This window comes from Peromyscus californicus, unplaced genomic scaffold (assembly GCF_007827085.1).
Source record: "Peromyscus californicus insignis strain IS unplaced genomic scaffold, ASM782708v3 Scaffold_5__1_contigs__length_169319896, whole genome shotgun sequence".
NCBI lineage: Eukaryota > Metazoa > Chordata > Mammalia > Rodentia > Cricetidae > Peromyscus > Peromyscus californicus.
Genome location: NW_026294573.1, coordinates 57,674,328 through 57,962,685, shown reverse-complemented (window position 1 = coordinate 57,962,685; position 288,358 = coordinate 57,674,328). Strand labels below are relative to the sequence as shown.

The following is a 288,358-nucleotide window of genomic DNA, read 5'->3' as shown; positions in this document are numbered from 1 at the left end:
AAAGTAGACAAAGATAAAAATGTCAACATATATAGTAAATGTCAGTTATAGGACTAAAATTCAGCTGAGGCAGATTTTAGTAATTAATAAAAGTGACATTTAATTCTTGTATTTCTTTTTTTCCTTTCATTACTTTCTTTCTTACTTGCTCCTACCTTAACCATATTACAGAACTATGTATCAATTAGGTTTCACTTTTTAACTTATACAACCACTCATCTGAAAAATATTGAGTATATTAAAAAAAGACTATTCAAGGCTCTGGGGATAAATTTGTGAACATAACCAGATGTGGTGTACGTTTGAATGGAGCATTTGACTTACTTATATAGACAGACATTAATTAAACAATCACCCTTTCACATATACTTATATGTTTTAGGAAAGTACATAATAAATGAACCAGTCTTGAAGTAGGAAAGGTCAATTTTCACTTCCTTGAAGAGGTGACTCACATTGAAACCTGAAGGACACATTTAGTTAAGGTAGATTTAACCCGTAATATAGACACATTTTTGCTTATCAAAAATGAGCTGGTATTTCAAGCATAGTTCCATATAATCTAGTTATTAGATATTTAAATATTTTAGACTAGATGAAGGCAGGGAGAAGATCCTTTTGACAGTGAAGAACCCTATATAAAATAACAGAAAAGAAATTGTACAGTAAGAGACTGAGAGAATGTCAAGACTGGAAAGATGCACTAAGGAAACCATTTGGCATCTTACATATCAGGTTAAGGAATTTCATTTAAAGACTTCCAAGTGTCTGGAGGATAGGAAACATTCCCTCAAGAGATTATTTTTAGCATGTGTGTATTTTTATAGCATGCTTTGTGTACTCTATGCAGATATTGGAGGTGAGAATGTAGGGATTCAGTTAGATGACTGCAGCAGTTATTATGATAGATGATATAAAGTTGTAAGACATGGCAGTAATGGTAGTGACAGAAAATCTCCTGGACTTGAACATAATCATTAGCCTACGATAACAAGATAATCTGTGTTTTAAGTTGGAACACTATGGATAAGAAAGGAGTAACAATTAATGAAATAGTTTTGGAGTGAAGACAATTAGATCAATTTCGGACATGTAGCATTTGAGTTTTCTTTGAAGTTTCTAAATGAAGTTATTAAGCATACATTTAAGTAATCATGTTTAAAAACTTTATAGTTAATGTCTGAGTTGAAGACATGAGTTCTTCTGAGGGAAGTCAAGATGGACATAGCAAAGTATATAATCTATGATATCAATATTATGGATGAGATTGCCTACGTAGCAATTAAAAGCAAGAACTGCACTTAAAGGAATTTAGCATATACAAAGTAGAAGAGTTGATGTCTTAGAACCCTGTAAAAGAGGATTTCAAAAGACAGGGGCAGTCATATTCATTTAACTTGAGATGAAGTCAGATAAGACTCTTGTGTTTGGGGTCTCAATGGATACTCGCTGGCCAGATTCTTCAAGGCTGCTTCTCTGCTTCAGTTTGGGCCAAAAATTAATAACAACCTAATTTCATGCTTAAGTAGTTTATTTTGACAGTGTCTTTTCAAGGCTGATGACAGGAGTGGGTGGGTAGTCTGTGCCAGGCAGTCAGAAAACCAACTGACTGAAGTCTCTGACTATCAGAGTTGGGATACTCGTTCCCTTTTCTTCTACAGAATTCAGTCCAGGTCATTTACCAGCTGCTCCTTTCAGAAGAGAATATTAAGTAAGTCTTACAAGGATAGGCACTGTTTAAATTTCATGGTAGCAGCATCTACGTTGAAAGGACCTTCTCTAAGCCAGGGTTGGAAATAACTGTGCTTAGTTGTACCATACAGTTAAGTGAGATGTAGTGTCTAAACTGAGAGACAGTTAAGTGGGCCTTATGGGTGTAATTAATCCTAGTCACAATATGTTTCTTATAGTACACTGCAACTATAAAATATTTATTGACTGTGGGTAATTTCAGCCATATGTCTGGTAGGGAGAATGTATTTCCTTTAGTCAATTTGGTAGATTGGGTTATAGAAGAAATAAGCTATTGGAAATTATATAGTTCAATCATAAATAATTTACTGAGGGATTTCCCTGGGAAACAGTGAAAAAAAAGGCAAGACAGGAATTAAAGAGATGTGTTGAGAGGGACAAGATGTTTTTTGGTAGACATAATAAACCTCATTAAAGGAGATGATAAGTGACTGACGCATACATACAAATGTACATAGATTATAAATGCAGAAGTTTAGTTAATAAACTAGTTTAATAGGAAACAGGAAAGGAGTTAGATGGTAACATGAGATATAGGAGAATTCAAGAGAATATTTTTCTCAATTCATTCACTGGGAAGGGCAAGCATATGAAACTCATGAAAATACTTACATAATAATGTAAAAATAGTAAGGTATATAGTAATAACACATTGACAATGACATTTATGCTGGGATTATCATAGAGACTGCCATGTTCCAGCATTCCTGGTGGTGTGGACCACCATGTCCCAGTGTTACTAGTGGTGTAGACTGCCATGTTCCAGAATTCCTGGTGGTGTGGACCACCATGTCCCAGTGTTACTGGTGGTGTGGACTGCCATGTCCCAGTCTTACTGGTTGAGGGGACTGCCATGTTCCAGTGTTACTGGTTGGGAGTACTACCATATCTCAGTGTTACTGGTGGTGAGAACTGCCATGTCCAAGTGTTACTGGTGAGGGGGGACTGCCATGTCCCAGTGTTACTGGTGGTGAGGGCTGCCATGTCCAAGTGTTACTGGTGAGGGGGGACTGCCATGCCCCACTGTTACTGGTGAGGGGGACTGCCATGCCCCACTGGTACTGGTGAGGGGGACTGCCCCAGTGTTACTGGTGGTGAGGACTGCCATGTTCCAGTGTTACTGGCTGGTGTGCCATCATTGTTCCAATCACTTCATAGATCTAGTGAGTTGTAGGTTTAGTGGCAAAATCTCAAATAATTTCTTTTTAATGATCTAATTATTTGATATACAGCAAGAAGTAAGATCACATACTAATTGTGATGGGAACAGTGGTCTTGATAGCATTAGACTGCCAGAGATCTAAGGAGTATGGGAAAATTTTACATATTGATTAGGAAAGTGAGGGAATAAGATGAAAAGAGAAATATAGCAGAATTGTCAGACAATGGTTTGTACCTCCTTTATGCTGATGATCATGAATTTATAGTGATGTCAGTCTGCTTTGTGGTGTCACTTTCTCCAATATTATTCAGTTGCTGAGATTTAATTAACTGTCAGTCAGTCAACATTCATGGACACCTTTAGCACAATAGGGTCATTTTAGATGCTATGGAGAAAATAGGCCCATATTTTGCCTTTCACATAGTAAGATCAGCAAACTCTGTGTCTTGGAATTCTGGTTCTAAATTCACTGTAGATAATTTGGGGCTAATTTTCTAAAATATAGCAATGATAAACTTGAAAAAAAATATTAAAAACATAAGCAAATCTTTAAAGGCCCCAAAAAGCAAAGGAAAGGAGGGATGTAGTGTAGGTAATTAATCTTCTAAGCAGTAAATTGCACAGAGAGCTATGATAATTTGGCTTTTTTACTGAAAGCATTCAATAAACCACAAAAGAAGGAATCCTTGAACTCAAACACAAAACTACAGCAATACTGAAGAGGGGCTAAATTATTGAACTAGAAATTGAGGTAATTAAATACTAGAAAAAAATTTAGGTGGGTGTAAAAATCTAACTCTAAGCATAAATGCTCTCAAACATTTGAGAAAAAAGAAAAAGAAATTTTACATGTAAGGCAATCCAAGGACTCAGGCAAAATCCGTAAACAGCAATTGCTGTCCTTCACAAAGGACATTGGCTGGAATTTAAATATCACCCAGTTGGAATGTCATAGCAGATGCCCTAAATTTTCCATTGATGAGGGGGAAAAATAGTGTCGTATTCTATTAACGACTAGAGGAAGGTCATAGTAAACTATTTGTTTACTACAACAAAAATCAACACTTTTGGAGGGAAATAAACCTCTCTACAATGTATCAATCAAGTCTGGCCATTAATAAAAAAATTAGGAAAAAAAGAAAAAGAAACTGAAACGCATAAGCCACAGCTAAAGAAAAGTCAGTCATCACCAAAAAGTTCCAAAATAATTTATATTTTGAAACTAGCAGACATGAAGTTTAATTGTTTAGTCATAAAAAGTGTTTACAAGATGGATTTCAACAGGATACCTAAAATTTTCTACACTGTACCCAATAATTCATTCTAATTCATTTCATTATATTTATTATAGAAATGCATTTGGAATAAATATCTAAAAGAAGAAGTGGAAATAAGGAAACAAAGGACCTGAAAACACTTAATGTTGTGTTTGTTGAAGATAATAGCAGGACCAGAACACTGAACGAAGACGAGTTTTATTTTTCCCTGCCTTAACTACTGGTCCCAATTAAGACATTCCAGATTCTACCACAGGAGCAAAGAGCAACATTAATTCTTTTAATCTGTTAAGTGTTATAACCTAATAAATTAAGATCAAAATCATCAGATGGGAAATGATTCATTACTATATTAGGGCAAAGATATCTATTAAAATGCAGAAAGTAGCATACATTATAGTCTAAATATCATATGATAAAAAAATCCAAGAAATGCCTCTCATCATTAGCAGATATTGTATGAAGGTAACTGTTATGCTCCAGTACTCAACCTTCTCATAACTTCTCATCACCAAGATACCATCACAGTAGTGCTTTCAAACATTTCCTTATCTCTAAAATCTCTACTACTTTGAGCCCTTTCTCCTAAGGCCTAATCACACCTGCTTTAAGTCCTGATGCATTTCTAGGAGCTATTGGGGAGATCACTGCTACTTTCAGTTACTGTAGTGGGGATTCAGTGCGAATCAAATAATGGTTTTCTATTGTTGCATGAGTTGCTACAATGATTAAGAGATAATCTTCTCCAATTCTTTTTAAAATATATTGCGAGATGTTTTTGTTTCAGAATATTTGAGATCTGAATGCATCATGTTTGAATAGCTTTCATAATTACATTGTTATTATATATTTTGCATTAAGGCAATATATCTCCATTGGTAGCACAGTAAAAAATAATTCATATTTATCCTGTTGTTAGGATGAGAAATATGATTAATCGCCTGAGGGACATGTGGATGTTTCTGTTATAATTAATTATCAATATTTCCATGTGTCCCCTAAAGTATTTTGACCTAACATGATTATCATCCTTATTTGGAGCTTTATTACCCAGGAATACTTTTTTTAAATTCTACAATAACCTAATAATGATCATAAATTTATTGGACACCAATAATTAGTGACTGCTACAAGTATATTAACATTAATTAGCCCTGAAACCCAAAAGCTATTCTAAATGTTAAATTTAGCATTAATATTGATCACCATGCTAATTAGTACTAGTAGTAAAAGGAGACAATTGATGAACAGCTATTAGTTTTGGCTTTTCACCTACTGCAATCATCCAGACTCATTTCAGTTTAGTGCTAAAATCAATGTGTTGCCTATGATTTAGATTATCATTTATTTCTTTCATTGCCCCAATGGATCCAGGACTATGCATGCATAATAGTTCAAGGGCTACTGGTTAAACATTTTATAATAATCTACTGTTGGTTTAGGAATTGTGCACTATGCAGGAGAAGTCTCATAATAATGGTACAAAAGTTATTGGAAAGCTTTAGTTCCCATGTATGCACCTCTTCAACTAATCACAGTCATCATAATGCACAACCATCACAAACATGAAATGGAATGGAATTCTAACATTATATTATATATACAATATCCAAATAGTCTGAGGTAGTTTACTAGCTTAAACTTTTCAAGTGTTTTGTAGACATTGGCACAAACTTACATATATTTCTCACGATATTGTTGTGTCACACTAAAAATTTGACACCAGAATCTCTCATGGATAATAAGCATCATATGGAACTATGTCAGTGGAAGAAAGCATTGGATAGCTTTCACCTGCTTGGATGCTGTGATTTCCTCCTTCTGGAGTCTCTTCCCATTATTTCAGCCTGGACAATGTTTACTTATCTCTCATGGATCAGATCACTATATATATTTCCTGGTCAGAATATCTAAGTAACAGCACAAGGCCAAACCATATTCTGGGTGTCACCAAGCATATAAAAGTTAGTAAAACACTATTCTCCTCTCAAGATTCTATCCAATTACCTGAATTTGAGTGTGACCTTAAGCAAGTTACTAATATGAATTATCCCCAGTTTCCTCAATTTAAGAAGAAAAAATAGTAACAATTTCAGAATATTGTTATGGAATTACATAAAAATAAATATAAAAATCACTTAAAATATACCATTAACCAAATGCTAACTAAATATTACATTTAACATAGGCATAGACTTAATTTATATAAATATATCAGGGAAAATAACAAATGTCCAAAAATGAAAGCACAAAAGATTTGAAATTAAGATTTAAATAAAACAAATGACTATGGTAATCAGCAATCAGCAATTACAGGTTCTTTCTTCATATATAGTAATCTGAGCTGAATATAATTAGTATTAGTTAATATTTTAAAACTAAATTGCCCTTGGATAAATTTCAGGCATATTCTTCAGGCCCTTTATGAGCCATTCTGTGGAGAGTCTGCTTAGTGACTGATGAGCAGCATTCCTTACATTCTTTCCCTAGCACATAAAGAACACGCCTACCTGGGTCACAACTGACAAGGAATGATGTCAATATGAGTACTATTCCCATCTCACATGACAAACAGGTAACACGAAGTCCTCTTTGGTAATACATGTCACATCTGCATTAACAAATAATTTGTCAGAGCATCATGCAATATGTGTAGATAAAACCAAAGACATTTTCTTTGAAATGTTTCATGAGCTTAAAGTTTACACCTGTGGGTAAAAACAACAACAAACAAACAAAAAGCCTTTCAATATTTTGCAAACAAATTCTAAAATTCATTTACCTTTGGACAAACAATTTGTTATTTTCTCATTTGGATATTCATTACAATTTGGATAACATTTGGAGAGGGAAACAACAATATAATCATAAAGTCAACATTTACATCCAAACCCATAATCTGATGTGATCTAGCTTAATACAATGCATATGCCCATCATCTTCTCTGAAGCAGATTGGTGCTGCCAGGAGCAGACATGTCTCATAGTCATAAAAGAAGAAAAAAAAAATCTATGTTATTAAAACATCTTAAATGCCATATTCTATAGATTTCTGAAGTGTTTGAAGATGACCTATCTAAAATATATTACTGTTTAACCTTGAAAATATACCTAATATGACTACAAGTTTGATTTTAATAATTATTAACTTGCATTTCTTATATCCTAATTAGTTGGTAATAATAACTTTCAAGGACTAACGATTTGATTTGCATTACATTGTTTTTTTTTTTTTTGGGGTTTTCGAGACAGGGTTTCTCTGTGTAGCTTTGCGCCTTTCCTGGAACTCACTTGGTAGTCCAGGCTGGCCTCGAACTCACAGAGATCCGCCTGGCTCTGCCTCCCGAGTGCTGGGATTAAAGGCGTGCGCCACCACCGCCCGGCGCATTACATTGTTAAATGAACTATATAGGTACAATATCTTGAACAAGATTAGAAATATATGTACAGTATTTTCTAACAAAATAAATCTCAAATTTATATCAATATACATAATTTGTATACAGTATACAAAAAAACAATCCAATATGAAATATTTAAAATTGTTAGTTGCTTTTTAAAAGTAGATTCAACAATCTACCTTTTCATCTTATATCTATATCCTCCCTTTTTCTTTTCAGAGTAAATTCAATAATCTACACTTTTATCCTGTTATTTCTATATCTCTCTTTTCAAGAGTAGATTCAATAATCTATCGCTTATCTATACCCTCTTTTTTTTTCTTTTTGTTTCAAACAAAACCCTGAATCTAATCTCCTTGTTTACCTTTTTTTCTGACCATTATCTGCTGTGGGATGTCATTCTGTATGCTGTGTTGTTCTAATTGGTTGATCAATAAAATGCTGATTAGCCAGTAGCCAGGCAGAAAGTATAGGCAGGGTAAACAGATCAGAAGAATTCTAGGAAGAGGAAGAGCTGAGTCAGGAGTCACCAGCCAGACACAGAGGAAGATGACAAGACAGAACTGAGAAAAGGTACCAAGTCAGATGGCTAAACATTGATAAGAATTATGGGTTAGTTTAAATGTAAGGGCTAGCCAGTAATAAGCCTGAGCTAATGGCCAATCAGTTATAATTACTATAAGTTTCTGAGTGATTATTCTATAAGCAGGCCACAGGACTACAGGGGCTTGGCGGGACTCAAGAACATTCCAGCTAGAATTATCAATTAACAACTTGTAACTAACCATTCTAAACAATGACAATTATCCATAACCCACTGAATGACCAAACACCACCCACCTCACCTTTTGGGAAAGTGGGCATCATGTTTTTAAAATTATTTCCTGCTGTCTGGGGGCAATAGCATCTTTAGGGGAACTTGAAAAGAAAAATTTGGGGTTAATTATCAAGTCCTGGGAGAGGTAGATATAACATTTGTTGTCCAGTCTCTGCATAATGGGAAAATGCAGGGATTGTCTCAAGTCCTTGCTCGAGTAGTCTCTGAGGCTGAATCATCTCAGCTAGCCACCTTAAAACTATCCTGAGCAGTTTGTAATCCAAAGTCAATCTTTGGGTGGTGTTTGTCATCTTAGTGGTATTGTCATTCTCCTGATGGAATCATCATCGTAGGATCACACCACTTTTTGGAGACTTCAAAGTTGCTGTTAGGCATGGTCATGATTCACCACAGAAAATCTTTTTCATGGGACATTTTTTCCTGGATGATTTGTCCTTTTTCTTCATGTCTCTCATTTGCCCATGGTTCTTCAGATTCCTTAATCTTCATTCTCCTGAAAGACAAAAACAAAATCCTTCCCCAACCCTAACTTTGGGGAGGTTCCAAACCGAACCTTTATCAATTTTGATTTATAATTTCTACTTAAATTTTTGTTTTACTTTTTAAAGGTGTTCTATCATCCAGAGCAGTATGGTTTCTCACAAAAGGCATTGGGTTCTTTAATTGCTCTGGGGGGAGTTTCTTCCATGGTGACAGGAAAAGACTGAACCAAATTTGTCATGGGGGCCTGCAAGAGGCCCCTCAAGGAGTTTCCCTATGGTAAAGGATTACCTTGTCTGTCCCTTATTAGGACATCATTAGTTCAATGTTTGCCTTTGCCATACCTTCTGCATAACCCAGAAGGGAGGAGTTTTCTGTTGGGATTATTTCTTGAGAAAACATTGTTTCTAGAAATGCCCTATTTACAGTCCCTTTTTAGGTGACCTTGTTTACCACATTTGACATCACTATTTTTCTTCAAACCTTTGGAAATCACCTCTTCTATCCAAGTACCATCATGGTCATGAGATTCAGTATTCATTGTTTCAGATCCATTCCTCCAAGGGTGCTGACCTTGCCTTAAATGGCCTAATTACCTTTTTTCATTGAGCATTAGCATTTTCAAGAGCCAGAGATTCAATTATTATCTGTCTAGCTTCTGAATCTGGTATCATTCTATTTACTGCTGAAGACAGCCTTTGTTAGAAATCCATGAAAGTTTCTTTTTGGCCCTCTATAACTTTTGTAAATGACTCAGTTTTCTTTCCTACTTCTTCAATTCTGTCCCAAGCATTCAAGCATTTGGCAAAAAGCTAGGGTATGGTCACAAAATAAAGATTGTCTTTGTATATCAGCATAATCACCTTCTCCAAGAAGTTGATCTTGGAAATTTTCTATACCTCTAGCTCTACTTCATTGTTCAATGGTCTTATCCTCATTTTTCCACCAGGTCTTCCATTGTAATTGGGGACCAGTCTCCAAAACCACTGTAACCAAATCTCTCCAGTCTTGAGGGACTGGACTATTACAAGTTGACGATGAGTTTAACAAATCCTTCAGAAACTGGGATTATATACCATATGAGAGTATAGCTTCTTTGAATCTCCTTAAATCTAACATTTGCATAGGAATCCAGTCAGCTCTTACATAGCCTTGAGCATTTGGCAGTTCCTGTAAGGCTACTGGATAGATTAAGGTTGACTGCTTGAAAGTCTTAGGTTGTTTCTCTGTAACCGTATAATACAATGCTGAGATTGGTTCATCTTTAAATTCTTCTGTCTGGGTCTGAATTTCTCTATGACCTGTTTTAACAAGTTTGTCTAAAATTTTATCTTGGCATTCACATTAACCAAGTTTTTTTTAATGATAAAACAGAAATGATCAAACAAATAATATTTATAATTGACATTACATAAATCCCATCTACATTAATTATCCTCTCATTTAGTTGTTCCATTTTTAGACCATCAATTGTATTATCAAACAGAGACCAAACACTCTTCATTATAGAAATGTTTCCCATTTTTTAATGTGGAGAAAAAAACTTTCTTTTAACTAGTTTCTCCCTTTAATAAATCTTAATTGAGTCACCAAATTTGCTGATAATGATGATTCAGATGACAATGGCAACAACCTGAGGAGGGGACCCAAGGAAAGCCAGAACTCACCAGGAGAGGGAAAAAGCCAAAAAGCCAGCTTGTTGCACTGGGGAATGTGCAAAAGCAGCTAATTCTGGGGTATTTGGACCTTGAGCCTGGGGAGTTAGCTGCAGAGATGCTGCAACATAAACTTAGCCAATGGGTTAGGGGCTCCATCCCATGTAAGTTGGAGACTCCAGCCCTGTGAAGCTCAAGCTTGAGCCAGGGCCTTCAAGGCCACAGGTAAGCAGCATTTTTGTGAATTCATGCCCCACAAGTTGGATGCCAGATGTTGTTAGAATCTTAGATGGTCTTATTAATAAAAAACCCAGAGTCAGCTATTGGGGTAAAAGCTGAAAGATCAGAGAAGCAGAACAGCCAGCCACTAGCTTACCTCTATAAAATCCTCAGCCTCAAGAGAGTGAGTTCCTGTTTCCTCACACCTTATATACATTTCTGTGTCCTGCCACATTACTTCCTGGGATAAAAGCCGTGTGTTACCACTGCCTTTTTCTGTTTCTCTCATGTAGCCCAGTGTGGTCTTGAACTCACAGAGATCCAGATGGATCTCTGCCTCCCAAGTGATAGTATTAAAGGTATGTGCCACTACTGCCTGACCTCTATGTCTAGTGGATGACTCTGTCCTCTGATCACCAGATAAGCTTTATTGGGTTATACAATATATCACCACAGTAAAGGGTTGGGAAAAGAATTTCCCATCTAATGGGCCTAAGAAAAACGCTGGTGTAGCTATCCTAATATCTAACAAAAAAGACTTCAAACTAAAATTAATCAAAAGAGATGGAGGAGAATATTTCATATTCATCACAGGAAAAAACTCCATCAAGATGAAGTCTCAATTCTGAATATCTATGCCCCAAATATAAGAGCATCCACATTTGTAAAAGAAACATTACTGAAGCTTAAATTACACATCAAACCCCACACACAAATAGTAGGAGACTTCAACACCCCACTTTCACCAATGGACAGATCTGCCAGACAGATACTTAACAGAAATAAGGAAACTAACAGTTGTTATTACTCAAATGGATTTTTGTTTGTTTGTTTGTTTTTGTTTTTGTTTTTTTGAGACAGGGTTTCTCTGTGTAGTTTTGGTGCCTGTCCTGAATCTCACTCTGTAGACCAGGCTGGCCTTGAACTCACAGAGATCCACCTGGCTCTGCCTCCCTGAGTGCTGGGATTAAAGCCATGTGCCACCACCACCCAGCTCAAATGGATTTAATAGACATCTATAGTACATTTCACCCAAACACAAAAGACTATATACCTTCTTCTCAGCACTTCATAGAACATTCTCTAAAATTGACCTCATAATCAGTCACAAAGCAAATCTTACCAGATTTGAAAAAAAAAAAAAAAAAAGGAATAACTCCTTGGAACCTTACAGATCACCATGACTTGAAGTTAGAACTCAACAACAAAACAAATTACAGAAAGTATATAAACACATGGAAACTGAAAAATGCTCAACTGAATCACCACTGTATCAAGGAAGAAATGAAGAAAGGAATTAAAGACTTCCTAGAATTCAATGAAAATAAATGCACAACATACCCAAACTTATGGGACACTATAAAAGCACTACTAAGAGGAAAGTTCATAGTACTAAGCGCCCACATAAAGAATTTGGAGAAATCACATACTACCAACTTAAGAGCACACCTGAAAGATGTAGAACAAAAAGAAGCAAACTCACCCAGGAGGAGTAAATGACAGAAAGAAATCAAATTGAGGGCTGAAATCAATAAAATAGAAATGATAGACAAACCATTATTCAAACTAACCAACAGGCAGAGAAAATATACAAATTGACAAAATCAGAAATGAAAAGGGGAACATAACAGACACTGAAGAAATCCAGAGAATCATTAAGTAATACTTTGAAAACTTGTACTTCACAAAATTGGAAAATGTAAAAGAAATGGACAATTTTCTGGATAGTTACCACATACCAAAATAAAATAAAGACCAGATAAACAATTTAAATAGACTTATAACCCCTAAGGAAATAAAAACAGTCATTAAAAGTCCCACAACCAAAAAAAAAAAAAAAAATCCCAAGGCCAGATGGTTTTAGCACAGAATTCCACCAGAATTTCAAAGAAGAGCTAATTTTAATACTCCTCAAATTGTTCCACACAATAGAAACAGAAGGAACACTGCCAAAATCTTTTTATGAGGCTATATTTATCCTGATACCCACACCACACAAAGACACAACAAAGAAAGAGAATTACAGATCAATCTCCCTCATGAACATTGATGCAAAAATACTCAATAAAATACTGAAAAACTGAATTCAAGAAATACATAAAAAAAAATCATCAACTATGAAGAAGTAGGCTTTATCTCAGAGTTGCAGGTTTGGTTCAACATATGAAAATCTGTCAATGTAATTCACCATATAAATGAACTGAAAGAAAAAAAAACACATGATCATCTCATTAGATGCTGAAAAGCCTTTGACAAAATCCAACACCCCTTCATGATGAAGGTTTTGGAGAGATCAGAGATACAAGGAACATACCTAAACATAATAAAGGCAAATATATAGCAAGTTGACAGCCAACATTAAATTAAATGAAGAGAAACTCAAAGCAATTCTACTAAAATCAGGAACAAGACAAGACTGTCCAGTCTCCCCATATCTATTCAATATAGTACTTGAAGTTCTAGCTAGATAAGACAACAAAAGATCAACTAGATACAAATTGGAAAGGAAGAATTCAAACTTTCACTTATTTGCAGATGATAAGATAGCATACATAAGTGACCTCACTACCAGGGAATTCCTACAGCTGATAAACATCCTCAGTAATGTGGCAGGATAAAAGATTAACTCAAAAAAATCCGTGGATCTCCTATACACAAATGACATACAGGCTGAGAAAGAAATCAGAGAAACATCACCCTTTACAATAGCCACAAATAATATAAAATATCTTGGGATAACTCTAACCAAACAAGTTAAAGACCTGTATGACAAGAAATTTAAGTCTTTGAAGAAAGCAGTTGAAGAAGATATCAGAAAATAGAAATATCTCCCATGCTCATGGAAAGGTAGGATAAACATAATAAAAATGGCAATCTTACCAAAAGCAATCTACAGATTCAATGCAATCCTCATCAAAATCTCAACACAATTCTTCACAGATGTCAAAAGAACAATACTGGACTTCATATGGAAAAACAAAAAACCTAGGTTAGTCAAAACAACTCTATACAATAAAGGAACTTCCAGAGGCATCACCATTCCTGACTTCAAGCTCTAATATAGAGCGATAGTAATAAAAACAGCTTGGTATTGACATAGAAACAGATACATGGATCAGTGGAATTGAATTAAAGACCTGACATTAATCCACATATCTATAAACACCTGATTTTTGAAAAAGAAGAAAAAAGTTGTTCAATGGAAAAAAGAAAGCATCTTCAACAAATGATTCTGGCATAACTGGATGTGGACATGTAGAAGAATGTAAATAGATCCATAATCTATCACCATGCACAAAACTCAAGTCCAAATCAATCAAAGACTTTGACATAAATCCAGTTACACTGAACCTGATAGAAGAGAAAGTGGGAAGTAGCCTTGAACACATTGACACAGGAGACTGCTTCCTATATACAACACCAGTAGCACAGACACTGAGAGCAATAATTAACAAAAGAAATTGAGAAGCTGCTGTAAGGCAAAGGACATCATCAATAAGACAAAAGGCAGCCTACAGAATGGAAAAAGATCTTTACCAACCCCACATCTGACAGAGGGCTGATCTCCAAAATATATAAAGAACTCAAGAAATTAGACATCAAATTACCAAGTAATCCAACTGAAAAATGGGGTATAGAGAGACTTCTCAACAGAGAATCTCAAATGGCTGAAAGAAATTTAAGGAATTGTTCAACATCCTTAGCCATCACGGAAATGCAAATCAAAATGACTGAAATACCATCTTACACCTGTCAAAATGGCTAAGATCAAAAACACTGAAGACAGCTTATGTTGGAGAGGATATGTAGTAAGCAGAACACTTCTCCACTGTTGGTGGGAGTGCAAACTTGTACAGCAACTTTGGAAATCAGTATGGCAGTTTTTCAGAAAATTGGGAAGCAATATACATCAAGACCCAGTGATACCACTCTTGGGCATATACTCAAAGAATGTTCAATCATACCACAAGGACATTTGCTCAGCTATGTTCATAACAACATTATTCTTAATAGCAAAAACATGGAAACAACCTAGATGCCCCTCAACCAAAGAATGTATAAAGAAAATGTGGTACGTTTACACAATGGAGTATTACTCAGGGGTGAAAAAACAGTGACATCATGAAATTTGCAGGCATATGGATGGAACTAAAAAAAAATCATCCTGAGTGAAGTAACCCAGACCCAGAAAGACAAACATGGTATATACTCATAAGTGGATATTAGATGCAACCAAAGGATAACCAGGCTTCAATCCATAACCCAAGAGAAACTAGGTAACCAGGAGAACCCTAAGAGGAACAAGCATGAATCAACCTGGGAGGGTGAAATAGATAAGATATCCTGGGTAAACTGGGAGAGGGGATTGGGAAGGGGTTAGAGGATGAGAACATGAGGGAAGCAATGGTTGAGTAGGGGGAGGGACCAAGAGGGAGAGCAATGAAAGAGATATCTTGATAGAGGGAGCCATTATGGGGTTAGGAAGAAACCTGGTGCTAGGGAAACTTCCAGGAATCCACAAGGATGAACCTAGCTAAGGCTCATAGCAATAGTGGAAAGGGTACTTGAAGTGGCTTTCCCCTGTAATCAGATTGGTGATCACCCTAATTACCATAGAAACTTCATCCAGTGACTGGTGGAAGCATATGCAGAGATCCACAGCTGGGCACTGAGCCAAGCTCAGGAAGTCTAGTGGAAGAGACAGGGGATGGATTATATGAGCAGGGGGGTCAAGAGCATGATGGGGAAACCCACAGAGACAGCTGACCTGAGCTAGTGGGAGCTCAACGTCTCTGAACTGACAGCTGGGGAGCCTGCATGGGATTGAACTAGGCTCTCTGAATGTGGGTGACAGTTGTGCGGCTTGGTCTGTTTGTGGGGTCCCTGGCAGTGGGACCAGGATTTATCCTTGGTGCATGAACTAGCTTCTTGGAGCCTATTTCTTATAGTGGGAAACCTTGCTCAGCCTTGATGCAAGGGTAGGAACTTGGTCCTGCTTCAACTTGAGATGCTAGACTTTGTTGACTCCCCATGGGAGGCCTTACCCTCTCTGAGGAGTGGATGGGGGGTGGTCGGGGGGAGGTGGTGGGGAATGGGAGGAGAAGAGGGAAGGGGAACTATGGTTGGTATGTAAAATGAAAAAAAAAACTAAGAAAAAAGAATTTGTTTATTCATTCCTAAGAATAATTATTATTAAAATAGGTATTTCAGTCCTAGTGACATAGATTACTGAGCACTGAAACAAAACAAGGAAAAACTAATTAGAAAGAACAATAGTTTATCTATTTTTTTTAATTAAAGGAAGATTTTCACCATCAACATTCTAAGATTGCTGACTAATATTTCTACTTGTCCCAAAGCAAAACAAGAAAGCAATGATTTAAGAACTTTATCCATGCTGTAATGATTTCTGTAGATTATGACCCTTCGACTTGAAAAATTCAGTAACCAATTTATATCTATTACTTCAAATATCCAATAAGAATTCAATTGTGACTGACTAAGACTTTGTTAATTTCTCCATAATTTGTATGCCCATAATACTTTGTGTGTACATCTATAGTACTATAGTAAACATGACTTCATTAAATTTTTGTCTTTTCTACTTGATACTCATTTCTTTGCTAAGAAAATAGTGCCATATTTATCTTTATCCCAGTATATGTTTGTTAAGTAAATAAAAACAACTAAATTACATGAATCATTTTATTTTGTGGACACATTTATAAAGCATATATAATTATTTAGTCGATGTCAATTTGGAGAACCTGAGGCCCCAAAAGGTTAAAATTTTGCTTCCATAATATAGTTGATATACAGTTACACAATCATAATAATTATTTTAAAAGTTAAAAATAATGTTAAACAAAATTAATAAAATTTTGTTATTTTATTTGTATGTGTGTGTATGTGTGTGTGTGTGTGTGTGTGTGTGTGTGTGTGTGTGCGTGCATGCACATATGTATGCCAGTACCTATGCAAACAGAAGACAATGTCTAATTCCTTGGAACTGTGGTTTCAAACACTTAAGAGTTGCACGATATGGGTACTGGGAGCTGGAAACCAGCCCTCTTCAACATCAGCAAGCACTTTTTACTGCTGAGCCATCTCTCCACTAAAAACATCATTTTAAAGCAAATGAAAACTAAATGCTATGAAAGTGGACATGCTGAAGAAGAGCAAGTATCATATTCTATTAATCAAGTTCCATTCAGGACAACTGAATTTTACCAATTATTTCAACAGAAAGCTTTTTTTTTTTTTCGGGGAATTGGTTATACAGGTGTCAAAAAACCCAAAAGCCTAATACAAAATGTACAAATCCAGATACAATAATTGCAGAAGGTGGGTGTTATCTACCTGAAAAATAGATAGGAAGCAAGGAGGTTGACAAAATTCAAAGATATTAAAAGGAAGCCTGCTCCTATCTCAGGGCAGAGATGATCCCTGCCTATTCCCTGCTTCTTCTGAAGCAGCATCTCAGAGTAGCACTTGTCCCTAAAGAGCCTGAAGCTGTCTTTAGCCACCGAAGCATTGCTCTTGAGTGTATAAAAGGAGGAGAAAGTGGTGGAGGATGATCTTCCTGCCCTCCTTGTATCTTTCTGTTTCCCTCTAATTTGTTTTATTGACCATGTGAATAGAGGCCATTTGTCAAGGAAGGCTGAGAAATGTGGAGAGCAGAACTCTGGCCTCACAAAGAAGAGTTCAGAAGTACAAGTTTGAATTTAAGACACTGAGAAAAATAATGCACCCAATTTGGAGAGAATATAAAATTTTTAACAGAATTTAAGTTAAAAAAAAAAAACCTATAAAATGGCAAAAACGGTTTTTTCCCAAATACCTGCTAAGCACAAAATAACACACTAATTCCTTTAAAATATTATTTATTCAACAATTACTTGCTAAATGAATCTAAAATTATTTTTAAAATGATCACTACTATTAATATTGTTGTTGTTATTGTTGTACACATGTGCATACATGCCATAGTGTGCACGTGGAGCTCTGAGGACAGTTTTCTGGAATGTTTCCTTCCTCCACTGTGCACTCTGTGGATTGAACCCAGTTTTTCAGGTTTGGTTGAAAGTGCCTTTATCTGCTGAGCCACCTTGCTGTAGCAAGACAGAAAAATTTTAAGATGAATTCTATTAAAGAGTGAACTGGAGAGAGAGAAAATACGTTGCTGAGAGAAAAATTAAAATCCCTTTTAATTGTTCAGTAAGTAAGTATGATAATCTACATAAGTGATGATAATGAAAATAGAAAGAAAATACCTAGATTCTAGAGGCAGGAGGTGGGTTTACTTGCTTCTGTTTGTCAGTGGAGCAGTAGATTTGGAATTGCAGGAGTAGGTGGAATGATTACTAAGGCCTACATTGGGTTTGGACAAAGAGAGCCAGGAAAGGCAACAGTAAGTGTGAAAGCAGCACCGCAGGTGGCCACTGGACTCTGACTTCCAAGTGTCCTAACCATTCAACAGTACTTAACAGGATAGAACATCAGGACCCAAGTTCAACATTCTTCTATGTTCTGCCTGGTGCAGACAGTGTGATAGTAATCCTTTGAGGATACTGATGCAGCTTTTGAGTGCCAGCTTGCACAATGTCCTCATGTGTCCTCACCACCTCTCTCCTTTCTACATATATTATTCTATAAACCCTCCCATGCTGAATGTGTGATAGCACCCACAGGATTAATAGAATGAAGTGGTGTTATAAGGATACTCAGCAAATTAATAAATGTCTAATATGTTCTTGATATTCCCCCAAGCAAATGAAAATGTAAAACTGAAATACAATGTGTCAGTAAGCATAGAATAAAGGATATATTTTATGTTTATTATGTGACAATGTCAATGAGATCATGTACTGATAAGCCAATATAGGATGCAATTTATTTATAGATAATGTACATGGTTGTTACCTGCATGTATGTATGTGCACAATGTATTTCCAGTGGAGGATGAAAGACTTCATAGAACTGGAGTTACAGATGGTTGTGAGTTGCCGTGTAATGGCAACTGAACCTGGGTCTTTTGCAAGAGGAGCAAGTTCTCAATTTGCTACTATTGAATCTAGACATAGTGTTTCTTATTAGAATTGTATACTGAGTATTAATCCTTCATATAGGCTGATGTTACCTATACCCAAATAATTTCTGGTGCTTGTGAAGATATAAAATTCTAGATAATAAACATTTTTACATGAACAATTACAACAGAAAATGCAGTGTAAATTTTGGTGGCAATCATGTGAGACTGCTTGCATTGGACCTCAAGGTCCTTAACACACAATAAATTATAACTTGTTTCACAGAATAAGAATTACGAATACTGAACATAGGCCATAAGTATGATATCAAGTCACATACTATGATTTGTAACCTAGAATCAATTATTATTTCACATGCATGTCAATGATACACTTCCAGCTTGTTAATGCCATTATATTGTCCTCATTCAGTTTACCATCTATTTTGAGGACATATCTCTCTTGTATTTCTTGCAACTTCCTAATTACTTCTATCTAAGTGGAAACATACTCTAACGTCATTATATCTTTTTATAAATTACTGTACATTATTCAGGTTCATGTCATCTTGCGCTTTTCTTGTTCCCTTTTATATAGTTGTTCTTTTTTGGCTCTGGAGCTTCTAATTTAGTGTGTCATGAACATAAATATTTTCTCTACCTCTTCATGATGATCATTACTAACTACTTAAAAAACATGAGATTACATTTCACTTCCATTACTTTCCTCGTATCTTAGAATTTGACAAGTACTTGATACATCAGATTTTGATTTCTACTATATCTTCATATGGTACATACTTTTATATTAACAAAGTACAAGATGTACTAATTCTTAGAGATATAACAAACAAGTTAAGTAGTGTATCATATTTGTAATAGCAGTTAATTTTAATATACATGCAAGGAAATGGATTTAACTTGGTCAAATTTACCTTGGGAAGAAAATTGATGACTCATTTTTAATGCAGATCTTCTATTAGTCTTTTGAACCCAGTGCTGCAATGATTCCTAATACTAATCATCATTACCATTCTTCTAATTTTTGGAAACAGCCAGGTTAACAAATAAAAGTCCACTATATATTCCCAAATGAGGAAAAGTACTTGACTAGATCCAAAATTAATGGTATTCTCAGAGGAGCTGTCATGAACTTGACCTTAGAGGAGGATGCCTGTTTTCCTGTCCTCTCTGTAGATGTGAAAGCACAAAATGAGGTCTAAAAAGGCTAAGTCCTTGTGGCTACTGTCTTGATTAATCCTCATAAAACCTTGATGGGACTTGAGAATCATCATGGAAACAAATCTCTGGCTATGTTTGTGGGGTTATGTAGAGTAGGTTAGTGGATGTGGGAAGACCTATGCTAAATGTGGCTGGTACTAGTCCATGGGCTGGGATCCTAGGCTAGATGAAAAGGAGAAAGTAAGATGAGCATTAGGTGTTCATCTCTTTCAATTTCCTAACTGTAGATGCAATGAGACCAGCTGCCGAAAGCTACTACCACTGTGACTTGTCCATTGTGATACCAGAACCATGTGTCAAAATAAGCCATTCTTTCCTTAAGTTGCTTTGGTTGAGTGTTTTGTCGAAACAATGAGATACATGACTATAATACAGCTCATTGGCAATAAATAAATTAAATGCATCACATAATCCCTATGCTCCATAAGGAACAGAATTATTTTCTTTCATTTATCTCACAGCTCACAACCATTTGTAACTCCAGTTCCAGGGGACCCATACATTCTTTTGGCCTCCAAAAGTACAAGGCATGTATGTGGTGCACATCTATACTTGCAGGCAAAACATTTATTCACATAAATAAATGAATAAATTAAATAATTGATTTTTAAAATAAAATAATAAAATTGATAATATCATTAAATCATATGATTATTATTTTCAGTAATGATAAAATTTATTAGTTTCATTAATGATAAAATTTAATATTTTCATTAAATTAGATCAGATGCTCTGCCAAAGTTTGGGTTTGGATAGTCAGCATTGCCTATAAGAGTTATTTTAGCATAACATTCTGAAGCAGAATGACATTTTCTATATGTTTTTAGAAGGCTATGAAGTATCTTACAAAAAAAGTAGAATTTTTTTTCCATAATTCTGTACTGATTTTCCACTATTTGAATTTAAATAAATTCCTCTGAGTTTCAATTTTCTTTCAGCTAAAAAATAGAAATTATGAGAACCACCTACATCCTTTTGGAAAAATGTTGTGAAAGTCTAACAGAAAGATGAAGTGCTGCATAGAAAGTGTTATAAACCTGAGATGTGCTGCACAAATGAGACTTGTAACTTCCACCTCAGGCGACAACTGTTTCTGTGTCGGGCAGGGCTAGGGCTGCAGAATCCCAAAGTAACGTGGAACAACTTGGCTCTTACAATGTCAAGATTCTAGGCTATGCTCCCTTCTGCGGGTATTCCATCTTCAGCCAGTTCACACAAGAAATGTACTCGTTCACTTCACTGAGGATCTCTCCCAAAGCTATAAGCCTTAGAAGGCAAAAATATGCTATGCTGTGTTTACGTTTCTCTTGTGATTTTTGTTTCCAGCAGCTTCTGAGGTACTATGAATGAATATCTTTTGGTGGCTGGATTCCATGGTATCCTGGAGACTTAAAGGTGACATTTGATCTCACCCCAGTACCCTGTGACCTTTCACTAATTAATATGGCTAACTTCCATAGTCACAGACTTCTCTTTTGAAGCTAGCCAACTATCTCAAAATGATTGCCCAGCATTCCAGAAGATAGATGCTAGAAAAATCCAGTTTCTGTCAGGAAAAGTGCAACAGTCGAGGATCAGTGTTAAATGTCAGCAGTCACTCAGATTTCTGGAGCAGCTGCTGTGAACAGGCATTGTGACAGAGCTTTAAGTCACCACAATGAAGATAGTGATTTAAAGTCTTAATTGACGTGCCTCATTCCCCAGATTTTCTCCTTTTTAAATCCCACTCATCCCAGCCTTCAAATAAAATGGTGAAAACTCAGTTTCTGTTTGTGTTCCTCTAAGGAGTTTGGGGACAGTGACCTTTTGTTTTTTGTTTGTTTGTTTGTTTGGTCAGAATTTCACAACATTAAGGATAATATCTAATAATGAAAGAAAAAAACATGGAGGAAAGGACATTTGTGCAAATAGAGTAAATATCTAGTATCTCATTGTATTTTTTAAAGATTTATTTTTTATTTCTATTTGTGTATATGTATGTATGTTTTTGTGTGTTTGTACCCAATGTGTACAGGTGCCTACTAAGGCTAAAAAAAAATGGTGTTGGATCCCTGAACCTGGAGTTGTGAGTGGTTATGAACCTCTTGATGTGGGTGCTGGCAACTCAGATTCTCTGTATGAGTAGGGAGCACTTTTAACTGCTGGTCCATCTCTCTAGCCCCATATAGTAGGTATTTTAAAAAGTTTTCTTTGTAGAAAAAAAAAAAACAGAAAAAAATGTAAATATCTAGAAAACAGAGAAAGTCAGTGTCCTCATTGTACTGATAAAGACTAGAGAAAAAGATGCATAGGAAACAGGATATCCATGATTGGTCTTGTCTAGGAAGAATAAACCAGAGAGTTTGGGACCTAATGGGCAATGTGCATTGCAGGGGGTTCCAATGCCTTCAGAATGAACTTCAGACCTCAGAACAGATTTCTTCCTCACCAAGACCTAGCAGGCAATTTTTTTTTAATTAAGAAATTTTTTATTCATTTTACATACCAATCGCAGATCCCCCTCTTCCCTCCTCCCGCCCCTTCAGCCTCCTCCCTGCAACCCACTCCTCATTCCCTCCTCTGAAAAGGTAAGGCCTCCCATGGGGAGTCAGCAGAGCCCAGTACATTCAGTAGAGGAAGGTCCACGCCCCTGCCCTTGCCTCAAGGCTGTGTGAGGTATCCCACCATAGGTTGTGGGCTCCAAAAGCCAGCTCGCCCACCAGGGATGGATTCTGATCCTACTGCCAGGGGACCCATTAAGCAGATAAAGCTACACAACTGTCTTGCTTATGCAGAGGGCCTAGTCTAGTCCCATAGATGCTCCACAGCTGTTGGTCTAAATTTTATGAGTTCCCACTAATTTGGTTTGACTGTCTCTGTAGGTTTCCCCATCATAATCTTGATGCCCCTTGCTCCTAGAATCTCTCTTTTCGCTCTTTGACTGGACTCCTGGAGCTCGGCCTGGTGTTTGACTGTGGATCTCTGGATCTGCTTTCATCAGTTACTGGAGAAAAGCTTTATGATGGCAGTTATGGTATTCAGTGATCTGCTTACTGGGGTAAGCCAGTTCAGGCACCCTCTCCACTATTGCAGGCAAACTCTTAACACTGTGTGATGTCCTCAAATAGTGGATATTGTTCCTCAAAAAAAGTGGTGAAAAATTCAAGTCCAAATTAAATTAAGTTTGGGTATTTGTATCCCCAGCAGCACAACAGAGTTCAGATTCAAAGATTACTATGAGACTTTCTTTTCTTTTGGTGAAGAAAACCTGTATTCTTTATTTGGTCTACAGGTCTAGATTCATACCCAGGGCATATTTAGCACTTCTATTAACTGTTAAGAAGATGTGGCAGATTAGGAAAACACTCCCCTCCATTTACAGATTGGAAAACATGGATTGAGAAATGTAAGTACTTTCTCTATGTAGAATAGTTTATTTGAAATGTTGATAAGATTCAGCTTTAAGTCTTCAAGGATTTTAAAAGTTTGTTTTATTTTTCATTATGTGTAGGAGAACAGGGTATGAGTATATGAGTGCAGGAGTCCATAGAGGCCAGAAGAAGGCATCAGGTCCTTTGGAGCTAAGCTTGAGTTACAAGCCTTTATAACCTTTCTAACCTGCGTGCTGGGATCCAAACTAGGGTCCTCGCGATAGACAAGTGCTCTTAACCACTGAGCCATCTATTCAGCACTGAGCCCTAGGTTTTCTGATAGTAAATCTATTTTATTGGTATCTTATATCACTCATAGCAGAAGGCATAGTCGAGTGGGGGGACAAATAAAATACTGTCCAATAACGCTACCGATTCTTTTCGAATTAACATGAAATGGGATGCTTCCTTGTGTCTCATATTCACACAGAAATAAAGAAGAGAAGAGAATCATACTAAACACTGAAATTCATTGGTATTTAGACCCATACTTATAGCTGCAATTACAATGTTGAAACATGAATTAGAATCCTCATAAGAATTTTTCAGCTTCATGTTTTCACATGGTTCTGCATCATAGCAATACAAGAAGACAAAGACCATAAGGGATAAAGATCCATCTAGAGTTGTTGAGGGATTTGGGGGAGTATTTCTATTTTTTATGTTATTTTCTTATTATAGAGACTATGCTCCTAAAAAATAAAACTTTGACAACCCTCAGGAGTAGAGGAAGCAGCTGGGAAGAGTTCAAGGATGAGGTTGAGGTCAGAATTTGTCAGAAGAGAAACTGGCACCAAATGGTCAGCCAAAGAGCTGCCACCAGCCATTGGCCTTGTCCACTGAGACTAAGAGGGAAACAAGATGCAGTGCAGTTGTGCCAACTGGGAAGACAAAATTGCCTATGAAAGGAAAGTGATGAGTGGCTATGAGTGGTGCTGGAAAAATGGCTGAAATGCATTGAAAGCGGAAGGATGCCCAGAGGGTGTGGAGTGGAAAGAGATGTAAGATGACCTACGACAAGCAAAAGGGAAGACAAGAATGGGTGAAAAAAAAAAGAAAAGAAATGAAAGAAAAACGTCACCTTGAATGACTTATCAAAGGCAGGTAGACAGAAAGTCTCTGAGCAAAGGATTTTGGATTAGTTCATATTGTATTGATTTTATTAAACCATCAGATAAAGGACAGCAGAATAAATAAAAACTGTTATAAGAAGAAATAATGGAACACATACTGAATTTTGACCAACATTATGACCATTCTAATCCCAGATCTGATGACACAAAACATATGGGCTCATCTGTAATCATTCTTGAATGTCAATTTATAATTTGAGAAAAGATAGTGAATAAAATTATTTAAAATGTGTTCTATATGTGGCATGCTGTATAAATTCACAAAATTATTTGAATAGATGAATAAGATGATATATTTATAGAGTAATAGACTCATTAGGTGTTCAATAAATGGAAGCTACACTTAATAATGCCATAGAGATTGGCTCTTTTTAGTTAGATATCTCTGAATCTCAAAAAATTTTTAAAAATTATTTCTTTTGTTTATTGAGATTATAATTACATCATTTCCCCTCCCCTTTCCTCCCTCCAAACCTCCTATATATTCCCCTGTGGTTGATATATTGTGCAATTGTGCACCCCAATAAACTTATCTGGGGGTCAGAGAACAGAACAGCCACACGCCTTTAATCCTAGTATTCCGAAGGCAGAGATCCATTTGGATTTCTCTGAGTTCAAGGCCACACTGGAAACAGCCTGGCATGGTGACATACACCTTTAATCCCAGGAAGTGATGGAAGGAAGCAGAAAGAAATATAAGGCATGAGGACCAAGAACTAGAGGCTTTTAAACTTTTAGGCTTTTTGGCAGCAGTTCAGCTGATATCCATTCAGATAAGGACTCAGAGGCTTCCAGTTTGAGGAAACAAGATCAACTGAGAAGTTGGCAAGGTGAGGTTGGATGTGGCTTGTTCTATTTCTTTGATCTTTCATCATTCACCCCAATATCTGGCTCTGGGTTTGTTTTTATTAGTAAGGTGTAGCAGGAGAGCTTCTCTCCAGGTCCCACCAAGCCCCACAGTCCCACAACCCATGTATAAAATAATCATTCAGACACTTATATTACTTATAAACTGTATGGCCGTGGCAGGCTTCTTGTTATCTACTTCTTCTATCTTAAATTAACCCATTTCTATTAATCTATAAGTTGCCACGTGGCTCGTGGCTTACCACTACCTTACATCTTGCTTGTCATGGCGGCGGCTGGCAGGTCTCTCCCTCTGCCTTCCTGTTTCCTCAATTCTCCTCTCTGTTAGTCCCGCCTATACTTCCTGCCTGGCTACTGGCCAAACAGTGTTTTATTTATTAACCAATCAGAGCAACACATTTGCCATACAGAACATCCCACAGCAACAAAGCCTTTTAAGACTCGTGTTACATCCTCTTTGCTTTTTTTCAAATTTACAGCTTCATTTTTAATTAATTGTTTTATATATAATGTATATGTGTATATGATGTATGAGTATATGTATATGCATTCCTAACACATTTTATACATATGTATGTACACTACTAAGTACATGAGTACAACCTGGTCAATCTATATAATGGTACTTATATGTAAGTTTTCAGGACTAATCATTGGATTGGATAATCAATTCTACAACCAATAAAAATGCAGATTTAAGAGCCCCATCCCAAAAGAAACATCTGCAGTACAACTCCAGCACCTAAGGCTCAGGGATCATTGTGGTAGAGTGGTAAGAGCCAGAGGAACACAGTTTGCTGTGATGTTGCTGTCTCCTAGGAATGTCAGATGCTACACCCATAAATCTTACCAACGTGATTCCCTAAACATGAGCTGAATAAGCACAACAACAAAAGACATACTAACAAGGACGAGAGAAAAGCCCAACAAAGGCAGGCAAATATCTGTGAGTTTGAGGCCAGCCTGGTCCACACAGTAAATTCCAAGTCAGCCAAGGCTACAGAGTGAAACTCTTGTCTCAAGTGATGATAGCATATAATAATAGCAGTAATAATAATATTTATTATAAGTAATAATGTCTTTCAACATGATTATCATTAATTCCTTTTAATATCTTATGCAACATGAGGATGGGAAATATGAAGTAGAAATTTCGTATAAAATTTCCTTCTGAAATAGATGCAAAATACTTACTTAAATTGGAAAGAAATATTTGATTTCAGACAGGATTCATAACAGGATATTCCTTGTATCAAGATGGAGTGGACTCTTCATATGTGCAGTCCACTCTGCCAACATCTGTCCTCATAGAAACACATTCTTAGTCTTTCTAGACACATTTTATGAAAGGTCTGTGCACATGTTCTGTGAATTGTTGTTAACTAAATATCTGTTATTACTGCCCATGCCTGCAGGAAACAAGAGTTCTGCATCTTTAACAAAGGAGGAGATAAATCCTCTTCATGAAATGGCAGATTCTCATAAAGATCTCACAATCAGCCATTCAAAACTCCTTCCCTATTAATTTCTATCTTATATCCTTGGGTTAAACTTTAAGAGAACTTATCAAAAATCACATTTCAAAACTTTATTTATCTATTCAATGGACATGTAAGTGATGAATATCTGAATATCTGTGTGATAGGTTTAAAAGAGGAAAGATTTACTTTGGCTCATGTTTTCAGAGGTTTCAGTTGATGGTTGCTTGGTCTATTGTCGTGGGCCTGAGGTAAGTTAGAATATCATGTTGGAGAAGGTTCAGTGGAACAGAGATGCTCACTTCATAGTGGCTAGAGAGCAGAAAGAGAGAAAGACAGCAAAGGGTTAGGGACAAGGTATATTTTCCTAAGGCATGTCTGAGCAATTTATTACCTCTATCTAGTCCCCACATTCCTACAGTGCCATAAATTATGAATTCATAAAGGTGTCTATCAACCTACAGAACACTTTATTAAATCAGAGAGTTCAGGAACCAGTTACATCCCAAAAGCCCATCAACCAGCATTCAAGCTTGTGATATATGAGCCTTTGGAGGAACACTATATTCAAACAATAACACTTCTATTTGTGGATATTTGTCACTACAAAACATTCCCCAAGAGGGAAATAAGCCACATCTGCATTCTTCAGCATTCAGAAACATTTACTAAACATTGACAAGGTACTAGGTGGGCATTTTCCTAGGTAGTAGGCCAGAGCAGTGAGCTGGCATTTCATCAGTCAGAAACCAACAAAAACAAATGACACAAATGACAGATGGTGATATCATGAAGCATACATGGCAGGATGAAGGCATAAAGAGCACACCAGTGTCTTTATTTATTTGACCCATGATAATTACTAAGAACAGAAAACTCCTAGGAGAGGAAATAGAAAGTATAAAGACCACTAAAGAACACCTCATATCAGCTTGATGTATTTATGAAAACATAACCAATCAGTGTAGTTTGAGTGGAGTGATGGAGGATGAGATGAGGCAAAGGGAAATTAGAAGAATTACAGAGGACCATGAAGGCTACAATAACCTCTTAACTTTATCTTGAGTGAGGTAGGCACAACGTTCTAAAGAGACATTAGTCTGACAGGTTTTTAAAGACTGAATTTCCCTATTCCATGGAGAACAGACTGGAACAGGTGGCTGGAAGGGGTACAGCAGATGGCTCTTAGCGGTAATGAACAGGAAGATCTTGATGGCGTAGATCAATTGCTGTAAGGTGAGGAACAAACCAGATTCTATTTCTTCAAAGTAGAGGAGACTGAGCTTGCTGGGAGGTTGTATAGGAATATGACAGAATAAAGGGCATCAAGAATGACTCCAAACTGGGGACACTGAAAGTTTGAAGATTAGAGCTGTACTGATCAAGTGTCACAGGCAGAAATTAGAGGTTAAGTTTGAGATCGCTGAAGTAGAAATGCCATGAAATAATCTCTTCCTCACAGAAATTCAAGAAGTGTTAAGACTGGAATGACTCAATTACAAGGTATAAAAAACAAAGAAAGGACTCAGGACTGGCTTCCAAGGAATTCTAGCATTTAGCATCTGAGACAAGAAAGAGGAAAGATCACTGGGGCCTGTCAACAAATCTCTGAGGCAGGAGGCTGTGTCAGGGAACAGAGGGCCTGCAGCCAGTGATCACTTAGGCAATACAAGAACTGGGAATGCAGTGAAGATTTGGCTACATGGCAGTTACTGATGACCCAGGATTCCACTTTCTTTTCTGAACTGTAACAAAAATACCCTGCTTAAGGCATCTTAGAGGAGAAAGGGTTTCTTTTAGCTTATACTTCCAGGTTACAATCCATTATGGCAGGGAATCAAGGCAGCCAGAACTTAAAAGAGCCAGTGGCATCACAACCTCAGACAAGATCAGAGACAGGGGAACACATGCATGCCCACTGCTCAACTCCCATGTTTCACTCTTATGCCATTCAGGGAGCAGCCCATGGTGGTGGTGATACCAACATCAGGTTTGTTCTTCCCACTTCAATTAATCAATTAAGAAAAATCCCTCACAGACTTGCCACCAGGGCTAACCTGATCCCATTAAGAGTTTTCTCTGGTGAATCTAGGATGTGTAAATTTGGCAATTAAAACTACCTTGTCTTGACATGAAATGTTTTATGGGATACTGAAGATAAATGATTAAATGGAGCAGTTTCAGGAAAAAAAAATTGGAAAGGAAAGGAGAGTACAAACATTTCAAGTGTTTTCCTGTAAAATGGCTTTGAGAAATTGGGTTGTGGTAAAGAGAAGTAAGGGCTCAGGGGCAAGCATAGTGTAAATGGGATACCACTGTTGTCAAAAAATAGGCATTGTTGACAGGAAAGGAAGATAACTAATGAGTAGAATGGAGGAGACAATGACAGAAATGTCTTTGAACAGCAATTGGTGGGATACCCTATCCAAGAGCAGCTGGTGATGGGTAGGAAATGGAAGTTATTTCACTATGGTAAGAACAAGGAAGAGGTCTTGGGTATCCAGCATGCGAGCTTGTAGACAGTGCCCTGTGATTCCTTGAGTGCATCTCCAACATCTATTACACTGCTGGACTTAGTAGGCACTCCAAGCATGTGTTGGAAATGTGCTGTCCTTTACTAACTCTGCTCCTAGAAAACTTCTAAGAAGAATTCCTGTGTTAGGACTCTGCATTTTTGCTTGAATCTGACTATAAACTGGCAGACAGTGAGAGAGAAGGTGTAGCTTTTCAAATAAGCTCTACAGATTCACCTCATAACCTCAAACACTCACCTCCCTTTCTAAAACTGAGATATGGATAGAAAGGCATGGGGTGTGGTCCTTTTATTATAGAGGTAATTGGATATCTGCAGCTGCTCTTACCCTCATAATATCTGTTAGATATAACCCTTGGCCTTGTCATTTTGGCTATATTCCCAGAACTGTATGTAAGTGTTATCTTGAAATATTGAAAATGAACTTACATTTTAAATTCATAATCGTCTTGCCTGAAAGTGGCTTATTCTTTTCCTGCAGAGATCTCATTTTGTGTGGGCCTTCCTCCTCTTTATGTGTTATATTTAAAGCATGAAAACTGTAGGCTGCATGAAATCCAGGGATATTGTGGTAGACATAACCACAAAAAAGTAAAAATAAATAAATAAATATAGATGGCTAAAATAAGATGTGAATTTAAATTAATGAGAAGAGAGGGGTCTGTGTTCACTAAGATTCTGCCAGGGACTAAACTCTCAATAAATACTGTTTTGCACACATTATAAAAATAAAAACACAACCTTGAGGTTTAAAAAGACAATATTTTGAACTTGCAGGTGCATTGTTTTGAAACAGTAATGCTGACACGTACTTGATCTGCATCACCAGCTTTAACCTCAGAACAACCATACACCATAGATATTTTGTCTTATCACAGAAGATAAGAAAACTGGAACAAAAAGATGTAATAATTTGTTTGAATGACCTCAATTACCAGGATTCCAAGCCAGAAGTATCTGTTGCTGGAGAAATGCCCTTCCTGTCACACAAAACAGCCAATGAACATCCCAATGCAGGAGGATAAGGTAAAATATCATTACTAAATGAAATTCACTAGATGATATCAATGATCGAACAGTTAGTTAGTCACACTTGTTAGCTAAGGCATGATTAGTTACATGTAGTTTTATCTCTATAAAAATTCAAAAGGTATTTTTTTCATTTATTTTCAAATCTCTCAAATTATTCTGAATTGAACATTAGTTAAACTATATCAGCATAGATTTGATGCTTAGCGGAATGCCAGGGTAAGAAAAACTTTCTTAACCATCAACCTGGTAGATTAAAGTGAAGAAAAAATAAGTCAAATTTAGCCTACCCTCTACAAATGGATGCATGTAACCCACACACATTGCTACCAGGCAATTTGGAGAGCATGAAGTTAGATTCAGGATGAGACTTGTATAGGGTAAGTCTCTGTTCTCCCAGCAATGAGGAAGACTTGGACACTAGTACTACCCACTACAGCCTTATTGGGAGGAGTATTAAAATAATTCATTTATCACAAAAAGCCAACATATAAAATATGTTCAATAATCTGTGTTATAATACCATTATGAAATATAGAGTGAGGCACCAATATTCATCATCTAACCTTTGATAAGCATAGAAATCTGACCCAATGTAGAGAACTGATTTCTAGAAAGTTCAGATGATTATGCCTCATTTAGGTAAACTAAAGCACATTTCTTATTTAATTGCTTCTTGGTACCAGCTACTCTTGCAATTCCTGTCTCTATCTCTAGAACAGTGTTATTCAATGACTCCAATGAAACAGAAGAAGATAAAGTTTAAATCTGGGCTAAGAATTTAATAATATGTATAGGATCAGTATAGTACCCCAAGATATATTCCAAGTCAATAATTTTCAAAGATTTGTTAACAATATAGAAAGATTGAAATAACTTTTTTAATCTTTATTTTTGTTTTCCTAGATCTAGAATAGACCTGGCCAACCCTTAAGTACCTACACAGTTACCACACCTACACATTAGGTAAGGAATTCATGTCCATTCTTAGAGAGAAATGGTATTTTCCCTTTCCAAATGTTATAACTATACATCACGTTTGCAAGGTCAGAACCCTAGGGAAATGTTTTTATTCTCAACATCTTTAACCCCACAAATATAAATACCATTTTTCATGATTCCATAAAAGTTGCTTTTTTCATTAAGTTTTTCCTCTGCTTTACTATCTGTCTCTGTCACTCCCACTGCACAAGTTTCTGAAGGCAGGGGCTACTGTCAGATGAATCTTATTTCTACACAGATCCTGAAACCGGCTCCTAACATGCATCACTTTTTTTTCACATTCATTTTAAGAATTCATTGTGTTCTAGACATTAAAATAATAACTAAACATGTTATTGATTTTGTTTCTGCCAAAAGTCTCTACTAAGGGCTTTGGTATATTAGTCTATTTTGTGTTCAAAACAATCTTAAACAGGTCCCAATATTGTACCTGTTTTGTCAATTATGAAGCTGAAAGTTTGAACACATGAGCCATGGACCTAATATCCCATCACTGGGGTGCATTACCTGGTCTGTGTTACTCCAGAGCCCATGGACTAACAGCATCATGGGAAACCACTCAATTCTAAAAGCAAACAGCTAAAGTCAGGGAGTATTTTGTTGTTGTTTTGTTTTGTTTTTGCTATTCTGCAACCCTCAGACTTAATGTAGACAAATGATGACATTATTTTCAAAGACATAAGAATTTCTTCATATGAAAAGAATAGACCAAGACAAAGAGTTAAGTATTTATTTGCCTTTTGAAAAACAGTGATGCATATTATATCTAAACACTCAAGTTTATTCTCAGTGACTTGTAAACTACCAGTTACTTAGACTTAATGAGTTAGCAAGACTTCGGCCTTGCATTTAAAGTTGCAAAGTAGTGGATGAATTGTTCAGTACTTACTTAGACAGTTAAAACTACTTACTCAAACCATTAACTTTCATTTTCTGTTCCACTCCAAGAGAGGTGAAAGCAATGGCTTTAAACATTTCCTAATTATTGCCAGTCCTCATAGCTGATGCACATTAATCACAAATGCTGTTGATTATCAGTGGTACATCAAGGCTGGGGAGGAAAAAATATCCTAGAATAGATGTAAGCCTGACATGAGTGAGCTACAAAGGAGGGTAGTGTGGTCACCCACGTTGCTGTCTAGGTCTAGTGTTCTTTGAGACTTTTTGTCCTCTTGTGCTCTGAGTTGGAAATTTAAGGAGGCAACAGAGTAGTCACTTCAAAGATTAAATACAGAAACAGACAAATGTGATTAATAACACTGAGCTGAGATTTTAGTTCATATATATATATATATATATATATATATATATATATATATATATTCCTTGAAATTTTCATACATCTGTCACACATTCTGATCTTATGCACATTACCTTTCATTATCTCCTCCTTTCCCGGCCAATGGGCCTTCTTCCCAAACAGTCTTACTCCTACTTTCACATCTTATTTTGTTGTGTTTTATCCTTTGTGACTCACAAATTTTTTTTTTTTGTTTTTGTTTTTGTTTTTTTTTTTGTTTTTTTTTTAATTTATTTTGCAATACAATTCAGTTCTACATATCGGTCACGGATTCCCTTGTTCTCCCCCCCTCCCGTCCCCCTCACCTTCCCCCCAACGCCCCCCCCCCCCATTCCCATCTCCTCCAGGGCAAAGCCTTCCCCACAGACTGAGGTCAACCTGGTAGACTCAGTCCAGGTAGGTCTAGTCCCCTCCTCCCAGGCCAAGCCAAACAATCCTGCATAGGCCCCAGGTTTCAAACAGCCAACTCATGCAATGAGCACAAGATCTGGTCCCACTGCCTGGATGCCTCCCAAACAGATCAAGCCAATCAACTGTCTCACCCATTCGGAGGGCCTGATCCAGTGGGGACCCCTCAGGCATTGGTTCATAGTTCATGTGTTTCCATTCCTTTGGCTATTTGTCCCTGTGCTTTATCCAACCTTGGTCTCAACAATTCTCGCTCATATAAACCCTCCTCATTCTCGTTAATTGGACTCCCAGAGATCCACCCAGGGCCTAGTCATGGATCTCTGCATCCAGATCCCTCAGTAGTTGGATGAGGTTTCTAGCACAACAATTAGGGTGTTTGGCCATCCCATCACCAGAGTAGGTCAGTTCGGGCTGTCTCTCGACCATTGCCGGCAGTCTGTTGTGTGGGTATCTTTGTGGATTTCTGTGGGCCTCTCTAGCACTTTGCTTCTTCCTGTTCTCATGTGGTCTTCATTTACCATGGTCTCCTATTCCTTGTTCTCCCTCTCTGTTGTTGATCCAGCTGGGATCTCCCGCTCCCCCAAGCTCTCTTTCCCTCGACCCTCGCCTTTCATTACCCCCACTCATGTCCAGGCTGTTCATGTAGATCTCATTCCATTTCTCTGTCATTGGGCGATCCCTGTGTCTTTCTTGGGGTCCTGTTTTCCGGGTAGCCTCCCTGGTGATGTGAGTAGCAGACAAGTCATCCTTGTTTCATGTCTAGTATCCTGCTATGAGTGAGTACATACCATGTTTGTCTTTCTGAGTCTGGGTTACCTCACTCAGGATGATTTTTTCTAGATCCATCCATTTGTCTGCAAACCTCATGATGCCATTGTTTTTTTCTGCTGAGTAGTATTCCATTGTGTATATGTACCACATTTTGTTTATCCATTCTTCAGTTGAAGGGCATCTGGGTTGTTTCCATGTTCTGGCTATTACAAACAATGCTGATATGAACATAGCTGAACAAGTGCTCTTATGGTGTGGTTGAGCATTTCTTGGGTATATGCCCAAGAGTGGTATAGCTGGATCTTGGGGGAGATTGATTCCCAATTTTCTAAGAAAGCGCCATATTGATTTCCAAAGTGGTTGTACAAGCTTGCATTCCCACCAGCAGTGGAGGAGAGTTCCCCTAGCTCCACATCCTCTCCAGCATAAGGTGTCTTCAGTGTTTTTGATCTTAGCCATTCTGACAGGCGTAAGGTGGTATCTCAGAGTTGTTTTGATTTGCATTTCCCTGATGATTAGGGATGATGAGCAATTCCTTAAATGTCTTTCGGCCATTTGAGTTTCCTCTGTTGAGAATTCTCCCATCCACATAGGCATGTGTGTGGTGCTCTCCTCTGTTAATCAGCCAACTCACTAGTGATTATACAACTAAAGACAGTATCTGCCCCTCCCCTAATAGCCATCCATTGCCAAATGCTATTCTCCCGTGGAGAAGGGACATAAACCCCTCTCAGACTTGAGACCTAATATCCTGCAAAGACCCTTGAAACTGGACATGGCCCGATGTCCTAGAAGCCGTCAGTGCTCAGAAAACTCTAGAAGCAACTGTCCAGCTTCAGATGCAAGCTCGGTCTTTCTTAATTTCACACCTTTATTTTTTTATTAAGAATTTTTTTAATTCATTTTACATACCAATCACAGATCCCTCTCTCCTCCCTCCTCCTACCTCCCCTTCCAACCTATGCCCAATTCCCTCCTCCAACAAGGCAAGGTCTCCCATGGGAAATCTGCAGAGTCTAGTACATACAGTAGAGGTAGGTTCAAGCCCTAACCCCCCTACCCCTGCATCAAGGCTGTGTGAGGTGTCCCACCATAGGTTGTGGGCTCCAAAAAGCCAACTCACCCACTAGGGATGGATCCTGATCCTCCTGCCAGGGGACCCATTAAGCAGATCAAGCTACACAACTGTCTTGCTTATGCAGAGGGCCTAGTCTAGTCCCATGGAGATTTTACAGCTACAGCTATTGGTCTAAAGTACATGAGTTCCCACTGGTTTGGTTTGGTTGTCTCTGTAGGTTTCCCCATCATAATCTTGATGCCCTTTGCTCCTAAAATTCCTCTTCTCTCTCTTCAACTGGACTCCTGGAGCTCAGCCTGCTGCTTGGCTGTGGATCTCTGCATCTGCTTCCATCAGTTACTGGATGAAGGCTCTATGATCAGAGTTAAGTTACTCATTGATCTGATTACTGGGGTAAGCCAGTTCAGATACCCTCTCCACTATTGCTAATAGTCTAAGCTGGGGTCATTCTTGTGTATTCCTGGGAACCTCCTCAATACCTGGCCTCTCCCCATCCCCATGATGTCTCCCTCCATCATGGTATCTCCTTCACTGCTCCCCCACTGTCACTGCTCCAGCTCGACCATCCCATCCCCTCGTGTTCTCATCCCACATCCCACACCCCCTATCCTCCATGTACCATTGCCCCCCTCACCCCCAGTTTACTCATGGAGATCTCCTCTATTTCCCTTTCCCAGGGCAATCTATGTATTCCTCTTAGAGTCCTCCTTGTTACCTAGCTTCTCTAGAGTTGTGGGTTGTAGTCTAGTTATCTTTTGCTTTACATCTAGTATCCACTTATGAGTGAGTACATACCATATTTGTCCTTCTGAGTCTGGGTTAGCTCACTCAGGATGATATTTCCTAGTTCCATCCATTTGCCTGCAAATTTCATGATGTCACTGTTTTTAACCAATGAGTAGTACTCCATTGTGTAAATTACCACATTTTCTTTATCCATTCTTCAGTTGACGGGGATCTAGGTTGTTCCTAGGTTCTGCCTATTAAGAATAATGCTGATATGAACATAGTTGAGTATGTGTCCTTGTGTTATGATTGAGCATTCCTTGTGTATATGCCCAAAAGTGGTATAGCTGGGTCTTGAGGTATATTGATTCCCAATTTTCTGAGAAACCTCCATACTGATTTCCAAAGTGGCTGTACAAGTTTGCACTCCCACAAACAGTGGAGGAGTGTTCCCCTTGCTCCCCATCCTCTCCAACATAAGCTGTTATCAGTGTTTTTGATCTTAGCCATTTTGACAGGTATAAGATGGTATATCAGAGTTATTTTGATTTACATTTCCCTGATGACTAAGGATGTTGAGCAATTCCTTAAATGTCTTTTGGCCATTTGAGATTCTTCTGTTGAGAATTCTCTGTTTAGCTCTGTAGCCAATTTTTTAAATTGGGTTGTTCGGTATTTTGATGTCTTTCTTGAATTCTTTATATATTTTGGAGATCAGTCCTCTCCGATGTGGAGTTGATGAAGATCTTTTCCCATTCTGTAGGCTGTTGTTTTGTCTTATTTACCATATCCTTTGCCTTACAGAAGCTTCTCAGTTTCAGGAGGTCCCATTTATTAATTGTTGTTCTCAGTGTCTGTGCTACTGGTGTTATAATTAGGAAGTGATCTCCTGTGCCAATGGATTCAAGACTACTTCCTACTTTCTCTTCTATCAGGTTCAGTGTAACTGGATTTATGTTGAGGTCTTTGGTCCACTTCATGCCTTTATTATGACTTCATTTAAGATGCCCAAATGAGAGTCCTGGCAGCACACTGTCTGGCACATAATAAATATTGGTAATACTAGTTGTGTTAGTGTTGGTGTAATTTTCATCCAAGAAATATTTCTCAAATTTTGTTGCATAAGGAATATGAAGGCCCACAGCTACTTCCTTTTAGCTATACAAAGCTGTATTTCTTTTAAGCCACCCAGCAACAGTAGACAGTTGTTCATGGAGAATAGGGGGTGATGTTAATGCTTTCTACTTTTGTATTTTCATTTTCCCTTTCTTTTTAAAGGCATGAGAAAGATCATATGGAACAAATCTCAGTGTTTCATGAGTGATGAGATTTGAACCACAAATTCATGCCAGAAGATGAGAAGAAAATTCAATCCAGAAAAAATAATCTGGAGCAGCAGTTCTCAACCTTCTTAATGCTGCAACCCTTTAACGTAGTTCCTCATATTGTGGTGACTCCCACCCTTAACATTTTTTTCATTGCTACTTCCTAACTTGATGAAATTTTGCTAATCTTTTGAATCATAATGTAAATACCTATGTTTTCTGATGGTCTTAGGTGACCCCTGTGAATCAATCACAATTCTAAAAGCATTTGTTTTCTTAATTATATAAAATCCATTTGAATAAATTTAATTATTTTAAAAAACAACAATAAAATTCACAGCTGCTTATCATTCTTCCACTCAAGTAACTAAATTTATAAAGTCTAACTTAAAGCATAACAACTTGACTTTTATACCTTTATATTCAAATGTTTACCTTTAAACTCTGTTATACAACTGTGTCCATTTAAAAAATTTAAAACATTGAAGATGTTCCAGAAATAAAACCTTCCCTTACTACTGCCTTTAATGATTGACATTGGAACAATCATCAACTAATCCCAAAATTCAAACAAGTAATGGATTCTCCTGCAGGACAAGACTGAGTTCCTGAATAGTTTTCTGGTGAGGAAGTGTTGATATGGTCTGTAAGGATTTGTGTTTTGTCTCAGGAGGAAGGGATGAAGGTAATCACACTTGAGAAGCTATGAAGATTTTTCTGAGGTAGAATGTTGTTACAGCACTCAGTAATTGGTGAAGATGTTTCTTGGATGAGTCTCTTTATCTGTGATTGGTGTACCATGATAAGACAAGCAAGAAAACTATGCTCACATTTTATGAAAGATGAGTGTAGATTTTCCAATCATTTCCTGAAGATAAACTTGGGCTATGTATAGTACAGTATAAGAATTCTTAGTTGATATCTTTTGCTGAGACATCTCTTGTGGTGATCTCTGGGAACCTACCTGAAGTTTCTTGTTTTGTTTTGTTTCTCTGTCTTGAGATTTTAAGTCAAAACTAGAGGATTTTTCAAATTGTCCAGCTGACCCTAGATTCAGGCATTCTCCATGTGAATTTGCCAATATATCAGATAATTCCATGCATGCAACAAGTAGAGAATGTGCCTGGAATTGCATTGTATATACAGTAAAGAAATGTCTATGAAATTTCTATGAAACACAAACAAAACAAAGCAACTGTTTTAAAGGAGGGTAAGTCCTGTAGCAGAGAATGTACAGAGTATCAAGGTGACCAGAATTGTGAAAAACCCATCTCTCTTCCCAAATGCATGGTAGATTGTGTATGCTTTTCTATTCAGGTTTGTAGCTACAAGGCTTATTCTGAACAATAATATAGAATTGGGAGTATTGGATTACACTTCATGATAAACTTGATGGGGGACATCAAGACACGTTCATTTTAGTCAATGTAGTCCAAGCCAGCTTTGAACTCACTATATAGACAACGCTGGCCTCAAACTCAGAATTTGCCTGCTCCTGCCTTGGGAAAGCTAGAACTATAGGAATGTGTGTACCACACCTGGTTCTATGTAACTTTTAAAAGCCAGGATACAATTTATCGTATTTTTTCCCTTTGATGTCCAAGAGCTACTGATCTGGAGATCTCAGTCACAACATAAGTCAGTGAATAGGGTTATTGTCAGCTGAGTCATGAAACAAGAAGTAGAAGTATACTTCTAATGTGGTGGAGGTCTGGGAATCAGGATTTGCTTGTTACTGCAGCAGACACTAATCTACTTTGACTTGTCTAGATGCTGGATGAGAATCCTAGAAAGCACACCTAACCCAAAGTCAGGAGAGTTTAAGTACTCTTGTGTGTTATACAAATATACACAAGTCATTTCCACAATTACGTTATCACATTCTTAATTCCGAACTATTAGGGAATAGAACTTTGTGCAAAGTATTTCCTCCATAAGTGCTGGCTAATGTTGCATGACTCAAAAATAATTTAAACTTCAGTCAGCATTCTTCTACAGTACCTATTACATAGAATGGTGATTCTAGACAAAACTTGATGCTGTTACATTATAATATTGAGATGTTTTACATGTGTTTCTTATTTGGGGTTATTGTATTTTTCATCAGCTAAATCAAATGAAAATATTTATTACAATTTGAATTCAAAAATGATTAACAAAATGCTATTCTTCTGTCAGAATCACTATTCTCTCCACTTTCATATTCTAATCATACACTCTTTATTTGTGGAAACCAAGGTGTTGATTTGATTTCACAACACTGAAGGAGGGCTGCTTGAATACTTGGATCCTTTTCACTAAAACTCACACACACACACACACACACACACACACACACACACACACACACACACATTATCTATCCTTTAAAATGAATTACAATGGATATAGTGTTAGTAAAATGAAACATTTGACTCAAATTGATCTTCAAAGACACTTGTATATTTTTCATTATGAGACTGTATGTCGTTCTAGAAATTTCTAAATTTGTTTTACGTTTGATCAGTATTGTCAAATTCTGAGTGGTCAAAATTGTGGCTTTAGTTATAGGTCAGTTTAATTCCCTGCACTATATCAGGCAGCTTGTGATCAACAGGAATTTTGCATGAGTTGTTTATCCAAGATTGGATACTGAATGATTCAATGATACATATTTATACTGTTTGCATGAAAGACAGACATTCTTGGTGAGTTCTTCAACATTCTTATTGAGTTGTGTTTCAGTTTCATTTATTATTACTAAATATAAATATTAACTCTACCTGCTTGTCTCCCAGGAAATGATCTATAAGGAAATCTTCCACTTTCTTCTAGTACATGTGCATCCCATTACACTATTGCATTGTCAAACAGATTTTCATCTTAACCAGGATAAACTAAAAGTCTTTTCAATGTTTATCAGTGGCATAAGTCATGATTGTCAGTGGGAACATTAATCCAAAGAGACTTGATGAAGTCTATGCTAAAAACACAGGTGTCAAGTGCTCAGCCCACTGTGGAGTTAATTTTATCCTTGTTAGACTCTGACATAGCCTACAGATTTGTAAAACTGGAGAAACAAACAAAATACTTGTAAACTTATTATGTCAGTTTTCACACTGAGTCATCAAAGCAAAGCTGAACAACAAAAATATCAAAACCCGACAAATGACTGAATGTGATGATGTAAGCCAGTGATGTCAGCAGTTATGGGCAGAGGCAAGAAGAGCAGATGCTTGGGCCAGCCTGGGCTGTATACTGAGACCCTGTCTCCAAAGTAAATAAAGAAAAAGAAGTCTTGAGAAAAAATGGGGTCAGGATGCTCTCAGTAAACTAAAGTCCATTTTGCATGTAATGATCAACTTGTGTGTTAAACATCTAGGAGAAACTACATTTAGATTTCTTTCAACCAAAATCTGCAGAGTTGGGTTATTTACATACAATTGGAATGAGCACAAAGTTAGCAACCATACTGCTCTGATTCTCCTGATTTTACTGGACCTCTTGGGAACTGGGTCAATGTAGCTGACTGGTTTTCTAGCTCTATCAAACTGTTCAGCTGTGATTGGCCATATCTTGATATAAAAGACTATGGGATATTTATAACATGTTTCAGTTTTTGACTCTCTGATAATATAGACAAGTTATCTATTTTTTAAAGCTTTGGTTTTTCATTTCACACATTAAGGATTTGACCACTACAAGCAAAACTAATCAGATTTTAAAAGCAGAAACAGGGGCTGTAACACTTCTTCATCATTACACAATGATCACAGTTTGAAGTTTTCAAATTGAAAAGTCCTCTTTTAAGCGTTTTCTAATGTGTATGTATGGAGGTATATATGCATGCATCTGGGTGCTTGTGTACACAGGTTTCAACCTGGCTTACATTTTAGCACAATAGCTTCATTTACAGGAGATGGCACATGGGTAGTGGTGTTTTATCTCATGGTTCACAATGTGTTCCCATAATAAAGATACAGATTAAAGTGAGAGAAGTGCTGTAATTACAGCCTTCCATATCCTAGCCTTCCAAAGTGCCTCATTTCAGAGGGTACCATCAGTTTACTTTCTCAAAACTGATTTCAGCATTATGGTCATTGTTTTATGAATGCTGTAAATGGGTACAAATTGGAGAATATCTTGATATTGAGAGTAATAAATATTGTTGTCAGGAGCCTAAGGCTTTACTATACACATTAGAGGAAAATACTCTCCAAAGAGAATGGTTAGGAGTTACAAGGGAATAAATCACTATTGTAATAATCATAAAAAGGCAATTGCATGCTGGACTGGATATTCTTTGGGTAGTCAGGTGCTAATAATTTTACTGTATTAATGAAGACTTAAATTCATATTGGTCTCCTCATTTGGATAGTGTTTGCTTCAGAATTAGGAAGGCTTGATGCCATTCTTTTTAAATGAAAGTTATTATCTTGACCCTATTATTCAGAGATTGAAATTCTTAATTTAAGGATACTTTATAATGATGACTATAATATTTATTAAATACAAATAAGATATTAGCTAAGGACTAAATGGAAGGCATTCATGCATTTTTATGTTCTATTATAGCTGATAAAAGATCCAGTTTTGGCATATATGATGCATGTATGTACACGTGTGCACATGTACACATACACACACACACACACACACACACACACACACACACACACACACACAATTATTTCTACAGTCCTCCACTGTCAATCTCCAAACCATACAGACCATGTTAAAAAGTTCAGTGAGCACAGAATCAAGGAAGCATGGCTCATAGGGGCTCACAGAACCTGAAGCAGCAATCATGGAGCCTGCATGGATCTGCACTAGGTCCTCTGTGTGCAGTACCATTGCTTGCTTGGTGCTGTTGTTGGTGTTTGAGTCAAGGTCTCTCTGTGTCACCATGGCCATCTTGGAACTTGCTCTGTAGACCACACTGGCCTTCAACTCAGAGATTCATCTGCATCTGCCTCCAAAGCGCTGGGATTAAAAGCATGTGCCACTACCGCCCAACTTAGCTTGGTGTTCTTGTGGCACTCCAAACAGTGGAAGTGGGGGTTTCTCTGACTCTTTCACCTGCTCTTAGGACCGTTTTGCTCCTACTGGGTTGCCTTGTCCAGACCTGATCTAATGGTTTGGGTCTACTCTCATTGTATCATGTTATGCCTTGATCAGCTGATATCCCTTGGAGGCCTGCTCTTTTCTGAAGGGAAAGAGAGAAGGGATAGATCTGGGGAAGTGGGAGGCCTGGAAAGAATGGAAGCAAGGGAGATTTTGATTGTGATGTATTATATGAGAGAAGAATACAAAATATTTAAATAAACATAAAGAAGAAAAATAAACAGTGAGGTCTGAATTTATTTATTTATTTATTTATTTATTTATTTATTTATTTATCTTCCCGACTGAGGACCAAACCCAGGGCCTTGCGCTTGCTAGGCAAGCGCTCTACCACTGAGCTAAATCCCCAACTGAGGTCTGAATTTATTTCACATAAAGTATGAGTCTAAACTTTAGATCCTAAAGCATTTTCTTTTTTTCCACAATGTTAATAATTTGCTATATAAATTTGTGTAGTTTTAAACTTGGAGGTTTCAAATCATATAACTAAGCCTTTTAGTTCAATTATCATTTTGGTAAAACTCCCCTGACTAAGAGTATTCCTTAGACTAATTTACTGCTGGGCCTAACAGTTCACTATGAAAACAACTCAATGTAGATCTCACCAAGGCTGCCACTGCCCAATAATTTCAGCAGATACTAAAGTGACTGCTCCAGGATGAGGCCTGCTGTAATGTGTGCACTGAATTTCCGAGAATTAGTTTTAAAAAGTTAGAGCGAATGGCACACTCTGTGCTTTAGTTCTTCAACGGCACACCCGTTTCTTGTGATAGGCCATTATGAACTTCCTGAGGTTAGAGCCTTGCTAATTCTTTTTTGCAACCTCAGTAACAAGCACAAATCTGATACAGCAAATACTTAAGAGTTTCAGGATGAATGGGAAGGTCCAATCTCAGTACCTAGCACAAATATGATACAGAAAATACTTAAGTTTCAGGATGAATGGGAGGTAGGAGCATGGCTGGGTGTTAATAGTTCAGTCCTTGAAATTTTTAGGTCAGTGTATAATAGAAAGTTCCAGTGAGTCCATAGATAGAATATCAGTAAGATTTACAAAAGCAGGGTACAATGTTGGTATTTGCCCAGCTCTGCTCAGCCACCTTGCAAACAGTCCATAAAGGGCTTCACTCTCCATGCTAGAGGAAAATAGAGAAACAAAGACTCATACAAGATGTCACGTCATAGGCTTGCATGAAAATGCAGTCTAAGATGCCTCCAGTATCCACTGTCTCTAAGCTTTGCCTCTTTCTACTGAGACCTGGCCCCACTCTCAGCCACACTTATTAGAACCAGTCTTCCAGTGGACTCCTATGATGCCCTTGCTCACACAGATACTTCCCTCTCACTTCTCTGTGTCTCTACTTGAGCCTCAAGAAACTGTCATCTTCAGGCTGTAGTGAAAAGGCTTTTCTACTGTCCTATCAGAGCAGTGGAAATGATCTAAGTTCTATTCCTATGCAATCTTCCATCTGCTGTTCCAGCTGGAATTCAAGTGCTCATTTTTAAAATTTAATTAAATATACTTATTTCTCTCCTCTGTCTTCTCCCTCCTACCTACCCCTCCCATCTCCATGCCCACCTCTACCTCCCCAAATTTACAGCTTCCTCTTTTTCAATCATTTTATTACATATACATATAAACCAATAGACATAAAAATATAACCTGCTAAGTCTATTCAGTGTTGCCAACATATATGTCTTTCTAGGACAGACCACTTCACATTGTATAACCAATATGGGAGCTAATCCTGGGAAAGATTTGTTCCCCCTCTCTTTATAGTTGTTAATTACTTGTACCTCTTTATCTAGAGTGGGTCCAGGTGATATTTTCATCTACTTTGGAATGGCAACTGTTGCTGTAACTGCTCCTTTTGATCTACTAGTTGTTTGTTCCTTCCAAGTGTTTTAGAATATACGGTTCTGGAAGGAAGGACTATGCCCTACTAGCTTTCCCATAGTGTTCCCTGGCTCAGGAGCCTGCATTTTACAGCCATTAAAAACATTATAGTTAGCCTATGGTGTATCCCAGAGTAAAATAGTTAAGCCAGTGGAACATGGCTTGGTAAAAAGCTGTTTACCATTTTTGTATTTACAGAGATCAACTTAGATCCTGTTTATATATCATGAGTCTGATATATCATCCTTCTGATGTTTTCCAAACACGGAAGAAATTTAAATTCCCTTTAAACATAAAGGATGCTACTCAGGCTCCACATATGTTGCAGGTAGTGTTCATCAACAAGCCATGTAAAGAAGGGAAAAATGAGACAACTGTACTGTTCCCAAAAAAAGAGGCTGGTGAAGATGTCAACATACTGAACACCATAAATTGTATGACCTACAAAATCATGGTAAAAAGTATTTGTTACAAATTTTCCATTTGGGGTATGGAGTGATTAACTGTTTCAACAAGAGGTTGAATCTCTTCATATTTTAAATATAGGGATATGTTAAAGACACTCAACAGTTTTTCAATACTTGGAGCATTCTTGTATCTAAGTATTTATTATATACTAGTTAGATATTACTGATTAACTCTCAGTACAGATGGCATTGTAGGAATTAAATTCAAAAATCTCATTGTAGATGAGTTTCAGTATTATTCAGCTTCAAAGCGTTTTCTCACATAAGGGCAGGTGCTTTTCATGGGTCTCCTGTAAATTCAGTGACGAAGCAGTCAAATGTGAAAGTCTTGAATTGATTGGCAACTACTATTTTCTGGTGTATGCCAGCAATGGGTTGGTTTGTTTGTTTTTAAAATCACAGTGTGTGTATTGAATCCCAGACTGCCCCTGCCAGGCCAGCCAGATTCTCAGACAGCCCTAGTCATAAGCCAATTAGGCATGTGCACGTTTAAAATCCCAAGTCTACTGATCCAAGTTAAGTCAATTGCTTGACTTGTAACTGTGAGCTTGATGCCTTCTGAAACTGTTGCTTTCTTCCTGCCATTTCCAATTCTTCTTCCAATGCTGAGAGATCTTACCATGATACTCTGATTCTCCAAAATTCCAAATAATATTTATTTCTTAGGATTGCTGTACAAATTGAATGAGATAATTGTTTAGGCCACAGAATACTACCAACGTTCAATAAATGTTAGATACTGCTTGCTTCTCCAAATAGAGGGAGATATAAATGTAAACTGAAAGGAAAAAATAAGAGGCCAATTTACAGATATACACATGCCTAGTAAAGTATCACCTAAAGTGTTCAAAGTGGAAACAGTGGCACATAAGTAAAATGATGCCTTTCACAGTCATCCTTCTTGGGGACTGAATGGCAGATTCACAATTTACCATCTGTATGGCATAAAATAGATCTTCTATGTTATCAGATCCTCCAATCCCTTCTACGTAAAGGAGTTAATAGTGATTGTCCATAGCTTGTGAGTATTAAGGATGGTAGTGTATGTACCACTCTAAAATTTATAAATATTAGTGGAAAGGTGTCCAAAGGTTAAGTTGGTGCAACAATTGTGAGAAGGCTGCCCTGCCATGGCCTGGATATGAAAGTTGCTTTGTTTATTTATAATTCTCCCTTGACTATAGATGGAAATGTCCACCTTAGCACCATCAGATTACTTTAAAATAATCTCCTGACTAAGCTGCAGCTGTGGCTCCTTGTTATCACTGCTTGGACCAGGAATGAATTTACCTGTTGTATTTGTAGACAGGACATCAATAAATAGGCAAAGCCCATTGAAAAACTGATTGCAGGGTGAGTGGTCCTCAGGGAGTGGTGGAGTGGGCAGAAAAGTTGCTGAGATGCTATACAGGGATCAGTGTTGTCAGGAACCAGACTAAACAGATCATGTCTCAATGCTTCAGTGAGATAGCACTTATGAAACGTCTGTTCTAAACTCAAATTCTTCTCCTTGAATCTACTGGAATTCTTTGTTCATCTTGTTGCTTCAGATCAATTCAGAGAAATAATTAGCATTAAATATAACTAATTTGTTCAGCTCCAAACTTTGCATACTCTAAGTATCTGCTAAATGCTTATTTAATAAAAGATATAACTTACTCAAACCAAATCTATGGTCATGTTGCAATAGGGAACTGGCCCAGATTCTTTAGAAATCGGGGAAGAACTCATAATAAAGATATTAAAGTGTCAGTGGCCTATGACCTTGTAATTTTACTCCTGTGAAATAATTCAATAGAAAAATAAAGTAGTATCCATGATGATATTCTGTGATGGGCAATATTTGAAAAAATATAAATATTTAATAAAACAGAATTGCTCAAGCAAATTTTGCAATCTGTGTGATATTACTTTCACTTTAAAAGAAACAATTATAAAGACATTATTGCAATATTTTAAAAAGCAACATTTGTTAGCAGCAGGAGCATATAAAAATCCCAATTATGCTATATTAATAACTATATAAAATAGATATAACCATATATAGCTGCTATAAAAGAATGCAAAAATATGAAAAGTTGTTAACTCATGATGGTCAAATTACTGGTGTTTCCTTAGTGGAAAACTTTACATTTTTTTTAACAATTCAAGAGAAGTAGAAAAGAAGCCTTATGTTTTCTCTTGTCATGCAGTACTAGGAACAGAAGCAGGAATGATAAAAAGCACTGTATATGTCTTTGTCAGATTTCACAGAAGTCACATACCTACCTCCATTCACCATGAAACATGATGATGGTTTAGTGTTCTGTCTTTCTTCCTCATTGGATATGAGTTTGCTAAGACCCATTAGAGCAGAGACTGTGTATTCTTTATTCCAGTCTTCATCTCCTGCAGTTTTATACTCATAGTAATTTGCAATCTATTTAATCATAATTTTTTGAAAATAATATATAGGTATAATTTACAGACTAAAGACATAGCTAATCCATTTCATAAAACAACTTTGAAGATGTTTTCTTACAATCATTTCTGATGTTCAAAGAAATAATATCCATATGGCATATGGTGCATAAAACATACCATTCTCATACATTGGCTATTATCGGGAAATCCTTTGCAAATACATTGTTTTAATTTCAACAGATAAAATGGTTTAAACTATTATCAGTTACCTACAGCTGGTGCTTTGCTGAGTGATTACTGTGACAAAGGGAACCAGACTTCTTAAGTGGACTACGAAGTGTCTGGAAGGTCAGAAGAAGTAATTCTAAAGATAGGATTTTATTTTGTACATATAAGTAGGTGGTATTTTTTGATGTGAACGTGTGTGGTGGTATTTTACTTGTACTGAAATGTGATTTTAATTGTATGTTAATAAATAAAGTTGCCTGGGGGTCAGAGCTATTAGAACCATAGCAAGAGTGTGGCAGTGGTGGCGCACACCTTTGATCCCAGCCCTTGGTAGACAGAGCTAGGTAGATCTCTGTGTGTTCAAGGATACATCCAACATTGGAGACACACGCCTTTAATCTCAATACCATAGAGGACCTGGAGGGCTGTACATGCAGGCAGTGACGAAGCAGTCATGTGTTTGGGTTTACAACCAATAAGAAGGCAGAACAGACAGTCTATATAAAGATGAACAGACAGGAAGTAGGCCCCCTTTTTCGGAGAGCTCTCTTGGCTGAAGCAGGAAGGGTAAGGCTCTTAGTTCTGACCTCTTGGTTTTCTTCTCTGAATCGGCTCTGTGTTTCTTATTTAATAAAACGGTTGGTTACATCTACATTTGGTGCCCAACATGGGGTGCCAGATATTGGTGAAATTATTAAGGCCACTCCACGTAGTTAAAAGGAGATTTATTTAATGGCGTAACTTACAAATTAAGGGATAGGTAGGTTGCAGGGTCTGGGGAAGGTGTATCACAGTCCAGTGGTGTTCTCTGGAGCTCTGCTTGGTCCACCTCCACTATCCAGGGTCCCGGACTGGAGAGCGTGCCCGATCTCGAATCCCCAGGGGCCTCCCTTGGCCCCGCCTTGAGGCGTGACAGTTGCCGAAGTCTCCATGGGGGTTGGAACTTCCAGATCAAAGCTGGAATGCCTACCCACTACAAACTTGTACTGTTACTAACTCAATTCTAGTATAACATTTACTAAAGCTACAACAAGACCATTATGAAAATTAACAAACATGGAATCCTAATTCTCAAATATGTATGACATATTTGTTAGTGATATTTTGCTTACATATAAAATGCAAATCATAAGGAAATCATTTACCCTGGAGTGTTTATCAAGAAAAGGTTACTTAAATGCACTGTGCAGTAAAATTATTTCAGTTTTTCCTGATTCACAATCTAGAAGTTCATTATTTCAATCTAGAGAAATTCAGAAAAATCTGCAAAAATAAATAACCTAGTTTTACAAATGAAAAACCATAGAGTCAAAGAAGTGACACGATCAACAGTTGTTAAACCAAAACTCAAGGCCAATCACAAGATAATTGCTGACTCAAATATTAGACATGTCTTCAATCAAGGACAGTTTCTCATACACAATCAATGAATTCATTAGCAATATCTCTAATGTTATATAATGTAAACTGTCATATGCATAGAACTATTATAGAAATTATATTTAAGGATTTCTATTTCTGTTCAAAGGGAAAAGAAATTTCTTTAAGCAAAGAGACCACACTGACACCATACATTAGTCATGCCAATGAATGTCTAGGGGACAGGGCTGATAACAAAAATAGTTTTTAAAAATCTGTACATTGAAACTTGTAGAACACTGGGCCTTTAAACATTCCATCACAGGTAGAGGAGGGGCTCACGAGGCTCCCTTCCTCCATGAGTATCCCTGTAGGCAAAACTAAATAAATTCAGTGAGTTATAACACACACACACACACACACACACACACACACACACACACACACACACACCAGAGTAGAGGTTTGGTGGTAGAATAAAACGGACAAGAAGGGATAATATGGAAAAATATAATCAAAGTACATTATATGTGAATGCATGTATGCATGAAATTTGAAAAAAAAATAAAACAATTTTAAAAATCTGTGTGTAGCACAAATTGTGACATCCCCTCAGAATTTTAACTGCTGATTTATTCATCTGAAATTTGATTTGGAAGTTGCCAGTTTTTCATCTTATCTGTTCTCAATACCCAATCTACCACAAAGAGTTAAAGAAAATGAAAAGGTGATTTTTAAAATTGAAATATAATTTCAATCACATCTTTAAAAGCTCTGCGTCTGGGAAGATAAAATAAAACAATTTCTAGGTGATTTTCAAGCAGTGAGCTTTGAAAATCGTCCTCCTAATATACAGATTCTTTGATTTCTAGTTGCTACTATTTGATTGAAAATAGTATTTATCATGTAATTTAAAAACCAAAGACAGAGCTAACTCATTCCTAAAACATGCTTTGAAGATGTTTACTTATTATCATTCTGATGTTCAAAGAAATAATATCCACATGGGAGTCGGGTACATATTTCTCTATCAGTAGGGTAATTTGCCACAATCAATTACAGAATATATATTTAGTATAATACTGTCTTCAGAATCTCCAGTCTACTAAGCCAGTTTCTCTTCAGCTGCAAAAGTGTGGGACACAAGTCATTCAGATCTATTAAGCTTAATGACTCCTTACATCTTTTTAAAGAAAATTAAACGACAATTCTTCAATGAGACTTTTACATTTAAAGTGATGGAAGTGTAAGAAAGACAAATGATTGGCAGAAAAGATGATACATGGAAGTCAAAATTTTGAATTCTTAGGTCTGTTTCATAAACTTCTAGTTATTATTATTTTTTAGGTAATTTGATTAGGTCACACCAAACTGTGTCTAAACATTTCAACTGGATTTAAATAAAAGTATGGATAGATCCTATATATAAAGGCTTGATAGTTGAATTATTTAAAAAACCAAATAAATTATTCTTAATAGTGAATATATAAATTATTTTCGAAACAAATTTAGAATTTCATGTGAAACAAAGTTACTACAGTTTGGATATGATTTCAGTGGGTCCGTCTATGGTTCATAGGTTTGGAAGCTTGGTCTCAAGGTAACAATATTGGGATGTGGCATAGAGGCTTTAAGAATGAGGCCTAATGAGATGTGCTCGGGATGTTAAGGGTGAAGCCTTTGAAAGAGTTTGATGTGTATCTATAGGGCTCTGTTTATTTTGTGCAGGAAAGTTATTATAAAGGAAGATACTCAGACTGCTCCCTCCCCTCTTTCTCTTCCTAACTTACTATGTGATATCTCTCTCGCTTTAGCACATGATCCAGTCATGAGAACAAAGACCATGTGTCACAGACAAGCGGTCTTTCACCAGAGCTAAAACAAAGCTTGTCGTGCTCTGTAACCTCTAGAATTGTAAACAAAATGAAACCATTTTTTTTCATAAGTTTCTTAGCTTCAGGCTCCAGTTGTGAAGCCACTTCCATTGTTTGGTTAAAATGATGTGCTGTGCCTGTGAAATGTCCTTCTACGTATTTGTGTCTTTACTTGTAATTTACTGCCGCTGTTAGCCTCAGCTGTGAAGGAAAACTTCCTTTTTTATTTTTTTTTTTTATTTTTTTTATTTATTTTTTTTTTTTTTTGGTTTTTCGAGACAGGGTTTCTCTGTGTAGCTTTGCGCCTTTCCTGGAACTCGCTTTGGAGACCAGGCTGGCCTCGAACTCACAGAGATCCGCCTGGCTCTAACTTCCTTTTTTAAATTGTTGATTACTGTAGAGACTCATTCAAACTGCTGAGAATAAGTGAATGTTACTGTAGTGGAGTCACCCAATGCTCAGCTATAAATGAAAGAAAATAATAAAGCATCTGTATGAATTGCCACCATCCCCCAAACTCAAGGAGATGTTGTAGAAAAGAGGCAAATGGATTGGTGGAACTCAAGGAAGTAATAGAAGTTCTGGAGCTATATTCTCCAGTTGAAACTTTCCTTCCTGAAGAAGGTAGAGAAGTTCATAACTTAAGATATTAAACAAACTTACAAGGCTTGGATAACTCAGAAAGTCACCAGACCCAAGGCTTTTCCCCAGGGCTCTTCCTCAAGGCTGCATAAAGATTAAAGACTTGCTGGGGAACAGCAAACTCTGGTGGAATTAACTGTGAGTTGGGCAGGGAGCACCAGGGATGTAGCATCTGTCCATGAGCTATCATCCATGCTGTGCTGATGTTTCTGTGAGAAGTTTCATTTAGCTTCTCCACACTCAACCTTTCACCCACACTCCTGTAAGTAACCCAAATAAACACTTTGGTCAACAAGGCTAGATTTGGATGGACTTAATCTTTGATCTGTCTATGGTGCCCTCTCTAGAGAGAATGGACATGTCTTTCCAGAAAAAGTCACACAACAATATTTAGGAAATCACATCAGAAATCATGAACTTGGGCGGTATTTGCACAAATACAGCACTTTCAAGACCTTCTCATTTCTTTCCACAGTGTTTCTAATGATTCTGATACCTACAAATAAACGGCTTCACTAATTCCAGTGAAAACTACCAGGTTTTCTGGCTTCCATTATATCTGTCTTCAGAAATAACCACCGTGTTCACTTCCACAAATTTGTATTCATTTCAGGCTGCAAACATCAATGTCTTCTGTTGCCTGTCAATCATTAAACTCAACTCCCTGCTTTTTCAGTTTTTCTGTCACCTTTTCTTCTCTTAACTGTCTGGTGAAAGAGATCAAGAATTCAATTCCTCTTGATGGGTCTGGAGGCCCTTAATTATCTCAACATATCTGATGTTTTTTTTCTTTGTTTTATCACTTATTTGGGAAAGAAGAGACGGAATTAGTTTATGACAACTCATATAAGAATCTGCTTATGTTTTTGTTTAAAAGATACATTTCACATGTGTATGACAAATATAGTATGTAATACTAGTAAAATGTTCATGAGAAGATTGAAAAATGAGATACCATTGTTAAAATTTCACACTAGCTTGTAGCTAAGGCAATTACTGCAAGGAGACAGGAGCCTGCTCACTGAAGTTTTCTTGTAGTAGATAATGACCTGTGTTTGGATGTCATCACTGTCAATCATTCTCATCAAAGAAAGGATTATAGGAGGGGCCTATAGCACTTCTAAAGATGAAATTCTTTATATCTAGTCTCCCTCATAATGTGATAGCACCAATTCTCTAATTTAAAAGCTCACCTTAGAACTGAGACTAGCTCAGAAAATATTGTCTCACTAAACACAAAAGTACAAAGACATTTGACTAGTCTAAAGGAGTTATTTTAAAATTTTGGCTTGTTGGTTTTATGTCAAAAACAGAAATTAGCTGTGATCTTTTAAGAGTCATTTTGCTTTTAACCAGTACACAATTCTATTTTGAAGGGATTAGCAATTATACAGATTCCTTAGTAGACAGGCAGATAGGTAGAGGACCCCTGACTAAGTAATAAAGATGGTGAATGACCAAGATGGCTGGCTTTTTCCTCCCCTCCTGACCTGAGACAAAACTCTGGCAGCTTAAAACAAAGACTTTGTGGGAAGGTTTCTCTTGCCTATAGACCCTGTGGTGATAGACTGGCTTAACAAATTCAAGGATAGATCAGGATATTTTACACACCATTTGTGGACCAATCAGCTATCCTGTCTTTCTTCAAACTGATCAACTATAAATTAGGGAAGGAACATTGCTGGGGTATGTCGTTCTGTATGCTCTGAACATATGTTGTTCTCACTGGTTAATAAATAAGGCCTATAGCAAGGCAGCTTAGAGGCAGGCAGGAAATATAAGGAGAGAGACAGGAAAAAGAAAGGTGGACTCTGAGGAGACACCAACCTGCTGCCCAAGGACCAACATGCCAGCAGACAGTTAATGCCACGGAACACATGGCAAAACATAGATTAACAGAAATGGGTTAATTTAAAACATAAGAGCTAGCTAGCAAGAGGCCTGTCATAGATCAGAGATCTATTACTAAGTAAGTATATGGAAGCAGAAATTTGTATTGTTACAGATTTCCACTTTTAAATCATTAAATTTTCTCTTAGTTTAATCTCAAATCAACTTTCTTTCCACTATAAAAGTGAGATTTGGCTTTGTTACTTACTGGGTAATTTTATATCTGGTCTGCTACTATATGGTGACTTTATAGATACTACTACATTTATTCTCTCATCTTCTCTGAAAGCTACATTTACCCAGAACACTTCGTTTAGCAATTAGCTGCCCTGTTAGAGTGTCTGCTGTAATTAATCGGTTATTTAAATGTAAAAATCTTGCTTTACTAAAATTTTATTTTCACATACCTGACAAAGTCAGGGAGAGCTGAATAAATTAGGATAAAAGAAGTGAAAGTAGAAAAGTAATAAGGCCAACAATAGATTGGGTAGGCGTTAGTATCATAGACTTATATCATTATTACAGGTGGGCAGACAATCTGGCTTTAATGTTCTAGCAGCCAAAGAAATGGAGACAAACAACACAATAACTTCAGAGGTTTATTTAATAAAAAAAGTATGACTTGTCCTGAAAGGAAAACTTTTTTTTTTCATAGGAAATGATGTTCAATGTACTAGATAAGATCTTTAATATCTCAGAATTTTATATAGCAGAGTCTTATGATGTTTTCAATAGCTTGGGAGTGAACATCAAAACACATATTCAGTGTGACTTCATGCCGTTGAGCTAGGCAGGCTCTCTAAACATTGACTGTTATGACATTTTGGGCAGGATTATTTTTTGCTGATTTTTGCAGTGTGTTTGGTAGCATTGCTAGACTCTCTTTGCTGGATCCCAGAAACAACTTTCTCAGGGCCCTTGTTGTGACACCCAACATGTCTCCAGACATCCCCAAGTGTCCTGCAGGGGCAAAAACATCCATAGTTGAGCACTGCCACCCATCCCAGATTAACTAGCAGCAGATTATTCAATATGATTAGGAGAAATACTGTAGTAAAGACAAAGCAATTGTTCTTGGGCTACCTTAGAAGTCCATTTCTCAGGAAGTAAGACCTACCTGGAAACATGAAGAACAAGGAATGTTCAGTTGTACATAACAGAGAATAAGGAGCATGTGGTGGTATTTTACTTGTACTGAAATGTGATTTTAATTGTATGTTAATAAATAAAGTTGCCTGGGGTTCAGACCTATTAGAGTCATAGCAAGTGCGTGTCGGCGGTGGTGCATGCCTTTAAGGACCTGGAGGGTGGTACATACAGGCAGTGATGAGGCAGTCACGTGTTTGGGTTTACAACCAATGAGAAGGCAGAACAGCTAGACTATATAAAGACATATACACAGGAAGTAGGTCCCTTTCGGAGAGCTCTCTTGGCTGAAGAGGATCGCTGAATCAGGAAGGGTGAGGCTCTTAGCTCTGACCTCTTGGCTTTCTTCTCTGAATCGGCTCTGTGTCATTTAATATGATGGTTGGGTACATCTACAGGAGCATTCAGTGTGGGGGTAGAGTGTGCAGTATGTGTGGAAGGCAGGTATGACATTTACACACATACATTACTATTAGTAAATTAAAAAACTGTTTCCCATTGAGCAGTTGGCCATCACAGTTTAGTGCCTCTAGGCTTTAGGCACAAAAATATCAGAAACACTTAAGAAGATTAATATATTAAGTATTCCTGGTCCACATAGACTTTCATAGTTGAGGACTGTGTTAAGTGTGCTATGGGAGGAGCAAGGGAAATGGATTTTGTATTCCTTGTACTCCAGATTCATGCAAAGACCTGATACTTGATATAAAACATAAAAATTAGGAATTATCACATTTTTAAGGCCAACACTACTCAGAATATATTGCCACTTAAAACATCATTAATATCAAGTAATATCAGTGATTCAGGTAAATTGAAAACTCTGTAAGGCATAGCTTGAAGGTCAGTATATTTAAAAACTATTCCATTTAAGATTTAAAAGGTAAACTGGATTTTTTAAAATGAAAACAATTAGTACTGCATATAGGCATAAGCAATTTTTATTAAAGTAGTCTTGTTTTGGGCACTTAATTTATGGGAAATTTTGACTCAGAGCATGGATAAATGCAGTTTTGTGACTTGGAAATTGCAAATATCTATTCATCTCTGTTAGAGCAACAACAGTGACCAAAGAAAGAATCCTTTTCAAAGTCTAGGTTGGTAAAATAATGACATTTCAGTGAAGCAGTATCAATGACTAAGATGACAGGAACAATTTCCTTTATTTTTCGATCAAGACATGCTCAAGATCAGATTCAGTAGTCTCCTGCTAGAGCTCTGGGGTTGGGGAAGGGGGTGGGGTCTGAATTCTTCTGCGGATTTACCATGTGATAAAGGGAGGAAAAATGAGGAAATGAAGGCAGACATAGTTTGTGGTGCTTCTTCACAGAAAGAAGCCCATGGGCTAGAGAGATTAGGTAGGTTTATGATGGAAAGTGCTGCTTGAAAGGTTTGATTGTTGGTAGTGGACTAAGAGCCGTTAAGAGGAAGGAAACAACATAAAGTGTGGCCAAACATGGATGGACCTGTAAATTGATCAAGGTACTAATTCTGTTAGCCAGTTAGATATTAGGGAGCTTGAAAAACACTGAGGGCGAACCCCCAAACTATAGGAATCTAATTACTGGTCAGGAGCATGGGAGCTGTGTCATATCTCTGGCCTTGGGTAGAAAAGTAACCTTCTGAATTGCCCTGAAGGTCAATAGTAAATAAAATACCCAAATCTGGCTCCAAGAGCCTGAGACCTTATTAGATTATGATCTAGCCAGAGGCTTTCTGATAAAAAAAAAAAAAAAGAAAAGAAAAGGAAAAGAAACCCAAACACATACATTGACCCTCCTATAAGAATAAATCCAAAATAAAACCAATCACTTAGCTTGGGTAGGAAAAACTCCCCTTAGAAAAGTTACTTGTTCTAGGGACATTTGGAATAATATAAAATTAGATTGTTGCAAGAGTCCTTTTGACCATGTCCACTCTCATCCTTTGAGCATGTGCCTTCTTCTCCTCTGCAGTCTACTTGCCTATTTTCATCAGTGTTCTCTGTGTCTCATCTGCGTACTCTGCTCGGAGATCACAAAGATAAAGAAGCCCACACACTGTCAGATTGAAATACCCTGATGATTCCAAGGTCTTTTGATAGCAGTTCTGGAATGTTTGACTTCTCAAAGCCAGTCTAACTGTTATGGCCAGGAAAATATGACCTTGTTGACTTCCTCATAGAAGATTAAAATTGCAGGAAGATGAGCTGTGAATGAGAATAAAGAACCTTAAAACAACAGCCCATGGCAGAGGGCTGTGCAAGCTAGTGTAGGGAGTTAAATGAACCTGCAAATGGTGCCCTTTCTCTTGTCTCTGTCCCTCTCTCTCCTTAAAGTCCTGAAATATTGCCAAAAGTTTAGGGTTCAGAGCACTTGTTCAGTTACTTTTTTCACAAAACTGACCCAGAGTGAAGGTCTTACTGTCTAGTGATCTTGGGGGAATGTTTCTTTGCCAATTAAAGTCTTCAAAGTCAGGAAAAATACCCATTGTAACAAGTAGCAGCAGAGATATCTCAAATACAGCAAGCAGGAGCAAACAGAATCAACACGTGAAGAAAGGTTGTTTTTGGTTGGTTTTATTGAAAATAAATTTTTTTCCTATATTTTGATCATGGTCCCTCCCACCCACAACTTTTCCAGGTGGGAGTGAGAAAAACAGGTATATGCAGCAGACACACAGAGAAAAAGACCCTCCTCAAAGTGGGAGTGTGGCTGTGTGTGTGTGTGTGTGTGTGTGTGTGTGTGTGTGTGTGTGTGTGTGTGTGTGTGTGTGTGTGTGTAAATCCTAGCCTGCTCCTACCCAATCTAAGGTACTTAAACAGAAGTGAGACTAGACTAGAAAGTGGAGCTCTGGCTTGAGAGTTCTGTGTCCTTTTCCCCAAAGATGTCCAGAGCTGCTTGATTAACCTAAAATGTCAGAAAAAAAAAGAATATTCATTCATGAATCTCAACTTGTGCCTGCTGTTTAAGGAGACAGCAACTCCATGCTCTAGTAACCCCATCCCACTGTGAGTAGTCAGATGGGCTAGTCCTGTGCTAGAGCAGATGTGGGGCTAGGGGAGTAGCCAGAAAGTAAGCTGAGGACAGAAGATGGGGCAAGTCTACACATTTTCAGAGAAGAAGTCAAACTATCCTCATTTTGAAAGAGGGAGAGAAAAATATACAGGTTAGGAAGAATAGGGCAATCTCATAACTCATTTAAGATGGTAAGTGTCCTGAATGTAATAGGCAACTTCAAACCATTTTGTTTCATTTCAAATGATGTAGTCTGTAATACCCATATAAACAGATTCTAAATTTTAAAACAAGTGAGAGAATTTGTTTCTACATAGATGTTAACCCTCTCAGTACATTATTGGCAAGGATTCTTTTTGAAGGCGTTATCATTAAACATGTATTAAAAATGGAATCATTTTTACACTGAATAAAATTAAATATTTGTCAACTTTCACATTTCTTATTGATTTGGTTTATAAAAGTAGCCTTCTACTTAACAAAATAATGTGCTGTGTTTTGCATTTATAAACTTACATTAACTATGATGGTTAATATCGATTACAAATGCGGTAGAGTTTAGAATTGCTACACAAACAAACTTCTATGTGTGTCTGGGAAGGTATTGCCAGGAAGTGTAACTCAGCAGGAAAGAGTAACTCTGGATGTGTTTAGCATCATCCCATCGTTTGTGACCATACACTGCATAAAAAGGAGAAAACAAGGTAGGTACTAACATTCACCTCTGCTTCCTCAGAGTGGACATATGGCCAAGCCTCTCAACAAAATGTATGGTGCCCCTCCAACTGCGAAACAAAACAAACTTTCCCTCCATTGTTTTGCTTCTTGTTAGGTATTCAATCACAACAGAGAGAAAAGTACCAAGTGAACCATATAAAAATACTTCCAAATTCATGTTAATAATATAGAAAAGTTTAAAGGAAATTAAATACTAAGGTTAACTTAAAATGAAATCAGTTCAAACAATTTCTGCGCATGTACAGGAGAAAGATTTGAATTGAACTAATTTTTCTACTAAAATCAAACCATTTATTGCAAATGACTATTTCCAGAAATCCAAAGACTGATTACAAAACCCAAACATGACTTTAAATATTTTACATCTGACCACCTTGTACAGGAGAAAGATTTGAATTGAACTAATTTTTCTACTAAAATCAAACCATTTTTTGCAAATGGCTATTTCCAGAAATCCAAAGACTGATTACAAAACCCAAACATGACTTTAAATATTTTACATCTGACCACCTTCCTCTTTTAAGCATTTTCCTTCCCAGAGGAGGATAAATGCACATTGAATATATTTTTTTCTCTCTAACAAAACTTTTATGTTACATTGTCACTAATGAAAAATAACTTCAAACATAATTCCACATCTATAACATAAAGACTTGTTATATCCATTTCTTTAGTTTTAATTGTTACAAAGGGAGCCTCTTAGAGTGTCTCCAAATCAAACAAAACATGGAAATCTTGGGCCTAAAGCAAAGCTACAAAGCTAATACTAACAGCTAAATGAAGGAGTTGTGTAAAACTGCCACATTACAAATATACTTGGCATTATGAAATAGCTAACAAAATTTTTCCTATCTAATTCTACCTCAGCCATAATTTCCTATAAGTTTTTATTGCTTAGTTTAAGTGGAGGTTAGGATTTTTCTTATTAAGCACATTTTTCAAGCGTTTATAATAACGTTGAAATTTCTTTTCTATCTTTCTTATTTGATATTGCCAGAAAACTCAATTATATGTTTGAAAACTCAAGAAGGCTCATTTTAAGTGTTTTTTATATTTATCTTTTACTACTTCCTATTACCACCCAAACAAACTTCTTTCAACCACACAGGACCAGAATTCTAAGAGTCAACAAGAATTATTAGATTTATCTTATTCTCAATATATGGCTTAAACTCTTTCCATTTCAAAAAGAATTTAAGCAAACAGGAAAAGGACTAAATAGTTGAGCCCCAAAATTGTATTTAAAATATTTCTTAAATAAAATTTCCTTATCACTGTCTCCTTTTTCTGTTGTGGCAAGAAGATTGAACCAAATGTTCTGGTACTGAAAAAAAAAAAAAAAGACTCCGTAACAGAAGCAAAAATGATAAAATTTATGAAAGACCCTGAAGGGTGTACTAATAATATTTTTGACATTGAGGGATATTAAAATATAATTTACCTAGATATACATTGCTGTATATTGTATATATCTACCGGAAATTTTGCCTCCAAATGTGTAAACATCTCAAAACATATTAGTATTTCCTTGATGACAAGTATACCTGTTTACTTTATCTAAGGAACTCTTTAACAGGTTAATATTAATACAATTGGATGTTGCCAATATAGAAAAAAGAACATCTTAGTTTGCCCTTACTACTGTAAAAAAAAAAATAAGTTAAGACAGAAATGTATCCTTTTTCACCTGTTATGTGACATGAAGTTACCGTAGGCAATATCAAACATTAGATAGTGTGGAATGTGAAATGAAGGTGAAAGTTGTGATTCCAGAAGATATTTGGCTCCTGGCTATTCTGTATCATGCATAATTCCTGAGTGAGAAGTATGATGAACAATAAGAACTTCATTAATTATGCTAAATTTGGTCTTTCATTAACAAGAAGTCTCCATATTTAGATGCTTTGAAAACACATACTGGGATGCTAACTTCAAAAAATGTATTGTTGTAATCAGTTTAGTTAAGATCATTGATTTTGTTGTTTGAAATAGAACTTATTAAGACAATAAATGTTTCGCTTTAGGTTTTAATGATTTTGACATCAAGACCACAGTTGAAGTAGATTTCTAATAATTATCTCAAATCAACAAATTCACATTATTTTTATTCATAATTAACAATTAATATCTAAATAAAAGTTCAAATCTAATCTAGGAAATGACTCTATTAGCAAGTGTGGTGTAATTTACTCTTTTATAGAAGGAGAAATATTTATGTGAGTTTTGAATTTTATCCATTAAACTACTCATTTCTTTATACTAGTTTCAGAGTTAAAAATAGAAGACAGATGACACTTTTATTTCCTTTGTATGATACAGAAATTCCTGGCTGATCTGAGCATGCCAGAGAGAAATTAAAAATAAACTTTTGTCTAAAATACTAGCATCACAGAGCAAAAGAATTTGTTTTTAATAGTCAGCTACAGATCTCCTGTGCACACAGCCACAAAAGCTAAAGGAATCAAACCCACTATGAAATTCAAGGACCGATTTAAATCATGTTATGAAAGTCTCTTTGTGACTGTCATTTAAAACTTAGAAGTGCTAACACATTTTGTTTCAATTAGATGTCTAACTAGAGTTTTTGCAGCATAAACACACAGGAAGCGATCTCTCCTGCTTGCTCAATGAAAATCTATAAAGAATTATTTCTGGGGTGAAATAAAGCTTTTTTTCATGGCATGCCTCTCTTAGTAAGTTATACATGCTTGAAAAGCTGTTCATGGTTTTTAAAACCCAGTAACAAATTGGGAAAGTGTAAAAGGTAGGCTCAGAGCCAACTAAGAATTTGTCATAAGTATTGATTACAATGAAATTTTATTGAACTACATACAAGGGTGAGTTTTGAGGGAAAATCACCAGTTTAATCTTCATTCAATAACTGGAAAAAATAATGTCATATCAAGTAAAGAAAAAACTAGATATGGTTAGTTATTTCTCATGTGGATTTTGACATGTATTTGTTTAGTACATTGAGCTGTAAGTTTTTTCATATTTACTATAGTATTTAGTAATAAAATGGTATGGAGTAAATGCTGCTAATAAGACTTCAATTACACTGGTACAATACTTTCAATACTCATAGCGCAATAGGCACAACTTCTGTTTCAAAATTAGTACAAAATTATAAAAATCCCATAATTCTATAATTGTAAAATCCATCTTACAACTTTTAGCGAGTTTCATTTATAAGTTTGTTGGAAGACCACTGCACCACCAACATATATAATTATGGTGTCAAATTTAAATTTTAAAGTCTTAGTTATATTAAACCTAGGTAAATTCACTGAATTAACTTAGGATAGCTGCCTATGCAGGGGTGGAGTCCAAAATAGATCAGTGTCAAAAGATCACCTCATCTATAAATCATCTTTCTGTTTATTTCCTAAAATGAGACTGTAGAGATTAACCGTGGAGCAATTTATAAGTAAAACATGTAAAAGATGCCTTTGGGCCTGTTCTTTATTAATGCCAGGAATATAAAACCTGTTCCATAATTGAATTAAACATTTGCCAAAATGTTTTTAATGACTTGGTTTGCCTCTTCCCTTTCACTTTGCCTGTTCCTGATGTGGCTGCTTTTCTAACTAAAGTAGTACATGCTTGTGTAAACTTCCAAGTAATTCAAAGATAGATCAAGGTAGAAACCTTACACATTTCTCTCAGTTATTTACATTTCTTATTACATTCCAGAGCATCTTTTAAAATTCTATCAAATTTAAAAATTGTTTTAAATCGGACAATATAGACATGTAACTGAACCCACAGTGCCATCTCAGCCAAAGGGCAATGGTGCATTAGGGTAAAGCCCAGGCATAGTGTCAAAGCACTGTGTCTTAGCAACCTATTGGAGGTAAGCAAGAATTATCAAACCAAGAGAGAGAGAGAGAGAGCTTTAGAAAGGAAGACATGAGAGCTAGGTAAAATGTTTTATAAAAGGACTCAAAAACCAGTAGGGGGTGAAAAGAATTCCTGGGATCAGAAAACCTGTGTTCCCATCAAACAGTCCTGTGAAAATCCCAGAGCCCATCAGCATGGGAAGAAAGTGTAAAAAGCTCCATAAGGTACTGTAGCAAGGGGAAGAAGGAAGGAGAAAAGAAAGGAGAGAAGCAAGGAAAGAGAAAGAGAGGAGGAAGGAGGTAGATAGAGAGAAAAGAAGGAGAAATGGAGGATGGAAAGAGGAGCAGGAGGAGTAAGGGAAAGGAAGGAGAGAAGAAAGGTGGTTATGCTTGAGTTGACCAAAATTCAGCAGGTTCTCATTATTAGGCTTTGACTCCAATCTGGACCCCTACCACAAGGATCATTTGAAGTAACTGAATAGAGTTTGGAGTTCATTAAACCCTTTTTCTCAAAAGACGATTATTCTTTCATTAAAACACTTTAATTGGTATATACCTGTGGTGGCATTATGTTCCCCAAAATATTGTACACCCTAATAAACTTATCTGGGGTCAGAGACAGAACAGCCACTAGATACAAAGGCTAGAAAATGGTGGCACTCACACCTTTAATCCTAGCACTCCAAAGGTAGAAATCCCTCTGGATCTCTGTGAGTTCAAAGCCACATTGGAAACGGCCAGGCATGGTGACACACGCCTTTAATCCCAGGGAGTGGTAGTAGAAAGCAGAAAGGTATATAAGGCGTGAGAACCAGAAACTAGAAGTATTTGCCCTGGTTAAGCATTTGGCTGGTTAAGGTTTCAGGCTTCTAGCAGCAGTTCAGCTGAGATTCACTCTGGATGAGGCCTCAGAGGCTTCCAGTCTGAGGAAACAGGATCAGCTGAGGAACTGGCAAGGTGAGGTAGCTGTGGCTTGTTCTGGTTCTCTGATCTTCCAGTTCACCCCAATACCTGGCTCAGGTTTGATTTTATTAATAAGACTCGTTAAGATTCATGCTACATATACCTGTCTTAGAGATTCTATTGCTGTGAAGAGACACCATGGCCACATTAACTCTTATAAAGGAAAATATTTAATTGGGGCTGGTTTACAGGTTCAAACATTTAGTCCATTATCATCATGGGGGAAGCGTGATATTGCACAGGCAGACATGGTGCTGGAGAAGGAACAGAGAGTGCTACATCAAGATTCTCAGGCAGCAGGAAGAGAGAGTGACACTGGGCCTTGCTTGAGCAAAGGAGAGTGTAAAACCCACCCACACAGTGACACAGTTCCTCCAACAAGGCCACAATTCCTAAAAGTGCCACTCCCTAGGGCTTATGGAGGTCATTTTCATGCAAACCACCACAATACCAAATAATAAATTCTCATAAACTCATTCCTAATTTTTTTCCTTAAATTTGCCAATTTATTAATGTTTTCATTAGCATAATTGCATTTATAATATTTTACAATTATTCAAGGTATATGGTTTTTTTTAATTAAAATTTTTCATTTATTTTACATCCCAACTGCAGTTTCCCCTCCCTCCTCTCCTCCCATTCCCTCTCCTTACTTCTCCTCTGCCCCCCACCCCACTTACTCCTCTTCTGTTTCTGTTCAGGAAGGGGCAGGCCTCCCTTGGGTGTGAACAAAGCATATCAAGTTGGGGTAGGAATAAGATCTTCCTTTTCTTTTAAGGCTGGGTGAGGCAACCCAGTATGAGGAATAGGTTCCCAAAGGCCAGCTCAAGTGCCAATGACAGGCCCTGATCCCAGTGCTAGGAGTCCCACAAATAAACTAAGCTACACAACTGTCACAAAAATGTAGAGGGCCTAGGTTGGTCCCATGCAGGATCCCTAGTTGTCCTTCCAGAGTCCATGAGCTCCTATAGGCCCAGGTTAGTTGTTTCTGTGGATTGCCTTGTTATGACCTTGATTCCCCTGGCTCTTCCAATCCTTTCTCCCTCTCTTCAACAGGATTCCCAGAGCTCTGCCCAGTGCTTGGCTGTGGGTCTCTGCATTTGTTTCCTGCAGTTACTGGATGAAAGCTCTATGATGACAATTAAGGTAGTCACCAATGTGATTACAGAAAGCCAGTTCAGGCACCCTCTCCACTATTGCTAGGAGTCTTAGCTGGAGTCATCCTTGTGGGTTCCTGAGAGTTTCCCTGGCACCAGGTTTCTCCCTGACCCTGAAATGCCCCCCCCATTAAGACATCTCTTTCATTACTCTCCTCCATTGTCCCACCCCAAACGTACCCAACCTGATCCCTTATCCCCTTCCTGTCCCCTACTGCCCCCACTTAAACAGATCTCTATTTCCCCTTCCCAAGGAAATCCATGTGTCCCTCTTTGGGCCCTCCTTGTTACCTAGCCTCTCTGGGGCTGTAGTCATTCCTCATTTTTACAGAAATATTCTTTAGCAAGAATAGCTTTACTTTCTATATTTAATAGTTCCTAACTTTCCTACAATTACCATATTAAAGCACTAATTTAATAAAAATAAATAAAATAACTGGTTTAGTATTTATCCTAAAGTGAAATGGAATTATAAATACATAAGAAATTGAATAAAAATCATCCAATGAAATGTTTTCTACTGTGATGTCATTTCTTGCTTAGGAAATGTTATTTCATTTGCACTAATAAATTCAATACCCAAATCTGGCACCAAAATAATTACTAACTAACAGCTTATATTTCTACCCATTACATTGATTGAAAAGAGTGCAACATTTGATCTCCATAAATTTTCTCTTCTCAAAGTCTCTGGTGATAGGAGCCAATATCATGTCAAATTTTTTGGTATGACTCTTGCTCCAAAACTATGTTCCTCTCTTGGCTTCAGATTTAACATAACCATCACATCGTTATTTCATATATTTATTTGCCTGTGTGTATATGAACATGAGTTTGCGTGACACTACATATGTGTGGAGGTCAGAGGGCTACATTGAAGAGTCAGTTTTCTCTTTCTAGCATGGGAGTCTTGGGGACCAAATTGAAGTCATCAGATTTGGTGGCAGTGGTCGTCACCCACTGAGTCCTCTTGTGAATCCATTAACAATCACATTTTGCCAGGGGAATGGTCTCAAGTTATGTTGTAAATGAACAGAACACATTAAATATGAAAATGTAACTTAGAAAGGGCTACAATGACTCAACACTATTATTCTTTTTCTACATGCAATAGTAGAAAATTGAATTAAGTCATCTCTAAATTACTTTTATGGCACGTCTGTAATGAGTTATATTATATGAACTATTTTAATTCCCGTTAGATGGTAGTCTAAGCTCTGATTCTGACCTCTGGTCAGGTGAACAATCATTTTTGATATAAACATATATTTGGTTGTTTCATTTGAGTAAGGAAATTAGAATTGGATAAGATATTGAAGCCTTAATTATTTCATTTCATACATGAAAAGTTAAAGTCTACAGTAAAATGAGCATCAGTGATGCACTTCTCAGCAGGTGCTACTGTGTTCTTTTTAATAAGCACAATTGTTTTCTTCTAAATGTTAATTAATAATAGTTCTAATTATCAGTATGCACATAATGTGAGAATAAATGCCTTATGTGCAGTGGTAATAATCATCATAATAATATAGTTGTCATGGGGATAAAGCAAACTCCCAAATGCCACAAAGCCAGTAAATAGCAAGACAGGGCTTTCAAAGCTTGTCCTATTTTGCTGTGTGATTCTGGGACCCAGTTAGATGGCCATGTCAGCTCAGGAGAGATACTGTTAGGACAAGGACAGTTCACCTGGCACATTTCTCATAACACAGGCACAGTTATAGTCACAAAGCAGAATAAGTTATTCTTCATTTCAATGTACTGTGGATTGTTTCTATAACTTAGTTAACATTACTGGAATTTAAAAGAAATGAATCAGATTAATAGGGAATAATTAAAGCCTGGATTTGGTGTTGCTTTTAAAATATCCAGGTGGGCTACAGTTTCATCATCTTTCTTAATAAATTATCAACTTTTTCCTGTAGTTGCTTAGTGTTCTAATTTTAATTAAATTGAATTGTAAGGATGTAACTTAACAAATGATAAAATTTTGATACTAAACTTTAGAAAAAGGTTTAGTTAAAACAGAAGAATTTAAAATATACCACTATGGTAGAAAATAATAAATGTACACAATCCAGTAACAAGTTAATGTGACATTGATACAATGAGGTGAGAAGTGTGGAAATTATTTTATTCAAAGTGTTGAGACATCAGAGGAAGGAGAAATAATGCTAGTCCCAACCTATGGGATAGGAAATAAAACCATATACATTTATGTCATATTATATTAGGCCGAAGGTGTAAACATGAAAAGCTTAAAATTAAGGTTGACCTAATTCTGCTTTCTTAAAAGATTTAGAGAAAACAACTCAATATTTTCAGAAGTTGGACCATTAGAAGATTTATCACTACAGCTCCATGTACTGCACATTCCAGAACATTAGTCCTTAAATTTTAAGGATTAATTATTCATATTAGTACTCGGAATTAAAGAACTTGAGGGTAACCAACTTTTATGTATCAAAAATCCCTAATGTATTTAAATCACAAGCTCTTTTAGGATTATAATTTAAAGTCTAGACCCTTTGAAATATCTCAAGAAATATGGTTTCTTTGCCTATAGTCTTGAGTTTTCACAGTACTTAATAGCTGGCAATAGTAGCCAGAATTATTTTTCAATGAAAGCATGGGATTTAGTATAAGAGTCAGATAAAGTCTACCATCTACCTTTTACCTTGTACCATCTTTGTTTTGTTTTTCTTTTTCTACTTTTATCTTAGTTAGCATCTGCTAACTATAATTTCATCTGCATCTTTTTATTTTTAAAATATTTTATTTATTATTAAATAAATAATACTTATTCTTCAAAAAATTTCACAAGTATGTACAATGTGCCTTTATCATATTCAAACCCACTCACTTCTCAACTCCCTTAATGTATCTCCCTCCTAAGTTCATGTTCTTTCATATTTATAATATATATTAGTTTTTAAACATTTTAGTTAAAATATAATTAAATCACTTTCTTCCACCCCCTCTTCCCTCAAGCCCCTCCCATAGTCCTAATTTCAATTTCATAGCTACTTTTTCTAATTATTATTAAATACACACATAAATACATATATAATATATGCATTTATATATACACAAATATTATATATACACAAATATATGCATATAATCCAGTGAGTTCATTTTTGTTGTTTATGTGAATACAGTTTCAGGGATGACACTTTGTATCAGACAATCATTAAGGGGCTTATTCCTGGGAGAGGCTAATTCTCTGTCTCCTACTAGTCAGTAGTTTTCTAGAGTTAAGGGGTACGACCCAGTGAAAATCTCCCCTTTCCATGTCGGTATGTCTTGTACTACTGCCATTGCTTTATGTTGTTTATACAGCCATTTCTTTTTCGTTTTGCTGTTTTTCATTTTATTTAATTTCTTTTCATCTTACATACCAACGACAGTTCCCTCTCCCTCCCCTCTTTCTGCTCCCCACCACCACCTCCCTCCACCCCACCCCCCATCCACTCCTCAGAGAGGGTAAAGCCTCCCATGGGGAGTCAACAAAGCCTGGCATATCAAGTTGAGGCAGGACCAAGCCTCTCCAGCTGCATTAAGGCTGAGCAAGGCATCCCACCATAGAGAATGGTCTCCCAAAAGTCAGTTCATCTGTCAGAGATAAATTCTGGTCCCATTGCCACAGGCCTCACAAACAGACCAAGCCATGCAATTGTCACCAACATTCAAAGGGCCTAGTTCAGTCCCATGCAGGTTCCCCAGCTGTCAGTCCAGAGTCCTTGAGCTCCCATTAGCTTGGGTCAGCTGTCTCTGTGGGTTTCCCCATCATGATCTTGATCCCCACCCCACCCTGCTCACACAATGCCTCCTCCCTCTCTTAAACTGGGATTGAGGTGCTCCGCCCAATGTCTAGCTGTGATCTCAGCATCTGCTCATCCATCAGTCACTGGATGAGGGCTCTATGATGACAATGAGGGTATTAATCAACCTGATTACTGGGAAATATAAGCCAGTTCAGGCACCCTCTCCACTATTGCTAGGAGTCTTAGCTGGGGTCATCCTTGTGGAATCCTGGAAGTTTCCCTGGTACCGGGTTTCTTCCTAACTCCATAATGGCTTCCTCTATCAAGATATCTCTTGCATTGATCTCCCTCTATGTCCCTCCTCCTACTCCACTGACTGTCCTGTTCCCTCATATTCTCATCTCCTCTGCCCTCCCCTCTTCTCCCACTCCCGAGACTCTTTCACAGTTTATAATCCTTATGCCCCTTTGTCCACAATGTTCCCTGAACCAAAGATGCTGAACTTGTGAGATAGACGCATCCATTGGGGCTGGGCTCCCCAAGACTTGTTTATCTTTGTATTGTGTCTAATTGTGTTTTTCTATAATGGTCTTCATTTACTGTCAAGAGAAGTTTCTTTGATAAGGGGTGGTAGCTACACTTATTATCTGCAGGTAAAAGGGTACATTAAGAATGTACTGGATATTATGCTGGTCTAGCAAAGTGGTGGGAGTAGATTCTTTTCTGAGGTCCATGACCACACTAGTCTCAGAAAGCTGGCTAGATGTCCAGTACCAGGCATGACTTGCCTCCTACTGAGTGGGTCTTAAGTCCATTAAGATAGCTTGTTGATCACCACCGACATAGGAGTGTCATTTATTGCACCTTCATGGATATAAGGTCATGCTGGTCATTGTTTTACTATTCATCTGGGTAAAACTATTGCTTCCCTCCCTCAGCAACTTGTATAATATGAAAATTAGATCACAGGAAGTAGGCCTTTAGGTTAGATCCAGCTTGAATAATCCAAGTGCTACGTGTTCAGTGTGCAGTGTCTTCTGCAATCAATCTCTGACAGACAACCTTGATGTTATTTATTCCTCATCCCTCCTTTCACGTTTGTATTGACTACCTGTATCCTGCTATCCCCCTCGGCTCCTTTGCACACACACACACCTCTGATCTGTCTATACTTTGCTGTTTTCTACGGTTACTCCATAGTGTATACTCATATCTGCAGTTTGGAACTAGGAACCACAGATGAGAGAGAACACGAGGCATTTGTCTTTCTGGGTTACTTCATTCAATATAATATTCTTCTAGGTAGAAAACAGCAAAGTATAGAAGGATCAGAGATGTGTGTGTGAAGGAGCTGAAGGGGATAGCAGGATACAGGTGATACAAATGTTACATATACACAGGAGAATATTATTCAGCTGTAAAGAATGATAGAAGCATAAAATTTGCAGGTAGTAATATGCTGAGTTAAATGGAAAGATCTTAATAAATAATGTCATGTGCTAAGGAAAAGAGGGTGTGAGGGAAGGAATAAAGGAAATCAACATCCATTAAGAATATACACTATCTTAAATTGTTTATAAACATTCTCAGTAAATGCTCACAGTGGACTATAAAGACAAATATAAATGTATCTGTAACCTTACTGAGAAAAATGGGCTTCATGTAAGTAAGTACATTCTCCCAAGGCCCCCATAATATGTCAGAACCATGACAGAATGCCAGTCAAGATTTGTCTGAAAAGCCGGGCGGTGGTGGCGCACGCCTTTAATCCCAGCACTCGGGAGGCAGAGGCAGGTGGATCTCTGTGAGTTCGAGGCCAGCCTGGGCTACCAAATGAGTTCCAGGAAAGGCGCAAAGCTACACAGAGAAACCCTGTCTCGAAAAACCAAAAAAAAAAAAAAAAAAAAAAAAGATTTGTCTGAATACGCTAACAGTCTGGTAATACTTACCAGAGGAAAGAACTGAAGAAATATAGTAAAATTGGCAATTCATTTGTAAGAAATATGTTGGTTAAGGTTGATACTGATGGAGGCAAAGTTCAGGGAATAAGATTTTAAAAAAATGCTATATTTGCTTCAGATTTTACTATGGTTATTCAACTTAAATTTCACAGTGGAAATGTCATGACTATGATAAGAAAACAAGTGATTCCATATTAATTGGTCAAGGCAATTTCAACATGAACATAAAATGATGTGTTTGAAGCTGAATGAGAAGCCTAAAATATTCAGAGATCAGAATGACAAGTAAAAGCTAGATATTATAGTTAAAATTTGTGAGTATGGACAATAAGGAAGCCATTAATTCTTTGAAGACTTGACTACGAACGTCTGATTCTACATACTTAAATAAATTGCATTATAATTTCAGTAGCTAAGAATGACCTTAGTGTCATATAAGTAAGTTTCTGCTTTTCTAGAATAGAAAGAAAGTTCTCATCTGAAGGCCACCCTTCTTGGCCTCTGTGTTCTCTTTCATCATTTCCTTAATAATTCCTCTTTGCCTCCCTTGTCAAACACAGTTGAAGATAGTAAACATTAAGGAAGTTGTAGTTTCCTTTCTATCTCATTGCTAAAATATCCTGACTAAAAGCAGAGGAAATGGTATATTTTGACAGACAACTCTATGTAACAATCATTATTTGTGGTAAAGTCGAGGCAAGAACTTAAGCAACCAATCATATCACATTCACTATCAAGAACAGAGAGAAAAGGATATACCAGTGTTTCTCAACCTGTGGGTCACGACCCCTTTGACAGCCCTCTATCTCCAAAAATATTTACATTACAATACATAACACTAGCAAAATCACAGTTATGAAGTAGCAATAAAAATAATTTTATGGTTGGAGAGTCACCACAACACGAGGAACTGTATTAAAGGCTCTCAGCATTAGAAAGGTTGAGAACAACTGGAATATTCCCATACTGTCTGCTTGCTCTCTTAGCACTGAATGAGTTTTCTCTATTGTTACACAGTTCAGGGTCCAGCTCATAAAATGGTAATGCCACACTTAGGGTGGATCTTAGTACCTCAGTTAGCAATCAAGACAATCCCCAACAGGTATGGCCATAAATCGCCTAGTCTAGATGATTCCCCATCAAGACTCTCTTCCCAGGTGATTCTCGATTATGTCATGTTGATGATTAAAACTAAGCAGCACGAGCATCTTAGAAGCCATTTGCAACGAGAGGCTCCCCATACCATTAGTCCCTATATAGTGCCATTTCCTCAGTGAATTCCTTATGTAACATAATTCCAGTGACCACTTCTATCCTTACCAAGAATGAGCAGGAACCTAATAAAAACTTACAGGGTTATGTCAGAGATATTTACCAAGAAATAAGGCTATTTGGATAAAATGTCAAGACAAGCAGGATCTCAGAGTGACAAATCTGGAAACACGAAACTGAGAACATAAAACTGGAGGGGAAAGTGAGAAACCAGACCTACCAAGAGAAAACATGGCATGATTTGATGCCTCATGACCTATAAACTGTAAGCACTCTGTAATGCCCTGAGATACACTTCTAAAGTATAATTAGATACATTGGAATCAATGAACATGTCTTTAAATTCCTCATCTTTGTTGAAAAATTACCCACCAGGATCAAATTTCAATAAATAATGAGAATGATCACCCTGGAAAAGGTTAGGCTCAGGATCTTACAGATGATGAAGGTAAAGTTGATAATTTGTGTAAATGTGAGCAGCAAAGACAGAAGTTCCAGAACAACAACAACAACAAAAATGGACAGAAACCACTATGCGGCAAAAAAAAAAAGTAAGGTGCTGCAATATATGCAGGCATAAAGTCACAGAGAAGTTGGGTGGCTAGTTAAAATACCCAGGACTCGTTTCCACAGATGAGGTAATCACTGCCTCTTGAATGTACATAACCCTTGCTGTCTTGGATAAGAGCAGCTGTGATAACCTGCATAAGACCTGTAAAAGATCATGGGATTGAGTCTCTGAACATTCCATCATTGAGACACAAAGGGATCAGGAAATGATGCTTAGGGGCCTTTGAGAGATTCTCACTGAGGCTTCTCTCCCCCCGGCTACATGAAGAGTAAAAAGACGACAACGATGGGACTCTTCCATAGCACCTGCCTATAAGTAACGCGAGAACATAGGGATGCTTTTCAGGAGTTTTCTATGCTGCAGGTCAGTCCAGGGGTTCACCATGGATTCACCCATGCTCCTGTAGTTAGCCTCAGTTTGGCTCACCCAGCCATATTTGGACATGATCTCTTCTATGGACTGCTGATGCTATTACTACCTGGGGTTGAAAGAAATTTCTTCATATCTTCCCAGGAGAACTGACACAATGGTGAGTTCATAATAAATGTGCAAAATAAACATGTCTGATCAATAACTATACAGTTTACATTTATTCTTTATTAAGAGAAAAACTGAATCCCATTACATGCGGCATGGTAGTAAAGTCCAAGGAGATCTAGGACAATTTGGCTCTGTGTGGCTGACATCTATGTTCTGGATCAAAGGATGAAGATACTTCTACCTGGGGAAGTAGATTAGACACAGTAAGAATTCCATTCAATTGGACTCCCAGAGCTCCACCTGGGGCCTAGCCATGGATCTCTGCATCCAGATCTCTCAGTAGTTGGATGGGATTTCTAGCACGACAATTGGAGTGTTTGGCCATCCCATCACCAGAGTAGGTCAGTTCGGGCTGTCTCTCGACCATTGCCAGCAGTCTGTTGTGAGGGTATCTGTGGATTTCTGTGGGCCTTTCTAGCACTTTGCTTCTTCCTATTCTCGTGTGGTCTTCATTTACCATGGTCTCCTATTCCTTGTTCTCCCTCTCTGTTGTTGATCCAGCTGGGATCTCCTGCTCCCCCAAGCTCTCTTTCCCTCAATCCTTGCCCTTCATTGCCCCCACTCATGTCTAGGCTGTTCATGCAGATCTCTTCCATTTCTCCATCATTGGGCGATCCCCATGTCTTTCTTGGGGTCCTGTTTTCCAGGTAGCCTCCCTGGTGATGTGAGTAGCAGTCCAGTCATCCTTGTTCCACATCTAGTATCCTCCTATGAGTGAATACATACCATGTTTGTCTTTCTGAGTCTGGGTTACCTCACTCAGGATGATTTTTTCTAGATCCATCCATTTGCCTGCAAACCAATTAGCGAGAAAGAGGAGGATTTATATGAGCGAGAATTGTTGAGACCAAGGTTGGATAAAGCACAGGGACAAATAGCCGAATGAATGGAAACACATGAACTATGAACTAATGGCTGAGGGGTCCCCAACTGGATCAGGCCCTCTGAATGGGTGAGACAGTTGATTGGCTTGATCTGTTTGGGAGGCATCCAGGCAGTGGGACCAGGTCCTGTGCTCATTGCATGAGTTGGCTGTTAGAAACCTGGGGCCTATGCAGGGTCACTTGGCTTGGCCTAGGAGGAGGGGACTGGACCTACCTGGACTGAGTCTACCAGGTTGATCTCAGTCCGTGGGGGAGGCTTTGCCCTGGAGGAGGTGGGAATGGGGGGTGAGCTGGGGGGAAGGTGAGGGGGGCGGGAGGGGGGAGACCAAGGGAATCTGTGGCTGATATGTAGAACTGAATTGTATTGCAAAATAAAAAAAATAAAAAAAAAATTCCATTCAACCTTATCTGGTTAGTTTGGACTCCTCATGACACCAAAGCAGGCAACACACACACACACACACACACACACACACACACACACACACACACAATGGCTACAATGTGGGACAAAAGAAAAGACTCAGCAATTAAAAGCACTTGCTGCACTTGCAGAAGTCCTCAGTTCTGTTCACAGCACCCACATGGTGGGTCATAACTGTCTGTTACTCTAGTTGCAGGGAATCCAAAGCCCTCTCCCAGCCTCTGCAGTCATCAGGCATGTAGGAGGCACACATGCATACAGGCAAAGCATACACATAGAATAACTTTTTAAAGTTACAATTCTGCAGGGTTGATTACTTTGAGTCATCAAGAGGAAATAGACATGGCTGCACCACAAGTGCATGGAGGTGTGTGTCTAAAGTTCATGGATTCATCAGTCGTGGTTCCCTTTGGGCTAATTTTATCTCTGAATGGGGAAACAGGGGAGTTTGAAGAAAACCCCCAAGTGTCACAGACTTCTCTCAACATGTTCTTTTTTATTTAATTTATTTCTCATAGTATATCTCTAGCCTACCTACTCAAAGGCAGGAAGAAAAGCTCAAAGGCAGTGTAGAAAGAAAAGCTGAAGTGGTTGCAGGATTTCAATAGACTGTTTGATGACCATGTATATGTGAAAAAAAAAGACAACTGTAGAAGATGAATGATCCCTTTAAGGGAAGAACATTCTAGACACAGAAGCAGCAGTAGAAGAAGCAAGTTTGGCATGGTTAAGACAACTGGAGTATAGAAGAGCAAAGTGAGCAAGGAAAAGAACTTTATGAGATGGAAGCAGAGATATCCTAGGGATCAGATCCTATAGGGTCCCATAAGAGTCTAAAAAAGCTCTATCTAAAACTGCACTAATGGTAATCATATGCAGAATGTGAAAGTTATTATCTGTTGGGGAGTTGGGCTATGGAGTCACATACCACAACTTAGATTTCAGAAAAATTACTCTGGTTGTCAGGTTGAAGATAAGTTTAAGAGAGGGAGCCAAGATGGGAAGCAAGGATGACAACTGGTTAATGAGACTCCTATAATCAATCATCTAGACAGATGACAAGAGTGACTGGGACACATGTTTAGGATTCTGAAAGGAAAGCACTTGTGAGCAGAGAATGCATTGAGCATATACTCCGAAATTCTCAGGTCCATGGGAAATTACGCAAGACTCTGATTCTTCTTCTAAGCCTTGCAGCTCCAGGTATTGTGAAACAAAACAAATAGTTGGCAAGACCCTTCCTCCTGGTACTGGCTGGAGTCTATATAACATTGTCCATTGAGTGCACAGTAATCTTTCAGCTGAAACAGTTCATATCTTCTCTCCTTAAAAGCCAGTGTCTCTTCCACATCCTCCAATTTGAGTTCTTAATGATCCTTCTTGAAAACAACAGCTAGGTTTTCTCTCTTAGCCCATGATCCACAGTCTCTTTTGATATCCATGCCAACTTCCTTACGATGTTACTCATCAAACTTGAATTGAACACATATTCTGTACCAGGCTCTACATTATATGGTAAATTTTTGTGACAGACATATAGATGCCTTGAACACAGTAAGTCCTTGATTACAAAAGTAGTTTGGAGATGGGAGAGAGAGCACAGCAGTTAAGAACATGTTTTGCCCTTGCAGACGACTCAGGATCAGTTCCTATCATCAACATGGCAGCTCACAACCTTCCATAACTCCATTTCCATGGGACCTGTTTGTAGTGGGTAGCTGTTTCAGCTTTGACCTGGAAGTACTACCCCCATTGAGGCCTCGGTAACTGTCACGCTACAAGGTGGGCTGAGACAGGAGCCCTTAAGACCCGAGATCTGGATGTGCCAGCTCTCTTGGTTCCTGTATCCTGGACAATGGAAGTAGATTGAGTAGAGTTTTCCAGAGAACACCGCTGGACTGCGCTACACCTTTTCCGGACCCTGTAACCTATCCCTTTACTTGTAAGTTACCCCACAAAATAAACCTCCCTTTTAACTGGGTGGAGTTGCCTTAATACTACAACCAATACGTGGTGACCTCTTCTGGCCTCTGTGGGCACCAGACATGTATGTGGCACATAAACACACATGCAGGGAAATACCCATGATGATACAATAATACTCATGTACATACAATAAATGAATTTGAAAAAAGTAGGCTAAAGATGGGAGCAGAGCTGAAGTTTGATGATTTCTAAGTAAATATTCCCTCTAGTACTCAAAATTTCTGTAAATTCGAATGTCTTATTCTCTACACAAGTGGCAATTAGCTTTTTAAAATATGCCATAAAATAATGAATGTACATCAGCTTGGATAATTGGATGACTTCATGCATCAATTTTTTAAAGTAAGGCAATTCATACCAACTGAACACCTTTCAAACTGCTTAGTTTATAGAAGGATAAATTATGCCTACATTAATTCAAATGTCTTTATCTGTATTTTCGGGGAAAAAAGAAACCAAGTATAATTAAAATACTGAGGGTATAATAGTAATGATTCCCACATCAATTTACTTTGACTCTATTCTCAATTTCTGAAAATCTTTTCACCTTAATTTTCTTAACAAGTCATGGGAAAAATTCCTCTAAAGGAATAATATTGTTGTTACATATGTCCTAGTTTCCAGGCATTCTGTGTGTATAGTCCACATAGATAACAGTGCCTTCCACATTAAGGAATTGGCCTAGATATTTAACAATATCAGATATTTTCCTAAACTCAAATATGTAATACATGACAAAAATCACGAAGCAACCAAATACTCTTTTATAAACACAAAATTTCAAATAATCTTTTATCTAAATCTTAGAAAATAAAAAAATAGTACATTATAATTAACAGCAAATTGTCATTCAAAAATGACCTAGTTTCTGCCCTGATTGGTTTCTTTTTCTTATTCTAATAACTAAAATGATCTGTCACAAGTTACCTTTCTACTAGTATTATAGAGTTTATCAGAACATAATAAATAAAATATGTTTGAACTACATCAAATCAATAAAATTACATGTGAAAAACTATAATGACTATATCAAAAATGCATTACAAATAAAAGGAGTATCTACAATATCTATGAGAAAATGGGCTCTTTCCTTGCCATTTATGAAATGAAATGTGTGCATAATTTATTTTCATTATGTTATAGTACCTTAGTGAAATTCATAATTTTGATGATTACATGAAATGATTTTATTATATTTATTCATGAATTCATACCACAGTATGCGCGAGGAGGTCAGAGGACAGTCAGAGGAGTCACTTCTCTCTTCCTACCGTATGGGTCCCAGTGACCACACTTAGGTCATTATTCTTGGCAGCACACTGAGCCATCTTACTGGCCCCTAACAGGAATGTTAAACTCATTTTACAGTGAAAGTTTGAGTTCGTCTCAATAAAATATGGTGTCAGTTATATAGCAGAAGGTGGCAAAGGAGATGAGAAACTCAGATATACTGTTGTATAAAGTGGGCGCATTTAATTTATTTCACCCCATTTTTTATAAGATTTTGGATCTAGGAAGAAAATCTGAAAGAAACTCAAGCCAATTTCTCACATTTTACTTATGATAAAAATGAGGACAAGAGAGTTTAAGACCATGCTTAGATCAAAGGTTTGCCTACTAGTTTAGAAAGAATTAGGTTGCAACCATCCAATGAGATCTGGTGCCCTCTTCTAGAGTGCAGGCATACATTCATACACAGTAAATAAACCTTAAAAAACAAACAAACAAAAAAACCACCAAACAACAACAATAACAAAAAAAACTCCATGGTTTTAATGTTTTGGTGCTAGAGATGGAACCCAGGGCTTTACCCATCCTGATTTATGGTCCTTTTATACAAGGTAGTGTAGCCATAACCATATTGTCAATATGTATATATATGACTTTGTTTTGGGTTTCTTTCATTTAACATATTTTCAGGGTTCATCCATGTTCTAGCCTGTATTATCATTTCACTTCTTTATTACCGAGTAACAGTCCATTATATTGATTGAATTTTATTTATCCATTCAACCATTATTGGTCATGTGAGTAATTTCTGATTAGGAGTTATAAATGTACTTTTAAACTTTAAAAATCTTCAGAATAGTTCAATTTGAAATAATTTGACTCATAAACTGTTTTTAAATACTGGAATTGCCTGTGTACTTTCATTTGGCCCTGTTCCACAAAAACTATAGAATAGTGCCAAAGAAGGAAGTTGACATTGACAACACATACATACATACACACACACCCTTGATGTGCACCACTGTGTTTGGCATTTACTTGAGTTCTAGGAATTCAAACTCAAGTCTTTACCCCCTGAGCCATCTTCCCAGCCTGTATAAAATACTCTAAGTAAAATCTACTTGGGAGCTGGGCTAGCTTTTCAGAGGCTGAGGAAGATGTGTTTCAGGCCAACTGGGGCTTGTTAATGATATATTGTCTTAAAACAAGCAAACAAACAAATGGCAATTAAAAAGTATTTGACTTTCAAAAACAAAAGAAAGAAAGAATTAGGCTAAATCATTTTTAATATGCATTCACCCACTAACAATCTGCATATATTTTTGTGGTCTCAAACCTGAACCAAATATTCGTGTGGTCACTTTTCAATCTTCTAATTTTAAGTATCTGCATAACTTCCCATTCTCTGTACATATGCTCAGTTTCAAATTCATATACCTTCTAGTCGTTTCCTGGTTTCCATTTAATTATTTATAAAATAGAAATTAAAAATATTTTTTGCGAAATTTATATATGCATGCAAAGAAATATGAGTAGATCTAAGTCCCATTTTGCACCTACTACACATTTTCCATATTTCCCAACTGTGCCAACCCCCTCCCAATTTCATGTTATCTAACCTCACTAAGTCCATTTAATTCTGTCCATGTGTGTATGGGTCTGGGACCACCCACTCTAGCAGGAAAACCTATCTACGGTCATATCTTAAACAAAGACTGATTCTCTCTCCCTAAGAAGCTATTTACTGCCAATATTTCCTCAGTGTGGTATGGAGCCTGGAGAGCTACTGGAGGTCTACTCACCTATGTCAAGATTTTTGTCTGGCTTCATCTCGTGTAGGTCTTATGCAGGTAACCACTGCTGCCATAAGCTTATGATTGTGCCAGCCATGTCACATCAAGAAGACAGCATTTCGTACCACTACTCCCTGTTCTCCAGCTCTTACAGTCTTCCTACCTCCTCTTCCACAGTGTTCTCTGGGTCTGGTGGTCAGGGGTTTAACATAGATATCTTGTTTAGAGCGGAACACTGAACCTCTAATTGTCAGCACTTTGATTCATTGAGAATCTCCCCACTGATGTCTATCCACTTTAAAGAGAAGCTTGCCCGACTCAAGTTAAAGTCAGTGCATGTCTACATATAAACAAATATTTTGAAGAGGATTGACAGCATGGCCATTTAGCAAAGTAACAACAGCAGATGCTACCCTAGGGCCTTTGATCTACTCAGCCATGGGCTTAATGACCAGGCTAACAGTACCAGATATAAAATCTTTTCTTATGGAGCAGGCCTTAAATCTTATCAGTTACTTACTCCCTAACAGTCATACCACAGTTGTACCAGTAGGCATCTCTCTGTTGCATACTCGATTCCTTGGGGACACAGAAATCCAGCATTGGTTCTGAATTGAGGAGAAAAAGATCTCAGGCCATGACATTATCATCTGCCTGAACACCACTGTGTTCAACAACACAGGCTTCTTTGTGATCATATACTCAATGAAGCACCTGTGAATAAGCTTTGTTCTTAGGCTCCTAGGTTATGGTTCAGGGTATTGGCCTGAGTGCTGTGGGATGTTCTGTATGGCACATGTGTTGCTCTGATTGGTCAATAAATAAAACACTGATTGGCCATTGGCTAGGCAGGAAGTATAGGTGGGACAAGAAGGAGAATAAAGCTGGGAAGTGGAATGCTGAGAGAGAGAGAGAGAGAGAGAGAGAGAGAGAGAGAGAGAGAGAGAGAGAGAGAGAGAGAGAGAGAGAGAGAGAGAGAGAGAGAGAGAGAGAGAGAGAGAGAGAGAGACACTGCCAGCCGCCACGATGAGAAACAGCATGTGAAGATGCCAGTAAGCCACGAGGCAAGGTATAGATTTGTGGAAATGGATTAATTTAAGCTGTAAGAACAGTTAGCAAGAAGCCTGCCACGGCCATACAGTTTGTAAACAATACAAGTCTCTGTGTTTACTTGTTCGGGTCTGATCGGCTGTGGGACTGGCGGGTGATAGAGATTTATCCTGACTGTGGGCCAGGCAGGAAAACTCTAGCTACACCTGAGCTCACCCAATTTTGTAATTTTGTCCTGTTTAGCAATATTTCTGAATCTTATTTCTAAATTCTAACTGTCTTGGTCAGTGTCCTATTGCTGTGAAGAGACACCAAGACCACAGCACCTTACATAAAAGAAAGCATTTAATGGGAGCTTGTTTAACAGTTTCAGAGGTTTAATCCATTATCATCATGTCAAGAAGCACGGCAGCGTGCAGGCAGACATGATGCTGGAGAAGTCGCAGAGAGTTCTACATGTGGATAAACAGGTAGCAGAAAGAAAAAAATACTCTCAGCTTGGAATGGGCCTTTTGAAACCATAAAGCCCACCCCCACCACCCCATGACACACTTCCTCTAACAATGCCACACCTCCAAATCCTTTCAAATAGTACCTCTCTCTGGTGACCAAGTCAAATCTATGAGCCTATGGGGGTCATTCTCACTCAAACCACCACACAAACCTAACCTCTAACACACCCTTAATTCTTCTAGAATCTGAAATTGAGCTACTTCACCCCGGGGTCTCAGTTTTAGGTAATACTTTCAGATCTCTACAATCAGTGATCTAAAAGAAAATATCTACATCTCTGATCTCACAAAACCTATTACTTTTCTAAATGCACTAAGTTTTCTCAAAATTTGGATCCCTACTGAAGACAAATCTATTTTACTATCACAGCCCAAATTTCATCCTCTATAGCATAGCTATATACTCACAGCTATAACATGAGCCAAACAGCCTTCCAGATGTTCAAGGACTCCAGCGGTGCAGCTTCTGTACATTGTTGCCCACACTGGGGTGGGCTTTTCAGTGATGGCAGCTGTCTTTGAGTCACTCATGCTCCTGTATGTAACCCTTTACTCATGTACCTGTAAGTAACCACAATAAACTCATTGGTTCACCAGGTTAGACTTGGGTGTAATTGTTTCTTTGGTGTGTTCTCAGTGTCCTATCTGGAGTGAAGATACGTTGGTTCAAAACTTCCCAGAAAAAAAAAAATCTCATGCCATTTTTCTTTGCTGATTGAGAAAAAATTATAATAGAAACAGAGAAATGTCTGAACTACAATGAATTAGCATAAGATTTTTGAATTTCTTTGAGCAATGTGAAAAAAAATTATTGTTTCAGTATTGTAAATTTTTACATTTTGACAACTGAATTAGAAATACCTGAGCTCTAATGGGGGGAAGTCTCATTAAGATTTGTATGTTCGGTGGGCAGGGGCGGTGCACACCTTTAATCCCAGGACTCGGGAGGTAGAGCCAGGCAGATTTTTGTGAGTTCAAGGCCAGCCTGGTCTATAGAACAGGATCAGGACAGGCACCAAAACTACACAGAGAAACCCTGTCTCAAAAAACAAAAAACAAAAAAAAAATTATATGTTCACAATAATATAAATGGTTTGAAAAATAATGACTTTGCTAATTTCTGCATGAATATCAGGTACTATCCACTTTCTTAGTTATAAAGTTTTATCAAGCACCAAGGATGATTTTGATCCTTGCAATTAGTTTATTTAAAGGTGTGGCAGGGTCTTGTGCTATTGTTCCCTTTCGGGGAGGGGGGCAAGTAGGCACAGAGTCAAACCACACAAACTCTGGGGGAATGTCAAAACAACAAGCTCAGTTTATTCAGGAAGAGGCAAGCCTCCTATACCCTCCACCCTACCCTGGGGGGAGGTCTGATGAATATGCATCTGCTGGTGTGACAGGGCTGCCTCTCATTGGTCCAGGTCAGTTCTAGATCATGTTTCAGCTGCTGTTGCCAAGACCTTTTGGCAGACCCAGGTTGGCTCTCAGAAAGTAACTTTTTTACTTGTTTGGGCCTCCTCAAGCCTGTTAGGGATGAGTCATCCCACAGTGAGGAATATTAGAAACCATGAAAATCACACTTTCCATATCTTACAGATCTCAAGAGGTGACACACTCTTTCCCTGTTGTGTTCAGGATAAGAAAAGGGTGTAAATAATAAGCCTTTGTTGATGGAGACTAAAAAGAAAAAAAAAAAAACTAAAAAATCTCTCAATAAGCTAACAAATAATGACTTAGTCGATTGTCCTTTTTTCCCCTCAGAGCCTCTATGAAGGACTTGAAGAACTGGCTGTAAATCTGATTAGCTTCACAAACTATCTGCCCAGCCCTGAGGGGAAAGCTAAAGGTCATAAAGGTCAAAATGAGACTCTGGCTCAAAATCACATTTCAGGCCCTAAATATTAAAAAAAAAAAAAAAATGAGGTAATAAGCAATTGAGGGGAAGACGTAGTCTAGGGTTTTCAGAGTACTCATCAGAAAATGTTAAAAGAATTTTAATTCTGTATTTGTAATCATCTCCTTCCAGTCTTACCAAGATGATTGGCTCTTTCTACTGTGTGAACACATTCACAAGTGCAAACTGGTAATTATTATAATTCCTGTTTTATAGATGAACAGAGGAACTCCTAGGAGGCCTTAGGACTGAATAAAGTGCTCCATTACCGAACAGAAGACCTCTGGAAAGCATCTGGCTCTTTGGGTTAGTTGTAAAGATAGTATTAATTGAAGATATCTCTGACACTGAGAAAATCCCCCCTTCCCTCAGATTTTGCTAGCTTTTACTATAATTGACTACTAAATTTTGTCTAGTTTTTTTTTTTTCCCTGCACTGAGATAGTCACAGGGAATTTTTCTCCCATAACATGTTTGTAGGACTTATTAGTTTAATTGTGTTTAAAATGTTTTAACAGCCTTGACTTCTCAGTAAGGTCATCATTTGGAATGGTATATTTCACTTTTATCTATTGGTGTAATCAGTTCATTTATATTTTGTTGATACTGGACCTATTTCCATAAAAAATATTAGTCTATGCTTTTCTTGCTGTGAAACTATGGAACTAGGTGGAATTCATAAGACGTCAGGAAATGTTTTAAATGTCTATTTTTCTCTCCGTGAGAAAGCCTTTTGCAAGATCAATAATTTTTCTTCACTGATTTTGCTATGAAATTCATCGGTAAAGCCATGTGGCCCTAGATGTTGTACTTACTACTTCAACCTCTTTAGGAGATGTAAAGGTTGCTCAGACTTGTTATTGCTCTATGCAGGGAAGTTGCAGAGTATAAAGTCACCTGTCTAACCAGAGCTAGACCTTCAGAGTCATCCTTTGAACAGCACATTCTTGATCAACTAATTTAACTCATACAGTACTTTCAACTGTTTATAGGCTAAAGTTCTAAAGAAACCACAAGATCCTCTATGGCTCTCCCTTCTTCACCCTTGACCAATAACCCCTTCCCAACAAATTCTGTTCATCTGATTTCTACAGTCCATGTCCACTACTTTTCTTTCAGTTAGTAACTCAGTATATACTCAAAGGCCCTTCCCACTTCCATGAGTGCACAGACTTCTCCTAACTCCCTCAGCTTGAGAACTTCAGTTCATGCTTCACACATCAAATGCTTTCTTTCCTCAGAGAACTCTGAGAAGCAACATGCAGAATCCCAACTAAGTCTGAGGCTTCTAGCCTCTACCTTCATAGCTCCCCAGTGATTTTTTTTTCTGTCTCCTAGGGTACAACTGCATACTCACATGGGGTAATGTCTACTTCCCCATCAGTATCTCAGTGAAGGTTTGACTCACCTTAGGATGTCTATGACGATAATTTGAGAGCTAGCATACTAATTGCCATATTGAGCTGAATTATTTATTGAGAAGTGAATAATTGAGTAAATGAGTGCAATGTGGATTTTGGATAGTCTTTTTTATTTTTATTTCTCTAGCATCATGTCCTCCTAGATATACAATGAGCTAATTCATTTGAGCATTTCAGCGAAGTATAATGACTCCATCATTTTATCACGCTACATATATATATGTATATATAGTGTTCTAAAATTAATACAATGTAGTTCATTATTATGAGGCTATTAAAATGTGAATGTGAGGATTTTTTGACCTGTATCCTCTTCCTTTCTATGTAACCAAAGACCTGTAGACCTGTATTCACAAATGGTATAATTTTGGTCTTAGCCACTAGCACTTCATTAGTTTTACTTTTTTATCTAAACCTGAAATAAATCATGTTACCTTTTTCTCATGGTAATGTGTGAAAATGTTTGATAAATCATAAAATGTTGCAAAAAGTTAGGGAGTTGTAAGTGGTAGCAAACTTTATCATTATAAATTATGAATATTTGCCTTGGAAATATGCTTTGTTCTATATGAGTACACACATCCCTTAAGTACCAAATCAAAGTCTGTGCACATATACTATAGGATATTTTTAATCTCTCTCTCTCTCTCTCTCTCTCTCTCTCTCTCTCTCTCTGTGTGTGTGTGTGTGTGTGTGTGTGTGTATGTGTGGTATATGCACATTAATGTGGATGTCCATGCTTGCGCATGCACATATAGAAACAGAGAACATCAGATATTTTCTGTCACCTCCATCTTATCACCTAAAGTCAGGGTCCCTTCCTAAGTGCACACCTGCTCCTTCACCTAGGCTGACTGGCCTGTGTACTCTCTAAATTTACCTGTCTCCAGTTTTTAATGTCAGGGTTGCAGGCACATGCAGTCATGTTGTTTTGTCATGTGGGTGCTGGGGATCTGAACACATGTCTTACACTTGCAGAGAAAGTGCACTGAGCCATCTCTCCAGCCCAAGAAAAGTATTTCAGTGTCTAGAAAAGGTACTAGATGAAAACATTTCTAATTTTTTTCTCTAGGGTAAAAAATGGGTGGTGCTGGTACATACCTTTAACTCCAGCACATGAGAGGCAGAGGCAGGTGGATTTCTGTGAGTTCAAAGCCAACCTAGTCTTTGAGTTTCAGGACAGTCAGGGCTGTTACACAGAGAAACCCTGTCTCAGAAAAAGAAAAACAAAATGGATTTGCATCTATAGCATAGGAAATCAATAACTTGAAAAAGAAAGGGGAAAAAAAGAGCAGGTGTGCTATTTCTATTATTACTACACCTGTTCCATTAGTTTCTAGTACTTCTCTGTTTTCTCTATGTGCTACCCACCTTCCTTACTGGTTTGCTTGTTTGTTTGTTTTGTTATAAAATCCTGATCAGTGTCCTAAGGAATCTTCCCAGTATAGAACAATCTATAAATCTATCCACCACAAGTTGAATGAGCTGTGGCAGAAGTCCCTGTCCTGAGACACAATAACAAGATAGCTTGGTCCCTAGGGTCATTCTTTCTAGATGCCAAGAAATCCAGTAAACTGAGGGACAGAATCAAGAATGTAATTCAGAAACCACATGACCTCTCTGGTATAATTTAAACAGGATCAAAGAAATTTCCAACAATTTCACTGGCAAACAGGCAGTTTTGACCTTGTAGAAGACTTAATGATGACCAGAATTCATTTCAGCTGCCATCAGCAATATTATATATTCATGAGGTTATGTTTATTTGTTCTTTGTAGCAAACATACTTACAAATTAACAATATGCTTAAGTTTTGTTTGCTCTCCCTTGGCATCAACATAAACAGCATCACATGTGTTTAACTAAGAAGGAAAAAAAGCCAGTTTGTAAAATATAAATGTGATGATGAACTTGTCTTTCTCCTCTTACTCTTGCCAATGTCAACTGAACCCTGCTGATTCCTTTCCCAGTTTCCAACAGATTTGGTATAAATATTTTTAACCTCAGCTAAATCTACAGGCAGGGCTCATTAAAACTTAGAAGAAAAATATGAGGAAAAAAAGTAAAGAATGGGTAGAAAAAAATCTTTGCACATTGATCTGGAAGAAGACAAAAACTCTGCAACAAAACACATTTTTATGTCATGATTCTCTCTTCTAATTACAACTGTGGAATTTGGAAATAGCACAGAGATGTGACACTGTCCCTAGAGGAGAAGGCAGGCAGGCTTCCAAGAGACTGTGAAAGGACATTTCCTTTGTTGAATTCATCCCAATTCAAGGTCTGCCCTTCAGTTATATAGACTCAGAAAGCTAATATATCAGGTCTGAAGATAAGTGGGTAGTCTGTATCAATCAGGCTTCTAGAGGATGATATGCAAAGTTATCAATTAATTAATCAGCATTGGAAACTGTAGTGACTAGGGATCATATGAAGAGAATATTCTGAATCTTAGGAACACACTTACATTGGAAGATAAAGCATAATTTTAGAAATGCTAGGTGAATAGAGAATCAAGAAAGAAATTTGTCTGAGTGATTTGCATAATCAATGCCTTTAGGCAAGATAACTCACCTTATATGCCTACATTTCCTGCAAGAATCTGTTTGTGGACTTGATCAATCCACTATTTGACCAGCTCTTTCCTTTTATTTCTTTCTAAAGCTGGATAACAACTGGGACTTATACCATAAAACTGAAAAAAGGGTTCTGTTTACTGCAGTTAGCCACAGAAGACTTTTGTAAAACTGTCAGGGATTGACCAAATTGTTAAAAGCTAACTTTAAAAAATGTACCTTGAGTGTATACACACACGCACACACACACACACACACACACACACACACACACACAGACACGCACACATACCACTTACAATAAGTATATGGCAGAATGACTTTGCACAATTAAAGCAATCCATTGGTCTCCTTCTGCCGTCAGCCAACCCAGTCTGTTCTGAAATTCAGATCCAAATAGTTGCATCCAGAATCTGTTTATCCACTCGTTATTTAAAATGTACATGGAAAAACATAGTTTTCTAGAAATGAGTGTCCTATGAAGGGAAAAGGAGACTTTGGGTGGACCATAAGAACCAGTCAGCAGATGTGAGACGATGAGTGACAGAAGAAATGACATAGATGTAAACACTGATGTAAGAGGCTGGAATCTCAAAGGTTTCACTGCTTAAATGTTTTGCTCTAACTTGGTTTTAGATCACATACAGACTTTGCAAACAGGATATTCTTGATAGTTTACTGTTCCACCTTGCTGTGAAAATTTTAGGGGGGAAATCCTGGAAAGTAACATTTCCACAAGTGTTTTCTTTTCTCTGCTTTCACTTCTATGTACACCCCAGGAACATTCTGATTTCTGGGGTAACTAGAGAGAAACGAAATAGCAGAAATGAGGAAAAGGTTAGGAAGAAAGGAACAAGACAAAAAGAAGTATTCTTCAAGTGTAAGTGCTATTTGCTATTGGGTGAAGTCTCCTTTCACAGAAGAATGGAAAACAATCAAAATAACCAAAGACTCAACAGAAATGGCCCCACCTTTGAAAGGTAAAAAAAAAATGGCAAATTTATAGACTTTAACTCAAAAGATTCTGTTAAATTAAATAACAGAAGCCCAAAGAGAAGACTTTGTACTAATTATACAACAAAATCTGTGCAGATGTCTTAAGACAAAAGGAGAGATAAGAACTTGGCTCTAAATTCAGTAACAGAGAGTGATACAAATTTCAAAATTGAAGCTGCCAAATTACTGCAGACTAAACAGATTCTATTTTGCCTTGTGAGGTTTAAGGACAGAAATTGTGGGGTTTTATCTTCTTTACTTTTATTATTTTTAAGAAATATTGTAACTGATCTTTTCTTAAGCAATTTAAGAAACTAGGTAATAGCAATATATACACAACTAGGAAGTCTGGTGCTGCATAAGTTGAGCTCCAGATCAGCCTATGAAAAATGGATTCATCTTTTATCAGTCCAGCTGGGACCAGAACTGCTATAATTCATAGTAATGGGAAGCAGGCCAGAACCTGACTTTCAGATCCACAGCGAGGCTAATATCAGTGCAGATAAGAGGAATGTATTAGTTACTTTTCTGTTGCTGTGATAAAACACCATGGCCAAAGACAACTTAAAGAAGGAGAGTTGATTTTGGTTCGAGAGAGAAAATCCATCATGCCAGTGACACACGGTAGCCAACTACTGGCATAGTAGGAAGAGCAAGAAGCTGAGAGACTGTGTGTCAACCACAATCATGAAGCACATACAGGAAACTGGAAATAGGGTAAGGAAATATAAGCCCATAGCCCATCCATAGTGACGTACTTCCTCCAGCCAAGCCTAACCTTCAAAACATCAACAAGCAACACCACTAAATGGGGATCAAGTATTTGCTGAATATTGAGCCTACGGAGAAGTTTCTCATTAAAACCACCACAGGTAGCTAGCTTATTTAACATAAGGCACATGGGATTTAATGGCAATCACAGAGATCCCTACATGATGCAGTAGCAACCACTTTCACAAACCCAGCCTCTCTAAGCAGATACATATGTACAGCTGCCTATTTATTCAAGTTGTGTGTGTGTGTTCCACAGACGCAAATTCTAAAAATGTTACACTAAAGTCCAAGTAACAAATTTCTCATTAACGAGAGTTCTAAACATTTTGAGATATGAGAACATGAGTGGTAGTGGAATCTAAATTCTCTTATTCTCAGCACATTGATACATAATTGTTAGGAGCAGGAACACTATAGTCCTACTACCTGGTTTTGAATCCTGGACTGTCCAGTGTTTAGCTGTGGAATAGGGAGAGTTAATAAATGCTCCAAACAGCTTTCTCATCTGTAAGACAGTGATAATACTAGTACTTAAGTCTGAGGGTGGTTATATGGGTCAGCAATGTAATTCATGTAAAAATGGCACAAACAGGCGCTCCAGGAATCCAATCGATGAGAGAGAGGAGGGATTCTATGAGCAAGAGATATCAAGACCACGATTAGAAAAAGTACAGAGACAACTTGCCAAACTAGTGGAGACACATGAACTGTGGACCAATAGCTGAGGAGCCCCCATGGTACTGGACCAGGCCCTCTGGATAAGTGAGAGAGTTGTTTAGCTTGAACTGTTTGGGGGCCCCCAGGCAGTGGGACCAGGACCTGTCCCTAGTGCATGAGCTGACTTTTTGGAGCCTAGTGCCTATGGTGAGACACTTTGCTTGGCCTTGGTGCAAGGAGGAGGGCTTGGACCTGCCTCAACTGAATGTACCAGGCTCTGCTGACTCCCCATGGGAGACCTTGCCTTGGAGGAGATGGGAATGGGAGGTGGGTTGTGGGGGAGGGCTGGGGGTGGGAGGAGAAAAGACAGGGGAATCTGTGGTTGACAAGTAGAATGAATAGAAAAATCTCTTAATAAATAAATAAAAGAAAAAAAAAGTGGCACTAATAAAGTGTGTATAAAGGATAAGTTGAAGTACTGTAGGATATAATTTAGGGACCATACAGGACTTTCTTTAGAGATTTTTAATATTATTCATTATTTAACAAAGAAAAATGTTAATTTTGTCCAAGAAAGCCAAGGTGTTATGGGACTAGGTAATGCATGGGTCAATAAAGAATAAATATAAATTTTTGCACTTCAGACATTCTTCTTGGGTGGGACTAAAAGTGACAGCGCTTGTAAGCCACATTTACTTCTGGAGATGGTAGTATCTCCTCAAAAAGTATCAGGCACTAAGTGAGCTCCATCTTCCATCTAGATTCAACGTGGTAATTTCCAAAGACATGAGAGAATGATTGGTGAACATAAACTTGCTAATTCCACCTGAATTAATAAAACTAGAGTGGAACTCATGTATTAGATTGGAGAGATAAAGAAAGGAACCACCAATCATTCCATCTATCAGTAAGTTCTTTCCTAATTTATATCCTGACATAATACTTTCTCCTTGACTGCAACACAGTTACCCTTAAGAAACAGAGGTAAAGACCACCCTTAGATAATGAGACCAGGAAACATCCCCATAGCTTAGCAAATGTATACCTGGCATCCAGAAAAGACAAATACCCATTCGTTTTCTGAAGAAGGCCATATTGTTACCAATTCAATGAGAGGTGTCAGTTTTTGTAAGGTTTAGCTAGCCATAAGGCATGGAGGATGTGAGTATGTTTTGGCTAACAGCTTTTATGAGAGTAAAAGACTCTGTGGCCTTTAATATTTACTAAGTCTCAGTTTGTTCACACCTAAAATGGGTAATAATGTCTCCAACACAGGGTGACTGCCATGATAAACTGAAACAAAGACACAAAATATAGGGCTGTCCATGTTTCCAGAATGCATAACTGTAATTATTTGCTGTTTAAAATCTCCAGGATTGGTTAATTATGTTTTTATGATTATTATTTGGTGTTAGATTAGAAACTAAAACTGAAAGCAAAGCCATATGCACCTAGATGCAATCAATGAATCAGAATATTAACACATTTATGCCTGTTTAGATGTCATTCAAAACATGGATGGTGCTTCCATGGAATGTAAATGTTCTATACGAAGTCACAGAGATATTAATTCATATGGTTGTAAGCGGGTGAGACAGAGATTTAACTCTACATGCATCCTTGAATGAGTGTATTCCTCCCTAGAAAAAGCATGTGATGATTATCCATCCACATCCAAAGTCAAGAATCTGCCAGTGTTCCCATCAAGATGAAAAATTTCCCATACAAGCACATTTATAGCCTTCATGTTCCACTGCACAGTCTCTTTTCAGGAAGATCCCTGAAGAGATTCCAGAGTGCCCTTGAACTCTGACAAAACAATATATTAAGACAATAGCACTTCTACAGAAGATCTGGGCATGTCTTAGGTGATGTCATTTCGCACCTTCATCATAAGATAATACTTCTAGTTTTGTTTTCATAGCACAAAACAACCAAAGAAAGGCAGATCCCGACACTAGTGTTTACCTGGATAATTGGAATGGATCCTTAGAAGCTGCTTTACTTATACTTTGGGTAAATACATTTATTATTCAAGAAGATTATTTTATGCATTACATATTTATATAACATTTTAAATGCATATGATTTTATAAACCCTGTCTAAAGTACATTGTACGGTATCAATAATTACCATAACCTGAAGCATGTCACAAAAATTCTTATGAAACTTCACCACGTTACAAGCCTCTTTTGTTTTGTTATTGAGATAACCACAAAGGGAGTGAGGATTATAGACTGCTATTGTGAAATAATCCCAAAGAACAATGATATTTTAGTTATATATTTACTTTCAAACACAGATTTTTATAATAAACTTATAAAACTGAGTTTGATTTATATGCTAATTGTAAAAATACTTTCAGACTGTAATCGAATCCTACTATTATTATATGTGGCAAACATTTTCTTTACTTTTACTATTTGACAAGAAGTCTGTTGGGTGTGTTGTGTTATATTGGAGGTTTTCTGTTGCTACGGGGGCTTTTCTGTAGAGTGTGACAAGTTTTAGAATATTACAACTTCTACCTTCCAAACATTGCTCCTTGTCATGGATCAGGAATGTTGCCTGACATTGTCACATATACCCTAGTGGCAAAATTGTTCCCATTAATAACTACTGTTTTGCTCACTGAATTATCTCAATAATCACATGAAGCTATGTATTACTGTCTCTGTTTTCTAGATGAGATGGCACAACCTTGAAGAGGTTGGACATTTGCCTGATGTAATACAGAGAGCAATGGAAATCAAATCAGCTACAGACCCAATAATTTAATCATTGAATTGAGCGACACCTAGCTCAAAGGCTTGGCTGAATATTATATTATGTTCTACGTACCCATGGAAATTTCCCAGGGCCCCACTAGACTGAAGACTTTGTTCCTTTGAAAAAGCACAGACATAATTTCCCTGAAGTCTTTTGAGTAATTCTAAAGGTTCAAAGGCTATGAAATTTTCAGTGGCTTAAAACACTGGCTTCTGTTACATTGTCATTGTTAAGTGGCATGGACTCTGCTCCATTACTCCAGTATGTGGGCTGAAGCGGAGGAGGACCTGCTGGGGACAAGTCTCATCCCTGGAAGAGTGATAATAGAACGCTTCTTGAATACATTTTGCCCAGAAAAGACACAGGTCTTTTCATTTAATTTACATCATCAAAAATGTCAAAGTGAGAAGTCAGTGGACAAGGAAGAGCATCCCTCCCTTGACAGAGGAGTCCTGTAGATAGGGTCAAGACGGGCATCCTACAAGGAAAGAAAAGGGAAAATCATACGGGATTCATACAGTTAAACTGAAGAGAGAAAGCAGGAAATATCTTACAAAAAGACATTTTATTCAAAATGCTCATGTCTGCATGGTTTAGAGGCTTCTATTTGAAAATACCATCCTAATGAGGCAGTCAAGTGTAAGAGCTAAACCTTAGATAACAGAGCCCTGGAGGCATCACAAGACAATGGATGCAGTATCCGGTTCCTCCCCCACAACCTTTCTATGTAAGCAGACTAAGTTCTCCTTCTTTGTAAATCTGTTCCATAATCTTGTTACTGGTAGGTCTCAAAAACTATTTAATTTCTGTTTGATTCGAACACCATCCTGAGAAGCAGCAGATAAATGTCTATTCCATGAGAAGGCATTTTATCCATCCTAGGGTTCAATGGGAGCAGCAATTTCAACTGCAGTCTATTCACCGTAACACCTTCACCCCTGGAGACTTCAGTCCAGTCCCCCATCCTCTTTTCCTTTCTCCTTTCTTCTCTCTGGACCATCACATACATAGAAACAAACCCCACAAACTGTCAGGAAAAATAAAAAAAATTATAAAACTGTATAAAACTTATTAAAAATATTTTTAAACATTAAAAATAATAAGAGTCACTTAAAAACAAGAAGTTACCCTTCAAATATTCCTATATATCAGTCATGCAGTGGAGTTGCATAATAAATACACTTATTGTGGAGAATTACATTATAGTTCAGAAAAGAAGGGGGGCAATAAAAGGAAAGGAAGGAGAATGGAAAAGGAAAGAGAGTTTGACAGGTTAAAGACAGCAACAAATCCTGTCTTTAAAGCTTCACATAATCAGCCTCGGTCTTTGCAGTGCTTTATCGCTACCTGGGGGACCAGCCTCTAGCAGCTCAGGGCTCAAAGGTGGATCCAGAGTCCTAGGCACTGTGACTATTTTATCTGAAGTGGTTAGGGAAAAGACATTCACACCCTCTCTTGATGGTTTCCTTCAGACCTTTTCTTTATTCTTCTTTTGCACTCTCTATTCTTTATTTTCCTGGTGATTTCCTTCTCTCATCTTCATGTTTTCCTTCTAACTCTGTCTTTATTCTTCATGTTTTCCTTCTAACTCATTTTAACTCTATCTTTCTTCTTTCCCTTACAGATTATATACCCCAGAAAAATCTCTCAAACAATATAGAAATTACAATGTGATTATATTCTGTTTTTCAAGTGAATTATTACAAGTAATACAAGTAAAAAACAGCATGTTTTCCATATCCCTTACATGTTAAACAGTTTACGTAATTACAGGTGAAAAACAAATTATCCCAAGAATCCACATACATTCATACCCAAGCAACTTGTTATAAACAGTGTGTAAGCAAACAAGATAATCTTTTACTGGCAGGCTGCATTTTATAGTTATAAAGAAAGGACCAATCACTTTATTACTTATCTTAAAAGGTACTTTATAAGGAATCTTCAAAGAATCACAAACCTAAATTTTTATATCTGGAAAAGAATCAGTCAGCTCTACTTTAAATCTTCAGGGGGGATACCTACTCAGCAATAGTTTTTTATATCAGGACATCGAGGGCAGAGATGGGTATAAAGAATTAATCATCAACTTTGAGCATCAACCAATCCTAGCAAGAAAGCTAATGATAATTGGGCCGCTTTGTTCTTGTTCCCTGACCTTGAAGAGTTCCACATTCAACTCTGCGCCTTTCTAAAACTTTAGATTGTCCTCTTGGGTTTTTCACCTCAAAGCTATTTGAAAAAATATCTAGTATAACTTTAAGTTATTTTCAAAGCATTGTTTCAGCTATGATGCACTCCAAAACCTATGAACATATCTCCCAACTAATGTTAGTAGATTAGAAGAATTTAAACTAGCTGGACTACTAAAACTCAATTGTTTTTCTTAATCATTAATCTAAGCTAAAATCTATATGGCTCCTCAAAAGAAACTCAAGTGTTCTAGCTGTGTGACACTTCCTTGTTTTATTTTTTGTCATCAAAACTCTATTTAAACAAACATTACTATTAATTGGACAGTACAACTTAGGAAGAAATCATCTTCATAATAATCCACAGGTAAAAATGCCTAGTAGGTCATGGTGTTTCCATGAGATAAACACATTATATTACAGGCAGTGGGGATCTCCCCACACCCATTCACACCATGCCATATAATAGAGAAAGATGTCAGCAGTAAATATGTAAAGGCACAGCAGAGGCAAAAGACATTCTGGAGTCTGTGGTCTTGGTGCCTTACCTATCCGAGATTCATCCTTCAGGGATTTGCCTTCTGATGGGCTGACACCCTGAAGTCAACTGCCATTTACTGCTCCTCTGACATGACCACTGGCAGTGTTTGGTGTTATGGATGGAATTGCATTCCTCCAAAATTATATTGAAGTTCTCACCCCTAATACATGTGAATGTGATACTCAGAAGAAATAAAGACTTTCAAATCATCAAATGAGGATGAAGTTTTTTTCTAGAATTAGAAAGTGTGTGCCTGATTTTTCCTGGGGAGACAAGGTACATGTGTCTATTCTTCGTAGAAAGACAACACACAACAGACCAAAGTTATAATTCTTGTGCCCTGGGCACGAGACCCACCCCCCCTCCAAGAGACCACCAGGGACACGAACTCACCAAAATGCAAAAGCAAGGTTTATTGAAGCAGTTCAAGCCACGGGCAGGGTCCTCGTCAAGCCATCCAACACAGTAGAGGCTGGAGCAGATGCCCGCCCCTCTGCAAGGTCAGTTTTTAAAGGCAAAAACCACAAGGTTACATCATTTAGGGGTGCTAGCACAGGTACAATTCTGATTGGCTGAAGTTTTAGGGGCTTTTCAGAATTTCCATGTTATCTTACTTCGTAGTTTTAACTGGTTGTTTGTCAAACTTTATAGATTACCTCCAGAATTGGGGCATTCTGTAGTTAATCAATTGTTACCAGATAGGCCTTCAAACATCCTGACTTTGTACTTTGACCATCTCCGGCATTGGGGCATTCTATGGTCAATCAATTGCTACCAGATGGCTCTTCAAACATCCTGACTTTGTCCTGGGACCTATATCAACAGCTCTGAGAATTTTGAAACTCAGGCCTGTTTCAAGCTGGGGTGAGGGGCTTGCTTGAAGTGGTGGTGTTTTGGCTCTTCAATAACAACTGTACCCAAATTCAGTTTGGTGAGCCAGTGAGTTCACACTGAACTTACCAAAAGGATTATGGGGATGGGTAGCTAACAGGACCTGGAATGAATCCAAGAAGCATCTGATAACAGAAAAGCCCACTCCAGCCCAGGGAACAGTTCACAAAAGATGCAGCCCAGAGCTCTCTGCATAGCTGGTAGACACTTCAACAGTGGGAGACTCTCTTCTCTGCTGTTTTGTTTGTCAAAGCCTCCTCTGTCAGTTGTTTATTTCTTCTACAAAGCTAGGAGGGACCTTCCAGAATCTTCGAGTTTCCATTTGCCCACACATAACCTTTTTTTTTTTTCACTTCCTGAGTCTCAGGTGCCTTATCTTCCTTCCTGGAGAGAATGTTGCAATTGGGAGGAAATTGCTATGCAACAGAAAAGACCTTTAATTCAATGGCTGATACCTTTCCATGGAGAGAGATTCGGAGACACAAAAATCACAGAGGGAAGACAGGACCACCATGAAGATTAGGGTGAAAAAGGAAGAGAGATTCAGTATCAAGCCAAAAAATGACAAAGTTTGTCAGCAGCCACCCCTGTTGGGAGAAAACAAAGACAGATTCTGCCCTAAGGTCCTCAGCATAACTCTTCAGACATCAGAACTTCAAATTTCCAGCCTTCCAACCAGTGGGGAAAATAAAATTAAATACAAATGTTCTGTGATTTGAGCAACTCAGGTTTAAGAAATTTGTTTTAGTATTTTTGATATTTAATCTTGATTGCCAATTTTATTAGAATAAAAAAAAACCACCTGAACAGTTCTGAAAGCTGCTGGGAAAGGGAGAGACAATTTTTTCAGGCATATGGACTCACACAGGTTGCCCACACTCCCAAAAATGGCCACACATTTGTGTACATATGGACAGTGCTAACTGGCACAGTGTGTTATTTAAGAGAGAGAGAGAGAGAGAGAGAGAGAGAGAGAGAGAGAATAGGAAATTTAGAGGGGATATATAGTAGGAGTTGGGAGAAGCTGAATAGGGACAGAGGGAAAGGTTAAAGTATAATTTCCTTACCCATGTAACCTGACCAGGTTACCAAACAGATTATTACAAAGTAATAAATAACTGGAAAAGACAATAAAATAAGAATGGAAGTTTAGTTTTAATAGTGAAGCATGAAAATAAAATAGAGCTCTAACTCTTCCTCTTAATGCCTATAGAATATTATCCAAATATTTAAAGACTATATATCCAATCGTCAAATGTTCTTCAACACAAATCAACTTCTCAACATTATTAATAGGTTTTTGCCCCCCAGATAGTGAATTTCTCCACCAATGCAGTAAGCCAAATCAAGCCAAATTAAAATATAACAGCAGGTTTATTGAAAGCAACTTCTGGGCAGGTCCTCTAGTAGCTGAGATTGGGGCAAGGGGCCTGTAAATGGAAGCAGGAAGATTTTGGGGTTTGTAGGTGAGAAGTGATAATGTTCACACCACAAGCTGGGTTTGTGCCCAGGTATGATCAAAAACTTGATGTTTAGGCAGGGACTTGGGCAGTTGACAATTTTTAGATGAGGAAGTAACAGTAGAGCCAAGAATGTGGAACTGGGAGGCTCTCTGAGCAATCAGGTTTTACAGGGGTGGGGGCTATCTGGACCATGAAGGGGCAAGCCAGAGGCTCAAACTGAACAATTATATTTAGACAAAGGAATAGGTATTTGTATAATTCTGGATGAAAATTTAACTGTGCTACATTTATCGACATCTGTTATTATTTATTTCTAGCAAACTATCTTTCTGGGGAAATTTTCAGGGGTGACCTTGCGTTAGGCACTGATTTCCTAGTTTCAACTTCACCTCACAAAGCAGATAATAAAATTTTCTTCTAATAGAAATGATTCACTCAAAATAGAACACTCATGACTAAAGTGTTTGGCTACTAAATGATGATGATACAATTGCATACATGTAAATTCCTGCACAGTTAAATCTCTACTTCCAACACGTATTCCAAGTAGCTCACAGGTTGTATAGTTGACAATCTATGAAAATACATAAAACTTTAGAATCAGAGGGAAAAAACAAAGTAGACTAAACTATAGTTTAGTTTATAGTTTAATTGATGCTACACAGTTATTAGGTTGAGTCTTATTCTGAGTTTTCATCAGGTCAAAGAATGAACTATACTGTGGGAGAAACCTTCTGTATGCTGTGAAAGTATGTTGCTCTCATTGGTTGATAATAAAAGTTGATTTGGCCTATAGCCAGATAGAATAAGGTTGGGCAGGAAAGCTAAGCAGAGATACAGGGAGAAGAAAGGCTGAGTCAGCAGGAATGCAAGCCAGAAGCAACCCAAATGCCCAAGGAGCAAGATGCCAAAGGACTGGTAAGCCACAGACCATATGATGATGCATAGATTAATAGAAATGGGTTAATTTAAATGTAAGAGCTAGGTAGTAATAAGCCTGAGCCATTGGCCATGCATTTATAATTATATAATCCTCTGTGTGATAATTTGGGAAACAAGTGCAGGATGGGGCCAGACAGAGAAAAGCTTTGGATAATATATGGTACTCAGACATGATGCACATACATCCACATAAAGCCTGAAAAAGCTTTAAAGGAAGGGTTCTAGATACACAAAAATGGAGCCAAGACAGGGTAGGACAGTCCTTCAAATTTTCCTACTTCTGAAAAATGTCTGTCAGATATTCTAGGCCTATAAGCCAAAGCTGGATGCTACAACATTACAGAGAATCCTTGGGTGACTGTCTAGGCAACCAGCTGTTTCTGTCATTTCTTACATTTTTTGGAAGTTGCTTGCTTGCACTTCCTGCTTACTTGGGTAATATTATTTTCCTTCTCAGGTCTTTGATGGAGTTAAAAACTAGATAATTATAGCTATAGTTTCATTAATTATAATAAAAGATAAATTAAATAATAAACTTTAGACTCACCAAGATAGGACAAACAATTGAATGTTTTCTCTGATTTTGTCAAATGCAAACAGACTAGATACTATAACTACAATTCTTGCTTGCTAACTATTTTGTTATTTGTAATTTTATTATGTTAAGGTTAAGCCTTCCTTTTTGACTAGACAGAAAGGGGGGAATGCTGTGGGAGGACCTTTTGTATGCTGCCAATGTATGTTGCTCTCATTGGTTAATAATAAAAGCTGCTTTGGCCTATAGACAGGTAGAATAGGGCTGGGCAGGAAAGCCAAAGGGAGATACAGGGAGAAATGCAGAGTCAGTGGGAATGTAAGTCAGTGGCCAAGGAGCAAGATGCCAAAGGACCGGTAATCCACGGGCCATGTGGCTATGCATAGATTAATAGAAATGAGTTAGTTTAATGCAACAGCTAGTTAATAATAAGCCTGAGCCATTGGCCAAGCATTTATAATTAATATAAGCTTCCATGTGATAATTTGGGCAGTGACTGTGGGATGAGGCAGGACAGAGAGAAGCCTCCAATTAAACTATATATAGAATAACTCTCTATGACAGTGAGAAGAGACTGTATTAAGTGCAAAAAGGAAACAATATTATTCATGTGATTCAATTCTAGAATAACATTTCTTGATAGGAAAGATGGCTGCACACTAGAGGTGCTTGCTACTAAGCACCTTTGTTTTTGAATCTCTAACTTGTTCATTTCATATAAAATTTTCAGTTCCATCAATTTTCCAGCATTATGAATGGACAAAATGCCACTGTCTACACATGCCATGCTTTCTGCATCTGTTCATCTCTGACTGGTACCTAGACTGATCCCAGAAGTTGGCTATTGTGAATGAGGTGCTGATAAACACTGGTTCTTTTCAGTATAATCTAGACGTGGTATGGCTTGATCATACAAAAGTTTTATGTCAAGCTTCCTGAGAACTCCCACTCTGATTTCCACAGGGCAAGAACTCATTTCTATTGTGAAAACCTACCAGTAGTATATAGAGTTTCATTCTCCCTTGTATATCAAGATTTGCTGTATGTGTTTTTTTCTTTTAATGGTAGCCATTCTGACTAGGATGGAACCTCAAAGTAGTTCTAACAGGTATTTCTTTCTTTGATTGATAAAGATGTTGAGCATTTCTTCAGGTATTTCCTGGCCATTTGTACCTTGGCTGATTGTTGCCTGTTATGTTCATTTGCCTATTTATTAATGGCATCATCGGCTCTTTTGGAGTTTAATATTTTAGTTCTTTATATATTCTGGCTACAGGGGAAACCCACACAGAGAAGGCCTCTCTCCCAGGCCCTGGATTATGCATAAGCCACACCCAAACACCTGGTTTCACAGAGATATACTTCATTAAGTTAAAATGACTGCACTCTAATTCAGTTAAAGACAGCAGCAAATGACCCTGTAGGTGTAATTTTTAGTAGGAAGAAGGGAAGGTCTGTCTTAGAATGGGCTAGGATGCAATGGGATGCTTTCATTGGGTATGTTAATTGGGTGAACCAAAGGGAGCATTTGATTGCTGGTCTTTGGTAGTCAGTTTCAGGAATGAGTCTGGCATAGGAAGGTGTCCAAATAAGGGAATAGACTTTGATAGCTAGCTTTAGAGATGTAATCTATGGTTTACAAGGGAGAGGTGAGGGGTAAGGGTGAGGTCTGCTAGAACCATGTTTGCCAAAGTCGGGCCTGCTAGAGTCCTTCACTGGTTATTGATTCTATATTGGATGAATATCAGTAAAGATTCATTCTATTCAGCAAGGTTACTTTTTACTATGTTGATCATTTCTTTTGCTGTGCAGAAGCTTTTTAATTTCATGCAATGATGTTTTCTAAATGGCGAAGAGTCCTATTCATAAAACCATTGGCTATGCTTAGACCTTGACGTGTTTTCCCTCTGTTGTCCTCTCGTAGCTTGAAACATACAGGTGTTGCAGTTAAATCTTTGGCCCATTTGAGTTTTTTAGACAGAGTAAGAGATGGGTGTCTTGGTTTAGTTCTCTATATATTTTATGCAATTTTCTCAGAACATTTCGTTAAAGAGCATATGGTTTTTCCAAATATGATTTTTGGTTGTTTGTTTTTACAGTTTTGTTCCTAATCAGAGGAGTATAGCTCTTTACTTTATCTCTGAATCTTCTATTTGACTCTATTGGTCTGTTACCAGGTTTTATGACAGTACATTCCTATATCTGTTACTAGTACTCAGCACTATAGTTTGATATTGGAAGTATCACAATATAGTATATATGTCAAATGGAAGATCTATGACACATGACATAGCAAGTTGACAACAGCACTTCTTAGCTATTCGTTGGTGCTATGACAGGGGATCAGATTAACCAAGGTCTTAGAATCAAACATTTTGACCAAAAGAGAAGGGACACCCATCCAGTTTTTATATTGGCAAGCCTCAAAGGCTTGTTTTCTTTAAGGTTGTTTTCAACCTGTTGGCTGCTTCTCATGCTACCCACCTTCCCCTACAGCCATAAATCTAATGGCATAATTCAGCTGCAAGAAGATGCAAGGAAGCACTGGATGCCTCTAGTTGGCAATTTCCCTCTCCTCAAAATTGTACTCTATCTTTAGAATTTTTAAAAAATAAGGACAAGGAAATCTGTTTATGTTGTATAAGAATGCATAATAATACAAATTGTGAGTGATAGTTTATGTGTATATGGTATTCTGGCAAACAGAGGATTATTATTGCAATGGGGAGTTAACTTAATGTACCTCTCTTTCCTTTCTCACAATGCACTGCAGTGTGAAGTGTTTATAGCCTGTGGCTCATGACAAAGTAAAGCAGAGCCCCTGCCCCCCACACCTTGCTAGAATCTTAGAGAATAATTTCTTCATGGTAGTTAAACAAAGTATCCCAGAAGGTTGGAAGGAAAAAAATCAAGACTACCAGCATCATTAAGAAATAGACATTATCAGTAGCAATTACACTCTTAAAACTGAGAGGAAGAATGGGAAGAAGAAATCACTGCAGAATCTTGGTGAAGACTTGCAAGGAGACCTACACAGGGCTGTTTAATGCTCAGACAGCTGACTTCTGTTACTAGCTCAAGGGCCAAATATGGCTAAAACTCTCCCCAGTTTTCATTCTCTATTCTGCTAAAGCAGAATGATTATCTAAGCAAAGGGATATAATGCTCATAGTGTTTGGAGAGCACTAAAAGACTCTGCCTGGTACATCTAGCACTTAACCTCCACAACAAAGAGTAACATGTGCCTTTGGTGGAGTGCTGACCTCTTTTTCTTACTTGACTATATAGATTCTGGGCTCCAAACAGACAGGTTTGAGTGGGGAAATATTCTATGGCTAATATTTAGAAAATCCATGTCTATACCCCTCAAAGGAACCTTGCTTTATGGATGTACCCTCAAATTAATGGATAATCACCATTGAGAGTGAAAGAGTAAACATATTCTCCCACAGGGAAGTTATGGACTACTGAAGAGGAAGACACAACATGACATGCTATTCGGAAGGATCCTAAGAGATTATTTGGTCAAGTGACTTTCAGATTCTCCTCATGCACACCCTATGGTGCCAGTATGGCAAGAGCTTGAGGCTCAATTCAGTGCATGTCTACTGTACCTGCACCTACCACAGGCATAAACGGTGATGACTTTGATATGTTTTGCATATTGGATTTCCTTAAAACATCCCTTTGTGTATTGGGTATAATGACAATAAACTTTGAAGCTGTTTTGAGAAAATAGATCATTCATATATTGCCTTATTGTCAACATCTATTTCCCCTATTTTGGGCTCCTAATTTTCAAAGTGACATGCTGTGGGATGTTCTGTATGGCAAATGTGTTGCTGATTAGTCAATAAAAAAAAACACTGATTGGCCATTGCCTGGGCAGGAAGTGTAGGCGGGACAAGGAGGAGAATAAAGCTGGGAAGTGGAAGGCTGAGTCAGAGAGACACTGCCAGCTGCCACGATGACAAACAGCATATGAAGATGCCGGTAAGCCATGAGCCACGTGGCAAGGTATAGATTTATAGAAATGGATTAATTTAAGCTGTAAGAACAGTTAGCAAGAAGCCTGCCACGGCCATACAGTTTGTAAGCAATATAAGTCTCTGTGTTTACTTGGTTGGGTCTGACGGCTGTGGGACTGGCAGGTGAGAGAGATTTATCCTGACTGTGGGCCAGGCAGGAAAACTCTAGCTACAGTGACAAGACAGTTTCTCTGTTGCTTTTGGCTGAGAGATAGTGGATCTTTTGATTCACTACAGTAGTAGTCTCAATTGGTTTATTTTATTCAGTCACTCACTCTGGTCACTGTAACTGATTAGAGAAAGAATAAGACTACTAAAAACAGAAGGAGGAGGGGGAAACGAAGGAAGAAGAGGAGGAAAAATTTAAAAGTCTGGATTCAAAGAATGAGTGCTGTCAGATTAGCTATTAATCATTAGGATCACCTAGAAGAGAAGCTAGAGCTAAGCCTACAGCTACAGCTGGACAACACAGGACAGTACTCACCCATGCACAGTATGCAAGCAAGCTCTGCTCTATGGAAAGCTAACACTGAAATATTATTCTTGAGGTTTCAGTTATATAGTCAATCATCTTTTTCTAAGAGTTATTTTTCCTTTTCTTTTTCAATCCAAGAGCTTTTCTCCAGGTTGGCTTTGAAAATGGAGAGAGCCAGGCTCCTTGTTAAGTAAAATGATTTCTCTGGAGTCTCAAACTTTATACTGAGTCGCAAGCAGAGAATTCTCTTTACCCTGTGTTTCCTTCTAATCTCTAAGCAGAGCTGGTACTTCTAAACCTGGTATAAGGATCTAAAACTCCTGTCTTTCTTCAAATTCACTAAAGGAAGACACAATCTAGGATTTCCTCTTCACCGTATTTGTAAATTCATATTTTCATAAATTTTAACTCAAAATTTGACATCATTCTAATTGAGTTAGAGGTGCCTTGACAACGCACAACTGTGGTTCACAGACCAAAGAAGAAAGCCTGCCTAAGCCATAGCTCCCTTGAATATTGCTATTTGAGTATGCTTTGCTCACCCAGAATTATTGAATCCTTAACTCTCTCTTGCTCAAAGGAGCAGAAATACAGCAGCAATAATCGACTGTGTCAAAGTTAAACAGAATGTTTCATGGGGATTATGTGTGTGTAGCTTCTGAAATCTGCAAATGTCTGGAAAAATAGCTGAGGACTTCACTTCTTTTTATATTATCTTACATTTTACAAAGATTGTCTCTAAAATGTCCATACTATACAATATAGTTCATTTTGTGCTACTTAACTAACTAGCTCCCTAAACTTGAACAAGGAAGGTTACCTGTGTTTATCTTTTATTTGTTTGGGGTAGAATAAATCTCCTGTAATGTCCCTTTAAGACCCAGTAATTCCTAAAACTATACCCTTAAAGTAGATTCTAAGCAGCAAGGAGCTAAAATGTGGTGAAGCTCAGACCACCACACTTGGAGAAGATGGAGAAGGATTTGACCTGAAATCAGAGCTCCAGTAGAAATTTACTAGAAAAGATCTTGGGTAAGTTGCTGAAATTGATTGTATAATTCCATTTGTGTGGTGTTATCTCTATGTATGCTGGCCAGTGCCAATAATATCTACCTGACAGACTTATTGGAGGATTACCATTCTGAGTAACATGTCAAAGACATCACTAAACATAGGTTTATTTCTTGTACTCTCAAACAGCCCTTTCCCTACGTGCTCCAGGGACAATGAGATATACTAGAGCTGTTCAGTTCTGTATAGCATTGAAGAATGCAGTCGTTATTGACCACCATGCTGTTTCCATGGCTTGATCCAATGACTGGCATCTTCAGGAAGGGACAGTAAGTCCTTTCTATGTAACTGATCTTAACTAGGGAACATTTACATTTGTTATTCTGTTTGGTCCACAGGATCCTGGGGGTTGTGAACACCTGCCGTGTTCATGTGCTGCTGCAGACCTGATGATGGCCACTTACAATGTCAATTACACCTTTGATTAATCCATCCAGTTCTATGCTTTCATACTTTAATCATCTTTTTTCCCAGTTGATTGAAGGTGCCAATTCCAACCTCTAATATATGAGGAAATTGCTGTGTCACAAAAATATTTCAAGTATTTAAACTCTCAACCACATAGAGTGACACTTTAAATGATACATAAAATTGCTTTTGGGGTATCATCCATGCTCTTCGCAGAGAGTGTTTTTCATTTACACCAAGTTCCTAATGCCTGGTTATACAGAGTACACTTCTTGGCTTTATTCTAAGTTCTTCCCATTTCCTAGATCAAATTGAAACATCTGTTCTTTTGCTTTCTTTCTTCAGCCTTTCACCCTTGTTTCCTTTCCTGGGTCCATATGTTTTCCTCTTACTAAACTGGCTCATATTTAACTCCTTTCCTACCTCAACTATTGATAGTGTTTCTTAAGGTTATTTGTGCATAACCTCCTCAAATTCCTGCTATATTTCAAGTATAGCAACAGAATTAATCATACCAGAAATTACATAGCAAAAAGCAGAAGAGGAACACTGAGGAAGAAAAAGAACTTTATGAAGGAGAATTGCCTTATCTAGTAGTTAGTTACCATGTCATGTGAAGGCCCCCAAGTCTTCCCAAGGTAACTAATTGGTCATGCATGGGTTTGTAAGAGGAAATAGTTAAAAAAAAAAAAAAAAAACACTTCTGCTAACGTAAGCACAGAGAGGGTCTTAAGAGCTATCTTGAATGCCTTCTTCAGACATCCCAATTTAGCCACTATAAAAGCTCTTATTCAATTGCAAAATTAAAGGAGAAATGTAGAAAACTTCTTCATTTCTTATTAGACACAGTTAGCAGCCAATTTCTTCAGAACTTGAGAGTTGAGAGGATTAAACACAAAAGCTAAACCAAAAAAATTATCATTCTTGGGACAAGTTTTTTATATAATCCATTCAGAGAAAAATAATATTTACTTTGCCCATTATAAATTATTAATCAGGGATCATATTAAAATTTTAGAAGCCAGTATATTATATTTTCAGTTAGCGGAATTAAAAGGTTTTTTTTAAATTATTTTATTTCCACTCATTGGAAAGCTTTACTTAAGTAGATTTACAGCCATTTAAGTAGGTGTTATTTTCCATTTGTGACACCTGTCTTCTAAAATTTCATTCTCGTGCGTCATGAAAGACACTGCCAGCATACACTAGTCTATGCCATAAGAGAAAATCCTGTCCAAACTCAGGCTCCTAAAAGCAATTACTTACTGTTCTAGCTACATGTTTGTCCTGAATCAGCTGGTGGTTATGCTGTGAAGTTGGCTAAATTAATTGCCATCTTGAACATTCTACAATTTCATGATTGAGGGTAAGAGTGCTCTGACCAGTCTCACACAAGAAACTTATGGTTCTGGCCACTCAGAAGAGGTCATACACCCATTTATTTAATCATTCAATAATTATCTGTTGAGCTCCCCAGGAGGTAGACAGGTACTAGTTAAGCTTCCTAGAATATGTCATAAGAAAGAATACAATTAAATATTTCAAAACGAGGTTTGGGGAATTAGCTAAGTGGTAGAGTGCTTGCCTAGCAAGCACAAGGCCCTGGATTTGGTCCTCAGCTCTGAAAAAAAAAATTTCAAAACAAAAATTGTAGCATACCACTTAAATGAATGAAGACTTTACTCGGGGTTATTGCCACAGGGGAGTCTGCACTAGACTCTGTGGAAACAAAGGAAATGTTCAAAGAACTGTGGTGGGAGCTAGGCATTGTAGCACACTTGTGTCATTCTGGCACTTGGGAAGGTGAGACAAGAGGATCAGCAGGATTGCAATTTGAAGCCACACTGAGCCAAATAGCAACAGCCTATCTTAAAAAGATAAATAGATAAAAGTATGGTGACTGTAGCGGAAACACTGAAAGTAATATTGTAATAACACACTGGAAATTACTGAGAACCTTTCTTAAATGTTTTCTGCTTGAGGAGACAACAATATGATAGGAAATTAGGATTTCCCAGCATATGTCTGTCCACAAGAACATCAATCTGAACAACTATCAGCACATAGAAATAGCTCCTTCACAAGAGCAAAGCAAATCAGGTGCCAGGTGACAAGGTATAGAATGTGGGTATAGCACAATATTAAAAGATGCCCTGAGAAGGTTGGAAGTATAGCTTTATGTTATCCAAGACTTCTCCTCTAGTCTCGGGTAACAGAAAAATCCTCTACATAAGGAAAGGAAAGGAAACGAGCACTGGGTATTGCTTTACACTCCATAACCTAGCCTTTCTTAATAAATACAGCAGCAGACAGGAGTTATGACCTCAGATTTCTGGCCAATGACTGCAGACTGAGCCTCAAAGTCTGAGTCCTTAAGTTCTGACAAATCAACCTGGGCAGTGGTCCTGGACCTCAGGTTCATCCCACTAACAGAACAATCTACTTCCTGTCATCATGTACTTAAACTCTGGATATGTTTAGGGGTCCGGCTTGACCCACCAGCATCCAGATTGTCCCTAGCATCAAACCAATAAAACTATCCAAGGCCACAGATTTGCCACAGCACCAAGCTGACCCTTGCATCCCTTGTTATTATGTTGGTACCTACATATCCAACAACCATGCCAGCTCCTGTGGATATGACTCAGGGGCCACCTAATGCCAGGCAGGCTTCTAGGATTTTAAAACATGTACCACACCTGTCTTGGTCCAACTAAACATACTTTGCTTTAGGTTTCAGTCAGAGATAGTGAACACAGGTTCTAGACTTACCATGTACCAAGCCAATTTATTTACTAATCCAGTGGTTTCAAACACATGCTCTGAAAGACCCAGTGTTTGTCTTATCTCAGTATAGCTTTGTGATATTTAAGTTTGATTATCAAATTTGGTTGTATTAAGAAATATCTAGGAGGCCCGTTAAAGCATGTCTCTTCATGAGTCTAGGAAGTCCTCTTCAGAGATCATTTGTTCATAAGAGCTCTGACCTAATGAATGAATTAATATCCTCATGGATTCACAGTGTAATGGAGTTACTGGGAAGTGGTGAAAGAAATTAGATAGGGTTTAGTAAGGGAAAGTAGGCCAATGAAAGAGCCACCCCGGGGCTTAGAGCTTTGCTATAATTCTCTTCTCCCTCTGGGTTCATTTCTCTATTTATGATCCACCAAGAATTCTCACCCCACTTTCATGTTTAGGGCCAAGAAACCATGAGCCAAAATAAGTCTTTCCTCCCTTAAATCAACTTCTGCTAGATATTTTATCATGATAATGAGAAAAAAGACTCATAGAAGCCCAACTATGATCTGAATCTTATGGATATAAACTATATGGTCATCCTTGTGTTTCAGTAGTTCTAACCAGCCCTAATGGCCCCAGAATCTAGGACACTTTGTATTTAACTAGCCCTCTTAGGTAGCAAACTCAAGCATCATGCCTATTCCTCACATCTCCAGTTCACAGTTCAAGCCCTAGGTATCTAGGCATTAGGCCAGCTCATCTGAATAGCTCATATCAGCAGGTTTCAAACTAGCTCCCATGGACTCAGGTTACATGACTTCACCAGCACCAAACAGTCCCTAGGTTCCAAGCTAATCCTTATACCATTGGCTATAGTGTACTCAGGACTATACCTGTTGCAAGAGACCCTGAGAACTCACATATGGGCCCACCCTCACAACTTAAGAACGTATCCAGTGCCTTGACAGTACCTATGGGTCCAGGTTGCAGAATTATCCCAGTGGACACATATGTCAGGCCTATGTGCCTGCCATCTGACTAGCATAATTGCAGGTAACATTGAGCACACTGACATTCACTCTCATGAATTTTAATCCAGTAAGACTATAGATTTTTATCTAGTCCCAGCCAACTTTAAAGGATACCATTCAGTTTAGTTAAAGAAATAGATTTTGGTTTTAAGACAAAGTCTTACATATGTCCCTGATTGGCCTTAAATTTCTAGTGATGCCTCCACCTCTATATCCAATGTGCTTGAGGTACCAGGATGTGCCATTCTTCCTGGAAGAGAAAGAGAGTTACAAGCATAGTGTTAGTTTTGCCAAGAGTACTCAAAGGAAACAAAGTAAGAAAGATAACAAAAGCTGATCATACATGCGTGGAAATAATGATCATGGATCTTAAGCTAGGAAGGCTTGAAATAGTGGTATTTTATAGCTAAACAATGGTAAACCTGAGGAAGGATCAAAGACTTGGATAACAGGGAACTGGTTCAGTAGGAAAGAATCTGGATAGATGGGAAGCTCTAAATCTATCCTTTGTAAATAATAAGATCTGCAACATTTATTATTAAAGCCACATTCTAGAGGGTAAAAGTAGAATGGGTGTCTCGTGTAGGAATTATGGCAAGATCTCTGAGGACAAGAATTCAGTGATTGACAGGGAAGAGTGTTAGAGAAGAAAGTGAAATGTATTCAGGCTAGAGAGCCATGGAGTTCATATTCTTAAGAAATTACAGCCTTTTGAATCACTGGCCAATAACACCACAGACCATTTACAAGGCTTTTGGTTGCCCTCCACAACTTGACAGTGAGACCTTATTGTTGAAGATACCAGAAAGTTATGTCACATAAAATTGAAAAATTTAGCTGATATTGAACTGGAAACCTCTACCATCTAGTATTCATAGTACAAAATGGTGCTATGCATGCTACTGGAGGAGGAATAGTAATCATCAGTCTATGAACCCCACAAGAGAAACCTGCCTGCAAGACACACCTACTAGTGCAATGGTGGCACAGATTGTATAAGAATAACCAATCACTTTTTGGTTGAATGTAAGGCCTGCTCCACAAGATGGAACTTAGACCTGACACTGTCAAAAAGGCTGAGAACCTGAAACTAGAAAGGTCACTGCTCCTAGGGGAAAACCAGTGACTATTATTCTGCTAAATGAACATAGAAAGAAAAGAACTCCTAATGACATATTGCTGTGCCCATAGATCAGTGCATCACTCAATCCTCATCAGAGATGCTTGTTCTTGCAGTAAATAATAATTTACTATAGAAACTTACAACCAAACAACATGCAGAGAATAAAAGACTTTGGAATTCTCATCCCTAAATGGGATGTCTTTATCACACCTTTCTTCTCAAGGCTCAGGGACCTACACTGAAGAAGAGGCAGAAAGACTATAAAAGCTAAAGCTGGTAGATGACTTCATGGAAACAGCATTTTCCAGACACAACAGGGATGATGCACATATGAACTCACAAAGACTGTGACAACATGCAGAAGATCTTCATAATTTCAAGCCAGAGAAAAGCCTTAGCATTGACACAGGGAAGTAGGCACAAAGTCCTATCTAAGGCCAAGAAGCTATTTGCAATTACTAGCTGCTGGGAAAAGGAAATACTAGTTTTCTTCAATGGAGTGGCATTAAAACTATCAGCCAACACAAAGCAGTTTTTTTTCTGTTGTTTTGAAGAGAGAGAGAGAGAGAGAGAGAGAGAGAGAGAGAGAGAGAGAGAGAGGAAAAACATGAGTTTGGATAGGTAAGGAAGTGGGAGAGGATCTGGGAGAAGTTGTGGGAGCAGAAAGAATGATAGAATGATATTGAAATATGTTGTATGGAATTCCAAAAGAATAAATATAAATATATTTAAAAGAATAAGAGAAAAATATAGGTTCATCAAAAAACTTAAATTCTTAAGTTGTGTGTTACAACTTGGAGAGGGTGTCAGATCCCCTGGAACAGGAGTTACAGACAGTTGTGAGCTGCCATGTGGGTGCTTGGGATTGATCCCAGATCCTCTAGATGGCTCTTAACCACTGAGCCATCTCTCCAGCCCAAAAGCAGTGTTTTTATCCATGATATTTGTGCCTATAAAACAAGAGCTAATCTGTTGGTTATAAAGAGCATTCATCATGAAACTTCTTTTAATACAAAATGTTTGAAGGCCAATGACCAAGGATTTCCTTTCAAACTTACTGATAAGAAGCTATCTGCCTTCTGCAAAAGAATGCAAACTGCTTGGGAATTCACCACTTCATTACATGTGCGGATGGTTCCAACTTTTTCAAAGTTCTTACACTAAGCTAAAATCTGCCTCCCTATAACTTTGATCAATTGGTTCACATTCTTGCTTGGGGCTATTTAGTTGCTAGTAGAGATTTTAGTTGCTTCCCTAAAGGCAGAAGACTTAATGTTTTGTAACTATTATTGATCTTTGGCCAGCTTTGGCCTGTAGCTGGGCAGCTAGATAATTTATTTCTCTTTGAGGTTCTCTGATACTATTTCTGGGCAACATTTTCTATTTTGCTTCTTGAAGCTTTCATTTTTTTATGCAAAAAAATTTGAACACATGATGGTTTTGGTATTTGAGCTAGACTTTCTTTTTTGCATAGACACCAATTAACTCTTAATTATTAAGGGTATAAGTGAGAGGGCACTGATACATATTTATAATCAAGTGAAAGCTGGAGGTAATTTATATTAAATATTATGAAAATCTGTATAACAGTAATGTTAGGAAATTAAGTAATGGAACAAGCAGCCAAGAAGGGTTGCATAATGACTGTCCGTAGAGATATTCAATGCAGAAAAGCCACCTGTTGGGAAATGATGTTTTTGAGCTAATTCCATCTTTTCATTATCTTTTGTAGATGTATGTATAGGCTATCTTCTTCAGGTTATTTAAAGTTTAGTTATATTAGAAAGCTCAATTTGAGAATATTTATATAAACACATGTCTAAGCTACTCTATCAATAATACTTTAAAGTTGCTGTATGATATGTATTTATTACTATAGTGAATCCTCAGAAAATGAACAAAAAATGTAAATAATAACTGATATATATGATAACATTCACTACAGAATATTTGTAAGGGTGCATAACTTGTAATAACCTTAAATGTCAAAATAGTAAAATAGTTACATAACATATGAATCATCCAAACAAGGAAATATTAGATTAGTCACTAAAGTTGTAGTCATAGTTTGTAATAAAATAAAATTTACTTTTCTAACATTTAGTAGAACATCAAGGTTTTATCTTGCTTATAAAATATGACTTAATTCTTATAAATATTTATAAACAAATATGTAAAAAAATAAATATTTATAAACAAAATATTATTTATTATAGATTTGGCATTATGTCTAATTTGAATGCTTCAAAGAAGCATCATGCCAAATCTAGAATGAATTTAAATGTATGAAAAATGATCAACAAGGACTTATGGCAAATGGCATTGCCAGGTACTATACAGAGCTATAGCATTATTATTTAAGGAATGGTCTATTCATAAAGATACGGTCTTGAACCAGGATAAAAACAAAAGCATAAAGTATTGAAAATGTCAACCAGAAATCAACACAAGTTGCACAAAATTCAACTCCAAAGGGATCAAATATCTCAAAATAAAACCTTAAACTCTGAAACTGATAGAAGAAAAGGTCTGAAATACACTACCAATATAATTATAAGTAAGGGCTTTCTAAACACTACACCAATAGCTCAGGACAAAAGGTCAACAGTTGACAAATGGTACTACACGAAAGTGAAGGGCTTCTGTACAGCAAAGGACAGTATCAATTGATTGAATGAAGTGGCAGGCTAGCAGATGGGAGAAAGCACTTGTCACCAAAATAACTGATGAAGGACTAGTAGCGAGACTATACAAAGAACTCAAAAAACTAAGTATCAGAAAAACAATAAAAAAAAACTATGGTGGTATTTTACTTGTACTGAAATGTGATTTTGATTATATGTTAATAAATAAAGTTGCCCAGGGGTCAGAGCTATTAGAGCCATAGCAAGAGCGTGGCAGTGGTGGCGCACGCCTTTAATCCCAGCACTTGGTAGACAGAGCTAGGTAGATCTCTGTGTGTAAAAGGATACAGCCAGCATTGGAGACACCCGCCTTTAATCTCAATCCCAACCATAGAAGACCTGGAAGTCTTTACAGACAGGCAGTGACGAGGCGTGGGTTTACAACCAATGAGAAGGCAGAACCGAAAGTCTTTATAAAGACAAACACACAGGAAGTAGCTCCCTTTTCAGAGGCTCTCTTGGCTGAAGAGGATCCCTGAAGCAGGAAGGGTAAGGCTCTTAGCTCTGACCTCTTGGCTTTCTTCTCTGAATCGGCTCTGTGTTTCTTATTTAATAAGATGGTTGGTTACATCTACAAAAAAACAGAAAAATAAAAAGGAATATCAGCTCAGAATCTGAACAGAATTCCACAAACAAAAATTATTAGTGGCTAACAAGCACTTTAAATAGTATTCAATATCCTTAGCCATCAGGAAAATACACATTAAAACTAATTTGAAATTCCATCTCACCCCAAACAGAATGGCAGTTATTAAAAAAAAATCAATTGGCAGCAAATATTGACTGGACTGTAGGGAAAAGGAAACCCTTATTTACTGTTCGTGGGCATGTAGGTGGTTCAGCTGAAAGCATTATGGGGCTTCCTCTAGAAGCTGGAAATATATTATATGACCAACTATACCTCTCCTGGGAATAGATCCAAAGGACTCTGTGTCCTACTATAGAGATATTGTTGATTCACGTTCATTGCAGTTCTATTCATAATAACTAGAATATAGAATCAGCATAGATGACAGGTAACAGATGAATGGATAATGTAAAGGTGGCGCAAATAAACAATGGAATTCTATTCATCTGTAAAGAAAAATATATTATGAAACTCACAGATAGATGAATGGAATTGGTAAAAATTATACTGAGTAAAGTAACCAAAGGCTCAGATAGATGACATACCATGTAGTTCCTCATATGTAGAACCTAGTTTCAAGTCTTTAGTTTTGTAGGTTTAACTTGGCACACTTATAGGAGTCAGGAAACTAGAAAGGACCCATTGCATAGGAAGGAGAGATGACTTAAGGGAGGAGGGAGTAATAGAATATAAGTAATATAAAAATAGAGAAAGGGAAATACTATCAGTGGGAAGATTCAAATAGAGATGGAGATGATGCTTAAAGAAATATTCGTCACTCTTAGCCATCAGGGAAATGCAAATCAAAACGACCCTGATAATCCATCTTATAGCTGTCAGAATGGCTAAGATGAATATGACAGCTTATGCAGGAGAGGACGCAGAACAAGGGGAACACTCCTCTGCCAGTGGTCATGTCAGAGGAGCAGCAGGTGAAGCCTGAAGTGTCAGCCCACCAGCAGGCAAATCGCTGATTGAAGAATCTCAAATAGGAAGGGCCCCAAGACCACAGACCCAGAATGTCTTTTGCTTTTGCTATGCCTTTACATGTTTGCCACTGTCATCTTTCTCTGGTATCTGGCATGGTGTGAATGGGTGTGGGGAGATCCCCACTGCCTGTAATGTTTATCTAAGGGAAACATCCTATCCTATTGGGCATTTTTACCTGTGGATTATTGTGAAGATGATTTTTTTCTTAAGCTGTACTGTCTAATTGATAATAGAAATGTTAGTTTGAGTTTTGATGACAAAAAATAAAACAAGGAAGTGTCACACAGCTAGAACACATGAGGTTTTTTGTTTTTGTTTGTTTGTTTGTTTGTTTGTTTGTTTGTAGAGCCATATAGACTATGGCTTAAGTTAATGATTAAGTAAAACAGTTGATTTCCAATAGCCCAGCTACTTTAAATTCTTTTAATTTTAATGTTGGGAGATATGTTCACAGGTTTTAGAGTGCATCATAGCTGAAACAAAACTTTGAAAACAACTTAATTTAGACTAAGGTGTCTGTTAAATAGCTTTACAATGAAAAATGAAAGAAAACAATCTAAAGTTTTAAAAAGGCACATAGTTGAATGTGGAACTTCTTGAGGTCAGGGAACAAGAACAAAGGTGCCCAATTATCATTAGCTGACATACCTTTCTTGCTAGGATTGGTTGATGACCAAAGATTATGATTAATTCCTTCTACCCATTTCTGCCTTCAATCTCCTGATATAAAAAACTATTGATGAGTGGGTATCCACCATTAAGATGTAAAGTAGAGCTACCTGATTGTCTTTCATTCATAAAAGTTCAGGCTTGTGATTCCTTTAAGATTCCTTATAAGATTACCTTTTAAGATAAGTAATAAAGTGATTGGCCCTTTCTTTGTAGTCACAAAATGCAGCTTGCCAGTAAGAGAATACCTTGCTTGCCTACAATGTTAATCTATAACAAGTTACTTGGATATGAATGTAAATGGGTTCATGGGATAATTTGCTTTTCACCTGTAATACACAAAATGTTTAATCAAGTAAGGAATGTGGATAATGTGCTGTTTTTACTTGTATTCATTGTAATCACTCACTTAAAAAAAACAGAATATAATCACATTGTAATTTCCATATTGTTTGAAAGATTATGCTGGGGTATATAAGCTGTAAGGGAAAAATAGAGAGAATGAGAATGAAAACATCAAGAATGAGAGAATCAGGAGGAAAACATCAAGAGATACAGAAGGGGAATTTCTGGGCAGCAATAAGAAGGGAACACAGAAGAAGAATAAAGGAGGAAACCATCAAGAGAGTGTGTGAGTGTCTTTTTCCCCTTACCCCCTTAGATAAAAAGTCACAGTATGCCAACTCCATGGATTTCCCTTTGAGCCCTATGCTGCTGGAGGCTGGTTCCCCAAGCATCGAAACTTTTCCATTCCTGGTGAGAGTGCAAACTTGTACAGCCATTTTGAAAATCAATATGGCAGTTTGTCAGGTAAATGGGACTCAATCTACCTTGAGACCCAGCTATACCAGTCTCAGGCATATAACCAAAGGATGCACATACATACCAAAATGACACTTGTTCAACTATGTTCATAGCAGCTTTATTTGTAATAGCCAGCACCTGGAAACAACCTAGATGCCCCTCAACCAAAAAATAAATAAAGAGAATATGGTACATTTACACAATGGAGTATTACTCGGCTGTTAAAAACAATGACATCAGGAAATTTGAAGGCAAATAGATGGAACTAGAAAAAAATCATCTTGAGTGAGGTAACCCAGACACAGAAAGACAAACATGGTATGTACTCACTTATAAGTGGATGTTAGTTGTAAAGTAAAGGATAACTATGTTACAATCCACAGACCCAGAGAAACTAGCTAATAAGGAAGACCCAAGGGGGGAACACATAGTACTTCCTGGGAATGGGAAATAGAAGAGATCTGAGTAAACAGGGGGAGGATGAGCATGGGAACTTAAGGGATCAAGTTGCAGGGTGAGCAGAGTGAAAGAGATGACTGGAAAGGGGGGCTTTTTGGGGTCAGATAGAAACCTGTACAAGGGAAACTCCCAGGAATCTACAAGGATGACCCCAGCTAAGGGTCCTAGCAATAGTGGATATGTAGTCTGAATTGACCATCTCTTGTAATCAGATTGATAACTACCCCAATTGTTATCAGAAAGCCTCTATCCAGTAACTGATGGAAACAGATGCAGACCCACAGCCAAACATTAGGCTGAGCTCAGGGAATCCTGCTGAAGTGAGGGAGGAAAGCTTGTAGGAACCAACTGGTCAAGGGCATCACAAGAAACCCAACGGTAACAATTAACCTGGACACATAGGAATTCACAGAGTCTGAACCAACAACCAGAGAGCCAGCATGGGACCGACCTAGGCCCTCTACATATGTGTCACAGTTGTATAGATTGGCCTATTTGTGGGACTCCTAACAATGGGAGCAGGAGCTGTCCCTAATGTTTCGGCAGGCTCTTGGAAATATATTCCTCATACTGGATTGCCTTGCCCAGCCTAAATACAAAAGGAGATGTTTAATTTCACTACAACTGGATATGCCATGCTTTGTTGATAACCATAGGAGACCTGTCCCTTTCTGAACAGAAACAGAGTAGAAGTGGATGGGGGCAGGGGTTGCAGACGATAGGTAGGGGGAAGAAATGGGAGGAGAGGAGGGAGGGAAAACTGGTTGGGATATTAAATAAATGAATAGATAAATAGATAAATAGAGATGGAAGTAATGGAGAATTAATCAAAATGAAGATAGAACCTACAGAGAAATCACATGTAAACCCAAGAGAGACTCTGTCCAAGATACCGTGAACTCAGTCAAAACTGTAGCTAAGAAGGTCTTAGGGCTTAGTGAGGAACTCACTACCCATGTTTAGATAAATTAGCATGTCCTCAAATTGCCGTCTAAATACTAGTGCTTATCCAGAAAGACAAATGCTACTCTCACTCTTAATCAGAGAAACTTCTCTTTGAACTATGGTGAATTCAGAGATTCATGACTGATCAAGACACTTAGAATAAAAACCTGGTGCATGATTAACCAAAACAAACAAACAAACAAACAAACAAAAAAAACAACGTTTATAAAGTCCAGGAACGTATTAGAAGAGGAAGCAGCAGAAAGAATAAAAAAACCTAATAGGTAGGGAGAGGGGTTGTGAAATGTTCTCTTCAGGTCAGACACAGCCATTGCAAACATGATCTCACAGCAGCTGTGTGTGCTTGTGTTAGGCCTGCACAAGTCTGGATAATCATGGGTCTTAGAAGGACTTCTGGATCCTAATGCTCCTGAATGAACTATTGGAAACTTTTGAATTTGGGGGAGGACTAGTCATTGCCTACACTTGTGAACTAAACTATGATCCCACCAGCTTCCAACAGATACAAATCCTTGACCAAATAGATAGTTCCTGTTAAAATCATCGGTCACAAAATAGAACTAAAAAAAGTATGAATGTGTGTAACATGAATGTTACATAAATAAAAAACCCGGTACCAGATATTGGGGTAAGTGCTGAAAGATTAGAGAGATAAATGAATAAGCTCCTGCCATGTCTCACCTCACCCATTCCATGAATCCTCTGAAATCCTCTGAGTCCTCACCTGAAAGGCTCCAACCAAAAGAGCCTCTAGCTGAAAGGGACGCTTCTGCTGAAAAGCCTTTAGTTCCAGTCTCCTCAAGACTTGTATACCTTTCTCTGCCCAGCCCTCACTTCCTGGGATTAAAGGCATGTGTGCTTCCCAGTACTGGGATTAAAGGTGTGTGCCACCACTGCTTGGCCTCTATGTTTAATCTAGTGGCTTATTCTGTTCTCTGATCTTCAGGCAAATTTTATTAGGGTACACAATATATCACAAGTGTGGAAAAGGGATCCTTGGGAAGTGACAGGGGTGAGAGGGAGATTTAAAAAGGTGAGGGTGAAAGTAAACAGAATGCACTAAATACATGGATGAAATTGTCAAAGAATAATTTTAATGAATAAAAAATTCTCATAAGCCAAAAGAAATGAACAGCAAACACAATAAAGATCACCTGAGAAAATTATATAGTAAATGCCAGAGATACATCTAGCCACCTGAAAAACAGCCAGAGTAGAATCAGTCCATGTAACTGTTTTGGAGCTCTGGGATTTTTTAAAGGCAACAACTCCCAGGAAGAAGGCTTAAATGTTAAACTGATTGATTTAGCTCAATCAATTACTTTTCCTCAGTCCTTGGTATAGCTTCAATTTTCCATGTTCTGTCACCTTTCCCCACGACAAAAAGTTCTATCTATCTATCTATCTATCTATCTATCTATCTATCTATCTATCCATCAATCATCTATCTACTCATCTAATATATATATATATATATATATATATATATATATATGTATGTATGTATGTATAGATAGATGTAGATATAGCCTGAAGTAGACTACACAGATACACAGAGGTGGACACTCCTTAATTATCAAGGATCTGTTCCCTGAGTGCTGACTGCTGCTTCTCATCACTCAGGGCAAACAGGGGATAATCATTGTTAAGCACCACCCTTGTTGGACCCCAAAGTTTAGGGTCTCAAGTGGGCACCCCAAGAACCCAGACTCCAGTCCAGTTGATGCAACAGCACGAGGATTTTATTGGCTTCTGTACAGAAGGGCAAACTCTGCTCCTAAGAGCAAGAGCCGCCTCTTACTGCAGCCCCATGGGGTTTTTTAAAGGAAAAACCCACAAAAGCCATAAGATTACAATTCCCATACAATTTCGTTTCACAAGAACATGGTCTGATCTCAGAGTGGGTACAGTCACGTCCATGTGTACATTCTTCCTGAAACCTCAAGGTGGGTATCAGGGCGGGAGTGGAGTTTACACAAAGGTCACAGTGGTCCTTCCTGGAACACCTGCAACTATCCCTGTCACAGTTGAGCATATCTCTTAACAGAAATCTTTTTACATTGTTATATTGTTACAAGGGTGATTGAGTAGTGGCTGAGTCAGGTGGCCCTTGGAACTAGTTTTTTAGTTTCTCATTTCCTGGTGCTTGAAGTTTCTCTCTTCCTGAGGTTTGGGGGTGTAAGCCTGAAGGGCTAAGGTCTTTCACCTTCCATTACTACAAACTACTTCTTTCTCAGTAAAGTGAATTTAGGAGGACCAAAAAAAATCCCCCAGTGTGTCTTTTATCTCTGCCTTTATTTATATTTTCCTTTTAGGACCCAGATGTTGATCCAACAACAATATTAAAGACTGAAGCTTTCAAAAGCCACTGCACACAAAGGACAAATTGGGAAATCATCAAGCATCCTCACAAAAGAGCATACTTATGGCTCTCAAAAGATTTGAAAGACATTAGGTTTATACTTCTTAATACATGTTTCCAAAACAAGAACAAAAAAATTTCCATGGCATATAAATAAAAAGAAAAAATGTGATCTATTCAAGAGGAGAAAAAAACAAAAACAAACCAAACTAGAAACTAACCTGAAAAGAGCTGACGGCAGATACACTGGAAAGAGCTCATTTCCAATGAGCTGTTTTTATAATATTCAAATAACTAAAGGAATAAAGGAATTCAGGAAATCCAGCTCTAAATGGAATATAAATATCCATAAAGAGATAGAAATCATAAAAAAATCAGAAAGTAATTCTATAGCTTGGAAGTACAGTAAACTGAAATTTAAAAAAAGAAAAAGAAAAAGTGAAAAAAAAAAGTTCCACTGAAAAGATTCAAAAGTGAGAGGACAAGAGAGCCAGACTAGAGTCATGACAGGTTTCTAATGGCCCTGTCAGGGAACAGGGCTTACTTTGGGTTTACTGGAACTGGCTGGAGCTCAGCAAATAGTTCTGGGGAAGACCACAACTCAACTCAGGAGCAACCAATCAGCAGGTGCCCCAAAGCCTTCTACTGGCTAAAGATAGTTTTCCCTACCCTGCAGCTAGAAGGTCCCTAACTACTAGAGCCTCCCACCAATCAGCCCCCAGACTAATCTTTCCTCCACCAATCAGCACCAGATTAATCCCTCCTCCCTGGAATTCCCCTAATTCTACTTAAAAGGAGCTTGTGACCTCCCTTTGGCATTGCTATTTGCCACCCCAACATGCTGGAAATAATAAATGCTCTTGCTGATTGCAGAGATGACTGATGGTCTTTCTTGGGGGCTTCTCTCAGACCCTAACATAAAGCAGATTTGAGGAGGAAGAAGAATCAGAAAATTAAAGATAGAGACAATAAAATGTCTCATGTTTGAAGAAAAAAGTTTGAAAGACTGAGAACAAGCAAACAGACCCAACAAGAACGTAGGACAGCATTCAGCAGATGCAATGGCACTGACAAAGAGGAAAGGGCATAGAAGAAACTGAAACAACAATGTCTGAAAACCTTCCCAATACCATGAAAAACATGAATATAAATGCCCAAGGAACTCAAGAGCTATAAGTAAATAAAACTTTAAAGTACGTCAAGACACATTAAAATCAAAATGTTTATTAGGACAAGAGAATTTTTAAAGCTAAGAGAAAAATGTCCTGTTGCACACAAAACATCATCAATAACGTTATTAGGTCAGGTCACTCAACAGTAATTTTGGAGGAAAGGAAGAATTAAGATGATGTATTCAAAGTAAAGATGGCAAAACATCCATCAAACCGAACCTTCCACCAGGCAAAAGGGTCAAAGGTGAAAACGTCAACATTGCCAGGTACACAAAAGTTGAGCATGCTTGTAACTATTAGTCCAATCCTGAAATAACTATTAAAGAAAGTCCTACATGTTGCTACGAAATGATATTACAAAGCAACTTAAAAGCAGGTAAGGCAGTAAAGATCTCTCTAACTTAAAAGACATGGGAGAATAATAAATCTGTGTTTTCGTAACAGATGTGTGTAGCTGTATTTTCTGTTTATCATCATAGAAACTGACATTTATTAGTAAAAGACAGAAATGTAAGAAGTGTTTGGAGGTTCTAATTGTAGCACGAATCTTAACAGGTCTTATTAATAAAAAACAGATCTGGGAGCCAGGTATTGAAGTGAATGCTGGAAGATCAGAGAGGCAGAACAAGCCACAGCTTCCTCACCTCGCAGTTCCTCAGCTGATCCTGTTTCTTCAGATTGGAAGCCTCTGTGTCCTTATCCAAATGGATCTCAGCTGAACTGCTGCAAGAAGCCTAAAAGCTTAACCAGCTCTAGTTCCTGGTCTTCACGCCTTATATACCTTTCTGCTTTCTGCCATCACTTCCTGGGATTAAAGGCTCACTTCGTGGGATTAAAGGCATGAGTCACCATGCCTGGCTGTTTCCAGTGTGGCCTTGAACTCACAGAGATCCAGGCGGATCTCTGCCTCCCAAGTGATAGGATTAAAGGTGTGTGTGCCACCATTTTCTGGCCTCTGTATTTAGTGGCTGTTCTGTTCTCTGACCCCAGATAAGTTTATTAGGGTGCACAATATATTGGGGAACACAATACCACCACATCTAATCCAGATATTGGAGGTTCTAATCCATCATCTGAATACTAAAATTTTCTAATTATTTCTTTAGATGGGAGAATGTTAGAGAAGCAGTGAAGTTCCATTAAGGGAAAGCTGTTGCCTCACAGCCAGAAGAATGGAATCTCTGCTTCTGGGTGGGAGCATGCTGCTGCCTCTCCCCACCCAGGAAGGAAGCTTGACCATTGCAAGTCATGCTGAGTGAAAAAAGCTAGTCATAAAAGGACAAGTACAAAACAAACAAACAAACAAAAGATAGATAGGTAAGCATTTTTCGACTTATACCACTTCTTTAAAGTACTTAAAACAGGCAAAGTTGCCATGACAGGAGTAAAATGGTAATTGTCATAGCTAGGAGGATGGAGAAATGGGATTTATTGCTCTAATGGGCATAGACTTCCACTTTTGCAAGATGAAGAGTTTTGGAAAAAGATGATTCTGAAGACTTGGCAACAGTCTGAATATATTTACTATCATTAGATTATGAACCCAAAAAGGTTAAGATAATAAAATGTGTATTTATTTCATCACAATAGAAAAAATTGAAAAAAAATCAATAGAATGCCATTGTAGGACTAATAATATTAGAATAAACACCTAGATTCCTTTTAATTGTACCAGGTGCTCCCATTTGATTCTAGAACTATTTCATATTTAATCTTAGGTATTTAGAAGCTTGCTATACTACAGTACTAAGCATGAGAAGTATTTGTAGAAGGAATATTGTTATTATTTATGCTGGTATGCTTTATTAAATACACATATGATGGGATTATGATAGGATTCACAGATACAGCTCCCAAAGAGAACAGTGAAAATGGGAAGTCTTTACTCTGAAGCAAAGTAAAGGTATCCAAACAGGATATGGTCCTTAATTTGCAGCTCCCATGCTTTGGAAGAACAATTGTCTTTCAGTTTAAATGACAGAAGTGTGTTTCCAACTGCAGGAACCTTTTTTGATGACTTTCCCAGCATCTGCTACCTGCAGTTCTCCTTAGTTGGCTTGAGATTATGCAGCACAATCTATGACCAGTGAAATCTTCTGCCTTCATTCTACTCCTCCAAGAGCTGTTCTGGTTTTGCGCTAGGAGTTATATTCAGTGAGATTTATATTATGTGAGTGACCCTAAGTATACATATCCTTCCAATTTCTCAATTTATTAGACGAGTCTTAAGAGAGGAAGCAATGGTATTTCTTCTTATTGTGAATGCATAATATTTGGTCAGTGTTACTATTTTCCATCATTCTTCTAAAATGGAGTATATATATAACATTTTCGTTCAGTTCTTGAATATCAATACATTTTGTGACTGTTGTGTGTGTTTTGGCAAGAATACATCTATTATTATATACTAAAGATCTATATTATATACTAAAGATCTAAATTTTCACAATTGTTATCTGCTACTTGTAGACAGAAGTTTTCCTGTGTCCTGCAGCTGTTTGGTCCCAAATAAACACACAGAGACTTATATTAATTACAAGCTGTTTGGTTTATGGTCCAGGCTTATTACTAACTAGCTCACTCATCTTAAATTAACCCATTTCTATTAATCTAGGTATCACCATGTGTCTCGTGGATTTACCTGAGTTCCATTACATCTTGATTCTCAGGCAGCAGCTAGCATCCTCTTCTCTGACTCTGCCTTTCTTCTTGTATCTCTCTTGGATTTCCTGCCTGGCTGTCTCCTGTCTCGCCATTCATCAAAATAGCTTCTTTATTAACCAACTGTAGCAACATATATTCACAGCATACAGAAAGATCATCCACGGCAGTTACTTCTTTTAGTCATGAGAAAATAGTTATAAAATGAGCATAGAGTTGGTTGATAGAATCAAATTTTTATAAACTATGAAACTGGAAGTATAGGCACACATGGAAACAGCTCATTAGAAGTGTTCCTTTGTTTCCAAGGATAGAGACCCAAGTCCCATTCCTTCAAAATGAGCACACATCATGGGACAGAATATTCACAATACCGGAAAATAACTGAATACAGATTCATTTCTTTATATTAGTGCCATAAGTTAACAACTAAAACCCAAGAGGAAGAACAAAACCCTTCAGAAAGAAAGAAAAGTAAAAATTGTAGCAAAATAAAAGAGGAAAAACAAAACATAATAGTGGTCTTGTCTAGAGGAAGGAATTCTGGACATATTTAAATATTCTTTTCACTAAATATAAACATTTCTAATTGTCTACTCTTGTTATCAGAAAAAAAATGATCATGTAATCATTTTATTTAATAATTGTCTGTGGAGATTGCCCCTAGGCATTTGTTCTGAATCTGAGCTGCTTCTGTACTGAAGGGGCTAAGACTTGAGAACGGTTCCACTCTTTGATCGTTATCATTGTGAGAATTGCCCTCACCACAGTAACTATACTCAGTGATGCACAAGTTGGTTTCATAAGCATCTGAGGGACAGAAGGAGTACTGGGTACTGAAATTCACTACCTCAGGGCAAAACACCCAAAGATACAAATGTTCAAATTAAGCACGTGTTTCCCTTTCCAAAGATTACTTCAAATGTACAATTTTGGCAGTTTGGCAGGCTCCATATCAAGTCAATGTGTCCTGCCGGGCTTGATTGATGCTAGCTGAGAGATCGTGTAGACATTTATAAGTGTTGCTTATAACACCAGGTCCTTGGATTGATAGGTTCTGATTTTTATAAAGATGCTAAAACTTTTATATTAAGGAAAATACCAGGCTCAACATGGCAAAGGAGAAAATGAATTTCAGATTTGCGGAAAGCATAGCTGTGCCTCCCTATCTGCTCTAGCACCCAGTCATGCTTATTTGACACAATTTACACCTAAATTAGTTATATTTCACAAATTTTTTGCAATAGTTATACAAAAAAATTGCATTTGCTCCATAGGCATTTAATATACCACTGGATAGTTATTGATTTTTTTTCAAAGCCTTTCTTGACACTTTTAAGAGGAATTGTCACTCTCAGCATCTCATTCCTTAAACTGGAAAATGCGTTTTTATCACATGCAATGGGTTTAGACCACAAGCAAACCCTTTCGGCTGATTGTCCATTCTCAAGGTTGTTCAGGGTTAGTTAAAAATGGGCAACACAAGAAAAGCTTTGTGTCCAAGAATGGAAGAGAAAGAAACAATGAATTTCCCAGCTTTTTCATGCTTCTCAAAAGTGATTTTTGGCTGTTCTTAGAAGGCTGTGTGACCTATTGTTCCTAGAAGCCTGCAATCTTCACAGAATGCTTGGTTTTCTTTTTAAAAAATAAGATAAAAAAACCTTAGGGTTTGTTATGTTTCTCTTCCTGTATCACTTTTCTTAAAGTATGAAACGTGTGTGTGTGTGTGTGTGTGCGCGCGCGCGCGCGCGCGCGCGCAGGCATGCACACATGTGTGCATAAATGAGCATGTGAGCAGGCACAGAGGATCTGAAGAAGATACTCCACTGACATGTTTTGGAAGGATAGAAAATTAAGCTATGCATTTTGAGATTCCAACCAACTGTTCTGAGGTTTCTGGTCATTGCAAACCTGATGCTTTAAGTCATTAAACTATCCCTTTTGGCTCCATGAAATACATTTCCATACAGTTCATTGTGATGTATCAGGAGAGACAAGAATTAGAATTCATTTGTCATTTATTTATTTCTCTCCAAATTCCCTAAAAGGGTCACCTAACACCCACATTTCTTTTACGTCTAGAATATTTTCACTTAATCTACCAGAAATGTCAGTGTCAAAGTAATTTGACTAAACTTATGATTTTATTATCATAGTTATATTTATTTGAATAAAATCAGAGTTCCATCTGATTCTGACTGAGTAAGTAGAGAAAAACAGAGGCAATGACACTGCTTAACATAAATTAAGACTGTGTTTATCCTTACGCTAAAAAGAACAGAAAATGTTGTTGTCTGTTACACTAATTTACTCCCAAAGCTTATTTCATGCCATTGAGAAACCTGTAAATAAAAACATTTTCTTACATGAAGATTTAATTTCTTTCACTGAGTTTTATGACAACATAGTTTCACCTGTCTCCTAGATAGATAGACAATAGATAGATGATAGATAAACAGATAGATAGAAGATAGATAGATAGATAGATAGATAGATAGATAGACAGATGGAAGCTAAATTTAAAAAAAGAAATCTAGGCAAGTCTTGAATAACTTCTAAAACAAAGCAGACATTATTTTTCTAACAAAGAGTCAAGTATGTTGGATGAACTTCACAGGACCCATGTTACATGGATCCCAGCAGAGTTTGTATATATTACTGTTATATCTTCTTGATATAACCAGAACTTTGCATATGCCTGACATAGAACCGATTTTCTATAATTATTTGTTGAAATTGGGTAGAATAAACAAATGAGTAGAAAATTAAAACAGCAAGCTATGAGCAATTTCAAAGATTTCACTAACTCCTGAAGCCATTTTGTAACGTATCCCAGCTTTCCTTATTATATCAGTGAGATGAGAGGGATGGAGAGATTAAAGTATCCCACACACCCTATGACCAAAGATTCTAAGATTTTAGTGTGTGAAGGGACTCCCACACTTCCTGAATGCTAATGCCCAGACCTGTCACATGGAGATTTCATTTCAGTAATCTGGTGATGGGATGTAACCATCTACATTTTAAAAATAATTATTAGGAATGATTTGCATTTTGATAGTCTTGGAATCACATTTCTGAAAGCAACTCAGTGGATCCTTAATACAGGTTGGATGAACACAACCTGGCAAATATTAGCCCTGGTTAGACCTCACTTTTTCAGCCATTTTGCATGTTTCCAATGCTCCCAGCACATTGATCAAATAACTTAATGTTTATTGGTGTTACTCACAAATTTTTGTCCTGGAAAATAAACCATACAAGTCACTAATGGCCATCAGTTCTATACTCCCTACCCTTGAAACTTGAAATTGCTTTGACCGCCACAGCTCTGCTAAATATCTGCTTATTAAGCCCTAGAAGGAAGAGCTGAGTCATTGGGAGAGGACATTGTGCCATCTCTGAGATGTTAAGCTATGTTTCCTCCTCAGCTCTTCCCTGAAAAGCAAAAATAATACAAAACAGACAGTAAAATTAACTCATTACCCACCTCCACCCCAAAATGATTATTTTAACATAAATAAAAGAATTTAAGAAATGAAATTATGTTATGTACCCTTAGTTTAACTCTTCAGGCAACACAAAATAACAATGATTGCTGCCTGGGACTCAGAGTTCCTTTCACTATCCCCAAAAGTCTGTAATTCTTATCTTAAACAAAACTTTTCAAGTACAAATCACTAATGGGTAATTTTTTTTCCTTCAAATCAACTGTATGCTGAAAAGAAATGGAGTACGGATTTTTCATCAGGGTGATTTCATCAGCCAATTTATATCAGAGTTCCCCAGGTATGTATTGCATGGCCATTTCCAAGGGTAAAGGAGGCATATGTCACTTCCCAATGTGCAGGCAATTGCACATGAAATCCATCTGCGGGGTGTTGCTGAAAAGTCACACCTCTGATCCACAGATCGGCTTAATTTAACCATTTTTCACCATGTTAATACATTTCTCTGTTTTAAATTCCTGCTTAGTGGAAAGTTTCCCCATTGAGTATCTGATTTAATTTTGTCTGCTTGGATGCCCTTTAGGTAAAGGACACCATTCAATATCAGAATTAGAAGCATTCTATTCATTTCTCCCCCTGCAGCCAGGGAAAGAGAAAGGAGAGAGCAAAGAGGCAGAGACTCACACAACACAAGATACAGCAATTCTCTCACCGCTGAGCAATGAGGTTTCATACGCTGCTGGAGGACCCATTCATCTTAATCCATCTGGAACGAGGGCTACATGCAATATTTCACAATCTAAGTACTTTCTGACAAATCTATTAATTATGCACTCAAACAAATTATTTGCTGCCTGTGGAGAATTGCTACTGGATTTTCTCTTGTGCCAGAATCTGTGTTCTTTTTACACTTTCAACTCACTGCCATCTCTGCCACAGTCATATTTGACCCCCGTCTTTAATTATCCTCTCAATTTTACACATGGCAACTATTACAGAGAAGGTAGAAACAGGGCTAAAACGGTACGGCACGTCATAGCCAAAAGTCATTTTCTAATCACTTTCTTCTCCTGTGGTTCTGTCTCTCTCCTTCACCAAAGCATATAGACGTTGTCTTTCTACCAAGGAAGAGATAAAACATTAGCAGAACCACTTTCTATGTTCCCACCAGCTGTTCACTTCTTTTCCTTGGTTCTGAAGACAAGGCTTCCTCAGTTTTCACATCCAAACTGGTAAAACACACAGGAAATGTGGAAGACTAAATTCAAGTTGCACACATTCAAGAATATCATTGGAAAGGTTTAAATTTATTTTCTTTTAAAATGTTTTCTCATCTTGGAAGTACTGTGTGCAGTTATATAAAAAAAATAACAAAAAACAATTTTAAATGAGATAATAAAAATTCCCAATGAATAACATCAGTAGTTCAGGGCATGGATCCTTGAAGTATTTTTATATATCATAAAAATGTGAGTCCTATACATTACAATGTACGCATATTTAATTTTACATACATATTTTCCAGTTACTAAGATTTTAATTTTGTTGTGTGATGGTTAATATTGATTATCAACTTTATAGGACCCAGAATTATCTAAAAGACAAGACACTGGGAACTTCTGTAAGGGATTTGCTCGATTAGATTAACTGAGGTGGTGGGACCTTCCCTGTATGTGCCCAACACTATTCCCTGGACTGAGACCACAGAAAAAGGATAGAGTGGGCCGAGCTCCAGCATCCCACTCTATGTCCTTCCTTGATGTGGAGTCAACATAACTGCCAGCTTCAAGCTCCTGCCACCACTGTGACATCTCCTCCACAACAGACAGTTCCCTGGAACACTCCACAGTGACATCTCCTCCACGACAGACAGTACCCTGGAACACTGAGACAAACATTTTCTGATGTTGCTGTTGACAGGGAATTTTGTCAGAGCTAAAAGAAAAGTAACTAATACATTAAGAAAATAAAAATTATTCTCACCGAGAAAATCCCTACACAAAAAGTAGAAGGGAAAGAAAATTTCTTTTTGAGTAATATCAAATCAGGGTATCACAGTGTAGCGAAGGCTGGCCTTGAACTCTTTGGCTCTCCCAATATTACTCGCCAAGCCTCCAGAGTAACTGGGACTACACACAGGCACTACTGTGTCCAGCTCTACTCATATTTTTTAAACTCTGACATTGCCTGTCATAAAAAAGTAGAACAATTTGTATAACTAAGCTATCCCCCATTATTAGACATTTATATTTTAAATGATCCTACTTTTAATATTGTACAATACACATTTCTATGAATAAAGCTATCAACAATTTCATCTTTACCAAGTGAAATTTGACAATATTATCTTTGGAACAAGGAGGGAAATATCATATATTGTCTTCAAGAATCTACATATACACTCTTGCTTTATATTCACAAACACATATAGTTAGTGAATTCCTAATAGTTTAAGTGAATTTTAGACTCTGTCTGTTGTGTGTGCATGTGTGTGTGTGTGTGTATCAAGTAGCCAGTCATTTGCATGCAATCACAAACCAGATGCTTGAGAAAAAGTGATGCTCAGATTCAAATCTGATTCTAACTGTTTGACTTACAGAAATGTGGGATATTTATGCTCTGTCTCCTGACTATCAGGGCTTCTCTTCTGTAAAAGAGTCAAGTGCTGCAGATATGAATGGTCAATAGCTATTCTTTCTGATAGTAGGAAACAAAAATTTCCAAATGGCAATAGGGTGGCTTGGAAAAGCTAGTGTGTATCCAAGATGAAAATGGAGTAAAACACTTCATTTTCTTACCTTACAGGAAAGGCAAGCCCAGACTTCTTTTTAATTTCCCTGAGAACCTTTGGAGTTAGCGAGACATTTTGCCATTTTACATCTAAGGAAATGGAAGCACACACAAGGGGTCATATAACAAGCAATTGGCAAATTCGGGATTTGAATTCATCACTGTCAGATTTCAACATCCCTGTCATTTTCATCCCAGTGGGGTGACAAAGATAGTCAGTAACTGTCAGCTATTTTCTGTCCCTTGCTCTGAAAAGCATCTATGTCAAATTAATCTGATTTCATAATTATTCCTAAAAAAGGACACTGGCGGAAATGCATGAACTTGTAAATGAATGGAGAGATCACAGCAGGTTTTAAAAAAAACATTCAGCATGTCCAGAAAGGAGACGGGATGAATACAGAAAGGAAGCCAGATGAAAGCCCATGAGATGGGGGTGATCAGTTTGATTTGCCAAAACTTCCTTTTCTGATATCAGAATAAAAAACAAGCCTCCTCCCATCCAGGACCATTGACTTTATTGAAAAACTTCAGTGAATTTACAACATCACACAGATTATTTCATTATGCTTGTCTGAGATTTAGCAAGGATTAGACGTTGTCTCAAATTAACCAAATTAAAAGAAAAGAAATACCAAAGTGTATCATTAAAATTTTTAAACAATGGTAGAGAGTTTGTATTTGTTTATTTATTCATTTATTTTTATTTAGTGTGTATGTGTATTTTATTTAGTGTGTATATGGTTTGTGCAAGTGTGCATGAGTGTGTGTAGTGTATATGTATATAGTGTGTGTATCTGTATCTGAATGTGTCTTTGTGTATAGTATTTGCATATATATATGTGGTGTGTGTTTGTATGGTGTATGTCTATGTGTGTCTGTGGGTGTATATTTGTGTGTGTGGTATGTGTGGTGTGTGTATGGTGTGTGTGATTGTGTGTGGTGTGTTTGTGTATGTGTGTGGTGTGTGTATGCGTGTCTGAGTGTGTCTTTTGTGTGGTGTGTGCATATATGTATATGGTGTGTGTTTGTATGTTGTGTGTATATGAGTGTGTGTTTGTGTGTTTGTGTGTGTAGTATGTGTGAGTGTGTGGTGTGTGTGGTAGTGGCTGTATGTATGTTTGTGAGTGATGAATGTATATGGTGTGTGTGTGGTGTGTATATGTGTATGTGATGTGTATGTGTGGTGTGTGTATGTGTGTATGCTATGTGGTATATGGTGTGTATGTGTGTGTGTGTGTGGTATGTGGTGCGTATTGGTATGTGTGTGGTGTATGATGTATGTTGTCTGTGTGTGGTGTGTGTGTGTGTGTGTGTGTGTGTGTGTGTGTGTGTGTGTGTATTCTCATATATGTGTCATGGCCTGGATATGAGGGTCAGAGGATAACTTTTGGAAGTTGGTTCTGGTTTTCATGTTGAGGCAGGGTCTCTCTTGTTTCTGCCACTTTGCAGCTTACTCCAGGCCAGCTAGCACTAAAACTTCTGGACAACTCACCTGTCTCCCTTTCTGTCTTGGGATAGGAGGGCTGAGAATACAGATGGGAACCACCACATCCAGCTTTAAGGCTAAGTTGTGGTAATTGAACTCAGGTGACTAGGCTAGCAGGCCTAGTACCTTGAGCAGCTGAGCCATCTCCCTGGCACTTAGTTCTTATTTTATTAAAAAAATTTCAATATCCAATTACAGAAATTATATTGGACAGTTAATCATAGCAGCTACATTTCTGTTATATTTCTCTGTTTTAAAGGTGTGTCTCTTTGGGTAATATACTGGTAAACCTTGCTATTAAGTTCTCTCAGCCCCTAAAGATTATGGTACATTAATATCAGCCAGTCTTTCTGCTAAAGATAGAATAACATGTTATTGATACTTGCTTGACTCCTTAAAGGATTATAGTTGTAATAGCACTCTTTGATTATAGTATAGAATTTCAATCAAATCAAGATTGAAGGAAAGATCAGTCACTGAGACAATATTCACCAATTTAGCTTTCCCTAAAAAATATGTCATGTATCATAAAGGACCTAGGTTTTGAAACTTACAGGATATCTTTGGAATGTGTTCTTTAGTGCAGCATGACCTCTGTTGGTCCATACTCTCATCCTTAGTGCAGACTGGCTAGCCCTCATCATCATGAAGGATGGTCTATAAATAAAGAGACAGATGCAGGTGACTCTGGCAATCAAGATTTCTTTGGAGCCTAAAGGTTAAGTGGTGAAGTCTGAGTTCAACAGGAGTGGGCGTGGACAGGAATGAGGCATAACACTCTTGTCATATTAAACCTATAGTGGCAAACGCCCTGGTGGCCCGGAAGCACCAGGACAGCAGTGCAGTGCCCACTGATGGAAGATGTGGGAGGGACCATGGCTGAGCTCTCACTGGGCCCTGGGAAAAAAACGTGAGTCAGGGATTAATTGTTCATTAGCAACTGGAGTTTTAGAGTTAATGAAATGGAGCAGTGTTAATGAGATATAATTTGTACCCACTCTCCAGTCAGGCCTGGCCTATGAACTTCACCAACATATTGTGCTTTCATCATCTTTAAGCCAGTGAGTTTCTGAAGGCTTTTCTTTTGCTTGCTACACGCAAAATATTTCATGCAAAGGAAAATTTCCCCAAAGAAGAAACACATACCTGCCTCTAGACACTTCCATTACCATCTCTGCGGAAAGTCACTTTGTAGAAAAACCCTGAAACAAATGTATCTCATTGCAATGTACTATTTAGTCTGCTAGCCTCATTAGAATCACACAAGGGAGACAGAGAGGAAGCTCAAGAAAGGAAAAGAGTATCAACAGCTAATTAGTCACCTCCAGTGTACCAAGTCCCATGCCAGTGTTATTTGACCTAACTCCCACTCCTAGGACTAAATGGCCGCCCCTGTTTGACATATGAGGAAGCTGAGTCAGAAGAGACTCCCAGCCCTCCTGCCTAAGTCACTTCTGAAAGGCCCTGTGACATCCACAGTTGACCTTGTGTTCTTCCCTTTATTTATTGAAGTCCTTAGAACAATGTCCTAATTCTAAACTAACTCTATCTCTCCTCTTTCCCTTCTGTGGTGACCTTTACCCCACCCCAACCACCCCATAGCTGGAAGTTTCTCCATCCGCCCGGCCCCGTGGTCCTGAAGCCACTTATAAAGTGATCATTCAGAGGCTTATATTAATGACAAACTGTATGGCCTATGGCTTCAGCTTCTTGCTAGCTAGCTCTTTCATCTTAAATTAACCCATTTCTATAAATCTGTGTTGCCACATGGCTGTAGCATTACTGGTTTGCTGACATCTTATGGTTCCTTCAATGCCGAGCTCAAGTCTCCCTTGACTCCACCCTTCTTTGTCTCATCTTCAGTTTGAATGTACCGCCTAACCTCATCCTGCCCTGTCATAGGCCAATGCAGCTTTATTTATCATCCAGTGGGAACCACACGTATTCACAGCATACAGAAAGACATCCCCCAGCACCCCCCACCACCAGCACCACACCTCTTCCCATCTGACTGCACGGGCATTACACTGATAACCTGAAAGCAAACCGACTGCCTGCCCACTACAACAGTATAATAAATATATAATATAATAATATTATATATTATATATATTATATAATTTATATATATTATATATAAATTATATAATATAACAAATAACTGAAATATGTTCTTGCAATAAAAAAAAAGTTGATCCTGTCCAACTAAAGAAGAAAATTTAAAAAAAAAAAAAATTCTCTTTTAAATGTACATGGTATCCATACTAAAGAGCCAGAACAGTGGAACAGGCATGGCCAAAAGAGGAGCCAGGTGGACAGTAGACACAAACAAATGAGACATCTTGTCAAGGCTCTGCCAGGGTAAGGCAGGTACACAAGGCTCCCAAGGTATCATCACTCTACTCAATTTAGAGTCAGGAAAAGAGGAAGTCCATCCTGGATCATATATCCTGTCCACATCTCAGCAGGGACAAAGAGGTTCCTTAACTCAGTGCATCCAAAGCTGCCTGCAGCAGGGGAGACACTCCCCACCGGAAAATCAAGAGTGCTGGGCTGGCGAAATAACAGATCCCCACTACAATAACGAAAGGTCTCCTGTGCCCTCACAAATGTCCTCCCTTGTCACATTACAATGAGTGGTTTCTGCTTACTCACACATTCCTCACACAGAGCCCTCTGAAGCTGAGGCTGAGCCCAGGAACTCTGTCTCCCACACTATCACCACGCGCCAGAGCTGCTCCCGGCTTTGATTCATTACACACATCACTTCTATCTTACCCACCAGAACATGATATATATGGTAATTTATTTCACTGTTTTGTACTGGCTGCCGCCCCCTCACGTCCTATATCATTTAGGCTGAGTTCTGCATCAGCAGCAATGAACATTAGGACCCACCCCTCCATCAGAGGGAGAAAGGAATTCTACCCTTCCTCTTTGCCTCCTTAGACACAGATTCAGCCCCAGTCCAGCAAAGATATTACAGGCTAGCCACAAACCCTCTGCCAACATCTGTATTTTTAGAATGCTGGGTTTTAATGTTGAGAGAGAGAGAGAGAGAGAGAGAGAGAGAGAGAGAGAGAGAGATTACATAAATGAAACAGGAGAAGCACACAAAAGCACTTGTACAGATGCTGTGTTCCTGAAATGAAGTGCCAGAGACTGACTGCCCAGGGATAATGGTTTAGAAATTTCCTGAACAATGAGGCAGAATCTGTGATTCTGAAATAGAGATAATTTGTTTGAATCATCCACTTCATTAAGATAGCCAAACAGGACTTCAGTGTATTAATATGGCATTCAAAATAAAAACATAGGCCAGTGTTGTCCTTCTAATTTAACACAACTTTGTATAGGAGGAAAGAGGAAAGGAGGATTTGCCAGCAAAAGCAATGAAATACAGAATCTGCTTTTATCTGGTGGCTTCTGAAGCCAAGTATAACATGCTATTAGTGGCCAGAAGCCTGGCTTCAGACAGAGATTTCCAGGGAATCAAGGAGGTGGGGCAAATACGCCTTCCCTGTACTTCATTGGCAAATTTACTAGAAAAGCCTGAAGTACCGACAGGCTAGGAAGGGAGTGGGTCACAGGCCGACCAACCCACTTCCAGTATCTTTTCCAAGGTGTCCTTCCCCCACGTTTCACAGTGACCCAAAATGCTCAAAGGGACTATAAATGGAATTGAAAACATTTAGTACCTCTGTAAACTCGAAGAGCTGTTGGGGATCTAGAAATCAGGATCCTTCCATGCAGGCACTAAGACAGACCACTAGTAGGGGCTCTGAAGCCAAGGGGCTGGCTGCTTTCTCTATGTCCTTATTGCCTGGTTTTGCTTTGTCTTTCCTGTAATAGGTGACACTCTTTTGGGCAAGGCAGAGGCAGGTAGAGAATGTCTCTATCCTTATTTTTGGTGAAAACTATAAATAAATTCATTTTTCCAATTCTCGGTATATTCTGTCATTTTTCTCTTAAAGCAGGAGAGCATTCAACCCCAGAGCCAGGGCACATGGCTGGGTGAGGTCTGGTAACATTGATGATTATTTTTTATTTCTATCCACGTTTGTTTTGGAGGAAAACAGAGAATGTGATCTTTGAACAAGACGTTTCAGAATGCAGATTATTGACAGTAAATGTGGAGGTTTGTATCCTTGGGACCTTAAAGCTCTCTATCTCCTTAAAGTTGAATATCTACAGCAGTAAAGAAGGCCATATTTGAGCTGAAATCAGTGCGGGTAGGGTGAAGACAAGACTTATTTATTCCAGGTGTGAAATAGGCAATTAAGTCTACCTTACCAGGGCTTTCCGGTTTCGTAGCAAGTACTTAGAAACTGCTTTTGCTAAAGAGCACTGATTCCTCCCTTGGGCCCAGAAGGCCACTAAAAGCAGGATGAAATCCTGGCATTCCTGCCTTAATTTTCTGTCTCCTTTGCCTTAAAACTGTGAGTCAGACTCCTGCTTAACTCTGAATATAGGTGTGTTAGTCACCTAAGATTCACCTATCTAAAACACCCTGATTCATAAACTCTCTCTGCCCTTAGTGACTCTCATCTCATACTTGGTACGTCAGGATGGATGACTGAGCTTCTTCTGTTAGGACCACAGGAGCTGAAGCTTCTGTCACAAAACTCAGGATCAATGGTCATAGTGGTTGCATGTGTCAAAGAGTGTATATGACTTTTTGTTAGAGTGACCTACGCATGATCAACCAGTCATGATGAAATGTTTCCCAAAATGTTTTCATGCTTTCATTTGACTGTATGAGTCTCCAGTTCAAAAGTAGAAAACTGCTCCTGTTAACTGTCAGAGCAAAGCTAGATCCTTTGGACTGGGCCCTAAGACTGCTTCTATGAAACAATCCCAATTGCTGCCTGACCTTGTCTCTCCCAACCCACAGAACTACCTGATTTAGTCAGGCTGATATTTATTCTATGCCCCACATGTGCTTAGAAGTCATGCCTTCTCTGATGACACTTGCCATGTTGGGAATAGCCTCCTTAATTCAAGTGCTTCGCTGTCATTAAGTTTTAGTTCAAGATTCACAAATTAATTTCTGCCTTAATTTCCCCATGTGTACTGAATTTTAAACTCTTACCATATTTATCATCCTATCCACAAAGCTACCGTGTATGTGCAAAAGCTCTCTGGGGCTGTATGGCTCTTATCTCCACAAATGTTGTGGAGCACCTTAAGGAAAACAATCCATTTATCCACTTCCGGTGGCTTTAGAAGCACTGAACTCTGGGCCAACTGCAGTACACAGTGCTAAGTCTTGAACAGATATGTAGTCTTCTTTAATTAGAAACAGAAGAGGTCACTTTAAAACCTAACATAGTTAAACCATGAGTCAGATAGCAGAGAGAGTGGGATAAGGCAAATCAAACTGGGCAGCCTGCTCCAACCTCAGGGCACTCTGAACCCACAGGCACATAACAATCCATATGTCCAAAGTGAACTCACATTTTCACCCTGAGGCAATGTGAGTGATCTAGGTGTCTTTCTTTGACTCTATGTTCATAAAAGCTCTTGTATCTTTCTGGAAAATGGGAAGTTTCAGAGATCCGTTTAGCCAGATGAACCAGGAGTGTCCTAGAGAGCTGGAGCAGCAGCAACAGCAATGTGCGCAGCGAGGAAACAAGATCACATGGCTTTCATGGAAGCCTTCATAGTGTTGGAAAAACCTGAAACAGGGCCAATGACTAACATGATGCTGTCAGCTGCTACCTCAGAGTGCTTTAACACAGCTCCAGAAGCCCCAAGAAGAGCTCAGACAGGGTTCATTTTAAGAGCGGAATCTGCCACACCACTGTGGCTTGTCCTATAGGAGAGCAGAAAGGGGTCATGTTGTCCAGGCTACAAATGTCAGAGGAAAGCCAATAATACTTTGAATCAACTATAAAATGCAAAAGTTTGTATGAAGAGTTGCTCTGCTTTGCTGCTGGTGGTATTTGCTGCTGGTGTTTTCCTAACTCGTCGAAAGTCCCATCCCATGTCGTCCCTGCTTCAGCAACATGCTGTCACCACTAGGCACGCTGTATGTCTGCCATTATTTCATTACTCCTATTTCAATATGAGAATGGCTATTTAGTGCGCTTTGATAAAAAAAAAGCATTTGGTAAATGCTCACGAATTGAACAAATGTTTTTAAGTAGTTGAAGCAAGTTGTACTTCTGGCTTTGTAGAATAATTCCACCACCAGTACTTTACTAGAGATGGGGTCAACTTCATTTGACATTTGAAAGACTCATAGCTCCTTCTCAAGATAGTTAGAATGATTAAATAGCACAGTACAGAGCCTGCAACTAAAAAGCAGCTTGAATCATTCCTTTTGACTTTACTACCAGATAGTTCACTGCTATACACTCCCCCCAACATTTCCTTAATGGGAAGTATTTTTCTATTTGTCTTCAGTGATGAACAAATACCATGTTTCAGGAGTCTGTTTCTTTACAGCCTGGAGACACAGTTCTCTATAAATGCTCAAAGAATATGTCCTTCATTCATTAAATAATGAATCCTGCAATAGACATCCTCTAATGGAACCAATGATACATTTTACGTTATAATATAGCACTGTCTCTTACCTGAATGGTGCCAATATGAATTGCAAATGTGCTAGATTCATTAATATTGTCCATAGCTGGTCCTGAACTTCTGTCACTATTGTGTTACTATAGTGTTTCTGTTGTTTTAGAGGTAGGTTGCAAATGCCTTTCTGCTTTGTCATCGTCACCTTCTGACTCCCGTGATTATGCATACAGGATGGAGCTCAGAGCTCAGAAAGACCTCAGTAACTTCATAGCAATTCGTGTGCCCTTCTTCCTCTCTCTCTCTCTCTCTCTCTCTCTCTCTCTCTCTCTCTCTCTCTCTCTCTCTCTCTTTCTCTCTCTCTCTTTGGTTTTTCAAGACAGTGTTTCTCTGTATAACCTTTGCTGTCCTGGAACTCTCTGTAGACCAGGCAAGCCTCAAACTAACAGATATTCCCCTGCCTCTGCCTCCTGGTTGCTAGGATTAAAGGTGTGTGCCACCACCACCCAGCAAACATTAAATTATTTCAATTGCATCTGATAACTGGTCTCCCTTTGCTCTTTTCTTCCTTCCTTCTTTCTTTCTTTTCACTTTTTGTCTTTATTTCATCTTATTATTTTTTTTTGAGACAGGGTTTCATGTATCTCAGCTGGCATAAGACTCATTGTATAGCCAAAGATGACCTTGAATGTCTAGTCCTCCTGTCTCCACTTCTTGAGTACCAAGATGACTGGCACATGCCACCATCATGTCCCTGTGGTGCTGGTGACAGAAGCCAGAGCTCAATGCTCTCTAGGAAAGCTCTCTACCAGAACTCAGGTTCTTCTTTTCAAATCATCGGCCAGAAAAAATATGTCTCATTAAAACATACATAAGCTTTTTGGGATGGCTGTAAAATAATGTGATAAAGGAGATACATATTTCCCTCTATTTTTCTCTATATTTTAAAATTGTATGTTTGATAACTTGACTTGCCACCAAGTTTAATAACCTGAGTTCAATTCCTAGAATCCAACTGAATGAAGGAGAAAACCAACCCCCAAGTTGTCCTCTAAGTTTCACATGTGTGCTCTTATATGTATCTGAACACACATACACACAAAAAAAACAAATAAATAAATGTAAAATAAAATCTATAAATTTTTCTCTAGTGTATAACTATAAAATTTCCTTTCATAGAATTCTAAGCCTACAATTGGGGGAATGTCATTCTGTAAAAGGTAGTTAAGGACATTTGGGTCTACCTTTGCAGAATAGATCATATTCTCACATTCACCCTGGTCTTTATGCTCTTCACTACATTTGTTTAACACTATTGTCACCTGCCTGTGCTCAGAAATTGTTTAACCTTAAATGGCCCCATGTCTTCTCAGATTACATACATGGAAACCCCTTCATTAACGTAGTCATGCCCACCTCTATACCCTCTTCTTACTCTGAAGTCTCAGAACCCAGCACCAGTGGGAACAAAGCCTGAGGGTATATAAGTATTCCAGGTCTCTTGTCCAGGATTTCTGCCTGCCCCATCTCCAGTGTGTCGGAACACCACTGGATCAACAGTCCTCACTCAGCTCCTTGAGGAAGCATTACCAATACTTTCTTTAGTCTTCTCCTACCATCCTTAATTCTGTCTCTACCGTCATCATCAAACACTTAAGAGCTTGTACCACCCTTCCTCTTTGCAGGTCAATGTTTAGTTGGAGGACCTTGCTGCCCCATAGGACTTCCTGCAGTGCTAAAGCCTTCTATTTGCAAGGTACTTCACTATGGTGGCCATTTGCCATAGGTGCTTACTAAAGCCCTTGTGTACTGGTTAGTAGACTGTAGAAGTGAAGAACCTGTAGCCTAATTCAAATTGAAATAGCGGCACCTGACTAGGGGCCACTGTGGTGCATGATGCAGATCTAGAATCTCATTGCTGGCTGCTCTCTGCACCAGGCAAGGTACCCTCTACCCTTCTCTACTGCCAATTTTATTAAAGAATGACTGGAATGACTATTCTTATTTTAGTCATTTTTGCATTCACATATGCTGTTTATTTCATGATGCTGCTTCTAGTTTTCTACTTTGGGCTTCTTAATAATAGAGATTTTGGTTAAGTTTTCACAGATCCCTGCTGGGACTCACACACATATGCAAAGTAGAATGTAGAGATTAACAACTATGTGAAAGTCTATGCTCTTTGTAGGTCTTATGGGTGATGGTCTTTATTATATGTTGAATCAATTGTTTTCTAGTTTTTTTTTTTAATTATTTAAGATATACATGTCTGTGCACAAGCTTTCACAGGATGATAAAAGCCAGAAAAGAGTATTGAATTCCCTGGGGCTGGAGTCAGAGGCAGTTGTGAGCTACCGAATGTGGGTGCTGGGACTGAACTCCTGCTTTTAGATAGAGGGAGCACTCTTAAACTGAATTATCTTTCCACCCCTTTGCTTGTTTCCTGTAAACACAGAATTGTGTATGTATTTCTCCAGGTTGTTAAGTGAACTAAGTAGCATTCTTCCAAGATCTGGCTAGAATGTATCCACTCAGAAATCCATGTCCCTGTAACTGACGGAGGAAGACAGCATTCAGGAGCCTCAGCCTTCAGGACATAATTGTGTGGGAGCTCACGTTTCGGTGCAATAGCCACGCTCCTCGCTGCTCCTAGGTTTAAAGAGCAGAGATCTTCTGCTCTGTTTGCTATGGAATGGTCCTCTTGTTATTCCACCCAGAGGAAGAGAGGCTACCCCCTGGCTGTGGGGTGCAGAGGAGGAAATTTTAATATTATTGCTGCTCCTTACACAGCTTTCTCACCAATGCTTATGATTTATACTTCTCACCTTCTGTCAATTGTACGAGTTAACTCTTGAAATTACAGGTTAGCCCTGACTCTTTCCTATTTTGTCTAGCTTCTAGGAGATTATCAAGAGGAAACTGTATGTTCAATCCACCAGAAATATGCCAGTCAGTTTCTATGTAAATGTTAGAGTTTTGCTAGATTCAGCAATCAAAATTAAAGCACCTAGTCTTGTGTTTTCAGTCCATGGTGCACAGATCACTGTAGACATCAAAATACTGAATGAGCAGGCGGATCAAAGACAACATGGATAGATGAAACAGGGCAGATTCTAGCTGCAAAGAGATCGGTTGGCCCATCCCCCACAGCATGGTGAGCCGTCCTTTGAAATGACAGGTCTGAGTTGTGCTGCTGCTGCTGCAAGCTATCTTATCTGCTCTCCAGTTCACCAAGTGTTTCACTGATTTGAATCACAGAGCATTTCTGTTGATCTGGTCCTGAGTGACTTGTCCCTTTTCAATACTTTCCCTCTCGTCAGGGCTTCTTAGTCTCTTTGACCCTTAGAGCAGCCAGCTGGATGCTCCAGGCATCATGTTCTGAATGGCATTATAGGAAGTGAAAATCATTGCTTCCTCTCCTGGCATTCCTGCTACTCTGAGAGACAGTGCTTTGCCATGCAGGTCTCCGGGCTTTTCTGAGAAGTCCTATAAGGGAGCAGTACACTTTTCAATGATTTCTGTTCTGCATAAGATTTTTTATTGCATCTAGCATATAGTACCATAGTGGCAGAACTCATAAATATTTTACTTATCCAGGGAAAGGGAAAACTAGTCGGCCTAAGTAGGTTTTATTTTGTAAGGTTTTAGATTTCTTTTTCTCCTCCCTCTCACCCCATGCGTTCCTTTGGAAAAAAACACCCCTACATTAAACAGCTGCTTTGAAAGTTTCTCTTTCCCTTTAAGGGTTTTCAGATTTACAGACTGTGCTCCTATGATCTAATAAAATTAAGCTATCAGGAGGAAATCGACGCATCAGAAAGGGCTGGGAAAGAGTTGTGGAGCGCCAGACATCTCGCTAGAAGTGCATCTCCAGGGACTTCGCTCTGGGAAAGAAGCAGTGGGTGGAATTGCTGAGCTCCTTGGTCTGTTAAAGCTGATGCCTGCCTTCTTCCCACACTTGTCTTCTTTACATAAGCATTTTCCTTTTAAGGCAGCCCACAGTGGCGCTGGGAGAAGCCTGCAGGCACAGCGGTCAGATCTAAATATTCCAAGGAGGAGATAAAAATAAAGTGTCTGGCTGAGTGAGTGACCTCCCTGCTCTCAAGACCCTGAGGCGCTTTACTAAACTGTTCTCAACGCCCGCCAGATCCCCCACCCTCCATTTTCAGATAGACTTCTAAATTTTAACTTCCAGAAGGCAGCATACATTCCAGATTGGCAGCTAGAACAGCAAAAAGACAAAAAGACTGAGCTCCCAAACCCCATAAATGGCTTCATTCTAACTAGAACTGTAAATGTCATTGGCAGTTTACACCCCAGGATTACTCATACACACACACACACACACACACACACACACACACACACACACACACACACACACACACACACACATTTCTTCTTCCTTCCTCCCCTCCTTCTTTCCCTCCTTCCTTCCTACCTTCCTTCCTTCCTCCCTCCCTCCTCCCTCTCTCTTTCTTCCTTAAATTAAACTCTTGTATTTTTAATATGGGATTGTTTTCCTAAAGGAAGATGCACAATGGATAATTAAGTCTCCAAGCTGAGTGTGAAGCAGATTTAGTTGAAAGACTTGGCTTAAAGCACAAATTTGTGGGTCCTTCATGTTTTACAAAGTAGAATATCTGTGATAATTTGGGAAATGCTTGATCCCAGAATCAACAAGGGATACACACAAAATATTTAGTTTGGTGATTCCAAAAGCTAGGACTGGAACAGTAGCCAGGTAAGCTGGGCAGTTTTTTCCGACACCCTCAGGACCACCTCACTTCCCTCTTCCTAACTAGTGTTTGTTTTGCTCTTTCTGACTATCCAAGGCTTTTGAAAATGCTATTCATTGGTTTTCCTCCACTGTGAATAAAGTGAGTAGCCTCTCAACTGTTAACTGAGTGTTCTGCCTCCATGCCAGAAGAATGGAGCCATCAGATGAAAGAGAAATCATCACAAAACCTCATGGCTCTTGCACCAAGACTGCAGCATGGAGAAGTATTGGCTACAACAGAAGCTCTGAAAGTATTTGTGGGTCCCCCTGGGATCCTTTTTTGTTGTTGTTAATATAGATTCCTCTATGGGATTCACTTGACTTCATCATTATTTAACAGAAAAACTCTGGCTTCTGTTTTTTCTATGTTTCTGATCACTTATGGGGCATGTTCTTCTGATAAGTGCAGAAGGATGGCTACTATCACAACGGCAGGACTGAATACATCAAGAGCCATGATTCTTGGCAAGAATTTATATGAAAAAGTACTGTGTCATGTCCTGAAATAATTGAGGAAACGTTTCTTTTCCCTGTCTTCTCTTTTCATCAGCTTTTTTGTTGTTGTCTCTTGCATAAATGTTTCTCTTATATAAAAATAATGACTCAGAGTTATTTACAATCTGTGGCATTTTGCCTCCTGTGTCTCATGGCTAGAACAATGTCTATCTCAGAGAAGTCTTATGGAGGAGTAATGGGAGTAATATCAGAAAGGCACATAGTGTAAAACCTATTGTGGTAGTTACTTTTGCTGTGACCACATAACCTGTCTAAATCAGCGTTTGCAAAGAAAAGATTATATTAGCCCACATTTTAAGGGGACATAGTCCATCACAGTAGGGAAGATGGCAGTTGGGACTAACTTGGTCTTGGACAGCAGAACCTTGTAGCCAATTTCTCACATTTACCCCTAACGGAATAAAAAGCTGAGGCGAGACATATGGCCTGATTATAACCTCAAGGCCCAGCAACCTATTTCCTCTAGTTCAGACCCACCTACTACCATTCCATATTCTTACCATCTAAGAACCAAGTATCCAAACACATGGGCCCTTTGGGACATTTCACAGGCATATTGCAATCAATGTCTAACATGTAGTAGAATTTAGCCAAAGTCACTGTTGATGATGCTCTCAAAGTATGAAAAAGATATTTGTGTGTTTCCCATAATAGGTTTAGGTCAACCCCTTCAAATCTCAATTTCAAGTGGAAATTGCTGTGAGATGATGTTTTATCATATTAGAACTAAATGAATACCCTCAAGCTAATTATTTCTTGACATATAAAATGATATGTACTAGATATTTCTCATGTGAGAGATCACTAGTTTCTCAATACTATCCAAATGCCATTACAAAACATTTAGGTAGTCCATCCAGAAGACATCAAGGAGACAGAAAGCCAGACAAACTGAAAAAGAACATGTTGTATTGGCCATTTGAAAACTGAAGAGTGAATTGCCTTCAATTTAAAGCATGTATCCCACCAAAATACCTAACTTTGAGCAACTACTTTGAACAAAGAAATGTTTCTAATCAAGCCAGAAGCACCGTATTTCTCATTTCTCAAAACACCAACTGTTAGTTGTCCACAATAAATGAAATTTCACATTTTGTGACAAGGTTATTATGGCGAGAGTATAAATGCTGGAGTGAAAGAGAGAATAAAAATATGTTATTAAAGGACTTTTCTCTCAAATACACATCATTTGTTTATTACTCTTATTCTCTTTCTACGAGTTTTTTGTCCTAAGGGGGCCATGGCATTAACAAAAGGGTCTATCAGGAAACACTCTTTAGAGGAAATTTTAACTAAGCATTATACTCTGGCATAAACCTACTGGCAATACCCCTAACCAGGCTTATTTACAGCTCTACTATCTAACTGCATGCAAAAGAGACCAAAGAGTTGTCTCTACTCATGTCAGTTTTTTACCTCATGTGTTTTGTCAAGCCAGTCCATCTCACTCCATCCCTATCCGTATCATCCTAGTATATAACACTTCTCTTTCCTCTTACCTGGCTCACCACAATGCCATGCTTCCAAGTTCATCTGTGATCCCTGGCTCCACAACCATCTATTCTTCTTACTACAGATCATGTAAGGTTTTGTATTCCTACCTGGACCACTCAACTCCTATGCCCTTCTCAGTTTCCTTAAAGAAAAGATAAAAATCCTTTGCTTGGTCTGTAAGGTTTGGTCTTAGAAATTCATGTTTAAATTGCTGGGTATAATAATGCTTCTTGCTGGTACTTTAAAGTGGGATAATATTGGGAAACATGCCATATCCAAGATAATGCTCCTTTGATAATCCATAGGATAACAAACAAAAGCCCAGTGCCAGGAGAAGGATACTTACCCTTTGAGTTGTTGGTAAGAGGAATCACAGGGATCTCCACACAAAAAAAAAAAAAAAAAAAAAACCAACAAAAAAAAAACAAAAACAGGCTATTAGCATTTCTCTTGGTCATCAACCAGAATTTGATAGTAAGATCCTGTTGCTGAAGACATCACACATTCTAGTCACAAGATATGAAATAATCAAGCTTGTACTGGCCTTCATGCTGGCTAGCTTTCACAACGGTTGAAAGTGCTATATGGGCTGCTAAGGGAGAATCCTGTGAGCCACAATAATGACCACCTCGGCAAGACATGCCCAATAATGCAATAGTAATACGAATGTTTACATATGTCTAATTGGACACATGGCCTGCTCTACAGAAAAGAACCACAGACTACTACACAAGAACTCGTGTGTAGTATTGTAAACCTGACCAAGAACCCCTGGGTGGGAAGGCTATCCACCTTAGAGAAGAACCTACTACTAGAACTTTAGAGATAAATGGATATAGCATTAAATTGTCTTTTTATACTCATCTTTGCATCCACAGATTAGTGTATCTCTCACCTCTCATCAGAGCAGGTTTTTATTGTGGTAGATAGTGGTTAACACAGAGACTCACAATTGTTAGAGCACAAAGATAAAGTTTATGTGGAGTACTCAAGCCCATGGGGGACATATGTATCATCCTCTTCCTCAGAATCAAGGGACATCATGAAAGAAAGGGCACAAAGATTTTAAAAGCCATCTATCAGAGAAGATACATTCTTCTGGACACATGGAGTTGTTGCACTCATGAACACATTGCAGCTGTGACTGCCCATAGAAGACCTGCACAAGGTCAACCAGTCAACTTCTACCATGTGTAGGGGAGGGGCTTACGAAGTTCCTATTCTTAGATGGCAGTAGATGGCTATCGGAGGAGGGAGACTCAGTTCTCTTAGGGGGTGTGGCCTCACTGTCACATATACTAAACACACTCTGGTAGGAGATGGTCCTACATCCATGATCATATAGGAAGAAATGACTGTAGTAAAAAGAAAAGAAAGAGAAGGTATGAAGTTTGAGGGGAATGTGGGCAAGACCTAGAAGTTAAAGGAAGCTGGGAATAAATGATAAAAAAGAATAAATTTTAAAAATTAAATTTTATTTCCTTATGAACAAGATTTATTTATGTGGATGCTACACAACAGATGTTTTATGTGTGTATGGTCCATATTTATCTAAATTTGTGATTGAATGGGTCTAGTACAAATAACTAGAGACATTTGAAGCAGCATATTTATTTTTACAGTGATGAAAATATTTTCTCTGCAGATGAACTCTCCAGATACTGTCCTAGCAAAGATGGATGAACTGCTTCACTTCTCTGAGTCATTTCCCTTCAACACAGTGGGGTTAATATTAACATAGCAGGTTTGTTAATTGCTATTCAGTGAAAGTATAAACTTAAGCATTATGTGAGTAAATGATTAGCAGTTGGTTTTTTTTCTTATCTATCTATTTTTCTTTTTTCCTCTGCTTTTCTTTAATTCCATTAGTTATGTAACTTTGAAAATCCAAAATTGTACTTCAACTATTTCCTGTTTAGAAACACGGAGTATTTTTTTGTTTTGAAAGGGTGTAAAAGATCATTCAGTTCAACATCTGTATTTTACACATGAGAAATCTGAAGCCCCAACTGGTACATTAGGTCATAGTGCTATTAGTGAGACAACAGAGACCAAAAGAAAGGACTATTCTGAATTTTAGTCTAAGCCATTTTGTATTAGATCACACTAATCACCCCCCTCTGATGTTGTGTGTGTTTTTTCATATAAAAACATAACTTCCAAATTTTGACATAAATTTAAGCTAGTTTTATTTACAGTTTTGAGACGGGCAGTCCTGACTATGAATAGATTATGCCAGAGTTAAAACTGTGAAAGAAAAAGATTGGAGCATGATACTCAAATCAAAGGTTATTACTAACTTAATAACCTTGGGCTAGTCACTTAACTTTCTTTGAGCTTCAGTAAGCTCGTTTGTTTAATGGGAAACGCAACACCTCCTGCAAACGGTTGCCATGAGGACTATATATGAGATAAACTGTGATGCAAAGAGCCAATTAGAATAGTGCTGAGCAACCAGTAAGTGTGCAGAATGCTAACTTCCTTCCCTTTCCCAGAACCTGCAGAGTTGAGCCTCGAATAACCACAGCATCACACTTAGGAAGGTTTCCTATTAGATCCAAGTCAAGGTGTAAGGAGTGATAATGGGGGCTTGTGCAGTCATGATCACTAATAGAATTCAGAATATCAGTTTGAGTTTGTTTTCAAAGTTAAATAGAAATCCAAGCACTTTAAAGTGTCTTTGAAATGAACTGTCTTTCTTCTACTCCTATTTCTGTTGAAAAATCACATATAAATTCCTCTTTTCTGATAACGAGAGAAAAGAGAGCGATCAGCAGGAGAATTTTTACCTATGATTGATGCTTCCCGTCAGCTTAAAAGAGCAAGTATCTCAGATGTAAAAATTCTGACACATCACTTTCTGACAAAACTACATGAAACAGCCACAAGTTTAATCCATTAACTCAACTCTGCAAAACGACCAAATTAAGTCTTTGATATTAATATCCTTCAAATAGTTCTTCCTCTCCCCTTTACTTTCCCCACACACGTACACTTACTGAGGCAGGATTATATATTACTCTGCTTTTGAGTCTAGCAGGATAAATAGATATTCTGCAAGTTTACTTCTTGGATGTCAGGTTGTGATTCAAAATTGTACAGTCACCAACCGGGAAACAGAGCTCTGGGAAACCAAGAGGGGAAGGCCCCAGTGAAGGCAGCATATGTTAATTCGTATCTAACCCTGGTGTTTGTCTTCTAGTTTCTCAGACAGTTTTTTCTTGTTGTAAGACGCTAAACAATGCAAAGCAGAAAGACAAGTATATTTTTGATATTATTTTTATAAAGATTTTATATGTGTGTATCTGTGTCACCTGTAGTCTGACATGTGTGTGTAATATGACACACATGGATAGGTGCTCTCAGAGGCTAGAGGAAGCTAGGCTGCCTGGCAGCTGGAGTTGCAGGTGGTAGTGAGCTGTCCAATCTAGGTGCTGGGAACCAAACTCTAGTCCTCTAAAAGAGCATCAAACGCTGAACCACCTCTTCAGCCCCAAGATATATACATTTAAAACCAAGTTATGGCTGCTAAAACTGATAAGAAGAAGAGTAAAATAAATGTTGAGAGAAACAAGAGGTCAGAGGTCAATGTAGCCATGAAAATTCTCCCTTGAATTTTTTTTTTTTTTTAGAAATATTAAAGAAGGCTTTCTGAAACATAGAAATGGTGGAGGGAGTTTACCTCTGTGTCATCCAAAGAGTAAGTGGCAAAATGAAAACCTCCACACCAAAATATCCATTTTCTAACAGTTAACACCAGTGAAGATATTGTAACATGCAATGTGAAAGTTTCTAGAAAATGAAGATTTTTCTACTCAGAACATATATATATATATACATTCAGAGAATAATATTGAGGTTGTTCAACTATTTCCCTGAGCTAATACTATGATAGTAAGTTGTCTGTGATAGCTTATTCAACACCAGACTGTGTATGATAGCTCATCCAAGTCCTACTGATAAGGAATGTTAAGTACTGCAGTGTGTGGATATAAGGAAACCAAGACAGGAAACATCAAATAAACTGTGCACCCTTGCCCAGTGAGAGAAGCTTAAGCCTGTGTTTTCTGAATCCAATTACTATAATTCTCACTGAACCAAAATACCTTCCATGTAAAAATTCATCTCACATTTTCTTTAGTCTTATTTTCTTTCTCTCTCTCTTCTCCTTTAGTGCCCAGAATTTTCCTGAGACAAGGAACAAGGAGTGAAGGAGAAAACTCAAAGACATCCTATTAAATCATTAAAAATATTTATTTATTTCATCATGGGTAGGAAAACAAATTTAAATTCTGTGGAAATAATTTGCAGTGTATCTGCATGTGAGCAGAAGGAACCCAATCTTCAAAAGCATTATTGTAAAAGCAAGGCTGAAGCAATACCATTGGTAATTAGCATCCCAAGAGACTCTGTTCTCACTTGAAATTTCCATTTCATTTCTGTATTTGCTGTGCTCAGAATCAAACCCAGGGCCTTGCAAGTTCAAGACAAGTTAACACCTTGATTTTGCTGTCTTAGAACTGAATATATCTAATGTACAGTAGGTTTTACAAAGAGTGCATGAAGTTGGGGTGGGGGGAAGTGGTATTGAGGTGTAGCAAGACTTATAGCTGGAGTGAGAGGGAAGCATGTGATCAAAACCCATTGTATTCATGCATAAAATTCTCAAAAAATATTTTTAAAGTTATTTAGACCGCATTTCTCTAACTCTACAATTTTGTTCTCCTAGGAGACCTGAATTTGGGGAACAGAAATAATAGGTTTCTCTGAAAAGGTTTGTATATCACTTGGAATTTAAGAAGAATGACTTGGCAAGACAAATAAGTGTTGCTTTTGTTACTTAAAGAGACTAAACTTTATTACAGTTTGTGTGTTTGTCTGTTTATTTTTCATCCCCCTCAATAAAAATGTTGAGCTCTCCTGCCATCCTAGGATATTCTTTAATATTAGATCATTACCATAGAACATTAGAAAATAGATAAAGTCTAACATTAAAAGAAGTACAATCAATAGCAATTGAAGACTTTGAAGAGTGAGAAGCCTTCAAATTCCTCAGATACTCACAGGCAAGAACAGGTATGATTAAGTAAATTGATAAAGATATTTAGAGCAAAGAAAGAAAGAGGGAAGAAAAGACATGAAACAGTCTGAAGAAGGGGGATGAGAAAGAGAAGGAGGCAAAGAAAAGGCCACTAGATTGGAAGGAAAATGCATTTGACATCTTACAACAAGGCTAGATTTCCCACTGAACATGAATACTATTTATTATTTGCAAAATACATCATTGTTTGTATTGCACACATTGATTATCCCTTCATTTTCTGTTGATCCAGTAAATTTCAGATGGGTAAAAGCGAAGATACACTTTTGAGCTATCCGGTAGCTAGCAGTGGCAATAAAGAAGTGATATTTTGTCACTTTTGTGATAATTCTTTAGACGGCATCTTTTCAATTGTATAATACACACATAGAAGTGGCAAAAAAGTTCAATGTAGTTGGGTACATTTCTTAATCCTAGCACTAAATTAGTTGATGCAGGATGATCAGAAGTTCAAGACCATCTTGAACTACATAGCAAGACCCTGTCTCAAAAATACACAAACCAAAAAAAATTTGTATATTTGTGAAAACTTCATTTACTGTGTTTTATAAGTAAAGGATTACAAATAGTTAACATCAAACTCATTATTATTCTAAGATAGTCTACACTATCAATGAGGTGACATTCTCTAGAAGTTGGTATTAATTATTCCATGCATTTTACTATCCTGTCAAGCTTTTATATATACCAAATTGGAGATTTCTACATACATGTCTAAACACATCCACCCTACATAGTAGAAGCAGATCTCAGTGACCTGCTCATGTCTCCTCCCTCCTCTGTTTTTCCCCACGTTAAGGATATACTTTTACAACTTTCGTCTTCATTACAACCCCTTAGGATGCCTTCTTAACTCTTCCAATAAGCCAAGATTCAAAAAACTATAAGCACCATAATTATATAAAGTCCCATATTATTCCCTTCTTGGTCCTGCATACTTCATTCTAACCATTTATGAATGCCTTGGGGGACTTTGTTGCCTCTGTGTACATTTCTACTCTTTTTTTATTTATTAAGAATTTTTTTATTCATTTTACATACCAACCACAGATCTCCCTCTCTTCCCTTCTCCTGCTACCCTACTAGCCTTCCCTCCCCCAGTACACCCCTATTCCCTGCTCTGAAAAGGTAAGGCCTCCCACAGGGAGTCAGCAAAGCCTGGTGCATTCAGTTGTGGCAGGTACAAGCCTCTCCCCCTGTATCAAGGCTATGCAAGGTGTTCCACCATAGGTAATAAGCTCAAAAAAGCCAGCTCATGCACTAGAAATAGATCCTGATCCTACTGCCAGGGGCCCCTTAAGCAAACCAAGCTACACAACTGTCTCACTTATGCAGAGAGCCTAGTCCAGTCCCATGGAGACTCCACGACTATTGGTCTAAAGTTCATAAGTTCCCACTAACTTGGTTTGGTTGTCCCTGTAGGTTTCTCCATCATGATCGTGACTCCCCCTTCCTCATCAAATTCCTCTTCCATCTCTTCAACTGGACTCCTGGAGCTTGCTCTGTTGCTTGGCTGTGGATCTCTGCATCTGCTTCCATATGTTACTGCATGAAGGCTCTATGATGACAGTGGGGGATGAGAACATAAGGGAATGGGTTAGCCAAGCTGGAAGAGAGTGGGAAAGCAACGAAAGAGATGTCTTGATAGAGGGAGACATCATGGGGATAGGGAGAAATCTGTTACTAGGGAAGTTCCCAGGAATCCACAAGGATGGCCCCAGCTTAGACTACTTGCAATAGTGGAGATGGTGCCTGAGCTGGCATTTCTACTCTTTTATTACACCAAAACTACTTTTTTTCTTTTACACTGGCAGTACAATCCAGCACAGTACACTGTAGGAACTCAGTGGGAAAGCACTTAATGAGGTGCTTCATGTGAATGAATGAATGAACAATAGTTTACAGAGCCAAAACTAAAACTCAGGTGTTCTCAACCTAACTTCACAGTACTTCCCACTCTGTGAAAAATAACTATTCAAAGAGAGTACAGAAGTTGAAAATATATTGGCAACACTGTTGTTGGGATGTAAAGGAATGAATGGTTTTCCAGATTAATATATTTTACTTTTAATAACACCCTAGTCTATATTTTAACCAATATAAGGTCACAGAAAAAATATTGCAGCTGTAATTTTCCATGAACTAATGACAAATAATTCCTGCGTATTTTTTAAGGTTTTGATTTTAGAGGTGAAACAAATGGATTATGGAGAATGAATGCAGTAGATCATTATACAATCGATCAGTCAGCATCTTTGCCTAAGCATTAAGGTTATTGAGAGAATAGCTCAGATTTATTATAGCTGAATTTCATGCCAGCATAGAAACCATAACCTACCCTGAGTTATCATGAGATGCTGAGGGGAAATGTATGGGGACAATATATCCATCCAATTGTTACATAAACAGAAACACTATGAGAATATTGGCTGAGCACCCTGATCACCTAATTTATAATGTCTCCAAAAGCCATACAAGAATTTAGGGGAAGTACTGAATCCCAGATAAAGACATATATAATTTAAGATACATACATATCACATATATTTCACTTTTTGCTCTTTAGCTATGTATCTGAATCTGTTCACTAGAGATAAAATGTTCTGATTTTTTTTGCTGCTGTCAAGATATCCTTTTACAGTTTCATTAAAGCCACTCAGTTTAAAAATACACCTTTCCCATATTTTTCTCAAGAAGAATCTGGTATAGTAAAGTCATCCTGGCTTTCTTCTCTGAATAACTACACTGCATTGGAGACTGACTGGCACTGTGCCCACCAAAGCCAGTGGCATTTTCTTCTGGGAAGGACTGGACGATCAACCATGTCTCAACATGGTCATATCTTGACATTCCTACCAATATCTCCCTCACTTGATATGCAGTCACTCAATAAATGACTTCAAGATCTTATAGGGGAACAGAGTCATACACTGGAAGAAGTCTGTGTTCTGCATGATTTTTTTTTATTCTTTGAGAATGTTCTACATACATACAATGTATTTTGATCATATTTATTCCCCATTCCCCTCCACGACTCGTCCCAATTTCGTGATCCCCTTTTATTCTCTTTTATAACCCACTAAGTCCAATCAGTGCTGCCCATATATGCATGTATGTGGGGCCATCCACTGGCATAATAAACTTCAGAAAGCACTGACAATAGCCCCACAGGTAGGAGCTGGAGCTCATGTGCCCGTCCCCCATCCATACTGTAATGTTGACTGTCTTGGTCTTGTGCAAGTCTTGTGCAAGCAACAACAGCTGTCATAAGCTTATGAATATAAGGGTCTTGTCATGTCCTCAATACACTATTTTGCCCAAGTCCTTCTGACATCTATCTCTTAAAATCACTCCACTCTATCTTCTGAAATATTCCTTAAGTCTTGAGGGAAGATGTGTGATATAGATGTCCCACTGGGGCTGAGCACTCCATAGGAACTTACTCTCTGCATTTTGACCAGTTATGGGTCTCTGTATTAAGCACTGTCCATTGCTTAAACAGGTCTCTGATGATCAACATGGTTGACCATCCAGTCTTCCCCAGAAGAAAATACCTTTTGCTTTGATAGGTACAGTGCCAGTCTCTGCTCCAGAGTAATTATGCAGAGAACCTGAACTGTTCAGAAGATCCAGAACCTGCCCAGACTCACAGGGCTGACTCCTCTATTCAGAAAGCCAGCAAAATTTTACTATACTAGAACCTAGTTGAAAAAAAAAAAAAAAAAACGTGGGAAAGGCACTGCTCCAATCTGTGGTTATAGAGATAAGTATCAGAAGGAGCATGTTACTCCTTCTATATAACAAAATAATGAACTTACTTATTCTGGCTTCTACTCCCCACCCATTACTGATGCGGTTTGTATTTACAATATGAGTGAGCATTTTGACTGTTGAACCACTAACATGTTATGATTATTTGTATGGAAGTTAACCTAACCTGACTAATACAAATACAAGTGCCTACTTTAAAGAATTGACTGTAATAAGCGAATGACTGTAAAAATCTTAGTAGAGCTTAGTATGCTGTCTGACACTTTGATACGGCTAATTCTTTTCCTCCTTTCACCAGGGAGAACCAAATATGTTCAGCTTCTACATTCCAGTTTTTACATCCTTCTGTCTTTGACTTCTGACTCTTTTGCAGTCTTGTGTTAAATAATCAATACCTAGGGATAGTAACTCACTGTATAATGACAATGTGAAGTCTTTTCCTAAGGCATATATTTTTTATATTGATGCCATCATTTTGTTTTACTGTCACCGAACATTTTTTGATGCATTCAAATAAATGATTTGAAGAAAACTAGAAGGAATGTGAGTTAGAGTGTAGCCAGAGTTTTCCTGCCTGACCCACAGTCAGGACAAATCTCTGACACCTGCCAGTCCCACAGCCACTCAGACCCAACCAAATAAACACAGAGACTTATATTGCTTACAAACTGTATGGCCGTGGCAGGCTTCTTGCTAACTGTTCTTACAGCTTAAATTAATCCATTTCTATTAATCTATACCTTGCCACGTGGCTTGTGGCTTACCAGTACTTTACATCTTCCTTGTCCTGATGGCGGCTGGCAGTGTCTCCCTCACTCAGCTTCCTGTTCTCTCCATTCTCCTCTGTTAGTCCCGCCTATACTTCCTGCCTGGCCACTGGCCAATCAGTGTTTTATTTATTGACCAATCAGAGCAACAGATTTGACATACAGACCATCCCACAGCATTAGAGCATCATTTAAGTGCATTCTGTAAAACAGAAGCCCTTATATGATTTTGTTCTGTGTACCATGAAATGTATGGCAGACTTGTTTGGTACAATTACAACAAAAGATACAAGTAAGAAACAGGTAGCCAATGACCTCCTACACCTACAGAAAATGAGCAACATAGAAAAGCACCTGTTGATAACCAAACTCTTACTAAACTATGTATGAAGTCATTCCAAATGAGTCAGGATGCTTTGGGAAATATTCTGTTTAGCCAAACCCAGTATCAACAGAAAATACAGTAATGAGAAGTAGCTGTTGCTCTAGATTATGAGAATTCACAGTAGAAATAGTAGAAATGCCCTAAATTTTGTGTTGCATTATCCCAGGTGCATGTCACAGTGTGGAATGATTAGTTTATTTAGGTGGGCCTTATAAATGCATAGATTTTGGTGGCATATTAAGTCAATTCTTTCTTTGTAGAGTTAGTTTCAGTACTAACAGCCATGACTTCTATTTTAGAACAGTTAGACTCCTGCAAATTGAAAATCCAAGTAACTGTGTCATTTTGTACTTGGGGCCTGTTATCTATGTCTCCTCTTATGAAAAGTGTACTATGAAGCAGCCTCAAATCACCTTGTATGTCTGTTTCACTGGTGGCAACCCTATGAAGCAATATCTATCACTTCACTGCACATGTGAAACTAAGACTAAAAGAAGTGGCTAGAAGAGCCTCTTAGCATGTGTGCTAAGTAAATACCCATAGCATTCATAGAGCTTGAATTTTTAACTCAGAGAAAACTGCAGCACTGCTGACCGCTCCAGAGAGGCTCCCAGCCTCTTGCTCATAACCACTCAGAAGCCTCTTCTCCAAGCCACTTCAATTGTCTGTCTGTGTGGAAGAGACCATCTGATCCTTAAACATGTCTTTGACTAGGTCCCTGTTTTCCTTCTCCCAAAGCAATACTAGAAGTAATGTGGTTAATTCTAAACATTAAATATAAAAAATACATAAAAGATCCAAATTATCTAACCAGCAATTTAACAACACATATTGAATTGAGTGGCAAAGTAAGTTAATGTCTTAAGACATAAAAATTTAAAGACTGTCATGGCATTTTTAAGCCAAGAGCTGGGAAAGTCTATCAGTTCTACTCTCCCCTGGATACTCCTCTCTCTGTGGGAAAAGCTCCTGTGTGGCTATTTAATCTCAAGCACATCAGGTTCACTCCACTAGTTCATCAACCCAATCTCATCACATCCTACTAGAAGGAACCATACAAGCCTCCTATTAGAGATTTAGTCCTATATTAGTCCTATTATAGGACTCATATCAGAGTCCTCGCTAATGTTCTTCAAAATTATGCATGGCTAGTACTTAACATAAGTACACATTGAAAAACTATGTAACCATCAAAAGAACGTAGTAGATTTATATGTTTTGATGAGGAAATATACTTTATATAAAATATGTATTGGGGAATAGAGGATATAGTATGTTCTATGTATGAAGAAAGCATGATTACAACTAAACATACATAATGTTTTGTTTTTCCTTTCCTTCAAGTAGAAATTTGATCCCGGGGCATTGTGCATGCTAGGCAAGTGCTCTACTACTGAACTTTCCCCCCAGATCTATGGACTGTTTTTAAATGGACAAAAATTCCTGAAGAATAAACAAAGCATCGGTTAAATGGGATTTCTTGGACCATGGATAAATGAAGGTCAATAAAAGACTTACTGCAACATGGTGGATGTTAATTAAATAATTTTTGTATAGTTTTGACTTCAGATTTATAAGTAAAATGTTGGTCTTTTCCTATAAAAATATGAAACTAAAAATCTTATCACTAAGAGAAATTTACTCAGCTTCTCAAAAGGCTTTGAGTAATGGAAGGCCTTCTTAAGGCCACTATGTTGCTGTTGAAAGCAGGTTGTGATCTATACTTTTTTAAATTAAAAGGGTTAATTTTAATTTAAATTTTTTAATTAAAAATGTTTTTCCATACAATATTTTGATCCTGTTTTCCCACCGCTAACACCTCCCTTTAGTTGCTTGTTTTTACTCTTTTGTTCTTATAGGGGGCCTGCCACCCAGCTCCCAAATAAAAAAAAATTATTCTTACTTAAGAATGCCCAGCTTGCCGGGCGGTGGTGGCGCACACCTTTAATCCCAGCACTCGGGAGGCAGAGCCAGGCGGATCTCTGTGAGTTCGAGGCCAGCCTGGGCTACCAAGTGAGTTCCAGGAGGGGCGCAAAGCTACACAGAGAAACCCTGTCTCGAAAAACCAAAAAAAAAAAAAAAAAAAAAAGAATGCCCAGCTTTAGATCTCTTCCATTTCTCCATCATTGGGCAATCCCCATGTCTTTCTTGGGGTCCTGTTTTCCAGGTAGCCTCCCTGGTGATGTGAGTAGCAGTCCAGTCATCCTTGTTCCACATCTAGTATCCTCCTATGAGTGAGTACATACCATGTTTGTCTTTCTGAGTCTGGGTTACCTCACTCAGGATGACTTTTTCTAGATCCATCCATTTGTCTGCAAACCTCATGATGTCATTGTTTTTCTCTGCTGAGTAGTATTGCATTGTGTATATGTACCACATTTTGTTTATCCATTCTTCAGTTGAAGGGCATCTAGGTTGTTTCCATGTTCTGGCTATTACAAACAATGCTGATATGAACATAGCTGAACAAGTGCTCCTGTGGTGTGATTGAGCTTTCCTTAGGCATATGCCCAAGAGTGGTATAGCTGGATCTTGGGGGAGATGGATTCCCAATTTTCTAAGAAAGCACCATATTGATTTCCAAAGGAAGAGATCTACATGAACAGCCTGGACATGAGTGGCGGTAATGAAGGGCGAGGGTCGAGGGAAAGAGAGCTTGGGGGAGTGGGAGATCCCAGCTGGATCAACAACAGAGAGGGAGAACAAGGAATAGAAGACCATGGTAAATGAAGACCACATGAGAATCAGAAGAAGTAAAGTGCTAGAGAGGCCCACAGAAATCCACAAAGATACCCCCACAAAAGACTCCTGGCAATGGTCGAGAGACAGCCCGAACTGACCTAATCTGGTGATGGGATGGCCAAACACCCTAATTGTCGTACTAGAAACCCCATCCAACTACTGAGGGATCTGGATGCAGATATCCATGGCTAGGCCCCGGGTGGATCTCTGGGAGTCCAATTAGCAAGAAAGAGGAGGTTTTATATGAGCGAGAATTGTTGAGACCAAGGTTGGATAAAGCACAGGGACAAATAGCCAAATGAATGGAAACACATGAACTATGAACTAATGGCTGAGGGGTCCCCAACTGGATCAGGCCCTCTGAATGGGTGAGACAGTTGATTGGCTTGATCTGTTTGGGAGGCATCCAGGCAGTGGGACCAGGTCCTGTGCTCACTGCATGAGTTGGCTGTTTGAAACCTGGGGCCTATGCAGGGTCGCTTGGCTTGGCCTGGAAGGAGGGGACTGGACCTACCTGAACTGAGTCTACCAGGTTGATCTCAGTCCGTGGGGGAGGCTTTGCCCTGGAGGAGGTGGGAATGGGGGGTGGGCTGGGGGGAAGGTGAGGGGGGCAGGAGGGGGGAAAACAAGGGAATCCATGGCTGATATGTAGAACTGAATTGTATTGCAAAAAAAAAAAAAAAAAAAAAAAAAAAAAAAGAATGCTCAGCTTTAGCTTGGCTTGTTTCTGGCCAGCTTTTCTTAACTTAAATTATCCCATCTTTGGCCTTTTGGTTTTTATCTTTCTCTATTATTGTATAACTTTCTTTGCTTCTTACTCTGTGGCTTGCTATGTAGCTGGATGACTGGCCCCTGGAGTCCTCCTCTTCTTCTCATCTTGCTCCCTGATCTTTTCTTCCCAGATTTCTCTTCCTATTTATTCTCTCTGCCTGCCAGCCCTGCCTATCCTTTCTCCTGCCTTGCTATTGACCATTCAGTTTTTTATTAGACCAATCAGGTGTTTTAGAAGGGCAAAGTAATACTGCTTCACCGAGTTAAACAAATGCAGCATAAAAGATTGCAACACATATTTGCAGCATTAAACAAACATTCCACAGCATAAACAAATGTGACACATCTTTAATGTTCTACAATACCTCCCAGACTCTCCATACATCCTTACCCAACCAACTTTACATCCTCTCTCTCTTTCTCTCCCTGACTTTCTCTATCTCTATCTCTATCTCTCTCTATCTCTCTGTCTCTCTCACTCTCTAGAAACAAAACAAAAAACATTAAGACAAAATGATACCAAAACAAAATAAAATTGAAAAAAATCCCACCCAACAAATAAATATGCAAACATACATACCATGGAGTCCATGTTGTGTTGGCCAACTACTCAGGGTCATGAAGTTTACCTTGAACTATGGTTGATAAATCTAGGGATACTCCCTTGGAGGAAACTGATATGCCATTCCCAGCAGGTATCAATTGCAAATAGTGGGACTTTGAGTGTACGTCTTCACTGTTCTGGGACTTTGTCTGGTTTGAACCTGTACAGGTCTTGTGCATGTTATCACAGTTTCTGTGAGTTTATATGTGTATCATTCTTGTTGTGTCTGGAAAACACTGCTTCCTTGGAGTCATCCACAATTTCTGGCTATTACAATCTTTCTACCTCCTTTCCCACAGAATTCCTGAGCCTTGAGAGGAGGAGTTTAAGGAAAACATCTCATTTAGGACTGAGTGCTCCAAAGTCTTTCACTCTCTGCATATTATCTGGCTGTAAGCCTCTCTCCATATTAATTACCATCTAGTACAAGAAGAAAATTTTATAATAAAAGCTTTAAGACATTGAAAAAGAAACTGAAGAAGATACCAGAAGAGAAAAAGACTTCTCATGTCATTGATTGCTAATATTGTGAAAATGGCCATCCTACCAAAAGGAATGTAGGATTCAAAGTAATACCCACCAAAATTCCAAAACAATTCTTCATAGGAAGTGAAAGGACAATTTTCACTTAAAATAGAGACAAAAAAAACAGATTAACTAAAACAATATTGAATAATACAAGAATTCCTATAGGTATCACCATCCCAGATTTTAGGTTATACTACAGAGCTATACTGATAAAAATATCATAGTTTTGGCATAAAAACAGACACACTGATCAATGGAATAGAACTGAAAATGACCCAGACACATACAGATGTGGTGGTATTTTACTTGTACTGAAATGTGATTTTAATTGTATGTTAATAAATAAAGTTGCCCAGGGGTCAGAGCTATTAGAGCCATAGCAAGAGCGTGGCGGTGGTGGCGCACGCCTTTAATCCTAGCACTTGGTAGACAGAGCTAGGTAGAGCTCTGTGTGTTCAAGGATACAGGCAACATTGGAAACACACGCCTTTAATCTCAATACCATAGACGACCTGGAGGGCTGTACATTCAGGCAGTGACAAGGCAGTCACATGTTTGGGTTTACAACCAGTGAGAAGGCAGAACAGCTAGACTATATAAAGACATACACACAGGAAGTAGGCCCCTTCGGAGAGCTCTCTTGGCTGAAGAGGATCGCTGAAGCAGGAAGGGTGAGGCTCTTAGCTCTGACCTCTTGGCTTTCTTCTCTGAATCGGCTCTGTGTTTCTTATTTAATAAGATGGTTGGCTACATCTACATTTGGTGCCCAACATGGGCCTGCGACATCTGGCACCCCATTGATCACCAGGGTTGATTTGGCTGATCTGGCTGGCTAGGTGGGTGTCCCCTTCCTCCCTCACCACTCCATGTGCATCCCTCCCGAAGCTGCGCACTTGGTCGAAGAGGACGACCTTCCCCAAATAGAGGAGGACTGGTCTTCGGTCAAGGGTATACGAGTAAGTTCCCCTGCTAGAACCTCCAAACAAGCTCTCAAAGTCCATTAGTAGGAGAATGTAGGGTAGTCAAGCTTCCAAGAATGGAAACCAGGGTATGTATTACATTGGGGAAGAGGTTTTGCTTTTGTTTCTACAGGAGAAGATAAGCTGTGGGTACCATCAAAATTGATAAAGGTTCGATTTGAACAAGAGAAACCTCTTAATTAGAGGAGGTGATAGTTCATCAACCAACATGAACATCCAATTTAAACTAACTTATACCAGTAACACATGCCTTTTCATTTAATCAGATAATAACTTGCCAAAAAGGAACATCCCCAAAATTATTCTTGGGGAAAGGTTTTTGTTTTTGTCTTTTAGGAGAATGAAGGTTAAGGAATCTGAAGTACACTGGACAAATGAGACAACTGAAGAAAAGGGACAAATCATCTATCCCAGGAAGCAGAGTGAAACGGCGTATGGGTATATATTATCTAAAAAATTTTATGTCTATTATCTAAAAAATTTTATGTCTTCCTAAATGTTTCTTTCTGCTTTTCTCTAAAGATTTAACACTATTGGTCTTCTTTTTTTTTTTTTTTTTTCCTTTTTTTTTTTTTTAATTTATTTTAATTTATTTTGCAATACAATTCAGTTCTACATATCGGTCACGGATTCCCTTGTTCTCCCCCCTCCCGTCCCCCTCACCTTCCCCCCAACGCCCCCCCCATTCCCATCTCCTCCAGGGCAAAGCCTTCCCCACAGACTGAGGTCAACCTGGTAGACTCAGTCCAGGTAGGTCTAGTCCCCTCCTCCCAGGCCGAGCCAAACAATCCTGCATAGGCCCCAGGTTTCAAACAGCCAACTCATGCAATGAGCACAAGATCTGGTCCCACTGCCTGGATGCCTCCCAAACAGATCAAGCCAATCAACTGTCTCACCCATTCGGAGGGCCTGATCCAGTGGGGACCCCTCAGGCATTGGTTCATAGTTCATGTGTTTCCATTCCTTTGGCTATTTGTCCCTGTGCTTTATCCAACCTTGGTCTCAACAATTCTCGCTCATATAAACCCTCCTCATTCTCGTTAATTGGACTCCCAGAGATCCACCCAGGGTCTAGTCATGGATCTCTGCATCCAGATCCCTCAGTAGTTGGATGAGGTTTCTAGCACAACAATTAGGGTGTTTGGCCATCCCATCACCAGAGTAGGTCAGTTCGGGCTGTCTCTCGACCATTGCCAGCAGTCTGTTGTGTGGGTATCTTTGTGGATTTCTGTGGGCCTCTCTAGCACTTTGCTTCTTCCTGTTCTCATGTGGTCTTCATTTACCATGGTCTCCTATTCCTTGTTCTCCCTCTCTGTTGTTGATCCAGCTGGGATCTCCCGCTCCCCCAAGCTCTCTTTCCCTCGACCCTCGCCTTTCATTACCCCCACTCATGTCCAGGCTGTTCATGTAGATCTCATTCCATTTCTCTGTCATTGGGCGATCCCTGTGTCTTTCTTGGGGTCCTGTTTTCCGGGTGGCCTCCCTGGTGATGTGAGTAGCAGACAATTCATCCTTGTTTCATGTCTAGTATCCTGCTATGAGTGAGTACATACCATGTTTGTCTTTCTGAGTCTGGGTTACCTCACTCAGGATGATTTTTTCTAGATCCATCCATTTGTAATAGTCCCAGTTCAATTAAAATTTAAAGCTGACTTTGGAGTTGGAGAATGGCTCTCTCCTTCTTTAAACTCAAGCATGTTGTTAAAAGGAAAATCCAAACTCCCTGTATCATGCCAGAATAAAAGAGCCATCTTCTGCTATGGGACAGGAAAAAAGCCAAATTAATTAAGGGACTATTCTATTACTAATCTCAACTCTTTGATTCTATTCTGAGTCTTTAAACTTTTCTTAAAGTATAAATTTTATATCAAAATTTACAAGATTAATATATATAGATATATAGTTATATATACATTTTAAACTTTGTTAAGATATGAATGGTCATATAGAGTACTAACTAATTCTAGAAAAAAGGCTTCAATTAGCTGCATATATGTGTCTTTGTGTTCGAGTCTCTTATCAGTTTTCTGCAGGAATTCACGGCCAGGCCTAACATCAACTGAAGTCTCCAGGAAGATGGGGCCCCACAACAACAACAATTCCACGTGGACAATAATAATATCACTAAGCTGACAAACATCATCTACAGATCAGCTTTGAGCTACAAGGTGCTCAGAGAAATTTTGAGATGACTAGCTGAGATGATCCAGTCTCAAAGACTACTTGAATAAGGACTTGAGATAAACCCTGAACTTTGACATTATAAACAGACTGGATAACGATGGATATAGTTACCTTTCCTAGAATTTGACAATTAACCTAAAATTTTTCTTTCAGGATAAAGATAACTTCACCCATACCCAGCAGGAAGCAATTTTAAGAATACGACGCCCACATTCCCAAAGAGGTGGTTTGGGGCGGGTGGTTTTTTGTTCTTTTTAATGGGTTTTGGGTCTGGGATAATTTTCATTGTTTAGGGGGGTTGGTTACAAGTTGTTGTCAAGGGTTAGGAAAAAGGCTAAGCAAAGGAGATTAGATTTAAGGTTCTTGTTTAAAAAAAGAGAAAGAAAGAAAAGAAAAAGACAATTACTAGTTTTAAATACTTTACATTGGATTGGATTGTTTTATATTGTATACAAATTATATATATTGAAATTGATATTGTTAGAAAATGCTATATGTATATTTCTAATTGTACTTATATGGTTCATTTAACAATGCAATTTTCTGATCCTTGAATATTATTACCAACTATTAGGATATAAAGAAATGAAAGTTAGTAGTTAGACATTACAATAGAACTTGTAGTCATATTAGATATGTTTTGAAAATTGAGCAGATATATTTTAGACAGGTCATCTTCAAACCCTTCAGAGATCTACAGAATATGGCATTTAAAATGTTTTAATAACTTAGAAAATTTTTCTTTTTTGCTATGACTATGAGACATGTCGGTTCCTGGCAGTACCAATTCACTTCAGAGAAAATATGGGGATTGAAGAAACTGCATATGGAGTTAGCTTTCATTGTGGCAAAAGTTAGCCACTGGACAACAAAGTATCCTCGAATCAACAGGACAAAATGGACAGACAGGACATGAAACAAAGGACTACTGATTCTTGCCAAAACAAGTGTGGTTATGGCTTTAGCAAAAGGCATCTTCTGAGGCCAGGACAATATGGCACCATCCCTGAAGTGGCCTTCGCAATTCGGAAAAGGTACAGTGCCCTTTTCTTCGAAGGCAGCTTCGAAGGCAGTGGGCCGATGTCTTCTGATGTGCTATGGAACAGCAGCTGAAACAGTTATTCTTGAAGAGTAACTAAGCTCACGCCTCTCAATAGTAGACTGGCATTTGATAGAGGGATGGGGAGAAGAACGGGATGCTGAGATGAAGCCATATATACACAGCCAAGAAGAATGGACAGCTGAATTAAAAAACCATCAACAATTTCCAAAATTTAAAATCCTGAATCATGACAGGACACTAGTGGAATTCAGGTGTTTCTGGTACATGGACTGCTCTCACCCAATGTGAGGTTGAACTGTTGACCTTGTGTACATCCTACTTCACAAATGAGTCTGTCAGATATGCTAAGCCTATAGGCTGAAGATGATGCCCCAACACTGCGGAGAAACCTCAGGTGACTATTCAGACAGCTGGCTGTTTCTGTCAACTCACAAATTTTTTGGAAGTTGCTTGCATGCACTTCCTGTTTTTATTTTTGTTAGCTAACATACAGATACATAATTTTTGACAGAAAGAGGAAAATAAATACCAGAGAAAAGACAGCATCTTCAACAAATGGTGCTTTTCCAACTGGATACCTGCATATAGAAGAATGAAAACACATCCATAGTTATCATTGGGGTGGGGGAGGACACCTTTAAATGGATTAAATATCTCAACATAATACCAGATACTCTGAACTGGAGAGGAAAGAAAGTAAGGGATAAGCTTTAACTCCTTGGCACAGGAAAGGACTTCCTGAAGAGGATACTGATAGCACTGTTAGACAATTAATAAATTGGACTACATGAAGCTAAAAAACCTTCTCTATAGCAAAGGACATGATCATTTGAGCAAAGCAGCAGCCTACAAAATGTGGGGGAAACCTTTACAAATTATACATCTGATAGAGGATTATTACTTAAGACATATAAAGAACTAAAAAAATGAACATCAAGAAAAGAACACAATTAAAAATGGAGTTGGAACCAAGCAGAGAGTTCTCAAAAGATGCAACACAAATGGCTGAGAAACATTTAAAACATGTTCCACATCCATAGACATCAAGGAATGTCATGGCATAGTAATATTACCTAGAGATTTCATCTTACCCCAGCCAGAGTGACCTAATATTGTGTAGAAAATCAAACTTAAATAGGTTGTAAATGAAGAAAACACAGAAGAGAATGACACAGACAGCATGCTTGATTTTATATAACACAGAAACAAAGTACATTTTACCACATCATATAAGCCTAAATTATCTCTAAAATTTTATTATTATTATTTGCTTATACATGTGTGTGTGCACATACCGAGGGAGGTGAGGTGGGTGTGGACAAAAAGCCCTGGTACTTAAATAACAGACAGTGGTGAGCTATCTGATGTGGCTACTGGGAATCAAACTCTGGTTCTCTGCAAGAGCAGTGCATGTTCTTAACTGCTGAGCATTACTCTAGCACAGTATCCGTTATTTTTAATAATATATTCTGTTAGGAAAAATGTCTTTCTACTATCACTTAAACATTTAACATTCTCAACATAGAGTAAAATATTTAACCTCCACTAAGCAGTAATGCTAAGCAGACTGAAAAATGAAAGTTCAAGGACTTAAAGATAATCAAGACTCATGATAGTAAGATCATATATTCAAGTATTGCTGCATCCTAAAAGCTCCCTTGTGGGAGGCGGTGAGAAGATGAGGCATCAATGACACAAACACTGGGAGTCAGTTGAAGGTGAACAGCAGACTTGTTTATTTAATAATGGGGAAGGCCTTATATACCCTCCTCCCAGTACCCAAGCTGTGTCCCAATCTTGTGGCATTGTGTGGTCATCCCTCATTGGCTAGGCACAATCAGGAACTCTGACAGCGCCTGCGACTAGGCCCTCAGGCAGACTCCACAGTATCAGGAACTGTGACAGCAACCAGGAACTCTGACAGTGCTTATTGCTAGACCCTCAGACAGACTCCAGGTTGGCTCATAAGGAAGTATGTTATGTGCATGCCTTGGCAACTGGTTTGAGCCAATTTCCTTGACCCTCTGGGCCTTTCCTACTACATCCAAGTAGTTTGAGCATTTTTTGACATGTGCAACTTGTTATTACAGAAATCATATGTATTGATCTTTTTAAATTAAAGGTGTCTTAACATTTCTGTTTAAAACACTGGTGTGTTTTAAAAAAAGAAGAAAAAAAAAAAAGAACACACTAGTCAGTCACGGTACCTTGTAGCACACTAAGGATTAAAGCCAAAGATTGCCAAGAATTTGAGGCCCACCTAGGTTATACAGTGAGTAAATTCCAGGCCAGACTAGATTATAGACTGAGATATTGTTCAAAACAAGCAAACCCTTTACTGCAGGTCCTGTGATCTGGGCATTTAGATAGAAAATAGCATAGGTGATTTCTCTGCTCCATATGGTTTAGGGTAAATCATTTGGAATAGGGGCCCTAATATTTTTCTTGAAAGAGCAAGATTGTTTGTTTTTAGACTTCAGAGTCCATAGATGGTCTTTTTTGCATATCTGACCTTTTAAATAATGCTTTAAAATATTTAAAAGTTGTATGCTAATATCATGCTATTCTTATTACTATAGCTCTTTAGTATAGCTTGGAATCTGAAAGGGTGATACCTCCACCAGTATATGAGATAGGAGGCATTGCTGTGGCCATCTTTGAAAAATGTCATCAGCTAGAACCCTCCTACAACTTACAGGTTTATATGTATATTAAGATGTTAACATGTCAGAACTTGAAGACAACCTATGACCTTTAGAATAAGATTTTGGTTTAGTTTTGTAACTCATTGTATGTATCCTCCTGTTTAATGAAGTCTGTTTGTATGCCCATATTTTTCTAGTTAACTTCCTTCCTTCCTTCCTTCCTTCCTTCCTTCCTTCCTTCCTTCCTTTCTTTCATGTATATGAGTGCTTGGTCTGCATGTACAGCTTTACTGCATGTACGACTTTATGCCAGAAAAGGGCATCAGTTCTCACTATAGACGGTTGGGAGACACCATGTGGTTGCTGGGAATTAAACTCAGGACCTCTGGAAAAGCAGCCAGTGCTCTTAACAACTGAGCCCTCTCTCCAGCCCCAAGTTCACTATTTTCATGATACCATATTTGATTTTTTTAGGTTTCGAATATTAATCATAAACACCCTCACAAGAGGAAACACTTTGTGAATAAAAAGATGAGTCTGCAAAGTTTCATCTTCCAGCACAATTAGGCAGTCCTTCTTAAATTTTGTTTTCACTGACTGCCATCTCCTCTCCACAGGTGGTGGAACTGGCTAACATCTTCATGTCATACAAAGTCTGGTTTCAAGCTGACATACTTTATGCTGTGTGCAGCCAGACATAACCTCAATTTTATAGTGAGAAGAGAAGTGCAACTTAGTTTTTACAGAGACATTTTTAAAATTTGGAACATAAATTAAATTATATATTTATGCCAGCGATGCCAGAATGAAGATAAATAGCTACAGCAAACAATTCACTTAATAAAATTCAATCATGATAATGCAAACTGTTGTCAAAAGGATAAATGCAAGTTAACTTTCAAAAAGTTTTGCTTCATGATCCATGGAATTAATAGCTCATGTCATGAGCACTGAAAATTGAGTGCATCTTAATATCTTCTGTTATTCCTTTGTGTTCTCATAAGTTTATTTATTTATATATTGTCCATCTTTCTTGCAAGGGGTCCTTTCAGAGTTAAAAATATAATTAAATTTTCTCATCTAATTAAAGTGTCAGTCAGTTACTTTACCATATTAAATACAATGGCTGTTACCCAAGTTTCCTTTCCATTTAAATTCTGATTATTTCACCATGTCACTCAAAAAAAATTTCTAGGTTTTGCAACTTGTCCAAGACTTTCCCCTCATTAGCATAAAGCATCTTAGAGTCCTGCTGCTAGCACTTCATCTAGTGCAGGAAATGATTGGGGTAATAAACAGCAGGAAACCAAAATGTGAGGTACTGGCAGAGGAAAAAACCAGATTAACAATTATACAAAACGAATCTAAACTCCTTCCTCCACCACCCCTCATCAATTTAATATTAAACTATAACTGAAAAGAAAGTTTCAGAAAAGTTTACTGGGAGATAATATTTTAGTTTATCATGTCTCTCTTCCTCTGTCCCTTGTTTATATTTATTTTAATTCAGGTTTATGTATGTGTATGGCATGTTCACACATGTGTGATACATATGCACATGTGTTTAGAGTACAGAGGTTAGCATTGAATGTCTTCCTTATTGCTTTCCACTTTTTTAAAAAATATGTATTTTTTCATTAATTAAATTTGTTCTTGGAAATTTTTACTTTTATTTACTGAATCCAGAGTCTGCTGGTCAATAATCTAGGTAGCCAGTCTGCCACCAGCATCCCATCCCCACTTCTGAGGTATTAAGGGGCCTTCTACATCTGCCCGGCTGTTACGTGTATTCTGGGATCTAAACTCTGCCCACACATGTGCACTGAAAGTGCATCACCCCTAACATCTCCCACTCTCATCACTCCTTTTATTAAACTACCCTTTCCATGGTTTTACTTTATTCACCTTCTCCTTGTTGTCTGCCCTTTTTATAGCATGCAGTGAACAGACCTACAGCCACATCCAGTTTTAATTGTCCTCATTTGTCTTAACGTTTTCAATATATTTTTGAAGCTCCAAAGTAGTAAATGCATTAGAAAAAATGGGAGTGGAGTTCTGATCACCATTTTCTTCCCCCAAGCCCTCTAGTCTTGATGATCTTTCCTCCCACTTCTTAAGTTTTTCTTCATCTTTTTGTTACTTTGAATTCTTATCTAGCTACATAGACTTTTCCTTTTACAAACATTAACTTGCTTTAAAGAAAACTAAAATGTTACCCCTAACACACACACACACACACACACACACACACACACACACACACACACTCCACATCACTGACATTGCTGTTACTCTTCAGACAATCCTCCATTCAAAAGAAGCAATTTTTTAAGCACATGAAGAAAATATTTGTATATTTAAGGTCGTATGCCCTAGAGTGCCTGTGTTTAGCTCTTCTGAAAATGACAGGTTTCATTCAAAGGAGACTACATCTGAAGGGGAAATGTGAAGGACCTGCTGTGTAATTGCTGGCCTAGCACAGTCATTGAAAATGAGCAGGAAAGTCAACACATCCTCAGCTCCTAGCCAGAGCTAAAATCTTGACATTTAGATGGAGAAGCATAAAGCAAATCCTGAAGTATGATAAATCCAGGGTCTCTCTGATCCACAGGATGCTCCTAACTACTCATGAGTAATTGAACCCCAAGAGTTATGGCCCCTCTAATTCATGGAAAATGTGACTGAATGAGGTTTAAGCAAAAATACTCAATGAGTATTGTATTGATATTAGAAAATTTATTCATTTCAAGAACAATATAAAATAGCCAACAAATTCATTGCACTTATTTATCTACACTGTTTATGGTGAAGCAAGTTAGTTTCACATTAGGTGGATTGTGGTCTATAAAAATGACGAGATTTAGCTGTACCTCAGAGAAAAACACAAGTGCTCAGCTTCCACTCTGAAGTCTGTGACTGGGAGCAGTGCCTGTTTGGGAGAACAGCTGTTACTGAAGATTAATGTCAGTGTGCTGGCACTTTTTGTCCAAAAATATTTCAAGAGTAGCTGCCCCTCTCTTGAATTCCACCTCAGCACTGGCACATACACTTAGAGGAGAAACAGTGAAGCCCTGCCTCAGTGCACTGTATTCTGTTTCATAAATGTTTTGTGCAGTCTCACTGACCTCAAGATAGGTCTCCTTGCATTCCAGTGAAAATGTTTAAGGATTGGGGCATTCAAAGTGTAAGCCAATTTGATCAGGAGATTTAGTCCAACACAGCCGCAATTTCCAAAATGGAAGCCATCCAATGTTAAAGAAGTCAGACACCATATCAGAACAGCCCTGAGCCTGGAGGTCAGATATAAGAGAATCTAATGAGAGCACTTTTGTCTGAGCATTTTCCAAGACAAATCCTGCAGCCACAGTTTGTACAAGCTACAGCTGTCTGCCTTCCTTAATAAGAAACTCACAATATCTGACATGGATCCAGTAACTGACAAGTATGAAATTAATTATTCTATTAAACTGCCCTTTTATTATAAAAATGAGTGCTTCTCAGTTTTCTGCCTTTCATCCTTTATTCATTCAATTGCTGCCTGAAAGTTTACTGTTCGGCAAATCCTCTCATCTACTTAGTCTTCTTGCTCAAAAAGAATGGATAACTTTATTAAATATTTATTACAACAACTTTAAAAGATAAATGGAGAAGTAAATATAAAGATGGCCAAGGTTTTGAACTCAATTAAGTATTTTATGCTATTTTGTATTAAAAATCTCAATCTCATATACATCTTAAAGTCTTAACATCATTAGGTACAGAAACAGATTCCTGTAAGGACTGTCATAAAATAAGTACTTAAAAATGTGCACTGGATTTTGTAACTAAAAATTTGTATTATTTACCTCGCACTTCTGAATGAAGCCTCCTTGAGATTTGATAGGAGAAAATTAAGATAATTTTAACTGAAGAATATCATTTTTGTCTTAACTTGAAATACTCTAACTCCTTATAATGAAACTTCAGATATCATACTGTCAGTTGCATCTACTGTAGTGTTATTTGGGTTGAGTCTGTGTTCAAGAAAAATGTGACATTTTCTTGTCAATAATACCTGATTAATGAGTTGCTTGAATAAATTAGTCCTTTGTTTATACTATATTGACCCCATAATTTAATGAAGTAATCATAAATGACATATCTACAAAAATGAGCATAACAGATCCAGAGCCATCCATCAATGCCAAGAAGGAGAAACACAGTTAAGAAATGCATTTCTTGTTCACAGAAATACATAATACATTTATATTATTTGTTTGCTCTGTACCATGAAGAATTTTTAAAACAGTGGAAATAGTTCCAATTCAGTGAAATGTAGCTAATTATTGAATGCTTAATAAAATTATCAAAAGATAATTTAACAAATGTAAAAATGCATTTTTGTGCAAACGTCTTCAGAGTTCCAGGGTATTATGGTAGATGGTAACCTTGGTGTCCCTTAGGTCTCCAATATTGCAGTTGTTTCTAAAATAACAAACAAAAAATAAGTTTCTAATGTTTTCCTTAATTCATAGGTTGGAAATGAGAAAATCCATTGATGGAGGGAGGGTGACAATGGAGAGACAACCCAGTGGATAAGAGCACTTGCTTTGCAATCATGTAAGAAGCCAGGTGTTAGCCTATAGCCCCAGAACTGTGGGAAGTGGAGAATAAATCACTGAGGCTTGCTGGCTGCCCACCTAGTTCTAAGTTCTGGGTTCAGAGGGAGATCTTTTCTCCATGATCAATGGATCCTTTTTGTTTTTTAGTTTTATTTTCAAGTAGAATCCCCAGTACCCAGACTGGCCTTGAACATACCAGTGGTGATAATCCTACACTTCTGATAACATTGCCTCTACTTCCTGAGTGCTAGGAGTATAGTTCTGTGCTGGATAACATGGTATTTTGTGCGTGATAGGGAAGCACTCTATCAATGGAGCCACATCCCCAGCAAGAGTGAAAGATCAGGACACCCATATCTTCTTCTGGCCTCTGCAAGTATACATGGACACATGCACCTCATGTACACACATATGTGACTATTACAAACACACCATTAACAGAAGAAGAAAAAGAAGAAGAAGAAGAAGAAGAAGAAGAAGAAGAAGAAGAAGAAGAAGAAGAAGAGGAAGAGGAAGAGGAAGAGGAAGAGGAAGAGGAAGAGGAAGAGGAAGAGGAAGAGGAAGAGGAAGAGGAGGAGGAGGAGGAGGAGGAGGAGGAGGAGGAGGAGAAAGAGGAGGTAGAGGTTAGAGGAGGAGGAGGTTAGAGGAGGAGGTGGAAAAGGAGGAGGAGGAGGTGGTGGTGGTGGTGAAGGAGGAGGAGGAGAAATGAGAAAGAATTTTCTGAGTAATATGAGTAAATTGGCTTTTTTGTTTAATTTGATAGATTTAGCTTTATTTACTGGCTTTGTTAAGTGGTTAATGTATAAATTTAATACTACTTAGTATTTTAAGCTGTTTTATCACTTGACAAATACAAGAAAAAAATCTATTTTATATGATTACTTTGATCATTAAGATAAAATAATAAAGAAGAAATTAATAGAATGCCTGAAAAAGAGACCTACTCTACTAATAACTTCACAAATGAAAAAACAATCAAAGGAAAAAAACTGAAGAGAACACAAACCTATAGGGCAGGTAGATATGAGATCCTCATTAAACGTACAGAAGTGACTTGAAGATAAATACTTTCCTCAAAGTTTGAAATTGTCTATTTTCAAAAACACTAAACCTTGGCTTTTTCACTGAAAGGAATAAGTGTGCACAATTTGTAGGTGATTCTAGTGCATTTTTCCAGACAAAATAAGTAACATTCCATGAATCTAAAAGAATTTGGTACTGCATTTCAACAAATGAGTCAAAAGAAAAATGAAACCTGCATTTATTAGAAATGTGTATTAATATCACTAAAGTCAAGGAAACATTCTTTTTTATAGGTTTTTCATATGACAAGTATAGAAAGTGACCCAAAACATGGTAACCAGCTTTTACTAATGTTAAACTACATCCAGAGGCATGGCAATTGATCTTTTCAGGCAGAGACACGCAGAGGGATGCCTAACTTCAACACCAAGCTCTAGTGTTCACTGTATTTTGCTGTTGGTTTTCCTTGTCAATGATTTTTAAGTCATCTGGATTAAAGCTATCTCCTAATTCAAGTTACTAGATAAAGAGGCCGAAAGATAAACAACCCTCAAATTCTTTTCTCCTGTTCACTGTGTCCACCAGGGCTTCCAATGCTTTGATTTTTCAATACTGTTAGACTTGATATTTTTCTGGATATCCTAAACAGGATATCTAGGGAATCGGTTTTACTCCACGATGTATTTGTTTGTTCATGTTAGTTGTGTAGAAGGTCATTTTACCACCACTCAACACACTCACCTAGATTCCATGATTTAAATAGTCACAATGGATGTTTTGCTCTCGGAAAGATGATGGCTGTTCATCAGAGTAAAGCAAGAATGGGATAGTAGACAGTGAGAAGGCCAAGGGATGCAAAAGAATAAGTATTTGTGGAGTGAAGTAGCTACAGCAAGTCATGTCAGGGTTCTGCCACTTTGAGAAAGAGGTAGCTTGAGAGATTTGAGAAGAACTGAGGTTGATGCTGAAGGCAGTCTCATACTAATGGGATGCTTGGTGTGTACCGCAATCACACACCCACATCTCCCAGATGGACCCACACTGCACAAGGCCATGATGCCAGACAAATATATATGTATTTCAGATCAGGAAAACTACAAGTGACTTCTAGTGGAAGAAAAGAATCAGTTCAACATTTTACTGAATTTCATTTAATTCTCACTCAAAAGAGTTATTCCTACATTCCTTAGCAGACATAGGTCACTTTTACTAATGGGCACGTATAATTCCCAAAGAAATAAAGATTTTTGAGCAACAACAACAAGACTACTTCAAAGAGCAAGATTACAGTCATGCAGTGACTGTGATGTTTATAATAAAAATAAAAGAAGATATTTGTCCTGAATCCTCCTGGCAAGGGAAACATGATGATTCAGTAAATTCCAAGGTGCATCTCATTTACTGCCAGGGGTCAATAACTGGAGCTATAATTCAACCCTGCTGTCAAAGGGCTCCCCTCTAGTGCCTACGAGGCATAACGAAGTAGAGGAGAAAAATCATTCCAAGACTCAGTATAAAAATAAAATATGTATTTTTCTAGAATATTGATTTTTTTCATTGAATAATACAAAATTAGATTATCAAATAAAAATTCTCACTGAAGCAATAGCAATGTCTGTTCATCATTGAATGCTGTGACCACTTTTCAACTTAAACTTTGTCTTAATAAAATTTATATACATTGATCACATTTGTCAAGTAAGGATCTATAGATGCAAATTAATTGAGTTGCCATAAATCTGATTATTGAGCTTAATATTGGTCAAAATTTTGATGACCAAAAATTCATATTTGTTGTCTACTCAGAAACAAACTTTTAAACAAATGCAAACTTACTATAACATTTAGAGAAAAAGATTAATTGTCCTGCCCAGGCTCAATATTAAAGTACCCTTTCAGTTAGTTTTATTTTCTATGATTTCAAACTTTACTGAAGAAGATAAAAGAAAAAGAACAATGGCTTATTTTTTCTATTAGAGGTTTTCATCAGGGACAAGCTTCACTAGTTCCAGGAGCTAAAAGTGTTTGAAAACAGCAACATGTGAAACACCCAGTTTCATGCGTTAGTACTTGATTTAATGAACAAGGCTAGAAAGGAACAAGCAGAGTGGTCAAGTGACAAATTGAGAGTCCAAAAAACTAAAGATGTGTAAGCAAAGCACAGCAGAATCCTCCTATCTCTATATATTAAACTGAGAGGGTAACAAGACAACAGTGAAGGATGTGTGAAAAATCACTAGGTGCAAGCCAAGAGCTGAGTAGAAAAATGCTGACAGATGGGAAATGGCAAGAAAAGATGGATGAGATAGGATGACAAGATGCACTTGTGTGGTGAGCTTTTTTAGCGTGCAACTTATTTATTTTATGGCCATATTAGTAATACAATTGAAATGCTATGATCTGATTACATCCTTGAGTATTCAAATTACATTTCTTTTATTAGAAGCAATAAACCAAGTCCTTTTTTATCCCCCTCTTTTTTTATTCAATAAAGAATAAAGTTAAATGCACACGGGGAGAAAATGAGAGCATTTCACTCAAGGGAACTCAGGGCTGCTATTTGGAGTATTTCCAGAAGATTAAGTTATAACATTGAAAATTTATGGCTTCTAGGACTTGAGAAGCTTATTTTGTAACTGCATTTCATCCTTGGGGTTGATGTGCATTTGAAGAAAAAAGCGTTCTGCTAACTATATTAGCTTTCTACATAATGAAGAATCCATGCATAGAAGCCCATAACAACTAGCTAGCAGTACTCTGCAATTCGCTGAGCTTGTAAAGTTATTCCTTTTCTGCCTCGTTGAAGAAAAAATATTCCCCTCTTTCCAGCAGCCTACATATTCATTCCATGACTCAAAAATACGAATTTCGTTTCCACTTTTAAACTTCTGCCGTGTTATTGTTATAAAGTATACGAATGTGAATGCTATTAAAATAGATAGATACATTAGGCCCAGGAAATAACTAGTTCAGCCCAACATTACTTCTAAAGGCACCAGAGTCAGAGCTTGTGAGATCACAGCATGGCATTACTGCATATGTAGAACTCTGGTTTGCAAGCCTGTGGTTAGTACTCTTTTACTACAACTACTCCTGAAAGGTAAACTTCTATTACAGTCAGCCTTTCTGTTCTTCCTCTGAATATGTGTGGAGGGATATGGAGGGACAATTATTATATTAAAATGACAACAAATGCTTCATTTTTCAATTTGGAGATATATAAGTACATAATAGTAGTATCCTGGGAGAATAGAAAACACATGATAACGTTGGCACTATGCCATGCAACAACAATTTTACTTTATGGCATAGAACTTGGATATTCTCTTTAATATTAAAACAGATATGAATATATTCTTGGGTAAAATGAAAGATGTATATGGATTTTATAGACATTACATACCTTCCAAACAGTGTTTAAGATGATGTTTCATCTGTCAGGCCACTAAGGCATGCTTTCACTCTCCTTTACATTCAGAGGAGACTTGAGAGGTCAGCTGCAGGAGCACTGGCCTGAGGTGTGCTATTTGCTTTATTGGCTGTATGAATTTGGGCTACACTTCTTCCTATTTGTCAACAGAAAAACAAGATGATCCCAGAAATCCTTCCAAGGTAACATTAAGTTCATCTATATCCTCCATGTCCTTATGTGTAAAAGTATGTGCAGTGAGTGGCTGGAAAAAGCAAAACATGGACATGTTCTGTTGTTTAAAAAGGGAAGATCTCTGGCCTAAGATTACCAGTTGGGAGAAGCCAGTATCATGATTGAGCAGTGTTGTTGGTGGAAGCTAACACTGACTGTGTTTTATGCTTCATTTTAACTAATTTTTATTATGAAATTATTTTCATTGTACTGAAAACATTAAGAATGAGCTATAACTTGACTCTCAAATTTCCAGTTTAATTTTGTACATCATTGGATGATTGAAACACCCACAGGCAGGGAAATTAATTAATGTTGCCTTGGCAGCCAGGGCTCAGAGGTTTGAAACTTTGTTCTAGACAGACTCAGACAGCACTGGAAGGTACTTAGAACCATGAGTTCGGAGGCCCAACAACCTCCCCATTAATGCTACCAATCAAAAAGAGAAACAAAGAACAGGTGGGGAGAGGGTGTAAAGAAAGGGGGAACCATTTCCCAGATTCCTACATTTTCTCAGAGTGTCGCTTTTCAAAACAAATTTTGAATTCCTTTAAAATGAAAATTCTCTCATGAGAGGAAGATCACCAGAATCAAGCCTGTGAAGGTTTTCCTCTCTCCTGGATCCAACCCGGGTCTCTCTCTGTTTCCCATGCAAAGATTCACCACCTCTCACTCCCTCCGTCATTTTCATAGCTCTTTTTATCACCATGCCTTTCTCACCATGATGAAGTGAAATCTCTCTAAAACTGTCAGCCAAAACAAACTCGTTCTCCTCTAAGTTGTTTCTGTCAGGGTGTTTGTTTGCTTGTTTGTTTGTTTGTTTGTTTTGGGGGAGGTTGTTATTGTTCTCAGTGGTATAGCAATATAGCTCCCAACCAGAAATTATAAATTCTTTGTAACATTTTAACCAGTGTCACCAGTGTTATCACTGACATAGAGGAACTTGATTTACATCAGTAGAAATCCTTACATTATTTCTCCTAAACCTCCAAAATGTCTAAGGGCTTTGCTGCCCTGGGGGACAACATTAGCAAATGTAGAGTGGGTATGAATCACTGTATTCATCCCTCCCATGTGTATCACAGAAGTCTTCAGACTCAACCAATACTCATATTCCATCAACCATTCCATTTCCCCCTTTATATTATAAGAATTTTCCTTCTAAAAATGGTTTCTCAATTAGGTTCTGAATCACTATATCATCAAGAGTTTCACTCTTACAAATCTCAATGATCTTTAATTCCACTCAAAAAGCCTCCTTAGAGCATCCTAAAGTACAGTGACTCTAGAATCTTTGTGCTTCTAAAGCCCAGTTGAACTCATACCATGACCCCTGAACTCTTTTACATCTATCCTCTTCAGTCCTTAGGTCCAAGTCTATTCTCATGCATTACATTCAATAACTATACATACTAAATAAATGATTAATTAATTTTACCTATTTATTATCAAAGATAGTTCACTCATTTCTTAACAGCTTTCTGCCAAATGGGCCTTTTAATCTTCATAATTAATATGAATATCATTTCACCGTTGTATTGATATTCTTCCAGTTAACAGGGAAGAGACTTGACATCTCCTAATTCATCATGAAGAACAGAAAAATATTGTTGGAACTTTTCAAATGCAAATTATCACTCAGACCCCTTTCTTTTTACTGAAGCAGTGAATTACAGGCTGTCTAAAAGATCTCTGTGAGATTTTTCTGGCAATAGGGACACGCAAGAATTCCACTCCTCTCAAAGAGCAACAACCCTTTTCTAACACATTTCTTGCAATGAAGTATAGAATAACATAAGTCAAGAAAGATTTAGGATAAAACTACTTCAACATCAATATTTAGTGATCTTATTTCTATAATGAAGGACATAAATTCATTTTCTATAGACTTTTTAAGCAAAAGCATTATACGTATCTCATATTCTTTATTCAGCTCCAGCAATACCTGGACCTATGGTATGTACAATTGAATTAATCTTCAAGTTGCACAACTTTGCCTTTGTGTTGTTGGTCTGTGGGGTATTTTTCTAACCCTAGGTTTCCTCTTCCTTCTATTTACCTCTCTAATTTTCAATTTCTTCACTACCTATTCTGTATGAACCTAAGCTGAAAAGTATAAAGTTCCAGAAATATCCTGTTCCTAAGATTTAAAACACCATCATCATAAAAAAAAAAACCAACAAAACATTTACCCAGTGGGGAACCAAATGAGAACTATGGGAGACTTTCAAAAACATATTCAACCACTTATCTCACCAGGAAAAGCAAACCTAACAAGAAAATTAATTTTTAAAATGAACTTTGTGCTGAATGTATTTTTTTTAATTCTAGATAATTACCAAGAAAATAGTTCTTTGAACTCTGAAAGTATTAGTAACCAAACAGGGACAAATATATCTTAACTTTATCATTTTAAAGTGCCAAGTCATGGTGGCATAATTTGCAGAGGTGTTATTCATTTTAACATTCAAGCAAGAATTTCAAATGCATTCCTTACATACATTAGAATGCGCAAAATTCATTCTGGTTCAGAAAATATTGATGATAGTGCTAATGAGCTAGCACTAGGGTCAGTTAGTTAAATAAAAATTTGGCAAAAAGAAAATAAAATGAGACCTTTTTCCAGGCAGAATGAGAGTTTTGGTTTCTCACTAGGTAAATCAGAAGAGCAAGAAATAAATGACAGAGATGAAATACCTGTGAGATACATCTAAGGGAAAAATGCAGACATTCTGAGAGCAGCAAAGAACACTTGCTTTGAACATATTTATGAACAAGTTGTAGCCCTTCAGCATTTTCCAAATGACAAGGAATAAAACTTATCTGACAAGAGGCCTGGAAGATTATTTGAAAAAATCTGGTGCTTATCCTATGGCACTGGAGTCATTCTGAGGAAAGGCATCTGCCATCACTAGTATAAGGTGTAGCTAGAGTTTTCCTGCCTGGCCCACAGTCAGGACAAATCTCTGTCATCCACCAGTCCCACAGCCACTCAGACCCAACCAAGTAAACACAGAGACTTAAATTGCTTACAAATTGTATGGCCGTGGCAGGCTTCATGCTAACTGGTCTTATAGCTTAAATTAATCCATTTCCATAAATCTATACCTTGCCACATGGCTCGTGGCTTACCGGTGTCTTCACATGCTGCTTTTCATGGCAGAGGCTGGCAGTGACTCCCTCTGCCTTCCTGTTCCCTCAATTCTCCTCTCTGTTAGTCCCGCCTATACTTCCTGCCTGGCCACTGGCCAATCAGCGTTTTATTTATTGGCCAATCAGAGCAATTTAACATACAGACCATCCCACAGCAATAAGGAGTCTCTCAAAATCTCAGAGTAAAATCTGTGACAAATGTTTTCTTTTAAAACAAAGCTATTAAAATGTGTGTAGTTTGTGGTTAGTTTTTCTTAGTTGTGTGTGAACATGCCCATTATTTACTAATTCTCAACACCAAAAATTAATAATATATATGTCTTATGATTATGGAAAGGCAAGAAATGTAAATATTATATCTCACCAAGTACTTCATGAAGGATTTTACCTCCAGCATTTGATGTGAACCTCCTAACAGTTCAGTGAGGTGGGATTTATCAGTCCCATTTTACACCTCAAAACTGAATACCATTAGGTAGTTAAATAAATAGCGAGAAACCTCAGCTATACAGTTGAATGAAAGCTTAATTCATCTTCAAAAGATGTGACCTATCCACACTATCATGTTGCCTTCAAGTTCCTTCAAATTTTTTTCTAAGAGTAATTACAGAAATAAACAAAAACTTAATAATGACCATAATGACCACAGAGTCTATAAGTCTAAATTAAAATCCTTGAAATCTGAATCATACTAAGATCAAATTGTAAACTTTCTTTGCAAATTTTATTTCAAATGCAAGAACACAAAAGAATCTTTATTTCCCAATGCTTATTATATATATGATTTTACACGGCTTTCAGGACTCTTGCAATCTAGTTTGGTATAAGTAGAGTATCTATAAATACAATAATTTCTTATTATATGAGAATATAATTATTATATGTGAAAGATTCAATGCAGAAAATTTCTGAAGAATATGTAATTTTGAAGTTATTATTTTGTTTGATAAAACAGCAATGAAATAATCTTTTCTCCTTTCTTATTTCCTTCCTTCCTTTCTTCTCTCTTTCCTTGTATGCTACATTGATTTTGTCACCTCTGAATGATCATTCCAAGAATCTTGCCTGCTAAAAAGATTTTCTTTCCTAATCCATCAGAATAAACAAAGTCCTGTGATGAGAAATTATGACAAGGGCTTCTGCATCCCTCTTATACTGTTGATCATTGAACCAAAAATGAGAGGTCATTCCAGTTTAAATTTCTCTTGGCTCATCACATCTCCACGTTTACTTATAGATGAAATAATTTTACATTATAAAAAGGAATACTAAGAACTCCTAGATAATAAGAAATTCCTTATATTTTCTCTCTATGTAGAAGGTCCTAATAACATCAAAGTGACATAGAAAGTACAAAAGCCTTAGAGATAATTTTTCCACTAAGTTTATTTAATCCATCCTTGACCATAAGCAAGCGTTATGAACAGCATTGGCTCAAAATGAGTGGAATTAAAAATACAGATTACTCTGAGCCAGCAATTTTGAGTTACCTTTTGAGAATTAGAAGTGTTCAATACCTGTTTTGAAATCCTGGACTGATTTAAAAAAAAAAACAAACTTTAAACAAAACTTTTGCTTAGGAGAGGAGAAAGAACACTTAGTTAGATAGCTTTAAAACATCAAATTTACCTGGTGCTATCTATGAGTAGCAATCATTTGTTCTAGAAAGAAACACTAATTCATTCTTAGACCTTAGACCCAACACTTACTAGTTGTGAACATTGTGCAAACTCTCTGTTATCTTATGCCCATGTCTTTCATACTCAAAAGAGGACATGCTCAAATCAGTCATAAGAATTTAATTCACTAAGGCCGGGGACACTTGGCCCAACATCTCATACAGAGTAGGTATGTAGTTGTAGGAGCCCTTCTGTTTGGTTCTTTTTATTTGCATATGCCACAGTGATAGATATATGTCAAATCTTAACAGATACTTACCAAGGCCAAGCACTTTTAAAATCTTGATTCTCAAACATTCAACAGTGTCTTCTACATATAAGGAAAGTTGTTTCTTTCATTTCCTTTGTAACTGATTTTTATAAAAATATTTTATCAGCTCTAATGAATTTTTATTGATTTTCTTAAATTCCTTTCAGTTGGTTACCACCTTTGCTACTGACAGCAGAGTCCAGCCTCTTGCTTAATGCCTTCAACAAGAGTATGTGGAGAAAAAGAATTCACCTTCTTTTGGGGTGTATGATCCTAATGTTTACTTCTTTAAGTTCTGTCTACATGGATCAAGTAAATATTCAGTTAATTTTTGCAGAGTAACATTTAGCTAATATTAGTAATTTTATTAAAATTATTTTTTATGGGGTGGAGGATGTAGCTCAGTTGATAGAGTGCTTGTCTAGCTTGCATCAAAGCCCTAAATTCAATCCCCATAACCACATAAACCAGGGGTGGTGGTGCATACCTGCAATCCCAGCACTTGGAAAATGAAACAGGAAGATAAATATTCAATGCCACCCTCTGTTAAATAGCAAGATTAAGGCCAGTCTTGGTCAAATAACCATGTCTCCAAAAGAAATATTTTACTTTGATAAATTTTAACTCTGTTCCCTTCATAGGTATAGACTTATCATAATAACAATGTTTCTTAAAATTAAAGTACACTGACCAGAGCTCTTGAAATGCTTGTCTATTGCTTATAGCAATCTTGGATTTAACTGCAGTTTGCCTTGGAAATCCAGATGTAAATAGTTATAATAACAATGTGCATCCAAAGAAAAACCTATTTCCATTGTAGTACTTGATATGTCTGACAGTTTGTATAGTTATCAGAGTCTTTGGAAACATATTTGAACTTTATTTAAGAATAAAGAAAAACTAGCTACTGTGGCTTATTGGGGTAGTAGAGTCATAAAAGTAGTTAACACATTATTTCCTTAGCTACATGAACAAAATTGTGAAGATGGGTAGTTGCTTGCATCAGTAACAAGTCAGCCATTCATGCAGCAAAATTCACAGTTCAAGTTTTCTTCTCTCAAAATCATACAACTCATTGAATAATAACCAAGAGCAGATTCCAATGTATCATCAAGTCATAATTAACTTATTCATCTCCTGGCACTAACCACTAATCCAAACAGGACTGAGTTAGGAATGTAACACTGTTGAGTAGGCTGGATTAGGCATCCTCAATTCTTCAGAGAGTGGAAGTCCCTTATTATTTCAATTACTGTATATGGTTATAAAAATCTGTCATTTTCCCATAGTATCAGAATAAGTTCTGTTCTTGAATGCCAAGAAATCAATGAAAAAGAGTAAAGCCTTAACTTCCAGAAGTGATGAGAAACCATGGATAAAGCTATTTTGAGACAGATAACATTAAACAAAGGTTTTCTTTTTTTTTCATTAAGAAATTTTTTATTCATTTTACATACCAATCACAGGTCCCCCTTTTCCTTCCACCCACTCCTCCAGCCTTCCCCCACCCAATAACCCCCCATTCCCTCCTACAAGAAGGTAAGGCTCCCTATGGGGAGTCAGCAGAGCCTGGTACATTCAGTAGAGGAAAGTTCAAGCCCCAAGGCTATGCAAGGTGTCCCACCATAGGTAGTGGGCTCCAAAAAGCCAACTCATGCACCAGAAATGGATCCCAACCTCACTGCCAGGGGGTCCCTTAAGCAGATCAAGCTACACAACTGTCTCACTTATGCAGAGGGCCTTGTCCAGTACCGTGAGGATCCACAGGTGTTGGTCTAAATTTCATGGTCTAAATTTCACTAGTTTGGTTTGGTTGTTTCTGTAGGTTTCTCCATCATGATCTTGATGCCCCTTGCTCATAGAATCCCTCTTCTCTCTCTTCAACTGGACTCCTGAAGCTCAGTCTGGTATTTGACTGTCAATCTCAAGCAGAGGGTTTCTTGACAAACACCAATGATCGCTTTATTCCAGAAAGTGGAAGGGTATTAAAACCACAGGCAGTGCTTATATTTATCTTATTTTCTACCACCAAGATTTGGGGTGGATAAACTTTAGAAAGAAGTTCTAAATTCTTCTCAGTATGATTAAGATTCTGTGGTAAATGCAGAAATTAAAGGTGTTTTAAAGAGGTTAATATTTGATCATGGTATTAATGCATGGAAATGCATAGAAGTAGCCATGATCATTTTTAGCCAATTTTTTCTCCAGTCGTATTTTACCATTTTTGGTTAAGATATTGCCCATTTGCCAAAAGAAGGGAAATGTTTACAAACTTAGATTAACTTATTCTGTTCACAAACCCAAGAAACAAACCAAAATTCCAAACTACTAACATACAGATTAATAGATTCCAACTTTCCCTTCACTGGGCCAGACAACCTTTTCTTGTGTGTTGGTAAGGGTACAATATATAAACTGAATTTTATTGACCTACAGTGAATCCCCCACAATTAAAAAGCTTCTATCATCAGAATATTTAAGATGAACTAGATAGGAGTCTATATCCACCTCCTCTGCAAAGCAAAGTCTTAATAATATGTCATTGATATTAAACCCATTGAAATTTGAGGAACCATTTTTAATGTATGGGATATGTTTACATCAGTAGTTTACTGTTAGAATCTATTTCCTTTACTTATATTAATATCTTTGATAAGGTTCCTTCTATTCATGCTAGCCTATAGTCTGATGTCTTTATAAATAGGATCATATTTAATTCCCTGCTTCACCAGCATTTTCTAAATTCTTTCCACCATGGAAGAGCTTGATGGTTTTAGCAGAAGGAGTGATCAGTCCAACCCAGTTTCAGTCCAGAATCTAAAATTTCTAATCTTATCAGAGTAATCCTTTTTCCTCTTCCATATTGTTTGTGCAAACTTAGATTACAACCCAGATTATAACCCAGATCAAAGGGATGAATAAAACCCACAGAGCTGATTTGTGGGGAAAAAAAATACATGAGAACAAGCTGAAGTCAGCTAGGAATGAAGCCTGGTATATCATTCATTTTTGCAAAGGAGGGTGTCTTGCTCTTCTCAGAGAACTAATAACAATCTTCTCTCCTTCTAGAATCTAGAAGATTAGAATTATGGTAATAAATTCTGATACCACATAGGGAACTACTCTGTTAATGATGCTTATCCTGCAAGAAGAGTCTGTGCCCAAATGTTGAAATTGGTTTGAGACTATAGCATTAATTGTTGACTCAAACAAACAATTTCTAGAGATGAACTCTTCAGCATTGAAACAAGAATCATACACTTCTTTCAACAGTGAGAGACTAAGTCCTCTCCCTGTAAGGGAACTAGTGACTTTCTTCTAACAATCAGTGTAACAAAAGTGAGACAATGTCTGCTTTCCAAGACTAGTCCATGAAACACGTTGTAACCACTTCTTCCTTCTCTCGGCTTCTACCTGTTCTTTCTCGTCTTCTTTTCCTGTTCTCTCATCTTCCTGCCCTTCCTTCCTCTTCTCTCCTCTCTCCCCTCCTTCTCCCCTAGCCTCCATCATGTAGAAAAGACATCCAGGCCCATCCTAGAATCACCACATGAAGTCATTCCTTAATTAATGACTCAAAGAAACCATGAAATAATAAATATTTATAATATTAAGCTGCCAAATTGGAGTATTATTTGCTTTGCAATAATAGATAACTAACATACAACCCAGCCTCTGGTATGGTTAATCTAAAATGCCAATAATGTCTCTGTATTGTTTTAATTACTTTAATTGGAAAACCTGTTTCTTTCATTACTGTAGTCTGTTAGAAGCTAGTATTACAAATTTCAATACTGATCCATTAAATAATAATGTTTTAGAAGGAGGGTGGAAAGAAAGCAGTTTGTTGTTAGTAAACTTAGCACTGTCAAAAGACAGAGGGAAATATCACTTTACCAGTAAATATAGAGAAGAGAGCAACAAGAAGAGGGAAAACCTCATTTAATACAAAGTTACTGAAGAAAGACACCCCCTCCCCATCTTTGCAAATAAAGCATACTGTTTTATAGCCACTCAAGCAGTTATTTCCAAACAGGGGGTTTCTGACGTCTCAGCTTCCTGTCATGTTCTGAATTAGGCAAGAACTCTAACGACAGGCTCCTAAGAGACTTAAAATCTAGGCAAGGCCAAATTATGCACAAATGCAAGTCAGAGGGCCTGGATCTCTGTCATCCCAGGAAGTGGACAGAAAGCTCAATTTCCACTGGCAAATCAAGCAAATTGGCCAAGGACCAAAAACGTGAAGCATGGATAAGAAAAGAAAGTTGAAACAAGGCCACCCACGCATCTCAAAACTGACAGAAAGCAAGTGTATTGATACTGAGCAGCTTTTTAGCAAGAAAAATATTCTGGAAACCCAGTCATTAGAGTTCATAAAAGTTGAAATTGGAGAATGAAGAAAATCAAAATATAACAGAGAAATCCAAAGATTTAGACACAGACACACAACTGGCTTCAAGAGATGTAACGTGTTGGCGCTGAGTGACTGACTGTCTGCCCGTCAGGATAAGAGAGGAAGATCGGGGAGGAAGGAAAGGAATTGGTGTAGTATCGTTGCCCAGAAATTGCTGGTTTGGGGAGATTTGACTGACTCCTCTTAAAACACACAGTACATGTGAAATACACCCATGGAAGAATAGCATGTGATGTCAGACCTTTTGCTTTCCGGGGATTCTACCACACATATTACTCACCAGTTTTCTTATTCTGAGTTTAGAAAAATAATGGTAAACTTTTATTTCACTATTTATTAGAAGAAAACACTCTGGTTTAATTGAAGTAGAATATTTTTCTAGTGGGTACTGGATTTTCTTTTTCTGGCTTGAAGATGAAAGTATAGGTGGGAAATCTTGCAATTCTAGGGAATGGAGTCAGGATTCAAGTCTGGGTCATATGCCTTATAACCTCTTTCTATCACTTTAAGATAAATGAAACTATCCTGTAAAGAAATCAAACTTTATCCATTGCCCTTATTTTAGGAAAGTAAAACTATGGCAGTTGTTTAGAAAGTTGAAATTAAGAACTAACATTGTGTTTTGCCTTTCTGCTATTCTCACAGTGAGAGCGAAGCCAAAGCCACAGGTTTCTTATGATGGAAAAACCCCTTCTCTTTTCTCCACTTTTTTTTTTCTTTTCTAAATAGTGCTTCGATACTAACATCTATGCCAAATTCTGCTGTTCTTGCTCAAAGTTTCCCAGCTTCTCCCTTCATGTATACACTGATTGAAAACATAATGATGCAAACAGCAATCATAGCAAACAAGAGTCAAGTCCTCATGGGACTTTTACATTTCAGGGACTCCTTTACAGATTGTAAGATGTTCTACACAAAAGGAAAAGCATAGTGATAAAACAATATCATTAGGAAAATCCTCTCTGTAGAATCAAATCTTACTCTTCAACCCACTGCCCAACAATTATGAATATGGATTCTTGATACAAACTATTTGACCCTGCCTCTGGCTAGAGGTATAGTTTTTGGCATGCTACTCAGCATACTTTTCTTGGCTTTGCATTACATTATAAACAGAGTTTTTCTATGTTTACTAGTACAGTCTCAAACTCACTGTGTAGGCCAGGTTACCCTCAGACACAGCACCACTTGTGCTTACGCCTCCCTAGTGCTGGGATTAGAGATACATTCACCCTCCTATTCACCTTGAAAAACTCTATGAGTAAACCTGGGATGAGGGGGGCAATAGAGAGGAGGGGATGGGGCATGAGGGAATGAGGGAATGGGAGGGTCGAGCTGGGGGAGGGATGGAGTGTGAGAGCAATGAAAGAGATATCTTAATAGAGGGAGACATTATGGGGTTAAGGAGAAACCTGGTGCTAGGGAAATTCCCAGGAATCCACACAAGGACAACCCTAGATTAGACTACTAGCAATAGTGGAGAGGGTGCCTGAACTGGCCTACCCCGGTAATCAGACTGGTGAATATTATAACTGCCGTCATAGAGCCTTCATCCAGTAACTGGTGGAAGCAGATACAGAGATCCACAGACAAGCACCAGGCTGAGCTCATGGAGTCCAGTCGAAAAGAGGGATTATATGAGCAAGGAGGGCTCAAGATCATGATGGGGAAATCTACAGAGACAACTGGACCAAGCTTGCAAGAACTCATGAACTTTAGACCAACAGCTGTGGAAGCTGCATGGGACCAGACTAGACCCTCTGTATATGAGAGACAGTTGTGTAGCTTGGTCTGTTTGAGGGGCACCTGGCAGTGGGATCAGGATCCATCCTTGGTGCATGACCTGGCTTTCTGGAGCCCATTACCTATGGTAGGAGTTCTTGCTCAGCCTTGATGCAGCAGGGAGGGGTTTGGTCCTGCCTCAACTGAATGTACCAGGCTTTTCTGACACCCATGGGAGCCCTTACCCTTTTGGAGAAAGGGATAGGGGTAGGCCAGGGAGGGGGGAAGGCTGAGGGGGAACAAGAAGAAGGATGAGAGGGGGATCTGTAGTTGGTACACATGAATTAAAAAAGTCTTAAAGAAAAACAACAATAGTAATATAATGGACTTCTTAGAGTTCTTACAGAAATTAAATGAATCAACACAGATAAAAGTTAGAAACAAGTCCTGTTTCTACTATAAACTTAACAAACATTGTTTTTTAAGGGTGGTGGCTATCAAATCATGAAAGATAGCAAGTACCGACAAGTCGAAATCCTGCACAGTCATGGAGAGAATGAAAATTAGCACAGCTATCATGCAAACCCGTGTATAGTTTCCTAAAAAAAAATTAAAAATATAATTACCTTGTGATCCAACTATCTCACTCTTGAGTATATATCCAAAGACAATTACATCACTATCAATGAGACACCTGAAGGCGTGTCTTCACTGCAGTGTTATTTACATTAACCAAGATATAGACTCAAACTTGAGTGTCTAGCAAAGAAATATCATACACACTATGATACATATGTGTATGTATATTAAAGAGAAATCATATAATTTGTGACCGTTGGGTGAACCTGAAAAATATTCCATAGCTAAAATAAGCTATGCACAGAAAGATAAATGTTAGGTGATTCCTTATCTGCTCAAGTAAAAAGTTGGATTCATAAAAGCAGAAAGTAGAATTGTGGGTACCCAAGGTTAGAGAATAGGAGACTTGGAGAGATGGCTGTAAAGAATATAAAATATTAGAGAGAATAATTTCAATAGTTCTATTACAAAGTATGTAAGAAGTTTGTAATATTTCACATTTTTAAAAAGTGCTAAGACAGTCTCTCTCCTATGGTGATATTTTATTTGTACTGAAATGTGATTTTATTTGTATGTTAATAAATAAAGTTGCCTGGGGGTCAGAGCTAATAGCAAGGCATAGTAGAGCAAGGCGTTGGTGGCGCACGCTTTTAATCCCAGCTCTTGGGAGGCAGAGCTAGGCAGATCTCTGTGTGTTCAAGATACAGCCAGCATGGAGACACACGCCTTTAATCTCAATACCAACCTTAGAAGATCTGGAGGTCTATACAGATGGGTAGTGACAAGGAGGTCATGTGGTTGGGTTTACAACCAATGAGAAGGCAGAACAGAAAGTCTATATAAAGACAAAAACACAGGAAGTAGGTCTCTCTTGGCTGGAGAGGATAGCTGAAGCAGGAAGGGTAAGGCTCTTAGCTCTGACCTCTTGGGCTTTCATCTTTACATTGGCTCTGTGATTCTTATTTAATAAGACAGTTACTTCTACACTCTCCTTTCTCCCTCCCTCCCTCCTTTCCTCCCCTCTCTCTATATATGCATATATGTATGTAACAGATGCATACATACATATATAAATACATATAATTTTTCAAGGAATTTTTGCAATAAATTTCTTTTAAAATTAGGTTTTATACATCAAATTTTCTTCTACATTAACAATGAATGTGAGATTAGGACAATTAAAAATTCAATTTTAACCAATTTTTCTTTGTTGTAATCTCATATTAATAAACTAGATTTGAATATGAACGTACTTGCTAGGAATAAATTTATCCATTCAACATTTAAATATGACTATATTAACTCAAATTGAGATAGTAGAAATATTTGCTCTTCAATGATGCTTATACAAAATTTATCAGAAATAAAGAACAAATATTTTTGAATAAATATATTCACTTCCAACAGCTTGCAACATTCTGTTTCGCCTTTTATTTTAATTTGCATTTTATGCCCACCATAAAAAAGATGGTTTTCCTGTTGTTGTTTTTTTAATGTCTATTAAAGGTTGGTCGTAGTCAAATACTTGAGTACACATTTCACATTTGGTTTAATGTATGACTACGAAAAATTTACAAGAATTGAAATCAGCATAAATTTCACTGCTATTCATGCACACTGTCTAGTAATACATAAGGCAAGTAATGGGCTCTTTGTTTTGCAAGTGGAAATGACTTACACTATTCTACATCTCAACTGTGAATCCATCATTTTGATATTTTTACATTTTTCTCCTATATATTTGCTACATAGCAGCATATTTTAACAAGGCATATGCAGCAGAAGGTTAAATTTTTAGTTTAATAACTTTAAACCCTAGTGAAAGCTTGATACTGTGTTGATTTAGTATCAAACAGCCTTCTAAGTACTTTAAACCTGTAGATTCGTAACAGCCCTCAACACTCTTAGAGAAGTTTCTATTGCAGCAGACAGCAGTTGATAAAGATCTACAGCTTGTCAGAGTACAGAGAATGAGGCACTATGCGGTGCTCAGTCTTAATGAGACATCCACACCACACCCCCTCCTCACATTGCTCAGGAAACATTGTACAAGAGGGGATGGAAAGGTTGTAAGAGCCACAGGTTAAGGAAGGTTGCTATGGAACAGTCTTCTGGACATGGCAGGGCCATTGCATTTGTGAACTCCAGATGGCTGTGATTATCTGTACAAGACCTATACAAAACTAAGCCAGTTAGGAATCCAGCATCCATGGAGAAGAGGCTCACAAAGCCTGATTCTTAGTCAAGTTTGGTTAGCTGGAAGCTGCTGCTTAGGGAAAGTTAGTCTTCATTCAGGAAGTGGCCCTTATTAGGATGCCCATGAACCAGTGTATGACCCTATAACCAAGCATGTAAGGACAGCACTAACTAGACTCAGAGGGCTATGAAAAGGGGGCATGAATTTGGAATGGGGTATAGCTGAGGGGTCTAGGAGAAGTTGGAGTGTATGGGAAGTTGAGATATTGAAAACATATTATATATGTACTTGAAATTCTCAGAGAATAAATAAAAATATAGAATAAACTCCAGGAAAAGGATATCCACTAAGTTTAAGCTAAATCTTGTAGTATTTACAATTCCACAATAGATTTTCTAGCTCTAATTCCATTCTTAGAATCATTTAAACCCCTTGTTTCTACATCTACTGTAGTGGGTTTTCCGGGCTGCCCTACATCTCCCTCATTTCCATATCCCTGGTACTCTGGTGCTTTGTATGTAAAGTACTATGATGGAAAAAACAATGTGTCAAGGAATTCTGGACTTTTTATAAACCTTATTAAGGCATAGTGCTAAAAGGAAAAAATTGAGGCCTTCTGTCAATATGATGCCAGAACTCAATGGACCTCCTGTCCCTCCTGAGTCAAGTCCTGAAGCAAGTCAGAAACTCAACACTGCAACAAAGCTGGTATCATCACATAAGTTTTGAGAAAGTATTAAAATTACAGAGTAAAACATCCTTTAAATTGACAGTATTCTCTAGAGGTCTTGAGGATGTAGCTCAATGGTAGAATACTTGCACAAGGCACTGGGTTAAATCCATACTTCTGAAAAACAAAGCACAAAAAATCCATTGCATTCCTAGTCACACTGATTGTTAAAAGTCAATTAAATTTGATTAATTACCTTAATCCTCCTCCAACTGCAAAATAAATAATTACTAATAATATTATTACAGCTATTTATTAAATGCTCACTGTGTGTCTGGCATAATACTAGGCATTTTATATGGATCATCTCGGTTGCTTTTCATATAATCCACATAAGCAGGTAGCATTGCTTTGCTCTTTTAGTTATATATGTAGTAAGTGTAAAGCAAAAAATCATGCTTATGCAAATAATTTTATCCACTGCATCAGGTACAATAAAAGTTGCATAATTTACAATGACCTAGGGTGGACTTGATTATGTGGATCTTAATTACACTATAAACAATAAACTTTGAAACTGGTACAAGATGTGAATACTGGATATAAAAATCTACATTTAGAAAGCAAATATAATAAAATGAAAAGAAGGTGAAAACTTGACATAAAAATATCACTTGAAAAGTAGCTTGGTTTTGACTATCCCAGCCTACTCTTCCACCTACCCCTTTTCAAATCTTGCTGTGTCAAGTATGGACCTATCTTCCTTAATCAGACAGAAAGGAAGCTAAAATTGTGGCTGTCCTTCAGCTTGTCTCATTGTTTCTTGCAAAGTGTTGGGGGAAGAGATTGTGATGGATGTGTAGGTGGTAAAATTTTACAGTTGTGTCATATTGTGAGGAGAAACTGAGAAAGTAGCACCACTTCAGATTCTGCTCCAATTGTATACTAAGTCTGCACATCCTGTGAAATACCAAGTGCTCTGGAGGATGCTTTCATCTTCAAAAACAAAACAAAAAACTGTCCTTTTGTGTTGACTCCAAAAAAAAAAACATAGAGTTGGCAGGGTTGCATATGGCAAGAGCACTGCCTTGTCAATTAAGCAAACTACCCATCAAGTGGGATTTTTGAGTCTAGTTGTAGACATCAGGATGAGGAGGGAAGGATGATTAGGGCACATCACTGACAATAGAACTCAGCAGAATAGAAGCCATTGGCTTTCCTCTGGCAGCCTGAATGCAAACACTTGCCAAGTTCTTATTAGGTGGTAGAATTGTGAGATAGAAATCTATTGGATTTATCAAAGCCAAAGTTGCAGCTGTCCAAGGACAATAGCTCACATAGTTTCTATGTGAACATATGGAAACTTTCAAGAATCATGGTTTTTGTAACTATATGGTAGTGGCCTAAATGTCTTAACTAGAAATAATGGTCTACTTATTCCAAGTCCTTAACCAGGTTGAAGAATGAGATCCTTGTCCAAATTACAGTATTTGTCTAATTTCATATTAATAATGAATATTCTTGTACAATTTTACAAAGGAACATCTTTACAAAATTTACCATGGGTTTGGCATTAAACAATTATTTTCAAGTTGTAGATGAAATGGTCCTTGGTTAGGAGCTGGAAAATGTTAAATGGCAAGCCTGAATACCACTCAGAGACTCATTTATTGCCTTCTTGTAAGAGGGAATAAGAATAGGTGGCTACCAAGATGGGCAAGAAAGAATTAATCTTTATCTGAAACCCAAATATACACAGAATATGGAATCAGTGTAAGAAAGCACAACTTGTTATCTAGACAAATATCTCAAGGAAACACAAACAAACCATAATGCTCATTTCATTAATTTTGTTAAGTAGCCTAGCTCTAGCGCAGTATAATGGTCTGGTAAAGCAAGGCCCTCTGGCCCTATCCATTCTGGAGATAAATTGAGGCTGCTGTGAAAAATATGCCACCCACAAGAGCCCAACTTTAATGTGAAAGTGCAGCAAATAGAAAATAAGCAACCTCGCAGCTTTGATTGTAATGTAAACTTCTCAATGATTTCTTCACAAACTTTAATCATCTACCTTCTACAATCTGAAGCAGTGAATATGAAGTTCACTCTGCAAGGACACAGCACAATCTGACACCAAAGACATGGATATTCCGTTCAATAATCAGTCTTCTCATCGCTTAGCAGAGCATGTAGCAGCATCGCAAGCTGATGGATTTGAATTAAATGCAAAGGACTCCTTAATGGGCATGCATCTGCAAGATAAGGAAGTAATGGTTCCAAAGAAAAATAGCATTGTTCTCACTGAAATTTGGAGACATGCCCATTGCTTTTTTTTTGTCACAGACACCTCATGATTTACACTATCATTGAGGAGACAGTTGATACACATTTATCAGTTACATGACTAGCAGAAAACAGAACCATCCACAACAAAATGAAAGGAAGCAACTTGGAATTGAGAATCGACTTACCTGTTAAGCTTTCCAAACAGGAGAGTCTTCCATTGTTTTGTGGCTCCAGATTTCATCTATTTTCTCTTTCTCTTATGTAGATTCCATGATACATTATTTGGAATAACACTTTTGATTTTGGAATATGTTCACTAAAAGAGAGAATAACCTAATTTAGAAAGAGACTTGTCATCCTTATTTGGTGTGAAATTATTGTTAAATGTGTCATTAGGAAAAGGCCCATTTAGCCAACTCTCTCTTGAAAATCCCACCTCTATATCTTGAGTGTTTAACAGTCTTCTATAGAATCAGTCCCCCCGCACCCCAAAGTCTATGCTTGAATCTATATTAAAAGCTTTTTGTTAAATACCTCCACTTTATGGTAAAAATACCATAAAGTACCACATTAACTATTAGTTGGAATTAACTAGTAATTAACTAATTGGAAATGGCCCAATAGTTCATCTTAGAATTTACATGTTCTAATATAAAATATTTTCTGGAGGAGAACTTTCAGGAAGGCTTTGTTTATTTTGATTTCTAGGGGAGAAAACAAAAATTTCCTAAAGGAAAATTACCTCAAAGCAAGGGAGAGTTCAAACCAGCTCAGAGTACAGACATCCACATCAAAGAGGGGTGACTGTAATGACTGCTCTAAGCCTTCTGTGGCCTGAACTTACTCTCTAGAAACTCTTATCAAAAAGCAAAGAAAGAAAGCAGGACAAATAAAAATCTGGTACCATAAATAAAGATCCAGAAATGTGGGCGCTGTGATCTCCACAGCAGAAAAGGGCCACAAGGGGATCAAGTTCTCCCCCATGGAGCATGAAACCAGAGCACAGGCAGAAGCCTTCCAAGAGGAAGAAAGGATAGCTCAGTGCACTTGAGGGAGATCTCTGATCATCTGTATCTAAAGGGGAAGTGAAGTTGCAGAGATGTGTCTGGTCATGCTGAAGTCATTGAGCACATGAGAGATCAGTAAGGTCTGGGGACTCAGTGCACACATCTTTGGTTTTAAAGTCAAATTATAATCCCCATGACAAATGGCCCTAATTTACACTCTAGCCATTTTTCCTGAATATTATCTCCATGATTAGAGGTTTTTATGATCTAACTGAACCTTTTTCTGCAATATTTAAGGAGAAGCTACATTATCACATGAGTGTAGCTGCCCTAGTCTATCATAAAAATCAACTATATGAAAATTTTCACCCAGACCACAGCTTTAATCTAGTTCCATCTCTTGCTTCAAGACTCCCCAATGATCCCCTGGAACAGCAAATAAATAGGAGCATGCTACCATTACTACATTTATTCCTTGGGTAAATGAATTCTAGAAAGTAAATGACCTTTAAGATTTTCTGGAGCTTCAAAATAATTGCAATAACTGAGTTACCACACACATTAAAACTGGACAAATGCCTGCAATTATGAATAGTCATCAGTTCAACTTCTAATTTCCTAATATATCCACTTTCATAAAAATTATTCATATTTATTATTTATTAGTATGTCTAAGACTGTGTTTCCTCATTTCCAATAACTAAATACCTTCTTGTCTTATAATGTCATCCTATGCCAATGTTAGTCACAAAACTAATGGCTTATATTTACAGAACATCCTATGGTGCACCTGTGCCTATACACTGTTTGCATTTGATTGAAACTAGAGCACAGAGAGGTCAAATACCCTGCCCAACTTCATGTAGCTGCTAAAATTCCAGACCAGTATTCAAATTACTAATTCTCTCACTCAGATACTTTAATTTTCTTGCTCTGTGAGAAGACTTCAGTTTCATCTGCTCTTCCATCAGTAGATTTATCCAAAATGTATTTGTCCCTGACTTCCCTATACACCACACTTTGTTTTCTTTGTCTATATCCTGCTCCCTCCATTATATGTCACTCCTTCAGTAACAGTTACCCAAACGTTTGCTATTCGGTCGGTTGTAGCAAAGTTTCCAAACCATAAAACCTAGTTGTCTCTGTTAATCCTCTTTACTGTCTTACTTGAAATTGAAGACTTGGTTGGAGGAGCCACAGGCAAAAGTTGTTAGAGAAGAAGTTGTTTTCCTGATCTATTCAGGAAAATGTGGATTTTTCAAGCATAAAACAACAGCCTGCAGTGTGACTTTCAGTATGGTGAATCTAACAGGCAAGAAACAATTAGAATGTTTCCACTGACACAGATGTGCAGGGTTTGGAATCCCTTCCAATAGCAATTTCATCATCTCTTTGTTAAATGATTATGAGAGGAGAAAGTTCATCTAGCACGAGCAAGCTACAAAGTTTTCTCAAAATTACATGTAAATACGTGTCAGGAAGCTAACTAGAATTCAAGATTGTTTTATTCCAGGTGAGCAAATATTCTACTGCTCAACTGCAAAATTTCAGGCATCAACACTGAAAATAATTCTTTTGGCATTCAAATTTTATTCATAAAATTCATTTATATAAATACTACATAGTAGTTATCTAGAAAATCAAATTTCATTTTCTTTTCTTTTTTTTTCCAAAGAAAGGAAGAAATGCACTGTAAGCTACAAAGTCCAGATGTCCAGCTCACTGATCTCTCAATTCTTAGTGTCAAATACCTAGAAGGTCCAAAATCAATGAGCCATTTAGCATTTTTTTTACTTACATTAATTTCATTTATTACTTGAGAAGCAAAGAATATTTGTAATTTAAGAAGAACTCCCTCAGAGTTGTTTTGATTTGCATTTCCCTGATGATTAGGGATGTTGATCAATTCCTTAAATGTCTTTCGGCCATTTGAGGTTCCTCTGTTGAGAATTCTCTGTTTAGTTCTATAGCCCATTTCTTAATTGGACTGTTGGGCATTTTGATGTCTAATTTCTTGAATTCCTTATATATTCTGGATATCAGTCCTCTGTCAGATGTGGGGTTGGTGAAGATCTTTTCCCATTCTGTAGGCTGTCGCTTTGCCTTGTTGACCGTATCCTTTGCTCTACAAAAGCTTCTCAGTTTCAAGAGGTCCCATTGATTGATTGTTTCTCTCAGAGTCTGTGCTACTGGTGTTCTATTTAGGAAGTGATCTCCTATGCCAATGCGTTCAAGACTACTTCCTACTTTCTCTTCTAGCAGGTTCAGAGTAGTTGGATTTATGTTGAGGTCCTTGATCCACTTGGACTTAAGTTTTGTGCACGGTGATAGATATGGATCTATTTGCAGCCTTCTACATGTTGATATCCAGTTTTGCCAGCACCATTTGTTGAAGATGCTTTCTTTTTTCCATTGTGCACTTTTGGCTTCTTTGTCAAAAATTATATGTTCATAGGTGTGCGGATTAATGTCAGGGTCTTCAATTCGATTCCATTGGTCCACATGTCGGTTTTTATGCCAGTACCAAGCTGTTTTTATTACTGTAGCTCTATAGTAGAGCTTAAAGTCAGGGATCGTGATGCCTCCAGAAGTTGTGTTATTGTACAGGATTCCTTTGGCTATCCTGGGTTTTTTGTTTTTCCATATGAAGTTGAGTATTATTCTTTCCAGGTCTGTGAAGAATTGTGTTGGTATTTTGATGGGGATTGCATTGAATCTGTAGATTGCTTTTGGTAAGATTGCCATTTTTACTATGTTAGTCCTGCCTATCCATGAGCATGGGAGATCTTTCCATTTTCTGACATCTTCTTCAATTTCTTTTTTCAGGGACTTAAAGTTCTTGTCATATAGGTCCTTCACTTGCTTGGTTAGTGTTACCCCAAGGTATTTTATGTCATTTGTGGCTATAGTAAAGGGTGATGTATCTACGCCTGTCAGAATGGCTAAGATCAAAAACACTGAAGACACCTTATGCTGGAGAGGATGTGGAGCTAGGGGAACTCTCCTCCACTGCTGGTGGGAATGCAAGCTTGTACAACCACTTTGGAAATCAATATGGCGCTTTCTTAGAAAATTGGGAATCAATCTCCCCCAAGATCCAGCTATACCACTCTTGGGCATATACCCAAGAAATTCTCAACCACACCATAAGAGCACTTGTTCAGCTATGTTCATATCAGCATTGTTTGTAATAGCCAGAACATGGAAACAACCCAGATGCCCTTCAACTGAAGAATGGATAAACAAAATGTGGTACATATACACAATGGAATACTACTCAGCAGAGAAAAACAATGGCATCGTGAGGTTTGCAGACAAATGGATGGATCTAGAAAAAATCATCCTGAGTGAGGTAACCCAGACTCAGAAAGACAAACATGGTATGTACTCACTCATAGCAGGATACTAGACATGAAACAAGGATGACTTGTCTGCTACTCACATCACCAGGGAGGCTACCTGGAAAACAGGACCCCAAGAAAGACACAGGGATCGCCCAATGACAGAGAAATGGAATGAGATCTACATGAACAGCCTGGTCATGAGTGGGGGTAATGAAAGGCGAGGGTTGAGGGAAAGAGAGCTTGGGGGAGCGGGAGATCCCAGCTGGATCAACAACAGAGAGAGAGAACAAGGAATAGGAGACCATGGTAAATGAAGACCACATGAGAATAGGAAGAAGCAAAGTGCTAGAGAGGCCCACAGAAATCCACAAAGATACCCACACAACAGACTGCCGGCAATGGTCGAGAGACAGCCCGAACTGACCTACTCTGGTGATGGGATGGCCAGACACCCTAATTGTTGTGCTAGAAACCTCATCCAACTACTGAGGGATCTGGATGCAGAGATCCATGACTAGGCCCCGGGTGGATCTCTGGGAGTCCAATTAGCGAGAATGAGGAGGGTTTATATGAGCGAGAATTGTTGAGACCAAGGTTGGATAAAGCACAGGGACAAATAGCCAAATGAATGGAAACACATGAACTATGAACCAATGGCTGAGGGGTCCCCACTGGATCAGGCCCTCCGAATGGGTGAGACAGTTGATTGGCTTGATCTGTTTGGGAGGCATCCAGGCAGTGGGACCAGATCTTGTGCTCATTGCATGAGTTGGCTGTTTGAAACCTGGGGCCTATGCAGGATTGTTTGGCTCGGCCTGGGAGGAGGGGACTGGACCTACCTGGACTGAGTCTACCAGGTTGACCTCAGTCTGTGGGGAAGGCTTTGCCCTGGAGGAGATGGGAATTGGGGGGGGGGGGGGTTGGGGGGAAGGTGAGGCGGACGGGAGGGGGGAGAACAAGGGAATCCGTGGCTGATATGTAGAACTGAATTGTATTGCAAAATAAAAATAAAAATTAAAAAAAATAGCACAGAAGAAAGGCAGACAAGTGAATCAGACCGAATCTATGTGAGTCTGGAGCCTATTGCGTCCCACATAGGTGTCAGCATTGTGCTTAGCAGTGTAATATTTAATTCTCTGTTCTCTTGAGTACCAGAGACCATTTCTTCCTTGTTTGGCTTCCTGTACCTAAAAGAAAATTCTCCAAGGACTTACTGGATTTAGACCTGAGCTCTGAATTTTAAAACATTAGATGTTGCAAAATTAAATGAGGAAAGAAAGGGAAAAATATCAATCAGCCCCTTTTATTTCCTGTAATTAGCTATGAATTTTAACTAGTGAAAACAATATACCCTCCTGGTACTATCTCCTGTCTCTTTATAGGTAGATCTTCATGATACTTTAGGAATTATTGTAAATGCCACAATCATCAGTCTAAAGCATTTCATTTAGGTTTCCCTCTCCAAACCTTTGTTTCCTTAATAACAGTTCTTCTACTGGTTGTTTATTTTTCAGTCTCAAGGGAAACTCGATTTTAAAAAAATTTTATCATAGACCTTAAAACAGAGACAATGAAACAAGTATTTGCTGAGTGACTATCAATTAACTCATTACTTTATACTTAGACAAAATAGTATGTTTAGTGGCTGTCCTTGATGATCCAGTAACTGAACTCTAACGGAGTTTGATATCCAACAAACTATATTAAATATAAACATATTTGTGTTATCTTTGTGTTCAGTCATATGCATGTGTGTGCATGCTTGCACACACATACACATGTGTGAAGGCCAGAGATTGATGTTATCCATTTTCCTCTCTCACTCTCCACCATACCTTTTTAAACAAAGCCTCTCATTGAACTTGGAGCTCTTTGTTTCAGAAAGATTAACTGGCCAGCACGTCTCCAAATTCATTTTGTCTCTCCCCATCATCATTCCTGGGTTTATACACATGGCACATCCCCAACTTAAACATGGGTATACTGGGATCCCAACTCAGGTCATTACGCTTATGCAAGAAACACTTTATAAGCTGAGCCATCTTTCCAGCCCTTGCATTACCTCTTAATATGCAAAGCATATTATTTGGCTCAGATGTTGAACTATCTTTTCAGTACCTATAATACACAGATATTGTTTAAGAGGTTTGGAGCAATGAAGACAAATATAGCTTAGACGCTGGGTGGAAAAGCTCACAATGACTAAGTTTCTTGCTCTGATATAGGATTTCGTGAGACATGCCTGGCTTTTGCTTATTCTGTGCCATCATGCGTGCTGATCTCATTTCCTGAAATGTCATGGTATCTTCTTTCCTAGCTTGAAATACCTTCTTCCTTCTCCAAAGCTCGCTGCCTGGTGATGATCCATGCTGTATTTCAAATCTGCACACAGAGAAAATAGCACGGGCTTTACAACTGTCATCTATAACCATGGTCTGTTACAATAACAAAAAATTCATGCTGAAAATATTGGCAGCCAGCTTCTCTGAAAGAATGTTTCAGTGAATTTCAGATGCAAACAGGGGAAGCACTGAAGATGTTGGGCAAGGAAAATCTAGGCGGGGATGCTGGGAAAGCGGACAATCGTTAGGGGTAGAAGATTAAAAACACTTCAAAATGTCTCCTCTGCTTAATTGAAAAGAGTTTCTCACTTCAGAGGTGGGGAATATCAGAAAATTAAGGATTTCTGGCTTTAAAAATACACAAAGCTGTAGACTCTAAAATTTTTCTATTCTCTTAAGTAAGAAAGATGCTGTGAATGTTACTGTAGGGGCTAAAACACTTCAAACACAGTCTTAAAAGCCAGGTATGGTAGCCCATGCCTGGAATCCTGGTATGGGAAAGCTGAGGTAGGCAGATTGCTGTTGGTTTGAGGCCAGCCTAAGCTACACTATGAGACATAGTCTCAAATAAACAAAAAGCAAAAACAAACAAACAAAACTCACATGAGTTCTCTATATTGGGTTTCTTATACTTCTGCTTTTAATCAAAAATATATACAAGAAAAATAACAGAATTGATTTTAACTACAGACTAAATCACATTGCCTGACAAATGCCACAATTTATAAATTATTAGTTAAGTAAAAAATATTCCAGAAAGAAAAATATCATTATTTTTATCAAATACCCATAAAAAGCTTTATGTTTTGCCAAAACAGTATCCAAAAGAAAAAAATCATAAATATAATTTACCCTATTTCAGAGACCCATATGATATACAGTCTAAAATTTGAAATAGTTTTTATGGGCTACTGTAATGTACTTTAGAAATAAACAAAAACCAGGAATCTAGTCTTCTGTCAGCCACTAATTTACTGAAGATAAACTTCCAGGAGTTCATTCTTGGCTCTGGGAGAAGTAATTTTCTCACTTCATTGTGGGTTATTTTGAACATTGCAATTTTTGTGAGTGCTTTAAAAATGTATAAATGGATTATGTATTTCTAGGCCACCTAACACTGTCACCTTCAAATACCTAAAAAATATGAGTATTCCTGACAGTGGTTCACCTGAGCTGTTCTTTCTCAAAGAAGTACATATTAGAGATGAAAAAGTGGCTAGATACATGCGTAAATTTAAATATAGTTCTCAAGAATGTAGAAACATAGAGCATTATTACAAAGCCATCAGTTTGCATATTCTAGACCACCTACTGTATCATCATGACTCTGGACCCAAAGATTAACAGATAACCCTAAGGAGTCAGTTGCATTTCTCTAGCATAGGTCCTTAGTGTGTTCTATAAGCAGAATGTATTCTCTAAATTTTCCCTGTGTGATTATGTTACCATTACAAACAGGACTCCATCATGTCAGTTCCCTACCTCTGCATCAAGATCTGTCACCCAGAGACTGTAGCATCGCGTCTCTCCTCCATTTCTTCCAGGCAATACATGTAGTGTCATTCAAGGCCCGCCTAAAGTCAACACTCCACTCTGAGAGCCAGTATCATGTCACTGTTCTTTCTAGAAAGTCCTCTTTTTCTCATCTAGCAGGAGCCAAGCCATCACTATGTTTGCTCAAGTGACACAAGGCTCTCTAGCCCTTTCTCTCTGACCACATGTGATCGAATACTTGTTCAAGAGCTTCCTATTGTGCTGTGACTTCCTTAAGAGCAGACATGTGACCCTCTCTTTATGTTTCTATAGCATATTGAACACTATTTTTAGTTTTTGTCTTTTGTCATTATATATCAAAAATAATTTTCCTTACAGCATATTCTAATCAGTAATTCTATAATCTCCTCAATCCTCCCAGATCCTTTCCACATCTCCACTCACCCAAACCCAAATTCTTTATTTCTCTCTCTTTAGAAAACAGGGAAAAAAATCAAATCAGAGTAAAACAAAACAAAAAGAAAAAAAGAAAAGCATGAGAACGCATACATAGAGAGACACACACATAAAAACAAACAACAAACAAAAACACCAAAACACACCATCAGAAACCATAATATATAAGCAAAAGATTGCAAGGTTATAAAAAAATGCCCAAACAAGGCATTATGAGACAAAACATCTCCAAAAATGCCATGGCCGTTTACTGGTCCTCTTGGTTCCTGGGGATTCTGGATGCTGGATGGTAGACTGAGCAGAGTTCTCCAGAGAACACCCGCTGGACTGCACTTCCCCTCTCCCAGATCCTGTAACCTATCCCTTTACTTGTAAGTAACCCCAAAATAAATCTCCCTTTTAACTACGTGGAGTTGCCTTAATAAATCCCCCAATACTTTACATCCCTGAAATTATTTCCTTTGTTTTATGAATGTCAAATAAGAGGCAAAATAAAAGCATTTTTAAAATCTTCTTTTAGAATATTGAAACTTGCTAACAATATCCAACAAGGTAAGGTCCTTAATCAAAACGTGTCCTTGATTTCACCTCTTAGAAGTCTGGTCTAGGAAAGCCTTGATCATAGTCTATTCTGCTTAAAGCAACTATGGATGTATGTCAATTCCAGATAAGAACTCTTTGATTCTGAGGAGCAAAGACTCCTCATATATAGTCAAATAATGGAACTCTGAAGGTAGACAGTGGATTGTCAGAAAATGATCAGGCCATGTCACAATGTGGTTACCTGAAGAAACTCAGAAGTCAAGCACCTGGACACAAATTCTATCTCCATTACTTTATAAAAATAAAAAGATTAGCCAATCTTCCTAGTAAATAATCTCTAGCATTCTATAAAAACATATTTGATTTATAAGTATCAATTAATACCAAATTTATAGATTATGAAACTTAATAGCACATAAAAATCATGGATGAAAATCACCATTTTGATGCTATAAAATGTCAAAGAAATAATGAAACTTTATAATCCTTTTATAGACTATTAGAGAATCTTGGCAGCCCTCCATAGAATCCTGGATCCTACTTTGAGAATGTTTCCTTTAAAGAGTAATAAATATAAGAGGCTAAGAGTGTGGACTAGAGAGTCATATAAACATGTATTAAACCCATGCTCTAGCAAAAATGGTCCGCATGCCTTTAGGCAATGTATTTAATGCCACATACTTCCTCAAACAAGTAATTATAGAATCTACTTCCTAGGTTTATTATGAGTAATACATGGTATTTGTGTTTAGTTCATTGACTACTCTGACATAGTATCTCTTACTTCCAATGTACACATCCTAAAGTCAATAGAACATCCCACCTAAAAGCCATCTCAGCTCTCTTCCTTTATGGCACTTCCTGATTGAGAATCAATACTACCTCTCTTGAAACAAAATAATCAAGGTAGATATTGTATCTGAAAATTGGCCTTCAATATCATAATGACTTGATACAAAATTTTTGATGTTATCATAGTGGAAGTAACTATAAAAGTACCTATCCTACAATTATCATTATGTATTCTGGATCCAATATCCTTTGACATCCATAAAATTGAAGACAGTTCTCCTTATAGTGTTATAAAGACCATGTTTCATAATTGTTGTTTTCTGGGTGTGATGGCTAATATTATTTGTCAACTTGACACATCTGGAAAGAGGGAACCTCAGTTGAAGAATTACCTCCCTCAGATGGGCCTATGGGCATGTCTATGAGGAATTTTCTCAATTGATATAGTAGAACATCCCACTGTGAATAGTACCATCTCTGCACAGGTGGGCCTGGCCTGTCTAAGAAAAGTAGCTGAGCAGACCAGGTGGAGTAAGCCAGGTGAAACAAGTCATGTGGAGCAAGCTGGTAAGCACCATTCCTTCATGGTTTCTCCTTCAAGCTCCTGCCTTGATCCTACCTTGGCTTCTCTTGATGACATACAAATAAACCCATACTTCCACAACTTGCTTTTAGTCAGAGTGTTTTATCACAGCAATAGAAAACAAACTAGAATACTGAGCTAGAAAGACACATGCAAAACTGACAGCAACTTATCCAATAATAAAATGATCTGATAGTGATTTTGTAACTTTTTTTCTCACAAAGCAAATTCATCTTCCTGGAGTACTCATGATGCTCTCTGATCAAATCTAGACACGCATTTTAAAAAGCTCTATGCATCTTTAGCAAGAAAATTCCAACTTTCCCAATACAAGACACATGATAAATGTTGAGAAAAGCATACCTATATATAATTCTCCCTGTCTAAGACTCCTAAGACCAATAACCTCATGCTAAGCCTAAGCACACAAATTGGGAGGATATTGCTAAAGCTTTAAGAGAAGATGAACCGACATCCTAAAGGATTGGAAGTTTTAAGAGTTTTAAGGGTATGAATCATAGAGAAGATTAGCCTTGATTCAACTTTCCCATCTTAGAAATGAGAAGATTAAGCAAGATCACACCAACACCATGCTAGGCCTTTTCAAATCTTATGAGGGAGAAAACAGATTGAGCCTGATGAGTTGGTTGAGTGACTATAGGGAGAAAATAATTCAGAGGATTTCACTGACTAAAGTTGATAAGGGACTAGACCCCAGGCAATCAAGACAATTTTCTCTGCAGAAAAGCTTGCTAGACTCTGACACAAAAGCAACAAATGCATGTTCTTGGAATAGTTTAGGAGGAGAGATGATATTCAAAGATTTCAGAATTTAAGAGGACAAATATTAAAATGGATTTATAAGTAGTATATGTGAATCCAGATTAAAATGATATCTTCTTTCACTATTGCCTTAATGATCATGGTGTCTCTGTTCCTGGACTCTGAGGGTTGAAAGAAGGAACAGGACATAATTCCTTCCAAAATCACTGGGAAGCAAGCTGTTTGAGTTTATCTTTCTATGTAAACTTTGAAAAGACTAAAATTGTGCCAACAATGACATAGGAAGTGAATAAAGACTGGATCACACCAAAATACAAAAGAATGATAAGTGCTGAAAGAGTTCATAGTCTAATAATGCACCTTTCATCAAGGTCAAGTGCTATTACTTACATCACTATCACATCCATACTTCATTTGTGTGTGTCTGAACTAAAAGTTATTTTTCAACTAAGTCAATTTCACTTCTGAAAAGCATTCTGCATTTATAAATAAAGGACTACTGGCTTGGACTAATAATAAAAGAAAATTTTATCCAAAACATTTGAATGCATAGATATTTGTGGAGTTTCAGAAACAAAGACCACAGACCCAGATATCCTTTTTTACTCTGAAGAAAGGCTTCTACTAAGGTAAGAAGACACATGGATACTGCAAAGCACTCAGAGAGAAAGACCCTTTGAAAAGCAGAAAGGATACTCAGGATCAATGTCTCTAGATCCAGGTTTTAAAAATATGACTGCCATTTCCCATAGCCTGTACACAGGAAGCAGTGAAAGAAGAACATGGTATCTCTATACTGAACTCTAGAGCCTCCATTAGCATCATCATCAGTAGGAATGCCACCTTCTAGATGTGTTTGGCAAACAGACGACAACAAAGCTCTAAGTAATGGCTCCAATTACATAGCAATGACTCAGTATAGCTGTCCTGGCAAATTCAATAACAAAAAATTTACTCTGTTTTTGAGGTTTGATTGTTGCTAGCTTTTATACCCCACTCCATTTTTCACATTAACACTAGTGAGAAACTCAATGCTCACCCTATCTGCATTATCTTACCACTATGGAAACCCAAAGCCAGTCTCTACTTCTTATTCTTCCAAACTACCTTTGGGCTTCCTTGAGAAATGTGCTCTGCTTTCCTCAGAATCCCTCACAATGTAATAGATCCTTTAATATCCTCTTGATAAAAGTGTGGGAGTCTCAGTCTTGATATCCACCAATTTTTGAATTAGCAGGAAGAGCCATCCAGCATCTGAAGGGGGGTAACATTCATATTTCAAGTCATAGTGGTCTTTTTACTTACACTTTTGAAAACTAGCTCAATGACTATAATAGTTACTTTTCTGTTGCTGTAATAAAATGCAATAACAAAGGCAACTTGAAGAAAAAAGTTTACTTTGGCTTTTGGTTCCAGAGGATTAGAGTCCATAATGACTGGGACAGAAAGTCACCAGGTGGTGGTCATGGCAACAGGAATAAGAAGCAAGGAACTCATATCTTGAACCTCAAGCATGAAGCAGAGAGAGCAAATTACAAGTGGCATAAGAATTTTTATCTCAAAGCTCATCACCCATTGATCTACTTCCTCCACTAAGACTGCAACACCTAAACCTCCCCAAACAGTGTCACCACCCGGAGAAGGAGTGTTTAACTGCCAGGACTCTGTAAGACACTTCTCATCCAAACCACCCCAGTGACATAAAGTAACTCAGGGAAGTTTTTAACAGAACTGCTTTCCTTTAGAATTCAAGATTTTTTTACCCATGAATTCTTCTTTTCATTGCTTTTTTTTTCTGTGATCTTTAGTCTTATCACCATGACACATGCTGCCTTTATGGATAGTAACTTTGATTGCTGATGTCTTGGGAGAATAGCAGAACTAAGGACCAACAGAAGTTTCATTATGGTGATATTTTATTTGTATTAAAATGTTATTTGTATGTTAATAAATAAAGTTGCCCCGGGGTCAGAGCTATTAGCAAGCCATAGGAAAGCAGGGCAGTGGTGGCGTATGCTTGTAATCCCAGCACTTGGTAGGCAGAGCTAGGTAAGTCTCTATGTGTTCAGGGATACAGCCAGTATTGGATACACATGCCTTTAATCTCAATACCAATCATGGAAAACCTGGAGGTCTATACAGACAGGCCGTGACGAGGCGGTCATGTGGTTGGGTTTACAACCAATGAGAAGGCAGCACAGAAATTCTATATAAGGACTTTAACACAGAAAGTAGCTCTGGTTCTGAGAGGTAGGACCACCGCAGGAGGAAGGGTAAGGTTTTAGCTCTTAGCTCTGACCTCTTGGCTTTCTTCTTTGCATTGGTTCTGTGTTTCTTATTTAATAAGAAGGTTGGTTACATCTACATTTCATGGAACATAAGAAAACAGAATTGGTGATATCGAGGCAGGTGAAAATATATTTTAATTTCTTAGGACAACTCCAGATATCTTATCATCTATAGTAACCCCTTTTAAATATAAAATATGCCCTGAAGGATTACAGGTCATACCAAATACTATGGAGAGCTTAGGTCAAAACTATCCTAGGACACAGGGTGGACCATAGTGTATTATGGAAAAGAGTGAATGGGGAGTTCATCAAAGACTCCCAGGGAGAACACACGTAAGAAAGGACAATTAATAATGGTATTTGTTCCTAATACTCAGTAAACTTAGAAAACAAGAAGCAATAGGTGTGTTTGTTGTTCATGGTACTCTGACAATTGCTTAATTAAGAGTAATATAGGAACAAAAATGCACACAAGCTCAATTGTGTCTTTTCTTTCATAAGTTACATAAATTAGTGGGCTATCTGGGGCTATCTCACATTCAGTTTAGATCTGATCTTTATGATGTATAACTTCTGTATGGAGATAGTAACCTCTGCTTACTGTGGTGATATATCTTCAGAGTACCATGAACAACAAACACACCTATCTTTGTTAAAATGAGGACATATTAACTTGACTGGATTTAGAATCAGCTTAGAAATAAACCTCTGAGTATATCTATGCAAGAATTTCCAGGGAGATTTAACTAGGAAGATCCTCCCTGACTATGGGTGGCACCATCCATGGGATGAGACACCAGCATACAGCTCTCAACTGCCTACCTAGGAGCACAATGTTGCCAGGCATCTCCCACTCCAGCCATCATGCCTCCTTTGCCGTGATAGTCTACTACCCTTCATACTGTGAGCCAAAATAAGTCCTCCCTCCCACGAATGGCTTCGAGTCTGGCTTTTCTTCATCACAACCAGGAAACAAACTAATACACAAACTAAGATGAGTAAAGTTCATCATAGAAATGGCACATAAAAGCAATATGTAAACTGTATTAATAGTACTGCTTATTATAATGCTATTGATATCACCAACAGTCTTTAACAGATGTTGTTGTTACTAGTATTCAGGCAACAGCATTCAGGTTATCTATTCCTTTTTGTTTTCAATTATTTATTAATTTATTTGTTTGTATGTTTATTGTGTATGTGTTTGTGTGTGTGTGTGTGTGTATGTAAATATGTTTCTGCCACAACATTCATGTAAAGGTCAGAGGACAACCTGCAGGAATTGGTTCTCTCTTTCTATTATCTGGGTCCCTGGAATGGAACTCAGGTCATCAGACTTGGCAGCAAATGCCTCCTCACCTGCTGAGCCATTTCACTGGCCCTTAAGAAACCTTGTGTGTGTATGTGGAGAGGAGGGTCACAAAATTTTTAAAACAATTTTTCCATGCTGTACTTAAGAAGGACAACAAAAATAATTTTATCAAAGCAATCTATTAAGACATCTTTGTTTTAAGGTACAGATTGGTACAATAAATTGATGTTGAGATTTTGAAAGGTAATGTATAAAATCATATAAAACCGTTCAAACTATGTACATTTTAAATCAGAATTTATATTTGCACATCCTTAGATGTGGTCATTACTGTACGTGACAAGTCAATAGGATGTAGAGTACGGAGCATGGACTTCGAGATCAGATACTGAAATGGTTGTAATTCCTTACTTGTGAGCTATGCTGACATAATCAAGCTGTAAACTATCTCCAAGAGTGAGTCACTTCTTTGTTAAAATGAGGACAATTATATTACTGACTTTGTGGAACTATGAGGAGGAGCAACGAAATTACTGCAATCAAGAAAAGTATGTGGGATTTGTCCATTCTCAATTAAGTGCCAGTTTTATTAGATATAAAAATTATTTTATTACTTATAATCATGAACTAAAACTTACTTTAACTACATCATAACAAAGAGAATGATTAAATAAATTATATATATATATATATATATGTGTGTGTATGTGTGTATATATATTATGGAGTATTTTAATGCATAAATAATTTTATATAACAATATGGCATTTCAAAATAAAGTACAAAATAAAAAAATCATTTTTATTTTGGAATAAAACAGATTGAGAACAAGCATGTAAGAGTGCCACATGTTTTGATATAATAAAACTTTATTCTTTATATTTTAAATTTTAAAATATTTACAAATTTACTTTTTATCCCTAAAATATATATATAAACAAATAGATATTATTCTAATGCAGACAGGCCATTGTCTAGCATATGTCCTTACATTTATATCATAAACATTATCATATGAAAATCTGTATGTATCCTTAAACACAATTAAACTATATGGTAATATTTAGTATTTAACATTTTTCTACTTATGCAGAGTTTGTGGTTAAAAACTCGAAAAAATGGGCAATCACTTTGCTTCCCATCCTTGGAAGATCAGTGTGGACTCTCTGGTCAACATTTTAAAACAATGAAACATATGGAATGGTGGAAGCTACCCAAGTTCCGTTGGACATATACACATATTTTCAGGGTAAAGAAAGGCTCCTTGTATATAAGTGACAGTATGTTTCTCAGTGAAGGGGGGTAAAGTTAACATTTGAAAGAAAATGCAAAGGAAGGGATCAAAATAGTTACTTACATAAATGCTCTGTGGAGAAAATAAGAATGCTCTTCTAGGAAACAGGTCCTCCTTGGTGTAGACATGACCTTCCTGGGTGGTAGCATGTCTAAGGAGGTGGCAATAAAGCATTACTGAAAGTTAATAATGAGGTATGTAATAAATTCCTATGCCTCAGAAAACTAAGTAAGTACAAGGTTCAGAAGATAACTCAGAGAGTAAAAACCCTTTGCATACAAGTATGAGGTGCTGAGTTTGAATCTCCAGAACCTACTCAAAAGACAGATGTGTGGTGTGAGCATCTGTCATCCCAGTACTGCTACAGACACAAGAGGCAACGATGGAGGGATCCCTGACAGGTCACGTGCCAGTTAGCCTGGAATGTGCAGTGGAAAGCAACAGAAAGCCTGTGACAGAACCAAGTAAAAGGTGATGATCAGCACCTGAAGATGCCCTAGGACCATCACATACTCGCTGTTGCCTTCACACACACAAATATGCACACACATTTATCTTGCATACACAAAGTGAAACCTAAGTGCAAAATCAACTTTGACTGGAGAGGTTGACTAGTTCAAGGCTCTGGTACATGATGGTGGTTGTTTTGGTGAAAACTAAAGTTTTGAAAGATTATCTGTTTCAGGGTTTACTTAAAATGAAAACTTGTGGTTTACAAAGCTTAACAATCATATTAATAAAGAGATGGCACAAATACAACAAGCAACCATTCCCCTTCTAGCCAATGGTTTAGTTGCCCAGGCAGCAGTTCTAAAAGCACCAATTAAAGCCACAATGTTCACAATACGCTGTAATTGCTAAGACTGCTCTGAAAACAAATGCCCACAGGCACATGGCTTTGTTCCACAGAAGGAAGTGCAATAAAACATAAGTCACTTTTTAAAATGTGACATAAGCTGGTGGGCAACAGAGAAAACACTTAAGGCAACAATAGACATTACCAAGAGCACCTCATGCCTTTTGAGTCCACCCCAATACTTCCCAGGGGTACGGGGGAAAAAGGTGTCTCAGTATTTGGAGTTGTTTCTTAGTTTGCTAGCCATCATGCTACCTGCTCCACATCTTCATCTGCCTTCCAATCTACTTCAAAGATAGAATCACAGAGTCAAGGCATACTCTCTGCTACTGAACCCATAAGTAAGTACATCACTTTCTTTAAGTTCACAGGATCTCTGTGGCTGAATATGTTTGCTATATAAGAAAGTTCCATTGCCTGATTCAAGGGCAATGATGGAGGACTTTACCCTCTGGGCTACTTTGTCATCAGCAGAGAACAGAATCTCTACAGTCTGATACTGAAACACTGCATGGTGCTTTAAACAGGAGGGAGGATTGATGGAAATGCCTGAGAAGTAGTAGTGTAAGCTCGAAATGGTAGCCCCACCCATGGATATCCATGACTATAGGTGACTATGATCTAGTGGGTGGAGTATCAGGTAACTGGATTAAAGTGATGGATAGCTACTTTGTGTTTTGTTTTTAAATGTCAAAAGTAAACATGACTCAGGCCTGATGATGCATGGCTATAATCACAACACCCATGACTAATGCAGGAAGATGATGGGTTTGAGTTCATCCTGGGATCTGGACTTCATACCCCAAAACAAACAAACAAACAAAAACAGCAAACCTGTCGGGAGAAGCTACCTATCTAATCTTTCAAGGCTATTTGTTGTCCCCATATTAGTTAAGTACCTGGGTGCTGTAAGCACTGAGACAACCTGAGTTGTCAATCAGAATTCTTCAACCAGTTAATGGATAACATGTGGAGATCTGCAATGCCACCATTTACACACTCTGTACTGGAAAATGGAAAGCCTGGACTGGAAACATCATAAAGCAGGATTCAAAATGGTGCTGAAACTGTGGTTGTCTGTAATCTTGGAAATGAGAGAAAAGGGAAGCAGAGTGAGGTGTTAGGTGGTCATCATAAGCACAACAGATTTTCACTCTTGATTGCTGCCTCCATCTCTATCTTTCCTGTTTTACCCTTTTTGTAGAAGTAACCAACCGTCTTATTATATAAGAAACACAGAGCCAATGTAAAGATGAAAGCCCAAGAGGTCAGAGCTAAGAGTCTTACCCTTCCTGCTTCAGTGAGCCTCTTCAGCCAAGACAGACCTACTTCCTGTGTGTTTGTCTTTATATAGACTTTCTGTTCTGCCTTCTCATTGGTTGTAAACCCAACCACATGACCGCCTCGTCACTGCCTGTCTGTACAAACTTCCAGGTCTTCTATGGTTGGTATTGAGATTAAAGGCATGTGTCTCCAATGCTGGCTGTATCCTTGACCACGCAGAGATCTACCTAGCTCTGCCTACCAAGTGCTGGGATTAAAAGTGGTGTGCACCATGAACGCCCAGCTCTGCTATGGCTTGCTATTAGCTCTGACCCCCAGGCAACTTTATTTATTAACATACAAATAAAATCACATTTCAGTACAAATAAAATATCACCATACCTTTTTATTTCTCAGGATTTAGGAATGCTGACATTTCTGCAGGTGTTTGTTTTTTATGGAGTTTTATTTTTATTTTATGTGTAGGGTGTTTTGCCTGTATGTGTGTCTATATACTATGTGCATACAATGCCTGCTGAGGTCAGAAGAGGGAATTGGATTCCCTGAGAATGGAGTTAGAGATGGTTATAAGTTTCCATGGGGGTGTTAGGAGTTGTAGTGGCATCCTCTGCAAGAACAGCCAGTGCTGTTAACCACTGAGCAACCTCTGTAGGCTCTGCTTGCTCTTCTTAAGACAGGCAGATCTGGCACTTGAGATCCTCCTGCTTGAGTTTGCTGGGGTTGGAATGACCAGCATATGTCACCATTCCTAGCTCTCCATTTAAGTTTTTAAAAATACTTTTTAAAACCTAGGAATGGCAGATACCTTCCTTGCAAGTGTTTTCCAAGTTTGTGAGTCAGGAGATAAAACCAGTATTTAGATGACAAAACTAAGGGTCAAGGGGCTATGCTCATCTTATTTGCATTGGAAACTAGACACAGTAGAACCCCCTTTTTTTCCTGATCCCAAAAAAGTCCTCTTGCCCTATTGGTGAAAGTATTAAGGCAACTCCACATAGTTAAAAAGGGAGGTTTATTTGGGGGGGGGGGGTAACTTACAAGTAAAGGGATAGGTTACAGGGTCCCAGGAGAGGTGAAGTACAATCCAGCAGTGATCTCTGGAGAACTCTGCTTGGTCTACATCCAGCATCCAGGATCAAGGAACCAAGAGAGCCAGCACATCCAGATCTCAGATCTTAAGGGCTCCTGTCTCATCCCTGCCTCCTAGGCGTGACAGTTACAGAAGCCTCGCTGTGGGTAGTACTTCCAGGTCAAAGCTAGAACAGCTACCCACTACATGGCCCCACAAGCAGGAAACCTTAGAATCCCAACACTGATTTACTTTTCTAATAAGAAAGGATTAAATTTATAAAAAAAAAATTGCTTGTCTCTAATGTATGGTTGCTTTTTAATTATTTCATGGGGCATTTTAGTATGAAGAATGTATGTCAAAGTTCCCTTGTAGCCAGTCCATACTGTTAAAGTAGCTAAGAATTCTCAGTTAATCCCACCCAAATTCATGGTATTCATGAAGAATCTTTCTCTGAATCCTATTTGGCACCTTATCAGTTGCCCCACACATAGGAACAGTGCTGATGTGAGCAAGGTAGGAAAGCTCCCAAGCAGAAGTTAAAGTGTTTTGACAACACAAAAGCAGATGGGCTATGTAAAATCACATAGCCATGGAGATTACAATTCTATTCAAGGCATAGCAATACTGTCTTGTCTACTAACTGTGAAAGTAAGATAGAACTTGGGAGAATAAAGCAACATACTTTTGGTATTTCTTAGACAGAGCCTAGCAAATAACAGAGAAGAAAACATCCAAGATCCGAGGCAGATTTTTTAGACTACACTCAGTGCACATTAGAAAAAAATGAAGGAGTGTAAACACAAAAACAGAATTTGAAAAAAATTGTAGCTACCCGTAAGAGTCTAAATTCATTCTCAACCACTGTCATGGTAGAGAGGGGGACTGTAGCTAAAACAAATTCTCCAGAGAAGTGGATCATAGATAAATAGAGAAATAACTAATGTGAGTACACACAGTGGCTCAAAGTTATAGGTTATGAGTTTTTTTAATTTCTTATTTAAAAAGCCTTCTAATGTTACTATTGAAAAAAATTAAAGTAATAACAGTAATAACAAAACAAGCCCAGCTGAAAAACTTTCGCATGCCACTGGCAACAACAACAAAAATGCTAACTTGTACATTCATATTCATTTAATTTTTCTTATCCACTCTTGCTCCTATTTGATCTCTTCTAACTGTATGTGTTAGTTATAGCTATGATAACAACTAATTTTGCCTGAAATTGCATTTCTATACTCTAAACAAAAGGCTCAAATTCTATCCTTGTTGCTTCTGAGTCCTGTACATTTCATGTACTATGGCTCAGACACATCCCCAATTTTCGACAAGTGAACTGATTAAGTATCAAAACAGAATAGTAGGTTAATCCAGAAGCACTCTTAACCTAAAATGGTGCCACTGTTAATAAATTATTCTCATTACTCCTCTCAGGAGGGAGGGGTGAAATCACTGGACTCAGAAGACCCCTTCTGGTTTAGAACTCTAAAGGTCACATAGAACTCATGAAATTTTTGTAAGTTACTGAAATGAAGTTTTATCAGTAGCTAAGTGGGTCTAATAACAGTAATCTTTTTTCCCTAAGATTAGATGGGTGTCTTGTGTTCATGACAATCAGTAGGGAGGGATATTAGTTCACAGAGCTGAAAATTACTTAGCTGAGATAACCCCTTCCACGTTGAAAAAGATAGAACTATGTGAATAAGTAACTTTCCTGTGTCTACAGTCAGATAGAGGAAAACCAAACACAAGATTTCCTATGTTACTTAACGTTTAACACTATGTCTTACTGAAAAAAATAGAATGAAGTAGTATTTAAGGTTAGACTAAAAAATAGTATTCATAAAACCTAAACAAGTAAGAGTATCATTTTAATAAACTAGTTTTATAACGAATAATTACGCTGAAGATTTAATTAAAAAGTGAATATATTTCTGTGTATAAATAAATGATGCTTTATCTATGGACTGTATAAAATATCTTAAATGAACAAAATCAATACTAGTAAGGCTAGAAATTCTAAGGCTTAGTGCAAGTTTTCACAGAAAAAATAATCACCAAAACACCAATGATTTCCTGGCAGTGGTGGTGCATGCCCTTAATCCCAGCACTCAGGAGGCAGAGGAAGGAGGATCTCTGAGAGTTTGAGGCCAGCCTGGTCTATAAAGTGAGTTCCCAAAGAGCCAGGGCCACAGAGAGAAACTTTGTCTCAAAAAACAAAAACAAACAAACAAAAACCCACCAACTGTCGTTTTTATTGAGGAAGGAAATGTTTTTACATGTTATATTTTTGTATTATTTTAATTTTTAATGTGTATGAGTGTTTTGCCTGCATGTATGTGGGGGGGGGGGGCAAAACAGCTTGACCACATGCTTAGGGGCCCAGACACAGCTCATATCAAGACTGTACAAGGCAATCCAATAGGCAGAAAAGAGTCCCAAAAGCAGGCAAAAGAGTCAGAGATATGCCCATTCCCACACTTCAGAGTCCCACAAAAGCACCAAGCTAACAACCATAACATATACACAGAGGACCTGGTGCAGACCACATGTAGGTCTAATGTTTGCTGCTTACATCTCCGAGAGCCCCACTTAGTTGATTTGGTGAGTCATATTCTCCTGGTGTCCTCCATCCCCTCTGACTTCTACAGTCTTTCCCCCTGCCTTCCATGGGATTCTCTGATCTCCTAGGGTAGGGACCCAATGGATACCTACAATTTAGACTCTCTCTCTCTCTCTCTCTCTCTCTCTCTCTCTCTCTCTCTCTCTCTCCATAATATCTGGCAGTGGGTCTCTGCACCTGTTCCCGTCTGCTGCCAGAGGAAGCCTCTCTGATGATAACTGGACAAGGCACTGATCTATGAATACAGCAGACTACCTTTCAGAATCATTTCATTGGTCTCTCTCTCTCTCTCTCTCTCTCTCTCTCTCTCTCTCTCTCTCTCTCTCTCTCTCTCTCTCTCTCTCTCTCTTCCTCCTCCTCCTCCTCCTCCTCCTCCTCCTCCTCCTCCTCCTCCTCCTCCTCCTCCTCTTCCTCCTCCTTCTGTTGTTGTTAGTCATGTTTGGCTCTGCTCTATCTCTCTGAGTTATCCAGTCTTTGGTTCCTGACAATTCAGGCAATGTAGAGCATGAACTCCCTCTCATGGTGTGGATCTCAAGTTAAACCATACATTAATTGGTCACTTCAAAAAGTTCTCCATCACCATTGTCTCAACACATCTTACAGGCAGGATAGATTGTAAGTTTTGTGGCTAGGTTGGTATCCATATTTCTCTTTCTGTAGCCTGTAGAGTACTTTCTTGTGCCAATAAGATGAGAATGTAAGAGTGATGGCTACATGCAGGCACCAGCTCCACCTCTCTACATTCAGTGAGCTGTGTGGATGTTGTCCTAGGCAATGGGGTCCTGCTGTCAGTTTTCAGAGAGCAAACTTCTGCCCTAGCATCAACCAGGATTATTTGGGATTTCTATGGGACCCCCTCAGCCAACAGCTTAACTAAATGCAGTTATATCACTGGAAGCACAAATGGCTCCTATTGGGCACAGACCTCATGACCTCTCCTTATAAAATGCTTCTCTGACTGATTTTGTGTGTGTGTGTGTGTGTGTGTGTGTGTGTGTGTGTGTGTGTGTGTGTGTGAAATCCTCCAGAACTTTAAAATACCTCATTTATATGGCAGATTCTAAACTTCCAAGGATAACATATGTGGTGGTTTGAATGAAAATGGCCTCCATAGGCTCATAGAGAATGGCACTCTTAGGAGGTATGGCCTTTTTGGAGTAGGTGTAGCCTTGTTTAAGGAACTGTGCCACTGGGGGTGGGCTTTGAGGTTTCAAATGCTCAAGCCACACCCAGTGTCACTCTCTTTTCCTGCTTCCTGAGCATCTGGATGCTACTTTTCTAGCACCATGTCTGACTGTACCCAGCTATGCCTCCCATCATGATTATAATGGACTAAACCTCTAAACTCTAAGCCAGCCACAATTAAGTGATTTCCTTTTATAAAAAGAGTTACTGTGGTCATGGTGTCTCTTCACAGCAATAGAATCCTAAATAAGACAACATGCAAATTTTCCCACTCTTGGTTCCCTGTCAAAATCCTACTCCTTATTATATCCCTACACATCCTTAATATTAAGAATCTTAAGACTGAAGAGATGGCTCAGAGGTAAAAAGTACTTGCTGCTCTTGCAGAGGACCCAGGCGACCCTAGCGCTCATATGGTGCACTACAGTCAATCCCAACTCCAGTTCCAGTAGATATGGTACTCTCTTCTGACCTCTCTGTGTACCAAGCACATATGCAGACTCACACATACTTACATATATTCAGGAAAAGTGTTCATGCACATAAAAATGAATAACTCTTTAAAGAATATCAATGTGATGACTTCCTTGTGATCCGTTCTGCTATCCAGAACTGAGGACACCCAATTTTCCCTTTCCAGTATCAATAGAAATCCATAGTATCCCACCCAACGTTACTCACAGTTCTGTCAAGACTACTGTAGTATATTACATGACTCGTGTGTGTGTGTGTGTGTGTGTGTGTGTGTGTGTGTGTGTGTGTGTGTGTTTTCTCTGAAAATCAGATTCTTAAACTGTGGGTTATGATATCACATGATGTCACGTTACTGAAGGTAGGTGTTGCAAAATATGGCAACAGTAAAAGATTTCTGAACACACAATGAAGGACTAAAAATTAATCAAAAATCAAACATGTAATGAGCCTGAGGTGTTTCTAGAAGTGCTTAGCTGTGTGGCTTCATTATAGCCTTGATCCAGAATACACAATGATCATACTTTGTATTGTGCAACACCCAGTGCTAGTGAATGTTGCTGAAATATGTTGGCTCAGATTTGACACTATTGTACATTATGAATTGCACTGTTTTTACTATAGAATTTTCTGCTTTTACAGAAACAAAATGGTTTAATTACAGAAAATTGTTAATATTCCCTTCCATTTTTCCCCAGAATGTGTTGAATTAGTATATATTTGAACTATATTTTGCTACAATGCTCAATTCTTAAAAATAGCTTATTTGAGTTGCTAACTTACGTTTCATTAAAAAATAAAATGATTAAATGACTTTTTGCTTGTGTCTAGGACAGAATTTCCAGCAGTTTCTAAAATGGTTCTTATGCTGGCTAGTTTTATGTCAAGTTGACACAAGCTATAAATAATCATGAGAGGAGGGAATCTCAATTGAGACAATTCCTCCTTTAGATTAGGCTGTGGGCAAGCTTTATAGAGCATTTTCTTAGTTAGTGATTTGTTGCCCTCCCCCCCACCTCGTTCCTTGGTAGCTGTTGCCTTGCTTGCTGACCTTGATCAGGTGTTCTTCCTATGCTGATTCTCTGTTTCCTTCCTCCTAAAACAGCTTATTGGAGGTTCCTGGTTTGTGTATCCTGCCTTTGGTGTAAGCAGCTAGGATGCAAGAATGTGAAACATCTGTAGCGAACTTCTGCCCTCCAGGGTTTTCCCACCGTGCTGTAAGCCTGTATTTAAGGCCTCTTCCCTCCTTTAATAAACGGAGGCATTTAGCATTCTACTGAGACAAATGACCCGCTGTCTTGTCTCTGTTTTTTAATCCTCAGCCCCTTGCTCGGACATGGTGAACGGGTGGTATCGCGGGCACTACTGTGATTGACGAAAGAGGGCCCAGCCTATAGTGGGTGGTGCTACACTGGACTGGTGGGTCTGGGTTCTAAAGAAGACAAGCTGAGCAAGCCATGTGAAACAAGCCATGAAGAGCAATCCCATAAGCAGCACCCCTCCATGGCCTCTGTATCAACTCCTGCTTCCTGGCTCCTGCCCTACTTGAGTTCCTGCCCTGACTTCCTTAGATGATGAAGAGAGATGAGGAAGTATAAGCAAAATAAACCCTTTCCTCCCTGAGCTGCTTTTGGTAATGTTTCATCACAACAATAGAAACCCTACTAAGACATCTCTTGTCCTAAGCAGCCTCAGCTGTCAACTTGACTCAACCTAGAGCTGTATGAGGGAGTCTCAGTCAGAGGATTGCACAAATCAGATTGGCTTGTAATCACATCTGTGAGAGATTATCTTGATGGATGGCTGACGTGGGAGGCCCAGCCCACTGTGGGCAGTACCATTCCTAGGCAATTGGTCCTTACTATACAAGAAAACTAACTGAGCAGAACCTAAGATGTAAGCCAATAAGCATCATTCCTCCATGGATTCTGCTTCAGTTTCTGCCTTGACTTCCTTCAGAGGTGTGGACTGTGTCCTGGAAATATAAACTGAAATAAATCCTTTCCTCTCTCAAGTTGCTTTTAGTTATGGTATTTATTACAGCAACAGAAAGTGAACTAAAAAAACTCTAAAAATACTTCCTCCATTTTGTGCCATAAATTTATGTTGGTTAGAAAATCAAAATATTGATCAACTCTGGAAAACATTGAAGATCCCTGAAACAGCAAATATTCAGCCAAGATTTTGTTCTTTATGTAAAATTAAATAAATATATCCACCTCAGAAATACCCAAATTTGCTCATCTTTAATAAATGATATAACTATACAAATACCAAAGCATTATTTAAAAATAAATGCATGATTTATTATCAGTAAATGTTTGATCTGTAAATCTATTTTATGTACTTATATACTAAGGTCAAAAACTTTTCTCAGGTGAAGAGAGGTGCTGAGCAGGAAAGTTTAGGAAGTCCTACTTGAAAGCAGGAGTAGCAAAAGAATTTTAATTGTTCTGCACATCCATTTTAGCCAGCACTTAGAGGTTGGTTGGAATAATTATTGAGAGGGCATTGTTGAGCTGCAGCTGTGTGATATCTACTTCTGGGACTAGGAGAGGAAAGAGTGCCAGTCTCATAGAAGATTTGAATATTTAAGGGTTAGGAAGAAGTGTGTTCTGTTTTCACCCTCAGTTACTAGCATAGTTCTTGCCTGAAAAGCTTATTTAAAACAGAAACATCAAGAATCACTCATTATCATGAGTAACTACACATAGGAATCCACCCTCATTCTTTTCTGATACTTTAAGGGTAAGCACACAAAACTTAAATATAATATGTATGACTAGGTTTTCAAGAGAATATATTAGTGTTGCCATTATGGGCAGAGTGGCAAGGGACCTGGTCAGATTACAGCTAAGGCATTCTAGACACAACACTTATCCCTTGTGGTGTGCAAAATTTCCCTGGGACAATTATTTGACCCTTCTCAAGCTCAATTTCCTCATCAGGAGCAGAGGGATAATAAAATCTTCCTTGCAAGGTTGCCATAGGGACTAGAAATAAAAAGCATCATTACATAGTGGGCCCTCTGTAAATGATAACTATTAGTATGCGCTATTTTGGTTCATAGAAAATTTCCATGGGGAGAAACACACTTTTGAGAATCTAAGAAGATAATTTTAGTCCTTTTAAAAGGCATTTTTTTATGTTCATTAAGGCAGGTTGTTTTGTTAGTAACATAGAATCAGTGAGTATCAATTATATTTATCATTTTTTTATTTTACCATTGCCCTAGCCCTGAGCCCACACTGCACAGCAGCCTCAAGGATGTTTTTAGCTTTCAAGAAGTGATGAATATTTGATAATAATGACACATTCTGCTTTATATAATATTCTTCTTCTATGGATTTTGAAGGGTTACCACATTTAGCTATTTTCTCATTATATCTCTCATTATACCTTTGTATTCCCTACAAACAAATACAGGTTTCCAGAAGCATCCCTAACTTTTAATCCTAGGTTATCAAGAACATCCTTACCACGATATTTTCCACATGTTGGAACTAATGGCATGTGGATATTAGCATATGTTTGCATCAAGAAATTTGGAGATAAACACTGATCTCTACTGACTACAGGGAAAACCTGACAGCAAAGAACCACTGAACTATCCTTGTACATGTCATCCATTGTTATTGGTTGTTTTTTCTCTTTTGGGGGACCCGCCACCCAGCTCCCAAACAAATCACACATGGAGGCTTATTCTTAATTATAAATGCCCAGTCTTAGCTTGGCTTGTTTCTTGCCAGCTTTTCTTAACTTAAATTATCTCGCCTACCTTTTGCCTCTGGACTTTTTCCCTTTTTTACTACTGTATATCTTACTTTCACTCTTGCTCTGTGGCTAGCTGTGTGGCTATGTGGCTGTGTGGCTGGCCGCTTGCATTCTCCTCTCCTTCTCTCTCCCTCTTTCTTCCTTCCCCCAAATTTCTCCTATCTATCTTCTTTACCTGCCAGCCCCACCTATTTCTCTCTCCTGCCTCGCTATTGGCCATTCAGCTCTTTTTTAGACCATCAGGTGTTTTAGACAGGCACAGTAACACAGCTTCACAGAGTTAAACAAATGCAACATAAACAAAAGTACCACATTTTAAAATAATATTCCCAACAATCCATTACTACTACATACACAATTCAGAGTCTAAATTCTCATTTAATGTAAGCCTATTCAGTGGGTACTACTATTCTCCTGTAAGGAAGTAGCAAAATTCTGTGGATAAGGAGAAGATGCCAGGATTTAAATGTTAATATAAAAATTAATAATAAAAGCAATAGCCATCTCTATCTATAGATGCTTAATCTGTGGTGTATGTTCCACAATGCCATAGGCTTTGGGATGACCGATCTAATATTCCTCTGATTTGCAAATTATTTCCCATAGTTTCCCACTTTCCCCTAAAAGTAGACCAATTTAATCATCTCAGGCTCCTTTGCCATTCAGAGCCAAGCTCTCATATGGAAAGCCTTTCCAGCCTCCCCCAAAAAGGATTTCAGTCACTCCAGGCTGCCAGTACACTGCGGTGCCATCTGGATTCTTCCTTTCCACAGGGACAGTCAATGACCTTTAGGCCACAGGGAAAATGCGAGCAAACCTTTTGAGGTTATGCTTTCATTTTATACAAATCAGTACAATTGACAGACAACCTGGCATGGACACAGGCCACACACTGAGAAATGTTTATCACAATGGGACACGACTCAAAATTTTGTCATCAAGTCATCATGTCTGAAAATGGAAATGAATCATAGTTTCACAAGAACATTGCCCAGTCAAGTCAAAGAGTCTACAATGTTGCTATTTTTCTATTACTTTTATCCTAAGGTACTTAATAGAATTTTGTGAGGCATTTCCTACCCCTTCCTCACCTGAACACCATAATCTATCTTGTGACAAATCTGCTTCTGTTTGTCCTCCTTTAAATGTCAGGAAAATGCACACCCAGAGCTGATGTAGACCAAATCCCTTTTCCTTCTTGGGAGAAACTTATTCTCATAAGTGACATGGAAATGATGAACAGGGACCAATGACATCAAAGCACTGGTGTACCAGTGGGCACATCTCAGAAGTGCTGTTCTGCCCTGTTAGACATGACCTCAAGGGCAAGAACTGTGGGTCGGAGACTGTGACTGAGAAATTATGTACTTATGAGGTAATGAGTAGTGAGTAAAATAACTGTGCTTCTAATGGAAGCAGCTGCTTTGTGATTCAGCAATCTGAGAATCAATGAGCCTTGTGTAGAAATGTTCCATAAACAAGACCCGAAGTCTCAGTTATAAATGTAAACAGTGCAATGCCATCTCCCTAAAATATTGACCACCTTCGCCAGTTTCCAGTTCCTCCCCAGCCACTGCTCTTTGTAAGGGGCTGTGCTTATTTAAACAGATATCTGTCTACAAAAACACAATGGAGTTTTATTTCTTTGTTTCCACTTTGCATTACCCATATCAAAAACAGATTTTTATTAGAGGATTTTACGAAACAACCATATAGTTCTTGTTTTCTTAAACATATGAGAGAGGAAACAATGACAACATTTCAGGCCTTAATAATATTAACACTAGCAAAAAATGTTCTTCTGTCATATAGGTCCTTGTGATCTAATATATATATATATATATATATATATATATATATATATATGTATATATACCTACATTTGCTCCTGTTGATATGATTTTTCACTAAACTAATACTTCTGTTGCTTTCACATAAGGAAATTGTCTTTTCTAGGTAAAAACCCCACAAGTGCCATTTGAGGCAAGCATAATGTCATATAGCACACACAGAAGTGACTACTATCAACCTGCCACTCCTAAAGCCACATTACAAAAAAAGATATACTTCAGTGTGTGTGTGTGTGTGTGTGTGTGTGTGTGTGTGTGTGTGTGTGTGTGTGTGTGTGTTTGTGTGTGTGCCTGGGGAAGAAGTGACAGAATCAAATCATGAAATAAATATCACTTTTTCCATTTATAAATTTCCTGAAATGTACACTGTGCTTAAGATCAGAGTCAGGAAGAAAGATTAATTTTCTATCTCTCATGGTCACTGTATAATGCTACTGAAATGCCATCGTCCTGAGGGGCTGTGACTTCTTGGCACAGTAATTATTGATGTACATTTCATGAAGGTTCACCCATATCACTGGCAGTGTGTGTTAGGATAGATGTCTCATACAATATTGTTTTTCAAATGATTATCAAATGCTTCTGTCCCCCAGCATACTTACCCAAAGAATGCAGACTAATCATTGAGGAAGAGAACCACAAAGCTTGATATTTATGACAAAGATGCCCCCTCAAGAAAGGACAAAGAGGTTCATTTATCTCAACAACCATCCTCAGAGCTTAGAGAAAAAGTATGAACAAAGGCCATTATGGCACTCATCTACATATTCAAAGGTTATCAATTACAGTTAAGGACTTGATGACAAATATTTACAATTCTAATATCCAATGTCAATATCCTTGCAAAAGAGAAGTGACGAAGAATTGAAATACTGTGCATCTCATAAAGGCAGATATGTTCCAACAGAACTTACTGTCATCCAGAAAATGTTCTATGTCTGTATCATCCAACACAGCAGCAACTAACCACGTGCAGTGACTGAGTACAGTGTGATTACTACAACCATGGAAGTCAGATTTCATGTATTGTATTATAATTCATATTAGTGTTCACATGGATCAGACGGTGAGACCCAGACCTATGATAATGCTGATTTGTTTCCATACACAACAGCATCAACATTGTGCTCACTCATAAGAGCCTCTGGAATCACACATTGGAACAGGAAACTATACAAGAAAAAGAATATTGTCTCTAGGAAAGTTTTCTTTTTCATTCTACAGAAATTTTCAAGTCTGTGCTAATAGAAGGTGTGGGGCATATCAAGTGATTTGGTTGATAACTATGAAAGTGTTTTTACTCCTCCAACCCTTCTCTCTATTTGAAGCAAGGTCCACCTGGAATATCAGCCACAGTCCAAACCACAATCATTCACTTCATCCAGAATCAGTCGCCATTTATTGCAAGGATGTAAGACATGAGAAGTCTTATGCTATTCTCTGAATGGTCCACAACCTGGTGCTGAATGCCTGGAATGAGTGCGAATGCAAAAGTGACAGAGGGAGGGTCTGTGCCTTCTCAGTAGCAGTATATGTATGCAAGTGTGTTTGTCGGAGACAGAGAGACAGGCAGACAGTCAGAGACAGAAGTCATAAATGTTGCTTCCATTATGTGGAATCTGGTTATGTTTCCTTTTGCCTAAGTACATCTGAAATGACCTCACACCAAAAAATGAAAAAATGGTAATTTTTAATAGCTACATGTTGTATAAAATTAGCTTAAATATTTTCACTCTGAACAAAATAGGGGAAAACATATTTTGTGGCCAAGAAACAATGCTACCCATCTAAAATGCAGCCGATAAATGGTAGTTTTTACTCCTTTCTACCCCATAAATAATGACACATCCATTATTGTGACAGGTGCACTCAATATAAATCATTTCCTATATTTGTTTGTTCATGAACATGATTTGAAAAGTAAATAGCAAAAAGTATAAAGAAATAACAATAAAAAGAAGAGGCATAAGGAAAGAAAGTGGAGCAAGCCATCAATCAGAAAGTTCAGAGGTCAAATCACATAATGAAAGGCCAGTTGATGACTCACTCAGTCTAGTCTTGGGGCGGCTAAATGAGCCCTGGTATATGTATACTTGGAGGTAGTTCCTTTGATCATTTGCTGTAGATCACAGTGAAACCAATTGTCCCCTTTCTGTCCTCTTATTCTCATGCTCAGAACAGCATGTTGTACATCAAATTAAAAGTAGTCTCAAGTGTTGTTGACAGCCCCTATAATTTCCTCAGCCCTTGTCCAGAATGATCTGCTCCTGTTCTGTATTCAGAGAGGAAGTTCAAAGAATCACTTTAATAAAGGATGCTAACAGTGTGTTCTTCAGGGACCACTCACAGGGAGAAACAAGAAGCTTGCTTAAGGATGAGAAACTGGTGCCTGGCAAATTAGGGTTTAAACCCAGGTGTCCTGATTCAGTGTCTATGATCTTGATCATTTCACTCTACGATTTTCCATCACAATAGATGATCAGTAAATACATGAAGGGAAACCCATGGAAGGGAAAATGTAGAGACGAAGGGAGGGAGGGAGGGAGGGAGGGAGGGAGGGAGGGAGGAACAGAGGCAAATTCTTAAATGAATGTTTCCACAGTTTTCTAACATGCATCACTTAATACTTAAGACAGGAACTTTATTTCATTGCTGAGTCAATTTCCAGGAATGCAAAGAAGAGCTGCTGTCAGAATACAGTAGTAGTGTGTTTAGCAGACAGGATGCCTAGGACTTACTTGTTAGCAACATCACAAATAACACAGCAAGAATTGCAAATGAAGCCGGGCGGTGGTGGCGCACGCCTTTAATCCCAGCACTCGGGAGGCAGAGCCAGGCGGATCTCTGTGAGTTCGAGGCCAGCCTGGTCTCCAAAGCGAGTTCCAGGAAAGGCGCAAAGCTACACAGAGAAACCCTGTCTCGAAAAACCAAAAAAAAAAAAAAAAAAAAAAAAAAAAAAAAGAATTGCAAATGAAAATGTGGTTTGATTGTAGTCTTTCAATGAAATCATCTGAATCCTGGGCAGAGGGAGTAGAGTCCCAGGACTGCTATTTTTTTTAAATTATTTTTATTTTGCAATACAATTCAGTTCTACATATCAGCCACGGATTCCCTTGTTCTCCCCCATCCCGCCCCCCTCACCTTCCCCCCAGCCCACCCCCCATTCCCACCTCCTCCAGGGCAAAGCCTCCCCCACGGACTGAGATCAACCTGGTAGACTCAGTCCAGGTAGGTCCAGTCCCCTCCTCCCAGTCCGAGCCAAGCGACCCTGCATAGGCCCCAGGTTTCAAACAGCCAACTCATGCACTGAGCACAGGACCCAGTCCCACTGCCTGGATGCCTCCCAAACAGATCAAGCCAATCAACTGTCTCACCCATTCGGAGGGCCTGATCCAGTTGGTGACCCCTCAGCCATTGGTTCATAGTTCATGTGTTTCCATTCGTTTGGCTATTTGTCCCTGTGCGTTATCCAACCTTGGTCTCAACAATTCTCGCTCATATAAACCCTCCTCTTTCTCGATAACTGGACTCCCAGAGATCCACCTAGGGCCTAGCCATGGATCTTTGCATCCAGATCCCTCAGTAGTTGGATGGGGTTTCTAGCACGATAATTAGGGTGTTTGGCCATCCCATCACCAGATTAGGTCAGTTCAGGCTGTATCTCGACCATTGCCAGCAGTCTGTTGTGGGGGTATCTTTGTGGATTTCTGTCGGCCTCTCTAGCACTTTGCTTCTTCTTATTCTCATGTGGTCTTCATTTGCCATGGTCTCCTATTCCTTGTTCTCTCTCTCTGTTGTTGATCCAGCTGGGATCTCCAGCTCCCCCAAGCTCTCTTTCCCTTGACCCTCGCCCTTCATTAAGCAACTCTTGCTGATATGCCTTTGAATGGCATCTGAAAACCTGAATAACAGTTCCCTACTTTGACATAAAACTTTCTTTAAATAACAAAAGCATTTTTTGTGTGTTTAAACTTTAAGTACAATGTGTTTCATGCTAAGCATCTGCATCTGTTCTGGAATTCTGAAATATTGATGCATAATGGTCAGAGTATCTTGATGAATTGCAATGCTAAGTCTGACTAGTTCCCGGGAAGACATTCCTTGTTATCCTCCACAAGATGCTGCTGGAGGAACTAAGAGCATCTGCTAGGTAAAGAGTTTTGGTATCACTCATCTAGTTCCCACCACCTACCCAGGAACTGCTGCCTTCACTCATCTTATTGTGTCTTTCATTGTAGTGCATCCTAGCTATAAGCATAACATTTGTTCTGTTCTGAGGGTCTCCTTGCAAATCAGTAACACAGAAGTTACCATGAGAGTCCCCAGCACAGGTCCCTTCGATGTTGGGGAACTGCATGAAGCAAGAAAAAAAAAGTTTAAAATGCAGTTAACGTCTCAAGTATAACTGCTAGGAAAACAGCTATGTTTATCAAGGCATCGTTCCTACTAAAATAAATAGAAGAATTGGACTTAGGTGGGAAACTCCAGTATCTAGAGTGCATGTCTTAATATTAACACAAGTGCCTTGGTGTAAAAACCATGTGGGAACTGTGCTTCCTCACTTGCAGTGTGGGAAGAGTGATGCCTACTCAGAATGATTGTGGTTCACTGTGAAAGATATATATGTAAATGACCCTAAGTCAGCTCCCAACATGAATAATCACTCAACAAATATTCAATTATCAGTCCTTTGACTCAACAAAGTAGACCTGCTGAAGGGTCTGAGAACTTTCCAATCTATTAAAATATGAAATATCTTTGTCTGTGTAATCCAGCTATACCATCTCTAAACATATACAGATTCATATGCTTTAAAAAAGAAATAAATAAAAAGAACAAAGAAGGCACAGTTATTTTCCTAACAGTCGGGATATTTACAAGTGAAGAAGCATTCAACAAACCTGGTAGCTTTTGTTCAGGGGCCAGGTACACGGCTCTACAAAAAGAGACTTTAGCATTTTATTAATCATAAGACAGCACAGATTTATTTCCCACCTGACAGTTTTAAGCACACAGTCAAATGGTGAGTTAATTAAGTGACAGTGTCCGCGTTACTCAGAAAGATGAAGCAATAAACAGCTTCTGTGGCAGATTAAATGCCAGAATAAAATGGAAGCATCTTTGATAAGCCACTGGAGAGATTACTGGTTAATTTCTGCTCCCCTAGAATCTGGACTACTGCCTCAGAGACCAAATCTCCCGAAGAGCCAACAAGTGTCACTGTACTGTGTAATGCATGGCATATTTGACGTAAATATATAAGTGTATGAAAATGTCATAACGGAAGCCATTATTTTGTACAAATGATACATACTTTTAAAAAATATAAAAGGTGACAGTTTCCAATTCGGTTTTGTTTTTGACATTTTGACAATACTATGACTCTGAAATGGACACTTTGACATACATTATCAAACTGATAATAAGGATTTGAAAGAAATGGTTTCAGATTAATACAGGGTTTTTGGGGGGGGTGCTTATTTCATGGGGAGATTCCTCATGAAATAAGGACCCTAAGCAACTAGATTTCTACTCTGTCCACAGGCCCTCCACACACATCTTGTGCAAACCAGGACTTCTACTGCTGTATGTCATTATGTCACGTACAAGGCAAAATACAGATGCTACTTACTGGAGACCAAGGCTACAGTGAAGTTACGTGATTCAGCTTGGGAGAGAGGTTCCAGTAACAACTTGGGTTCATTATCCATTTGTCTTTTAATTAATTATAGTTGTTATACATCCAGAAACCTTTCACCATTGCCAAATCCTTCACGGCTTCCACATTCAGTAGTGCCATCCCACATGAGATGATGATGCACTGTTTGAGAGACAGTTATCGGAGGAGCTCAACAGACCCAATCGTTTACTATGGAATTACTGATACATTCTGGGAAAAGGGAGGGAATCGATGTTTTTGCCTGTGTACCCACAGCTAAGCCTACCATACACCAGTGAGGAGATTCAAACCCATGGTCACATAGATTGTCCTGGTTAAACTCACTTGGTCACAAACCAAATGAACAGACATGGATGTGAAGAAGAGATTGCAGGAAAGAAGGGAGAATAGGGAGATGAGAGAGCGTAGAGGATGAGAGTGGTCAGTGTGACTTATGCACATATGTGAAATTGTCAAAGAAAATACTGAGTTACTGAAAAAAGAAAAATAACAAAAGAGAAGCTATTATTTAAGCAAATCATCTATCAGCAAGACATAGAGAAGCAGATACAGGGAAAAACCATCAAGATGGTTCAGTAGACAAAGGCATGAATGTGTCACCAGCCCTAGCAAGCTAAGTTTGATCCGCAGGTCACATGGTAGAAGGAGAGAACTGACTACTACAAGTTGTCTTCTGAGTTCCAAATGTGCACCATGGCATGAAAAGGCCAGCATACATACTTACGTACACACATGCTCACATACTCACACACACACACACACACACACACACACGCACACAAAAAATAAACAAACAAACAAACAAATAAATAAATATGTATTTTAAAATTAAAAGAAATATTGAACTGGGTGACCTACCATCTACATCTGGCCAATGACAACTTCTTAAAGAGTTGGGCAACTGAGCATTTCCTCTCTACTCTGCCCTAATAATCTTCAAAGCAAACAGATATCATGTGAAATGAAGCAGAAATCAATTCCTAACATGATCATAGTGGATAGAAAAGAGAAGACAAGTGAAGACAAAGAGAGAAAGAAGTAAGGAACAACAAATCACAGCGAACATGTATCCATCCCATTATTCTTCTAGGAGTTTCATGACATGAGATATCTCAATTATTGTGTTCATTGTTGGTGAACTCCACATAATGTATTCCCCATAACAATTTTGCATAGTGTTTTTACTTTCATTTCATAAATGAGTAAACTTAATAAGTTAGAATTTTTAAAAAATATGATAGAGGTCACAAGGCTAAGTAAACAAACATACACAGAGAGGCATATACACACACGTGTGCACGAGTGCAAAAAAACAAACAAACAAAAAACCTAGCAGTTTGGTTTTAGGGTGCTCTGTCAAGGTAACTTCAGTGGTTTGGTTTTTTTTGTTTTTTTTTTTAAATACCTTAAAGCAACTTCTCTGTACTTAAATGTACCAGTGTCTTCAAAGGTAGGACATGAAGATATTAGGGTCATGAATCCATGTGAAAAAAAAATCCTCAATGATTTTATCTAGGAAGGGAATGGAGAGAGTAAAAATGTTCTCATTTTATTCTGTATGCGTTAATATTATTTAAATGTTTTAGTTGGATAATGTGTTAATGCTGTTCTTATAATTTAAAGAGTAACAGAAAACTGAATTTTCACTTTACAAGAACACATACTTGGCATTAGACTTGGAAAGATTTGCTGAGATTTTTAAAACAAATTTCCTTAACAATAAATTACAAGGCTATTATTGCCAAATTCAACTCCAGTGTTAATCTGCTTAGCTAAATCCTGCCCTAAAGTGTTACCAGTGAATGTGGATTACAGATGGGTGGAACTCACGATTTTCATTCACAAATATTAATCATCTGAGTCTGTTCTTTCTCTTGACTCAATCTACCAGGAGGTGTGATGCATTGGGGTGGGAACTAGGTTTATAGAATAAGCAGCTAAGAATATTTCCATTGTGGCTTCTGTCGACACATTAAGAAATCATATCAAAGAAGACTCTTGTGTCCCACAGTTCCCTCTAGAAACAGAAGGAATCCTAAAATCATTAGTCACAACCAGAATAAAAAAATGTAAAATTTCTCAGAATTTAAACATTTTGAGTTATTTTATTACCAGTCTATAATTCCTAGTACACAGAGATTAATTCAACTTGGTTACTATTTAATTTAGATATACCTTCCCTTTTAATAGGCTTATATCATTTTAGCTACTAGGCAGAAAATACTATTTTAACATAATTAACCATTCTAGTATAAATTATTGAGTTAGTACAACAGGACAGAACCTTGCATCTAGATCCTCAGTTTCAGGTTTTAATATGTTTTTTCCAACTCATAGAGCAGATAATTTCAGACAGAAGCAAGAGGAAATAAAGGAACATTAAGTTCTCAAAGAGGCCTCTAGTAAAATTATAGTGCCTTAGAACAAATAGCTGACATGATTAAAAACATGCAATAAGAAATTCTAGTTGTCCCAGTCAATTACCATATTTAGCCTTTGGCATGCAAATCTGACATTGAGAGAGGAATCCATAAGTATGATCTTTTAGCAAGAAACTCTACTCCTCTACCATCATCATAATGACTGACAGTCATTTCTCATAACTCAGGTATGTTATTTGAGTCTAACAATTAGAACTAGTTGTATAATTAAACGAAATCGAGTTTTATTTTCATTGTCCAAACACTTAGTAAGTATGCAATATAATTCAACCACCACCTTAGGCATTTGAGGTACAAAGTGAGTTGGATACAGTCCATAGCCTCAAATAGCCAACAGTCTAATGAAGAAGACATCCATTAACAGCCTAGCTGCCAACCAGCTAGTAGCTACATATGTGAGGGTCAATAAGCACTTGTGAGTGCACTAGCTGCGCTGATGACAATGTGTTACAAGATGATAAAGAACGGATCATTTAGGGCACTGTTCCCCATGTAGGTCTTGAGACAATCTATGTTATAGGTCTGGCTCATTTTTTAGAGATTCTTCCTCACCTAAGCTCTTAATCCATGTCCTTGAACCTAGAGTCTCTGGCCTCTGTTTGATAACTGCTAAAACAAAAGTGGGTAATTGCTTATTTCATAAGCTACAATATGCTTTAAATAAGGAAATTGAAATTGAAGTATAGAGGTGGAGAATGGGGTCTTTTTGCTCCTACTGTCTAAAATGTCTTTTCCATTGGCTATCTTAGCTCAGTGTGGCAATAGGATCACTGTTCTTATTTCTAATAAGATAGCAAAAATCTCCCCCCCCTGGAGTGAGCCATGTGAGAAATATTTTGCAGCTCCTATATCTGAGGCCAATTTTGAAAATCACATTTATGTTGCATTCTAGAGGCAAGCAAATCTACAACAAAAGCCTGTGCTAAAGGATTATAGACCCACTCTCAGAGGTCATACAAATATGCTAGAAGCACACCCTTTCCAGCTACATTGTAATGTGTTTACAGTCCCTTGGGATTTCCACTAGAACAAAGCACCAAGAACATATGTTTATAACTCTTCTCTGCTCAAAATCTTACTGAAAAGAAAACACCAAGTATCAACAAGTAAACAAACAAGAGCAAAGAAAACAATAATAGCCAAGACATATTATTTTAACAGATGACAAATATTAGCATATCAGAGAAGATGATAAAAAGCACAAAAAAACTGAAGCATTTTCAAACATTGATAATAAAGGAAACTTTGGGATTGTAGCTCAATGTGTGTGAAAGACAAGCAATCTATTTGAAACACGGTAGCAGAGAGTTGTTGCTAAAAGTCTGCGCATAAGAAGTTCGACCAACTCTGCCTATTTTGTGAAATGGGCTTCAATATCACTTGGAGTCCCCAGTGGAGAATGAAGTATTTTCTCTGGAGGAATTAAATAGTTTAAAGAAAAGGTTCATAGGTCTAGACATTGATATGAGTGACAGGAGTCCAAGAAGGATTCCCCTTCCTAGAGAAACAATTGTTAAAAAGCAAAGCTTTGACGAGAAAGATGACTTGATGACAATATATTATTTTTAGTTTTTGGAATGTTTGTCTTTTTAAAGATTTATTTATTTTTAATTGTGTGTATGTGTAGATATGTGCACATGAGTACATGTGCATTCCAGCTGCTCATTTTACTCTAAGATGCATACTATTATGGCTAATATATGCATGAGCTACCATTTTGAGAATTATATTTTCCACAGAACAAAGCAATTGCAATTGGGAAGGTGAGATGATTATCATAACTGCCAATGCTATCCTGAAAAAATATTCCTGGACGTATGTTTGACCATGCATTGCCATTTGCATAATTCAATTTCAAAGAACTCCTTTTAAAGTAAAGAGGATACAGATATGGCAAGAATTATCTGTAAACTTCAAGTCTCAATAATGCATGCTGAATCTCATCAGACCACAAGCAAACTCAGAATCCCATTGCTAGGTCTTTTGCCAGAGATCAAGTGTTCAATTTGGATAGTGTTGCTCTAGACAGAACAAGGGCAGAGCCATGCTCTGCCTCGCCAGTTTCAAGGGATGCAGGTCTGAAAATCTTACTTTTTCTAGTTCAGAAGTCTTCTCACTGCCTTAAAGAAAAAGACGCAAAAGAAATGAAAAGGAGTGAGTTGTTTTTAAAAATAATCTTTAATCACACTGTACACATATGCGTGATTCTAAACTGTTATGTGTGACCTAACAAGCACATACCTTATGAAGAGTATGTGAAAATAAAGATAGCCATCCTCAAATGAATTATTTTCTCAGTCAAACTTTCCTGCAAAAAAATTGGAAGAACTTAAAATTTTCATCTCAGAATCTGTTTCATTCATCCCTTCTACCCAATGCAGTATAGTCCAAACAGGTATGGAGTCACACAAATGGACAAGAGACCCAATTTAATGCAAGAGTATTAAGGATTTAGCCTGTCTGTTTTCTGTGGAAGAACAGTTGTGAAAATTGTACTGGAGAGAGAGACAGAGACAGAGACAGACAGAGAGAGATAGACAGAGACAGAGACAGGGAGACCTGGGATTGACTCTTATAATCAAAGTAAACTGAACCTACCATGACATGGTAGGTGACTGCCAGCCCTGTACAAGTGTCTTCTCTTTTCTGGACAAGAGACTAGCAACAGGAGACTAGTTCAGGAGACAGAATTTTCCAGTAGTTATTGGGGCTCAGTGTTGGGGTTCAGCCCCAACTTATCAAAGGGTCCCTTGAAGGGAGGAGTGAGGAATTGGGAAATAACAGGAAGAAATATAGATGTAGACAGACAGAAAGACAGAGACATAGGATAGCTTCAGGAGGGCCTTGGGTCAATACACAGCAGCCTCAAGTTTATTTCTAATGGAATTTTTATACACTAGCAAGGGGAGAGGCAAAAGACCTTCCCCTTTCAAAATCAAAGCACAATGCGCAACCAAGTATAGACCCTTCAAAACATCTGGTAATCATGCCCCACCCCAAAGCATCTTGTGATTAGACCTTAAAGCAGAAGACACCTGGTAACCATGCCTTTGTACCCTATTATGCAGTCTTGGAGAGCAACACAAACTGACTCTCTGACCTTGAGTCAAACCACAAGTTGGAATCTTTATGGGCTCCCACAAGTAGTAACATAGCTATGTGCCAGACTCATAGACTGTGGTGTGTGAAACAGACCAGTGAGAAATCCCACTGGACAGGCAGCAAAGAGTTAGACTGTAGTCTACCAGAGAGGAATCTTTCCACTGCCGTGAGAAGACCATGTGAAATGAAAGACTTTCCCAGTAACTACAATGTTGGACTAAGCCATCACACTGATTTCTTTGCCAATCTGAAGCAGACATGGAAATCTGAAGCATTTAAAGGAGTCAAACAAATAGCAAAATGGAAACATCAAATAGATTCAAATGCAAAAGGGAATCCTCCATGGAAAACAAGTCTAACAAGTAAAAATGATACAAAGATTCAGATACAAAATAAATCGAATCAACTGAAAAGTCAATATAACCTTTTTTCCTAGTGTGTTATCTATGTTCAGATGGAAACCACCATAGGACAAGCCTCTTATTCTACGGCCAAAACTGAGGGATAAAAAGAAGTACACGGTGAATATAAAGATGAGGAAAGATCTTGAATTCATAAAATATGTGGAAAGAGATAATTCACACACAAAAAAACATATTTTTGACTATTTGGAGAACACAAAAGAACAACTTCTATTTTACTATCTGGTGTTAAGAAATGTGACGCTTTTCTTCCATTGCTTTTCACAGTAATGTTGCCAGACTTCGGGTCCCAGACTGTGCTTCAGCAAGCTAGGTTCAATCATTCATCTTCCATAAACCCATTAAAGCAGGCAATTTAGTAGTAAAAAGCAGAAAAAGAGAATCATTCAGTATGGCCACAATGGGAAGAGGGACAAAGAGATCCAATGGCCCCTTCCCACCTAAGTCCTTCCTCTGACTCCGAAGTAAGGTTGAGATGTAAGGAGAGAGAGAGAGAGTTATGTAAGCAGACCCAGAAGTGCCCCCAACCATTAGTGGCAGGGCTTCAGTCTCTCCAGGAGGGTTGTCTGACATGTTGTCAGTACTATGGGAAATCTCTTTTCAGGAGAAAAGTTTCAGGTCTGGCTGACTCAGGTTTTCTCTTCCCCTGGCACGAAAATATTGAAGAAATTCCAGTTTCTCACCATGCATTGTTTTAATAATCTAATTGGCAGACTGAGGAACATAGTGTCTCTGTAAAACATATTTGTCCTGCTAGGCAAGTTATGGTAACAGCAAATTATTTTCTGAAAATTACATAGACCCTAAAACATGGATGAATGAAAGGGAAGAATGAAATATGTATGTCATTATGATTTGAATTTGAAAATCTATCCCACAGGCTTGTGTGTTAAAGACTTGCTCCCCAATAAGTGCTGTAATTTAGGAGGTCTGGAAACTTCAGCTGGTAAGTCCTACTGGGAGGAAGTAATCACTGTGGGCCTGTCCTTGGAAGCCATATCTTGCCCTATTCTCTTCCTGAATTTTCTCTCTGCTTACTGGCAACTATGAAGTAAAAAGCTGTGCTCCACCATAGCCCTCTTCCATGATGCTGCATATCAATGGCATAAGATAACCATGGACTGAGACCTTTGAAGCTATGAATTCAAACAAATTGCTTCTCCCTTATTTTATTTCTTTCAAGTTTTTGGAATACTAACCAAATTTCTGGCTAGCTCAATCTTTAACACATGACAATCGTCAATTAGTAAATGTTTCTTCAGAAAGAATCAAGTTGATTTTATGCAGATTCTTGACCAGAAAATTTTCAATATTTTTCAAACAAAATATACCATGAGGGCTAAAGTGCCTGTCTGCAAATTGAATGATAGTCAGTTTTACTCCACCTTCAGCTAACCAAATATGCAGAGCTTGCAAACAACTCCACATCGAGCTTTAAAGGAACACATCATACAACACCCAACTGAATTCCACACAAAAGGGCAAACAAATATAATTAGATAGACACAACCCTCAGAGGTCCCATTTTTATCCTTAATAGCCAAATAAAATGAATTGATTTCCCATTCCTTGTACTGTATGATAATGCTCCATACTGTCTTGGAGTATCTGTGGCTTTCGGGTGAGGAAGGGATAGATTATTCTCTCAGTTCTCTCTATGGAGAGAACTTACTGATGACTTGCTATTTTCTCACCATTCCTGCTTCCGTGCCTGGTTTTCCCTCCTTATTCATTATCACTAAACTTGGCTACCATCTATCTTCATAATTCCAAAAGCACTGCTGCTACATGGCCAGCTCATATATGGAACTTGAAGACCTAAGGGTACCACAGGGCCACTAGTCTAGAAACTGAAGAGTAACCAGCAGGCAAGTCACTACCAGATAACAGTGCTCAGATGCTCCTTCACCAGACTCAACACAGAACCATGATTGACACTATAATTTTAGTATAGTCCCAGTCTAGAATGACATTCTAGACCTATGCTTTGAAAGCGTACCCCTTTTTCGCATCTCCAGGATTAATAAATTTTTTTCCACAAAAGTGATTTAAAATCATGTTATTTTGTAATATGCTTTAGCTTTCAAACCCTTTTCCACAGTAGCTTCCAGATCTTTTAAGTACAGCTGAAGAATACTTCTTATGGTGCTTTACTAAATAGGATGCCTGCCCATGTCAGATCACCCCTAAAATGGCTGCCCACATCATATGCCCCCCATAAGACTACTGAAATCAGATAGAGCCTTGAAATTAAGTTTCCTTTCATTTCAACTATGTTAAATTCCTACTCCCCACCCCACCCAATGAAGATCACATTTTAAACAATAATAAATATCTAGCCCTGAGAAGTCTCATCTCCAGGGTTAGTCTAGAAAAGTCCACAGAATCCATGAAAGTGCGAATTAGAGTCCGTTTTAAGTCTTTCCCATATTTCGAGAAAGAGACCGACATAGGAAATAGAGGAAGACAAATACTGTACGAAAATACCTAAAAGCTGAGATCGGTGTTATCAGAGCTAATCATTTCACAATTGAGAGCAAGGGCATAATATAACTCAAGAGACTCGGTTCCGATGCAGCGCTGCTAAAAGGACATTTGGGTGGATCGTCTCTGCAGCGGTAGAGAGGAACAGCCAGGGTCATTTGCAAGGACTTTTGCCTCATTGACTCCTGTTTCCTCCAGGGTCCTTTCTGGCTGATCTGTCATCTGTGGTTCGGGAGGAGAGAAGTTATTTTCACTTTCTTCCTTTTTGCCTCCTGGCTTTCGGCTCTTTAGGAAAGTGTTTAGCTCAGAAAACAGCTGGCCACTGTCAGTTTCGGGTAGGGTTATGAGACACAGCACCCGGGTGTTCATTTCCGAGATGGCTTTGAAAGCACTTGTGTTTGCCTTCACCTTTGACTGCCTGGACCTCTGTGTTTACTCCTTATGAAAAAAGAAAGTGGAGAGAAAAAAGACAGGAGTCTCTCTGCGCTACTAATAATCCTCTTCGTCAGGCTGGCTGCACGGTTTGTGGAAAACAGACTGAAGCAGTGGAGAGGCTACTGTGGTCAGCCTCACATGGGCTAGTGGGCTGGGGTGTGAGGAAGGGTCTGAGTGAGATCATGTCTATTTCCTCTAGAAGCCCAGGACCCCTGGCCTGGCCTCTTCCTCACTAGGACTTTCTCAAGAACTGCCAGGCTTCTAACAATGCCCTCCTGACTCTTCGGATGGTTACTTCTTTCGGGTGGTCTGGATGATGTTCCTTCAGAAGTTGCCCTTCAGGTCATCTATTCCTCTTCTCCAGGCTTTTCATTAGTTCCCTATCTACCATGAAAAACCCAAATAAAAAAAACAGGCATTTTTCAGCTTTGAAAACACTATGGGCTAAAGTTATGTAGATAATTCTACCAACAGAACCACCTATCTGAACAGGGTCTTCAGTCTGCATCCATTTCCACAGCATCCATTTCTTCATGGTAAAACATCTTTTTTTTTTTTTTTTTTTGGTGGAGTGTGGGGGGCGGGAATACTTATTTGGCCTTTTCATGTAAGGCGGGAAATTTATTTTAAAATGTTCACTTCTTAAAGACAGCAAGAAATGTGAAGATTAGGTCAGAAGAAGCTAGGCTGACAGCTCAGTCAGAAAAGCGCTTGCCTTACAACCATGAAGACCCGAGCTCAACCCCAGAACCCACGTGAAAAACAGATGTAGTGACTTGCATTGTAATCCCAGTGCTGGGGAATAGAGGCAGGTGGGCACCTGGGCCTCACTCCATCCAGCCCAGCCTATGTTGTGAGACACAGTGTTTATTTGTTCATTAGTTTTTTTCTTTTTCTTTTTTGGTTCATTTAAATGTGTCTGGTGATAACACCTAAAGGCCAACATCCAATGTTATCCTCTGGCTTACACCTTTGTACACACACACACACACACACACACACACACACACACACAATTCCCCCAACACACACACACACTCACACACACACATATGCACATGCACAACTCCCCCACCACACACACTCACACACACACATATGCACATGCACAACTCCCCCACCACACACATACTTGGTAGGGAGGAAATCCATTGACCACTGACACACATATGTCTGTCTATACACTGAAGCACCGTTTTCTATCATTGAGAACTGCAATAACTCAAGGATTCAAGAGTTCCCAGAGCCAGCCTGTTAGCCCGAAGTCAGGAAGTCTAGAGAGGTGAATGAGCCTGTTCTTTCACAGCAGAGACTTGAGTTCAGTCCTTACTTCTGCCCCCAGCTGGGAGACGTGATGCTGCTTAGCTTCTCTCCCTCTCTTTCTTCTTTGATAAGAAAAAGTGAATTCTGCCAACCTCTCAAATGTGTCTTAAAAATTGCGTAGGATAAATTGCTTATGGTTGTAATTCCATAAACCAAGTAAACACTTAACAAATATGTGTTTCCTGACATTAACCTACTATAATTTTGTGATTACTGTCTAAAAAGATAGTGACAGAACTCAGCTCTGAAAACTGAGCATCTTTTAATATTTAAAGTCAAGTATGCCACATTGGATATCCCAATTTACAAACTGAACCAAGCTCTTTTTCCATCAGAAACAAGAAGCATCAAACACATTCAGAAAATATTCAAAAGGAATCCCACCTTGATACAGCTTGTGGTACCTCCTCATAGACCTTCCTTTATCTCAAAGCCAAACACCACCATAACAGCAAGGGTCAGGATTTTTTCATACTCCAGTCAGGATAACTAGAACCTTCCCTCTATGCATGTTGCCTTTATTTTCTCAATTTCTTCAGGGGTCAGGGACAGTTAGGAGAATTTTTATATAGTTTTCATTTTTTAAAAATGGCAACTGTGGTCAAAGCTACAAACCCAGGAATGAAAGAAAGAAATTGTTTCCCCGCGTCCTTTCAACGCCTTGCAGAGGACACTTCCAAATGCTGTCCTTGGTGAATGCTGATTGTTTTAGCTAACACTGCCCTCTGTTGGAAAAATGGCTCACTTCTCTTAAAAAAAAAAAAGCAAGAAATTAATATCCTGACTAAACATTTCAGGGACCCAGCCTGTCCTAGTCAGAACAGAAAGAGAACTAACAGGAGACCCCCTATGGAAATCTAACAATACAACCCTCTAGATTTTATTTAAATAAAATTATGCACTTTCTATTAAAAATAAGTTTTAGCTTAAAACTTTTTGTTTTGAAACCGTTTTGACCCTCTTTCTCACTGTCAAGAGTGGGCGTGGTAGCTCACAGACTGCGTAATTTAGAAGGCTGAAGAGGTCACCTTTGCCTACAAAGGAACTGGGAAACTGGGCTGCGCTTTAGGCTATCAAGAATGAAAATGCTTCTCACCATGTAACTGCCGTGTCAGCACTGGAGATGATCTAAGGAGGGACACTAGAACCACTCCCTTTGGCTCTCAAACTATTGAGACAAGGGGCTACAAGAAATTAGTGTCCCCCAGACTCTTATTCAGGGAGAAGGAAAAAGTGTGAGGCTGATTCCAGAGAAGGAACTTATCTCTGATTTCACACAATTCTGACAACTCATCAGACCACCTTCCAGGAGAAAATGAAGTCCAGATGATGATGGACAGACAAAACTGCTCAAATGTGCATATCTTTTAACCTCCATTTAAAACTAAACTGTATCAGGACAGGAAAGATGGAGTGGGGAGAGAGAAGTGTCACTACACCTCTTCGTTTCTCTTTTGATGTGGTCACATTGACTAAGTCTCTGGTTTTCATTATTATTTGACAGTTACAGTATCCTAATGAAGAAGGACAGGTAAGTCTACCTTGGTAGGGATTCCAGAGTCCAGTTACTGACTTTAGCAACAACCAGAACAAAAAAGAAAAATCACAAAACATGAGATTTAAACATGTGTCCATGCTGGTATCTTATATACTTCAATTTTTAAGTTATAGAAAGTATTTAATTATCAAGAACATCCCTAAGCAAAACCAAATGAACCTCATTATTCAGTTCCAAACTCAAGCTCTTTACTATCTCTAAGGAAACAGTAAAAATGCATATTTTCAAGTACAAAGAAAATGAATCGAGAGGCTTTATCCACACAGTAGTATAATAGAATTACTGTATAAGTTAATGAGTGATGGCGATTGATAAGCTAAGACAGCATAAAAATGAAAAATAGCACATAAGAAGAGGACTAGACAGTCAAAGAACCTCATGGAATCTTCAGGAGGAATAAAAAAAAAATCTCTCCAGAGGATGGATTTTCAGCTATGTTAAAATCCGTAGTGAGCAATCTAACTGCAGCCGTATACTCAATTGTAAAATAAACTCACAGCATGCTTTTTATTATCCTGTGTATGTAATGGTAGTATGGATTGTCTCCTCAGCTTGTTCAATTGCTTTGACTCCAGCAAGCGCATGCCAGACTCCCAAATTAGAGAACAGCCTTCAACAATGTATTGCATCTGTAGCCATTGAGTTATAATACCTTTTAGTAATTCCAAACAAAATAAATCCACTGGAAAGTCTTAACTAACAACTAGAATTGAGGCTGCATTTACATAAAAAGAGTGTAATCTGATAATCCATCTTTTAAGCAGATCTGTAATAGCACCACTTACTCTATAGATAACCAGGGCATTCTAATAAATAGTACTCTGCTCCCAGAAAGGCTTTGAAACAAATCAACCAGTCAAGCCTGCCCTTAAGAAATCCTGCTCTGCGAGAGAAGAGGGAAATGGCTGCTGGTGGCCAGCACAGCCCCAAGAGAAGGAGCTAGGCTTCACTGAACAGGCTCACTTTAGACTTCCCAAATTAACTCATCTACTAACTATCACCACCTCCCAATATAAAAGCAGATGCCAAGTGCACAGACATGGAGAGAATGGGTTTAAGAATCTCCCACAGAGGTCTGGAGTGAAGGCTTGACTATTAAGGGCACCCACTGCGTTTGCAAAGGACTGCAGTTCAGTTCCCATTCACACATGGAAGCTCACAAAACACCTTCTTCTGGCTTCCTCTGCAGGCACCAGGCACGCACATGGCACACATGCATACACGAAGGCAAGATACTCAGATGCATAATTTTAATAGCTCATAGATAGCACAGAAATATAAAATGTTTTCCCCGAGTCCCCTAACCTCAGTCTTCTTCTCTATTTTTGACTTAATTTCTAAATCTACATAGAGCAAACTGGGTATGAGTTCATCTCCAAAGGGAAAATAATTATGGTTCTCTCACTTTCACATGGCTGTTCTACCAAGAGCAGTGCCTGGATTTTGGAATATTCTCTCACAGACTCTGGTGAACACTTCAGATACTTCTTCAAAGTAGATTCTGGCTCATATAATTAAGTCATATCCAACATACTTTATATACAGGTGTGAAAATTCAGACTATGCTGGATTACCTACTTCTAGTAGGTCTAGCTGTAATATCCTATGGGCATATCAGATAACCTGCAATTAGTTCATGTAGCTATATTAATATATAGTGCAGGGGACTATAAAGATTTCTCAGTGGTTAAAAGTGAATACTGTTTTTGCAGAGAGCATAAGTTTAGTTCCTAGAACTCGTGTAGAGCAGACCACAACCACCTGTAACTCCAGCTCTAGGGGATCCAATGCCTCTGGTTTCCTTGGGCACTTGAACTCTTGTATACACAACCACACACAGCCATACACACATACACATAATTAAAAATAAAGCAATTTAAAAGCTATCGTACCTAATACAATACAGATAACACATCATCCATTATCTGACTCTGGGGGAGAAATCAAAGGCTGCCAAAGAAACTTAATGATGCCCAAAAACACGATGGAGAAATTCTACCTAGCACTCACTACCTTCTCCTGGCTGCTGTCAGTCAATAACACATTTTGCTTGTTTATTTTTGTGGTTAATTTTATTTCTTTGTTTATCACATTTACCCTGTGTTCTTGACTTCAGAAAACATTCTTTTAAAGATTAAGTTTGGTACCATCTCACTTTTAACATCAGGGAGAGGAGTCTGTCTATGTAACTTATCATCTCTAGAGAGAAAATTTAGAAAAGTGCAGTTTCATCACCCTGTCTTACTAAGACTTCTTTCTCTGTCTTTGGGTGGGGATACTCAAAACTCTTACTTTTCACTCTCCACAGTTCTAAGCTGAATGTGAGCTCTTTCTAGTGAAGCAACACAAGGAATCCATGTGAGCACACATGCTCATGGCCTCTTAGCACTGTGGATTTCTTTCCTTCTAAATGGGCCTTCTGAGGAGGATCCCTTTAACCTAGATGATTAGATAGCCAGACCCAACTCAAAGCCTACTAAGAGCACAAAACACCTACACCTAAGCATGGTCCCTCTGTTTTTCCCCAATCCCTAAGTACAGAATGGGATTTGGGGCAGCTCCTCAAAGACCCTGCGTCCCGAAACCCAGTGTTGATATTGGAAGTGCTTGGTACTCAAATGGCACTGCAGAAGCCAGGAGTGCACTTTATAGTCTCAAAACAGAAAATGTTACCCTGATACTTATACCTAAAGAGCTTGAAGAAATACTTTTCCGGATATCATTTTTTGCACCCACCTGAACTGTCGCTCCACTATGAAACCCTGTCTAGATGGTGGTATGTAGTCCACACTATTGCTTTCTTTCTTGCACAGGGAGACAAGGTTACATATTTGGCATTTTATTTCCTGACACCAATGTACATATCCAGAAAGGCCTCTATGGGCTACCTTCACAAACAAAACTGTCTAGCATTGACCTAGTCCATTTACACAGCACCCATGTGGTCTCCTTGAACACCTGCATAGCCAAGTGCTTTTATGAGCTTCTTATGTACAGTCAATTGTCAAGGTCAAATGAACATGAGGATGGTTTTAGAAGATAACAGTCAGAAGTGAACAAATACAACAACTATAAAAGTCTTCCTGACCTGATATAAGCCTCTGGGGACTGCCAAGGTCAGAGTGGCCTTTGTAATCCAAGTGCTTTCCTAGATTATACTTTGGTCCCTTATTCTGAAGACTTTTACTTTTAGTCCACACATTACTGTGGTCAGAACACCAAGTGCTGGAGTCTCTAAGCAGTCCCCAGTAAATAGCACACATCTTCTTCTCTGTTCCAGGTTCTGAACAAATGGAAAAAAAGAAGAGCTAATGAGTGAAAAACAAGTGCCCAAAATAACTACTGCTTTATGATTGATAAAATCCAAGTTGGAGACTGCAACCTAGCATGCGTGCCTGTCACTGTTCCTATAGTGGGATCCCAGAGACAGAGATTTATTCATATGTATACAAAAGGGATAGTTTTACTTGACACCAAGTAAAAGCAGATGTTTCTTTCCAAATGTACCAATCATCTAAGCTATTTCCTCTCTCCAAAGGCAAAATGATTAAGGGAAAGAAAGAAGAGAATATATTTAAGGAAATTCCATTCTCATAAAAATCAGAGTATGGAAAAATAAGTATTCCTGCAACACTCGTAACAACATGAAAAAAATCATTGGTTGAAATGACTCCCTGAACCATGAGATGCCTCTACTCAGGATATGTATCTCAGCAACCTTGGATCTTCAGCACTCAGCATTGTGCTTGCCATCATGAATCTAGTTATGAGTCACATTTTAAAAGATTATGATAATGTTAAGGGCTGAAAACTAACCCATAAAGATACCCAGAACTGGTGAAAAGTGAAAATAAATAAACAGGATCTCTTTACAGAAAAGATTACTATTAGAAGATAGGACGTCCACAATGGCTTGATTCTGAGGTTCTGACACTGAGTTAATATTCAGTGTGAGCAACTGTCATCACCTAGAAGCCTTGGGCACAATTTTATCATGTGCCAAATAAGAACAGTAGTGGAAATCCTTGGGAAATAGAACCGAACACTATTTCAGTTTGCATGTGTCAAAATATGACATGACAGAAGAAGCAGAAGTGGACAGAAGCAAGGAGTATACAAAATCACCATAAAAGAGGAGTAAGGAGAAACAGAAACCAAAGGAAGATAAGAGTCGGAAATTAAAACAGGACCCATGTCACCTTAGACTTGAGCTAACGCACAAAGGAAAGCCATTAAAAGTATTTGTCGTTGGGAAGGCTACAAAGAATAACCCAGAATTTCTAGTTTAATTTCTATTGCAATGAAAATGTTTGGATCAAAAGCAATGTGGGGATGAAAGGTTTGTTTGGCTTACAGATTTCAGTCTGTCATCACTGGAAGCCAAAGCAGAAACTCAAGCAGAACCCAAGGAGGAACATTGTTCACTAGTTTGCTTGCTCCAGCTTGCTCAGCTAGCTCTGTTATATTGCACTCTTGCTAGGGATGTCACCACCCACAGTGGGCTGAGTCCTCTTACACCAAAAAGCAATTAAGAAAATGCCCCATCGATGTGTCTGTAGACTAGTCAGACATAGGAAATTCCTCCATTGTGGCTTCCTCTTCCCAGGTGTGTCAAGTTGACAGCCTATATTAACTATCACACCAGCTGACCACTTTAGAATGTCCTGCTCCATGATAATGTTGGTGATGGGTGTGTATAACTATGTATCTCCAAAAGGACACTCTTGAGAGAAAGAAAGTAAACTTTGCTAAAATTATTGCATGACAACAGAAAACCACCTGTACTCTCCTTGGCAAACCAGGACTTGCTCCTTGCAAATATCCGAATCATGCAACCTCTGTCCATGTTCTCGCTGACTTTCACTATATCACACTGTACAAGAGGCCATATTCTGCTTGGCCATAGTGAAGCCTTAACAGCCTTTCACTTCATAATACCTTTGATGCATATTATAAGACCATAAAATTCAATTACACATAAAATAGCCCGATTTTATAAAACTCTCTTTTCACAACTTCTCATTATCAATGCCCTAGTTTCATGTCACTAGAATGTTCAAATGGTTTTGAAACACTTTTAATATATTGGTTTTTTTAACTTTTTTGGTATGTAAAATTGCCTTAGAATCACTTCTTAGAACTATTTCTCTATATCTAATATTTGGAGAGCAAGGTTATTTTGTATGGATTCATTCTCTCCTTGATGTATTTTTTGGCTAATACTAGGATCAGAAATGAATGAGATTTTTTAAAAATATAATTTAATATTGGCACTTTTAAGTAGACTATTAAAGATAAAATGTCAGGCTCTGTTTTATTTGTATTACCTATGGGCAATGAGTACACTATAGGACTTTCTGCTAATACTTATTTACTCCACCGTGGAAACATATTCCCAATATACTGGTGACTGAATCTAAAGGGCAAGAGCTGACTGCACAAAGTACATTGTTGGAACAATACATATAGAGTATAATGTGTATATGTGATCAAAATAATATATACTATATAAAGAATTTTAGTTTCCAATTTTTACTCTCAGTATTCTAAGTATATAAATATATGTATGTATATATGTATATATATATATATAATGTGTGTGTGTATATATATATATATATATCACAAATGGTGCTTTTTTTTAGTTTAAAAGAAAAGATTGGTACTTGTCAAAGTTTAATATACAAACAAATCAACCTGTCATCTTGTTAGATGCAAAATCTAGTTTGATAGGGCTAGGACATGATGCTATCTACGCTCTTGTATAAAGCTCCCAAGTGACTCTAGGAACCATTGTTTGAAGGTCAAAGCCATAGAACACTGTCTAATGTGACTACCCCTCAGCATCATTCAAAAAGGTTTTATCAACACTATCTCCACAGACTCCAGTTAAGTTTGTCTGGGATGGGCGTCAGAAATTTTAAAACTTTCCAGATAGTATTAATATGTATCTAAGTTTTTAGAGAAACTTCACGGTTATATTCCAAGTCTTATTTTTATTTTATACTATTTTATTGGAGGTGGTTCTTACAATTGTTAGATTGTATAAGAATAGAACATTAGCCTTTGTGGTATAAATTAGCATTGACAATGTGACCTCTTTTGCAACAATGAATTCCTCTTGAATTCTCCAAAAACATTGTTACTCACAGTTCCCCCTACAAAATGGCTTCTTTTGAGCAAATTTTCCATGAGCCAACAGAGAGTTCCCATGTTCACCAGGAGCTGAGGCAAGGACTACCTGTGAAGGATACACCCTGTCTGAGCTTTTGTGCATCACAAATATGAAGAGATCATTTATAGTGCTGAATTAATGTTTAGATACAAATCAGTTATTTGGATACACAGAAAGCAAACTGTAGTCATTTTTCTTGCTGATTCATTGTTGAGCTTAATCTTTCTGAGGCCCATGTATGAAACAAAGAAACAGCACAGATCATTCCCCATACTCTCCATTGGTTGTAAAATTCTAAGTAATTCTCCTTCTTTCTGCCTTCTACTTCTTATATTTCATTATCATCACAAATATTAAAATCATTGTCCTGGTTAGTTTTTTATCAACTTGACAAAAGCTAGAGTCATTTGGAAGGTGGAAACTTCAACTGAGAAAATGTCACCATCTGACCTGTTGCAAAGCCTGTGGGACATTTTCTCAACTAATGATTGATATGGGAGGGGTCCAGTCCTGGGTAGATTGTACTGGATGATATAAGAAAGCAGCCTGAGCAAGCCAATAGGAGCAAGCCAATAAGCAACATTCTTCTCTGGTCTCTGCTTCAGTTCTTGCCTCTAGATTACTGCTTCTAGTTCCTGTCCTGACTTTCTTTGATGATGGACCATGATGTGGAAGGGTAAACAAAGTAATCCCTCTCATAGCCAGGATACTTCTGGTCATAGTGTGTTATCACAGCAATAGAATTCCTAACTAAGACAGCTTTTGTGTCCAGTGTTTTCCTGTGGAATAGTGGAATAGTGGTTGTCAAAACCTAGGGTATATCAGAATAATAAGAATTAGTGAAAGATTCAGAGCCTTATCCTCAGAGTTGGTGGTGCAGTAGACCTTGAGTAGAGATAGAAAATTTAGATTTCTAATAAATATCCAGGTGATGGTGATGATGATAATGTTTTAGTTTTCACATTGGAAACAATTACTTAAAGTGGTAGTTGTCAACCTTCTTAATGCTGCGATCCTTTAATACTGTTCCTCATGTTGTGGTGACCCCCAACCATATCATTATTTCATTGTTACTTCATAAGTGTAATTTTGTTACTGTTGTGAATCATAATGTAAATATCTGATAAGCAGAATATCTGATATGCAACTCCCAAAGGGATCATGACCCACAGGTTGAGAACTGCTGATTTAAAGCATTTACACAAGCAAAGTTAGAATGCTTTGCAGTTAAAAGTAATTAGAATGGTGGGAGGAAGAAGGGGCACTTAACTCCAGAAGCAATAGATATCTGCACTGAAAGAACATTGCCTAAGAAACTCCAGAAGCAATAGATATCTGCACAGAAAGAGCATTGCCTGAGAAATTCCAGAAGCAATGGATATCTGCACAGAAAGAACATTGCCTAAGAGATACCATGGGGCTTTATAAGTATGTTTCCTGAAAAACCTACCTGACCCACCTCACAGATGAATCTTCTTTGAAAATAATTTCCTTGTTTGCCATTATGTGCATGCAGTTTGGTAGCAGTGACAGGGAGACAAGAGGATTGCTACTCACCTTCCAACCAAAAACAGGCTACAAGAACCAACATTTTTCTCACTTTGATGAACTACTCATTGCAAAGCAGGCTTGAGCTGTGGAAAGCATAAGCAACTGAATAAATGACTGTATAGGTGAAATCAATCCAACAGCTCTATATTCTAACTTTAAAAAAAAAAGCCTACTCAAATGATGCAGTCAGACATTACCTTCAGAAAGCAAGGGATGGGATCCAAAATAATGCCAAATCCTCCTGATGTGTATTATTCTCACTACTTAGACACATGTTATCTGACCCTAAAATCTTCACATCAAGAACATTGTGTGTTCAAATTTTTCATTTTTAAATTTTGCCTTTATATGTAGATAGGAGAGGTAAGAGAAATGACAAATATTAGCTATTGGCAGACCTGTATTCTTATTTTCCTTCACAGTACACCATTGAGAGGTAATTTTAAAGTACCAATAAGTTCACTGTCCCCATAAATGCATTACTTTGTGCTGACATGTAGAATAGAATACATTCACGCACATGCATACATATACACAGAGACAGTCTCCACAATACACACTTAGATATGCATGCAAAACCACAGGTTCATGCATTCATGTGCATGCACTTATTGTCCTTCTAAGAAAGGAAAGAAAGGTAAAAATGAGATACTCAAGGGCCTTGCTTCTGTTTTCTCCAACAGAACATGTTTGTGCACATTTCTGAGCTTCAAAGGAACACCCAAGGCACTGAGTCAGCAACCATCTGACAACCACAACAGTGTTTGCACAGGAACTCTTCATACACCATGTATGGGAACTTCCACACTATTTTAAGATCAGTGTTATTAACATCCCTCATTAGATCACTGCAATCAGCACTGTTTCTCTTGGAAACAAAAAGAGGGAAAGTGGTTTGGAGATGGCTTGAGTCATTTCTTCTTTGTAAAAGAGGATATTAAAAGGTTCACCCTAAAGCTTTATTGATGCCTTGGAGAGTTCTCTCTGTACTCCTGTTCGGTAGTTATAAATTTGAGTATTCCATGCTGCTTCCACCATGGGCATTTTTTTTTCAGTAACTTTATATGAAGAAGAAGGTTTTTCTTTTTTGAGTTTTGTTGTCATGGTAACCCTATATTCAGGTTGGGAAGCTTTATTGAATGTTTTTGGGTTTTTCTCCATCACGGTTTTCATTTAATAGATTTTGATGTTCAAATGTGCAAGTTTACCACTTTGTCTCTAATAGTGTTGTTTGGCACAACATAGGTACACACAAATACACATGCACAAATCTTGTTTAAATGTTTAGGTACCTACAGGAAAGAAATTTGTTGACTATGTTTTTTGTTGTTGTTGTTCTATTCCTGTCCTTCTTGGAACTTGACATATTTCTCTTATAGAAAACAAAGGAAGGTGTACAGATGCAGCCTCAGATAAAGAAAAAATAAATGACCTCTTAATTGAGCTCAAAACAGTGTCACAATGTGCTTCTTGAAAGGCCACCATTTTTCCCACGTTGTCTTTTGAATTTTAAAGTACGGAGATGAAGATGCTACAAAGCCAAGGGGCACTGAGAACCTGAGAGGGCTGGCAAGAGCGCTGGGAAAATAACAAATGGGCTGTCAAAAAGATACTCCTCATTGCTAGCTTTTGGTGCACTTCTGTGGCCCAGCCTATCAGGAGGCATTTTCAGAAGGGATGGATGTGTCCCATCAAGGGTGAATTAGAGCTTCAAGATAAAAAGAACTTCGTGGTTAAGTATGCTCAGATGACACTGGATCAGAGGTTAAAATAGTGCATTGTAATGTCTTTGATGGGTCAAATAGTGGCACTCAAATAGTGGCACCCAAATATTTTCCTAGGAATCCTGGGGAAAGGCTCACCACAGCATATGTTGGGAAATGATGCTTTCTAACATAACCCTAAGAGTTTTTTCTGTTGTAAATGTGAGCAAGACTAGAAAAAGCTTCCCAAGTGAGTTAGCAAAATGATATGCCAATCGTACCTTATCCTTCATACCCAAAAGAAATCAGATAGATCTCTTAAAATAAGATCAGAACTCATATGATGTAAATTATGGACCCCTTGGAAATATACCAATCAGATGCTTGAAAATGATCTGCACACAGCTGCAAAAGGCACCATGGGAAGGAAAAGGGAAGTCTGGGAAAGATGAGAGAGTCTCATGCATTGAAATTGAGCCCCAAGGCTGTGGATATCCATGGGGGTCCATCCATGACAGAACAGGGAAATATGAAGCTCCCCACCCATGTCACTGTCCCTGTTCACTGCCCCCCAGCACACACACATTGTTAGCTGTGGTTTAAGTACTTTTTCTTCCAACTTAATAGTTACAATAAGAGCAGCCTGAGAATAATTGCTTCTACATTCAGGGTGAGACTTCCTACATCAGTTAAAACTCTCAGAAGAACCAAAGTTGGGTCTCCTTGGTAATCTTAAATCCAGTCATGGTGACCACGAAGATTATGTTACAACATCACAGTATGTAAGTCAAGAATAATGAATTGGAGGCTCTGACCTGAGACTTGATTCCCAAAAGTAACCAGTAACGCCTTAATTTAGAACTGTTTATTATCTCTATGCTATGTGAATTAATTTGTACAATGCTAGAACAGTGAGAAACTCAGTATTAGCAAGAAGAAAACTGACACTCAGGTTAAGACTATGAAGTGAAAAGAATGAGTGGAAAAGAGCACAGGATAAGGAAAACTAAAATGAGACTTTCTAGAAATTTCTCTTTAGGGAATCACACAAAATAAAACAACTTTCAATTAACACAATTTGTAGATGAGCAATTCACACTATAGATTGGCCCTTCTTTTTCACTACTGATTTCTTGGAATCTGGTAATCCAATAATCATGACACATTCTGATAATAAATTCAGAATTTTTCACAAAAGGATATGACACATCTGGCCCCTGAGGCCATCTATACATAAGAAATTTCCCTCAGAAGCCACCAAAGCTTTCTCTCTATTAAAGAGATTCCCATCCATCAACAATCTTAACTGAGTACAGAGATTATTTGGCATTTCACTAGGTTTTATAGCTTCTACTCATATATAATTAATTCAAATACTAATTTTATCTAAAACATATGAATTCAAAAAGTAACTCTTCAAAGACAGAAGAAAGGAATATTTAACTGAAATGAAGAGTCCTTAGAGTAGATTTTTAACATAAAGCCTAACTTATTGGTTTATAATTGACTAGTAAGCATGCTACTTTTTGATTATGGTTATGAAAAGGCCCTGGCATTAGACTAGCTCTGACAACCTGTGACATGGTGTGGGCTTAAAAGATAGGTATTTACACAGCCAGTGTCAATCACCCAGCATAAGCCATTTCAACTGCCTGTGCCAATCAGGGCCAGCATTCAAATGTATAGCAATTAGAATGAAGAGCTGAAAAGTACTGGGACTATTACAGCGGAATCAAGGACCAGAGGAAGCCAAAGGGATAGCACAAAATGTCACATTCATGCAGATGGCTATTTTAATACTAATATGACAAGCTGAACTCAGAACTGAAATGTTTGAAAATGGAAAGGAGTTAAATTAACAAAATCAAGAGAGCTTATATATTTTCTAATACATAACTTATATATTTTATATGTTTTCTAATATACAAAGCCAGGGATTTCATACTAGAATTCATTACCATAAATGAAAAAATCTTAACTCAGAACCCAACTGCTTAATATTAATTACTAGTCATTATTTGATATAATAACCACTGGATGCTTAGGATAGAGAATTGCAAGCCATTGTTAACATAACACTGTTAAATAGCTTCATTGCCATCTTCTTAATGCCACATTTAGTGATGGGAAACAGAACCACAGTAGAGAAGGAATTGCATTTACCATCAGAAGAAATGAATTTGCATCTTCACTCAATTTATTGGAGCCTTGAAATCTTAAAACAAGACTCCAAATCTCACTTCTTTTCCTGTAAACCCTAGGATTGAGTCATTGTGCAAAAGTACTTAATGCCAGGCATGTATAAGCTATAAAAAATATAAAACAGAAAAATACTATTCTTAAAAACTGTATTGATTATCTACTGCAGTAGAATAAATTATTCTAAAATTTAGTAGGCAGAAAAAAAAAACTGTTTTTCATCTTACATTTTCTAGAAGTCCCAATTCTGGAAGTGGTCTAGGTGAATGACCCTGGATCAGCATCCCCCACAGGGTCAACGGTCAAGCTCCCAGTTTCAGGAAGATCTCATTTCTGCTCTAGGTTTCAAGTTGTGTCTAGAAGTCCTCTTCTAAGCTCCCTTCCATGGCCATTAACAAGCATCACATGATCTCAGTCCATGGTTGCCTTAACACAGAGGAACTGACTTTTCCAGAATCTAAGAGAAATCCCATCTTTTTATCACCTAATGCCAGATGTGACATCCATCTCTTTGGAGATTCTAACTTATTAAAAACAATTAATTCAATTAAGACTAAAGTCAAAAGTAAGAGTTTAGCCAAGGGTGTATACCAGGAGAAAGCAGTCACTGGAGACCACCCTAGAGGTCTCCTAAATTTTTCAACTAAAGATACTGAAGAGATTTACATTCAGTTCAGCCCAGAGGTGGAGGAAGATAAAAACAAACATAACTGTTTAGACTCTGGCCATGATTTTTACTAGATTTGGGATATGTAACTAATTTATCCACTTGCTTTATATATATATTATGTGTTCAGTTAAAATAGTGAAAACTCATATGTGATTTTTCTCTCCAGTCTTTAGAATGCAACAATGTATTTATAGGCTACTTTCTAAGGTTCATGTATCCATTTCAGAGTACCCACAAAGAAAATGATACCAAGCTTTAACTTTCCCATGGGTCCTACTTGTATTTAGCTAACTAATTCTGCCTCAATTTACATCATAAACTTAAGTTGAAAAGTGAGTTGTTTAAACTCAGAGCCTACTCTAGCTGTCAGCTTACCCATTGAAGTGTCTTCGGCTATCTACATTAATTACAATTAACGACCAAACAAGCTGGATGTAGCATGTTTCAGGGAGGAGGTAGTTAGGCAGGCTGATATTCATTGTCTTCCCACACAAAACACCTGGATTATGGGAATAGCCAATCAATGACCAGTCCAGCTTGAGACCCATACCATGAGAGAGAGCCCATCCTTGACACTACTCGGAGTGCCAGGACCCAGACACTGGACAGCACAGAGATGTGGGCTAGAACTAAACATGACTGGCAATTAAAAAAAAATCAATGAAATGATTCCTAATGATATTCTGCTATACTCATAGATTGTTATCTAGTCCAGTTGTCATCAGGCTTCACTTGGCAATTGATGGAAACAGATGCAGTAAACCTACAGCCAAACATTAGGCAGAGCTCAGAGAATCCTGTGGAAGAGGGGGCGGAAAGATTGTGGGGGGCAGAGTGGTCAAGGACACCACAAGAAAACTCACTGAATCAACTAACCTCGGCTCTTAGAGATTCAGAGACTGAGCCACCAACCAGAGAGCTTGCATGGAACTAACCTAGGGCCTCTGCAAATATGTTGAAGTTGTGTAGCTTGGTATTCTTGTGGGACTCCTAAAGAGTGGGAGCAGGGACTATCTCTGACTCTGTTACTTGCTTTTGGGACCCTTTCCTCCTACTGGGTTGCCTTGTCCAGCCTTAAAAGGAGAGTGGGTGCCTGTTGAATGAATTCTAATTGGTCTTAATAAAAATCCAGAGTCAGATACCAGGGTAGATGCTGAAAGATCAGAGAAGTAAAGAAGCCAGCCACTAGAGAGACATTTTACCTCTACTGAATCCTCAGACCGAAAGGGGGTGAGCTCCTGTCTCTTCCTGCCTTATATTCCTCTCTCCACCCAGCCATATCACTTCTATCTCCACCTCCCTACTACTGGGATTAAAGGTGTGTGCCTCCCAAACACAAGATCAAAGGCAGGAGATCCCAAGTGCTGGGATCAAAGGTGTGTGCCACCACAGCCTAGCCTCTATGGTTAACTAGTGACTAGCTCCCTCTGATCTCCAGGCAAGCTTTATTTGTCAGAACACACAAAATATCACCACATTTCCTCATTTTTCCTAAAATAAAAAAGGTTAAAACTAGTATAAGAAAAACTAAATACAATAAGTAGAATAACTATATACAATATATGCAGGCAATAAATACGTCAACAATGTCTAGTCCATAAACATTTGACAAATTCAGAGAAAATACTCCATTATCTATCCCATTTTGATGAGTCCAAAAGGTTGTACTTACTTTCTAACTTGCATTACCAAAACTATCTTTTTATGTATCTCAATCTTATACACTTTTCATTACTTTAGTGAATTTCTTTTCTGAATCTGGTAACAATGAAAACTATAACTTTAACTATGAAGTCTTCAACTCCATTCAGGCTTTCGAGCAACAGTTCAGCTGAGATCCATTCAGATATGAGGACTCAGAGGCTTCCAGTCTGTGGAAACGGGATCAGCTGAGGAACTGGCAAGGTGAGGTAGCTGTGGCTTGTTCTGCTTCTCTGGTCTTCCAGCATTCACCCCAATAACTGGCTTCAGGTTTGATTTTGTTAATAAGACCTGTTAAGATTCATGCTACAGCAGGGCTTGTCTCAAGTTCTGGCTAGAGTAGTCTGGGAGTTGGATCATCTCAGCTAGCCACCTTGAAAGTGTCCTGAGCAGTTTGTAGTCCAAAGCTAATTTTTAAGTGGTGTTCTTCAGTTTAGTCCTGGTGGAATAGTCCTTGTGAGGCCCCATCATCCTTTTGGAGACTTCAAAAGTTGGTTATTTAGCATGGTTCATTGCCAAAAACTTAAAACATTTTAGATGTCATACAGCAGATCTCAAAGTGGTTAAAGACCATGATCTGTTATATACATCCAGAGTACAAAACTTAATTCCTAGTTACCTGATAGAGACTCAAACCCAAAATCATGTATAGGAAGCTAGATAAAGCCTTTTTCTAGAATTAGTTAGTACTCTATATGACCATTAATGTCATCACAAAAAGTTTAATATATATATATGTGTGTGTGTGTATACATATATATATATATTATAATTTTTTGATAATATTTATACCTTAACAAAAACTATTAAAGAGTCAAAATAAAACCAAAGGATTATGAGATTAGTGGTAATAGTCTTATTGCAACTTGATATTCCATGGCTGGCTGATATCCATGGAAGGCCTGCCCTTTTATGAAGAGAAAGGAGGAATGGAAGTAGGTGGAATGGAGTGGGGAGAGGAGGTTTGGGGGAGGGACTGGGAAGAGAGAGTGGAGGGAGGAAAAACTGTGATCAGGCTGGATAAAATTGATTAGTTAATTAGTAAAAAGTTGACTTTAAGTGATAATGTATGCTGAGAATTGAAAAAGTTAAAAGAAAAAAACAATAACTGATTTCACTCTCATTTTACAGATGGGAAAACTGAGACCCTAAGATCAGGAAATTCCAAAAACAAAAAGTACATGGGAATTAATTATGTTCTGTAGGCTTCAGAGATCATTGAAAGTTTTAGAAGAAATAGTCAACAAACTCAAAAATGTTCCGTCAAAAAGAACACAAGTTGAATGCCAGTAAGATGGCTCAGTAGGTAAAAGGCACTTGCCCCAAAGACTGACTACCTAAGTTCAATCTTTGGAATTCACATAGTTGGAAAGAACTGACTCCCATGAGTTATCCTCTGAGCTCCATATGCATGCTATAACACGAGCATGCACACACACACACACACACACACACACACACACACACACACACAAATAAATAAGTGAATAAATAAAGACAATTTTTGTTGAGTAAACAAATGCATTTAAAAAGTAAGTCATGGCTACTACTGCAACATGACATCACTCAGTCTTTTTTTTTAAGCTCAGCTTTTATTTATATTTTGCATACATGGGTATTTTGCTTGTATGTGTGTCTGGACATTACTCAATCTTAATAGACATTTTTCAAATCAATAATATGAATATTTTTTCTTCTGTGAAACACTTTAAAAACTTATTTTAATGTTTATAATACTTCTAAAACATTACAACATATACACTTCAATCTGTGTTCATGTCATTCTTATTGAAATTATTAATCATGTGTTATTACTTTTGTGGTCCCTGAAGCATTCATAACTCAACATTTTTAAATGCACATACTTACATATTTTCCATTCTTTTTAACTTTTTTCAGAAATAAGAGTCTGAGTTTCCAGAGACTCAGATCCATTATCAGTTAATAAATAGAATTTTTGCAAGTATACAAGTTGAAAAACAAATTGATAAAGGTGATTACAAAAACTTTACTTGTTATGAGAGAAGAAAGACAACATCTAATGATATGAAAATACATATAAATATTAGTCTCTAGGAAGAGGAGAAAGACTAGTGAAGTGGAGAATAACTCCTGATGATATTCTGCTATATTCATAGATCAGTGTCTTTTTCAGCCATCGTCAGAGAGGCTTCCTCCTCCTGTAGAGGGGAACAAATATAGAGATATACAGCCAGACATTATGCAGAGAGACAGATGTTGGAACACTCAGCTTTAAATGAGATGTCTCCATCAAATCCCTCCCGTCAGAGCTCAAGGAACCTCATGGAAAAAGGGGCAGATAGAGTAGGAGAGACAGGATGGATGAAGGACAACAGGAAAAGAGGTACTCTAAAACAATTGACCGAAGCCCACATGAATTCCTAGAGACTGAAGCAGCAACCACAGAGCCTATACAGGTCTGCACCAGGTCCCCTGCATATTAAACTACCACTTTCACTTTAGTACTTTTATGAACCCCCTGAAGGTGTTTATGACTGGGTCTTTGATTCTTGTGCCTGCTCTTGGGTTTGTTTAATTTTTCTGTTGGCTTGGCTTGTCCAACTTCAATGTGATGGTTTTTGTTTTATCTTACTATCCTTTATTTAGTTTTTTGTTTTTAAGGAGGAGAAAGAAGTTGGGTGGAGCTAATATAATTGCAATAAAGACTTCTCCAAAATAATAAAGGAAAAATTTTCTTTAGAGATAGAGTCTTGCTACCTCTTCCAGGCTGGACCACTTGTGATCCTATGCTTCAGTATCCTAAGAGCTAGAATAAGGACAAGCCATGCATGCCACGTCTCAATTTTTAAAAATCTAAACTAGCAAGAACCTCAAGAACCAGTTAAATAAGGCTTATTATTATAAATACTGTGACACATCTTAGACAAAATGCTACTGAAAATCGTAAGAGAAAATGACTCACAGTTTTCAGGGTAGCAATAACTGACTTTTCATGTGAAACTATTGGAGCCAAAAGACAATGAAACATCAAATTCACAGAGCAGAAACAGGCCAAATATAATTCCACACTGGCAAAAATATCCTTCTCAAAGAAGGTTTCATACAGAATACTTTCCAACAAACAAACACATAATGAATCTTTAGTGATTTTTTTCTGAACAAAAAGTAATAAAAGAATTAACTAATTTATTCAGGCTAAAAAGAGAAGATATCAGATAAAAGCTCAGATCTCCAAGGAAAAAGTAAACCTCCTATGACTTTATTTCATTGGTTTAATTTACAATACATATTTGAATATAATATTTTTCAAGTGCAATCCCAATGAAATATAAAAGCTTATTAGACAAATATTCAATAGTATCTTCATGCTTTACAACCAAAATGCAGTTTGTAAATCTCTTCTTATGGTCTCCAAAAAGCCACATATGCTTCATATTTTATGTTGTATATATAAAAATTACTAATTCTCTAAGGTCTCTGGTGCTCCACCCCTCCCCTGCCTCTCACTTCCTAGTTATTAGTGCTACAATTGTTGCCACAACACACTGTCATGCTACTGAAAGTATTCAGAAGGGCCAAACAGTAATTAAAAACCACTTTAGTTGTGTGTGTGGTACAGGGGATTGAACCCAGGTCTTTGCACACGCTAAATTACACCCAGTAAATGAATTTTGACCTAACAATGAGATCTATGTGGAAGAAATAATGCTTTAATACTTTCCCATAAAATGTGAATAAATATTATCCATATTAAAACATTCAATGTACAAAATTGATCCTATAAAGCCATGAAAGGATTGAGCTAAGAAAAAATGGCAATCGCACAGGAGTAAAATTATATTTCTCAATATAGTAATCCTTACAGGGACTGGGACTGTTCTGTGATCCATTCAACAATGAAATAAGAAAATTGAATTTATGCCTTGTTTTTGTTTTAATTCTTTTTAAAATTGAGTTTTAAGTCAGCATAAAAGCAATGGGTTACTTTTTGGCTTTTCTTACATACATATTGTTATCCTTTGTTCTTACTAATCTAGCTCCTCCTCAGCCTTCTCCTTCTTCTTAATGCTGTACTTCATCTCCCTTAGTTTTTTTTCCATGTTCTGTTTTCCTGTTACATGTATTTTATGAACTTACCTTATTCCACTTGTCCCTTCTCTTTGAATATCTTCCTTCCCTTCCACAGTACCCTTTGTATTTTCATTCCTACACACACACACACACACACACACACACACACACACACACACAGTGCTAATTAGACTCAGTGACTTAAAGATATTAACTAAGTATAATTATAAAAAGGGTATGAACTTGGGAAGAAATATGATGGAGATTCTCAGGAGGACATGGCAGGGGATAGTGAGGTTAAATAAGTGCACGATACATTGTATGCACTGTGTAAGAATTTCAAAGAATACATAAAAGTAGACATAATTTTTAAAAATCTTTGAAACATTTTTGAATTGTTTTCTGGTCACGTTTGAGTGTTCTATATGTAGCTGTTCAGTTTTCTCAGCACTGTTTGCTGGAAAAGCTATCTTTTGTCCCAATGTATGTTTTTGACACTTTTGTCATAAATTAGGTGCCCGTGGTGCTGTGAGCCTGTTTCCAGACCCTTTATTTTATTCCATTACTTTACATCTCTATCCCCATGCCAGTGTAATGTGTTTTGTTTTGCCTGTTACTTTGGCTCTGTGATATAAACCGAGGTCAGAAACTGTGATACCTCCCACACATCCCTTTCTACTTAGGATTGCTTTGGCTATTTCTAGTCTTTTTGTACCTTTCTATCAATTTTAGGATGCAATGCTTTTTCTATTTCTGTGAAAAACATCATTGGATTCCTTATGAGGATGTGAGGCTATAGATCATTTTTGCTAATATAACTATTTTTATACATTAATTATGCCACTCTATAAATATGAGACTTTTTTATCTTCCAGTTTCCCGTCACATACTTCTTATTCTTTATTTACTTTATAACATGTCATTTATTTTGTGTTTTGGGGTGGTGCACATGCCACAGTATGGAATATGTGCAGAGGCCAGAGGACGACTTGGAAGAATCAGTTCTCTCCTTCTATAATGTGGGTCCTAGGAATTGAACTTGGGTAGTTAGGCTTGATGGCAAACACTTTACCTACTGATAGCTCAAAATTTCACAGAATTTTTATTTAGTTACATCTAATAAAATAATATCAGATATATAAAAAAATGTGTTTTATTTGAGTAAATTCTGTAAGAAAATGTGATTGCTTCAAACAGATTTTTCAGAAGTAATATAAGATTTAAACTGACTGTCATATCATGGGCCAGTAAAAATACTTTTCATTGTTCTTTGTAGTCTGTCACAGCAAGTGTATATTAAGGCAATCTTCTTAAAGAAGACTTCCTACTTAGTCTGAGGATAAGAATTTATGGTACTCATCAGTGTCCTCAGAGCACAGACAACTATAATTGTGACAGATTCATTAATTTGGAAATTCATAAAAGATATCAAGAGGAGTAGCATTGGCAGACTTTTCCTTCCCATCTACCAGTTCCCAAATAATCAACGTGGAGACTTAATATTAATTACAAATGCTTGGCCAATAGCTCAGGCTCATTACTAGCTAACTCTTACATTTTAAATTAACCCATATTTCTTATCTATGCTTTGCCATGTGGCTCAGTACCTTTTCTCAGTATGACATGCCCATCTTGCTTCTCTCTGTGCCTACGGGAGACTCCAGACTCCACCCTTTTCCCCCTCCAGCATTCTCAGTTTGGCTATCCCACCCAACCTTATTATGTTCAGCTATTGGCCAGTCAGTTTCTTTATTAAGTCAGTCTCAGTGACATACATTCACACAGTTTAAAGGAATATTCCATAGAGTGCCATTAGCATGATGGCAAAAAAAAGGAGTTCTCTAGAAACATTTCTCCACAGTTAACTAATTTTGACAACCTCTCATGGACTCCTGTAGGCATCTAGGAATCTTGCAGAGAAGTCTTAACCTAATTTTCCAGCAAATTATTTGATTACAGGTACACTGAAAACAGTAAGAACCAAAGTGTCACCTTACCTATGTTACCCCTCACCCACAATGGAAGCATTCAATGCCAGGTAAGTAACTTAGTCTATGACTCAAACCACAGGGAAAACTGAATGATTTATATTCAGTGAATATAACTTCTCTGGCTATACAGGATCCTGTGAAAGAGTTGTGCCTTGTTCTCATCCTTTTCCCCACTACCTTCAGAATAGTAAAGAGATAAGGCTAAGAAGCTACAAAAATCTAGATGTATGGGTATTAATATAGATGCCCAATAACTAATATTTGAAACACAACAAAAACCTTACATCCTGCTAACCACTTCTTGGACACCATAAATGGCCCATTCACATATCTCTAAAATTTTCTTGCCTATGGACCCCACCTAAAATAACTATAGGTGTGCTTTATATTCTGATATCTCACTCCCCATCCTTAAATTTCTGGAATGAATCCCTATATGTACTCCTTAAACAGTAGCTATATGCATTTGCAAATGGATTCTGAAAACATAAGATCTACTGAAATAATCTCATGTTATTGGGTGGTGACAAGAAAACACATATTTAGACCACTGTCTTAGGTAAGAGGTAGAAGAGTTTAGCACTCAGCTTTTTTTTTTAGATCAAGAGAAGGAATTCAATCTTAAGAATTATATGCAGAAACACACACAAAGAAATAAGAGTAAAACTGGCAGAATAAGCAAAACCGTGGTAAATGTCAGGTGTGAATGTATTTCTCCCATAAAAACTACAAGTGAAAACTGGAGCAGACAACCACTTCTAACATGCAAATATAGCAGTGTAAAGGAATGTGAAAAGTCAAGGAAAAAGAATACCAGCCAAGAAATATAATGGTTTTCCAACAACCAACCTGAAAAAAATGGAGATGAATAATTCCCCTGACAAAGAATTCAAACTAATTATGTTGACAAAGCTCATCAAGTTGTGAACATAAATACACAATATATGTAACTAACACATGAGAAAGCTAGAGCATCAATGAAAGGATTGAAATCAATTTTTTAAGATTCATATATTATCTAGAAAAATGTACAGATCAGCATAACCCCTTCAAAAAGTCAAATGACTTTTTAACAGTAACAGAAAATGCAAATCTAAGGATTGGAGAGGACCACAAACACAAAAAGCAATCTTGAAAAAGTAAAACAAGTTAGGGGAAACATACTTCTTGACTTCAAATCATTTTACAAAACAGTAGCATTGAAAATAGCATGGAGACACATTCTCACAGAAAACTCTGTTCCTCCAGCTCATACCATCTTTCTACCCACTCTTCTACAATATTTCCTGAGCAGAAGTAGAAGCTACACTCATGAAGTCTCATCTGCATGGCTTCTTAAACATGGCCTGAAGTAGGACAATATCAATAGACTTGCTGACATGGATGGAGGGAGACTATTGAGATCTAAACACTAGACAAATAATTATAGGAAACTAAGGAATGATGAAAGCCAGAGATACCAATTGTAAATTCCTATCTCTACATCTATAGATAGCTAAAATCTCACCCTTCTTGAGAGATGAAATTTCTTTTTGCAGTGGATGGAAGTTTATCAAGAGATTCACACATGCAAATCATCAAAGTGCAGAGATGAAGTGACTGGGGAGTCCTAAGCATGGTTCCTGAGTGGAATATCTATATCATTCACAAGGCTCAGGAAACGCCATGAAAGGCAGAGCTGAGAGAATGCTAGAGCCAGAGGTTGGGATGGAGTGGTACCAAACAGTGTTTCCTGGACATTGCATTCAAGAACTCACTTCTGCTGTGGTTGTTTGAGCTATACTGAACAAGATTGATTCCATCAAAATTTTGTCATAGAAGGTGGAGGACTTCTGAGTCTCCACCCTTGCTCCAGGGAGTATTGAGAATTAATGGTGGTGGAGGGAAGAGAGCCACTTTATTTAGTAGTGGAGTCACAGGTAAGTGACCCATGCTCCAATCAGTAACCTCTCAACCATACTCTTGCAGGAAACCTTAAACAACTCAGTTACATCACAAATAACAAATACATGAAAGTAGGAAGTGGACTTGCTGGGGGAAAGAAGGGTTTCAGTGAAAGAAAGAGAGCAAATGAGACAGGACCATAGAGATTGAACAAGATCAAAATTCATTTTATGTATGTATGAATCTGTCAAAAGACAAAAAAAATGAATTAAAAGTAGGACAAAGACCAAATAGATGTTTTTCCAAGGAAAACACAAATAACCACTAGGCATATGGAAAAAGTCTCAATATCAGTACTATTTATCAGAAAGTTAAAATAGCTATTATCTCACACTTACTATAAAAGTTACTATCAAAAAGTCAAAAAGATACCAAGTTTCCGTAATGCTATGGTGAAAAGGAGCACTTAAACAGATGGGCAATAAGTGAGTGCTTATTATTGAGGGTAGTATCTCCAAAAATTAACATAGAATTATAAAATTATCTAACAGGTCCACATGTGGGTATGTGTTCAAAGTAAATGGAATCTGTATGTCTAACAGACATCTAAACTATCATGTTCATTGCTGCTTCAGTCACAATATACAAAACATGAACACAGTCTCAGTGGTTCAGTTGATGGAATTGTCTTATATCATTCCATTACTCTGCCACTAAAAGGAAATCTTGACATTTTTTGTAATGCGGCTCTTCAGAAAAATAAAAAATTCCAGACACAGAAATACATTTTATGATTTTGTTTATATGTAAAACTAAAAAAAAGAGAGAGAGGAAAGAGACTAAAATGGTGTGGAATTGGGGGAAAGGGAGGGATGTTGATAAGAAGGTATTGACATTGTCTTACAAAAATAATTCTAGAGTTCTAAGGATTTTTTTCATATTTACTTTACTTTTAAATTATAAGTGTGTGTGTGTGTGTGTGTGTGTGTGTGTGTGTGTGTGTGTGTGTGTGTGTTTCATGTCAGTGCAGTATGGAGGCCAGAAGAGGACACTGAATGCTCTGGAGCTACAGTTAAAACAGTTATGAGCTGCCCAATATGGGTGCTAAGAACTAAACTTAGACACTCTCAAAGATTAAGAAGTGCTCAGACCCTCTCTCCACCTCTAAATTCTGGAGACTTAAAGCACAGCATATTGAATACAGCTAATAATGATGTCTTACACACTTAAAACTTTCTAAGGGATTGTATGTATCTCACATGTTCACACTAAAACCTAATCAAACAACAGCAACAAAATAGCCATGTAACTAAATGAGCTGATACATAGGAAGGCTGCTTTGACTTTGGCAAGTATTTCACCATATAGTTACACTATAACCTAAATATTGGTATCATTTAGTTCTCAATAAAGCTATGTAAGTGAACTAATTACAGTAACTAGAATTCCTTGTCCACATTACTGAAATCATATATTCAGCATGTGAATCCTGTAGTAGACTCTTGTGACTGTTTTGACAGTTAATCTCCTGTGGAAGTCTTTGCCATGTGAGTAGCTATGCTTAGAGTTTAGAATGCACTTCTCAACTTCATTTTCAGGCTTGGTCACACAACTTTCTTCAGGTAGGTATGTCCAGATATGATTCATATCACTTCCAAATGGAAGGGTTTTTGTTGTTGTTGTTGTTGTTGTTGTTTGTTTGTATGTATGTTTCATTGTTGGTGGTGGTTGTTGTTAATGAAGTGGTATAATTTTTGGTCTTACTTCTTTTCCTGGAACATGAGAACAATATAGCCTGTATAAAGAAGAAATGGTCTGATCTGTCACACTGGATTTTAGAATAACAAGATATAAGGAGAAAAAAAATGATTCATATGATCCACAGAATCATGAAGCACAATTTTACATACTTATATTTAAGACATAGTAATTATGAGGCTACTTGTTATCACAACAAAGCTAAGGATTAATAGTGTGGGCATCCTTTCTTAGGGCAAGGCCATTCATATTATCTGCAAAGAAATAATATTCTCTCTATGTGAAAATAATTCATATTTAGATAACAGGTAGCAAATCCTGAACAACAGTTTGCATAACTTAAACATAATTTAGTCTATTCTTAATAGCAGATAGGTTACAGGAGGCTCTGATCCTTTAGTAAACTTCATAAAATTCTAGAATTTTATTCATGAAACTTCCTACTTACCTGTTTCTCTAATGTTCAAGATTTTGTTCTGAATGTGGTAGGAAGTTAAATACCAGTGTGACTCTTCTTTTTGGAGCTTATTCTCTCAATTGATTCTGATTTTTAATTGGGGAGAGGTTCTCCAAACCTTTGTGTAAATCATTTAAGAAAAAGACATTCTTTAACACTATTAAAAATAGTGTTATCTATTTTATTTTATTATCTATGTTATTTTTTGTGTGTTCCTCCCTAGACACACATACACACACACACAGTTGCTGCTGCTGCTGCTGCTGCTGCTGCTGCTGCTGCTGCTGCTGAGGATGGTAGTGATGCTATTTTAAACAGAAGAAATGAAGAATGTACTGATAAATTAATGTACTCAGTTATAATCTATGTATATAGACTGAGTTGATTTTTTTAGGATTCTATCAATGTTCCTTCATTGTGGCAGCCATTTGTACCATGAATTTAAATATCAAAAGTCTAAATAATTTCAAAACCTACAAAATAATGATTATTAGTTGTAGTTAGAGTTTTTCTCACTGGGACCTACCAAGCTCCGGCAGTCCCGTAGCCCACTTATAAAATAGACATACAGACACTTACATCATTTAAACTGCTCGGCCATTAGCTCAGGCCTACCATTTTCTAGCTCTTACTCTTATACTCAGCCCATTCCTGTTAATCTATATGTCACCACGTGTTCCGTGGCTTTACCTGTTGCCTTTACATGATGCTCCCTGGACGGCAGGCTGGGTTTTGGAAGTCAAATTATTTTACTTCTTCTTATTTAATATTAATTAACTTGTACTGTGTCTTTGCTCCTGAATACCATGTCACTTAGTATTCCCAGATTCCTAATTTTGAGTTAGACAATTTCATATTCCAACTTTGTCTAAGGGCGGGGGGGGGGGGGGTAATTCAATTTACAAAATGGAGACATCTTGCCTTAATTTTAATTAATTGTTTAGGAGTCTGATTTAGATGCACCAGTTCTTCCTTTGCTTCATCCAGTGAGATGTGACACTTTACCACATCAGGACTCTTTGAGAAGAGGCTCTTACACTGCAGATCAATAATTAGTCTGGCTGAATTGATCAGAGCTTCTCACCAAACCCCAGATCCATATTAGCACAAGTCTTTAAGTATATGTGAATCAAGCAAGTCTTCAATAATGTCTAGCTCTCATCTTGTCTTTTATTTTCCATCTCTCCTTTGAGGTATATTTAGGAGGCTGTTCAGGAAACTTGTAGACTTTGGTAACAAGAATTCCATTTAATATTGTCTCCCAATATTTTTAAAAGGAAAATAATATTTCAGTATTGAGATATTTGCTTAGCAGAAGGACTGTTTAACAATCATGTAGCCAACCAGACTTGCAGTGGAGCCTCAAGCATCTGGCAAAATGGTTTCCTTTTTAAAGTTCATGACATCATACTCCCATGTGTCAAGTCTGGCTCAATATGAGAAGTTGCTTTTTTTGGGTGAATTAATTGGAATATTGGTTCTATTGGAGAAAGGAATCCCTCTAAATCTCTTTATGAGGAAATTATTATCTTGGACATGATTTTCAATTCCCTAAAGGAAACGAGTTCTCTTGATAAAGGAACTACTTGCTGAAATTTGTGGAAACCAGACCAATGTTCTGCTTCCATTGTCCTGTCAAGTGCTAGTGTGGAAAGATTTTTCATTGGCATGAATACTCTATGAACAAATGAACACAGTGTAATGAGTATTGAGTCTATAAACAGAGGAGTTCCTGTTTTTCAAACATGCATTTTATTGGAAAGAAAAAGAATGATTTTTCAAATATAGATTAAAGAGGCATAAAAGAAAACCTATAGTCTTGTTGAAATACAATAAAATCATGATAGAACAATCTAGCATTAGAAAACCTCCATGTGCATGTATCTCTTTGCTGCCAACAACCAGAGTAACAGTGAGCTGATGTTTCTATTCAAAATGTCATTAGCAATATCATCTCCATATGCAGAGTCCACTTACATTTTCTTCTCATCAGACTTGCTGCAAATCTGTCCCAAAGTGGGAAGGGACAGTTTGCAGTTTGTGCTCACTGTTTAATATAATAAACTTTGCTTTCTTTATTACAAAGGAAATTGTATTTTCTTATGTGTTTCAGGGTAAGTACACCTCTAAAAAAAAATAAAAATCAAATACTTCAGAATGTTGAATAAGGATGTACTCAAAGAATTCCAGCTGGTTAAATTTAGATTGCTAAACAAAGTCCAATCTAAGCTATTATTTGGCTTTAGGCCCACAGCATTTTTATTTGGTCGTAAATTGGACATATTTTCATTCACTCTAGAATTTTGCTTCTCCATGCTTTGTTCCCTGAAGAGACTCAACAAGTTCTGATTAGCATATGGGGACTGGAATCCACTCCCTGCCTGTGTGGATGTCCTTTATTTGACTGAGATACTAATCTTTTGGATTATAATCTACTAAGAGATACATGCACATGGAGGTTTTCTAATGCTAGATTGTTCTATCATGATTTTATTTTGCCATACCTATTAAGATGATTGAATATATCTTAGTGTTTTAAATTTGATTATATATACTGATTAATGATTGTGGTTTAGTCTTCTAATATGGTATTAAAATAATGGTTTTACAGACTGCAACTCACAACTCCAGGGAGGCTACCTAGCAAAGAGGACCCTAAGAAAGACACAGGGATTGCCCAGTGACAGAGAAATGGATGAGATCTACATGAGCAAACTGGACGTGATAGGGGGTAATGGAGGGTAAGGGTTGGGGTAAAGAGAGCTTAGGAGAGCAGGAGGTCCCAGCTGGATCAGGAACAGAGTGGGAGAACAAGGAAAGAGACACCATGATAAATGAAGACCCCCATGGGAATAGGAAGAAGCAGAGTGCTAGAGAGGACTCCAAAAATCCACAAAGATACCTCCACTATAGACTACTGGCAATGGTCAAGAGAGTGCCTGAACTAACCTACTCTGGTGATCAGATGGCTAAACACCCTAACTGTCATGATAGAACTCTCATCCAGTGACTGGTGGAAGCAAATACAGAGATCCACGGACAAACCCCCAGTGGAGCTCCAGGAGTGCAACCAGCGAGAGAGAGGAGGGATTATATGAGCAAGAGATATTGAGACCATGATTGTAAAAAGCACAGGGACAAATAGCCAAACTAGCGGAAATGCGTGAACTGTGAACCAATGGCTGAGGAGCCCCCATAGAACTGGACCAGGCCCTCTGGATAAGTGAGGCAGTTGATGAGCTTAAACTACTAAGGAGACCCCCAGGCAGTGGGACTGGGACCTGTCCCTTGGTGCATGAGCCGGCTTTTTGGAACCTAGAGCCTATGCTGAGACATTTTGCTCAGCCTTGGTGCAAGGAGGAGGGGACTGGACCTGCCTCAACTGAATCTACCAGGCTGGGCTGAATCCCCAGGGGAGACCTTGCCTTGGAGGAGGTGGGAATGGGGGATGGATTGGGGGGGAAACGCAGGGGGGTGGGAGGAGGGAGGACAGAGGAATCTGTGACTGATATAAAAATATTTATTAAATAAAAATAATAATGGTTTTAGTATTATTTTGACAATGTTTGGCTTTATGTCAAATCTGGAGTTATTAAACTTTCTTGCAACCATGAAGAAATGTACAAGAGATTTTCATGAAGTGGTAACAATTATTAAATTTCTAGATCAACACCTACAACCACCTATAGACACTTTTTTCAAAAAAAATTAATAAACACAAACAGATTTGCTCACACCTAATAACCTAGCGTATTGGGAGCCGTGCAGCCTAGTCTTGGGTCAGCATATGACTTCCTGTCCAAAGGGTGTCTTTAGGGCAAGGCACCTATGAAAATGGACTCTCCCTTTAGTCCATTTTGCAACTTCCTACACTGTCCCATGACTAATGGCCATTTTCCATTGTAGCTTTCCCTTTTAGATCTTACCAGATCCTACCAATAATTCCATTCTTGGCGTCCAAGGAAGTTACTCTCAACAGCTGGCCCTATGTGTATTAGTCCATTAGTCCATGGGACAGTGTTGGAAGTTGCAAAATTCGTGCAGCTTGCAGGCTCTTTTCTCTCTCATTATATTGGTGATTCTGTGGGTAGTTTTTAGTTTTACTTTGTCAGTCACACATGCAATAGCTATAATTTTCCCTGAAAATTCTGCTCTTTCTCAAATATTTCCCCCTAAGATTCAAGAGGAGGTTAATGCTTCTCAAATCTCTTATCTAGAATTACTAACTACAACTTCCAATCCTGGGAACTTTTCTGACTCAGTGGAGCCAGTTAGGTACATATGAGAAAACAACAATGGGAACATTAACCATAGCTCATAGTTCTGGAAAGGAGAATGAGGCATGAATGCACAGAATAGGGAAAAAGCCTCAGTAATACACATAGTGCCAACTGTTGAGAGTAACTTCCTTGGACACCAAGAGTAGAATTATTGGTAGGACCTGGTAAGATCTAAAAGGAAAGGCTACAATGCAAAATGGCCATACATAGGAGCTTATATTGCTGGAAGAGGTATGATATAGTGAGATGGGAAAAGAGTGCTTTATCAAGGCCTGCCTTTCACAGAGAGACTGAGACATGGAACCCTCTTGTAGGAAAAGGAACTGTACAAAAGCATAGCTTTCAGATATGAAAGAATTGTCTGGGCTTGAATATTGTCCTTAAAGCATTGTGCCATGTCTATTACTTTTTAACTTTGTAGCCACAGGAGCTGCCAGCTGACATAAGTGCTGTGAGAGCAGGATGGGTCTGGCTCGATATTTAGTTAAGCCTGCAAACATGCTGAACTCTATGTCTAGAATAAGGTTATGCAGGGGGTGGGAAGGTGTATTTGGGGAAGCATAAAGGGGAACAATGGGGGCTTTCATAATGATCATGATGTATTCCTTAAATTATGATGTATTTCTTAAAGTCAAAAACAGAAGCCAATAATAAGGCTGTTCATGTAACCCTGGTAAGAAAAAAACTCTGTTTAAGTATAAATAAAGATGGACTGAGCTATTTGGGGCCACTTGAGTGCAATACAGTTGATGGTCAGAAGTTTTCCTTGCACAGACACCCCTTCCCCATCTCAGGACCTGAACCTGTGCTGAGGCTGGACCCCAGCACCAGCATATGAGACTGAGTCAGGAAAATTGCCATGAGTTCAAGGACTCCTGATCAAAACAGCAAAACCCTGTGTCACAAAGCAAACAATAATAGAAAAATAAATTCTTGTTCATATAAACCAAAATACTTGAGTTTTCATGAAGAGTCAATGTTATCCCTGACTTACTCAAATGCCACTTGGGGAATTCTGGAGTTTATAACCATTCACAAATATACACTAATCCCATTTCTCTGTTTTGTTTATTTGAGGAAGCAACAATCATAATAACCACAATTACAAAGCAGGCATCAGACCTCAGCGGCTTCCTAAGACACAGACTATGCCTGTACCATTTGGACCAAGAGGTAAGTGTCTCCCAGCTGGACAGCCCGGTCTCTAGGCCCTAGGCCCAGAAGCACACCCTATGTCCCACCCCACTAGTAGGCCAGAGGGAAGGCTCCTGAGGATAGGCCTATTCACAACCACCCCCCATCTGACCCTGTAATCTACAAATTCCATTCCACATGCCAAACCCACCCCTCCTCTGCAACCTCAGCAGGTCCCTGAGACACAGACACTGCATGCACCAATCGCACAAAGAGTGCTCCCTTCCCCCAAGCCTCTGACATCGCCTGCACCAATTGGAGGAAGAGATGGGTAGAGGTCTGTGCAAGAATACATTCAACAACATAAAGAGCAATATGGCAACACCAGAACCTAGTGGTTCTACAACAGCAAGACCTGAACATAGCAACATAGAAGAAACAGAAGAAAACAGCCCTAAAAATGACTTTATGAAGATGATAGTGGCCTTGACAGAGGAAATGAAAATTTTCCTTAAAGAAATCGAGGAAACAATGAACAAAAAAAATGGAAGAAATCAGTAAATCACTTAAAGAAAACCAAGGAAACACAATCAAACAAAAGAAGGAAACAGTTTAAGACTTGAAATAGAGGCAATAAAGGAAACATAGACTAAGGGAATTCTGGAAATGGAAAATCTGGGTAAATGAACAGGAACTACAGATGCAAGCATAACCAACAGAATGTAAGAGAGGGAAGAGAGCCGGGCGGTGGTGGCGCACGCCTTTAATCCCAGCACTCGGGAGGCAGAGCCAGGCGGATCTCTGTGAGTTCGAGGCCAGCCTGGCCTACCAAGTGAGTTCCAGGACAGGCGCAAAGCTACACAGAGAAACCCTGTCTCGAAAAACAAAACAAAACAAAAAAAAAAAAAAAAGAGAGAGGGAAGAGAGAATCCCTGGCACTGAAGATACATCATAACACAAAATGTCCAGGAAATCTGGGACACCATAAAAAGACCAAACCTGAGAATAATAGGGATAAAAGAAGAAGATTCCAGCTCAAAGGCACAGAAAATCATAGAAGAAAACTTTCCCAACCTAAAGAAGGAAATTCTTATGAAGATACAACAAGAAGCTTACAGAACACCAAATAGACTGGATCAACAAAAAAAAAAAAAAAAAAAAAAAAAAAAAAAAAAAAAAAAAAAAAAAGTCTCCTTGCCACATAATAATCAAACCACTAAACATACAAAATAAAGAAAGAATATTAAGAGCTGCAAAGGAAAAAGGCCAAGTAACATATAAAGGCAGACCTATAAGAATAACACCTGACTTCTCAATGGAGACTCTGAAAGCCAGAAGGTCCTGGAGATATGTTATGCAGACACTAAGAGAACATGGTTGCCAGCCCAGACTAGTATACCCAGCAAAACTTTCAATAACCATCGGTGGAGTAAACAAGATATTCTATGGCAAAACCAGATTTAAACAATACCTATCCACAAATCCAGCCCTACAGAGAGCACTAGAAGGAAAAGTCCAATGCAAGGAAGTAAGATGCACCCATGAAAATACAGACAATATAGATAGTCCCACACCAGCAAATCCCAAAGAAGAGAAACACACACATACACACTACCATCAAAAAATAACAGGAATTAACAATCACTTGTCATTAATATCCCTTAATATCAATGGACTCAATTCTCCTATAAAAAGACAAAGGCTAACAGAATGGATACAAAAACAGGATCCATCCTTCTGCTGCATACAAGAAACACACCTAAACTTCAAAGACAGATACTACCTAGAGTAAAGGGCTGGGAAAAAACTTCCCAATCAAAAGGACTTAAGAAGCAAGCTGGTGTAGCTATCCTAATATCTAACAAAATAGACTTTGAACTAAAATTAATCAAAAGATATGGAGAATAACATTTCATCACAGGAAAAATCCATCAAGATGAAGTCTCAATTCTGAACATGTATGCCCCAAATCCAAGGGCACCCACATATGCAAAAACAAAATACTAAAGTTTAAAGTGCACATCAAACCCAACACACAAGAGTGGGAGACTTCAACACCCCACTCTCACCAATGGACAAGTCTGCAAGACAGTAACTTAGCAGAGAAATAAGGGAACTAACAGATATTATGACTCAAATGGGCTTAACAGATATCTATAGAACATTCCACCCAAACACAAAAGAATATACCTTCTTCTCAGCACCTCATGGAACCTTCTCTAAAGTTGACCACATATTCAGTCACAAAGCAAATCTCAATAGATACAAAAAAACGTTGGAAGAACCCCCTATACCTTATCAGATCACCATGGCTTAAAATTAGAATTCAACAACAACACAAATTACAGAAAGCCTATAAACTCATGGAAATTGAATAATGCTCAACTGAATCACCACTCGGTCAAGGAAGAAATTAAAGACTTCCTATAATTCAATGAAAATGAATGTACAACATACCCAAACTTAGGGGACACAATGAATGGAGTACTAAGAGGAAAGTCCATAGCACTAAATTCCTACATAATGAAGTTGGAGAAATCTCACACTAGCAACTTAACAGCACACCTGAAAGCTCTAGAACAAAAAGAAGCAAACTCACCCAGGAGGAATAGATGCCAGGAAATAATCAAAATGAGGGCTGAAATTAATAAAATAGAAACAAAGAGAACAATACAAAGAATGAAACAAAGAGTTGGTTCTTTGAGGAAAAGCAACAAGATAGACAAATCCTTATCCAAACTAACCAAAAGGCAGAGAGAGAATATCCAAATTAACAAAATCAGAAACAAAAAGGGGGCATAAAAACAGACACTGAGGAAATCCAGAGAATCACCAGGTCATACTTCAAAAACCTGTACTCCACAAAATTGGAAAATCTAAAAGAAATGCAAAGTTTTCTGGATAGGTACCACATACCAAAATTAAATCAAGACCAGATAAACAATTTAAATAGACCTATAACCCCTAAGAAAATAGAAACAGTTATTAAAAGTCTCCCAACCAAAAAAAGCCCTGGGCCAGATGGTTTCATCACAGAATTCTATGAAAATTCCAAAGAAGAGCTAATACCAATACTCCTCAAATTGTTCCACACAATAGAAACAGACGTAACATTGCCAAACTCCTTTTCTGAGGCTACAGTTACCCTGATACCCAAACCATACAAAGACACAACAAAGAAAGAGAATTACAGATCAATCTCCCTCATGAACATTGATGCAAAAATACTGGCAAATCAAATCCAAGAACACATCAAAAAATTCATCCACCATAATCAAGTATGCTTTACCCCAGAAATGCAGGGATGGTTCAATATACAAAAAATCTGTCGATGTAATCCATTATATAAACAAATTGAAAGAAAATAAAATGCACAATTATCTCACTAGATGCTGAAAAAGCCTTTGACAAAATCCAATACCCCTTCATGATAAAGGTACTAGAGAGATCAGGAATACAAGGAACAAATCTAAACATAATAAAGGCAATTTACAGCAAGCTGACAGCCAACATCAAATTAAATAGAGAGAAACACAAAGCAATTCCATTAAAATCAGGAACAAGACAAGGCTGTCCACTCTCTCCATACCTATTCAATATAGTACTCAAAGTTCTAGCTAGAGCAATAAGACACCAAAAGGAGATCAAGGGGATATAAATTGGAAAGGAAGAAGTCAAACTTTTGCTATTTGTATATGATATAATAGTATGCATAAGTGACCCCAAAATTCTTCCAAGGACCTCCTATAGCTGATAAACACCTTCAATAATGTGACAGGATACAAGATTAACTAAAAAAAAAAACATAAGTAGATCTCCTATACACAAATGATAAATGGGCTGAGAAAGAAATCAGAGAAATATCACCCTTTTTTTATAGCCACAAATAATATAAAATACCTTGGGGTAATTCTAACCAAACAAGTGAAAGACCTATATGACAAGAACTTTAAGTCTTTGAAGAAAGAAATTGAAGAAGATATCAGAAAATGGAAAAATCTCCCCTGCTCATGGTCAACATAATAAAAAAAAATGTCAATCTTACCAAAAGAAATTTACAGATTGAATGCAGTCCTCATCAAAATCCCAACACAATTCTTCACAGACCTCAAAAGAACAATAGTCAACTTCATACAGAAAAACAAAAAACCCAGGATAGCTAAAACAATCCTGTACAATAAAAGAACTTCTGGAGGCATCACCATGCATGACTTCAAGCTTTACATTAGAGCTATAGTAATAAAGACAGCTTAGTATTAGCATAAGAACAGACACTTTGACCAATGGAATTGACTTGAAAACCCTGACATTAATCCACACACCTATGAACACGTGATTTTTGACAAAGAAGCCAAAACTGTACAATGGAAAAAAGAAAGCATCTTCAACAAATGGTGCTGGCATAAGTGAATGTCAACATGTAGAAGATTGCAAATAGATCCGTATCTATAGCCATGCACAAAACTCAAGTCCAAGTGGATCAAAGACCTCAACATAAATCCAGTCACAATGAACCTGATAGAAGAGAAAATGGGAAGTAGTTTCAAACATGTTAGTATAGGAGACCTTTTCTTAAATATAACACCAGTAGCACAGACATTGAGAGGAACAATCAATAAAACTCTGATGACAGCTTATGTTGGAGAGGATGTGGAACAAGGGGAACACTTCTCCACTGTTTGTGAGAGTTCAAACTTGTACAGCCACTTTGGAAATCAGTATGGTCACTCTCAGAAAATTGGGAATCAATCTACCTCAAGACCCAATGATACCACACTTGGGCATATACCAATGGTATGCTCAATCATACCATGAGGACATTTGCTCAACTATGTTCATAGCAGCATTATTCATAATAGCCAGAATGTGGAAACAACCTAGATGCCCTTCAACTGAAGAATGGATAAAGAAAATGTGGTACATTTACACAATGGAGTATTACTCAGCTGTAAAAACAAATGACATCATAAAACTTTCAGGCATAGGGTAGAACTAGAAAATATCATCCTGAGTGAGGTAACCCAAACTCAGAAAGACAAACATGGTATGTACTCACTCACAAGTAGATATTAGATGTAAGGCAAAGGATAACAAGACTACAACCCTCAGCTGAGGTAACAAGGAGGACCTTAAGAGGGATGCATGGATTGCCCTGGGAAGGGGAAATAGATGATATCTCCTGGGTAAACTGTGTGTGTGGGGGGGTGGGGTGTTGATAGAGGAAACGGAATGGGAGATGAGAACACAAGGGAACTGGATGGTCCAGCTAGGGGAGGGATAGAGTGGGAGAGCAATAAAAGAGACATCTTGATAGATGAAACCATTATGGGGTTAAGGAGAAACCTAGTGCTAGGGCAATTCCCAGGAATCTGCAAGGATTACCCCAGGTAAGACTACTAGCAATAGTGAAGAGGGTGCCTGAACTGGCCTACCCTATAATCATATTGGTGAATACACTGTCACCATAGAGCCTTCATCCAACAACCGATGGAAGCAGATGAAGAGATCCACAGCCAAACACCAGGCCAAGCTCCTGGAGTCCAGTTGAAGAGAGGGAGGAGGGATTATATGAGCAAAGGGGTCAAGATTATAATGGGGAAATCTACAGAGATAACTGAACCAAGCTCCTGGGAACTTAGGAACTCTAGACTGATAGCAATGGAGTCTACATGGGACCAAACTAGGCCTTCTGCGTTTGGGAGACAGTTGTGTAGCTTGGGCTGTTTGAGTGGTCCCTGGCAGGGGGAACAGGATCTTTCCCTGGTGCATGAGCTGGCTTTTTGGAGCCCATTCCCTATAGTGGGATGCCTTGCTCAGCCTTGATGCAGGGGGTAGGGGCTTGGTCCTGCCTCAACTCAATATACCAGGCTTTGTTGACTCCCCATAGGAGGCATTACCCTTTTGGAGGAGTGTATGGGGGAGGGGATCTGGGGGGTAGAGGTGGGAGGGGGAGCTGGAGGAGAGATGGGAAGGAGCTGTGGTTAGTATGAAAAATGAATAAAAATTTAAAAGAAAAAACAAATCAGGCAACATCCTTGTTTTGTAGTAAAACTGAAATTCAGAGAAGTTAAACGATTTGCACATTTTTCAGCTTCTTGAGTCGAAACATAAAATTATTTTTTGTCTAAAAATAAAATGTATACTCCTAATTAGGACCTCACAAGAGTAAGAGAAATGTTAACTCATTATTGTTTAGCAACTCAGAATTGATATTTGGGAATCTACATGGTACATTTCTCTAGATGCAGTGATAATGAACAGTGAGAGTATAAAGCCTGCTCTGGTGACCCAAAGAAGAATCGTTTACAGTAGTCAAGGAAATAAATCAAGATAGTCTCAATTTTCAATTCATTAACAAATATACACAATGAACATGTTTGAAAAGTGGACTATAGAAACTCTATAGAGGAAAGAAGGGATGGAGCAAGGCTAGTCAATGGGTAATAAGTTACAGCGAGGCAGGAAACATGTTCTAGTGTTCCACTGAACAAAATAGAAATAGAAATATATATATATATATATATATATATATATATATATATATAGTACATTTCCAAAAAAGTAGAAGAAAAATTTTAAATATTTTCATCATGAAGAAATACTAAATGTATGAAGAAGTAAGGGTTCCTATCCTTATTTGAATAGTATAATGTTAATATGTATCAAACCTCACACTATATCTTCCAAGAACAGGTACAATTACTGTGTGACAATTAAGACATTTTAAAGGTCTATGTTGTTATGGTATCTTAAGACTCCTACAAGGACATTACTAAAAATACTGCTCAAAATCATTTTCAAGATACTTTCTGGTTTCTTAGAATCTCCTCACTTGGAAATGAGTATAAATATAATATTTATGGACTTTTGCTGTGTAATGTTTTCACAAGCCTTTAAAGGACACTAGATTGTACTATTAAACTCAGAAAGGGAAAAAAGCTCTTGAAAACAACTATGGCTATATTTCTTTAGGGCAGAATTTTACCAAGTTGAAATCCTCAACCTTACTATGATTTCATGAATATCGATACCAGAAAGAAGAATGACTTTGAGAAGGGTTTAAAGGACCAAACCAATCCTGACTGGAACACTAGAAACACCTGAAGAATGCTGCTAAGAAAGAAAAAATAGATTCTTGGGTAGGTTTTGTTTTGTTTTTTAAGTTGAAATGCATTTATTGGCATTTTCAAAGGTGCAGTCATGTAGCAAACCTGTTTAAACTGATAAAACAGGGCTTAATGTTTTGTACACAATAAAAAAAAAAAAGCAACAGCTCCCATGATAAATTGGCAGAGTCTGCTTCTAGGTTCATTGGGTCTCCCACACTTGGAGATAGAAAGAAGTCAAAGAAACCCTGGTTACAGAATATTACAAAATGAAAATGCAAGGAGGAAGGAAACTTGGGGACATCGCTTCGTCACTTACAGAACTCTAGTTCCACTGTTGTTTGAAGGAGGACTTTGTCTCTAGCCAGTACTCTGTGCCTGGAAAATGAAAAGAAAAATCAATTTGGCACTTACTTTATTTAGCACAGTGACACTTCCCAGTTTATGATGGGTTTTCAGAGGCATTATCCTGTTTGACCTCCATAACCAACACTGAGACAGTGAGTACGAGTGGCATTTGACAAATGAAGACACTGAAATCAATGAGGATGGTCAAATAATGCAATGGTTCTTTTGTTACAACAATGACAAAAATGTTGAGTACTTTAATATATCATCCAATTAGAATTAGAATTTTTGTAAGATATATACCACTGGTACTGTGTTACCAGAGAAGGATATTGAAGACTGGACCGGTTCAATAATTTGTCTAAAATCACAAGCTGGTAAGTTATACACACAATTTAAAATTCAAATTCATGCCTAATTTTTCTTAATGAGTTCCTCAATTCTTTTTTAAAATTACATATAAATGTATTTTATAAATATTTATTTATACATATTACTTATACAGCTACATAATTCAAGTAATATCAGCATGAGTTTCATCTATCTTTAATCTTAAAAGATTCCATTTAATGCCTAGGTAGGTTGGAAACATGTAAACAGATTTACTATTTTTCACTTTTATAATCCAAGGCAATTTGTCATTTGAAACATAAACTTACGCAAATAAGTTTATATTTGTTAACAAATCTAAAATTTTACAAACTCTGAATGTCACATCAGGGATCCAGAATAAACAAGTTTTATTATGTCCTTAAAATCTGAAGAATAACAAATGCTTGCTGGGCATGGTGACACTGGGCATGGTTGTGTATGTCTATAATCATAGCATTTAAAAGGCAGAGGTAGCCAGGCACACGCTTTTAATCCCAGCACTCGGGAGGCAGAGTCAGGCTGATCTCTGTGAGTTTGAGGCCAGCCTGGTCTACAGAGAGAGATCCAGGACAGGCACCAAAACTACACAGAGAAACCCTGTCTTGAAAAACCAAAATAAATAAATAAATAAATAAATAAATGGCAGAGGTAAAAGGACCATGAATTCAAGTCTAATTTCAGCTATATAACGATTTCATTAAGTAAATTCTTTGTGTGTTCATGTATGCCTCCCTAAACTTACAAGTTGAATCCCCAATCTCCAGTGTGATAGTGTTCGGAAATGGGACCCCTGGGAGGTAATTTAGACATGAGCATGAATCCCCCATGATGATATTATTGCCCTAGGGAGTTTTGAGGAGCTTACATCCATTCTCTCTTTATCTTTTGGGGACCTTATGAGATGATGACTATCTGAAAACCAGCAAAACGACCTTAACCAGTACCCAACACTTGGATAACCTGACCTTTGATTTTTCAGCTTTCAAAATGATGTGACAAACAGCACAATCACCAGACATCAAATAGAATCATGAAAACCTTACAAGCAAACATGCCAAGGGTAAGTAGAAATGAGCTGAAAAGAAGATAAAACATGCTGCTTCAGAAAGACACACAGCCCAATTCAATTTGAAGAATAAATTTCTCTTATAATGAGCTCTACTTACTTACTTGCATCCTGCCTAAGTTAAGTTATTCTACTTCTCTATTTGCTCAGCTTCCAGTGTTCATGCTACCAATCCAAATTCTTACTAGAGGCTAAAATAATTCAATATTTTTAGAGATTATATTGAGGATAAGAGTTATTTTCAGGTAAAAGAAAAAATACTACATGAGAAATATAATTTTTCAAGTGTCTGAGGCTTTCATTCAGATGTCTTGCTGATAATAAAAAATTAACTTTGGGCTACAAAATTGATGTATCAAATTTAGCTGAAATTTAAACACAAAAAATATGTAATTGCGAATTATGTCTTACTTGTGTTTAGTAAATTGACAGACACGTGTATTAAAGAAAAAGGCAGAAGGTCTTTGAACCATTTAGCCCCCCACTGAGAGAAACTCAGACCTCAAATGCACCTGTCTCACACTGTTTTAGGATTGTGGTCTTGCCTGTCTTTTCAAATTTTCATAGTACTCTCTTCCTAAGAAATAAATAAGGGCACTTTTCAAAAATCAGTAATATGAAAAGGTAGACAACTGAGACAACTTCTACAAATGCAGGATGCAAGTGCCTTCCTCTGCCTCATATCCAGTCTGTCTGCTGAGTAAGGAAACACATGGCACAGCCAAGCTTGGGATTAAGCCTTGACTTGGACTGAGATTTGTAGCTGGTCGCAGTAATGGAAAGAAACAACTGCTGAGTGCTTGGTCCTATACCTCATCCACTCTGAGGGTCAGGGAATGGTGTGGAGAAAGAGGCAGAAAAACTGTCCAAGTCTAAGGATGGGGAGCAGTACCATAAAATACTGTCTTCTGGATAGGACATAGTTATTGTAATTATGAATTCACAGCCACTATGATCATCTGCCCAAGGTATGCATGCACATGCATGTACACACACACACACACACACACACACACACACACACACACACACACACCCTACGAAAGTAGGTAGAGGACTAGGAAACCAGTTAGAAAGCAGAAGGACATCAGGAGTTGGGGAATACGAGAAGGCAATGGGGGTAGATATACTCATAAGACACTGTGTACAATTATAGAATTGTGAAAATTAGAAAAACTAATTGAAAATTGAAGAGTTGGCCTTGAAGGAAGAAGAAGCCCCCTAGTTACAATAACTCCACATTCTTAATTTTTGGACATGGTATTGATACAAATATGTTTCCTTGCACTTATATGTAGTTAATGCATGCCAGTTTCTGAGTCTTAGTTTGGGATTCTGTAACTTCTGTTTTCTATCATGAGGACAAGCACACACTGCAAGCAGGCCTACCTGATTTCTCATCCCAGCCAGGCCCCTCTCTGCCAAGAGGCAATGTCAGAGGTCACCTCTACATAATACCAAGTGAGGTAGTAAGAGGTCTCTGTATAATAAGATAGCTAGGAAGCATGAATGAGTAAATATGGGAAATGGAATCATGTAGAGGCAGTAAAGAAGTAATGATGATGATGATGATGATGATGATGATTCTACAGATATTGATAATAAAGTGAAAATATCCAATGGTATCAGTTCCAAAGCCAGCAGCAGTTATTTGTAGTTACAACTTCTGTCTAATAATGAAAAGAATTCCTGTTTTGTATTTAACAAAAATACTTTGTTTCTATTAAGATATTAATATTCTTGAAGTTGCAAAAGTAAGTTATAATTTTAAAGCAGTAAAAGTAGTTTCTAGAATGACTGGAAGTAGACATTTAAGACTGCTTTTGGTTATTCTCATGCCTCTCATTATCTATAGGAAAAGATGTCACCTTACCATTATGAAATTTACTGTTTGATTATAATATATATGATTATAACTATAAAATACTAATGGTCTAACATAATATTTCAGCTAAGGTTCTAGTATTGAGAGAAGGGACTATATCCTGAGAAACAGTGGTGGTCCACAATTGATGTTTTTTAAATATTACAGCATACCTCCCATTATCTGAAAGTGAAATCATATCCAGAAGGCTTCCGTAGTTTGGAAGAGATTCCTTAGATACAAATCTTCATTATTTTGTGATTTTGGTTGCAATAAGAAGGATGAAATAGTACTATCATAATATCTATAGTATGTACCATAAATATGGTAAGATAAAAGGTCAATTTTTTAATCTACTTTTAAAAAGAAACTACTTGTTTTAAATAGGATAAGTAATGAAAAATTTTTGTCTGAGTTTATCAAATGTTACTGGACTGGACATTGTTAATATATATAATGGAGTTTTTTGTCTGAATTTGTCAAATGTTAATGGACTAGACATTGTCAATGTAATTTTTGACTGTATATTGTATATACTTATTTTTTAATTTAATTAAATTAAAATACTAATTTTTCTTGTACTAATTAAAAGCTTTTTTAAATTTTAGACAAAAAAGGGGAAATGTGGTGGTATTGTGTTCCCCAAAATATTGTGCACCCTAATAAACTTATCTGGGGTCAGACAGAACAGCCACTAGATACAAAGGCTAGAAAATGGTGGCACTCACACCTTTAATCCTAGCACTCCAGAGGCAGAAATCCATCTGTTCAAGGATACAGCCAAGCATGGTGACTCACGCCTTTAATCCCAGAAAGCGAGCCTTTAATCCCAGGGAGTGATGGTAGAAAGCAGAAAGGTATATAAGGCGTGAGGACCAGAAACTAGAAGCACTTTTAGCTGGTTAAGCTTCAGGCTTCCAAGCAGCAGTTCAGCTGAGAGCCATTGGGATGAGGACACAGAAGCTTCCAGTCTGAGGAAACAAGACCAAGCTGAGAAGTTGGCCAGGTGAGGTTAGCTGTGGTTTGTTCTGGTTCTCTGATCTTCCAGTTCACCCCAATACCTGGCTCAGGTTTGATTTTATTAATAAGAACTTTTAAGATTCATGCTACATTCTACCCATTCCATTTTTATCCAGCCAACAACTATAAATTATCTGTTATAAGACTTCAGAATAGTCCTAAGGAAACAAAATTAAAAGAATGGTCTTGATTTCAGAGCCAAGATTTCCTACTGCCAGCTACATTTCTCTTTCAAGTTTTCTTTCTCCATACTTCTTTTGGTTGCTCTTCATGGGCATATACTATCAAAAATCACAAATGATTCTTAAAAGATGAAGAAAACCAAGTCAAATCAACTAAACAGTAATTCTCGTCCCTTTGTTCCTGCTCTCACATCAACTTAGCAAATGAACCAAGTCAATTTGTCTGAACAATTAGGCAATTGCTACCTAGACAAAAATAATTTTAGTGAATACATCCTTACCAAGCCTATTGTCCTCTTTAATTGTTCCCTTTCATCATACTTTGTCAGGCCTGGCATCTTTATCCCTCCCTTCCAAGCCCTGAGAATCCTTAAGAATCCTAACATGTGACCACCATTTTGCTATGCTGGCCTTCCTTTCTCCTGCTAATCTCCTGCACATCAATATGCTCAGCACAATGCAGCACACTCAGGCTTCTAGCTATAATACTAGTCTCACACTGAGGTGAATCAAGCCTTCAGCATATATATCTCTTAAGATTCCGCACGTAGTGAGTGTTTAAGAGCTACTTCAGTAATAGAGTAACAGCATATTCACAGAGGATCCTGTCTCAATGACAAACCCAAAGGGACTTTGGTTTCAAAAGCACACTTTTAGAAAATAAGCTTCTCTCAAACAGAAATAAACTCATCTTAAAAGAAAGCAGGTCAATTGTCTTCAAATATGAAACATCTTGAAAGTCAGAGTCAAGAGCAAAAGCAATCTGAGTTGATTCTTCTGAAATCCTTGGACCTGAAGCTCAGTTGAGTAAAGGAAATGTAATACACAATGTGATTACACGGCACTATTTTGAATAAAAAGACTGAAATCGAATATCAGAACTGATGCTGATGACTGAGTCACCCAAAGGTAAATTGGCGTGTTCACTGCCATCTCAATTGCTTGGCATGCTCTCCACATGACTCAAGTGCTATTTCCAATTGAGGTATTTTTCCATTTTTTTTGCTAACTCATCACTGATTTCAGTAAATACGAGACAAAGATGGGAGACCCTCAAGGACTGAAAGTAGTGGACAAAGGCTACGATTCAGACTTTTCTATTCATGGTTCGCCTTCTATGTAGTTTTTGACATATAATCTGAAAAATACGGACTTTTAGCAGTAAACTCAACCCAGCAAGTGTACACCTACATGGTGGCATTATAGCATACTAACATTTTCAATAAAAATGCCACCTCAAATTAAGTCTCTGATTCTTATTTGCTTTTCTGGGTTTTTTTTTTTCCTCTTTAATTATCAGTTTCACCAAATTTTCTTATTGAGTCTGTCTTTCTTATGTTCCCCTGAGGCTACATAATTAGAGCGTTCAGTACCTCCTCATCGAACTGGAAACTGAGAAAGCCTTGCTCAGTTTCTGTGTAAAAGTTTGAAACTTGGAACTAGGTTGATGTAAGTTTTCTTGAGGTAGACAAACCTTTCAGCGAGTTTTGTGAAAATCTGGGATGAATTCAAAGTCAGCCTGAGCCAATTAATTTTTTGGCAGGGAGCACTGCAGCATATGACGGCTATGTCTGCGTGAGATGGCTTTATATAAAAATGGGTGACTTTGGGTGGATTTGGCTTTGAATATGTTGGCTCCTTTTACCTAGAGGCAGAAAATGAGATTCAAGCTCATAGAATCCTATCCTCTCAGGTTTCTTCCAAACAGATTTGTCTGCTGCCATTTCCTTTCCAAGGCAGAATAGTTCTTCATTCAGTACTGAATGTTTTTCCCAGTTTGTGTTAACACTGGCATTTATTTCCATTTTAGGAATGTGTATCAGTTAATGACATTAAACAAAAGGGGATAAGCTCCAAATGATAAGAGCCAGGAGGTAGTTTTTTCTTCTCTAGTCCCAGCATCTAACACAGTGGTCCTCAACCTGTGGGTCATGATCCCTTTGGGGGTTGCATATCAGATATCCTGCATATCAAATATTTACATTAAGATTCACAACAGCAACAAAACTACAGGTATGAAGTAGTAACAAATTAATTTGTGCTTGGGGAGTCACCACAACATGAGGAACTGTATTAAAAGGTCACAGCATTAGGAAGGTTGAGAACCACTGATTTAACACAAAGTAGTGCTCACTAAGAAGTATGAATAAATAAGGTCTCATAGCTCTAAAAAACAAAAATAGTGGATCAACAAGTTCCTGGGGAGGAAGGGGAAACTCCCCAGTATCAGCTTATGGTGATATATTATGTACCCCAATAAAGTTTGCCTGGCATCAGAGGAAAGAGTCAGCCACTAAATTAGACATAGAGGTAAGGCAATGGTGGCACACACACCTTTAATCCTATCACTCAAGAGGCAGAGATCCTTCTGGATCTCTATGAGTTCAAGGCCACACTGGACTACATGAGAGAAACAGAACTAGGCAATGGTGACACACACCTTTAACCCCAGGAAGTAACATGGCAGGAGACAGAAAGGCATATAAGGCATGAGGAAACAGGAACTTGCTCTCTTAAGGCTTAGAATTTCATAGAGGTAAACTAGTGGCTAGCTGTTCTTCTTCTCTGATCTTTCAGCTTTCACCCCAATGTCTGGCTCTGTGTTTTTTATTATAAGACCTTTTAAGATTCATGTTACATCAGCTCAACTTCTTTAGGCTTCCTGGTGCTACACTTGTTTGTATGCCTTCCTTCAAATATTCAGTTTGTCAGATAACTACAAGATTAAGCAATGAAGTCTATGCTACCACCATGCTTGTTTTGCTTAAAATAACAGTAGTGGTAGTAAGGGTGTACAACAGCTGAGACAATTCTTAGAGTAACTGCTTAATTTTGAGTAAATTATTTGAAAAATAATTGTAAAATGTGGCAATGTTTTTATTTTGTGTCATAACTTGGAAAAAGGCTAAAGAAAAACCTTATGTTATATGTGACTAATTGAAGTTCAAGAAGATATCACATTACCCAGTACCACACAAGTGATTAGGAGAAAATAGATATATGATTCAGGTCATGTGTCTCTAAGCCAAGTATTATTTTCAGTCCACCACAGGCAAAATTTTCTTCCCTTATTCTTTTACCTGTATCCCAAAGACACACACACAAAAAAAAATTTGTGTTTGTTTTAACTAAATGCCAAATAGATCTCTGAAATCCAGGAAAATAACTAGACCCACAAATATAATTTCAGTATAAAAAAATCACTTACCCCTACAAAAATTTTTTGGAGTAGTGTGTATCTTCCCAACAGAATATGTACTTAACCCATATTCATCCAAGTACCACAAAAAGGACAAGTTGATATGTAACTTGACTTTGCTCAAAACTAGAGGCACCAAGACCCCTACTCCCCACCATCCCAGTGTTCACACGCACCTGCTCTGAAATATCCCAAGTATAAAATAATAACTACTGAAAATCATGCAAGTATTGATTCCATATCTATAGACTTAACAATTCAGGGATCAAAAATATCAGGGGAAAAATATGTATGTGCTATTTCCTCTTTAATATCCTAAAGAATTGCATGTTACTGGGCTACACCGACTACCTCACTAAGCATCTCATTATAGGCATTCCTATATATACCACTCACCCAAACATTCTGCATGTTTATAAAAGTAGTAGTTATAGATCTGCATTTGCTTAGGTCTTATATTAGTTGTTGATTTCAATGTTGTGACCAAATACATCACAGAAACAACTTAAGGGAGAGTTTGTTGTCGCTCACAGTTTAAGGGAATACAGTCCATCCTAGCAAGGAAAGCATGGCAACAGAAACAGGAGTGAGTCACATTGCTTCTGCTGTGAGATAATTGAGAGCAGACCAGAAGGACAAATTGTTAATGTCAAGGCCCATCCACAGTAAGCCACTTCCTCAACAGAGGTTCCACCTCCCAAAGGTTGCATAGCAGCTTCCAAAACAGTAAGCTCTACTTACTGGGAGAACAAAGTGTTCACATATGTCAATCGCAGGACATTTCATACTAAAACCACAACAAATCCAGAAGTTATATGTTTATCCAGATATTCTGAAAGGGTAACCACCAAGTTCATCTTTGTACAATATTTACCATAGAGAGCAGGCAGGTAACAGCCACAAATTAGACAGAGTCTGACCTTCTGCCATGTAACTTAGATTCTGTTGCTTTTTCTACCCAATTCTCTTTCTTTTCTTTATCTTTAACCAAGTTTCATGTATGCCAAACTAACAATACACTATTCATTTTCCTTTCTTCCTCTGTTCTTCATAACAACACATCATTTTAAATCACTTTTAGATATACCCAGTTTTTATTTTTCTACATACAATGTGGCATAGCTTTTCATTGTTCTTGTTATAAATTTAAGCTACACCAGAGGTGTCCAACCATTTGACATCACTATATGGTACTATGTACAAATGGGTTGGGCTACATTTATAGCTATCCTGGGACATATGTGAGGCCCAAAGACTGTAGGATGGACATGCCAGAGTGTAGACTCATAGTTTCTATTTCTCTGTTGAAATACTTCATCACTCTATTGATTATATATGTATCTTCAGCAAGGTCCTAAAATATTTATAACTGCCCCTTCTCAGTTCTGCTTATATCCCCATTATTATAAAATCAGTTTATATAAATTTATTTTTTGAATAGAGATCAAGTTGTCTCTTGAATTTATGTTTATATACTAAAAATTATGAATAACAAGGTTGTAGAAACTAGATTTTGCTGTGCTATTGTGATGAGTGATGCCTTTTCTTCTAGAACTAGATCATTTGGCTTAATTCAAACTGCAAACTTTGCTTCCTCACAGAGGTCATCATTCTTTACAAATCTTTCAGCTTCCAGGTGTTAGGTGTTGTGTGTGTGTGTGTGTGTGTGTGTGTGTGTGTGTGTGTGTTTCTACCAACTCTGCCAGCACTAAGAATCTTCAGATTTCAGAGTTAAGCTGCTTATAGTATCTTTCTTCTAATCTTATGGTTATTCTTCTGGCCCAAAGTCTATTCTCTGATCTATCAAACCAGCAAGATGGTGGTTTCTGATTTCAGAGTCTCCAGTAGATGTGGGCATGATCTCAAGCAAAAAGCATCAAAACAGCAAATCTTCCTTTTTCTTTCTAGAGCCATTTGTCATTATCTTCTGCTGGGACATCTTTAACAAATGTAGATGACATAAATACACACATGCATACAGTTATGTAGTTTCCAGACTTTATCATTCCTATCTAATGGTGATTATTCTGACCACAATACTCTATGGTTACTTAAATATGCACATTTTTAAATTAAGAAATAACTCTTTTCCTTCAACAGCATGCAGAGTATCATCCAGTACCATGACTGTATCAGTAGGGATGAAGCTTCTTGTTAGATATAAGCTCAATTTCTCTGGGTTTCATTATGTGATATGTGTGTTATCTTAAGCAACAGGGCCTTACCATAAGGTTGTAAAAAGTAAGCAGTAATTTTCACAATACTGTGTGTTTTTTGGGGGGGTTAATAAAGTCCCTTTGGCCAATGACCCAACAAGATATAGCTCGTTCTTGGCATTGGAGGTTTGACTTGGTTGCATGTCTTTCAACTTGGTATTCCCCAGGCCAGATATTTTCTGCCATATATTCACATATTATCAAACCCACTAGTATCTGTTGCACTCAGTGTTTTATTTTGACAGTTGGGTTGATGATTATAAGCATGGATAGCAAATTGTTCACAAACAACAGGATGTGCATCATTTGACATAAATGAAGGTCCCAAGAAAAATGAGAAAAAAAACCTGCAATCTACTTAAATTTTGGAAAACCTCAAGAAAATAGGGAAAATTGCCTCAGAAAGTAACTAATGAGTTGAAAGGTACATATTTTACATAAGAAAACTTCCTAAAGTACATATTTTCATGCAAGGGCATAGGGAGCAGATGTTCTCCTCCATTAAGATTCTGTTATCTGTCAAAGATAGGCATGTGCTGAAATCAGATGAGCCTTGACCTTCAAAACAGCCTCCTAAGTCTCCAGATTCTGTCTATAATATGACACAATAAGCCTGAGGCTAAACAAGCATTTGAAGAAAATTCCAGCTGTATCCTCAGGGTACTAATCAATAGATTATCCATCAAGGCCAGATCTATCTATGCTAAGAATATAATGTCAGTGTTAATCCAAGTCACAATCACTTGAAGTTGAAAAAACATTCACACCAGCTCAGCCTAGCCACTCTCATTTACTTTGTGTCCTGGAAGAATTTTATGTCTGTGAGCAATAGCATAATTCCTTAGCCTAATATATATGAACAACCCAGCAATATAACTGGGAAAAATGAGTTTGTATCAATAACTTCATGAATATGCTACATGGAAAAATAAAATGTTAGACATCAAATATCATAAATAAATTTCCTATTCTGGACAGGCCATTAAGAACACAATCAGTTTCATCATTAGGCAAGGCTTTATTCTATTTCTGTGGAGAAAAATAACCTCCCACATGCTGAGAAACATACTTAATTGAGATCCGGATTGCACGGCTTATACTGTGGCATATCACTTGAACTTTTGACTAAGTGTCATTCTCTCAACAGAATCCTTACTTATCATAAGAACAGGGTGCTAATCAAGAGGAATTATTTAGTAATTATATTTTATTTCTAACTCTTAAGTTTACATTTCTGTTTTGGATTGCACCCCAATTGCAATTTCTCCCTGTGTATTTGCCTAAAGACAATTCGTTAACTGTCTGTTATCTAAGCAAATATAGATGTGTTGCCCCTTGTGTGACCTCCTTGATAGATGGATATGAGTTGAAATGTTTGGAACATAGTATTGAAAGCTGTAATTATCAGATGTATTCATCAGAATTATACAGAGAAACAAAAGCTATAGCATATGAGACAGATGGGGGCGTGGAGTAACAAACAACTGCCATTAATGAACATTAACCTAAAAACTGTAGAATCCCCCAACAGAGGTTTTTTTCAACAAAATGTTTAATGTTTCTTAAATGTCACCTAATTTATATAGACATATATATGTGTATGTATGTATGAATGAGTGAATACTAAGGAATTAGCTCATTAAATTTTCAAAGCCAGAAAAATCTCAGAATATTAAGTAAGGAAACTGGAGGTCCAGAGGAGACAATAATCTAGTTATATCCCAAGCATAAAGACTTAATAACTGAGAGAATTGATCTTGCAGTTCAAGTTCAAAGTCAGGAATTTAAAAAAATAGAATCTTAGTTCAAAGCAATTAAGCAAGAGTCTCCTGTTCTTCTTTGGAGGATCAGAATTTTTGTTTTCTTGATACCTTGAACTGATTGTGGAGGGCTCCCCATGTCAAGGAAATGAATCTGTTTTACACAGTCAATCATTTTAAAGTTGATCTTTTTAATGCTTACCATTTATTGATTAGACTTGTTTATAACTCTTCTATGATTGTAAAATTTTGAGTTTACCTGATTATTTCTATTTTCATGGTTTTAATATTGCTTGTGCCTTATTTTTCCTTCTTGAATCTTTTTATATTATTTTACATTTTGACAGTTTTATACATGTCATGAATTTCAGTAATTTCCACACACCATTATTCTTTCTTTTCCCTTCCCAACAATCCCTTATTCTTCCTAACAAACCCCTCATCTTAACTTCATGTCTTTCGTTCCCATGACCCATTGAGTTTAATTATGATTGCTGACATGAGCGTAGATAGAGGATTACCTACTAGACCATGAGAAATGTATCAGTGGCTGAAGTAAGTGAAGAAAGCAGTCTTTTCCCCATCAACTATTAACTACCAACAGTAGAAGGGTGGAGCCACATGACCCCTTCCTTTACCCATGATAAAATGTTCAGGAACCAAATCTTTACACATCTTGGGAAGATGTCCACAGCTGCAGGGGTTTCATGAATAAAATGGTCATCTCATGTGCCAAAGACATCCTTTTGCAACAACCATTTCTACCCTTTGGTCTTTGCATTCCACTCTCTCTTCCATAATGTTTCCTGAGACTTGAAGGGGGAGTCTCATTTAGGGTCAAGTACTCAGTGGTCACTTATTCCTGGCACTTTGACCAGCTTTGATTCTCTGCAGTAACCATCATCCATTGCAAAAAGAGGCTTCTCTGGCCGTGACTGAGATCAGCAGTAATATATGGGTATAAACATAAACAGAAGGTAGTATGACACCAGGTCCATTGAGCAAAACAACAGCAGGAAGTTCCTTGTAAGCTATGAGGGCCTATGACCTCTTAAGCCATGAGCTCTGGACCAGGCTTAGAGAACCAGGCCTAAGTTTTCCTGTGGAGTGGGCCTCAAATCCAATCAGAAAGATGTTAGTTACCACCATAATAGCTGTACCTGTGCCCACATCTTTCCTGGCAGGGTGTTACAATAACTTGCAGGAATCATATCTGTATATGATCATCAGTTCCTTCTCTCCCCTAGAAGCTTGCAGAGCATCTTTCAGTACTATGAAATCTAGACAGGAAGTAGGAAGACATCAGCTTACTTCAAGCTTGATTTTTTTTTTGAGACAGGGTCTCTCTATATAACCCTGAATGTCCTGGAACTCATTATGTACACCAGGCTAGCCTCAAACTCAAAGAGATCCACCTGTCTCTGCCTCCCAAGTGCTAGGGATTAAAGGCAAGCACCACCATGCCCAGCTTCCAGCATGAATTCTTTATGATCTGCAGCCAAAATGTGTGTAGTAGGGTCTTACATTCTAAACCAAGAACAATAGTGATACATGTATTGTTTGGGAATCTCTGAGACCTCTCTGACCTATATCTCTTAAAATAAAAGTGTCCCATATCTGGAACTGGAATTTTCATTTAATAACCTCTGGCTTCTAAGAGAAGCATTATGCAGTGTATCTCTGTCAAAACTCTTTTAAAATTATGTTTTAATAAAATTTTAGAAAAAAATCTTACTAAGAAATACCTTCAAAGACACAACCTGAGTTATTTTGACAAAATATCTGGGCATTCCATGACACAGTCAAGTTAATACATAAATTAACCATCATTTCAAGTGAATGTGAACTAGTGAAACTATTTCTGCAATTTGCCTCCATTAACTTGAAAAGAACATGAGACTCCATTACAATTCCAATTACCAGATAAGGAAATAATTTTAGTAATTTATCATAATGTTTCTCTCAAGCAGAAATACAATAAATTAGTTGGGGTCTGATATACACAATTTGTTTTTATTTCCTTCAAAGATAGCACTCTATCATTTTTATTTGGGGCGTTTGTCTTTCCTATTTGTCAGTAAACCAAAATGAAAATGATTTTCAAAATTCTATAATAAGATATACTTTAGAGATATAAAATTGGCATTAATGAGTAGTAACCTAAAAATGCTATAGAAGCTCCCTACACAGATGTCAGTTTTGAGCATACACTCTCCTCTATTATACCTCCACTGGGGAGTAATCAACATGGTCAAAACTGGTGGCAAAAATCCTCCCAAGCTACAAGCAGAATGTATGTGTTCAAGTTCCAGTTCAAACATTTAAGCATTGGCATAGCCC

General features: G+C 37.8%; 2 long non-coding RNA genes across 2 annotated transcripts; both read right to left on the bottom strand.

The window, feature by feature from the left end:
• Positions 1-126,804: 126,804 nt before the first annotated feature.
• Positions 126,805-130,112, bottom strand: LOC128096463 (uncharacterized). Its single transcript, XR_008213651.1, has 3 exons — positions 130,016-130,112; positions 127,981-128,062; positions 126,805-127,067 (listed from the first exon to the last, which is right to left on the bottom strand). It is a non-coding gene; the product is annotated as an uncharacterized LOC128096463 (long non-coding RNA).
• Positions 130,113-149,226: 19,114 nt separating this feature from the next.
• LOC128097289 (uncharacterized) lies at positions 149,227-236,365 on the bottom strand. Its single transcript, XR_008213832.1, has 3 exons — positions 236,156-236,365; positions 190,717-190,847; positions 149,227-149,435 (listed from the first exon to the last, which is right to left on the bottom strand). It is a non-coding gene; the product is annotated as an uncharacterized LOC128097289 (long non-coding RNA).
• Between the last annotated feature and the right edge of the window lie 51,993 nt (positions 236,366-288,358).